This window comes from Lissotriton vulgaris, chromosome 6 (assembly GCF_964263255.1).
Source record: "Lissotriton vulgaris chromosome 6, aLisVul1.2, whole genome shotgun sequence".
NCBI classification, from domain to species: Eukaryota; Metazoa; Chordata; class Amphibia; order Caudata; family Salamandridae; genus Lissotriton; species Lissotriton vulgaris.
Genome location: NC_141694.1, coordinates 978,943,516 through 979,231,873, shown reverse-complemented (window position 1 = coordinate 979,231,873; position 288,358 = coordinate 978,943,516). Strand labels below are relative to the sequence as shown.

The 288,358-nt window shown below is 47.4% G+C and overlaps 1 long non-coding RNA gene across 1 annotated transcript; it reads right to left on the bottom strand.

Annotated features, from left to right (window-relative positions):
- Window positions 1-129,575: 129,575 nt before the first annotated feature.
- LOC147708276 (uncharacterized) lies at window positions 129,576-269,642 on the bottom strand. The gene is made up of 10 exons (XR_015296494.1): window positions 269,520-269,642; window positions 269,374-269,432; window positions 269,219-269,284; window positions 239,605-239,725; window positions 226,218-226,340; window positions 175,886-176,009; window positions 174,537-174,673; window positions 159,450-159,571; window positions 142,789-142,907; window positions 129,576-129,688 (listed from the first exon to the last, which is right to left on the bottom strand). It is a non-coding gene; the product is annotated as an uncharacterized LOC147708276 (long non-coding RNA).
- Window positions 269,643-288,358: the final 18,716 nt, after the last annotated feature.

Genomic DNA, 288,358 nt, shown 5'->3' with positions numbered 1-288,358 from the left:
TCATTTCAGCCATTAAATCTCGGGATATGGTTGAAGTGAAAGCCGCAAGGCTCAATTACAGGAAAACCCTTAGAGAAGCTAAACGGGAGTGGGAGGATAAGTTCTGGTCAGATCTTTTGGAGGCATCTTCCACTAACAACCAAAAAAGGTTTTGGGATCTAGTTAAATGGGGAAAAAGCTCGGACTCTTCTACCCCGGGAAACAATGTGCCCCTTGAGGATTGGGTATCATTCTACTCGGCCCAATTTAGAGCCGATGACCCCGAAACTACGAATCCCTCAGGCAATACACTCTTGCTGACCCCCCAAAAAGAAAAACTAACCTTCACAGTTGCTGAGGCCGAGCTGGCCCTTGCATTGACTCTCCGAGGGAAAGCCCCTGGTATGGATCTGATCTCGGCAGATTTATTCAAATCTAATTCCGCCTTGTGGCTCCCTTATATAACAATGATAGCCAACACCTTAGCCCTTGGAGCCACAGTCCCGAAATCATGGAGGGGAGCCGAAATTGTTCCAATTTATAAAAAGGGCGATAAGTCCATCCCAGGAAATTACCGCCCTATCAGTTTGATCGATTCGATCCAAAAGATAATAGCAAGTATGGTCCTGGGACGGGTCCAGGGATGGATTGAAACAGAGAGTATTCTGTCATCCATGCAGGCGGGCTTCAGATCGGGAATGAGCACCATAGATCAGGTGTTTAGATTCTGCCTGATCTATTGGAAGGTGGTATGGCTCGGCGGCGGCACCATCTATGCTGCATTCATCGATCTGAAGTTCGCCTTCGACTTGGTGCCAAGGGATAAACTGTGGGGTGTGCTGAAAAACCTGGGGTGCCCATTAGAACTATTAGACCTCATTGTTAGACTCCATGAGGACAACTATGCGAGGGTGAGGTGGGGGGGCCAGGGACAAGTGACGGAGACATTTCCCGTAACTCGAGGTGTCCGCCAGGGGTGTGTCCTGGCCCCAACTCTCTTCCTCCTCTTTATTGACCAAGTTGTCAAGTTTTTCACGGACACCCCCACTGATGCCCCAATGCTGGCTGGGATGAGATTTCCTCTTCTCATCTTCGCAGATGACACTTTAATCCTCTCAAAAACACGTAGCGGACTCCAGCTGGCTCTCGACCGCTTTGAGGAGTACTGTGCCATCAATAAACTGGTGGTTAATGTGGGGAAAACGAAGTTCATGGTTTTTACAAAAAACCATCCAGTTCGGAGTTCCGTGAGGTTGAATGGAGTAAACCTCGAGCAGGTTGATACTATGACCTACCGTCTGAGATGGAAGGACCAGATTAACATACAACATTTCAAACTTGCTAGGCTGACTGGTTGCCTCATCAAAGAGCAAAAGGAATCAATTACAAAGCGGGTCCTCCCGGCCCTCAAGATCTATGATGTTAAAATCTCTACCGCCATTTTATATGGCGCGGATCTGTGGGGCCACATGGACTTGCTTAACTTGTTTAAAACCCAATGTAGATTCCTTCGTAACTTAGTAGGCCTCCCGCAGTCGACACCCTCGATCCCCCTCTGCTTGGACCTTGGTTCCCCACCGATCAATGAGATGGCTAGATTTAGGCTAGTGGCCCTGTGGAGACGGATATGGACATCTCCAGATCTATCTCTATTTGCAAAGGAACTGGCCGAAGTTAGGTCTATTACGGGTTCAGGGAAAATCCCATGGCTTTCTGCTGTTAAAACTATCCTTAATGACATGGGCTTGGAACACCTCTGGACATCCCCTCAATCCAATGTTTTCCCTTCCAAAGACGAGTTCAAATCCCTGTATTGGGCCACGACCCGCTTAAAAAGAGTTCTGCTTTCTAACAAAAATAGCCTTACAGGCAGGTTTCTAACATTCAAACTTGACCTATCGCGAGAGCCCTATTGGGACGTAATAACTCGACCGCTAGACAAGAAGCTGTATCATCAGTTTAGAGTGGGTTCTTTGCCTTTGAACCCTTTTCTAAACAAACGGTCTACAGGGTTATCGCCCAACTGTACATGTTGCCCAGGTCATATTGAATCTGAAGGGCATTTTCTTTTTGCTTGCCCTAGGTACGCTGCACCCCGAAAGAAATGGTTAAAAGCCTTGTTTCAAAAATTACCATTTAAAACATCGATGGAAGCAATATGGGTGCTTAGGACCAACACCTCCGAACTCTTTGTAGTAAGTCTGGCAAAATATCTGGGATGGGCTTGGCTCCTAAGGCTAAAAAAACAACATGCCTTAGCCCCAAGGACCAAGATGCCTCACAATCGGTCATAATCTGATTGACTATGTATTAGTTAATTGATTTATGACTTAGTTGTTTCATCTGTATCCCTTGTATTTTTGCCATATAAAGGGCCCATTGACAATGAACTTGAACTGTAATGACTTTTTTAACTTAAATTCATCTTTTTATAAAATAGTCAGGTTCTTCATTAATTGAGATTTAATCCTGTTTTATCTATTTGTCTTAAATGTTTTTTATTTGCATACTTTTGTTAGTTGCTTAATCTTTTTATAGTTTTGTTCTTTCCTGTTTTTTGCTTAAATTGAATTAGTTAAATTCTTCTGTATTTTAATGTGTCTTTTATGATTTGTTAAAAATCGAAATAAAGACTTTAAACCTGAACCTGAAACCTGAGATAGTGCATTACATACGCAAAGGCAGCAATTTCCTTGAATCGAACATCGCAAGTGATGGAGCGAGGTGTGGAACAAAATGTTGTATACTCCTCATGAAGTCACTTTCTCATCACAGTAACGTGGACTAATCGTGTGGTTTTGAAAAATAATCAACAGAGTAGAATGCACACAAATACATGTGGGAAACTAATTTGCTTGTATTGCAACTATAATCAATTAACCAAGTGATGTTGTGATGTCCAAAATTAATGCAGCAGCTATAAACTAACCAAAAGCGGCATGAATGTGCTTTCTGTTTCTTTATTTGTGGCAAAAACATGAAGACAGGTGAGCAAATCACACATATGTGTTGCTTTATTTGCTAGGTAATAACTAACAGGGATACCTTAGTAAGGGGGAGGCAAACAGAAGGGTTATAATTCAATATTTAATGTTTGATTGTGATTGTTTATATAATAGTTCCCGTTCTGGCCTATGAGGCCTAGAACAAAATGGAAGTTTTCATAACTCTGAGATTGAAACGCTGTACGCACTCGCAGAGTGAAAAAAGAATTGTAGGTGAGCTAGAGATGACTATGCCCGTGCAGGATGGGTCAAGGACAGCGTGCCTTAAAAAGTCCAGTTGAGTGCCAACAAAATGTCGGGCTTCCGGAGGGAGAAGAAGGGAAGGACCCGGAGCAGTACGCTGAGAACTGGTTGCGGGAACTCTTACCCAAGGGGGCGCTGTCCCCACATTTTGTGGTAGAAACAGCGCACAGAGTGCCAGCGCAGACACCCCGGCCTGGAGCCCGGCCTCGTCCGTTCCTCTTCAAACTTCTAAATTACCGCGATCAGGACGTGGTGCTCCGTGAAACAAGGAAGCTGGGCGATCTCAAAGTGGGGAACAGGCGAGTGATGTGCTTTCCAGATTACCGCGAATTTTGGCCCAACAGCGTGCATTTAAACAGACTGCTCAGTCGAGTAAAGGTATGGACATTTGTCCACCACGCGAGTGTTTGCCGCGTTCGTTTGGAGATTCTTCAAAATTACTTCAGGTAAGGACTTAGCTATCGTCGCTTAGATCTAATGCAGAGCATGCCACTTATTCATCTAGTGGATTTCGCTTGCGTGATACCCTAGAGACGCTACTCTATGTGCTATTGGCCTAACAGGACTTTATGTGCTACTTGGGCGGGCAAGAGAGTTATTGCCCTCTTTTATCTTTTTTCTTTAGAATTTTTTTTGTATGGAGTAGTGTCTCTCCGCCATTTGTGTATGCAGGAATAAGTTTAGGAGCTGGTAACCATATTAACGTGCATTTTCTGTACCTGTACCACGAGCTAAATCTAATTAAGAGGTATGCTATTAATAGCTCCCTTGTTCTGATTGTCCCTCACGCTCTTTCTACGTCTGAGGGCCCCCTTGTAACTTTCTATGTTTTTTTGTTGTTTAATCCTGACAGCGTCCACAGGGTAACGTCTACTCCTTGTCTGGACATCGTTTTCCTTTCAAGATCTGTGTGGGGAATATCGTGCTGTCCAGGCCTTGTATATAGCCTGGAATTTGACACCATGGTGCTATTTATCCTGGAAATATCAAGAACTTTTATGATATGTTAGAAATTCCATGGAATGTGTGACTAGTTTAAGAGGGTGTATGGTTGACGACTCCAGTATATGCTCTTTATACTCATTCTTTGGTTATGAGTTTCAAAGAATACGAGTCGTTTTTATGTAACATTTATTATTCTTTTTCCTGATATACTTGGAAACTTGGTGGTTGGAGCTTACTGCTCTATTTTTTGCACATCTCCCTTCTCGCTTGATACAATGTGGATATGTCGCTTGGTTTATCCATATTATATTTACACGGGTATTCCTTTTCCTTACCCCTTAGATTTTTTATGTCTGCAATGGCGCAGATATTCTCCTAAATCATTTTCTATTCTTTTGATATTGGTGATGGTCCTTTCCAGCAACCTTTTAACGTATAGATTGAGCTATTGCTTCATTTGTATTGTTATTATAATCCTGCCTTTATTGTTCCATTGTCCCATACAGATCTTCATGACATTTCAAAATAAAGCCCCGTTGTATATAAATATGATGTATTGATGGACTAATTGTATTATTTTAAAAAGAAGAAGCATCACACGCCTATTATACAAATTGGATTCTGCTAGGAAAAAGCGAAATAGATCATTTTGCGCCCTGACGAAGGAACTGTGGACGCATGGTCCTTTCCGAAACGCGCATCGGCGCCTTGTCTTTCTTTGTGTGGTTATATATTTGATTGTTTTCTTGGATTGTTTTTCCGTATTGTATGGTGGCTGAAGATTGCTTGATTGATCTGTATGGAGAATATTTGATGGCAATTGGTTTGTCTATTGTGTGCGTGGGGCTTGTTGTACATAGTGTTGTATAGAACTTTATATATTGTATATATGAATTATGTAGATTGCTTGATACATTTGTATATGATAAATCCTAAGAGAATATAATGAATAAATAAGCATATGTTTTTGCTAAAATAACTCTCTTGTCTGGGACAATGTTGATTTAAATTATTGTGGATGTATTACCCATATTATAAGTGTATACCGAGGAGAGGTTTTTGTCTTTACTTTCCAGATTACACAGCAGCAGTGCAGAGGAGGAGAAGCACATACATGGACGTGAAGAGACAACTGAGAGAAATAGAGCTACCCTACTCTTTACTGTTTCCATCTCACCTCCGAGTGGTCTCGAAGGAGGTTGCCCGCTTCTTCGATGCCCCATCGGACATGTGGGACTGGCTGGAAGAGACAGGACAATGGAAAGGCACAAGACCCGCAGGCCCGGAGGAGAGTGGGTATCAGGAGCAGCGATCGAGGAGGCGCAGAAGAAGAGGGGCCTGCCAGGGCATGGCGTTGGCCAGGTCGCACCCAGCCCGGCGAAGATGCAACTGGAACGACAGGAAGTAATTGAAGCGGTTGCAACCCTAGGAGCGGTAAACAATGTTGCCCTCTCGGACGCCCAGCCACACAGTGACCTGGAAAGGAGTGGCTCGTCATCCCCATCTACAGTGCTTTCTGAAGACATGAAAATGCCTGTGGTGACACCCCAAACGTCTGACCAGATTGTGTGACAATGGACTATGGCAGCCATGCAGGAACTCCTGTCTCTGAATATTCTATCTTCTATATCCTTTTAGAGATATTGTTGTGCGTGCTGCTGCAATGTGTTCTCTGCCAAGTGTGTTTGCGCTGCCTTGCGATGATGTATAGCTCAGTGTATGCAGGTGTCCTTGTAGGCCCGCAGTTGAACAGCGCTGAGCAATCACTACATTCATGGGCTCCTCTACCGGTGGTCCGCGCCGGCTCTGCGCGTTTAACCTTCCAAAACTTCCTCATGCACCTCTCGAATGCCTGGGAGGTCTGAGACAGGGGCGTAATGCAGCTTGGTTGTTGGCAACACACTCACCCGGCCAGCCACTGTGCTGGACAAACACCTTTTTTAAGTGGTGGATCTTCTTGAGGTTTGGACATATGTCCTGTTGGGGACTCGCCCATTTAGTTACACTGTTTGTTATGGTTCTCATGTTTCAGTTGCGGCACATTGATACCCCCTTCCCTGATGGTGCCCATAGGCCCCCCTTCGAGGTGCTCCCCCGGGCCCTATACGGTCACGATATGTCCAGACACATGACACACACTAATATAATGACCTGGAACATCCGTGGTATGCACACCCAGTCACGCCACTATTCTGTCTTCTACTATCTGCAGCGAGACGGGATGGGGATTGCCCTCCTCCAGGAGACACACATGACTCAGTTAGAACTCGACAGGCTCCGCAGACGTAGGAGGGGGCAAATTTATGGCACAACCTTTTCTGCGGCATGCTGATCTGGGTGGGGGCGAGTGTCCCCTTTATTTCTGAAGACGTCAAGGTGGACCAGGAGGGGAGGTACTCCCTAGTGCGGGGGCGGCTGAATGGTCAGGAAGTACTGTTAGGATCCCTTTACGCCCCGAACATGGACCAGCCCTCCTTCCTGGCGAGCTTGAACCAGGTCCTTCACTCATATGTTGGCCTCCCCTGGTACCTTGGCAGGGACTTACGTATTTGGAACCCACCTGATGTCGTAGGGAGTACTCTCCCAGATCTAATGATTATATTATTCTGTTTGAACATCTTTGAACTGTGAAAACAGATAGAGTTTTTATTATATGAGAAATATTTGACCTTTGGAATCGGCTTTCGTGCATTTGAAGAGAAATATCTTTATGCCCTGAAGAATTCATTGCGTGACTGTGTCCTGTGACGTGTTGGCATTTGGTTTTTGTTCTATTGGCTACACTTTGTATGAATTCTATGGATTATGAAGATTGAGATCATGATGAAGATCATTTGATGCATGAAGAGAAAAGAAAAAAGAATATAAAAAAGAACTGATTTAATGGACTTTGAAAAAGAAAGAATTTGATTTGGTTTATCTTTTCTCTTAAGAAATTACTGAAAATTGTCTGCTTGTGCTCGGGGACAACTCATCATTCTCCCCTGGTAGCTTGGCAGGGACTTCAATATGGTGCTGGACATACGCCTAGACCGATCTTTCCCTCCCCTCCGAGCTGCAGCAGTGACGTCTAATGCGCAAGCGTTCTGGGACTGGCTCTCACACTGGGAGGTATATGACTTATGGTGCGCGGAGCATCCCGCAGACAGAATATACACCTATTACTCATCAGTTCACTACCTGCATGTCCGGTTAGACCGGATAATTGGTACCCAGTCACTGCTCCCGCTCCTTGCCAAATCAGAGTACCTGGGAAGAACTCATTCCGATCATAACCCCCTATGGTTCCAAATTATTTGGGAGGCAGACCGCCCACCTGTGCCTACCCTGCCACACTTATGGCGGCCAAAAGCGGTACAAAATGGAGTGGTGATGGACGGAGCATCTGAATCAATCAAACACTCACACCCAGTCAAAAGATCTGGGTTAAATCCATCACCGTTCTTTAGCCTACTCTGCCACCCCAGTTCAGACATGGCTATACGCAAATCAGTCTGACCCTGTGCCTCATGGGAACAGTCCAGCCCGAACTGCCAAGCCATGTCTTCCCTGGACCGAAGCAAGCTTCCGAGGACCGGTTTCTGATTAAACCCAGATCCGTGTCTGAACTGGGGTGGCAGAGTGGGCTAAAGAACGGTGATGGATTTAACCCGGTTCTTTTGACTGGGTGTGAGTGTTTGATTGATTCAGATGCTCCGTCCATCACCACCCCCTGTTGTACCGTATGCAGAAAGACTGCATTTTTTTTCTTCAATCTCGGCAGTACAGAGACATTCTGTTGTGAAACACTGCCACTGCTGGTCATTCAATATAATCTGCTGATGGAAAAGTCCATTGTTAGCACATTTACAATAAGCAGTACAAAACATTTTGATTTTTATAAAGGGTAAAAAGATCAATTCTACGGAGTCGGCATTACTGTGAAAATCAACAGCACGTTAGAAAATCTCAATTTGTGTTTTTAACCTACCATACTTCTCTGAATCCCATACCTCATTTGTGAACACTCTCTTAACAACTGTAGCATGTACATTAGGACATAGAGAAAGAGATCTTTTTACCAGCCAAGCAGAAGCGTTCCCATCTCACTTCATTTGTTTTTAGGATATGGTACATCAGTAGCCCTTAAGCCAGCTGATAAGTTGAGCGAGGAAGGGTTATGCTACAGTTAAAGGGTATAATAAAAGCTATGAATAGCATGTTCACCATCATTTTATGCAATTACTACCAATTCAGCAATAGTGAAGTTGAGACTCTTATGCTCAAACATACCTTCATACAAATTTAGAACACTCAAGAAATGCCCTAATTTCTTTAATTTTACCATCTTGGTTTTCATTTGGGCATCCTGTCTACCCTGCTACTCATTTTATTACCAAGATCAATGTATCCTGCTGCTTGCTAGGTAACAGAGTGGCCCTCACGTAAGACAACATCTTGCTTTAGCTTTATGATGTCAGCATGCTAGGCAACAGATTGACCCTCATGTCAGACAACATCTTGCTTTAGCTTTATGATGTCAGCATGCTAGGCAACAGATTGACCCTCATGTCAGACAAAATCTTGCTTTAACTTTATGATGTCAGAGCGCCTCCGCTCCAATTGTCCTTGTGGAAGCTGACCACACAGGAGGATGAGATATCAGAAGTTATGCAGTAGGTTACTATCTGTATTCATGACTGCAAGGCAAGCAGGAGGGGGAATGGTAAATGACTCTGAAAGACTCAAAGCACTGGGGCCTTTTTGAAAGTGGGATGGAGATACAAAAAAAGACATTATCCTTACCAACAATCCATCTTAAGTACCAGAGTCCAACATAGAGTGTGTAGGGCAAGATGTTAAACAAGCTTCCTTCCATGAGAATGTAACACCATCGTTCTAAAGTGAGATAGTGTATTTCAACCGCAAAGGCAGCAATTTCCTTCAATGGAACATTGCTAGCACCGGGATCTAAATCAGGCTTCAGTAGCCTTGGAAGCAGTCATTTTTTTATTAACTATCATGACCAACACAATGTGATCCCCATTACTTCCATCTTGACAGAAATTATAAACAAGCACAGGCCACCACTGGAAGGTAGTGAGGACATTCAGATGCCGTGAAAGTCTTTTTAATGCCTAAAAGAATGATTGTTAGATTTACTTACCATATAAATTGGTCAAATGATGCTGTATGCGAGAAGACTGCCTTTTTGTATTTTTTCTTCAGTCTCGGCAATGCAGAGACATTCTGTTGTGAAACATTGCCACTGCTGGACATTCAGTATAATCTGCAGATGGAAAAGTCCACTGTTAGCACATTTAATATAAGCAGTACAAACAACCTTGATTTTTTATAAAGGGTAAACAGATGTTATGTTATGTTATAGGGGTATTTGTTAAACACACGGTTACTCCAAGGAGTGTCCCGGCGCTGTTTTAACCCCAAAACAGAGCAAGTGAAGAAACAACCAGGGGTAACTAACTGGACTGCGACTACTGTTAGAAGAGTCAGGACTTTAAGCTTTGCCTAAAGCTGAGAAGTTCACGTTCCTGTCTAGGGTAGAAAGGGAGACCATTCCATCATTTTGCGGCTACTACTTGAAAAAAGCGTCCTCCTTTTAAAGAAGGGTCAAACTTAGGCACAATTGTCAGCTGCTGGGAGGAGGATAGCAGCATTCTGAGAGGTTTGTAGGGCTGAATTTTGTTCCTGATATACGGGGCCCAAATGTTATTTAGAGCCTTAAAAGTTAGGACCAGGGATTTAAAAAAGACTCTTTGTCTCACTGGAAGCCAGTGCAATGATCTAAGTGGGGAGACATATGTGACCTTGGTCCAACCATAAGCACGTACCTAGCTGCCGCATTTTGAACAACCTGCAGGGGATTTAGTAAGTAGTCTGGAAGCCCCAGGTACAAAACATTTACATAGTCCAACCTTGATATCATCAGGGCCTGGACCACAGCTTTCCTATGCGGAATAGGAACAAAGGGAGAACATTCCTCATCATTTTTAAAAGGCCAAAGCAGGTGCCAGCAACCGATTGAACCTGGGACTTCATCGTCATGTCAGAGTCCAACTTCACTCCGGATTTTTTTTGCAGTAGAGACTGGTCTTTCAGGAGGAGATAGATTTTTAGGCCACCATTGACGCCACTCATCGCCTGGGGTATGTCCAAAAAAGATAATTTCTGACTTGTGGGAGTTGCAAAGCAACTGATTTTGCCTGAACCACTCAAAAACCTAGGTTAAACAAACATTGACTTTGTTGCCATTTAGCACCTCATCCTTCTCACAGGTGAACAGCAATTGCGTGTCATCTGCATACAATTTTATTTTTGCCCTGTACTGTTCTGCAATAGGAGCCAGGGGGGCCATATATATATTAAACAGGGTCAGACTTAAGACTGAACCCAGTGGGACCCCTACGCTCAGTGGTGCAATGCGGGCTGAAAAAGGGGGGGCCCAGACTGTTTGCTCTCAGAGGACTCTGAACCACTCCAAGCACTGGGGCCTTTTTGAAAGTAGGACAGAGATACAAAAACTGAGATAATCCTTACCAACAATCCAACTTAATTATCAGAGTCCAACATACAGAGTGCAGGGGAAGACGTTAAACGAGCTTCCTTCAGTGAGAAGGAAACACTATTGTTCAAAAGTGAGATAGTGCATTTCAGCCGCAAAGACAGCAATTTCCTTGAATGGAACATTGCTAGCACCAGGATCTAAATCAGACTTTAGTATCCTTGGAGGCAGTCAGTCATTATTATTAACTTTCATGGCCAACACAATGTGATCCATATTACTTCCATCTTGACAGAAATTATATACAAGCACAGGTCCCCACTGGAAGGTAGTGAGGACATTCAGATGCTGTGAACGTCTTTTTAATGCCTTAAGGAATGATTGTGATATTTACTTACTGTTAGACCTGGCACCATTGGCGTGGGTCTCCCTTCCATTTTTTGCTGTTGCCTCATGTATTTTTGCAGGTTTTAGATGCTTTGGTCACTGTGCCACTGCTATTCAGTGCTACAGTGCAAGTGCTCCCTATTGTAAATTGATGTATGGATTGGTGATTCCATGTTTGGTTATTTTGGTTTACTTGTCAGACCCTGGTCTAGTGCACCGAGTGTGTCAGGGCGTGTAATCCAAATGCTGCTGGTCGGCCTCCAGCACTGGTTGTGCCACCCACAGAAGCAGCCTTATAAAATGTGTCTAAGATCTGCTATTGCAGAGCCTGCATGCAGTCTGGTACTGTCATGCTGACTGGGCAAGTGCACCCTTCATATCTGTCACCCCTATCGTAGGCCCAAGGGCAGAGTGCATTGTAAGTATAAGGTAGGACAAGCCCTGGTGTGTGTGGCATGTCCCAATAGTGAATTAAAGCCATTCTTGTTTTTCACTATTGCAAGGCTACCTTTTCTCCATAGACCAGAATGGGCTGTTAGAATTATTACATTTTATAATCCTAACAGGCTCAGAGAACATGGTAGAAATTCGAGTTTAGTATGTCTGAACTCAGAATAATAAAATACATCTTTTAGTAAAGTTTATTTTAATATTCTGTGTTTGCAAATACCACTTTTAGAAAGTAGGTATTTGCTTGTCTAACCATTCAAACCTGCCTCTGCTAGTTTGTGTATTCCTATGTCTGGTTTCTGTGAGTGACAGGGCTGGGGAATTTCAGGGGACAGGCTGAGTCACCCAGTAGTGAATAGAGAGATCTGCATCCAGATGGGAGGGAGGAGTGCACCTGAACTCTGACTACCTTGACTTCTCGCGCCACGCAACCTAGAGGGTGATTAGGGATTATTTTAGGTGTGTAATCCCCTTTCCCTGAATATATTTTAGGGTCACTATTTGTCACAAGTACCTACGTGTGCCAACTAGAGACCCCCAAATCTAACACTTACCATATAAAGTGGCCCAATGATGCTGTATCCGGAAGACTGTTTTTTTCTTCAGTCTCGCAATGCAGAGACATTCTGTTGTGAAACACTGCCACTGCTGGTCATTCAGTATAATCTGCAGATGGAAAAGTCCACTGTTACCACATTTACTATAAGCAGTACAAAACATCTTGATTTTTATAAAGGGTAAACTGATCAATTCTATGGAGTCTGTATTATTGTGAAAATCAACAGCACGCTCGAAAATCAAATCTCAATTTGTGTTTTAACCTCCCATACTTCTTGAATCCCATGCCTCATGTTCTAACACTCTCTAAACAACTGTAGCATGTACATTAGGACATAGATAAAGAGATCTTTTTGCTAGCCAAGTGGCAGCGTACCCATCTCACTTCATTTGTTTTAGGATATGGTACACCAGTAGCAATGAAGCCAGTTGATAAGTTGAGCAAGGAAGGGTTATGCTACAGTTAATGGGAATAAAAACAGCTATGAATAGCATGTTCACCATCAGCATTTTAGGCAATTCCTACCAGTTAAGCAATAGTGAAGTTGAGACCCTTATGCTTAAATTTACCTTCATACAAATTTAGAAGTCCAAAAAATTCCCTAATTTCTTTAATCTTACCATCTTAGTTTTCATTTGAGCAGCCTGTCTAGCCTGCTACTCATTTCAGTACCAAGATAAATTTATCCTGCTGGTTGCCAGGCAACAGAGTGGCCCTCACATCAGACAACACCTTGCTTTAGCTTTATGATGTCAGAGCGTCTCTGGTCCAACTGTCCTTGTGGAAGCTGACCACACATGAGGAAGAAATATCAGAAGTTATGCAGTAGGTTACGATCTATATTCATGTCTGCAAGGCAAGCAGGAGGGGGAATGGTAAAGGACTCTGAACCACTCAAAGCACTGGGGCCTTTTTGAAAGTGGGATGGAGATACAAAAACAGAGGTTATCCTTACCAACAATCCATCTTAAGTATCAGAGTCCAACATACAGAGTGCAGGGGAAGATGTTAAATGTGCTTCCTTCCATGAGAATGTAACACTGTCGTTCTAAAGTGAAATAGTGCATTTCAGCCTCAAAGGCAGCAATTTCCTTGAATAGAACATTGCTAGCACAGGGATCTAAATCAGGCTTTAGTAGCCTTGGAGGCGACCAGTCTTTTATTAACTATCATGACCAACACAATGTGATCCATATTACTTCCTTATTGACAAATTACATACAAGCACAGGCCCTCACTAGAAGGTAGTGAGGACATTCAGATGCTGTCAAAGTCTTTTTAATGCCTAAAGGAATGATTGAGAGATTTACTTACCATATAAATTGGTCAAATGATGCTGTACTGACTTTTTTTTTCTTCAGTGTCGGCAATGTAGAGACATTCTGTCATGAAACTCTGCCATTGCTGGGGATGTATGATGCGACATCGCAAAAGTTTTCATTGCAAACATTTACATCGCCGTCTTTACATCGCACACACATTCACAGCGCACGCTGACACAACGCAACTCATTACTTTGCTTCACCATTGAAATGCATACAAAACACAATCACTATGCACACAAACACCCCGCATACTTTAACCCCATGCATGCTCATGACGGAGCCGCTCCGTCATGAGCCGCGGTTGCGCTGTGCTCATGACGGAGCGGTTCCGTCATGGCCCTGCCGCAGCGCGTTCTATTGAGCGGGCGGGGCCATGACGGAACCGCTCCGTCATGAGCACAGCGCAACCTCTAATCCCCTGGAGGCCACCACTGCATCTCCCTCCAAGGCACCTACTGCATCCCCCCCGAGGCCCCCACTGCATCCCCCCCGAGGCCCCCACTGCATCCCCCCCGAGACCCCCACTGCACCTCCCATCCCCTGGAGGCCCCCACTGCATCTCCCCCCGAGGCCCCCATTGCATCCCCCCTAGACCCTCACTGCACCTCCCATCCCCCCTAGGCCCCCACTGCACCTCCCATCCCGCCTAGGCCCCCACTGCACCTCCCATCTCCTGGAGGCCCCCACTGCATCTCCCCCTCCTGCTCCCATCACTTTAAAAAACTAACAACCATGCAGCTCCTGCTTCCGATTGGATAGCTCACTCCTCACAATGATGTTTATTCTGTTAAAGCAGTTTTGGGACTTGCCCGCATTCTCCATCTGCAGTGTACAGCTGAAACTGGTGACAAGAACTCATCCTGAGAATCCTGATATTGTCCCTACAGTTTTCTATAAGGTTGAATGAAAGAATGTGCCTGACATTAATTTTCTTGAGACTCAGCCCTGAATCTCTGTAGTGTGGCAGAACAGAGCATCCTCCTTTAAAGCAAAGTCTCTTCTAATGACCCCCGACCCAACCCTTAACCCGAAAGCAGACATTCCACAACAATAACAGCACATGCTTTTTAAAAGCGCACGTTCTACAACAATTACAGCACATGCGTTTTAAACGCACACGTTCCACAACAATTACAGCACATGCGTTGTAAAAGCCTGTGCGATGTAAGGGGGAGCGTAGTAATGGCCAGTGTCGTAACGTTGCTTGCGTTGTTAGGATTGCGATGTAAACGCATTCGATGTAACTCATGCGTTGTGATGGGTGTTCACCCACTGCTGGTCATTCAGTATAATCTGCTGATGGAAAAGTCCACTGTTAGCACATTTACTATAAGCAGTACATAAAATCTTGACTTTTATAAAGGGTAAACAGATCAATTCTAGGGAGTCTGTATCACTGTGAAAATTAACAGCACGTTAGATAATCTCAATTTGTGTTTTTAACCTCCCATACTTCTCAGAATCTCATACCTTATTTGCTAACACTCTCTAAACAACTGTAGCATGTACATTAGGACATAGATAAACAGATCTTTTGCCAGCCAATTGGCAGCGTACCCATCTCATTCAATTTGTTTTAGGATATGGTACACCAGTAGCAATTAAGCCAGCTGATAAACTGAGCGAGGAAGAGCTACGCTACAGTTAATGGGAATAATAAAAGCTATGAATAGCATCTTCACCATCATAATTTTAGGCAATTCCTACCAATTCAGCAATAGTGAAGTTGAGACTCTTATGCTCAAAATTACGTTCATACAAATTTCGAAGTCTCAAAAAATGCCCTAATTTCTTTAATCTTAACATCTTAGTCTTCATTTGGGCATCCTGTCTACCCTGCTACTCATTTCATTACCAAGATAAATGTATCCTGCTGCTTGTTAGGCAACAGAGTGGCCCTCACGTTAGACAACATCTTGCTTTAGCTTTATGATGTCAGAGCGCCTCAGGCCCAATTGTCCTTGTGGAAGCTGACCACAAAAAGGAGGATGAGCCATCAGAAGTTCTGCAGTAGGCTGCTATCTGAATTCATGGCTGCAAGGCAAGCAGGAGGGGGAATGGTAAAGGACTCTGAACCACTCCAAGCACTGGGGCCTTTATGAAAGTGGGACGGAGATACAAAAATAGAGATTATCCTTACCAACAATCAATCTTAAGTATCAGAGTCCAACATACAGAGTGCAGGGGAAGACGTTAAATGAGCTTCCTTCCGTGAGAATTTAATACTATCGTTTTAAAGTGAGATAGTGCATTTCAGCCGCAAAGGCAGAAATTTCCTTGAATGGAACATTGCTAGCATCAGGATCTAAATCATGTTTAAGTAGCCTTGGAAGCAGTCAGTCTTTTATTAACCATCATGACCAACGGGGCGTGGCCAAGCCGGTGAACATGGCTGTCGTTTAGAGCCTGAGCACCGACCAGCCTGACACACTACTGAACATCTATCCTGACCCTGGGCTTCAGTGCGAGTCCCCTGCAACGGCAATCAGCGGCGGAGGCGCTGGGCTGCACTCTTTGAAATTTCCAGGCCTGCAGAGTCCCGGAAGGAGGAGCAGCGGGTCGGCGACGCGACGGGGTACCACGGGGTCCGTTGGGGCCTAGGCAGCCGGGACCTCGATTTTGGGGCTGCTGGGACCGGGCGTGTCCGCTGCCGCTGGTGTGGAGAGGGGTGCGGCACCTACATCTGGAGCAGAGTGCAGATTTCTGCGGACAGCGCTCCTGTGGCGACTTTTGTGCAGACCACATCACTGGGCAGTGCTGCCGGTCCGGAGGAGCTCGGTGGGGCCTGCGTAGCCGGGACCTCAATTTTGGCGCTGCCCTGCCTGGCGGAGACTACCGGCGCCGTGGTAGGAAAGACCTGACGCACAATCTCTCCTGGGGGCTCGGGTGGCCCGGGGCCCTCCCTCTTCCTGGGCGGTTGTGGGGGCGCCCGACCAGACAATCAGCAGGAGGGCGCCGGGGGCGGCCGTGTCGGCGGTGGGCCACTGCCCTACACTTACATGCCCAGACGGATGCAGCGCTTGGTTGGAGACATGGGGCGGAGGGCTGAGAACAGTCGGCTGTGGTGGTCGGAGCTGCTGACCCTCCTGCTGGCCCGGAACAGGTGGCTTTGGACGGCACAGTTCGGACAGGACACCCCTTGCTGGACAGACGGCCCTCCGGGGGTACGGGAGATGAGCTGCACGAGCTGCTGTTGTGTACTGTGAGTTCCCAGGGACCGAATCGGGTCCTGGAGAGGAGGACTGGTGACACCTGGGGGAGTCAGCGGCCACCAGCTGAGGGTCTGTGGGATGCTTGGAGGGCCGTGGGCCCGGATGATCCAGTGCGGCATACATAGCTGGGACACCGACGTTGGAGTGGCATATCGGGAGTGAGTCGGTCGGTGGCTGTGGTGAGGAGGAACAGCCTTGGGGCTTGCCCCGGGTGCAGGACCGCGTCGCGCCATCACCATTGCCGCTGGGAGCCTGCAGGGAGGTGCGATACCCCATGCGGATGAGCATAGACTGAGCCCTGCTGGGGCTGACAGAGTGCGCCGCCATTTTGAGGCGAGCGCCCATCGCGGCGGCAGTGGAGAGCCCCGGTGGGGAGGAAAGTGCCTACTGAAGCCCTGCCAGCGGCTGCTTGACGGCGGAGACCAGTGGTGAGTGCTGCGCACCCCCAGTTGGGAATTCGGGGGTCAGATCGGGCCCCGGTGGGAAGGAGTCAGAGACTGTGCGTGTCCAGGGGGGGCGCTGCCGGGGCCGGTCTACTCTGACTATTACCCGTCGACTACCGTTGTCCCCGACCCCCCGGCCCTAGTCTGCAGCCGGCAATAATCAAGCCACCAGTAGGATTCATATCCTGTGCGGTGTTGGCAGTGAGCCATGATACGAGGAGGGGCCGGAGGGGGACAGGGTAAGCATGGGCCCATTGACAAATACACAGAGGCAGTGGGATCTGGTGGCCCCTCGACGGCCGCTCCGGACAATGCGGCGTTGCTTGCCGCAATCACGCAATCGAGGGACATGCTCGACGCGAAGATAGGGGCAGTCGGGGCGGATGTTACCCTTCTTCGACAGGACTTGAGGAATGCGGTAGAGCGTATTACAAGTGCGGAGACTCAAATATCTGGAGTTTAAGACGACGTGCCTACCCTTAAACGGAAGGTTGCAGACATGGAGAAAGTGCAGAAGGGCCTGGTCCTGAGAGCGGAGGATGCGGGAGGATGGGCCCGACGCAACAACCTGCGCTTCGTTGGCTTTCCATAAGGGTGTGAGGGGGGCAGAGCAGAGACCTTCATAGCGCAGTGGCTGGAGGGCTGGATCCCGGCGAATGCCCTATCTAGATGCTTCGTGGTGGAGAGAGCCCATCGGGCACTGGTGCAGAAGCCCCCGGTTGGAGCACGCCCGAGACCGAGCAGTGCCAAATTCCTGAATTATGCGGATCGGGACGCTATCCTGCGGCAGGCGAGAATTAAAGGTACTCTTACACACGACAACGCCACTATCATGATCTTACCGGACTACACGAGGTTGGTGCAGCAGCAGCGCCACTCTTTCCTGGCTGCCAAAGCCCGTCTCGGTGATCTAAAGCTCCAATATGCGCTACTTTATCCGGCGCGGCTGCGAGTTCTCTATAAGTCCTGCACGCTGTTCTTTGACACTCCAGAAGAAGTGTTTCAGTGGACTGATGAGACGGTCAAAATTCAGTTCAACACTGCCAGGGAAGGAGAGTCGGACTCTTCCTCGAGTGGGTTTGCCAGGGAGGTCTTACGGAGCCAGCGTCGACGACGCAGAGGATCGCGATCAGGCAGGAGTTCGCGCTCAGGCTCGGCTGCACGTCAGGTCAACCAGACACAAGATCAGCAGCCTGTAGTGCCTTGAGGACAGTGGGACATGAACGCTGAATGATGTATATGATATCAATGAAAGCCCAGGTGCAATGTAGATTTAGGCTGGGAGCCCGTCCTGTTCAGCAAGGGAGGGTGGGAGTGACGGCCTAGTTCTTATGGGTTGTTACATGGGGATCCATTGGAGGATGCAGCACTTGCTCCCCTGTTGGGAACTTGGTCGTCATTCGTCCGCGACAGGTGCTTCCATGTTTGGGTGGTGCGGGGTGGGGGGAAGATGGGGAGGAAGGGTGTTCTTGGGAAGTTGTTGGGGGGGCCTTGTTTGCGCGCGCTCTGCTGCCTGCCATGTACCACGCTGGCTGGATGCTGGAACTTCTAGTCCTGTACTTGCAGTATTGTTCAGAGGTCTACTGTTAGGGAGGGAGGGCGGGTAGGCCCTGGATCGTTACGGGTCATGAGTTGGAACAGGAGAGGGTTGCTAGACAAAATTAAGCGGGGTACCGTGTTTCAGTATGCCAAAAGGATGGGTCTGGATATTCTTTTGTTGCAGGAAACCCATTTGCTAGGCACCAAAGCACTGTGCCTGCAGCGCTCAGGGTACACACAGGCGTTTCATTCTGGATTTACAAGAGGCTCTAGGGGGGTGGCGATCCTTATACACCGCAGGGCGCCATACATTCATAAGCGCGCCTGCACAGACACACAAGGTAGATACGTGGAGGCGCAGGGGGAGATAGGCGGAGATAGGGTGACTTTTGGTAGTGTCTATGCCCCACCGCCGCTCCAATGGCTACTGGTTGAAAAGATCATGTCCCTGTGGGGTGAGATACCCGACTCTTTGTCTATTGTGGGGGGGACTGGAACGATGTTGTGAATAAAGGCTGGGATAGGTGGCGGAAGGGGGCGGCGGGTCAGGATCGAGGGAGTGAGGGAACCACCACCAAACTGTCAGCGTTGATCACAGGGCTGGACTGGCTAGACGCTTGGCAACACAAACATGGTGCGCAAAGGGATTACACATATTTCTCGGCGGTGCGGGATTCGCTCTCCCGGTTGGATTACATTCTTATTACTAGGGGATCTGCCTCGTGCATAGCTTCGGTGGAAATCTTACCGCGGGCCATGTCGGATCACTCGCCGGTGCTTGCACTTCTGCGTCTGGGCCCAGCTCGGCAGCCGTTTCTGTGGCGGATGCCGGCCTGGCACTTGAACCAAGACGAATACACAGCGCACATGGCGGTAGAAATAGATCGTTATCTATCTGCGAATAAGGGGTCCGTTGACTCCCCGTCTACTCTCTGGGAGGCTTTGAAGCCTACGTTGCGAGAAGTGGACATATCCTGGTGTGTGGCGGCCAGAAGGGAGAGACGTAGGGACTTAGTGCGATGGGAAGCAGAGCTGGAAGCACTGGAGCGCAGAGCCCGAGAGGTAGATGGCGGGCCGGCACGGCGACAGCTGGCGCTAGCGCAACAACAACACGCTTCGGTTTTGATGGATGAGGCGAGGCAGGCCTGGTTGGCGACCCGTAGTCGGGTTTACCAGTGGGGCGAAAAGTCCTGTAAAATGTTGCACCGTCTCTGCCAGGGCATCATGCATACCCAGTCGCTACCTCGGATAGTTACCCCTGGAGGGGGAGCCCATGTTAGATCCAGTGGAGATTGCGGAGAGTTTTGCCGGGTATTACGAGGCCCTATATGTCCCACGGGAATGTTTGGAGGCTGATACTGTTCAGCGTTTTATTGATGATCTTCCGCCAAGAGCCGTCTCGGATGAGGTTAGGGATCTGCTAGATCAGCCTCTGATGGACGAGGAGTTGGGCGCCGCCCTGGGTGAACTAAACCCGGGCAAGGCGCCGGGTCCCAACGGATTCCCAAGTGAATTCTTCCAGAAGTTTTCGGTTCAACTGGGCCCGCTTCTTAGACCGGTCGTTGAAGAATCATGCGAGAGCGGTTCACTCCCGCCGGACTGGCGCCATGCCGAGGTGGTGGTGTTTCTGAAGCCTGGGAGATCCCCGGAGAGCCATGCGTCTTACCGCCCAATATCACTCCTGAACACTGAAGCTAAAATTCTGGTGAAGGCTCTCGCCACTAGGCTCAAGCCGCATATTACGGATCTGATTCATCCGGATCAGGCCGGGTTTCTGCCACAGCGGGCTACCAGCCATAACATCAGGCGGGCTCAGGTGGCGGTGTCAGCATGGAGAGGATTGGGGGAGCCGGCTGCATTGTTTCTAGCAGAAATGGATAGGGCATTTGATTCACTCAGCTGGACGTACCTCTTTGCCCTGCTGAGCCGCCTAAATCTCGGCCCATGGTTTTTAGCGTATGTCCACTTGCTTTACACAGGTCTTACGGCATCGGTGCGTGTCGGGGACGCGGTGTCTCGCTCGTTCCCGGTCCGGAGAGGGACGCGACAGGGGTGTCCCCTCTCCCCATACTTACTTGCGCTCGCCATGGAGCCCCTTGCGGCTTGGGTGTGCATTGATGCCCAACTCAAGGGATTCCGATGGGCGCCTGGTCTTACCGACATAATAGCTCTGTACACTGATGATGTCCTTTTTTTCCTTACTGCCCTGGACTGCTCCGGCCCGCGACTGCTGCGCATTTTGCAGATTTTTGGCGAGACCACCGGTCTATACGTGAATCCGGGAAAATCCACGCTGTGGCTGTTGGGTGACAGGCGGAGCGTTGGGGACTGGGCATCAGGCCTCCGATTGGTGACGGATGGAATGAAGTACTTGGGAGACTTTGTATCCGAAAATGCGGCTATATCCCGGGAACGCAATATCACTCCAGTGTGGGATCGGGTACGCGAGGACCTGAAGGTCTGGGCGCAGATGCCGTTATCTATTCTTGGGCGGTCTGCAATTTTTAAAATGGTGGCGCTCCCACGCCTGGTGTACCAACTACAGAATCATCCACAAGTGATTCCCCCCGCTGGATTGGGCAGCTTAATTCAGCTTTGAGCGCATTTTTGTGGGGAGTGGGCGTGGCCCGAGTGGCTCTACGGACGTGCTTTTTGTCAACATACACCGGTGGTCTGGCCACGTCGGACGTGCTCTCGTATTATCAGGCGGCGCATCTACCGGTGTTGAATGCTTCTCAGTCATCTTGGTTCTATTAGATCTGTCGGCAGCGTTCGACACCGTGTCTCACACCATCTTGACTGAACGGTTGTCGAAAGCTGGCATTAAGAACAAAGCCCTTGACTGGTTGAAGAGTTTCATATCTGATCGCACCCAGAGAGTCACCATGGGTGCGTATCGCTCAGCGGAAGTAGAGATTTCTAAGGGGGTGCCACAGGGCTCCTGTTTGAGCCCCACCCTCTTTAATATCTACGTGGCACCCCTGGCAGGAGTATTGCGTAGGTACGGCGTCATCCCCGTATCATACGCAGATGATACGCAGCTCTTCTTCCCTTTTAAAACTCTCTCCGCTGAGGTTAGGAACTCTTTTTCTTTGGGCATGAAGGCAGTGGCAAAATGGATGTCCTCCAACTACCTCCAATGCAATGTCAGCAAAACGGAGGTCATGTTGTTTGGGGAGGCAAAAATACTATGGACTCCGGAGTGGTGGCCATCAGACCTAGGAGCAGTTCCTGAACCTAAACAGGTCGTGAAGAATCTGGGAATTAGGTTTGACCAAGATCTGTCACGCAAACAACACATGAACTACATTTCAGGAATATGCTTCTATACCATCAGTCTACTATGCAAAGTTTTTCCGCTGCTTCCTGACTCTGCTAGGAAAACCCTTGTTCAGGCACTGATCCTTAGTCGGATCGACTACTGTAATGGCCTGCTGCTTTCTGCCAACGAAGGAATGTTGGCTAAGTTACAGGTCATTCAGAACACAGCAGCTCGCCTTGTTCTGAATGCCCCCCGAGAACTGCCTCTAAACCCCTCGTTGAGCAGCTGCACTGGCTCTCAATCCAACAAAGAGCCAAATTTAAAATATGCTGCCAAGGGGGCGTGGCTTACGCGCCGGCGAGTGATGGCGCTGCCTTCGTGAGCTCCGTGACGACGCGGGATTCCCGGCTGCATATCTCGTAACTTCCCTGCATGCGGAGACCGGCAAACGACATCCCCGCACGGCGGAACATGGTCCCCGTGTGTTGCGAGGTGCAGCGGCTTTCGTAATTGCCGCTTTCACCTTCTTTTGCCGCTACATCTTCTTCAGCCACTGCGGGACGCGAGCGGCCGCCATTTTGTGCCGCCGCGCTCGCGTCCCATTTTTCTGTCGTCTGCATCGCCTCATAAGCCCGTGTATCCTCCTGCTGAACCAAATGCTTTTCTTTGGACAAGGTATGTGCTAAGGGATGCGCACCAAGCTCCTACTATGTTTCCATGACCTTTGGTACCAAAGCTCTCTGCATATCATCTAATTACACTATACTTCATAGCGGCGGCCATTTTGTGGTGCTTCCTGCGCAATGCTAAATACCTTCTTTTCCTCTGCTGTCAATCCTCCGTGGAACATCAATTGACCCTCTTGAGTCCCATATAGTATGAACGCTTTGCTGTTTCTCTGATGCTATATTCCTGGCTGGTTTTTTGACTGCGTATTGCATGGATTTTTGCTACATTTCGACGCATTTCCTGTGGGTCTGAGGTATTGCTTCTCCACTGCTTTGTATTACCTCTTATATGACCTCTTCCTTCCAGTACTTCTTATACCTCTACATATAGGGTCTCAACATTTTGACTATTGCGGTGTGGCTTTCATTCCTGCGGTCCTCCTAGTTTGCCCCTCTGTTGGCATCATGTCTCAGGACGCAGGCCATACAAGATCGTCTGTCACCGGTACCAAACCGAAACGCCTTAAGAATGACCCTCCATCTCCAATTCGCACCTCTCAGAACCCCGTGCTGGAATCTATCCAGAAGAGGTCTGTGTCTTACAACCGTTCATGTTGGCAACTAACGAGAAGCTTAAGCAGATAGAAGATAGATGGGTCGTCATGGAGAACAAGGTTCTGCAACTAGAACAACGCATCAGTGACGTCCAGGATGTATCTACGAAAATTCCTATTCTTGAAAAGGAGATACAGCAGTTGAAACTTCACACAGAGGACCTTGAAAATCGTAACAGGAGGAACAACCTCCGTATTTATGGTATTCCGGAGTCCCTTGGGGAGGCTGATATGGTGTCCTTCATCCGCAAATTCCTCTATGAACTCTTGGAACTTCAACCAGAATCTACTCCTCTGAACATACAGCGTGCTCATCGGTTGGGCCGTCCAACGTCTAACCCGACCAAACCCAGAGGTATTATCCTGCTGTTCCTTGAATTCACCGAATTGATGACTGTTCTTAAAGCTGCAAGATCTAAACGTTGCCTCATTTGGTCGGGCCACACCATCTTTATAGCCCAGGATCTATCGAACGCCACGAATGCTCGTCGCAAGGAGTTCCTTAATTTGCGTCCACGTATGAGGGAATTGAGCATTCAATATGGAATCCTACATCCTTGTCTCTGCAAAATGACTCACAATGGTCGTTCCCGTACATTTGATGATCCTCAGAAGCTTCGAGAATATCTCCAAACTGTCTCTGCTTCCACGATGGACACTAATGACTGAACATAACCCATTTCTAGTGTCTGCATTCACTTATCTCATGTCTTGACGACTGTTGTGGCCTTGTCCTGGTCTCTTGCTTGTAATTCTTTGCTACGACTTTTCATCTTTTTGATTGTATCTTATCTATATTCCCGCGTTTTCCTTGCTCTGTGAGGTAGGCGCCCGCGCTGGCGTCTCCACGCTCCTAATGTCTCGGTATTCTCTTTTTTCTCAGATCTGGCGTCTTTGCCTTGATCTGTTTCTTAGTTTTCTCCTTCTTTTTCTTTCTTCTCTTTTTCCTCTTTTCACAGGCCATTCATGTTTTCCCCTTGCTCATTTTTGTTCCGTTTTCTTTTTTGTATCTCCTTTTTCCTCTCTTATTGTTACCTCCCGTACTCTTCATTGTTCCTCCTCTTTTTTCCTGATGCTTGTGATGCTCATTCGCCTACTGTTTCTCTATATTTACCCGATTTTCCTTGCCTTTGTTCATTTTTTGTATTTGATTCTCATTTCTAACATGTTTGTCTACACTGTCTCTCCTTGTAGTTGTTCACCTGCAGTGTATTGGACCCAGATGTTACCCTACTCCCTTGCCTTCCATCATGTGTAATCTTGTATTGTGGAATGTTCGTGGTCTTGGCAACCCTGTCAAACGTCAAAAGGTACTGTCCCATTTATCCAAATTAAATGCTCAGATTGCCTTTCTCCAAGAAACTCACTGTACAGATGCCGAATCGTTGAAACTTAAGTGGGCGTGGGTGGGTCAAGTTGTATTTTCTCCTGCAGTTGCTAAAAAAGGTGGTGTTGCTATACTATTTCGCAAAGGTTTGGATGTTCAAATTCTCTCTTCTCAGTCGGATGATGAAGGTCGTTGGGTCATGTCAAAGGTGATTATACAAAACAAAACTATGGTGCTCCTCAATATTTATGGTCCTGTCCGACCAGATCCTAAATTTTGGTCTGACGTCAAAATCCTCATCTCCTCCATTGACTGCCCTAACATTATCATAGCTGGTGACCTTAACCAATGGTTAGATCCCTTTTCAGATAGACTATCTTCCTCCAAATTCCAGCCTGATAAGACCCATAAATCCTTCCAATCAGCCATTGCCTCACGTCCCCTTTTCGATGTATGGAAAACATGCAATCCAAACTCACTCGAATATACATTCTACTCTAATGTTCACCACACCCGGTCCAGAATTGATTATATTCTAGTCAGCAAATCCCTTCTCCCTGCGATTCAGAAATCAGAAATTGGTTCTATTTTTCTCTCGGATCATGCACCTGTTTATGCCACTTTTGACCTGGCCCAAACCTCCTCCTCTTTCAATCGATGGAAATTTAACACTTTCCTTCTCTCCGATTCTGTATTTATGTCTAAAGTTAAAGATTTCATCTCTGAATACTTTTCCCTCAATTTACCAAGTGACTCATCAGTTTCGAATAATTGGGATGCCTTTAAAGCTGCTTTACGAGGTTTCACAATTTCATATGTATCTCGGAAAAAGAAACTCAACCGTGATAAATATACCGCCCAACTCTCCAACATCAAGACCCTAGAACATTCGTACTTTTCGTCCAAGAATCCTGACGCCCTTCTCCAACTTATCAAAGCCAAATCTGACCTCAATCAAATCGCCACAGTTGAAGCTTGTAACACCCTCTTGAAGATTAAATCTAAATTTCATGGGGGCCAGAATAAAGCTGGGAAAATGCTAGCAAACTATCTCAAAATTAAATCTGAGCGAAAATCAATCAGCTCTATTCTCAACGAGGCAACCAACACACTGGTTTCTTCGGATGAGGACATTGCACAAGTATTTCATAACTAATATAAACTCCTGTATACTGATGATACGCACCCTGATGATGATGACCTCTCCCGTTTTTTCAAAGACCTACCTCCTCCCCCATCTCTACCTACCGAATTCCATCAACTAGAGTCTGAAATTACCCCTCAGGAAATTCTCAAGGCAATTACCTCCCTAAAGAAAGCGAAAGCCCCTGGCCCAGATGGTCTCCCAATTGAATTTTACGCCACCTTGCACTCTATTTTTGTCCCCCATCTTTTACAACTTTTTAATTCCTTTATCGCAAATGCCAAAGCCTCTGGCTCCTTTTTGGATGCCCTAATAATCATAATCCCCAAACCTGACAAAGACCATTCCCTGTGTAAAAACTATCGTCCCATCTCCCTGATTATTACGATTGTAAAATTTTTGCCAAAATTTTAGCGGCCCGCCTGGACTCCCTTATCCCTCTACTAATCAGCACCGACCAAGTTGGCTTTGTGAAAGGTAGACTTGCTGCTGACAATGCCCGTGTCTTTGCCAATATTATTTCACACAGTAAACAATTTAAAGCCCCCCTAGCTGCTCTATCCCTGGACGCTGAGAAAGCGTTTGACCGTATTAATTGGAATTTCATGTTTAACTCACTACAATGGTTTGGGTTTGGTCCATACTTCATTTCCTTAGTTAAACTACTTTATTCTGCTCCTCGTGCAAGTGTATTTGTTAATAACCAATTCTCGAAATTTTTCCCCTTATCCAGAGGAACGAGACAAGGCTGCCCTCTTTCCCCTTTACTTTTTATTCTTTGCCTTGAACCCTTCCTCATTAAAATCCGCTCTAACCCCCTAATTCATGGGTTCAAATTATCATCGATTGAGACAAAAATTTCAGCCTATGCTGATGATGTCCTGGTTTACATGGCTAATCCTGTTTCTTCCCTTCCTCCATTTTTAGAAGAAGTCCGCTTATACTCCTCTGTTTCTGGTTATAAGCTTAATCTCTCTAAAACGGAGGTCCTACCCCTCAACTCATCTTGTTACCAATATATGTTTGCATCAACTGATTTTGCATGGTGCCCCTCCAAGATCAAATACTTGGGTATTTGGTTCTCCTCTACCTTAGGTGAAACACTCAAACTGACCTTTACCTCCCTTACTCAAAAGATTCAATCACTCCTTCAATTATGGCCTCCCCTTTTCCTTTCTTGGTGGGGTCGTTTAGACACCATCAAAATTATGATTTCCCCACATATTTTATACACTGTCTCCATGCTCCCTGTGAAAATCCCTAAATTGTATTTCAACCGGCTGAATTCCATCTGCTCCAAATTTCTGTGGAATAATAAAAGACCTCGTATTGCCTTACATAAGCTTACACGCCCAAAATCTGAAGGTGGGGTTCGCTTTCCTGACTTTCAATCATACCACTCAGCCTTTTTAATAAAACAAGCCTTCTCATTGGCTTATGATTTCAATGATACCCCTCTGCCCAGATGGATCACAGTCGAACGGTCCTTGTTAAAAGATTTTACTTTCCAATAATCAATTTTTATGTCAAACTGTTCATTCCTGACTACTCACCCTGTACTGAAATACTCTCATACTCTGCTGCACACTGTATTCTCGAAAGATTCGTCCCCCTTACAAAGTTTTCTTTCTTCTAGTGTATGGTATAACAAATATCTTAAGTACAAGGGTAAATCTTTTTATTTCAAGTATTGGAAAGAAAAGGATATTATGTTTGTGTACCAATTTTTTTCTGATTCCTCCATTATTCCATTTGATGTAATGCAAACTATGTTTGATTTACCTGCACATTTTCGCAAAGAATTTGACATTATTACTTCTGCCATTCTATCTCACCTATCTACCTTTCCTACTTTTGATCTCCTTCCTTCCCTTACTCCTTCCACTCCTCTATATCCTATGTTTACTCAACAAATCCCCAAAGCTGCTCTAATTTATAAACTGTTATTAGATAATGTTGGCCTTAGGCCTAAAACCATTACTGAAACTGTTTGGGAAACTGATTTATCTTTCTCGTTATCTGTTGATGTTTGGGATCGCTTATGGTGTAAACTGATTAAGACTTCGATTTCAGCCCGTATTACTCAGTCACTTTTTTTTTCTTTACCATAGAGCTCTTATTACCCCTGTAAGCATAACAAAATTCTCCCCTTCCTCCTCCCCCCTTTGTTGGTCATGTTCCTCCCACCCAGGCACACTCAAACACCTCTTGTTTGATTGCCCCTCTGTTCTTATTTTTTTGGAGCTCAGTTTGGGATTATTGCATGCGTATTTTTCATTTTTCTGAACCCTTTTCATCGTTGCACATTTTTTTAGGTTCCCTATCTGATGTTTTGGACTTACATTCGTATAACGCTAAATTGTTTGATCTTCTCATTGCAACTGCTTTCAAAGTAATTTTGTCTTGCTGGAAGGATAACTCTAAATTGTCTGTGCATACGTGGTGGAATTTTGTATGTGATGAGCACAGAATTGCAATTGCTTCTTCTTCTTCTGTCACCTTAAAAATTAAATCTGACCTTACCTGGCTACCTTTCTCTACCTTCTTATCCTCTTATCCCCCTCCCTAACCCTCCCTTCCTTTTTCTCTCTCTCCCTCTTTTTTCCTTTCTTTTCTTCTCTTTCTTTCTCTCTTCTATTTTCTTCCATTTCATATTTTATCCGAACCTTTTTTCATCTCCATTTATCTCTCATGATTCTCTCATTTTGGTTCTGTTTTATGTCATACTGTTATATTATGCTGTACTATTTTTCTTAAACAAAATAAAAACCTTATTAAACTGAAAAGAAAAAAAAAAAAAAAATATGCTGCCTGATTCATAAATGTCTGAATGGACAGGGGCCCGTCTATCTCGAGCGGAAATTTGTCCCCTACGTCCCAGCACGATCTCACAGATCTAGCAACAATCTCCTCCTAGTGCTCCCCCGTGCCAAAAAATCCAGACACGGATGTAAAGCTATGTCCATTACTGGTCCCAAGCTGTGGAACAAACTCCCTCTGTCTCTGAGACAATGTAAAGAACACCTTACATTTCGAAAACTTCTAAAAACCACACTGTTCAAAAATGATATCTAGTTTCCATCTCCATTTCACGCCTCCTGTTTACCGGTTCTAAAAGCGCAGAGATACTCCAGTTGGAGTGGATTCAAGCGCTATATAAACCAGCAAATAAATAAATAAATAAATGACCGGTGGTATGGTGACCGGGGGGACCCGTCCAACGCCGTTGAAAGACATTTAATGGGCTTGGCGTCCGTGCATACGCTTCTGTATGCGGCAACCCTTCAGAGGTCCCTCCCATCAGCCACGCAGGTGGTCTTTCACGTGTGGAGGCAGGCGCTGCAGCGGACGGGTTGGTGTAATGTCCTTACACAGGAAACCCCCCTCTGGCGCAATGGAAGGCTCCCACAGTTGGATGCCCTGACAGGCTTCGGGGGCTGGGACGCCATTGGCATTTCCACCCTGGGCAACGCTCTGTCAAATCCTTTGCGAATTTACAGGAGGACTATGTGATGCCCCGCACCCAGTTCTATAAATACCTTCAATTCCGCCATGCCCTGGCGCCCTCCCTAGTTGGCCTGGAGCAGATCCCTGAATTCAGTCCCATTGAAGTGAAAATCTTCATAGGTGAGCTGCCTGACAAAACACTATCACATATCTACCAGATGTTAGTGCGGCATTGCTCCTCTGATCTGAGTGGCCTTAGGGCCCACTGGGAGCAGGATGTGATGGAACTAGACGAGGAGGATTGGGTTGAAGCTCTCGAGAGTCCCAGGGGAGCGGCCATATCCATGCGCCTGCAGCTAATCCAGTTCAGATACTTGCACCGCACATATTACACCAGACAGCGGCTGTGGAAGGCGGGACTAGTGGCGTCCCCTGACTGCCTTCGCTGTGGGTTAGAAGTCGGCACATTACTACATACGGTGTGGGACTGCGCATCATTGCAGAGGTTTTGGGATGGGGTCCATCATTGCCTAGACGAAGTCTTAGCCTGGAGGATACAGAGGGACCCCAAACTAGCACTGCTGCATGTCATGGCGGGGGTCGGGGGAAACAGGTATAAACGTCATTTAATTTTGTTAGGACTTACGCTGGCGAAACGTGATATTGCGAAAGAATGGAAAGCCCCCCAGGCTTCGTCACTCACGGCCTGGAAGAACGGAATGGACTATTGTATGGGCTTGGAACAACCTGTACTTCTAGCAAGGGGCTGTCCCCAGAAGCACTTCAAAATCTGGAAGCGGTGGGCGGACTACTGGGGTCTGGACCTTGACCCTCCGCCCGAGGAGGCCACCCTCCCAACGATATGAGGACACAGACCATGAACAGTGGCAGTTGGAATGGATTGTACATGGCATGTAATGTTTTGCTACTTTATGCGTCAGGTGGGCGAGTTGGCACGCAGGGAGGGTGTGGGAGGGAGGAGAGGGAGGGGGGGTTGCGCATTGATTACCTCCTCTGGCACTAATTCTTCAGTGGGGGGGTGTTTAGGGATATTCATTGTTATGCATGTGACTAAAGTTATAGCTGATACATTGATGGTAGCATTTGTCTCTGGGTGTCAGAGATATGCATGATATGTGAGTTCACACAATAAAATCTGTTTAAAAAAAAAACTATCGTGACCAACACAATGTGATCCATATTACTTCCATCTTGACAAAAATTATATTCAAGCACAGGTCCCCACTGGAAGGTAGTGAGGACATTCAGATGCTGAGAAAGTCTTTTTAATGCCTAAAGGAATGATTGTGAGATTTACTTACCATATAAACTGGTGAAATGATGCTGTATGCCAGAAGACTGCTTTTTTTTATTCTTCAGTCTTCACAATGCAGAGAAATCCTGTTGTGAAACACTGCAACTGCTGGTCATTCAGTATAATCTGCAGATGGAAAAATCCACTGTTACCACATTTACTATAACCAGTACAAACCATCTTGATTTTTATAAAGGGTAAACAGATCTATTCTATGAATTCTGCATTATTTTCAAAATCAACCTCACTTTAGATAATCAAATCTCAATTTGTGTTTTTAGCCTCCCAAAATTCTCTGAATCCCATGCCTCATTTGCCAACACTCTCTAAACAACTGTAGCATGTACATTAGGACAGAGATAAAGAGATCTATTGCCAGCCAAGTGGCAGTGTACCCATCTCACTTCATTTGTTTAAGGATATGGTACACCAATAGCAATTAAGTCAGATGATAAACTGAGCAACAAAGTGCTATGCTACAGTTAATGGGACTAATAAAAGCTATGAATAGTATGTTCACCATCATCATTTTAGGCAATTCCTACCAGTTCAGCAATAGTGAAGCTGAGACTCTTTGCTAAAAATTACGTTCATACAAATTTAGAAATCTCACAAAGTTCCCTAATTTCTTTAAACTTACCATCTTAGTCTTCATTTGGGCATCCTGTCTACCCTGCTACTCATTTCATTACCAAGATAAATGTATCCTGCTGCTTGTTAAGCAACAGAGTGGCCCTCACGTCAGACAACATCTTAGTTTAGCTTTATGATGTCAGCTTGCCAGGCAACAGATTGGCCCTCATGTCAGACAACATCTTGCTTTAGCTTTATGACGTCAGAGTGCCTCACGTCCAATTTTCTTTGCAGAAGCTGACCATAAGAAGGAGGATGAGATATCAGAAGTAATGCAGTAGGTTACTATCTGTATTCATGACTGCTAGGCAAGCAGGAGGGGGAATGGTAAAGGACTCTGAACCACTTCAAGCATTGGGGCCTTTTTGAAAGTGGGACACAGATACAAAAATAGAGATTATCCTTACCAACAATCCATCTTAAGTATAAGAGTCCAACATACACAGTGCCGGGGAAGACATTAAATGAGCTTCCTTCTGTGAGAAGGAAACACTATCCTTCGAAAAGGAGATAGTGCATTTCAGCCGCAAAGGTAGCAATTTCCTTGAATGGAACATTGCTAGCATCAGATTCTAAATAATTTTTAAGTAGCCTTGGAAGCAGTCAGTCTATTATTAACTATCATGACTAACACGGGGCGTGGCTTGCCCGCCACGAATGCGGTCGGCTGCTGCTAGTACTCCGGGTCCGCCTGGGGGCAAAGCCTGAAAAAAAGCGGCTGCTGGAACCCTGCCCACAGCGGAAGGTGGCGGATCAACGCCGGAACCCTGCGGCGACACGATGACCCATTGGCGTGCAGAATTTGGTCCATAATGTGAGTCGGAAGAGGATTGGGCCTATCGCCACGCAAACGGGAAGAAGCCGGGAGCTGCAGTTGGAGCGAGCCCAGAGCGACTGGGGTGAGCGGGACCGGAAGTGATCGGTCCGCGCTCCGGAGCACTCGGAACGTTGTGTGACCGGACCGGAGGCGGCTGCGAGGTGCCTCCCTGTGACACCGCAAGATCTCGAGGGGGAGGAGACCCGGACACCACAGGGCGGCGGAGAGTGCTGACCCCAGCTATTAGAGTCTACTGGGGCCTGCTACGGGACTGGGCTGGCCCGTGTTTGCGGAGGCCCGGTAGCAGTGGAGGACTGACACATTGCCCGCGAAGGAGCAGGGGCGGGTGACCGGAGAGAGGAACCCACGGAGCACCCAGGCAACCGAATGGCGCTGGTGATGTGTCGCAGAAGAGAGAGCGACATGTAGAAAGTACTGATCTTGGGAATTCCCCCCTCCCCCTCCCGCCACATAAAGTTACAGCCCAGACCCCATCGGAGGGACGGAACAGCCGGGCTTCTGAGACTCTGGCCGCCCGCGGAGGGGAGACTGCCGGTGAGGGGAGACACGTGGAGCTGCCTCATTTCTTTCTTGGCTGCGTCCTGCGGGCCTGGGGGAGGTGACCTGTGGAGCGAAGCCCGCTGTGATTGCGGGCCTGGGTGATGCCGTGGGTGTGGAGCGGGAGTTCACAGGCGCCCGACTGGACTCTGGAGGCCCTGGTACCTTGCGACCCACACCTTTGTGAATATTGGCCCTGGGGACCCGGTGTGGAGCCGTGGGAGGGGCAAATTGACCGGGATGAGTGGACACTCACTGAGGAACTGGTGAGAACGGAAGAGACCACTGACATACACCGCCGTGGGGGGGGGGGGGCTCTGTGGTTCTGAAAATTATGGACCCTGCTATGATGTGGTATCGAGGCCCAACACTCGTGTCAGAAAATATCATCATACCATGACGAATTTGGTATCCATTGTCTGCAATATGATGTAATGCCCAAGAAAGCACGCACATCTCTCTGTGTCCTTGGGACACCCAATTTTGCAATTGCCTGTATTCTCTCTGGGGTCAGCTTCCTTCCCTCCTTCGATAAGATGTGACCTAAGTAGGTCACTTCTTGTCGACAAAATTGCAGTTTCGAAAGAGAGACTTTGTGCTTCATGTCACATAAATGATGCAACAATGATAAAGTGGCTTGTTTGCAAATCTCCTCAGTATCTGCAGCGAGTAGCAAATCGTCTACATACTGAATAAGAGTCGCACCATCAGGTAGAACAATCGTGTCAAGTAGTGATTTCAGAGCCTGACTGAATATAGATGGACTTTCGCAGTAGCCCTGAGGAGCGTGCTTGAAGCGGAAGCTTCGTCATCCTAAATTGAAGCCAAAAGTATCTCTGCTCTCCTCAGCAATAGGAATGCTGAAGAAAGCATTTTTCAAGTCAATCACCGAGAACCAAGTGGCTGAAGCTGGAACCATAGTCAATAAGGCAGTGATATCAGGAACAACTGGAAACTGTGGCACAACAATCTTGTTCACTTCGCTAATATCGATCACAAATCTGTACACAGGTGGTTGGGAAGGATCAGTACGCTTTAACCCCTTCGGGGCTGATGACGAGCTGGGCTCGTCATGGTGTAGCCTCCTCAAACACTGATGACGAGCCCAGCTCGTCATGAGCCCCACCCTCGGGGGAAGCGCCAGCGCTCCTCCCGAGTCTGCCCGATTTTTTTCTTTTCTGCGGGGATGGCAGGGGAAGACCTTCCCCTGCCTCCCCCCGCCCTCCCCGCCCGCGTCATCAATGACGTCAGCGCGCGAGGCGCGCTGACGTCACCGGGGGTTCCTTTTGTTTACCGACGCGCAGGGCAGCCATTTGCTTCCTGCGCGTCTTCGTGGAAAGAGGTATGTTTTGTGGCTGGGGCGGGGGGATCGTTTTGAAACTTGCATCGAGGGAAAGGAAAGGCTTTTCCTTTCCCTCGATGCAACTTTAGAGCATTCCTGCTGCACGATCGTGCGATCGTGCAGCTGGAATGCTAGGGATTTAACTTTTTTTTTTTATTATTTGCCAATTTCGTGGGTGGGGAAGGAACAGTGTGCTGCCAAAGGGGAGCTAAGTTTGTTTTTACGTTTCTTCCCAGTATGTGGGATATAAACACAAAGGCAGCAGTGCTTCAGCCCACACCAGAAGCACGAGGAACTATACAAATGCTACATTATAAACATGTGAGCCACTAACCAGAAATAGGTGCACTAAATGTAAATTGCACCAATCCACAAACAGGCACGTGTATGTGGATCTGAAACCCCCATGGCGGGAAGGCCAGTCACAGGCAAAAGATAGAGGAAGGGGCGTAGTACTGAGAATGAGCAGGGGGCCTGGAGAAAGGAAGGAAATCTCCTGGAAAGTGGGAGGGAGAAAGGGGCAATGCCCTGGAGAGGAAGACGAGACGCAGTGGAGGTGCTTTTCTTCCATCAAACTCTGAAATGCCTGGAAACCATAACTCTGGCTGGACAGGAGCCCTTGACCCCTGAACAGCACACTGGCCCCTGGGTCTGTGAGCTCTGTCTACCCCAGAGAGTAAGATTGTGCCAAGCAGCATTTACACCAGCGAAGCAATGGAACCTGTGAGTTTCAGAATCTGCCTCGTTGGTCCAAACTTCACTCCTCAGCTCCACAATGGGACCCTGGTGCCCCTCAAGTGCAAACTTCACCTGAGTGCCACAAACTTTACCTCTGAGTCCCAGCTTCCCCCAAAGTGAACATTCTACCCCTGAGTTGCATCCTTCAGCCCAGTGCCAAACACCCTACCCTTGAGCTTCAGTTATTCCAGAGGTGCACTACCTCACCCCTTTACAATATTGTAGCTGACTGGCTGCTCATCACCAGCAGCCTCCCCATCCGGTGCACCCAGAAAGGGCAGGGGGCGGTCTCTGCACCTCCACACCTATAGCAGTAGGAGGAGTTTGTCACCGTTCAGTTCTCCTACGCTGTGGAGGCGGCTTCTGCTGGGTCACATTGATCTGGAGCTGAGATCTGGCTGAGCCGGGTTGGTGGAGGGGGAGTACAGCTTGTTCTTGATTCCTCCCTGCTCTTACCACACACAGCTACTGAGGAAGGAAGGACAGGTGGACAGGGGCGGCTCTAGGCTCATGGCGGCCCTGGGCAGGGAGCGTAGGAAGGGGGCCCCCAGAAGAGGGGCTCCGGGCGGGGTGGAGCCACCCGTAGCTCATGAGGGGGGAGGATCAGGGTTTTATGAAGTGGAACAAAGCTGGAGACCGCAAAATCCCTGCCAGGGGCCGCCAAGCAAATATGTATTCATCCTCAGAGGATTATTATATTAAGGATGCAAGTGCCTCTGTCCAGCATCACAGTTAACCACATTAATTCTGCTGCCCCCATCCCCATGAGAATCCCTGAGGACGTCAGCGCGCACAGCACGCGTCAACATCTTCAGGGATTCCCAGGCGTTCGGGAAGCCATTTGCTTCCTGCGCCTGGAGGTGTTAAGTTGTTTTTGAGAGTGTTGGGGGGGGGGGGGCCGCAAAGAGGCATCAGGGGAGAGGCAAGTGATTTTCCTCTCTCCTGATGTCTCTTTCCAGGGCATTTCTGCCTCACGGTCGCGCACAGCATTGCGATTGTGCGGTAGAAATGCCCCCACTAGCACCAGGGATTTTATTTTAGATTGTAGGAAGTGACCCCTTTTGCAAGGGTCGCTTCCTGGTGGGTTGGATTTTTAACTTAGATTTTCTGCCCCCCCGGTGGGCAAATCAACCCGTACTTTTGTCCGTTTTGCCCTTTTTGATGGCCCATCTGTGTGGATGTGATTTTGTGGGTAAATTTGTGTGTTGTTTGTTCATTTGTTTGTGAAATGTAGTATTAATTTTGTTATTTCCTCTTTGTTTTTGATCCAGGCTTTTGCTGTTTGTATTGGTGTAGGTTGTGGTTCAGTTACTGCTGGTTTTGCAGCCTGTGTAGTTGCATGTGCTTGGTAAGTAAAGGTTTTTTGTACTACTTTCCCTAGATGAATGTGTTTTTATGAAAAGTCTAGTTATTGCTGTTTGTGTGGCTTTGTGGTTCTTGTTTGTTACCTTTTTTTTTGGTATTGCTGCTTGATGTGTACTTTGTCTAATCTATACTTTTGTTTCTTTCTAGTGGGATTTCCTTTATTTTTGCTGTGTTTCAGCAGAGTAGGTGCTGGTGAGTGTTCTTATATTTGGTTAGATTTGAATTGTTTTTAAAGTGTATTGATCTTTGTGTGAAGACTCTACCTTGTTTACTTCTTACTTTGCACAGTGTAGCTTGTTGTTCACTTGTGTGTGTAGTCTTCTTGCTTTGTTAGGATAATGGCTGCTCGCAGGATGACTGCTCAGCACGTTGTTAGTTTGCTTTTTGAGTCTTCCTCTGAGCATGGTCCAGACACTGACTCCGATTCGGAGCATGAGGAAGCTGCTGAAGATTCAGGCAGTGAGTTTTCTCTTCGCATGGTATCTTCTTCATCGGATGATGATTCTTCTAGTGCTGATGAAGTGCCTGTGGTAGAGAGGGACATTGATGTGCCGGTAGAGAGGCAAGAGCCATCTGAGCGGCTGCCTAGGTCCTTAAGGTTTCGCTTACTTTCTCGTCGGGAAGAGGCAAGTGTGGTAAAGGCTGCGCCCAAAAAGCTTCACATTGCTGTTGTTCGCCAAGGGTTATCTGGTGCTGCTAGTCTTCCTGTTGTAGAGCAGCATGAGGCATCTGGTGCTGCTAGTCTTCCTGTTGTAGAGCAGCATGAGGCATCTGGTGCTGCTAGTCTTTCTGTTGTTGTTGAGCAGCAAGTGGCATCTGGGGAGGCGAGTTCCTCTGTTGATGTTGAGATGCAAGAGGCAGCTGGGGATGCTAGTGTTCCCGTTGATGTAGTGCAGCAAGAGGCAGCTGGGCTGCAGGCTAGGGTGGCTTCTTCTTCCGATATTAGTGATGACGTCTGGGTTGCCCCTGGCATGGTGCAGCCTGAATTGCCAGACTTCACTGGTGTTCCAGGGTGTAGAGTGAATACTGACAATTTTCTGCCAATTCAATTTTTTCAATTGTTTTTTGATGATGAGTTTTTGCAAGAGATTGTGGAGCAAACTAATTTGTATGCAGAGCAGTATTTGAGGGACCACAGTGCCAGCCTTAAGCCCCATTCTAGAGCTACCTATTGGTCTCCCACATATGTTGAAGAGATGAAGAAGTTTTTGGGATTAATTTTTTTGACGGGCTTGCTAAGGAAGCCATCAATGTCTTCTTATTGGTCCACTAGTCCCTTGATGGCAACATCCATATTTCCAGCAGTTATGACTCGTGATCGGTATATGCTTCTTCTTCGCATGATGCATTTCGTTGATAATGATTTAGCGTTGCCACGTGATCACCCTGATTGTGACCGTCTTTTTAAGATTCGGCCTGTCCTTGATCACTTTGTTGATCGTTTTTCTGAGATCTTTGCTCCTGGAAAACAAATAGCTGTGGATGAGTCTTTGGTATTGTTCAAGGGCCGCTTGGTTTTTAGGCAATACATTCCTAGTAAGAGGGCACGCTATGGAATCAAACTGTATATGCTGTGTGACAGTGAGACTGGATACGTTTATAATTTCAGGGTGTACACCGGTAAGGATTCCAGCATTAACACTTCTGCTTGTCCGTCCACTTTTGGAGTGACTGAGAAAATTGTGTGGGAACTAGGCAGACGATTATTTAACAAAGGCCACCATTTATATGTAGATAACTTCTACACTAGTGTGCGTTTGTTCAAGGAATTGGCCAAAGTGGGCACTGTTGCTTGTGGCACGATGCGCAGTAACCGGAAAGGTTTCCCTATTGAACTTGTTTGCAAAAGGCTTGTGCGGGGACAGTCTACTGCATTGCGATGTGGTAAGCTTCTAGCTGTGAAGTTTTGTGACAGGAGAGATGTGTACATGCTGACTACAATCCATGATGAAAGCACTGAAGCTCTGCCTGTTTGGGGTGAGCGTGCTGAAGTGCGTAAACCTGTGTGCATTTTACAGTACAATAAGTATATGGGTGGTGTTGACAGAGTAGATCAGAGGTTGGAACCTTATGCTGCTCTACGAAAGTCTTACATTTGGTACAAGAAGTTGGCTATTCATCTTTTCCACTTGGCATCCTTTAATGCTTTCGTTGTGTTCCAGAAATCTTGTCCTGAGGTAAAGATGCCTTTTGTTAAGTTTCAGGAGAGTATAATAGGCAGCCTTGTACTAGTGGAACAGGCAAGTGTCCCAAGATTTGGAGTGGTGGAGGAAGTTGCCAGACTGAAAGATCGCCACTTTCCAGAATACATTCCTCCCACAACTGCAAAAGACAATCCCACTAAAAGATGTAGAGTCTGTTGGCGAAGAGAAGTGCGGAGGGAGTCTCGTTTGTACTGCCCTGACTGTCCTTCAAAACCTGGATTGTGTGTGCCAGCTTGTTTTAAATCGTACCACACACAAAAGAAGTTTTGGGAGTTTCATTGAGCTTGTAAGTGTACTGTCTGGTCTGTATTCTGTAATATTTTTAGTCTGCTTTAAGGTGTGCATTGGTGCACAGCATTTAGTTTTTGACTTTGTGTTAGCAGATTTGTAGGTTTCATCATTTGATTTGTGGTATTTCTTAAAAAAAATCTAATTTCGATGGTGGTGTGTGCTGCATTATGCTTGGATTGTCTGTGTGCGTGGACTGGCTTTTGGGTGGTGGTGTGCGTAGTCTGGTGCTTGGCTGGCATAGTGCATGGATTTGAGTTGTGCTGGGGGGGTGAGTGGATTTTTGCTTGGCTGGCGGAGTGCATGGTTAGGTGCTTGGCTGGTGGTGTGAGTGGATGGCGCTTGGCTGGTGGTGTGCGTGGTCTGGTGCTTGGCTGGCATAGTGCATGGATTTGAGTTGTGCTGGGGGGGTGAGTGGATTTTTGCTTGGCTGGCGGAGTGCATGGTTAGGTGCTTGGCTGGTGGTGTGAGTGGATGGCGCTTGGCTGGTGGTGTGCGTGGTCTGGTGCTTGGCTGGCATAGTGCATGGGTTGGAGTTGTGCTTGGGGGGTGCGTGGATTTTTGCTTGGCTGGCGGAGTGCATGGTTAGGTGCTTGGCTGGTGGTGTGAGTGGATGGCGCTTGGCTGGTGGTGTGCGTGAACTGGTGCTTGGCTGGCATAGTGCATGGATTGGAGTTGTGCTTGGGGGGTGCGTGGATTTTTGCTTGGCTGGCGGAGTGCATGGTTAGGTGCTTGGCTGTCGGTGTGAGTGCATGGAGCTTTGCTGGTTGTGTGCAAGGATTGGTGCTCGGCTGGCGGTGTGAATGGATGGTGCTTTGGTGTTTGTGTGCAAGGTTAGGTGCTTGGCTGGCGGTGTGTGTGGACAAGTGCTTGGTTGGTGGTGTTGGTGGACTTGCGCTTGGCTGGCGGTGTGTGAGTATTTACTTTCTGATGGTCACTACACACAGTGCTAGCTGAGTGCCACTCCACCCAGTCCATCAATTTGTGTATTTGCTGTGTCTGGAATGTGGGCGTGTGAATGTGATGGGCCCTTGAATGGCGCTGTCTGCTGGTGTGAGTGTTTTGATGTGAAGGGCCTGCGGCTGGGGGTGTGAATGTTTTGTATGTGTCACATGTATGAAAGGTGTGTGAATGGCCTGTAAAGAGGTTGGTGCCTTGTCGTGGCTTTACAGCTCACGAGCTGTGAGTCAATGGTTCAGTTTCTCGTTCTCTCAATTATTAGCAGTGCATTTCATTATTTGTGAATTTGCTTGCTAATTGAATTGTATATGCTGAACCTTCACTCACCCTCGTGCTAAATCCAACCAGTGTGTGTGTTTGAGGATTTGTTTGCTGTTTTTTTTTAATTTTTATATTTTTCAGTACGGGTGCTCTGTTTTTTTTTTTGTAAATGTTGTGATGTGTTCCTTTTGTGCATGGTGGTGTGATTGTTTTTCTTTGTTTTAGGTATGAAAGGAGTGTGAATGGCCTGTAAAGCGGTTGGTGCCTTGACGCTGGCTTTACAGCTCACGAGCTGCAAGTAATTGGTTCAGTTTCTTTGTCCATGTAATTGACAGTGCATTTCTTTTTTGGGAAATCTCTTGTTAATGTTTTTATATACTGAACCATCACTTGCCCTCGTGCCAAATCCAACCAGTATGTGTGTATGTGTTTGGAATTGATGGGCTACTAGGGAAACCTACCAAAACCATACATTTTTTAATTGTAGACACCTAGGTGCTTTCAAGGAGCTATGGCTTGTGTGGATCCTCCAACGTTCCTTTACCCAGAATCCCCTGCAAACCTCAATATTAGTTAAAAAAACAATTTTTTCAGCAATGTTTGTGTTGGAAAGCGTGCCATCACTGGGCTCACCCAAATTTCCTCCCTCCCAGCGTTCCCCCAGGTCTCCCGGGAAAAATGGTACCTCACTTGCGTGGGTAGGCATAGTGGCTGCGACAGGAAACGGTTCAAATCGTACGGTGGTGAATTTACAATAACCAATAGCAACATTACCTTTTTATGGGGGGGGGGGGGGAGGACTGAGTTTTTGGACCGGGGCTCAGCGGGCATCTTTGGAAAGTTCCAAACCCAAACAGTTCTGAAAACTAGACACCCAGGGGAGTCCAGGGAGGTATGGCATGCGTGGGTCCCCCAATGTTTTCCTACCCAGAAATCCCTGCAAACCATAAATTTTGGTTAAAAAAACAGTTTTCCAAACATTTTTGCGTGGGATCTCCGTGTCGGCACAAATGTCCAACCAGCCAGCGTTCCCCTTGTTCTCCCGAGTTAAATGATACCTCACTTGTGTGGGTGGGCCCAAGGCCTGTGTCTAAGGCAGTGGGGCTTAATTTGTAAAACATAAATACTACTTTTTCAAAAGTCATTTTCGGACTGTTCTGCTTTGGGGCACCCACACAAGTGAGGTATCCTTTTACTCGGGAGAACAAGGTGAACGCTGGGTGGTAGGACATTTTTGCCGACACGGAGATTCCACGCAAAAAAGTTTGGAAAAGTGATATTTTTACCTAATTTTAAGGTTTGCAAGGAGTTCTGGGTAGGAAAACATTGGGGGACCTACGCATGCCATACCTCCCTGGACTCCCCCGGGTGTCTAGTTTTCAGAACTGTTTGGGTTTTGTACTTTCCAAAGAATACCACCGAGCCCCGGGCCAAAAACTCAGGTGCCCCCCCCCCCCAAAATCAAGGTTGTTTTGCAATTGGCTATTGTAAATGCACCACCGTTTCCTGTCGCAGCCACTATGCCTACCCACGCAAGTGAGGTACCATTTTTTCCGGGAGACATGGGGGAACGCTGTGTGGGTGGAAATTTGTTGATCCACGCAGATTCCAGAACTTTCCACCACAGAAATGTCAGGAAAATGTGTTTTTTTTGTCAAAATCTTACCTTTGCAAGGGATTCTGGGTAACAAAACCTGGGGGTAGGCAGAGGAGTCACCCCACCCTGAATTCCCCTGGGTGTCTACTTTTCAAAAATGTGTAGGTTTGCTAGGTTTCCCTAGGTGCTGGCAGAGATAGGGCGCAAAAACTAAAGGTAGTCTTTTTGTCCAAAAAGCTCAAAATTTCACTGGAAAATTGAGGTTCGACCATGTTGCGTTTTGCGCTGTTTCCTGTCGCAGCCACTATGCCTACCCAGGCAAGTGAGGTACCATTTTTCCCGGGAGACATAGGGGAACGCTGGGTGGGTGGAAATTTGTTGATCCACGCAGATTCCAGAACTTTCCACCACAGAAATGTCAGGAAAATGTGTTTTTTTTTGTCAAAATCTTAGCTTTGCAAGGGATTCTGGGTAACAAAACCTGGGGGTAGGCAGAGGAGTCACCCCACCCTGAATTCCCCTGGGTGTCTACTTTTCAAAAATGTGTAGGTTTGCTAGGTTTCCCTAGGTGCTGGCAGAGATAGGGCGCAAAAACTAAAGGTAGTCTTTTTGTCCAAGAAGCTCAAAATTTCACTGGAAAATTGAGGTTCGACCATGTTGCGTTTTGCGCTGTATCCTGTCGCAGCCACTATGCCTACCCACGCAAGTGAGGTACCATTTTTCCCGGGAGACAAGGGGGAACGCTGTGTGGGTGGAAATTTGTTGATCCACGCAGATTCCAGAACTTTCCACCACAGAAATGTCAGGAAAATGTGTTTTTTTTGTCAAAATCTTAGCTTTGCAAGGGATTCTGGGTAACAAAACCTGGGGGTAGGCAGAGGAGTCACCCCACCCTGAATTCCCCTGGGTGTCTACTTTTCAAAAATGTGTAGGTTTGCTAGGTTTCCCTAGGTGCTGGCAGAGATAGGGCGCAAAAACTAAAGGTAGTCTTTTTGTCCAAAAAGCTCAAAATTTCACTGGAAAATTGAGGTTCGACCATGTTGCGTTTTGCGCTGTTTCCTGTCGCAGCCACTATGCCTACCCACGCAAGTGAGGTACCATTTTTCCCGGGAGACATGGGGGAACGCTGGGTGGGTGGAAATTTGTTGATCCACGCAGATTCCAGAACTTTCCACCACTGAAATGTCAGGAAAATGTGTTTTTTTTTGTCAAAATCTTGGCTTTGGAAGGGATTCTGGGTAACAAAACCTGGGGGTAGGCAGAAGAGTCACCCCATCCTGAATTCCCCAGGGTGTCTACTTTTTAAAAATGTATAGGTTTGCTAGGTTTCCCTAGGTGCTGGCAGAGCCAGGGCGCAAAAATTAAAGGTAGTCTTTTTGTCCAAGAAGCTCAAAATTTCACTGGAAAATTGAGGTTCGACCATGTTGCCTTTTGCGCTGTATCCTGTCGCAGCCACTATGCCTACCCACGCAAGCGAGGTACCATTTTTCCCGGGAGACAAGGGGGAACGCTGTGTGGGTGGAAATTTGTTGATCCACGCAGATTCCAGAACTTTCCACCACAGAAATGTCAGGAAAATGTGTTTTTTTGTCAAAATCTTGGCTTTGTAAGGGATTCTGGGTAACAAAACCTGGAGGTAGGCAGAGGAGTCACCCCATCCTGATTTTCCCAGGGTGTCTACTTTTCAAAAATGTATAGGTTTGCTAGGTTTCCCTAGGTGCTGGCAGAGCTAGGGCGCAAAAACTAAAGGTAGTCTTTTTGTCCAAAAAGCTCAAAATTTCACTGGAAAATTGAGGTTCGACCATGTTGCGTTTTGCGCTGTTTCCTGTCGCAGCCACTATGCCTGCCCACGCAAGTGAGGTACCATTTTTCCCGGGAGACATGGGGAAATGCTGGGTGGGTGGAAATTTGTTGATCCACGCAGATTCCAGAACTTTCCACCACTGAAATGTCAGGAAAATGTGTTTTTTTTGTCAAAATCTTGACTTTGCACGGGATTCTGGGTAACAAAACCTGGGGGTAGGCAGAAGAGTCACCCCATCCTAAATTCCCCAGGGTGTCTACTTTTCAAAAATGTATAGGTTTGCTAGGTTTCCCTAGGTGCTGGCAGAGCCAGGGCGCAAAAACTAAAGGTAGTCCTTTTGTCCAAAGAGCTCAAAATTTCACAGGAAAATTGAGGTGCGACCATGTTGCGTTTTGCGCTGTTTCCTGCCGCAGCCACTATGCCTACCCACGCAAGTGAGGTACCATTTTTCCCGGGAGACATGGGGGAACGCTGTGTGGGTGGAAATTTGTTGATCCACGCAGATTCCAGAACTTTCCACCACAGAAATGTCAGGAAAATGTGTTTTTTTTGTCAAAATCTTAGCTTTGCAAGGGATTCTGGGTAACAAAACCTGGGGGTAGGCAGAGGAGTCACCCCACCCTGAATTCCCCTGGGTGTCTACTTTTCAAAAATGTGTAGGTTTGCTAGGTTTCCCTAGGTGCTGGCAGAGATAGGGCGCAAAAACTAAAGGTAGTCTTTTTGTCCAAAAAGCTCAAAATTTCACTGGAAAATTGAGGTTCGACCATGTTGCGTTTTGCGCTGTTTCCTGTCGCAGCCACTATGCCTACCCACGCAAGTGAGGTACCATTTTTCCCGGGAGACATGGGGGAACGCTGGGTGGGTGGAAATTTGTTGATCCACGCAGATTCCAGAACTTTCCACCACTGAAATGTCAGGAAAATGTGTTTTTTTTGTCAAAATCTTGGCTTTGCAAGGGATTCTGGGTAACAAAACCTGGGGGTAGGCAGAAGAGTCACCCCATCCTGAATTCCCCAGGGTGTCTACTTTTCAAAAATGTATAGGTTTGCTAGGTTTCCCTAGGTGCTGGCAGAGCCAGGGTGCAAAAACTAAAGGTAGTCTCTTTGTCCAAAGAGCTCAAAATTTCACAGGAAAATTAAGGTGCGACCATGTTGCGTTTTGCGCTGTTTCCTGTCGCAGCCACTATGCCTACCCACGCAAGTGAGGTACCATTTTTCCCGGGAGACATGGGGGAACGCTGGGTGGGTGGAAATTTGTTGATCCACGCAGATTCCAGAACTTTCCACCACAGAAATGTCAGGAAAATGTGTTTTTTTTGTCAAAATCTTAGCTTTGCAAGGGATTCTGGGTAACAAAACCTGAGGGTAGGCAGAGGAGTCACCCCATCCTGAATTCCCCTGGGTATCTACTTTTCAAAAATGTATAGGTTTGCTAGGTTTCCCTAGGTGCAGGCAGAGCCAGGGCGCAAAAACTAAAGGTAGTCTCTTTGTCCAAAGAGCTCAAAATTTCACAGGAAAATTGAGGTGCGACCATGTTGCGTTTTGCGCTGTTTCCTGTCGCAGCCACTATGCCTACCCAGGCAAGTGAGGTACCATTTTTCCCGGGAGACATGGGGGAACGCTGGGTGGGTGGGAATTTGTTGATCCACGCAGATTCCAGAACTTTCCACCACAGAAATATCAGGAAAATGTGTTTTTTTTGTCAAAATCTTAGCTTTGCAAGGGATTCTGGGTAACAAAACCTGAGAGTAGGCAGAGGAGTCACCCCATCCTGAATTCCCCTGGGTGTCTACTTTTCAAAAATGTATAGGTTTGCTAGGTTTCCCTAGGTGCAGGCAGAGCCAGGGCGCAAAAACTAAAGGTAGTCTCTTTGTCCAAAGAGCTCAAAATTTCACAGGAAAATTGAGGTGCGACCATGTTGCGTTTTGCGCTGTTTCCTGTCGCAGCCACTATGCCTACCCAGGCAAGTGAGGTACCATTTTTCCCGGGAGACATGGGGGAACGCTGGGTGGGTGGAAATTTGTTGATCCACGCAGATTCCAGAACTTTCCACCACTGAAATGTCAGGAAAATGTGTTTTTTTTGACAAAATCTTATCTTTGCAAGGGATTCTGGGTAACAAAACCTGGGGGTAGGCAGAGGAGTCACCCCACCCTGAGTTCCCCTGGGTGTCTACTTTTCAAAAATGTATAGGTTTGCAAGGTTTCCCTAGATGCCGGCAGAGCTAGGGTGCCAAAACTACAGGTAGGCACTTTGCCAAAAAAGGGTCAATTTGTAACTGCAAAATTTAGGTGTGAGCACGTTGCATTTTTCGCCGTTTCCTGTCGCAGGCACAAGGCCAACCCACACAAGTGAGGTACCGTTTTTATCGGGAGAATTGGGGTAATTCAAATTTGTAAATTAACTGTTATTACCCATTGAGCTTTCATGCATTTCTCCCTTTCAATGAAACACATTGTGTTTAAAAAAAATTTTTTTTGAAAAATGACCAATAATTCTCATGCTAGTATGAGTATTCCCAATTTTGAAAATTATCAATTATATACTGTTTCTGAACTCTATAATTTGTACCCAATTCAGAAATACATAGGTGACTTTCATACAGATTTTTCCATGTATACATTTTCCAAAACAAAATGCTCTATACCCGGTAAATGAAAAAATACCATTGCAAGTTGCTCCTCAGTTTTTGGATCTGGGTTTGTCGGGTTCTTGGTGACACTACAAGTCCTATATATCCCCACAACCAGGAAGGTCTACCGGACATAACGGTATATTGCTTTCCAAGAGTTCTCAAAATTAGAAAAAGTTATAGGTGAAAACGTTGAGACAAAAGGCTGTTTTTTTAAACAAATTTTCATTTTCTTCGATATTTAACTGTTAGTTTCTATAAAGAAACCTTCATGGATTTAGACAAATGACCCCTTTCAGAATTCAGAATTTTGTGTACTTTTCGAAAATGTACAGCATTCCAGGATCCATTATTGCTTTCAAACTCTTTTCTACCATTAACTGGAAAGAGGTAGAAAGCGTTAAAAATAGCAAAAATAGGCTATGTCACAGAAAAATGCCAATACTGTGTGAAAAATGTCGGTTCTCTGAGAAAAGACTGTTATTCCCTAAAAGCTATGAAAATGGAGATTTCAGCCCCACAAACCCTTTTTTGATAACGTTTTTAGGGAAAAACCCAGAGGCTTTCATTTGCAGCCCGTTTTTCCAATTTTTCTGAAAAAAACAAAAAAATCACTATATTTTGGTTACTTTCTGGGACCCCTCCAAGAGAATCCAGAAACCCTGGGCACCTTTGGATTCCACATGATGTTGGAAGAAAAGGACGCAAATTTGGCGTGGATACCTTATGTGGTCTCAAAAAGTTACAGGGGCCTAAGCGCGCACTACCCCAAATTGCCAAAAAAGGGCTCAGCACAGGAGGGGAAAAGGCCTAGCAGCGAAGGGGTTAAAACTGGCAGAACAGGACTGTTACAAACGTTACCTGTTGTCTCTTCAATTACATCTTTCTCAATCAGATCGTAAATGATTGCTAACAACGCCTTTTCACCTTCGCTAGAGATCTTGTATTGGGGAATATGTGGCAACCTAACATTGGCTTTCAATGTTATAACATATGGCGCTATTTCCAAAAGACCCACATCATTAGAGCCAGTAGCCCAAAGTATATCTGGAAGAGAAGACAATTCTGTTGGAATATTTTCCCTTGACAAATACATTGGAGAAACCACTTTCTTACCTAGGGTAAGTTGTACTCCTGAAGGAGAACAGTACAAAGTCGCATATAATCTCTTTAACAGATCCAATCCTAACAAGTTTTCACCACAACCAGTTGTAACAATGAGGGGTGCTTCCAATTCACATGGCCCAACAGAAAGGGGCTAAGGACTAGAAATTGGGTTGCTAACCGGGGCGCCAGAAAAACCTACTGAAACATTCATTTCGCCAGACAAAGGTGCGCCAGGAAGTTTTGAGTGCATAATAGAACTCTTTGTAGCACCAGTATCCAGCAGAAAAGGCTCTGGCACACCTGATGTAATCACCTCAACATAGGGTCCATTCTGATCTACTGGAACTGAAACAACTCCCTCTCTTTGTCCATGGCTGTCCTAGCAATCATTACCCTCATTCTCGTTTTATGCATAATAGTCATCAGCATAGTACTGAGCTGTCCTAGAAGACGCATTATTCTGTTCATCAAAGTTGTTCATGGAATTCTGAGGCGGAAAAGAAGTAGCATTCTGGGGGAAGTTTCCATGGCCCCTACCTCTAGGAGCCTGTTGAACACCTCGGCCTCTTGCGCCAGAAACACCGTTCAAACGCCGCAATAAAGCTGGACAACTATTTTTGAAATGACCCTCTTCCTTGCAATACGCACACTGATTCGGACCATATGGTAAACGCTGTTGAGAAGACTCATTTCTTTGCGAATACTGCTGTGGTTGCTGATAATCTTGCTGGTTATTATTACGAGGCGGATAAGCTTGCTGGAGAAGGACTTTAGTTTTCAAATCTTTAGTCTTTTTATCTGCCTTCTCTAGCTCATCTTTGCGTCTATTTTCATAGTACTGGGCTGTGGCTAAAATCTGTGCTGACGTGGAAACAGCCCAAGCACTCTCTGAATCTTTCAATTTATTACATAATTCAGGAAGCAGATTATGTACAAACTTGTCTACAAACAATCTTTGGCCACCCTCGGTAGCAATATCCTGACCACTATGATCGACGAAAGTCTCTTCAAACATCGTGAAAAAGTCAGACACATTCTCATCCTTCTTCTGCTTGCATGCAGATAATTTGTCCCAATTCACACGCAATTCAGGCATTAAAGTCTTCATATACGTTATAATTCTACCAGGAAGCTCTGCTACTAAAGGCTCGGGCTTATTATTATTATTATAAAAGGGGTTTGTAAAGCGCAGAGCCACCAACTTGTCTAGCATCAGCAGCAGTAATATTAGCCCATGTATCACCTAACTCTTGATCATGATCTGCATGACGAATCTTTCCCCATAAAGGCTGTGGAACAACATTTCCAAACAACATGTCTATATCTGCTAAATTCATGATACATGAACTGGCAGTCTGTGATAACTCCTTATAATACCCTGCAGGATTTTTGCGAGGATCAGGCAATGTCTGCTTGAGCGCTAAAACTTCAGATCTTTTCCAAGGAACATGTACCCATACACGCTGGAAATGCGGCAGAATTGCTGGATTCGCATTTGCATCACCTTCCCTCCAAACTGGAGGAACTTCTCTCATGGGGTACTGTCGCGCTTTCTTCCTACCTGGCATGTCATACTCATACAGTGATCTAGAATTACTTCCTTTACTCCTATAAGACAACAATATTTCAATTGCTTGTTCAACATCGGCACCTACAATCATGCCTTCTGCGAACTTGAATCGCATACGAAGTAATTCAGTCATGTCATATTCTGGATCATTTCCCCTCACATCTTCACGGAGATATAGACACATTTGCTCAAATACATATCTCTGTGTAGATGCTTCCCACTGACTGAAAACTTCCATTACGGACTGAACATCGTACTTTACAGTATCAGTAACCCATTTGCGTGCTAACTCATTCAGCACTTCTCTTTCCTGATAATCAGACAGTCGACTTCGCAACTGTCTACGTTCTGTATTAGGGGTCGTCTTAGGCGACCCAAAGAAAGGTGAGAAAAGACCAATGACAGTGTTTGTCACTCTCTGTCGAACAGAAGGAGAAGCTGGTGGAAGGGCAGAAACGCCAGAAAAGACAGGCTGATGTAAAGTAGAAGTCGAGGCAATAGCAGAAAGAGTATCAGGATAAGCAATTGGAGCAGTAGGCGAAGTTGTAGAAAAAGCAGATGGAGTATGTAGCAAAGGCGGCGGCCCTTGAGAAGGCTGCGCCGGAGAAGTAGAAACCAGCTGAAGAGGAGCTGGTGCTTGTGTAAGAACAGGAGTTCGTGCGCCGGGGCGCGGTATAACAAAGCGTTGCGGGGGTGTAGTAGCACTTTGTGCATAGGGAGGTGGTGAACTCAGTAAGTGGGACAATAAAGGATCCTTCTCAGATGTCCCTTTTGATCCTTGTCCTTCACGTGGCAACATTGGGTAACATTTGTCTACTGCTAACTTCTTACTTCTAAGCATTTGTTCACTCTCTTGCTCTTCCTCATTATCCCTGTATGCAACAGCAGCTTGCACCATTGACATACCTCTTTTATTTTTCTTTGCTAATTTCATTTCTTTCTGTTTGGCTTCTTTGCGCCATAGGCGAAAAGAGTCACACATCGCCGGCCGGGCTTTCTTCTTGAACAGTTTGACCTCGAGGTTATCTAAGATTTCTGTGTCAAAGCTACCATATTGGGGCCATTTTAAAACACCATCTTTTCTGGTGTATTTTATCCACACTTCATTGTATGTGATGGGGCCTACTCCGTGCTTCACATGAAGCTCATATGTTGGAGTTCCAATCGGAGGAACCGGACACGAATCCTCCAATCGGGAGTCCTTACTACAACCAAGACAAAACAAGTTTCCAAGTCTGCTAAAACCAGGCATCTTCGCTCACTAGTCTAGCTTCAAACTTCAAAGGATTATCGAATACGATATTCTTGTGAATACACGAGTCCCTCGGCTTTGGCGCTTGCAAGTTCCAAATCAAAGCGTATCTCAAGGATACCAAAACTAAGAACAAAACTAAGGACTGGGAGACGCTCCACTTATACTTAACTGAAGTATTGATGATCGATGACGTCACTAGAAGACTCGTCTATCGTTTTGCTCTACCAAGTATCGATGGGTCCAAAACAGGGCGATAGTCAGGGCAGCAGTCCTTCGTAGCCATCGGGACGCGGGGAACCTCGCAGCAAAGACCTTCGGAACCACGTTGATATACAGGGGTCGCTGAAGTGGTTGGCCGTCCTCTGGAATTTTCACACAAAGCTCCTCACGAACATCTGGCTTGGACCGACACCGCTTGATACCGCCTCACGTTGGGCGCCAAACTGAGGTACCGGGTTTTTAGGAACCCGGTGGTGCCAGGGTTAACACCCAGAGACCTCTTGAGTTCTTCCTGTTCTGGACCACAGAAACACAGAGTCTTCTAGGTGTTGTCAAGGATCGAGTTTTATTGGCTGCAACCAAGTAACAAGCGTCCTAGAAGTACAACAGCATGGTGTGTATATTCTCAGGAGACTGTTCGTTTTTACAGAACCAGCCTTCTACTTTTATACAAAAATATTACCTTCGGGCAAGAATTCTTTAGTTTACAGTATGGTCATATACATATTTTCACAACAATGGAAAAGCAAAGTCATGATGGCCAGCCTACATTTTCGTATGTCCAGTTTGTGATAGATTACCCAGCCAGGCCCAGAACTCCCATCAGATATCGATGAAACCCCAATAAAATCGGGCACCTCCTCCTTGTAAAACTAGCCATAAAGAAGAAACAGGGACAGGTGTGTGTATGATAAGCGTGGTTTGTATGTGGTAAATGATTTATGACATGTTGTGCCTTGATGCTAATCTCGCTCGGCCAGTGGGTTGTAGACTGCCCGAACAGGTTTGGCTGGAGGCAGTGAAGGCAGCTCGCCCAGGTCAGAGAGGAGTCCGGAAAGGTGGACGTGTCCTTTCAGCTCGAATTCGGCCTTGGTCAATTGACTATGTAAGGGCAACCACAAGATGGATGCCGCTCACAAAATGGAACCTCGAGGGTTCAAGACAGAAACTATTATTTTAAGGTGATTGCATTGCTCGATCACGACGCAAATGCACAGGTATAATGTCCAAGTCATTACCGGTCTGCCGATACCAAATTCGTCATGGTATGATGATATTTTCTGACACGAGTGTTGGGCCTCGATACCACATTGTTGCGTCATTTATGTGACATGAAGCACAAAGTCTCTCTTTCGAAACTGCAATTTTGTCGACAAGAAGTGACCTACTTAGGTCACATCTTATCGAAGGAGGGAAGGAAGCTGACCCCAGAGAGAATACAGGCAATTGCAAAATTGGGTGTCCCAAGGACACAGAGAGAAGTGCGTGCTTTATTGGGCATTACATCATATTGCAGACCATGGATACCAAATTTCTCATTGTTGGCCAAACCTTTGGTGGCATTAACTTGCAAGGATACACCGAAACCCATTCCGTGGTCTAAAGATTGTCAGAAAAGTTTTCACGAATTGCGTGATGCATTGTGTTCGGCTCCTGTGTTGGGTACCCCCGACTACAGTAAGCCTTTTACATTATACGTCCACGAGAAGGAAGGTTGTGCATTATCAGTCCTGACACAATGTTTTGGGGGCAAACAGCGTCCATGCGCGTACTTTTCAGCAACTCTAGATCCCGTAGCTAAGGCATTGCCAAGTTGCTTGAGGGCCACTGCTGCAGCAGCTGTCTGTATTCGACAGTCTGCTGGGTTAGTAATGAATAATACACTAATAGTTATGGTCCCACATGCAGTAGACATTTTGCTAAACAGAACAAAGACACAGCACTTAACTAGTGCTCGACTCTCAAGTTATGAGCTGACACTGTTAGCGAGTCACATACACATAAAGAGGTGTGATACACTCAACCCAGCCACGTTATTGCCCATTCCAGCATAGACAGATGAGGTCGAAAAACATGATTGCTGTTTTAGGACAGAAGAAGAGACAAAAGGGAGAGTAGACTTACAGGACACTCCTCTTCCTGAATGTAATGATGCTTTATGGGTTGATGGTTCATGTTTCAAGTTGCCAAATGGTGATACGACTGCAGCATATGCTGTGACAACATTGCACACGATTGTAGAAACTGCACGTATCCCACACAATTCTGCACAAGCAGCTGAGTTAATTGCACTTACAAGAGCATGTGTGTTGGCAAAAGGAAAACGAGTGAATGTGTACACAGACAGCCAATATGCCTTTGGCGTGGCTCACAGTTTTGGGCGATTGTGGCGTGAACGTGGGTTCTTGACATCGCATGGCACAAAAATCCAACATGGTCAGCTAGTAAATGAGCTTCTCGAGTCACTGACCTTGCCACTACAAGTTGCGATTGTGAAATGCAGTGCACACAAAAAGATTCAAGATGATGTTGGTCGTGGGAACGCATTTGCAGATGAAGTTGCAAAAGAGACTGCAAGGAATGTGATGAGTCGAATGTATGTTGCAGGTCCCGCAAGATGGATTGGTGATGTTGGCATGTGTGAAGACACAATTGAGTGTGAAGTCTATACAATCCGAGGCCACTGAGAAAGAGGTGAATGAATGGAGAGAAAGCAAGGGTAGATTGGATGCAAATGGTTGTTGGGTCGAATTGTCAGAGCATCAGAGATTGCTGCTACCCGATGCGTATGTGCTTGCAGTGGTGACAATGGCTCATGGAATGGCTCACATCAGTGTGAAAGGGATCTGTAAGTCGTTGGCCCCAGTATGGCAGAATAGTGGCATCCCAAAATGTGCAGAGAATGTGGTCAAGAACTGTATGGTGTGCCTGAAGTACAATCCTGGTAGGGGAACCCCAACTCCAGCTGGTCATTTTGCACCTCCAACGTATCCGTTCGAGGTTTTGCAGCTAGACTTCATCCACATGGAGAGGTGCAACAACCTGAAATACGTACTCGTTGTTTGTGCCTTTTCCAGGTGGGTGGAGGTGTATCCCCTTAAGGACAATACTGCCTTGTCCACAGCCAAAGCACTGGTCAAAGAATTCTTCCCCAGGTTCGGAATGCCTCGAATGGTCTGGAGTGATAATGGGAGTGAATTCGTGGGAGGAGTGATGAAGAGAGTGTGTGAGAGTCTAGGCATACATCAGAAGTTCCACGCTGCAAATCACCCCCAATCAGCTGGATTAGTAGAGTGCTATAACGGCACCCTCAAGTTGAAATTAGCCAAGATCCAAGCCAGCACAGGCCTTAAATGGCCTGACGCCCTGCCCTTGGCACTCCTATCTACCAGAATGACTGTTCATTCTAGAATGGGACTTAGTCCCCACGAAATCGTGTTTGGCCGACCGGCCAACATATGGGGAGTGCCAAGGCCCAAAAACCTCAGTGAGATAGAGCATCCTGTACTGCTTGACTATTTGCACGAATTGACAACTAAATTGCGTGTTTTACACCAACAGGTCCACAGTTCCTCTCCGCCAGCGTCTGATGATCCAGGCCACACAATTGAACCTGGCACCTGAGTCCTGGTGCGAAACTTTCAGCGAACAAAGAACGAACAGCCCAGGTGGACCGGCCCACACCTCGTCCTTCTTTCCACAAGATCAGCCGTTCGGGTGGAAGGAAAGAAGAACTGGATCCACGGGATCCATTGCAAACGGATCCCTCTGCCTCTGCCCTATGACCGGTGGGTCCAGGAGGGTGTCGCCGACTCAGAGACTGAATCTGTGCCTCGTTTCTTGCCCTTCAGTGATGCACGTTTGAAAGGAACTGCTACAGAAAAGGAGAGTGATAATATTCTGCAAGGATTTGTGCCACCGTCAATGCAGTTGGACACTACAGGACCTGAAATCTTGTTTGAAGACCACACCGTACCAGGAAAACAACGATATAATCTGAGGCCAAGAAAAACGAACTAATAAAAATGAACTAACAAAGTTTTCTTTCCCCAAAGAACTATTTTTGATTGTGCAGCTCTCTCATCCAGGAAACTTGCTCATTTTTGATTTTCGAACCGCCATCCGGTTCTGCTGCTAGGGTCGCGGTTGCCACAGTCTTTGGAGTGCAGCTGGAGATGGTTAGGTCGACAGTTCTGGTTGGTCTAAGGGAGTTACCCTGGACTGAACAGAAGCACTCCTTAGCAGAATCAATCTCCCACCGCGGGCAGCAACTTAGAGGATGGAGTTTCCAAAGATGGAGAGACTTGCCAGATCTACGAATTTTGAAAAGACAATATGCAATGTGATGGCAAGAAAACAATTTTTAGTAATATGCATTTTAATGTTGTGTAGCATAATGATGTTTTTGGTGGGCTATGCTCTATTCACCTTTCGAGTTACATTTGTACACGACACTCAGCCCACACCTCCTCCTACTGTTTCCCCGCATTCTTTTCACCCTCTACCTGAACACGAGTCTGCCAGAAGATTAGAATTTGTAAATAACTCATTCGTCCAGCTCCTACACCAGCACCAGTCTGTAGTGAACACCATGAATTGTTGGGTATGTGGACTTATGCCACACACAACAGATAAGGGTATCCCGTATTTTGTCCTGCCATTTAGTTATTATGGTTCTCTGTGACCTTTCCAGACCATGTTCCTGTTTTCCATAGAACCGTATCCCCCGCGTCCCACAGGTAGAAATTCAAGCAACAAGGCACTAGTGGCAGGAATCAGAAATATGAGTAGGGATATCGACACGGTTAGAACGATTCCCAAAGATGAGCTTATACCATACAGTCGATAAAACATAACTAAGTATGGGATTTCCTTAGCTGAGAGCCAGAAAGCAAAGAAATCCTCCCCAATCTGGATAGTACCCCACCAAGGTCACCTATGTCTGCAGGGAAATGGCAACAACCCTAGAGCTCAGTTAGGGAAGAGTGTCTGTACTGAGACTTACGTTTTCTCGTCTCAGACCTCTCCCTCGTTCCTAGCAGCTAAGGGTACTGTTGTAATCAGAAAGAGGCTGGAACTGTAGGTTCTTAGGTTACTTTATTAATTAAGATGTTAAGTTATAATGTTAACCCCATCAGGAGCAGCTGTCCTGCTGCTCAGCCCTCACTCAACTGACATTCACAGCACACCAACATTCCAATCATCTAACAGCTGTCCTGCTGCTCAGCCCTCACTCAACTGACATTCACAGCACACCAACATTCCAATCATCTAACATTCCACACATCATACATACAAGCTGAGCAGCAGGGAAACACAAGTTACAACAGGTACCTACTTCGTCTGCCACGATAGAGCGTATACATGGTTGCCCCCTGACTTCTCGGGCACATGTTTTATCTCGTTTTTGCTGCCACCCACCTACACGGCCGAGGCAGATTACCAACGGACAAGGACAGTTAGGGGTGTCGTGAGTAAAGACGACACTGCGGAACAGGAGTTTGGAGATTTCGCAAAGGGGTTTCTGACGTTTTGGGGGCCTATGGTGAACAGCAGGAACATTCGGCAATTGACGAGAGTAGTTGAATCCGCCGTGATTGAAACGGCTGGTGCCCTTAGTAACTTGACCGCGGAGCTCCAGTCGGACCGCCTTATGACTCTTCAAAACAGGGTTGCCCTAGATGTCATACTTGCAGACCGTGGTGGGGTATGTAAAGTGATCCAATCCAGTTGCTGCATTTTCATCCCTGGCAATGCTCCGACAGTATACCAGGCCATCTCCAAACTGCACAAGATCTCTGAGTCCATTCATGTGGACAAAGGAACCTGGTCCTTGCTGGGGTGGTTCTGGGAACTGATATCTGCCTGGGGATGGAAGATTCTGATATTCATTGGAATGATCTTAGCCATTCTGTTTATGTTCTGCCTGTGTGTACAGTGTGCTCCTGCAATATGTGGCCTCTGTGCTACATCATGTGTAAGGAAGCCTGTGTCCACGGACGAACTGAGCAACAGGATGATGCTACAGCAGCATCTCCATGACTTCATGAATACAGATTTGGACTCAGATTAGCATGAGTTATTGCCTATATAAGGGCAAAAGGAGGGTCTGTGGTTCTGAAAATTATGGACCCTGCTATGATGTGGTATCGAGGCCCAACACTCGTGTCAGAAAATATCATCATACCATGACGAATTTGGTATCGGCAGACCGGTAATGACTTGGACATTATACCTGTGCATTTGCGTCGTGATCGAGCAATGCAATCACCTTAAAATAATAGTTTCTGTCTTGAACCCTCGAGGTTCCATTTTGTGAGCGGCATCCATCTTGTGGTTGCCCTTACATAGTCAATTGACCAAGGCCGAATTCGAGCTGAAAGGACACGTCCACCTTTCCTGACTCCTCTCTGACCTGGGCGAGCTGCCTTCACTGCCTCCAGCCAAAACTGTTCGGGCAGTCCCCTACCCACTGGCCGAGCGAGATTAGCATCAAGGCACAACATGTCATAAACCATTTACCACATACAAACCACACTTATCATACACACACATGTCCCTGTTTCTTCTTTATGGCTAGTTTTACAAGGAGGAGGTGCCCGATTTTATTGGGGTTTCATCGATATCTGATGGGAGTTCTGGGCCTGGCTGGGTAATCTATCACAAACTGGACATACGAAAATGTAGGCTGGCCATCATGACTTTGCTTTTCCATTGTTGTGAAAATATGTATATGACCATACTGTAAACGAAAGAATTCTTGCCCGAAGGTAATATTTTTGTCTAAAAGGAGAAGGCTGGTTCTGTAAAAACGAACAGTCTCCAGAGAATATACACACCGTGCTGTTGTACTTCTAGGACGCTTGTTACTTGGTTGCAGCCAATAAAACTCGATCCTTGACATCACCTAGAAGACTCTGTGTTTCTGTGGTCCAGAACAGGAAGAACTCAAGAGGTCTCTGGGTGTTCCCCCTGGCACCACCGGGTTCCTAAAAACCCGGTACCTCAGCTCGCTCTCTTCAGAAGGCTCCTATCTTACAAAGTACGGCTTTGGCGCACTTCAGGAACATCATGGGGCGAAAGGGGGCAAAGGTGGCGGAGGGGCTCGGAGGTCAAGAGCCCACACGCAACACGGAGAGCACTGGAGAAGGGAGGATTCCACCGAACTGGACTTAATCCTGAAAGAAATTAGGGACTCCAGGTCGGCAATGGAACATCAGCTGGGGGCCCTAACCACAAATCTATCGCTGTTAAAGGCAGACCATGGCAAATTGGCAGACAAGGTAAAAGACCAGGGACTTGCCCTCTCCGAACTCACGCCGACGGTGGCAGACCAATCCACCTCTATTCAGCAACTACAGCAGCAGGTTGCCTCCCTCATGGACCGCGTGGAGGACGTGGAAGGTCAGAATCGCCGCAACAATGTCTGCGTCATAGGCCTTCCTGAACGCTGTGAGGGGGCCCATGCAGAGGATTTCATGGAGCAGTGGTTCCGAGACAATGCTACTATGGAGGGTCTATCGCCGCACTTCTGTGTAGAACGGGCGTACAGGATCCCAACCGGTAGGCCCAGATCGGGCCGCCCTCTGATAGCACGATTACTTAACTACCGAGATAGGAATGTTTTGCTGCAGAAAGCCGGTGAGAAGTCCCTTATCCAATATGAAAACCGAAGGGTGTCCCTCTACCCAGACTATACCAATACAGTCCAGAAACAGCGCTCCACGTATGTGGAGGTAAAGAATAAGCTACAAAGAGCCAAGTTGAAATATGCGCTGCTTTTCCCAGCCCAACTGAAGATCATCCATGGCAGGAAAACACATTTCTTTGAGAGCCCATCCGATTTAGAGGAATGGCTGGAGGTGATGAGAATCGACGGGAGTCAGGACGCTACTCAGGATATAGCTACCGGTGGCTCAGGGAGAGACTCGGGTCGAGAAAGAGAGGACTCCCCAAATGCAAGGAGGAGCATAGGGAAACTTGGCCCATCACAGGAACAACAGAGGGAGGATCAGTCGGGTGCCGTGGCGATGGTGGGCACGTTCAGAGAGGATTCGGGGATGATACCGACGGACTCGGACGACAGCACGGTCCCCTCTGACTCGGACAACAGTGTGATCCTGTTCCCTTCTGACACACCCCGAGCGGCCGATGATATGCTGGACAACTAAAGGGATACACGGCTCCGTTTGGAGTGGACAGGTTACCTGCAACACCCGATATCCTTTACTTTGTGCCCACTGCTTGCTGTTATTGTTGACTCATAGTAGAAACATATATCCATGGGTTTGGTAATATGTATTGAACGCTGTTTATAATGTGCATACCCGCCACTTCCTTGCACTTGTGAGATGGAATGAGTAGGGTGGGAACCCTGGTCGAGTGCGACCCTAGTGGGACTATTGGTTCACATGGTGAGGGTATCTGCAGTACGCATTTACGTGCACATTTTTACAAACATGGTGCCCCCAGGACGGCACGCCGTTGAGCCAGCGGTACCCGGTGCGAATACACAGATGACCGTAGTAGTTCTTGGCCAACCCCCCACAGGCAAACGCACTGGTGCTTGGACTTATTTGTTTACTGTTCTTATGTTTGGCCCGGCAGCGTTGTTTTGCTGCGCCTTGTTTGTTCAGTTTTGGGAGGGAATTTTCGAATATGTAGTCTCCTGGTCGTTAGTTATATGGGCTTGCGCTGTGAGCCCACTGACACTCTTATGCTTGGCAATAGACGATTATGGCTGATGCTATTGATTCACTACCTGGAATGTGTGGGGGCTTGGGGCGATACAGAAAAGACACTTGATCCACTCCTTCCTGCTTAGGCATCACACACAAGTTGCGTTCCTCCAGGAATCCCACCTTACGGTGTCAGAAGCCCAGAAACTGTGAAAGATGTGGAGAGGTACTATTTACTCTACGACTTACTCGGAAAGTAGATGAGCAGGGTAGATTTATTCTGGTGAAAGGCACCCTAGATGGCGAATTGTACTCAGCAGTATATACGCCCCGAGTAATGAGCAGGATACATTTCTGCACACAGTTGGTTTGGCACTCTTGGACTGGTCGAACGTCCCCTGGGTTTTGGGCGGAGACTGGAACATGGTCCTGAGCCTGGATAGATCACACCCCCCCCCCTCCAAATGACTGGAGCCTCACGGCTGTCTGAAGTATTTCTAACCTGGGCGGAGGGCTGGGGCTTGATGGATGCATGGCGTGCCTTGAATCCAGATTACAAGGAATACTCATTCTATTCCACTGTACACAACCTCCACACTCTGATAAACCAATTTATATGCTCACAGTCACTGATTTCTAGGATCGGGAGCCCAGAGTACCTAGCCAAAACTTTCTCTGACCATAGACCCCTGTTGCTCAACATCCTTTGGGGAAGGGGCCCGACCCCTGTACCTACCTGGAGGCTCAACCCGCTCCTTCTGGAGGATGGTCCCTTCCGTGCGACGCTCTCTGACACATTGTCTAATTACTTTACAGAAAATTGGGACTCTGCCTCTTCTAATTTAATAGTATGGGTTGCCATGAATGTTGTGGTACGGGGAGCTGTAATAGGCCAGTTGGTATGATCCAGACAAGAAATTCACAGGAAACTCTGAGGTGGAGAACCGCCTAAAGATATTGGAAAGGGAGGCGAGTGTAGATCCTGAGAAGAAGGGGGAGCTGCAGAAAGGGAATATAGATCATACAGAAGTATTGGAGATGCTGAGAAACATTGATTATAAAGAATATTTAAGCCGTCAGCACGCTGATGCTGATAGATCAGGTACACTATTGGCCCGCCTGGTACGGGGCCGACCAGACCCCCCCGGTGATAACACAGATACGTGACCTGTCCGGCGGTTTGGCCCGCACGCAATCTGAGAAAAACAAAGCGTTCCACGACCACCTGAGAGCACTATACGCTCCTTTTGACTTGGAGGACCCAGAACGTGTGTCTGTGCTCCTGCATGGTCTCCCGTTCCCGACCGTGTAGGAGGATACACAGAGGGACTTGGACGGCCCATTACGCAACATGAAATACGGGTGGCAATTAGTTCCCTTAACCGCAATAAGACACCGGGTATAGATGGACTCCCGGTGGAGTTCTATGCAACATACCTAGACACTCGAGCAACTGTCCTGGATGAGGTGTTCGGGGCAGCGTTTGAGGAAGGACATCTACCGGCAACGACGATGCAAGTTTTGGTTACATCAATACCTAAGCCCAGCAGGGATGCCTTGGACATGGCAAATTATAGGCCCTTATCAATGCTCTCTACGGAGTATAAGATCCTGAGTAAGGCCATAGCCCTGCGCTTACAATCCCACCTACGCGCACTGGTGCATCGGGATCAATGCGGGTTCCTCCCGGGACGGAGTAGGTCCCTGAACACTCGGAGACTGCATGCCCTCATGACAAGCACTCCACTGGAATATCCCCGGGCAGGCTGTATAGCGTTAAATCTAAAACATGCGTTCGACTCCCTGTGATGGACGTTTATGTTTGAGGACCTGAGGCGCTTTGGCCTCCCTGGCTCACTCCTGAGGTGGATTAGACCATTGTACACAGACCCTTCGGGCAGGGCCCGTACGGGCAGGTACGTGTCGGATAGTTACTCTGTGTACAGGGGCACCCGACAGGGATGTCCCCTGTCCCCGATTTTATTTGTTTTGGCACTGGAACCTCTGGCTATAGCGCTCCGGGCTCATGATGCCCAGATGGGTATATCAATCAGGGGTACGCATAATTTGATATCCATATACGCAGATGACATCTTGTTGTACCTCAGGGACTTAAAAGCAGATCACACGGCTTTCTATGATATTTTTTGCCGCTTTGAGGAAGTATCGGACCTGGCCATCAACCCAGCAAAATCAACGGCCTTTTATTTCAATGAGGCACTACACCCCGCTTCCATCCGCTTCAGGACGCACGAGATACCGGTCGCGCAGACCACGTTCAAATATCTGGGGATCCAGGTATTTAGATCACCAGAGGACCAAATTGATGGTAATATTAAGCATGCCAGTACCCGGATCTGGAGCAGCGTGGGTTTTTTGATCTCCTTGCCCCTGTCCGTTATGGGCAGAGTCGCAATCTCCAAGATGGTTATGCTCCCACGCCTCTTGTATTATTTTGTACACCTGCCTGTGACCGTCCCCCAACAAGTGTTTACCACACTTAATACCATTCTAACTACTTTGATCTGGGGTAATGGTCGGAGACGCATTAGCCTTCGCAAGCTCCAGTTGGGAACCGACTCGGGGGGCCTGGGGGTCCCAGATTTTCAGGGCTATTATTATGCCAGCCAACTCCAGTGGCTCCCACTTTGGGTGGCCGGTAGGAACCTCCATGAGATTGACTATACACCTGAGCGACTGGCACGGGGAGAGCGGCACTTCTTGTTGCTACCACAAAGGCGGCTTCCTCCAGATTGTCACCCGCTCCTGCACACGGCCATATTGTGCTGGAGACGAGCACTGTCCTACACCTCATCAGTAAAGCCATATGCGGCGAACATTCCCTTATTGGGTATCCCGACGCATCAGGGCAGGCTAACATGAGGCATACTGCACCCCTGGACGGAGGCTGGGGTCGTGGAGGAGGGGCCTTTTTTGGTAATGACACTCTGCTAGACCAGGAGTCCTTTTTTCAAATTACAGGTGCTCCCCCTAGATTGTATTTGCTACATGCCACGGTTTCGCACTACATTCAGAACACCTGGGCACCACAACGAACTCAACCCGCGCAACATGAAATGGCCTACCTGCTCTATTATATGGGGGCTGGGGGACACTAAGTGCGCTGGGTATATTCTGGAGTCAGAGCACACGCAGCAATTCCGCTGGATATGCTTCGGAATACTTGGGCTCAGGACGCAGACATAATACTCACAGGTAAGGCATGGCAGATTATTCTGGAGCATCCCAGGAGGGTGTCGCGGAATGCAAAATTTAGATTTATACAAACAATGGTACTGCATAGGGTGTACCTGTCCCCTCAGAGGCTACACAGAATGTTCTCGGACTCGCCCCCATTGCTGTCCACGTTGCGGAGTAGAGGAGGCTAGATTACTGCACATGCTCTGGTCCTGTGTATGTCTACGTGGATATTGGGCTTGGATATGTCCGGTTCTTAGAAATACAACTCACTTGCCTGTACCTGAAGAGATTTTATACTGCCTAGTGGGGTTCTGCAAAAGGTCCAAGGCGCTGAAGGCCAAATTGAGATTCTTGGATCCGGCTCTTTTGATAGCTGTCAGGGCTCTGACAATGAGGTAGAAATCCCCCAGACCACCTGCGACGGCCGCATGGCAGATGGAACTGGTAAAGTGTGGCAGAGCAAAGGGAATGACGCTGAGAAGGGAGGAGGAGAAAGGTCAGAGGAAGTATCCCATAGCCCAGGAGTAGGAGATCATGTTGATGGCTCTGGAAGGGTTAGACCTAGTGCCATCGCAGGGTGATCGAGCGTAGGGTCTGGACAGGGTGAGTGATAGCATGGCTAGGTAACACGGGAGCCTGGAACACCGCACGGACAACTTGAATTGCTTACACAACAGTATATGTCTTTACAATAATAGCTGGGAGACAGTACATGGAGGGGTGCCGCTCTCAGCCGTTTGTGGTGCAGTGACTTTCTCTACATAACCTGCCTTCTTTGGTCCCTGTGTTGAGGATATCCTGAACTGCTTGCCGATTTGGGCTGAACTTGCTGTGAAACGTTTGGCAGACACCCGGGCGGGACTGCGAGGACCAGCAGGCTTAGCTGCAATCATCCGCCGCAGCTGGGCCCTCTTCCCGCCCCCATCTCCCTCTACTTTGCACCGCCTAGGCCCACGATACGCAGGACGTGCACAGGCTGAGCACGAACGAAGCCCGGGCCAAGGGCGGGCCTGTATGAGCCCGTCCGAGGACGATCGAGGCCGGGCTGGGCCACCCCCCTAAGTCCGGGTTTGTGTAGAGTATTCCCTCTAAGGTTATACCTATTGTTGTTGCGCTGCAGATCATCCCTGCCCGAATCCATCTAAACATTCTGTCTATATTGATTGTTATTTCCAGTGCCTGAGTCCCCTACCCATCATCTCTAATGGCATCTCGCTCTGGGAAGGGTCGAAAAGTTACACTTTCCACCTGGGGGCGGCGGGGGCGGTTACAGGTACCATAGATCAATTCATTACAAGGGTTGCAGTGGTATTGGATAAAGAAATAGCCTAACGGAGAAACGCTTGTCCTTGGATCTCTTAACGGGGAAGCGTTCATCTCTAGGTACCAGTAGGTCTGCTACTACCCCAGAACAACCAGGAACAACTGTCCCCCTAGTCATCCCGAGTCCGAGATCCAGCCTATCGCTGGTCGGGCTTGATACTTCTGTGGTTGATACTTCAATAAATATATCCACAGGTTGCTCTGTCTCTAGTGGGTCGCAAAGTAGGGACTCTAATTCCCCTGCCTAATAGTGCCTCAACTAAAATCCAAAATCAGGCGATACCAGCCGGCAAAAAACTAATGGCAATTCATTCAGTAGGAAAAAGCAAAAGAGGGGGTGGTCCTCAAAATGGCGCGGCAAAAATATCAAAAACAACCATCTCAAACGCAGCATCACAACATACTGCTCAGTCCCCTAGTCCAATTATGGCTATCCCCCGTCCTGTCCAAATCAACTGCCTACCCTAAGTAGTGCAAATGACGGGCTATTCGACAAAGTAGAAAAATTATTTAAATCACTGAAACTACCTCTTCTGGAGAGAATTACATTGATTAACTCAAAACTAGAGCAACTCGAAAAGTTAGTACTAGTTAACTCCAGCGCGTTGGAAAGGATAGCGAAAGGCATGGAGGGTCCAAGCGCCAAAGCCCACCCATTTTGCCCCCCAGGGCTTAGAAGTGGTAGTGAGTCTGCCAAACCAGTCCAAAATGACAGGGCCAACAAAACAAAACCCCCCACCTCGTCCTGAGACGCGCCCCGTAGAGATGGATTTATCTGGTCCTACCGGGGAAAAGGGTACGGGAGTTGGCAAGGTGGCAAGTAGCCAGCCCGCACCCTCTGTGCGGGTAGGGAAGATACCGCCTAGTTGGACAACTCCACAGGGAAGCGAGGGTACTATACAGCGGCTGCCTTGTATCAAACTCCCCCCACAGTCAGTACCGTACACGGTTATTCTGGTCGGAGTTCCAGGGATTAGAGCCGATAAAATTTAATCACATAGGGAGTTGAAAAACAAAGTCACCTACTGGCTCAACTGGAACAGACCACTTTCACCTTCCTCAAACGCAAAGATATTAAATGTTAGAAGGGTGAGTTGGTTGGGTCGTAGATAGAAGGATATAGAGGGTGACTGCGTAATTGTCAACTTTAGAGATCCTAGGGTGGTAGAGTACATTTGCTATGATCCTAGGTTCGGCAGAGAGGGAGATGTTCAAACCCTGGGCCTAAATTACTTTTATGCTTATGCTTACCATGGACCAACCAATCCCACCTCCTTTATTCGTAATATTAGATCTTTTGGTGTAAAACCGAATGACAGGCTGAGTATCATACACCCCTGACAAATCGATTTGACCCACTTATTGGTCTAGAGGGGGTGAATTGACTTGAGAACAACTATAGGGGCTTTATGGTGGTCCAGCCAATGGGAAGGGAAGATACAGCATGCCAACTGAGTAGGGATGCGGATCACCTTGAGGTTCTGCCCTTCATCCAGGATGCCCCCAGTGCATGACAGAGAGATCGTAGCGAGGAAGGTTAGGGGGGGTGAGGCGGTCGAACAAGGTTTGGTGAGGTCGTGCCCAGGCTCCTCAGCAAGTGGGGGCCCAATTGCAGGAAGGAGACCAATAGGGGTAAATCCGTCGCAGTCTGGTCAGATCCAGCACGCTATTAGGGAAAACCTGTTAAAAATTGACTCGTGGGGGGGTGCGTGGCTTAGCGGGCCGAAGATGGCGTTCGCAGCCTTGTAGAGCTCCCGCCGGCCCGGACACAATTTGCTCAATTATCCTGGCCCCCGAGCCCGCTGGTGGCACCACTTGTCTGGCGAGTGTATTTGGCGGCGCCCAGAACTCTCTGGTGTGCCGCGCGGTCCTCCCGGGAGATCCAGTGAGCCGGGATCGCCTGCGGGGCTGTGTGGCCTAGTGCCTGTGGACGGAGCCGGGGCCTCGATTTTCAGGTGGCCGAGCGGAGGCCTGTTGCTGGCGGCCGGGGGACAGACCGGCAGGGAGGCGCCCCGGCCTGGAACTGTGACGCGGGAGATCTACGGGGCAGTGGCAGTGCCCTGTGGTGCCGACCTGCACTGCTAGGGAGCCCCCAGCAGGCATAAAGACACTAAGGCCTGGGCGGCCCTCGCACAGCCGGGGCCTCGAGTTTCGCGACCAGGGGGCTGGCCTGGCCCGGTCTGCAGTAGATTGGCCCGGGTGGAGCCGGAGGCTGGTGAGGCTGTGGCGGTGCCCCGAGTGGTCGTCTGGTGTGTATGGAGGGGCCTGGAGCGACGTAGCAGTGCTGTGGCCCGGGTGTCCTGCGGGCGGCCAGGGCTTCGATTTCTGCGCCAGTGGGGCCCGGACCTACATGTGGAGCGGACCATCAGTGGCAGCTGTGAGACGGAGGCCTGTTGGAGCGGCTGAGGAGGGGCGCCTAGTGGGTCACGGAGAGACCGGCGGCGGGTGTGCAGCCCAGGGACCCACCGCGAACTGTGAGTGTTTTTTCACCGGGGACTAGCTGGCCTGGAGTCGGTGGTGAGGTGGCGGGGCTGTGTACTGGAGCGGTCCACAGGACCAGACCCACATGGCGGCCGGCGGCCTGCGCAGTGGGGGCGAACCTAGCCCGGTACTGACTTTTCTTGTGCACATTGCCTGACTCGGCTGGGGGGCCCGCCAGCTGCTGAGCTCTGTGGAGCCCCGGCCGCCTCCCCCCCGGGAGCACCCCCCTGTGCTGCTTGGGACTGAACTTGTGCAGCTACAGGTACAGGTGGCCTGGTGGCAGTGGGACTGCGCGCAGCAATGACCAGAGGAGGTGGTGGTCCGCCCAAGCAGGGTCCCATTGACAAGTTCACAGGGCCCAGCGGAGGGCTCGGTGCGTCCGGTAGCAGCAACGGAGCAGGGCCGGACAACGCGGCGCTCATGGCGGCGATCACCCAATCCAGGGACATGCTGGACGCCAAGATTGGAGCAGTGGGCGCGGATGTCAGTCTATTGCGCCAGGACCTGCGGAATGCGGTAGCGCGGTTCACGGAGACGCAATCCAGGATCTCGGTAGTTGAAGATGACGTTGGGACCCTGAAACGAAAAGTAGCGGACTTGGAGCACGTCCAAAAGAATCTTGCATCGCGGGTGGAGGATGCCAAAGGGCGCGCACGCAGGAATAACCTCCGCTTTATAGGATTTCCTGAGAGATGTGAGAAGGACGATATGGAGCAGTTCCTGTCCCGGTGGCTAGAGAGCTGGCGACCGCCGGGGGTTCTATCTAATTGCTTCGTGATCGAGCATGCGCATCGCGCCTTGACGCAGAGGCCACCGGAGGGTGAGCTTCCTAAACCGGTCATCGCCAGACTATTGAATTATCATGACCGCGATGTTATCTTGCGAGAGGCGAGGACCAGAGGCTCAATCTCCTATGAGAATCACAAGATCATGATTTTCCCCGACTACACAAAGCTAGTACAGCAGCAACGGCAATCCTTTGTGGCGGCCAAAGCCAAATTGCGGGGCCTGAAACTTCAGTACTCCTTGTTATACCCGGCTCGTCTGCGGATGGTGTACCAGTCCCGGACCCACTTCTTCGATTCCCCAGAGGACGTCTCTAAGTGGACAGACGAAACTGTGCGGATCAGGCCGCATGCCCAGCCGGGTCTGGACCCAGGTGGATCGAGGGGGTCGTCACAGGAGCGTTCGGACCGACCGGCCCGGAAAGGACGACATCGGAGGTCCCGATCACGCAAGAGATCCGCCTCCGCTAGTGCTTCGCAAACCAGTGGGACTATGGAATCTGAGCATTCTGATGATGGTCATTGAACCCTGGAGGAGATCTGCCTTTCTCTACTGGACTGCTGCCTTTATTTGCTGTGGTCTCACGGCGGGAACGCACACTAGGGGATTCCGCTGATACGGAGCTTCCTGCTCTGAGAAGTACATTGAATATATGTGATGTCACAGCTGGGGTTCGGGAGGCGACTGAATGGGGGCCACCAACCTCACCGAGGTGTGGGAGTTAGCTAGGGGAGGGGGTGTGACCTTATGGTCTGTGGGGTGTTGGGATCCATTGGCATGGTTGGTCCTGGGTCCTCGGTTTTGGGCCCGGGGCTGTCCATGCCGCGACAGGTACTTCAGTGTTTTATGAGGTATAGGGGTGGGGGGAGTTTGGGACTAGGGGGGGTGAGAGAAGATGTTGGGGGCCTCTGGGGTAGTTGGTGGGGGGACTCGCACGTGTTTCTATCTGATGTTCTGAGTAGGGTGTGGGGTGTGTGGGGGTGGCACAGGGGGCCTGATTGGGGCGATCACATTGACTATGGCTGAACAGACCACTACACTTCCTAACAAGTCCCTGCGTGTCGTAACCTGGAATGTCAGGGGGATGCTTGATAAGATTAAACGAGGGGCGGTACTGCGCTGGGGGAAAAGGGAAATGGTCGATGTACTCTTACTTCAAGAAACGCATATGTTGGGTTCCAAGGTGCTTGGCCTGCAGAGGTTCGGCTTCCAACAGGTCTACCATGCCGGGTTTACTAGAGGGTCCAGAGGCGTGGCTGTTTTGGTGCATCGTAGGGTGGCGTATGTGCATGAGAAGCAGTGGGCAGACCCCCAGGGTCGGTACATATTTGTCAAAGGAATGGTGGGTGCTGAACCAGTGGTCTTTGGAAGTGTGTACGCCCCTCCCCCTCTGCAGTGGGCCTTGTCGGAAAGGCTGTTTGCAATATGGGAAGGCATCCCAGAGTCCTTGACGGTGGTTGGGGGGGACTGGAACGAGGTGATGGATGCCTGTGTCGACCGTCAGCGGAGACAAGGTGTGGCTGCGACTGCTCCCCCGTCCCGGCTGCGTGCGATGGTGGAGAGTATGGGCTGGGTGGACGTGTGGCGCCATATGCATCCGGTGGCACGTGAGTTCACATTTGTTTCTGCAGTGCATGGCTCCTTCTAGCGGTTGGATTATGTGTTTATGCCTGGTGCCTGCCTGAGTAGAGTGCGAGAGGCTGTTATATTGCCGAGAGGGCTCTCTGACCACTCCCCCGTCTCCGTCCAGATAGAGCTTCACACAAAACGACAGCCGTTCCGTTGGAGGATGTCTTCGTGGCACCTACAACAACCTGAGTATGTCCACCATGTGCGGGAGGCGATTGATCAGTACTGGCAGGACAATCTTGTAGACGATGTCGACGCCGTGGTGGTTTGGGAAGCGATGAAGCCCACTATAAGAGGGGTCGATATTGCTTGGTGTTCGGCCGCCCGCCGGAGGCACAGGTAAGCCATTACCGCTGAAGCTGCACAGGTCGAGGCCCTAGAACGGCGTAGCCGGGGAGGGGGTGATGAGACCGTGCTACGGTTGCTCCTGCAGGCACAACAGTCTTATGCCTCTGTCCTGCACGACGAGGCTAAGCAAGCGTGGCTTGCCACGCGGAGCAGAATCTACCAGTGGGGAGATAAGTCTTGCACGATGCTCCATCGGTTGTGTCAATGTACCCTTCAGCCAATCACACTGCCAGGCCTCACTGCGGACGACGGGTCGGTGATGACAGACCCGGTTGAATTGGCGGCTAGTTTCGCCCGATACTTCACGGAGCAGTACTCCTCACGGGAGAGTCTTGACGCAGACGAGGTGGCCAAATTCCTTGATGACCTACGACCGGCCGCAGTCTCGGATGAGGCCAGGACGGCGGTCGACGCCCCGCTTACGGCTGAGGAACTTGGGGAGGCTCTGGGGCAGCTTAACACTGGGAAGGCACCTGGGCCGAGTGGCTACCCGTGTGAGTTTTACAAGAAATTTCACCTTCTGTTAGGGTCTCACTACCGCCGTGCGCTCGAGGCGGCCCGGACCCGAGGCAAACTGCCCTCTGATTGGCACCACGCGGAAATTGTGGTGTTTCAGAAGCCGGGTAGGCCCCCCGACAGACATGACTCGTATCGTCCCATATCCCTGCTGGACATTGAGGCCAAAATCCTAGCGAAAGCTCTAGCGAACCGCTTGCTTCCGTACATCACCGATCTGGTCCACCCTGACCAGGCCGGGTTCATGCCTCATAGGGTGACGCGCCACAACATCCGGCGGGCACAGGCGGCGGTGGATGCCATGGGGGCTTTGGGAGAACAAGCGGCTTTGCTGTTAGCGGACATGGACAAAGCCTTTGACTCTGTGAGTTGGACGTACCTCTTTGCACTCCTACCCAGTCTTAACCTAGGCCCGATGTTTTTGTCGTACATTAAGCTACTGTACACCGACATTACGGCCTCGGTACGAGTCGCTGGGGCTATCTCCGAACGGTTTCAAATTGGTCGGGGCACCAGGCAGGGATGCCCATTGTCCCCATACCTGTTCAACCTGGCCATGGAACCCCTGGCCTCCTGGGTGCGCATAGATACGCAAGTTTGTGTGGAATGGGGATCTAGCAGATAAAATTGCGTTGTATGCTGACGACATCCTCTTTTTCCTTACGGACTTGCAACGTTCTGGGCCCCGGGTACTGGACATTATGCGTATCTTTGGAGAGGTCTCCGGCCTTCGACTGAACCTGCATAAGTCTACCCTGTGGGTGCTGGGAGGTGGAGCCATAACGGAACCCTGGGCGGCAGACCTTTGGGTGGCCTCCGACGGGCTGAAATACCTTGGGGTGTTTCTATCGGAATCGGCGGCCGTTGCTTGGGAACGCAATATTGTGCCTGTGTGGGAGCGAGTCCAGGCTGGCACCAAAACATGGTCCAGAATGCCTTTAACCATTTTCGACAGGTCCGCAATCTTCAAGATGGTGGCGCTTCCACGCCTGCTGTATCAGTTGCAAAACTACCCCTACCCTGTCAGCCCGCAGTGGTTCTGACAAGTTAACTCGGTGTTGGGCCGTTTCCTATGGGCTGGAGGCGCGGCCAGGGTGGCACTACGGACATGCTTCTTGTCCACCTATTGTGGGGGCCTGGCCACCTCCGATCTGCTGTCTTATTACCAGGCCTCGCAGTTGCTTGTTCTTAATGAATGGTGGTACGGTGACAGGGGAGACCCGGCCTATGCCTTGGAGCGCTCGCTCATGGGGGAACATACGCTACACACAATCTTATATTCAGCCCGACTGCGGCGGACGTTACCATCTGTCACGAAAGTGGTGTTTGCTGTCTGGAGACAGGCGCTGCGCCGAATGGGCTGGTGGGGTAAGCTGACAGCAGAAACTTCGCTGTGGCATAATGGCCTACTCCCAGAGCTTTCTACCCTGGCCGGGTTTGAGGGGTGGGAGGCCATTGGGATCTCGCTGCTGGGCCAAGTAATGTCAGGAACTACCCTCAAATCGTTTCAAGAGCTCAGTGCGGAGTTCCACATGCCTCGATCCCAGTTCTTACGCTATTTACAACTGCCCCATGCGCTCACCCCCAGTATCGCCCACTTGGAATCTCTTCCTGAATTTAGTCCGGTCGAGGCGAAAGTCTTTATGGGAGACCTGGGGGACAAGAAGGTCTCCCACATCTATCAAACACTGGTTACTCACTGCTCCTCTACATTACTCCCCCTTCGGGCGGCATGGGAGGTGGACATAGGTCCCATGGACGAGGACGATTGGAGGGAGGCCCTGGAGTCCCCGCGAGGGGCTGCTATCGCCATGCGGCTTCGGCTTATCCAATTTAAATACCTCCATAGAGCCTATTATACCTGAGAACGCCTGTGGAAGGCGGGATTGATTGAGTCTCCGGAATGTCTGCGCTGTGGGGCTGCACTGGGTACGCTGCTGCATACGGTGTGGTCGTGTGTTAGATTATCTGGTTTTTGGAGAGGTGTATGGGGCTGCCTGTCTGAAGTCCTGGGTTGGGATCTCCGCACTCATCGACTGGGGTTGCTTCATGTTATGGAAGGTATCGGTGGGAACATCTACAAACGCCACCTGCTGTTGCTGGGACTCGTAGTGGCTAAAAGAGACCTGGCCCGGGCATGGAAGGGGGAGCGAGCCCCCCCCTGTCGGCATGGAAGGCTGGACTGGATTACTATATGGGACTGGAGAAACCGGTGTTTGAGGCAAGGGGATGCCCACGTAAACATTTCAAAATCTGGAAGAGGTGGGCCGATTATAGAGGGTTGTCTCTGGATCCCCCGGCGGAAAGGGAGGAAGACATCTGAATGTACTGTGTTATAGTGGCCTGAGATCTGTGGCATACCTATCACACCGCACCCAAGATTTGCTTGCTGCATTTTGCACACGTGCGTGGGGGGGGTGGGAATGGGGGGGGGGGGGTTGGGGGGTAGTGGGGTAGGGGGAGTTGGTAGGGTATGGGTGGGTTGCGGGGCTGTTCGTATTGAGCTGTTCACCCTTTATTGATACGACATTTATGCATAAGTACTAATCTGTGCCATGACTGTTGGTGGCGATCTCCTGATTGTGGGGAGCCACATTCTCCCTTGCTTTGACTGCTCAATAAAACTTTGTTGTGAAAAAAAAAGTTGTCTCGTGAAACATTGCAGGCCTGAGGAGTAAAACCTCAATAGCAGAGTGGATAGATTTTGTGGAGGATCATGATATCCTGATTTTCCAAGAAAGTTGGGCCCCTGATCTCATCCATCGCCTGGGTATTTAAACTTTTTTAAACCTGCTATTAGAGGCAAAAGAGGTAGATAGTCAGGTGGCCTGACCATCTGGGTGAAGCAGTCGCTCAGCTACAGGTCCACTGAAGAAATATTGCTTAACCCTGACATTCTTGTTATAAGACTGTTGCGAGAATGAGATGGAGATCATCTGGGCGGAACTCGGGAATTATCAAAGAGCTGGATCTCATTCTCAACTCTGTCGGGATGGATTGCCTCGTGATTGTGGCAGGGGATTTCAATTGTACGTTTGAACCCTTACTTCTCGTGGGGGAAGATATTTTAGCAGAGGAAGATGCACAGTAGAATATCCCCTGCCTCGACCTAAACCCGATAAAGAAGTGGACAGAAGTGGCCATACAGTGGCTGGGCTTCTGCCTCGAGCGGGGTTTGAGAGCTGTTAATGGTCGTTCCAGGTCTGATAAATCGGTCGGGTAACCTTTGATAATGGTATCAATTCAAGCAGAATCGATCGCATTCTAATCAAGGTTGAATACTGGTCCCTTCTCGAGGACATGATAATATCTGCACGCCCTGAGAGCGACCATAACCCGCTCTTACTTAGCTTAAAAACTGCGGGCGGTCTGGAGACTGTCAGAGCCACCGAGATAGTAACAGCCGAAGCCTTTCTTTCCAATGATAGGCGTAGGGCCCGGTGGGATAGGGTAGTCGATGATCCCCTAATTTCAGACAAGATCTCTCAGGAGGTTTCTACCACTTTGTGTGCCTTACAGGCTCTGGCTGAACAAGAAGACCAGATTGCTAAAACTAGTGCTGTTCATGAGCAGGTTTTTGGGTTATTGAAATCCCATTTCTCCAAAAGTGCCAAACCCAGTAAACTACCATCTCTTAAACCAGCCAATCATTGGTACAATAAATCATGCCGCTCTGCTTATGGCTCTCTGGTGAAAGCCATTAAATCATGGAATACCAAGGACATTAGGGCAGTAAGGATTACATACAGGAAAATCCAAAAACAGTCCAAAAAGGCCTGGGATGATGAGTACTGGCAGGATCTACTAGTGGCAAGTAGGTATAGAGACCAGACAAAGTTCTGGCAGATAGTTAAATGGGGAAGCGCAGTGGAAACCCAAGTCCCGGATAACCAGGTGTGTGCCGCAGTTTGGGTCGAATATTTTGAGTCTCAGTTTAGGGGACTTGAACCTGTGACAGTCCCCCCCCCCCTGTTCTTTCCCCACAAGTACTGACCCGAGCCACTCCCTAGTGTTTGTTGGGAAAGATGTAGAGAACGCACTGAGGATGGTACAAGGAAGAAAAGCACCAGGTATGGACTGCATCCCGGCAGATCTATTTAAATTTGACTTAATTAATTGGGTGCCTTACATTACCTTTCTTGCCAATGCTATCGCGAAGGGTGCACAAATCCCAGATTCTTGGCTAGGAGCTGAGATCCTGGCTATATTTAAAAAGGGGGATCGTTCTGCCCCATCAGTTTAATAGATGCCATTCAGAAAATTATAGCTAGGATGGTGCTTGCTAAGATCCAGATTTGTATGGACCTAGAGAATGTCTTGTCCCCCTTACAAGCTGGTTTTAGATCCTGTGTAAGCACGATTGATCAGGTATTCAGATTTATTTTAATTTATTGGAAGGTTGGTATTCTGGGTGGTGGAACTATCTATCCAGCTTTTGTAGACCTAAAGTCTGCCTTTGACTTAGTTCCAAGAGCTAAGCTATTGGATGCACTGGGAACACTGGGGATGCCCCTAGAACTCCTTGAAATAGTAATCCGACTACACGAAGCAAACTTCGCGCAGTTTAGATGGGGCAAACAGGGGCAGGTTACAGAGCGATTTCCCGTTTCCCGGGGTGTACGTCAAGGGTGCGTGCACCGACCCGGTTTCTGTTGTTCATTAACAGGGTAGTGCAGTACTTCGCAACATTCCCTATAGATGCCCCTGGTCTAGGCGGTAATAAGTTCCCACTACTTATCTTCGCAGATGACACCCTTATTCTATCTAAAATGCAGAAGGATCTCCAGTCCGCCCTAAACAGGTTTGAGGTATTCTGCCAAGATAATGATCTACAGGTCAATGTAACAAAGACTAAATTTATGGTCTTATCTAAAAATAGACCGCAGTTGGGCCACGTTAGTTTGAATGGCAGTGTGTTAGAGTAGGTTAAAGTCATGACTTACCTAGGGGTTGTATTGGAAAACAGGCTTAGCTGGAAACCCCAGCGTGATACTCTCTCTGAAGTTTGCTCAGCTAACAGGGTGCTTAATTAAGGAACAGAGAACCTCACTGACCAAAAGGATAGGTCCTGCTTTAAAAATTTACAATGCTAAAATAAGTTAATCGATCTTGTACGGTGCGGACTTATGGGCTTTTTCGGACCTGTCACCATTAATCAGAGTTCAAAATAAATTCCTTTGTAATCTTGTTGGCCTTCCCCAGTACATCCCCTTGAAGCCACTTCTACTTGACCTAGGTTGTCACCCTATTGATGATGTAGCAGGTTTCGGAGCGGTTGCCTTGTGGAGGAGAGTGTGGACAACCCCGGAACTGGCACTTTTGGCTAATGAAATCTTGGATGTCAGATCTGTGGTGGGCTCGGGCAATATTCTCTGGTTCAAAAAAGTAAGAATGCTCCTGGAAAATATGGGCCTAAGCCATCTCTGGATTGCTCCGAATAATAAAGTCTTCCCCTTAAAAAAGGAATTCAAAGCTCTATATTGGTCCACAGTAAGACAACAACTCATAGCACAGACAGACAACACCTCTCTGTCAGGTAGGTTCTTACAGCACAAACTTGACCCTTCTCTAGAGGCTTACTGGGATACCATCACCAAGAGTGGTGATAGGAAGCTTTTTCACCAGTTTAGGGTCGGGTCGCTTCCGTTGAGATCATTCACCAGTAAATGGCTTGGACAGACAAATGAGTTTTGCCCCTGGTGTGAGGACCAAAAAGAGTCACTAGGCCATTTCTTTTTTGCTTGCCCAGCCTATTCTAACATACCAAAAATTGCCCCCTCATCAGTTTAATTGGGATTAGGGACCAAATAAACAATTTCATTAAATCTGATCCGGTATATTTATTTATACCTTTTAGTCATGTTCTTTATACAAAAATTATTTCAAATGGCAGAAAGAGAATACACAATACAAAAAATTACTGAAAGTCTTACTCAATAAACAATTAACACAAAACACATTACGAAAATATCCAAACAAATAACATTAATATTACATCCAACGAACAATACACATTGCAGTGCAACAATTTTGCAATATATTAGACCATTTCAATAGTCAAAATTATTTTCATGAAGAGAGCCAATTCATTACAAGAGCAAAAAAAGCATGTATCAATTTTATCCTAAAACACACTACATGTTGTAATTAGCTCTTGCTGGATTTGCCGACGCGTTTCAAGTTCGGGCCATAAATGTCCAAACCATCATCAGGGCTCTGTTATTTTTCTGTTAGGATGTAAAAAAACCAAAGTTTTAATACAACCAGTTGGCCTCTTTTCTGAGATACCACCGTTTGTATAAGAGATAAATGTACCTGTATTTTCCTATGTAGATGACCTGTAATAACTTCTATTAGTGGACACAATCCTTTTTTCAGGTCTCAACTGGGACAACTTTTTCACAAAAACAATCTAGGAAATGAACAAAAAAATGTTGTCCACATTTACAATACGTAATCATGGGGCATTACAACAACCTATTGTTATATTTAAGGAATTCATACCTTAATCTGAGCAATCTTGCGATGCAAGGGTAGGCGGAGGAATAACTTTTTCTTGTGCTCTCAATCCTATTTAAACAACACATAACCTGCTTTTAGCAACCCAGTATGTTTTGATGAAACTTAAGGTGCTTGTATACATTATGTACTACTCGTACCTGTCAAGCACACCACCGTGAAGATACTTCGTCTTCTCAATAATAGATGCCACGTCTACCTGTTTGGACAATACACTTATGAGTGCATGGATTTAACACAACGCAGTTCACCTAACTTTGGGGCCAGATTTCGAAAGCTCTTGTACCTGTATTTTTGTAGAGCGAGGCGCCGCCTCTCGCCCTTATCTACCGCCCCGTCCGGGGCTGCAAAGATATCGGAATCGCTTTCCTTTTACTGCTCGCGTGTTCCAATTTTGACAAAAATCCGTCATTCTCTAAAAAGAGAAACTCATTGTCAATCACCTCGCGGTTCTCGGGCTTCTATTGTAAACAAACGCGGCCTGTGCGGCCGTTTGTGTGGCATTATCTGATTCTACGGGCTGCTTCTGCAGCATACACACGGTGCTTCTCGGTCGCTCACTGCTCGTTTGTGGAGCCGGCGTCCATTTTACAAGAGTATAAAGGCACCGCTATTGTGATAAATGCATTATGGGATTTGGAGTGTATTAGAATTTGAACGTGTTTGCGGGTGGCAATTCTGGGTTGTTCGATCGCCGCGTTTCAAAATGGGGGGTGCAGGGGTGTGTCATTTTGTGGCATACACAAGTAAAAGGTTTCCCAAACAGAACATGCCTACTCACAACCTGATAAAGAAAGCCTAGCTGTGGTATGGACTTGTGAACATTTTCATGTATTCTGTATTTATTTGGTCCCTAATCACAATTAAACTGACGAGGGGGCAATTTTTTGTATGTTAGATTATATAGGGTCCAGCCCTCCCTCAGCCCCGTGAAGGACCTTATACTCTTGTAAAATGGCCGCCGGCTCCACAAACGAGCAGTGAGCGACTGAGAAGCACCGTGTGTATGCGGCAGAAGCAGCCCGTAGAATCAGGTAATGCCACACAAACGGCCGCACAGGCCGCGTTTGTTTATAATACAAGCCCGAGAACCGCAAGGTGATTGACAATGCGTTTCTCTTTTTAGAGAACAACAGATTTTTGTCAAAATCGGAACACGCGAGCAGTAAAAGGAAAGCGATTCCGATATCTTTGGGGCGGTAGATAAGGGCGAGAGGCGGCGCCTCGCTCTACAAAAATACAGGTACAAGAGCTTTCGAAATCTGGCCCCAAAGTTAGATGAACTGCGTTGTGTTAAATCCATGCACTCATAAATGTATTGTCCAAACAGGTAGACGTGGGATCTATTATTGAGAAGACGAAGTATCTTCACGGTGGTGTGCTTGACAGGTACGAGTAGTACATAATGTATACAAGCACCTTAAGTTTCATCAAAACATACTTGGTTGCTAAAAGCAGGTTATGTGTTGTTTAAATAGGATTGAGAGCACAAGAAAAAGTTATTCCTCCGCCTATCCTTGCATCGCAAGATTGCTCAGATTAAGGTATGAATTCCTTAAATATGACAATAGGTTGTTGTAATGCCCCATGATTACGTATTGTAAATGTGGACAACATTTTTTTGTTCATTTCCTAGATTGTTTTTATGAAAAAGTTGTCCCAGTTGAGACCTGAAAAAAGGATTGTGTCCACTAATAGAAGTCATTACAGGTCATCTACATAGGAACATACAGGTACATTTATCTTTTATCCAAATGGTGGTATCTCAGAAAAGAGGCCAACTGGTTGAATTAAAACTTTGTTTTTTTACATCCTAACAGAAAAATAACAGAGCCCTGATGATGGTTTGGACATTTATGGCCCGAACTTGAAACGCGTCGGCAAATCCAGCAAGAGCTAATTACATTATTTAGTGTGTTTTAGGATAAAATTGATACATGCTTTTCTTGCTCTTGTAATGAATTGGCTCTCTTCATGAAAATAATTTTGACTATTGAAATGGTTTAATATATTGCAAAATTGTTGCACTGCAATGTGTATTGTTCGTTGGATGTAATATTAATGTTATTTGTTTGGATATTTTCGTAATGTGTTTTGTGTTAATTGTTTATTGAGTAAGACTGTCAATAATTTTTTGTATTGTGTATTCTCTTTCTGCCATTTGAAATAATTTTTGTATAAAAAACATGACTAAAAGGTATAAATAAATATACCGGATCAGATTTAATGAAATTGTTTATTTGGTCCCTAATCACAATTAAACTGAGAAGGGGGCAATTTTTTGTATGTTAGATTATATAGGGTCCAGCCCTCCCTCAGCCCCGTCAAGGACCTATCTCCTTTTGTGCCCAGCCTATTCAGCGCCCCAGAACAAATGGTTAAAACCTATTTGTAAAAATGTGAGAACACGGGTGGAGCTGGAGGCGCTGCGGATAATGAGGACCGACACAACAGAACGAGTGGTCATTGCAGTTGCAAAGTTCTTGGGTTGGTCGTGGATTATCAGAGCCAAGCACCTTACAGATAGTTGATTATTTTCTCAAATCTGTTTTTATAAACATATTTTAGTACGTCTTTAATTGTATATATGTTCTATTGTTGTAACATAATTTTTACATGATTATTTGTCTTGCCAGAGTGTTTTTAATGGTTAGGGAATGATGTTATAGCTAATTATTATGATTGTCTTTTATGATGAAATATTTCGAAATAAAGACGTATGAACTGAACAGTACATAGAGGATTTCTAATGCGACCAGGAGAAGGGAGGGGACATGGGTGGGATGTTGAGGGTGGGTGGGAGGCGGAAATGTTTGCCTTTTATTGTATTATATGGAGAGACTGTAGGGATATTGTAGATTCCCCCCACGGGTGGAAATAAAGATCACATTACTGTTAACCGGGGCAGCTGCTAGTCTTTCGGTTTGGGGAGAAAATGTTAAAATTAACTGATGGATGCTTACTTATTTTGTAAATGGTATACAATGCTTTGATCGGTCTTGAATAAAGAGTTAAAAAAAAAACTATCATGACCAACACAATGTGATCCATATTACTTCCATCTTGACAGAAAATATATTCAAGCACAGGCTCCCACTGGAAGGTAGAGAGGACATTCAGATGCTGTGAAAGTCTTTTTAATGCCCAAAGGAATGATTGTGAGATTTACTTACCATGTAAACTGGTGAAATGATGCTGTATGCCAGAAGACTGCTTTTTTTTTATTTTCTTCAGTCACTGCAATGCAGAGAAATTCAGTTGTGAAACACTTCAACTGCTGGTCATTCAGTATAATCTGCAGATGGAAAAGTCCACTGTTAGCACATTTACTATAAGCAGTACAAAAAAATCTTGATTTTTATAAAGGGTAAACAGATCAATTCTATGGAGTCTGTATTATTTTGAAAATCAACCTCACTTTAGAAAATCAAACTCAATTTGTGTTTTTAACCTCCCACAATTCTCTGAATCCCATGCCTCATTTGCTAACACTCCCCAAACAACTGTAGCATGTACATTAGGACATAGCTAAAGAGATCTATTGCCAGCCAAGTGGCAGTGTACTTGTGATCTAGGCTGGCCGGAACACGGGAAAGCCGAGAAATTCAAGATGGCGCCCGGCTGGGCGCCCTTCGGCTCGGCGCCCTTCGGCTCTACATCCAGCGATCCACTCTAGCAGGGAGGAGAGAGAGAGAGATAACGGACGAGTGGAGGAGTGGAACGACTGTTACACCAGGTGTGGAGAGTCGGGGTGATGAGCAACGCGGCGAGAGGAGAGGAGGACACGAAGGAGGGTGTTGAGCGGCTGAAGAGCGGACTGGCGGTGGACGTGGAGAGGAGAAGAGCGGAGATTGTCGGAAAACCCGCAGAAGTTGACGCAACACTTCAAGAAGATAGAGAGCCTCCAACATACACCGCGCTTGTATCCGGTAGATCCTTGAGGGCACAGGACACCGAGATTGACGGGACGTAGTGGGAAGGGTGGAAAAAGAGGTTGGAGGGAAAGGGTTTGTTGGGTTTTGGCGCAAATGAGGGCACTAGCTAGTATATGTTTGGCACACCTTTGAACCAAGAACCCTAGACCCTTTACCTGTTCCCAAACAGTACCCTTCCTACCTCACTACTTGTGGTGACCTCAGAATGTTGGTGAAGGGGAGCACCTCATAGTCTATAGATAATACAGACAGATAGTGATTGTAGTGTCCTTTCTTTTCTCTGTTTGCCTTTTGGGAAGTACCGGCCTTGGTCACCGTGTGGGAGCAGTACAGCTAGAAGAGGAAAACCCACCCTGAGAGACTCTAAGCCAAGACTGTATTCCAGGACTGATTAGTTCTTCCTTCATTGTGTATAAGTGATACACTCCAACTGTCTGGTCTGTAAGAAATAAATAATAACCAACTATAGACTGTTTTGGGAGAAGTGTGTTTTCAATTAGAAGAGTTATAATTCTTCACAAGTAAACTTACCCTACCTCCCTTCTTGATAGAGGTTAAAATCATCACAGTGGTGTCAGAAGTGGGATACTACCATCTAAAACAAGATGACGCAACCTGTCACTGTGCAGGATATGATAACCCAATTAGCCGAAGGACAGAGACATTTGCAATTGGTGTTAGAGCAGCAGAATCAAAATGCTCAAAAAGAAAGAGTCTTTCCAAGCTGCAATAAAAGAACAGGCTGCTCTGTTAACCAGCAATCAGAAAGTTCAAGATACAGTAATTTTGCAACTCACCGACGTTATTTCTAATGCTCGAGTACATCCTAACATACCTGGGAGTGTTTTGCAGAAATTTCAAGAAGGGGAAGATCCCAATTTCTTCTTTACTAACTTTGAACGGGTCGCTGCTACTGCTACTTGGTCGCCCGTATGATGGGGCCAATATATAGCACCATTACTATCTGGAGAATTACAGGCAGCGTACCAAGCGGCCAACCCAGCTGGAGTGACCCCATATCAAGAGATAAAGAAAGCAATTTTAGAAAGATTGGGTTGTGACCATGAGTATTATCGGACCCGCTTTCGAAAAGACAAATGGGTCACGGGGGACAATCCACGGGCCTTATATCATCGGGTTAGAGACCTGGGGAATCTGTGGCTCCAACCTCATGCTACCTCAATGGAAGAAGTCACTGAACAAATTTATCTAGAACAATATCTGGAGGCCATACCTAGTAACACCAGAGCATGGCTAAAGCAACATCCGGGACTGACAACCCAGTCTGCCATTGAATTGGCTTGTGCATATCATCGGTCTCCCGACTTTAAAGCTTCCACATGCAGAGGCCCCATTAATTTTCCCAAACCTACCCCGAGAACTTCCACAGAGGGTGGAGAGAAAAGACCCTTTTATGTGCCCAAAACTAGTCCTAAAATGTTCCCAAAAGTTACTAGTCCAGTTTACATGGGTTCTCAGTGTTTTATATGTGCAGAGTGGGGACATATTTCATGTAACTGCCCTTTAAACAATGACAGTACAGAGACCATGGAGGTGGGGTGGTCAAGAGGCAGAGTACTAGTAACTGGGGCTCCTAGAAGAAGGTATAAGACCATTCGCCTTAATGGTAAAACTATTGAAGCCTTACTAGATACAGGTTGTCATCAGACCGTGGTGGTACAATACTTAGTACCATTACACTCTATTTGTTTAGAGGAAACAGTTTTGGTTTCCTGTGTACATGGAGACATTAAAGAATACCCCTTAGCGGAAGTGTTGCTATAGATAGACGGATATCCTCAGGTAAGGAAGGTAGGAGCAGTTCCCAAGTTACCAGAAAACCTGATTCTGGGTACTGACTTACCCCGGTTTCATGAGTATCTGACAGCAGTATTGAATCAGGAAGTGGAAATGGACTGGTTACAAGAAGCTCCGTTTTCCGGTGAAAATATAACTAGTCCAAGAGATAGGGAAAAAAGTCTAAAAATGAGAAAGAAGAGACAAGGAGAGATACACTTCTGCCTTTCAAAATCTTGCCTCATGTCTACTCTCTTCTCCAGAAAATGGCAATACTCCGGCTCGGAGTTTTCGTGCAGACCAGAAAGATGACAGCACCCTTGCAAATGCCTGGAATCAAGTGCAGGAGTTTGAGCAAGAGAAGGTAGGACCATATTTCTTTGTAAAAAGAGGATTGTTATACAGAGCCAGAGAAGGACAGGGGGTTAAGATGGAGCAGTTACTATTACCACTGGCCTTCAGAGAACAAGTGTTACAGTTAGCACACAACCAAACAGGGGTTAGGCCACTACGGACAAGAACTGACATTGAAGTATCTGCTAGAGAGATTCTATTGGCCAGGGGTGTATCGGGAAACTGCCAAATTCTGCGCTGCCTGCTCACAATGTCAGTTAGTCACTCCCTCTTAAGACAAAAAGGTACCCTTACATCCTTTACCAATTATTGATGTTCCCTTTCAATGGGTCGGAATGGACCTAGTAGGACCCCTTCTTCCATCTGCTAGGGGACACCAATACATATTGGTACTAGTAGACTACGGCACAAGATACCCAGAAGCCATTCCTCTCACAAGCATGACTACAGTGACGGTCGCTCAAGCTATGGTACCTTTCTTCTCGCGAGTGGGGCTGCCTTCCGAACTATTAACAGACCAAGGAACTCCTTTAATAGCTAAGCTGATGAAAGAAGTGTGTAAAGTTTTAGGAAACCATCAAATTCAAACGGCAGTGTGTCACCCCCAGACGGATGGTCTGGTGGAAAGGTACAATAAAACTATTAAAACTATACTCAAGAAACTGATAGGAGAGACAGGAAAAGACTGGGACAGGAGAAGTTGTCCTTAGTGCTGTTTGCAATTCGAACACATGAACAAAAATCGGCGGGATTTTCTCCTTTTGAACTTCTGTTTGGGAGGAAACCCCGCACTTTATTAGACATGGCAGCTGAACAGTGGACAGAGGAGGAAGATGAGGGCAAACCCTTACTTGGATACGTGCAGACCTTAAAAGAAGCACTAGATACGCTATGGGACACTGTCCACCAGAATATGGAAAAGGCCCAAGGTAGACAGAAAACCCAGTATGATCGCTCTAGCCACATGAGAGAATTAACGGTAGGGGACAAGGTCTTAATACTCCTTCCCTCCTCTGATAAGAAATTGTTAGCAACATGGCAAGGACCCTATACTGTCTTACAAAAAGTAACTCCAGTCTCCTATAGAATTGCTCTACCACATACTAATAAAATATTGCAGACTTATCACATTAACTTACTTAAGAAATGGGAGGAACCCAAGGCTGTGCCCCAAGCCCAGAAGGCAGTGCAAGCGATTAATCATGTAACAATCCATAAAACATTAGACTTGCCACAGAGTGTTGATATTACTGAGAAAGAAGAAGCACCAACCATGGGACCTAAGTTATCTGCTGACCAAAAACAACAGTTAGAGCAACTGCCGGAACAGTACCCCGGGCTTAGTTCAGGTAGCCGAGGGCGGACATCTTTGGTAGCCCATGATATTATAACTCAATTAGGAAAGGTGGTAAATGTCAAGCCATACCGCATTCCTGAGGCTAGAAGAGAGGCAGTAGAACAAGAGGTTGAAAAGATGTTTCAGACCGGTATAATTGAACCCTCTAAGAGTAACTGGCGCTCTCCCATCGTGTTAGTGCCCAAACCGGATGGAAGCATTTGTTTTTGCATAGACTTCCGACAAGTGAACGCTCACTCCAAATTTGATAATTACCCCATGCCCCGGGTAGATGAGCTGATAGAAAGATTGGGGGAGGCTCAGGTCATGTCTACCATCGATTTACCCAAAGGCTACTGGCAAATACCCTTAACCCAGTCAGCTCAAGAAAAGACAGCCTTTTCAACGCCCTCCGGGTTATATTAATTTAAAGTCATGCCTTTTGGACTCCATGGAGCTCCGGCTACTTTTCAAAGGCTTATGGACATTTTAATGCTAGCACATCAAAAATATGCGGTTGCATATTTGGATGATATCGTAGTACACAGCCCCAATTGGGAGACTCATTTAGAACACCGTAAGAACTTATTTAACACCTTGACTCGAGCAGGACTGACCATGAATCCAAAGAAAAGCACATTGGGAACTCATCAGATTGATTATTTAGGGTATACTATCAGTGAGGGGACCCTCAAACCACAAATAAATAAGTTAGAAGCCATTCAAAATATTCCAAAACCAACCACTAGAAGAGAAGTAAGCTTTTTTTGGATTAGTGGGGTATTATAGAAGATTTATTCCACAACTATCAGAAGTGGCAAGCCCTCTTACAGATTTACTAAGAGACAAACCTTCCAGAGCCAAAATTAAGTGGGGTCAGTCGCAAGAAAATAGTTGAGGCTTTAAAAACATTATTATGTCATGCCCCAGTATTAACTTGTCCTGACTACAAGAAGTTGTTTGTACTACAAACCGACGCGTCCGATAGGGGACTGGGAGCAGTACTATCACAACCAGATTCCCAATGCCTACCTAAGCCAGTGCTATTCTTGAGTCAGAAACTATTCCCAAGAGAAATCAGATATGCTACAATGGAGAAAGAATGCCTTGCCATAAAGTGGGCCATGGAATCCCTACAGTACTATTTGTTAGGACGTACCTTCTTCCTGGTAACAGATCATGCCCCATTGACATGGTTAGCCACTAATAAGGATACCAATGCTAAAGTCTTACGATGGTTCCTGGCCTTACAACTTTTTTCCTTTCAGACTTTACACATACCAGGAAAATTACAAGGAAATGTGGATTACTTATCCAGGTTCCCTGTGTCAGAATGCACCGATCGTCCATCCCAAGAAGAGTGGCAATGTGATATAGGCTGGCAGGAACACGGGAAAGCTGAGAACTTCAAGATGGCGCCCGCCTGGGCGCCCTTCGGCTCAACATCCAGCGGTCCACTCTCGCGGGGAGGAGAGAGAGACAGAACAGACGAGTGGAGGAGCGGAACGAGGGTTACCCCAGGTGTGGAGAGTCGGGGGTGATTAGCAACGCGGCGAGAGGAGAGGAGGACACGAAGGAGGGTGTTGAGCGACTGAAGAGCGGAGTGGCGGTGGACGTGGAGAGGAGAAGAGAGGAGATGGCCGGAAGATCCGCAGAAGTCGACACAACACTTCAAGAAGAGAGAGAATCTCCAACATAACCGCGCTTGTATCCGGTAGATCCTTGAGGGCACAGGACACCGAGATACCCAATGCTATGGTCCAAGGGGACCATAGCTCCAGGCAAGTGACGTGGCGGGAAGGGTGGAAAAGGAGGTTGGAGGGAAAGGGTTTGTGGGAGTTTTGGCGCAAATGAGGGCACTTGCTAGTACATGTTTGGCACACCCTTGACCCAAGAACCCTATAGCCTTTACCTGTTCCCAACCGGTACCCTTTCTACCTCACTACTTGTGGTGACCTCGGAATGTTGGTGAAGTGGAGCACCTCGTAGTCTATAGATAAAACAGACAGATAGTGACTGTAGTGTCCTTTCTTTTCTCCGTTTGCCTTTTGGGAAGTACCGGCCTTGGTCACCGTGTGGAAGCAGTGCAGCTAGAAGAGGAAAACCCACCCTGAGAGACTCTAAGACAAGACTGTATTCCAGGACTGATTAGTTCTTCCTTCATTGTTTATAAGTGATACACTCCAACTGTCCGGTCTGTAAGAAATAAATAGTAACCAACTATAGACTGTTTTGGGAGAAGTGTGTTTCCAATTAGAAGAGTTATAATTCTGCACAAGTAAACTTACCCTACCTCCCTTCTTGATAGAGGTTAAAACCATCACAGTACCCATCTCACTTCATTTGTTTTAGGATATGGTACACACCAGTAGCAATTAAGTCAGCTGATAAACTGAGCAAGGAAGGGCTATGCTACAGTTAATGGGAATAATAAAAGCTATGAATAGCATGTTCACCATCATCATTTTAGGCAATTCCTACCAGTTCAGCAATAGGGAAGTTGAGACTCCTATGCTCAAAATTACGTTCATAAAAATTTAGAAGTCTCAAAAAATTCCCTAAAATCTTACAATTTTAGTTTTCATTTGGGCATCCTGTCTACACTGCTACTCATTTAATTACCAAGATAAATGTATCCTGCTGCTTGTTAGGCAACAGAGTGGCCCTCACGTCAGACAACATATTGCTTTAGCTTTATGATGTCAGCTTGCTAGGCAACAGATTGGCCCTCATGTCAGACAACATCTTGCTTTAGCTTTATTATGTCAGAGCGCCTCGGGTCCAATTGTCCTTGTGGAAGCTGACCACACAGGAGGATGAGATATCAAAAGTTATGCATTAGGTTACTATTTGTATTCATGACTGCAAGGCAAGCAGGAGGGGGAATGGTAAAGGATTCTGAACCACTCCAAGCACAGGGGCCTTTTTGAAAGTGGGACGGAGATACAAAAACAGAGATTATCCTTACCAACAATCAATCTTAAGTATCAGAGTACAACATGCAGAGTGCAGGGGAAGACGTTAAATGAGCTTCTTTCCGTGAGAATGTAACACTATCGTTCTAAAGTGAGATAGTGCATTTCAGCCGCCAAGGCAGCAATTTCCTTGAATAGAACTTTGCTAGCATCGGGATATAAATCAGGCTTTAGCCGGCTACAGCCTTGAAGCTCTCAGGCGGTGTATGATAGCCAAGGCTTTAGGCAACTTGGCCTCGGGCCTCTCTAATGGCTGGCTCCCCGAAACCAAGATGAATGCATTTTCAACAGACTGAAACCATTGGCAGTAGATTATGGGGAATTCATATGCTGGGCAACTTAAATCTGCCCGTTTTGAGGAAGCACTTCACAATTCCATTGAGGCGTCGCTCCGGTGCAGCAGCGTTGTGCCAAGGCCGTTTTTTTCTCCGCTCTACTTAGACCCCGAACATCCTGTTCTCACCCCAGAAGGTAACTGTGTATCTGCTTTTGGCTCAGACGTGAAGCCCAGAGTGGAGGACTTGAATAAAGAACTTGGCCACTGATGCACGCAGAACGGCAGCTTCGATCTTACCACCGGCCAGACGGTCTCCGAAATAGAGGAAGAGGTGGAAGAGGAAGACCTGTCTGATACCAATAGCCCACCTCTCCCGTACGCCCAGAAACCAGCCCCAGAAAGTGCTTGCACGACAGACGGATTTTGTCTCGCTGGAAAAGTCCTTCGGTTGGTGTCAGTGTGCCTGGAGCAGATCGAGGTACCAGCAGGGTTTTTTCTGGTCTGAGCTAAAACACCAAATCTTCCTGAGCACATACTGGTGAGTGCTGTTGACAAACGGTTTCTACCAGATGACAATGGAAAAAATGCACTACTAGGTTTCTCCAGAAACTGCGTAGGTTGTGGTGAGAGGGGATTTCGATATTTCACGGAGTTCTCGAACCATATCAACTTGAAGCTCACAACTCAGCCGAAGAAGAAGAAGCACCTAAAGTACTACATAGTGAGGAACTCCCAAGGAGCTCTGTCAAAGGGCCCCCTCATCTGCTGGAAAGGCAATAGAGAAGAACGCAGAAGTCTGCTTTCGCCTGCTGGTAGCCACTCCACGAAACCCAACTGTTCAGGATCTCCTTCTTCAACGCCAGAAAGTGAAACGACTAATGGGTACAAGTCAGGCTTTATGCAGACAGAGTGCACCTCATACAGTCCAGCCAAAGGAGTTGCTGCTGTTAACCTGAGTGGGACCCAGGACCTGTCTGTGCCACGAAACAAAGGCATCGTAAAGTCACCGGCATTGCCGGGGCAGCTCATAGGGAAGGCATTCCGCTTAGTCCCTCTTACGTTACGTGCCCCTGACGTTGCTAATGGCAGTAATAATGGTGGGAGGAATACAGTGCTGTCCAGACATGTGCCACATTCTACGTCTCCTAGCCCGGGCTGTGTGGCTATAGATCAAGTGTCTATGGCTAGTTCTGGCCCACCAAAGAAGCGACACCGGGGTTGGTCTCCGGGGTCTCCTGTTACTGGTCCTGCATTACCTGTCCAAGTCCCTGCCATCCGACCACTTGCAAGAACGGTCCCACTTTTTCAATCAACGATGAGTGCTATTGTGCAACCACAACCCATCCCTGCAGGCGAGACTGTAATTGTTCCTGAGAACCTTTTAAATAATTCAGGCGTGCGACCTGTTATTCTCATAGGCTATGGTACGTTACCATACTTCTATGGAAATGTGGGTGACATTGTAGTCAGCCCTTTGCTGGTCAACTGCTACAAAATACCGCAGCTGCAAAACCAGGACTTGCACGAGCTGGGTGTTGCAGGAAGCCATTTATTAAATGTGGAGAACATGATACTTTTAACTAAGTGGCGAAAATGGCGGCGTAAGCTCCGATGCGGAGGGCGAGGGCGAGGTTGTTGAAGCGGAGCCGGCAGGTAGGGGGCGTAGAACGTGAGTCGGTTGTTGGGGTATACTGGGCCCATGTTGTGGAGTGCTTTGTGTGCGTGGGTAAGTAGTCTGAACGTGATTCTCTTGCTGACGGGGAGCCAGTGGAGGTATCTCAGGTGGGTAGAGATGTGGTCGTATCTGGGGATGTTGAGGATGAGTCGTGCAGAGGCGTTTTGTATGCGTTGGAGATGGTTCTGAAGTTCGGTGGTTGTTACGGTGTAGAGGGCGTTCCCGTAGTCCAGTCAGCTGGTGCCGAGTGCCTGGGTGACTGTTCTTCTGGTTTCGATGGGGATCCAGCGGAAGATCTTCCGGAGCATGCGTAGGGTGTTGAAGCAGGATGGTGAGAATGCGTTTACTTGTTTGGTCATTGTGAGCGATAATTCGAGGATGAAACCTAGGTTGCGTGCGTGGTCCGTGGGTGTTGGTGCAGAGCCCAGCATCGGGGGCCACCAGGAGTTGTCCCATGCCGAGGGGGATTGTCCGAGGATGAGGACCTCCATCTTGTCTGAGTTGAGTTTGAGGCGGCTGTGTGTCATCCACTCTGCTACTTCTTTCATCCCTTCCTGGAAGTTTGATTTGGCGGAGGCTGGGTCCTTGGTGAGGGAGAGTATCAGTTGGGTGTCGTCGGTGTAGGAGATGATGTTGATGTTGTGCTTCCGTGCGATGGTGGCGAGGGGGCTCATGTAGATACTGAAGAGTGTTGGGCTGAGTGAGGATCCTTGGGGTACGCCGCAGATTAATTCGGTTGCCGATGAGCGGAAGGGGGGGGGGGTGGGGGGGAGTCGGATTTTCTGGGTTCTGCCGGTGAGGAATGAGGAGATCTATTCCAGGGCCTTTCCCTGGATGCCTGTGTTGTTGAGGCGGTGTATTAGGGTGAGGTGGCAGACGGTGTCAAAGGCTACTGAGAGGTCTAGGAGGATGAGGGCTGCTGTTTTCCCGTTGACCATCAGGGTTCTGATGTCGTCTGTGGCTGCGATGAGGGCAGTCTCGGTGCTGTGGTTCGCCCGAAATCCAGACTGGGAGGGGTTGAGCGAGTTGTTATCCTCGAGGAAGGTAGTCAGCTGTTTGTTGTCGGTCTTCTCAATGACTTTAGCCGGGAAGGGGAGAAGTGAGATGGGCCGGAGGTTCTTGATGTCCCTGGGGTCTGCAGTGTTTTTTTTAGGAGGGCGTTGATCTCAGCGTGCTTCCAGCTCTCAGGGAAGGTTGCTGACGTGAAGGAGCTGTTGATGATGTTCCGTAGGTGGGGTGCGATGATGGTGTTGGTCTTGTTGAAGATGTGATGAGGGCATGGTTCGGAGGGGGACCCGGAGTGGATGGTGTTCATGACGTGGATGGTGTCTTCGCTGTTGATGGGAGTCCATGAGTTGATGGTGGTGGCGGTGGTTGCTGTACGGGGGTGGAGGTTGGGGTCCGAAGCTGTCGTGTATGTCCGCGATCTTGCGGTGGAAGAATGTTGCGAGCGAGTTGCAGAGGTCTTGCGTAGGGTTGATGTCGTTGTTGCTGCCGGTGGGGTTGGAGAACACTTTGACGATGCTGAAGAGTTCCTTGCTGTTGCGGGTGTTGTTGTGAAGTCGTTCCTTGAGTGAGGTCCTCTTGGTGTTCCGGATCTGCTGATGGTATTCTCGGGTGACGGTTTTGAGGGCAGTCAGGTTTTCCGTAGTCCGTTCTTTGCGCCAGGTCTTTTCGAGATTACGGCAGGATTTCTTTGTGGTTTTGAGGGCATCTGTGTACCATGACGGTTTTTTGGAGGTAGTTTGCTGTGGGTGTTCTTTTGTGGGGCGAGGTCGTCGGCGCAGTTGGTGATCCAGTGTGTGAGGTTGAGTGCAGCGGTGTTGGTGTCGGGTATGTTGGTGTCGGCGGGTGGGTTCTGGCTCAGTGACGCGGTGCGCTGGTCCACAGTGATTTTGCTCCAGCATCTACGGGGGATCCGAAGCGTGTGCTGGTGGGATTTTGTCCTCTTGAATGTGAAGTGTACGCAGCTGTGGTCGGTCAAGTGCAGTCCTGTGGCGTGGTTGAAGGTGATGTTGTTTCTGGCTGAGAAAATGGCGTTGAGGGTGTGGCCGGCGAGGTGAGTGGGGGAGTCCACTAGTTGCTTGAGTCCGAGGCTGGCGAGGTTGTTGAGTAGGGTAGCGGTGGTGTTGTCGTTGTTGTTTTCTAGGTGGAAGTTCAGGTCTCCCAGGAGGATGTATTCTGGGGAGGCTAGGGCGTGCAGGCTGATGAGGTCGGCTATGGTTTCGCTGAATTGTGTGCGTGGGCCCGGGGGTCTGTAGACGAGTGTTCCTCTGAGGGTGGTCTGAGGGTCGGTGAGGATCTGGAAGTGTAGGAGTACGACGGTGGGGGTGGTGTCTTCTGTGTTGGTCGTGATGCAGATGGTGTCCCTGTGGATGCTGGCGATCCCTCCTCCTGCTTTGTTGGTGCGGCCATTCCGATTGATTTTGTAGCCGTCCGGGACGGCTAAGGCGATGTCGGGGGCTGAGGAGGCGTTCATCCAGGTTTCCGTGAGGAAGGCGTCGTCTGGGGCTGTGTTGTCTAGGAGGTCCCAGAGTTTGATGGCATGCTTGTGGACGGAGCGGGTGTTGAGGAGGATGCATTTGAGGTGGTCGATGTTGCTGCCTGGTTTGGAAGGTGTGGAGCGGGTTTGGAGGCAGGTGAATTTGTAGGCTTGACAGGTGAAGAGTCCCTGGGTGCGTCTGGGGGTGGCTTGATAGCAGGCGGGCCGGCGTCCGGTGTGGAGTGCGTTGAGGGTGGCGGTGTCTTATCTCAGTCGGTTGGTCTGGGACCGGCGAGGACCAGGGGTTCTGGTGCTGGGCGTGGTCCAGGCGTAGACAGGCTTGCCTTTGGCGCGCCCGCTACGCGTGACCGCTGCACGTTCATGTGGACTCCGCCATAAATGGCGAAGTAGGAGTGAGGAGCAGCTGGGAGGCGGGAGCGGGGTGGCGAATGGGAAGGGTACAGAAGAGAAGAGGGGCGGGCCGCAGGGGAGCAGTGGCAGGGAGCGGGAAGGGGGGTGGGCATAAAGAGCAGGGAAGACGGTCCCAAGGGGGGCGAAAAGCAGGAAAAAAACAGAGGCTACAACAGGGCACAAAATGCATATGCAGGCACAGGAATTACAGAGATACAGTCGAAATAAAAACCTCAAGAGCAAGGGCAGCGGCGAACTCGCAGTGGCAGCGGGGGAGACCAGGCGCACTCACAGGGAGCCGCGCGGTGCGAGGAGCAATCGGCCCTGGGGACAGGGTCAGCTGTTGCAGACACCCCCTTGGATGGCTTGCTGCAGGCACCTAAATGAGCGGAGCAGATGCGGAATCGAGGTGAGCGGCGGCGCGGGGTTGGTTGTGGCTGCTGTGAGGCTTTAATATTGGACTGCGCCTCGTTAGCCCCGCGCGCCTGACCTTAAGATGGAGGCCCGCCGCCTTGAATAGCGGTGTTACCTGGTGCTCACGTCTCCAGCTGCGGGGCAACCCGCGTCCCCTTCTTTCATGGCCGTGACTGAGGCTGCTGGTGGAAGACAGCCCGAGGGGAACACCGCATGGATGGCTCTGGTGAGGGTGTCTACTGAACCTCTGGGGTGCTGGATCTCTTAACTACTCGGGTGCAGGAGTCATAACACACCTCCCCTACTTCCCAGGCTTCACTGACAATGTGTTCCTGCACTCCCAGGGCCCTTCGGTGATCATCAACATCTGGGGATCACATATTGTCCTCTCCTTGCATGCACTGCATAATCCAGCTCTGCCCTCTGGAGAGACCGCCACAATACCTTTGCCTTCGGGTATGCAGCTTCCCTCCTGATGACCCGGTTGCCAGGTGTTGACAACGTTCACTACCGAGCACCAGCCATCTGACCCAACATATCCCGGACGCAAGGCCTTCCATATTCACGTGCCTCGACTGTCTGCAGCCTTAAATCTAGCGCTAATCTACCATCGCAGTCCCAAACGCTCTGGGGGCTGATCCATACGCCGCCTAAGAAGGCAACGGGCTAGTCTTTAAACAAAACAGAACAGATAGTGGCTGGGTAACTTTTGCGCAACTATAACTGAATTAATATTCTCCTTATATGAAGGCTCAAGGGAACAGGGGAAAGCGGCCACTTGCGTCCCCAAAGAAATCCTCTGCAACCAGAGAATTCAGCAATAAAAGGTAAGTTGTCCCCGAGCACATATATGTCAATTCTTATGTTATTCAAAGAGAAAAGATGACCACAGTCAAATGAAATATCCTTTCACAGTTCATCAGATTAAATTCCTTTAATTTCCATTTCTTTTCTCTTCAAACATCAAATCTCTTCATGGTCTTCATCTAGTTCAAACAGAGGTAGCCAACAGAGGTAGCCAACACGTGTTTCGTCAGAGGGTACAGTCACCCAAATGACTTCTTCAGGGCAAAAATCAGTCCGAACAACTAATAGTAAAGGTCAATTCAAGAAGGCAATTGTTCCTCCGTTTTGTAATTTCAACGGAACCCCCTTGAAAACGTGAGGAGTACTCTCCCTGATCTGAACTATACATTACCATATATGAAGAACTCAGATACACATAATGGAATGAGTTCCACTTTATAATTGAGGAACAAATAGCCCTCTGGAATTGGTCTTTACTATTGGTTGTTTTGGATTGATCTTTTAGTTCCACTTTATAATTGAGGAACAATTGCCTTCTTGAATTGACCTTTACTATTAGTTGTTTGGACTGATTTTTGCCCTGAAGAAGTCATTTGGGTGACTGTACCCTCTGACGAAACACGTGTTGGCTACCTCTGTTGGCTACCTCTGTTTGAACTAGATGAAGACCATGAAGAGATTTGATGTTTGAAGAGAAAAGAAATGGAAATTAAAGGAATTTAATCTGATGAACTGTGAAAGGATATTTCATTTGACTGTGGTCATCTTTTCTCTTTGAATAACATAAGAATTGACATATATGTGCTCGGGGACAACTTACCTTTTAGTCTTTAAACAAGGTCTCAGACTTCTTACCAAATTCTGAAAAACGATCTACACTTCGATAGGACACAGGCGCAGCAACAATGACCCTTAAAAAGCGGATCGCCTGAACATGCTCAAGGACTACAAAGCTGAACTATGCAGTAACATCAGTCGCAACATTAAATCCTAAATGGATCATCTACGTTCGGACTGGTCGGAGCATAGTCTTCCCTGCAGCAAGATGTGGATTCAGTGGGCATCAGGGTCCTTGACCTTGTGACGCAACATCAGGACCGTGATCTATAGCCCACCAGTTCCATGGGAACTTCCTGCCGAACTACCTTTCTGCCTTCACCTGTCCTGGCCCTAGTCCCCACCCAGTTTATCGCCTCGCTCTACTCCTCTCCACTTTCCTGTTGCTGATCTCTGCCTTCACCTGAACTGGCCCTCATTCCCCACCCTGTATCTGTGAATTTTTCCCTCGTCATTTGAGATATAGCTACTTTGTCTGATGCCCGATGGAGCTACCTGGTTTAGCTATAGGGGAAAAAAGAGGAAACCCTGTATTTTGTTCTTGGTCCTTCAATACGACCAATATATATACTATGTGTAAACACTATGTACTGTGTGGAGGGCGGGGGGATAGGTTCCTAGTTGGAATTTTTTTTAAAAAAAACAACATCTAACATATATACCAATGGGTGACAATTCAATACGAGAAACAAGAATAAACTAAGAGATATATAAAAATATAGTGCTATTTATTTAGGTACCTCCCTGTTACGGGTTACACTCTAAATTAAAAACATGAGTTTAAAAGACAATACATTACATTATAAAAAACCATAAAGCAGTCAAAAAACAAAAGTCGACGCGGCGTTTCGGTGGTTGTAAAATGGTTGCACCTTCTTCAGGACGTTTTGACTAGAATGATTCAAAGTCTAAAAATAGAACAACATTCTTTTAGATACCTATTTCTATGCATCAACATGTAAATAACAATTTTAAGAATAAAGCCACACCCATTCATTTAGACTATCTCCACCCCTTGCTTGTATCGAAGAGACTATCCACACCTCCAGCTTGTGACTGAAGAAACTGTTAACACACCTATATTTACGTCAGAGCACTACATGACTTTATGAATTTATGCAGCCTTCAAGTACCTATATTTGTGCCAGAACACTACATGACTTTATGACTTTATACAGCATTCAAGTACCTTGCGATTGAAGACTTTATTGAGGGCAAGACTTTCCTTTAGTGTTGTCTTGGTTTGTCGGTAATCTTTAAGGTGTAAGTAAAGCCTTTGTGAGGGTAAAAGAAAACCATATTGATATTTAATACAGTTAATCCTAAGTTAACAATTTCCTTTATATTCCTCTGTTAGTTTATGCCTTTACCTTTTTAAGGTTTTTATATTCCTTATATCGACACAGAGGAGCCACCGTTTATTAATTCCGTGGTTTGTGTCCAAAATATCGTTAGGTATTCCTTCTTCGCATTGGAATCACTCATTGGGGTGAACCAAAAGCATTATGATGTTTATATATGTTATTTACCCTTTTTTTTCTTTTTTTCTTTTTTTATGTTGAATCTTTGTATGTCTTTCATACTCACCAGAAAAGAAAAACTTTTCATCTATTCTGTTTGGTCTGCGGTGAGTATTTCGCAGGTTGAGGTTGTGAAGACAATCTCTCTTTTTGTTAATAGCCTGTCGATTTAATAAATTTTTCAAGGCATTAGTTACTATACAGATAGCATTATAATGTGACTTTTTAATTTACACAGAACAGTCCGTTATTTACTTGACTGTTCCAGTGGTACTAAGGTTTGTTTATGTTCATCATCATTATTATTCAACCCCCGCCCTCCACACAGTACATAGTGTTTACACATAGTATATATATTGGTCGTATTGAAGGACCAAGAACAAACCACAGGGTTTCCTCTTTTTTCTCACTGTACTTGCTCCCCTCCCTGTAAATAGAACCAGGGGAACCTTCCAACTTTACTTTTTGTTAGCTATAGGGGAGACCGGTCGAGGATTCCCTCCTTGGACGTCACCTACCCAGTCGGTCTTCAGCCAAACTTCCTTTCGTCTCTCCTGTCGTCTCTTCCTGCATTCTCCCTCTATTTATGTCTCTCCTTCTCTCCTCTCCCAACGTATTGAGACTGAACTATTTTGTTGAATGCCCAATGGAGCTACCTGGTTTAGCTATAGGGGTGATGGACCGTGGACTCCCTCCTTGGTCGTCACCTACCCAGTCGGCCGTTAGACAGACTTCATTTCGTCTCTCCCTGTTGTCTCTTCCCCTAACCCCCCTTTCTCTCCTTCCATGCCCCCTCCCCTCTACGCTCCATTTATTTTGCCCTTCATGTTCCTTTAATTGTTTTTCCCATTGAGACCGAGCTATTTGGCCAATGATAGCTATAAAGGAGATGGGTTTTGGGACTTCCCCATGACCGTCACCTACCCAGCCGGACTTTGGACAGACTTTCCTTTAGTCTCTCTGCCGTATTCTCCCTCCTATCCCTTTACCCTTCCCCCCTTCCCCTCTACACTTCAATTATCTTGTATTCTATGTCTCTTGCAATTGTTTGTCTAGCAACTGATGTAAATTGGAACTGATGTAATCTTGTAATTGTAATTTTTGGGGAACCTCATGTAAAGCGCTTTGATACCTCCGAGTCTAGCCAGCGCTATATAAAACTCTTGAATAATAAATAAAACACAATGTGATCCATATTACTTCCATCTTGACAGAAATGTATTCAAGCACGGGCCCCCACTAGAAGGTAGTGAGGACATTCAGATGCTGTGAAAGTCTTTTTATTGCCTAAAGGAATGATTGTGAGATTTACTTACGCATGCATGGAACGTCCTCCATACACCCACAAGCACATGCACAAAGTATTTTCTTGCTATCTCCCTGTGAGTACCCAAAAGGCTCCCCTCCTAAGAGGATAACTCCTGAGTGCAATGATCACCCACGACTAAGGGGAAAGGGAAAAATCCTTTCTTTTTTTGAATTTTCTTTCTTTTTTTGAAGGACCCTCACTCATCACTAATTGGTGACATGCTTCATCATTGGGTCCCCGCTGGGGTTGACCTAATGTCCCCCCAGCGTGCTACAATGCCTGGTTACAGCGGAGCGGGATGTGGTGAGTGTAACAGTGCCCAAATTAGAATGTGACTATAACTGAGTGTGCAAAATATTAAAAAATGCAAAGGTTGTAGCCTTTACAAAAATCTTTAATAATGGCCAACCTGCATTGGATTAAAAACAGAGTGAACGGACTGCCAAGGTTCTTAATTAAGGAACCGGAGTCCTGTTAGATATCAAAAATGGTCAACATGTTTCTGCTGCTTTGGTTGCAAATTGCTCAGCATTCATCAGGACCTACCAAAAAGTCCTCCGGTGGTGAGCACGCGCTAAGGCGTACCCTCCCGTGAGGCTCTACGTGTAAAAAATATATATCTTATGTGATAATTCACCGGACAGTCTCCGTAGTTATCCACTGTGATTTGCAGGAATGAACCAAAAACCTGTGGGGAGAAAAGACAAACAATAACACAAAAGTGGACCTAAAAATTAAGTCCCGAGATCAAATGCGTTAATTTTTAGTGATGGTCTTGAGATTTCGGGGTATAACGAAATGCATGCCTAGCGTAGATTTAACGGTGGAGGACCATCCAACTAATACAGGGTACTTCCCATAATTATGGGATATAGCACCATCGCCAGAATAACTTATCCGGCCATCAAGATGAGAAGGCATCACGTGCTAATGTTCAAGCACACTGCTGCTTAATTCGTCATGGCTTACTGCGAGCATTGTGCTATTTAGCTCGTAAATGCCATTTAATTAGAACAACATAATATTTATAGATTATCGTCATGCAGGATGATATGTTAAAAACAAACAATAGAAGAACCAGGAAACACTCCTCCTATATAAAGGGAAGTGTGTGCTAAAGTGGCAGTTGTCGTAAATGCTGACATAACTCACTAAGCAGAAGGCATGAACTCGCCCCTTCAGTGAGGACAGCGCGGGTTCCCTTCACGCGGTGTCTCTCTAAAGAGGAAAAAGGGGCAATACAATGAGCTCTTGCGGAGTAAGTAAGTGCCCGTGCTATTAATGGGCAGTTAAATAAACAAAAAAGGCTTACTTCGGCACTCGCTTCTCCCCACGGTATACCTGCTCTCTCGGCTGCTGTCTCCCGGAAATGCCGGAAAGGGGGTGGAATCTGCTTTATATTGTATTGTACTAGGATACGCCAGGATCGATCACGTGGGTGGGATAACATTACGTAGCCACCGCTTGATCCTATGTCTTAAAGTGGTAGTTACCAAAAAAGGTTCGAAACGGGGGTTCGAATCCCTGTCTGGTCCAGGTCTTGCTCTTATGCCCGAAAAAACATTTTTTAGTCATAAATATTAAGACCCAATTACGATGTACAAAGGGAGATAAACAATCAATCAACTCCCAATTTCTAGCCAGGAGAATCAAAAGCCGCTCCTTGCACTAGAGACCCACCCTCAGTGTCTCACGCAAAAAGCGTGAGACATCCGAAGGTAGAAAGGAGGAAACCCACCCATTATAGTAGAACACTGTAACAGATAAACAGCCTTCTCATAAATGGCCCGTGTGATGTTTCCTGGTTCTTCTATTGTTTGTTTTTAACATATCATCCTGCATGACGATAATCTATAAATATTATGTTGTTCTAATTAAATGGCATTTACGAGCTAAATAGCACAATGCTCGCAGTAAGCCATGACGAATTAGGCAGCAGTGTGCTTGAACATTAGCACGTGATGCCTTCTCATCTTGATGGCCGGATAAGTTATTCTGGCGATGGTGCTATTTCCCATAATTATGGGAAGTACCCTGTATTAGTTGGATGGTCCTCCACCGTTAAATCTACGCTAGGCATGCATTTCGTTATCCCCCGAAATCTCAAGACCATCACTAAAAATTAACGCATTTGATCTCAGGACTTAATTTTTAGGTCCACTTATGTTAATGTTAAGCTACATTTGTAAAGCGCACTGACACCGGAGGTTTCCTGGCGCTGAGATTGAAAATGGGGCAGGAGAAAGGGCTAGTGAGAATTTGAAAAGAGCCAGGTCTTTAAGCCTTTTCTGAAGCTCAGCAAGGTGTCAGAGGTTTTAATGTGTAGGGGGATGGAGTTCCACAGCTTGGGTGCCAGGGAGCTGAATCTCCGGCCACCCAATTTTTTTAGCTTGAACACTGGGGAGGTGAGAAGATGAAGGTGAGCAGAGCGGAGATTGCGGGTCGGGCGGTGGGGATTGATGAGGGATTTCAGAAAGGTCGGGCATTTGGTATGCTGTGCTTTGTAGGTTATGCATCCGATCTTGAAGGCGGCCCTTTGCTCAATGGGAAGCCAGTGCAGCTTGGCCAGGAGAGGTCTAGCAGATTGCCATTTAGGAACTTTACAAATAAGCCTTGCAGCCTGGTTCTGCACCATCTGGAGGCGATGGAGCAGGGACCTGGAGAGGCCCCAGTAAAGGGCGTTGGAAAAGTCGAGGCGGGAAAGAACGAGGGAGATGACAATTTGCACCAAGGCCTCGTGAGAGAGCAGATGAGAAATTTTCCGGATTTTGCGAAGCTGGAACATACTAGCAGAGATAATGGCTCCGACATGAGTTTTCAGGGAGAGATCTTTATCAATGGTGACACCCAGACTTTTTACTGAACTCGATGGAGTAGGGGCAGTGCCCAGTTCAGCTGGCCAGAATTGGGGTCCCCAGTGGGCAGAGCTAGAACAAGGCAGGAGGAGTTCTGTTTTTTCCGGATTTAGTTTTAGTTGATTAGACATCATCCATATGTGTTATTGTTTGTCTTCTTTCTCCCCACAGGTTTTTGGTTCATTCCTGCAAATCGCAGTGGATAACTACAGAGACTGTCCGGTGAATTATCACATAAGATATATATTTTTTACACGTAGAGCCTCACAGGAGGGTACGCCTTAGCGCGTGCACACCACCGGAGCACTTTTTGGGAGGTCCTGATGAATGCTGAGCAATTTGCAACCAAAGCAGCAGAAACATGTTGACCATTTTTGATATCTAACAGGACTCCGGTTCCTTAATTCAGAACCTTGGCAGTCCGTTCACTCTGTTTTTAATCCAATGCAGGTTGGCCATTATTAAAGATTTTTGTAAAGGCTACAACCTTTGCATGTTTTAATATTTTGCACACTCAGTTATAGTCACATTCTAATTTGGGCACTGTTACACTCACCACATCCCGCTCCGCTGTAACCAGGCGTTGTAGCATGCTGGGGGGGACATTCGGTCACCGCAGCGGGGACCCAATGATGAAGCATGTCACCAATTAGTGGTGAGTGAGGGTCCTTCAAAAAAAGAAAGAAAATTCAAAAAAAGAAAGGATTTTTCCCTTTCCCCTTAGTCGTGGGTGATCATTGCACTCAGGAGGTATCCTCTTAAGAGGGGAGCCTTTTGGGTACTCACAGGGAGATAGCAAGAAAATACTTCGTGCATGTGCTTGTGGGTGTATGGAGGACGTTCCATGCATGCTACCACTTGCACAGTACGGAGTTAAAAAAGTAGATCACACAATGTAATTTTTTGAGCACTATTTAAGTTTTTCACTTAGTCACTCCTCTGTTGTAACTTACAAATTTGATTGGGTACAGGAGTGTCGACTCATGCCCTCTCTCTCTTGTTGGTATTGATGGTATTCAGTATCATCAGCAGATGGAAAAGTCCACTGTTTGCATATTTACTATAAACATTGCAAAAAATCTTGATTTTTATAAAGGGTAAACAGATCAATTCTATGGAGTCTGTATTATTGTGAAAATCAACAGCACGTTAGAAAATCAAATCTCAATTTGTGTTTTTAACCTCCCATACTTCTCTGAATCCCATGCCTCATTTGCTAACACTCTCTAAAGAACTGTAGCATGTACAGTAGGACATAGAGAAGAGCAGCTAACGCGGAGCTCTTCACAGATGGTACTTTGAATGTTTTTATTTTCTTATCAGATTTGAGGCGCATACTGTGGGAATTCTAGAAGCTGTCTGAAATACAGCCACTGCGTGTTTTAAACTTTTCTTCTGCCCATATCGTGTTGGTCTACCTTACCTCTTCCGCCGCACCCCAGTCACTTCTCCCCAGTCCACCGCAGCTCGAAGTGCTGTTTGTGTGGAGGGAGTGTAGGGTGACAGTTGCGGTTGTGCTGCTACTTCCGGTCGCACAGGCCACGCCGCCATCTTGGGTAGCGGTCTAGTTTCTGCCGCTGCTGCCATAAAAACAGCAGATGGGGCAGACGCGCAAAGGTGTGCCGGCAGCGTGCCAAAGGCAAGCCCGTCTGCACCCGTCCACACCCGTCCGGGACCAGGGGCCAGTTCCCCTGCCCGGGTACTGACCTACGCGACAGAGACTTTATGGGCACTCAGGGCGGATGGCTATGTGCTAGAGGAAAGTGTGCAAGCAAGGTTGCGAGCTGAATCCCTACTGAAGGCCATACTGAGGTGGAGGGGGCCCGGAGGACTCCGGGTCAGACCAGAGTCCCTACGGGTATTGGACTGGAGGTAGCGGTGCTTAATACTCGCTCCTTGCAGAAACATCATCTCGGAGTGTTTACCCTACTACAAGAGGGAAACATTGATATTCTGGCACTCGCTGGAACCTGGTTGGGGGATACTTCTACCCCAGATATTGTGGCAGCCCTGCCAATGGATTTTGATGCGGTATGGCACAATAGGCCAGGGGATTCCAGGGGTGGGGGAGTAGCGGTCATGTTTAAAAAGAGCCTTATGGTCCCTAAAATACTTGTGGAAAATTGTGACAGTGCGGATGTTTTGGGGATAAATATGTCCTTGAAATCCTCCTGCCTGATACTGATGGTAGTATATCAGCCCCCTAGATCCACCCGTGATTTCAATGATGGTTTTCTGGAGCTTATAATTGATCTATGTTCCAGATATAAACACCTCATAGTAGTGCGGTATTTTAACTATCATTGGGACAAGACGCAAAGAGAACCTGTGGAAGCTCTATTTGAGTTGATAATGAGCTCTATGGATATGTTGCAACTGGTGAATAGCCCTACCCACATTAAAGGTAATATTTTAGACCAGGGGTCTCCAACCTTTTGTGTAGTCCGAGCTACTTCTGGCCAGTTAAAATCGTCGTGAGCTACTGAACCCGAATCAACTCGCGCATTTTTCCGAGAGACCCCCCACGCCCAGTTTCATTGACTTTACGCCTAATTTCATCAGAGCCCATACTGTGGTTTGAACAAATTCTCCATTTTACTTTCTCTCTCACTCACTCCTTTCTCTTCTAACTCCTCTCTTGTAACCTTTCTTTCTACCTTTCTCTATGCTGCCCCTTCTTTCTGTTTTTTCTCTTTCTTCCTGTGCGTCTCTGGTTTGTTACCTCTCAGAGTTTGTCTTTTCTCACTCTCCCCGAGTATGGCGTATCACTTTCCCCGCACTTTCCAAGTTTGAAACGTGAGCGATGTCTCTAGTCCTGCTTCCCAACAAATCATTACACATCTGCAGCAGCATCTATGCTTTGTCTCTCTACCTTCTTTTTTTTTTTTTAGCCATCAGCACTTTGCAAGCATGGACTTGCAGCTTGTGTTGATATAGTAGGGAGAGGCTTGTTTTTGTCAACATGTAAAGCGTGTGAAGACTATGTCCTGATGCTCACCTGTGCGCCACCTGCTTATCTCCCCTCTGGTCGTGGTCTCAGTGCCTGGCCATAACCTGAACCGTGCAACCATGAGCTGGATGAGTGACACCTCTGAGGTGCCCACAGCATGTTGCATTCTGGAACTTGTAGGTTCAATTTTTACATTGTAAGTTTGATCTAAAAAAAATCCCAGCCTGCAAAGTGGGATTAACTGGAAACCTAGGACTGGTTGCAGGTTTTGCATGTAGCACGAGAGAGCATTGCAGCTGTGCAAGAGAAGTCTGTCCTTCACTACTGTTGCCAAATACCTGTGCCTTTTTTAAAGCTCGCAACAAACATATGTTTTATTTTAAAAGACACCCTTGTTCTTTATTGTTCATAGCAGTGCATTTTCAAAGCAAAACAAATCCATTCAAAGGCAAACTCACAGGCTCGTGAGACCAGGCTCACAGGCTCGTGAGTCCTCTGTAAAGAGGACTGGGTTGTGTCCTTTTGCTACTCCGTGATTTTAACACACCCAGAAGTCAGGGCAGTAGCACATTGTCTGTCCTGCTGTGCTGTTTCTTGATCAAATAGTTTCACTGTAGGGCTGAGGGGCTTGCGCTGTTGTCGCTTCGAGTTTATTTACTTTGAGAATTTGGGTTAATTTTTTTATTTGAATTTACTGACCATGGTTGTTTCTTCTGAGCCCGGCTGAGGCTTGTTTAATTTTGGATGCACATGGTAAGGTGGGTCAATCTCTTACACCATCTATCTTCCCCTGCATTGTGCAAGGCCTTCCCTCACATCATAAACTTCACAGCGCGTCATTTTGCGACCTGCATTAAAACACAGTGACGTCATCCCTCTGTGGCGTTTCTACATCTGAACATCTTCCAGGGTTCATCTTCCAAAATAAACTCATAAATGACGGATTGTATTTGTTGTGTGGTGGTGCTTCCGACCTGGGACCCCGTCAGTAGTTAGGTGAAGGAGTTGGGAGCATGGGGGGTCCCAAAATCCAGCGCAGGCACCTTGCATGCGTGCTGTGCATGTGTGTGTATAGCGGCCCCGTTTTCAGATTGCTTACTTCTGGCATTCTGTGGTTTCAGTTGGCGTGTAAGTGACATTCTATGTCAAATGTTTGGCACTTTGAGTGACATTTTCTTGTGAATAAATCAAATCAATGACCACAATTGGTGTGCTTTTCTGTGAGTTTGCTGTTTCATTATTGTATGATATGCATGTCACGCAGTCAGGACACCTGGCTGTGCTGTCGAAAACTGGCTGCAAAGAGCTGCTCAACGTTACGTAACAGAGCAGCGGCTTACTTTCACTGCCCATTTTTGATTCCGTATCACCCCTCCCACTGCACGAGGTTCTAACACAAAGGAACGAAAAACGGCACAATCAGGGGGGGAGAAGCTTACCCGCAGTCAAAGGCACGTCTCCTCTCCTGGCTGCTTCTGGCGGTCTCCTACTGCGCTGGCATCGCACTGTCTGCCATTGTGCGACGGGTGCCAGCGCATTTTCAGTAGACGAGAGAAGCCGGAAGCTCCAGGAGAGGAGCATCATCGCGTCATAACGTCATCCTGTTCTCCCGCCCCATCCACAAATTATGCCCAATCAGGGCAAAGGGCTAGAGCTAGACGAGCTACTCCTGTGGTCTCCGCGAGCTACCGGTAGCTCGCGATCGACCGGTTGGAGACCCCGGTTTTAGACCTTATCTGGTCTTCACAAACGCGGGCACAGATAACCGATATCAGTCCCTGTGCCTGGTCGGATCACTCACTGTTAAGATGTTGGGTCCCTAGTGACAGCCCACTCTTGCGACCTTCACCTTTGTGGAGGAAGGTCAGATAGTAGAAAAATGTTGATGCAGATTCTTTAGTTACTCTGCTTTACTCAATTCCTGTCCCTGTGGTGAGTGAGGACAACCTAGACCACAAAAGTGCAGCCCTATTCTCCCGGTTACAACAGGCCATTGATTCACTGGCACCTGAACAGAAAGAAAGGTTTAGAGACAAAGGGAAAGCGGCCCCATGGTTTGATGAGATACTAAGGGTAAAATAGCAACTTCTCCGTCAAGCTGAGAGGAGACGGAGACTTAATTATGAACCAACAGAATTAAAAACCTATAAAGCCCTCCGTGCTACGTATAAATCAGATATCCTAGGTAAGAAGGCGGCATTTTATGAGGCAAGGATTACTTTGGCAGGAAATAAACAAATGAGATCTTTGCCATTCTGAAGGAACTGAGCCAAAAAGGGGAAAATATGCCCACAATCGCTCTTCCTACCTGCAATAGATTCCAGGATTTCTTTCTCCAAAAGGTTTTGGACATTGTCTCAGAAACAGCCACAAACCCCATTGACTCCAGGTCTCTGGATCAGACTAGCCCTCCTTGCCTTAGCAGCCAGTTGGCTAGTTTCCCAAGGGTTGATTCTGCCACCCTGGCTGCAGTAGCAAAACAGATTAAATCAGGCTCTCAAATGAACCCCTGTCCTCCGGGGATTTTCCAAATGGCACTGCTGGGTCTGGAAAGGCAGGCCCTGTGATTACTCAATGAGTATTTAGATCTGGGCTACGTACCAACCAACTTGAAGGAAGCAAGGGTCACCCCTCTATTGAAAAAAACAGGGGCTGACAACAGCCTTAGAAAACTACAGGCCCATTTCACAGCTCCCATTTCTAGCAAAAAGATTGGAACAACACGTCTTGAAAAAACTCGCAAAACACTTAGATGACCACCATCTGCTCCACTCTAGATAGGCGGGCTTTAGGACACACAGAGCTGGTGATGGTGTCCGTCCTGGTCGAGCTTGGAGTTAGGGCCAATAACAAACATCAGAGTGCTCTGATTTTATTAGATCTGTCAGCAGCATTCGACACGGTCAGCCATAACATTCTGCTGAACCATTTGTCGAATCTGGCCATAAAGGGGCAAGCACTTCAATGTTTGAGATCCTTCCTGACTGATCGCCATCAGAGAGTTTAAATAGGTGAGCAGTTGTCGAACTTGGGCTCCCTGACCTGTGGAGTCCCCCAGGGTTCTGCATTGTCTCCACTGCTTTTTAATATCTATTTGCAGCCCTTGGTGGAGGCTCTCACAAGCAGAGACTGCCAGGTATTTAATTACACTGATGACACCAAACTCCTGGTCCGACTTAACACCGGCCAGGTTCAAGAATCAGTGAAAAATCTACTCAGGTTTACTGTTAACTGGATGGCAGCCAATTCTTTGAAAGTCAACCTGGATAAAACCGAGGTGCTTGTTGTTCCAGCCAAAATAGCCCTTGTTGTGATATTTTTTGGCCTCCGGAGTTGGGTGTGGTTCCAATCCCAGTGCCAGTAGTAAAAAGCCTGGGCCGGAAAATTTACTCATTTGCCTACCTTCGCCGCACTTCATGCTGCACGGATTCACCTGCTATTTGCTCCGGGGGCATTCCGTCTGGTCTGCCGATCTGTACCGCACCGCCAGCCTGCAGACGCGGGTCTAGAGGACTCCCACTTCCAGAAGCCCTAGTGGCGCAGCCCACACGCGTCATTTGGAAGCGACAGGAGGCGCTTAAAACAGTTTTCAGCCTCCTGCAGTGAAGGACGTGCCTGGGCGCAGCCCGGGCCAAGGGCGGGCCCGTCCGCGCCCGTCGTATCCCGGAGAAGGCTGGGCCAACCCCCCCCGATCATCGGTACTGTGCGCACTGTAAAGGACTTGGTCAGTGACATTTATTTGACTTTATTCTCTTTCTTGTGGACTTTGATTATATGTTCAATGGCCACAAAATGCAAAATAACTGGGCAGAGGGTTGGGGGTGGAGTGGTAGGCACTCTAGATGCCTTTTTAAATAGGGCAGAATATGTTTTGTAGCATGAGATACTCTTAACAGAGAGAAAACTCTCCCTGGGGCTGCTTATGGGGCAAAAAAATCATCTTGGGGGGTGATCATTAAAGCAAAATTACCAGTGGCAGCTCCTCAACCCATAATTTGTTCCAGTTCAGATCCCGCCGACGCTGGCTTGGCTGGCCCTGTCGCACTGAATTGAGCCCTGACATGGGTGCAGCAGAAACACCAACCCACAGGGATTCTAGTGACCTGGTTATAGTTCTTTCCCCTGGTGTAACCAACCAGAGGGCCTCGTTGGGGCCATCCCAGGTTCCTGTGTCAGTTTCCCCTGTTGCTTTGACCACCCAGTAACCACCATTATAACAAAGAGGGGGAACAGAAAGTGGACAATATTTATCGGGGTCCAATGTACGTGTCCTATAACTTGGAAATCAACAAAGAGTGTACAGAGTTCCCCACATGGGGTAAAGTAAGCAAGGGGACACCTCTCTCTCTAGGAGCGTGCGTGACAGGGAATGTGGGAATCCCTTTACGGAATTAAGGATGCCTCACACAATTCAAAGGTTGGACGACTGTTGCCATCCCACCCGATGATCGTATCGTGTCATCATTGGCCTCCTGCTCCTGCGGCAGGCTGGCGATGCAATGCCTGTCGGGTAGCACGAAGTGCTACACTTTAGCGGAGTTCTTTTATTCCTTAGCCAATGGGTGCATGTGTGTGAGGGGCCAAAAACAAAAGTGCAGTAGTGAGCGTGAGTGAGGTTAAAAGAGGTCAGTGGAGTCCATTAAGAAAACTTTAATAGTATGGCTCACTGCCTTATTAAAATTGGTGAAATGAGGGGTACTGAGGCGCAACGGCTAGGGTGATCTGGCCTCATTCAACCCTCAACAGTGGTGTGGTCGACATGTTTCATGCCTCTCGGGCAATTCATCAGGACCTATGTGCTCATCAACTTGCTGCGAATTCCCCCTGGTAGAAGGAATCGAGTATACGACCTGCAAGGTGTCGTGGGATCAAATCCTACGTAAATTCCCACCCCGTAGTCCTTGATCGGTAGATCCCACAGACTGTCCTCGCGGGACAGCCGATCAGAGTTTGCCGCTGTGGGATGGGTAGGTGACTATAAGCCTAGAGCCAGGAGCCAATAAGGTGACTACCACATAGCCCTGGCCCCACTAGGACAGTCTGGTGGATCTACCGATCAAGGACTACGGGGCGGGAATTTACGTAGGATTTCACCAGGCCTTAGATCGTTACCCCATGTGCCCACTAAGCCTGCTCGGGATATTTTAGATCTCCCTCTGGCGGATTGTCCTCTGGTCGCGGTCTTGGCCGGTGTTCCGACCAACATGAATCCTGGGGACAGCTGAGGAATAAAACAGCCGATTGGCTGACTAGACACAAAGGGTTTAGAGCAGCTATGTTCAATGATATTATTATGGTTCGTAGAGTAGCGTGGGTGGGTCAGTCTCCTAAGACCATAGTGGGGGACTGTGTGGTTGTCAATTTTCAGACTCCATTGGTTGCTCAAATGATTCTAAATAATTAAACAACAGGGGGTGGTGATGGACAGAGTTTCTGAATTAACAGAATACTCTCACCCAGTCAAGAGATCAGGGCTTAATCCAACACCGTTTTTTAGCTCACTGCACCATCCCAGCTCAGAACCTGGCTATATGCAAATTAGGCTGTCCCTGGCCCAGTGTATCATGGGAACAGGGCAAATCAAACTACCAAGCCAATTCTTTAACTGGGAAGGAAACAAGCTACCGGGGACCGGTTTCTGGCATTTCAGCCGTCTTCGGCCCGGTTTGCTTGAATCCTGATGGTGCAATGAGCAAGGGACTCACGTCTGAGTATACCCTTCCACGCTTATGGTGAACAAAATAATTAAACAACAGGGGGTGGTGATGGACAGAGTTTCTGAATTAAGCAGAATACTCTCACCCAGTCAAGAGATCAGGGCTTAATCCAACACCGTTTTTTAGCTCACTGCACCATCCCAGCTCAGAACCTGGCTATATGCAAATTAGTCTGTCCCTGGCCCAGTGTATCATGGGAACAGGGCAAACCAAACTACCAAGCCAATTCTTTAACTGGGAAGGAAACAAGCTACCGGGGACCGGTTTCTGGCATTTCAGCCGTCTTCGGCCCGGTTTGCTTGAATCCTGATGGTGCAATGAGCAAAGGACTTCGTCTACCCGCAGCTACATTCAAGCGCAGATAGGACATGACATTGTATTATATTGTTTGCCACAATTCCTGTCCATGATTGTTTGCAGCCGTTGGGGCATTGTGAACCTCAGCTCTGACCGCTCCTTTTTATTTAGTATTTGAAAGAAGGCGAGCAGCTACACCCTCTGACTCCGGACCAATTCCTGGGCGTCCTGATCCACGAGTCCTTTTCACCCTGCATCTACATCCAAGTGCAGGTATGACGCGGTACCGCTTTTCTGGCAAATCCAAATCCGTGTATGTGTATTATGGGGACTACTTGAACTGAACAGTCCTGACTGCCACCTCCCTTGTTTTCCAGAAAAATGTACACGACGTGCAGTTAATCTCCACCCTCGCAGCCCCTGCGCGCTTTTGCAGGTAATTTGCAAATCATCTTTCCTTGTCTAGTCAGAGAGGGCACTTATGTTGTTGCATTATTAGTTTGACACCACTCCTTAATTTCTTTACAGTGAAGACCTCACCCAGTCCTCGTCCTGAGGAGAACCTTTTAACTTTTTCTGGTTCGAAACGCGTTGACCCCCAGCCTGTGACAAGAAAGAAGGGTGCAGCCAGGGAATAATTAATACCACTGCTGTGGGCCCTAGCTGGCAATCCTGAAAACACTTTATCACAGGTTTTGTGAGACAGGCAGGCAGTTTCATTGTATCCTGAGTTCCGCCTGTCCACTGGTATATAATTTGTAGGACTGGTTCTTTTTGCGTAATGCTTTTCTGTGTGTAATGTTTCTCATGTTTCAATTTGTTTTGTATGTAACAATCATGTAATAAGTCGGATGTTGGTGTTGTGAATTTTGAGTTTCTTTTGTGAACTTTTTGACACATGTATATATTGCGCACATAATTGTCTGTTGTTGATTCGACTGTTTTGACAAGATATTCTTTTGAAGACATATGGATAAGACTATGGAACATAATCTAAAATGAAAATAAATCTTTTGTAATACAAAACGTGTGGTTCACTCAGCACAAACTGGCTTAGTGTTTCCTAATTTATCAAAAAACAAACCTGACTAGTCAATGATTAGAGCAGCAGACCCTGATGCAGAGGTCTAGCCCAGGACCAGGGTTCAGCTACCCGCCTCGGTGGGTCTTGGGCTCAAAATTCCACGGACCTGATAATTCTCGCCTCTGTGCCTATTCCAATCATGGAGTCCCACTCTGCAACTCTGAGCAATAGCTTGCTTAATCTCCACAACGGCCCGACAACGCTAAGGATGCATGGCCTCCACCTTAGGGGTGCCCAGGAGTGGACGCCTCACAGGGAAAGCCAGGGTGGGTTCCACAGCGGTATTCGTACAAGCGCCTTGAGACCCTTGCGGGGGAGTAGTGTGCTATACAAGTATCAATTTACATTTACATTTTAAATGAGATACCCCGCTTCACACCGAATATAAATAGGTTTGAGGTGCTATCCGGGCTTGATAATCAAGACTGACTAAATGTCATTAATATAGCTCCGGTGAACATTCCAAATGATAGGGCAGTGGTAGAGGTTCAACTTTCTGTTGCGCCTACTATTCCACTCACGGCCCCCCCGGTGGGAACATCTGGCCCCAATTTACATTCAGATCCTAATTCCAGCGTGACTGGTTGTGCCTCCAGGGAGGATACTTTAAAAATCTTATCTTGGAACATAGCCGGTCTTACGTCCAAAAGGGGAGACAGTAATTGGGAGCAATTTCTTGCTGGTGCGGATATAGTAGCCCTTCAGGAAACGTGGGATGCGCAAGATTCTTATTTTTTGGATGGTTTTTCAACATTTCGTAAACACGCTATACCGTCCAGTATGGGGCGAGCCAGTGGGGGGCTCTTGCTCTTAGTTAACTCGAAATTAACATATAAAGTCAAGTTCATGGATTCATATTGTTCAAATATTTTAGCAGTTGAACTAACAGCCAAGAATCTACCAACTCCGTTAGTGATTAATTTTTATAATTCTTTCACGAGGGATAATGACCTAGAGCATCTAAGGTCTCTCTCCACATGTTTGATTGATTACGAGTCCACAGCTAACACACATTAGCAAACACTAGTATTAGGTGATTTTAATATTCATGTCTGTCCAATTGATTGTCTTTTAAAATTAGGTGAGGAATATTCCCCGCAAGGGATAACGCACTTTGAACATTCCGCCTCAGGAATTTTCCTAGAGAGTCTTTTATCTGACCATAATTTGATCTGCCCAACTCAGGGGTATTCCTCAACTCCAATACCCACATCTATTGGCCATGGCCAACATAGCACTATTGACTATATTCTAGTCTCTGGTTCTATGAGGGACCTTTTAGGCATATTTGAGGTAATGGACAATTGCCTAAGTGATCACAACCCACTGAACCTCAACATCCAAGCTATGGGTAAAGTTAGCCTCCTGGCTCACACAAGTAATGGTGACATAGTGCCAAAAGATCAAGCACGCCAGCTAAGATGGGATTCAATCACCCCAGATAGCTTCATTGAAACCTTAACCGGTGTTTGCTCAGAGGAGTTCGGCATCAGTGCAGACCAGAAGGCTGACCCCGTAATGGTCCTGGATGCTTTTGACCGTATTACTAAACAAGTGTCAGCCAACCTGACAATTCCCTATAAAACTAGGCCATTAAAAAGTAAAAAACTGTTTGAAGTTAACTGCACAAGATCTCATAAAGCTCTCATGGATGTGCTCAAGGGGAAACCAAGAGATACAGACAGGATTAAGGAGGCAAGGAGGGCATACAAAATTGTTGTAGGGAGCAGGAAGAAACAACTAAGAGAGATGGTCTGGGAGGTGCTTAGCCAAGCTGGTGTCCTATCAAACAGCTCCAGGTTCTGGACGGTGGTGAAAAGCCCTATCTTTGACGAATCTTCCAATCTTGTCTCTGACTGTCACATCGCTCCAGAAAAATGGGTACAACATTTTGGGAGTGTTTATACCTACGTTAGGCAAGGCTCCCCAGGATGGATAGTGGACAGTGGGTCTGTCTCGTCCCCTTTGTATTTGACTGAAGACAAAGTAATAGAGGCAATTAGGTCAACAGCAGGTGGAAAAGCGCTGGGTGCCCTGACGGCGTCCCAGCAGACCTTTATAGAGCGGATCCTATTTTATGGTCTATATCTTAACCCAGGTTTTTAACGCAGCTGCCCAGGTTGGCTTCCCCCTGTCTTGGGCTAAAGCAGTTATTCAGATTTTTAAAAAAGGAGCCAGAGATGACCCGCCCCATTATAGGCCAATATCTCTCTTGGACTCCGCAGGCAAAATCATGGGGAAAGTTGTCCTTGCCCGACTAATTGATTGGCTGGATCAAAATAATATCATCTCAGTTCTCCAATATGGTTTTCGGCAGGGCAAAGGCACCGTGGGTCAATGTCTCAATCTCCACCTAATAATTGGAAAGTACATGGTCGCTAAGCGGGGAGACCTGCATCTGGCATTTATGGATTTATCCTCTGCCTTTGATCTTGTAAATCTATCAAAGTTATGGGTGATGCGCCATGGAATGGGTCTAGATGCAGTTTTGGTCTCCTTCTTGGCGGCCATGCATGAGAACACCATAGCTTCTGTGCCCTATAACAAAGATGGTAGGTTCACAGATCCTTGGCCCGTTAAAAGAGGGGTGAGACAGGGGTGCATTTTGGCACCCCTGTTGTTCACCCTCTACATTAACAATATAGGGGGCGCTTTAATTTCCAGTTGTAAAGACATCCCAAGGGCTGGTTCAATATTGATCCCTTCTCTGCTTTATGCAGACGATGTGGTTCTACTGGCAAGGACCTCAAGAGGGCTTCAAATCCTTTTAAATTGTTTTATTGATTTTTGGACTACAAATTTTAAGAAGTCCCATTCTATGTCCATCGGCTCTTTTAGAGCAAGGAAGGCTAAGTTCTATTGTTAGAACTCGGAACTAACAAAGGTGACTGCCTTCCCTTATTTGGGGGTCCTTTTTGACGACAAACGCTCTTGGGTTACTCAGCGTACGCACTAAAGGAACACCTTAGCCCGAGCCACGGGAGCCATCATGGAATTCACAAAAAGAATTGGCTCGAAACCCCTCCCTGCTCTTTTAAAAATGTATAATGCTAAGTGAGTTCCAATGGCGACTTATGGGAGTGACTTATGGGGTTATTTAGAGACGAGCGATATCCAGGCGGTAGAAACCGTTTTTTTTCGTAAACTACTGTCACTCCCTGTCTCTACTCCAGTTTTTAATATTCATGAGTATCTTGGAGCTGGATAGATCTCAGACCAGATTGCGGTTGCTCCCATAATGTGCTGGCTAAGAATCTGGGCCCAACCGCACCTAACCTAAATCAGCTGAATATACAAGACTGCATTACGCTAGACAAGTGTGTATATATATACCTTGGATTCGCTATATCAAGTCTCAAATGGCCATCCTTGGCTGTCCTGAATTATTTTTAAATCCAAGAGCTATGGCCAAACGGGCGATTAAAGACTTGAAGCAGCGGTTTTTTTAAAAGATCCATGCTGTGTAGAGAGAAAAGGGAATTAGTGAAACCTAAAGTGAGGAGTTTTGTCACACTGAGCAAAAATAGTCAGATGCAACCATATCTAACATATATAAATAGGTCCCATCACCTGTTTTTCTCAGTTAGATTTAAGCATAACATGGTCCCCTGGCTATTGGCCTTTCCGAAAGTTTTTTTTTAAAGAAGGTTCGTTAAGACCCTGCCCCTGTGACAACTTCTCAGATCAAAATCTTCTTCACATGGTATTTTTCTGTAAGTTTTATGACTCGTTGCGCAGGAAATGTATTATCCCCCTCCTAAAAGGTTAAAACTTTAAAAACGTTAGACCAGCGTTAGCCTATTTACAAATGTTGACATTGTCTTTGGTGTGTTTTGGGGTTGCCAGCTATTTTATTGGTGCCATTAGGTGCAGGAACAGGCTGATGATTGCATAAATGGGACTATGTCTTAAATTAATTCATGTATGATTTTTTGTTGGAATTCTACTATTATTATTTGTATTCATAAACTTAGGACTTAGTGTGTTGGATAGGACTACTTCGTACCTGATGGGTTTTTATATAATTGTGCAATACTATGAAATAAGAATAACAACACATATATTTATGAATTGATTGCATGCACTTTGATGGTTTTAATCTAACCGAATAAAGTTACACTTGACCTGACTTGACTCGGATCTGTCTATGTCCTGCCAGGTTACTTCGGTGGTAGGCATCTGCACGGGCTTACTTAGGCAACTACGGAGACTTGTTCCTCTCCTCTCTACTTCTGCATTACAATCAATTGTTTCCGCCACTGTCATTTCTCAGCTGGACTACGGGAATGCCCTCTATCTGGGCATCCCCCAGAAGGTCCTGAGGAGATTGCAAGTTGTACAAAACGATGTGGCCAGGCTCATTTTTAGTCTCCCTAGGAGAACACAAGCCACCCCTCTACTACATAAATTGCACTGGATGCCCATTGAACAGTGTGTGCACTTTAGGATCCTTTGTATAGCCCACAAGGCCATTTATGGGGATGCACCGAAATACATAAAAGACCGAGTGCAAAGTACGTTCCCGGCCGGGCTCTACGTTCTTCCGAGGCCTGCAGGCTAGCCTCTTCCAGTTACAAACTTAAGACTAAAGGTGGCAGAGCGTTCTCGGTCCTCCTTCACAGATCTGGAATGACCTCCCGGAGAACCTGCGTAAGGAATCGGCTCTGCTCTCCTTTAGAAAGCTTTTAAAGTCCTACCTGTTTAGAGAGACATTGACAACTGTATAAGCTCCGCCTTCGCAGCTACGCTTGCGACCTGCTCTTTTCTCTAGAAGCGGTTAGAGACCAGTGGTGATTTGCGCTATATAAAAATAAAATAACATAACATAACATAGATAAAGAGATCTTTTTGCCAGCCAAGTGGCAGCGTACCCATCTCACTAGATGTGTTTTAGGATATGGTACAACAGTAGCAATTAAGCCAGCTGATAATTTGAGCGAGGAAGGGTTATGCTACAGTTAATGGGAATAATAAAAGCTATGAATAGAATGTTCACCATCATCATTTTAGGCAATTCCTACCAGTTCAGCAATAGTGAAGTTGAGACTCTTATGCTCAAAATTACGTTCATACAAATTTAGAAATCTCAAAAAATGCCCAAATTTCTTTATTCTTACTATCTTAGTTTTCATTTGGGAATCCTGTCTACCCTGCTACTCATTTCATTACCAAGATAAATGTATCCTGCTGCTTGCTAGGCAACAGAGTGGCCCTCACGTCAGACAACATCTTGCTTTAGCTTTATATGGTCATAGCACCTCTGGTCTAATTGTCCTTGTGGAACCTGACCACACAGGTGGATGAGATATCAGATGTTATGCAATAGGTTACGATCTGTATTCATGACTGCAAGGCAAGCAGGAGGGGGCATGGTAAAGGACTCTGAACCACTCAACGCAATGGGGCCTTTTTGAAAGTGGGATGGAGATACAAAAACAGAGGTTATCCTTACCAACAATCCCGTCTGCGCCCATCCGCGGCTGGCAGGGGCACCCCACTCTGTCCGTTTGATTACCTATTCCTTATGTCAACTTTGCTCTTATTGGACCCCTGGCACCATCTCTTCCTCTGTAGCGACCTATGTGTCCGCCCTTGGCTTGTCTACCTCCCCTCCCCGCTCCCCTCCTGCGATTGTGTCACAGATGATACCCTCGCATGTCTTATCACCCCTGACCCTTGACCATCCCTTCACTCCCCAAGCTCCGGCTTTTAACATCTCGGCCACACTACTCAACACCAGGTCTGCGGTCAGTCACCAACACGAGTTATTTGACTACATCGACACGCATGCACCCGATCTCTTGTTTTTGACAGAGACTTGGTTCAAGGCGGACTCCCTACCCAATATTCTAGCTACATTGCCTCCCTCATACTCTGCCATCCGAGTGGATCGGCCGGAGGGCAAGAGGGGTGGAGGAGTGGCCTTGATAGCTCGCACTGACCTCCACTTTCAGATCCTTCCCTCCCCTCCAATTCCGGAAGTGGACTACCTGGTAGCATGTTTGACCTCTTATCAAACACCCCTGACCTGTGTCCTCATCTATCGCCCCCCCAACTCACCCCTTCCTTTAATTCCAGCTTCCAAGATCTTCTAGCCACTTTGGCGATAAACACCTCTTCAGTCTTAGTCCTAGGAGACCTCAACTTCTGGCCAAACGACTCAGCTGAAAGTCCCCACTCCAAGGACTTTACTGACCTCATGAACAGACTCAATTTTACATCATACATTCACTGTCCCACTCATATCCACGGTCACCTGCTGGACCAGATCTGGGCTTTAAATGTCCCCACATCACCTCCTATTGTTTCCCCTTGCCTCTGGTCAGATCACTCTCTTATCTCTTTCTCCCTTGCCCTAGCCCCTGATGCTAAGCCTCCACTCCGTAAGAGTATCTGGGTCAGGTAATGGGGCAAAGCTGATATGCCTTCCTTCTGCTCGTCCTTGGCTGAGACCAGCCCGGACCTCTCAGGCCTTACTGCCCCAGCTCAGATGGCAACTATCAACAACTGGTTGATTCAATCAGGCAATGAATTCGCTCCCCTAAGACGGATCACGGTTAAAAGGGCTCACGCAGCTAACAGATGGTTTAACTCAGACCTCAAGGCAAAAAAGCTAGATGCGCGGAGAGCCGAGCGAGCCTGGAGGAGAGCTTATTGCCCTACATTGAAACTCGCATACCTCTCTGTCCTCCAGACCTATAAAAAAGCCATTCTCAAGGCCAAGACAGCTTTTTACTCCAACAGGATACTAGCGGCTGAGTCCCAGTCCAAAATAATTTTTGCCACAGTACACGAATTAGCCTTATCCAACAGAGCCAGGGCCACTATCCCCCCTTCCCAACATCTATGCAACTCCCTCAATGATTTCTTCCTCGAGAAGGTTGCAAAAATTAAAATTAACATACCCCCTCCCTCACCTACATTTGTCAACCCCTCTCCCCCTCCCACTGCCTCTAAACTGACCATCATTCCTCCAATGACCACGGACTCCCTTCCGCCGTTGCTCCAACGGGTAAAATCGGGCTCTCCTTTGGACTTTGGCCCTGCTCACGTCCTTAGAGAGATCTACCTAACTTGTCCTATTCCCCCCCCTCACACTCCTTAACGACTCGCTCAGCAATGGTGTTGTCCCCAGCCTTCACAAAGCAGCCGTCGTTATTCCAATCCTGAAAAAACCTGGTGCTGACCCCTCATCCCCTTCCAACTACCGCCCCATTTCCCTCCTGCCCTATTTGGGAAAGGTTTTGGAAACTCATGTCACCACCACCCTGAGCGCTCACGTGGAAGCAAATCACTGTCTCTCCCCCCGCCAGGCGGGCTTCCGACCGCTACACTCCACGGAGAAGGTAGTGATTTCGGTAATGGATGGACTTCGCGAGGGCATTGACACCAATCTCTCGCAGGCCCTTATCCTCCTGAACCTGTCTGCCGCCTTTGACACGGTGGACCACTCCATCCTCCTTACCAGTGTCAAGGCGGCGGGCATAGAGGGCTTAGCCCTCTCATGGCTTGAGTCCTTCCTATGTGACAGGGCTCAAGCGGTCCACCTTGCTGGCTTCACTGCCGCCTCCCGTAAGGTGGAGTGTGGCGTCCCCCAGGGGTCATCACTCTCCCCCCTTTTGTTCAATCTATACATTTACCCCCTCATTTTTATGCTGCAGCAGCTGGAGGTCACGGTGTTCAACTACGCCGACGACCTCCAGCTAATCTTTAATCTTTCCCATTCCCCCTCGTCCGCTCAGAATGTTCAAACCGTTATGCTATTCATCCAGGATTGGATGAACTGCAACCACCTCAAACTCAATCCAGACAAGACTGAGTTAGTCTTGACTGGAGGTGGTTGCAGTCCATGGTCCCCGTTATTTTGGCCCCCTTCACTTGGTGTTCCCCCACTCCCGGTTCCTAAAGTCGAGACCCTTGGGATTCTGCTTAACTCACAACTCTCTGTGCGCTCCCAAGTTAGTTCGGTGGTATCCTCCTGCTTCTTTTCTCTCAGGACAATTAGGAAAATCTCTCGCGTTTTCTCTATTCAGGCGTTGAAGGTCATCGTACTGGCTATGGTGCTTTCGCGCCTTGATTATGGAAACATAATCTACAACGGCGCGCCGGCTTACGCCATACATCGCTTGCAGCTAGTGCAGAATCAGGCTGCCCGCCTGATTCATGGATTGCCCAAATACCATCGAGCCACTCCATTGCTAAAGGCACTGCACTGGCTGCCCGTGAGAGAGCGATCCCTATTCAAACTAGGCTGCCTCACTTTCCAGGCCAGGATGGGCACTGCCCCCGAGTTAATCAGTTCAGCCATCAGTCCCTACTTACCGGGCAGAGAACTCCGTTCAACCCACATGGCACTCCTGACCATACCCCGCTTCAGGAAAAAGAAAGCCGGCGGGGCGAAATTGGCGACCCTTGCACCAGTGTTCTGGAACTCCCTCCCCTTGGCGCTTCGTACTTCAACTTCCTATTCAGAGTTCCAGAAAAATCTGAAAACTTTTCTCTTTTCTAGCGCCTTTGCCACTTAGTATGCCCTTTCCTGCTGCTGTCTGCTGGTCGTAATCCTTAAAGCGCCATGAAACCGCTGGGTATAAGCGCGCTCAACAAATGTTTTTAAATTCAAATTCAAATCCATCTTAAGTACCAGAGTCCAACATACAGTGTGTAGGGGAAGACGTTAAATGAGCTTCCTTCCGTGAGAATGTAACACTATTATTCTATAGTGAGATAGTGCATTACATACGCAAAGGCAGCAATTTCCTTGAATCGAACATTGCTAGTGATGGAGCGAGGTGTGGAACAAAATTTTGTATACCCCTCATGAAGTCACTTTCTCATAACAGTAACGTGGACTAATTGTGTGGTTTTGAAAAATAATCAACATAGAGTAAGTAGAATGGAAACATAAATACATGTGGAAAACGAATTTGCTTGTGTTGCAACTATAATCAATTAACCAAGTGATGTTGTGATGTCCAAAATTAATGCAGCAGCTATAAACTAACCAAAAGCGGCATGAATGTGCTTTCTGTTTCTTTATTTGTGGCAAAAACATGAAGACAGGTGAGCAAATCACGCATATGTGTTGCTTTATTTGCTAGGTAATAACTAACAGGGATACCTTAGTAAGGGGGAGGCAAACAGAAGGGTTATAATTCAATATTTAACGTTTGATTGTGTTTGTTTATATAATAGTTCCCGTTCTGGCCTATGAGGCCTAAAACAAAATGGAAGTTTTCATAACTCTGAGATTGAAACGCTGTACTCACTCGCAGAGTGAAAAAAGAATTGTAGGTGAGCTCGAGATGACTATGCCCGTGCAGGATGGGTCAAGGACAGCGTGCCTTAAAAAGTCCAGTTGAGTGCCAACAAAATGTCCGGCTTCCGGAGGGAGAGAAGAAGGGAAGGACCTGGAGCAGTACGCTGAGAACTGGTCGCAGGAACTCTTACCCCAGGGGACGCTGTCCCCACATTTTGTGGTAGAAACAGCACACAGAGTGCCAGCGCAGACACCCCGCCCTGGAGCCCAGCCTCGTCCGTTCCTCTTCAAACTTCTAAAGTACCGCGATCGGGACGTGGTGCTTCGTGAAACCAGGAAGCTGGGCGATCTCAAAGTGGGGAACAGGCGAGTGATGGGCCAAAATTCGCGGTAATCTGGAAAGCACAACAGCGCACATTTAAATGGACTGCTCAGTTGAGTAAAGGTATGGACATTTGTCTACCATGCGAGTGTTTTCCGCGTTAGTTTGGAGATTCTTCAAAATTACTTCAGGTAAGGACTTAGCTATCGCCGCATAGATCTTATGCAGAGCATGCCACTTATTCATCTTGTGGATTTCGCTTGTGTGATACCCTAGTGACACTACTCTATGTGATATTGGCCTAACAGGACTTTATGTGCTACTTGGGCGCGCAAGAGAGTAATTGCCCTCTTTTATCTTTATCCTTTAGAATTTTTTTTTTGTATGGAGTAGTGTCTCCACCATTTGTGTATGCAGGAAAAAGTTTAGGAGCTGGGAACCGCATTAAGGTGCATTTTCGGTACATGTACCACGAGCTAAATCTAATTAAGAGGTATGATATTAATAGCTCCCTTGTTCTGATTGTCCTTACCAACAATCCATCTTAAGTATCAGAGTCCAACATACAGAGTGCAGGGGAAGATGTTAAACAAGCTTCCTTCCGTGAGAATGTAACACCATCGTTCTAAAGTGAGATAGTGTATTTCAACCGCAAAGGCAGCAATTTCCTTGAATGGAACATTGCTAGCACCGGGATCTAAATCAGGCTTCAGTAGCCTTGGAAGCAGTCATTCTTTTATTAACTATCTTGACAAACACAATGTGATCCCCATTACTTCCATCTTGACAGAAATCATATACAAGCACAGGCCCCCACTGGAAGGTAGTGAGGACATTCAGGTGCTGTGAAAGTCTTTTTAATGCCTAAAGGAATGATTGTGAGATTTACTTACCTTATAAATTGGTCAAATGATGCTGTATGCGAGAAGACTGCCTTTCTGTATTTTTTCTTCAGTCTCGGCAATGCAGAGACATTCTGTTGTGAAACACTGCCACTGCTGGACATTTAGTATAATCTGCAGATGGAAAAGTCGTCTGTTAGCACATTTACTATAAGCAGTACAAACAATCTTGATTTTTATAAAGGGTAAACAGATGTTATGTTATGTTATAGGGGTAGTTGTTAAACACACGGCTACTCCAAGGAGTGTCCCGGTGCTGTTTTAACGCCAAAACAGAGCAAGTGAAGAAACAACCAGGGGTAACTAACTGGAGTGCGACTACTGTTAGAAGAGTCAGGTCTTTAAGCTTTGCATAAAGCTGAGAAGTTCACGTTCCTATCTAAGGTAGAAAGGGAGACCATTCCATAATTTTGTGGCTACTACTTGAAAAGAGCGGCCTCCTTTTAAAGCATGGTCAAACTTAGGCACAATTGTCAGCTGCTGGGAGGAGGATCGCAGCGTTCTGAGAGGTTTGTAGGGCTGAATTTTGTTCCTGATATACAGGGCCCAAATGTTATTTAGAGCCTTAAAAGTTAGGACCAGGGATTTAAAAAAGACTCTTTGTCTCACTGGAAGCCAGTGCAATGATCTAAGGTGGGGAGACATATGTGACCTGGGTCCAACCATAAGCACGGACCTAGCTGCCGCATTTTGAACAACCTGCAGGCGGTTTAGTAAGTAGTCTGGAAGGCCCAGGTACAAAACATTTACATAGTCCAACCTTGATGTAATCAGGGCCTGGACCACAGTTTTCCTATGCGGAATAGGAACAAAGGGAGAAAATTCCTCATCATTTTTAAAAGGCCAAAGCAGGTGCCAGCAACCGATGGAACCTGGGACTTCATCGTCATGTCAGAGTCCAACTTCACTCCTAATTTTTTTTGCAGTAGAGACTGGTCTTTCAGGAGGAGATAGATTTTTAGGCCACCATTGACGCCACTCATCGCCTGGGGTATGTCCAAAAAAGATCATTTCTGACTTGTGGGAGTTGCAAAGCAACTGATTTTGCCTGAACCACTCAAAAACCTTGGTTAAACAAGCATTGACTTTGTTGCCATGTAGCACCTCATCCTTCTCACAGGTGAACAGCAATTGCGTGTCATCGGCGTACAATTTTATCTTTGCCCTGCACTGTTCTGCAATAGGAGGCAGGGGGGCCATATATATATTAGACAGGGTCAGACTTAAGACTGAACCCAGTGGGACCCCTACGCTCAGTGTTGCAATGCGGGCTGAAAAAGGGGGGGGCCCAGACTGTTTGCTCTCAGAGGACTCTGAACCACTCCAAGCACTGGGGCCTTAATGAAAGTAGGACAGAGATACAAAAACTGAGATTATCTTTACCAACAATCCAACTTAAGTATCAGAGTCCAACATACAAAGTGCAGGGGAAGACGTTAAATGAGCTTCCTTCCGTGAGAAGGAAACACTATTGTTCAAAAGTGAGATAGAGCATTTCAGCCGCAAAGACAGCAATTTCCTTGAATGGAACATTCCTAGCACCGGGATCTAAATCAGGCTTTAGTATCCTTGGAGGCAGTCAGTCAGTATTATTAACTTTCATGGCCAACACAATGTGATCCATATTACTTCCATCTTGACAGAAATTATATACAAGCACAGGCCCCCACTGGAAGGTAGTGAGGACATTCAGATGTTGTGAAAGTCTTTTTAATGCATTAAGGAATGATTGTGATATTTCCTTACTGTTAGACCTGGCATCATTGGCGTCGGTCTCCCTTCCATTTTTTGCTGTTGCCTCATGTATTTTTGCTGGTGTTAGATGCTTTGGTCACTGTGCCACTGCTATTCAGTGCTACAGTGCAAGTGCTCCCTATTGTAAATTGATGTATGGATTAGTGATTCCATGTTTGGTTATTTTGGTTTACTTGTCAGACCCTAGTCTAGTGCACTGATTGTGTCAGGGTGTGTAATCCAAATGCTACTGGGGGGCATGTAGCACTGGTGTGCCACCCACAGAAGCAGCCTTATAAAATGTGTCTAAGGTCTGCTATTGCAGAGCCTGCATGCAGTCTGGTACTGTCATGCTGACTGGGCAAGTGCACCCACTTCCCAGTCCCTAAACCTTCCCTTTTCTTCATATCTGCCAACCCTATGGTAGGCCCAAGGGCAGAGTGCATTGTAAGTATAAGGTAGGACAAGCCCTGGTGTGTGTGGCATGTCCTAATAGTAAATTAAAGCCATTCTCGTTTTTCACTTTTGCAAGGCTACCTTTTCTCCATAGACCAGAATGGGATGTTAGAATTATTACATTTTATAATCCTAACAGGCTCAGAGAACATGGTAGAAATTCGAGTTTAGTATGCCTGAACTCAGAATTTTAGTAAAGTTTATTTTAATATTGTGTGTTTGCAAATACCACTTTTAGCAAGTAGGTATTTGCTTGACTAACCATTCAAACCTGCTGCTGCTAGTTTGTGTATTCCTATGTCTGGTTTCTGTGAGTGACAGGGCTGGGGAATTCCAGGAGACAGGCTGAGTCACCCAGTGGTGAATATAAAGATCTGCATCCAGATGGGAGGGAGGAGTGCACCTGAACTCTGAATAGGACTGGGACTACCATCCACAATGCGGACTTCACCCCCTAGGGAGTGGCTGATGTCTCTGCCCTGCACAATGAAAGAAGAAGGAGGAATCCTATCAACAGAGTGCTCCAGGACTGTACTTGCCTTCCACAATGCTGGCTCCACCTCCTGTGGGGCGTCTGATGCTTCTGCCTTGCACTGTGAAAGGAAAGGAGAAGTCTGGTGAACAGAGTGCTTCAGAACTGGTTTGGACTGGGCAAAGGCCCCTCTACCCTCAGAGAACAAAGGATTTCTGAGTATAAATATTGGGACCCTGCACCCAAAAAATTAGATCACTTTGGACTACAAGAAGAAACCTTTACTGAGGAGAGGAACCTGAAGAAACTTAGGAGAGACTATTCCCAAGCTGAAGTGCTGCTTGGGGGATTGGCCTGCAGTGGTTGCCTTACTGCCAACGGATGGAGAAAGGAACTTTCTAACTTTGCTTTCAACTTGTGACGATCTCCAAGGGCTTGGAAAAGAGTTTGCCTCCTTCAACCCCCAGCTAACCAGAGTTCTTTTCGAAGTGCCAGCTGCTGTTTTGGGCCTTCTGAGGAACTGCGTGTCGCAAGGAGCTAGAAGTGCGACTCAACGAGAAGAAGCGTGTCGCCGTCGCTGTGCTGCCGTCGCAACTCCGGAGAAAGGAGGGTGTCGCCGCTGGAGCTGTCGCACTACACCACATCAAGAGAAGAATCTCGCAACGAGGTCGGAGCGTGTCGCTGTCGCTGTGCCTGCCGTCGCAACTCAGGAGAAGGAGGGTGTCGCCGCTGGAACTGTCGCACTGCACCGATCAAGAGCACCCTGCTTCCCCGAGTAGCGTGCCGCCATCGAAGCTGCTGCTGTCACATCTTGGATGTCGCCGCTGTAGTTGTCGCATCGAGCGGAAGCTTCACGCATCGTGGGAGAAGAGCGTCGCTGCAGGAGCTGTTGCCGTCACATCTTGGATGTCGCCGCTGTAGTCCATGCATCGAACCGAGAGCTTCTCCCATCCCCGAGAAGCATGCCACATCTGGAAGATCTTCACGTCTTTATTCCGTTGTATCTGAACTTTGCCGCATTTCCCATCCCTGCAACATTGCTTGTGGTGGAAGCCAACGCAACTTAAGGCACATTGACGCAGAGTGTTGCATCTAAGAACTGAATTGAACTAAGCTTAAATCTACCATCTTAAAGTAACCATAGTGTGTATTTTTGTCGTTTATGGTTTTGTGGTAACTCTCTATAAAGTCTACTTATTTTTTATATAAAACCTTTGTGGTGTCCGTTTGCAGTGTTGTCACTGGGTTACTGTATGTGGTCACAACTGCTTAACTTACAACGCCTCTGAAATAAGCCTTGACTGTTCACGCCACGCAACCTAGAGGGTGAGCAAGGGTTATTTTAGGTGTGTAATCCCCTTTCCCTGACTAGAGGAGAGGATCACTATTTGTCACAAGTACCTACCTGTGCCAACTAGAGACTCCCAAATCTAACATTGGTAGGCAGCGGAAGGGTTTCCGAATTTGCGTTTGTGACTCATGTACAGTGACTGGTAAACACTACTTAGTGAGTGAAGACCATAACGATACTGCATACGTTTTGGTAGATTCCTTTTTGATTGTTGGATTGTTCTATTTTTGAAAGATGCCTAATTCAGTCGTGATAGAGAGGGCAGAATGCATAGCCTCCACTGATCTTGAATTGGAAGAAGAGAAATTGAAAAGTTATAAAGTTGCACAGCTGAAATTTTTCTGCAAAAAGTTAAATGTTCCCACCTCTGGGTTCAGAGTAAAAGAAGAATTCTAAAAGGCGCTGAGGGCCTGGGTAGAAGCAAGGAAAACTCCTGTGATTGAGGAGGATGACTTGGCAATTGAGCAACAAGAAGGGCCAGTGGGCCTAGGAGGAAGAAGGGCCAGTGGGCCTAGGAGGGAGGAAAGTACCTTCCCCCGCATGTAGCAGTGCTTCTAACAAAAGTCTGTCTCCAGAGGAGTTGGAGGACAGAAAAAGATCAAGAAGGCATGAAGTGGAGATGACCAGGTTCAAGGTGGATAGGCAGTTGGAATTAGAAAATAGAAAGTTAGATCTTGAGGAAAAGAAAATGCCGTTTGAGCATGAAAAAGGTTTGAGGGAGTTGGAGTTGAAAGCTAAAAGTTTGAAATTACTCCCTTTGGTGGCAGCGTACCGTCAGTAAATACTGAAAGTAGAGCGTATATTGCCAAGGATGTGGTGAAGGAGTTTTACAAAAATAATGGTATTGCTCAGTGGTTTAGAGCCTATGAGGTAGCCATGTCTTCCCACTGGGTCTCTGAGAGAGATTGGGGAGCGGGATTGTGGGAAAGGTTCCTTAGTGAGGGGCGGGATACAATGTTAGACTTGCCTTCTGATGTCCACAATTCATACAGCCACATGAAAGATGCATTGATGTCTAGATATGATTTGACACCTGAGCTCTATAGGCAGAGGTTCAGGAAATGCAAAAAGTTAGAAAACAGTACTTGGGTTGAATATGTCACTTTCTTTTGCAGAGCATTGGATTGTTGGGTAAAGGGCAGCAAGGCTAATGATTTTCAAGGTCTCTTTGATTTGATTGCATGGGAGCACTTGTCTGATAATTGTTTTTCAGAGCTGCGCCAGCATCTGATAGATAGCAAGCTGACTAACCCTAGGAAGCTTGCTGAGGAGGCGGGCCGCTGGGTCAGTACCAGAGTCCACCAGGGTCACATGGGAGACTCAGCCAAAGGTGGGCAGGGTCCCCAGCAAAAGAATGGGGGGGACAAGGGTAAACAGAAGGAGTTCAGCAAAGGGCCCCAAAGTAGTCCCCAAGGGAACCCTGTGAAAGGTTCCCAGCCTCCCCCTGGGAGAAAGCAAGGAGCCCCGACAGGTAGTTCTGTTGCCCAGGGGAACCTGAAATGTTATAAGTGTGATGATCTGGGTCATAAGGCGAATGATCCCAGGTGCCGCATGTTTGGTAAACAAGCACCCACTGGTGCTCCGCCCCGGCAGATGGCTAGTGTAGCCTTGGGGGAGGAGATTGGTGTCCAAGGTGGGTGGGATCCCGCACAGATGACCCTGGTCTCTTTAGGAGACAGTGAGATGGTCTCAGAGGCTCAGCTGTCCAGGAACACTGAGAAATATGGGCAGCGAGTGACCATCAATGGCCAAAAGGTGGAGGCTCTTCGAGATACAGCAGCCAGTGTGACAGCTGTCAGGTGTCATCTGGTGTCTCAAGAGCAGATTGTCCCTCATGCATTTTGCAGAGCTGTTAACGCTGACAAAAACAGAGTCATTGTCCAATGGCACAAGTTCCCTTTGAGTGGGGGGGTCTCTGGTCCTCTTCAGGCAGCTCTGAGGCCCACATGCCTGACTGTTTGTTAGGAAAGGATTTGGAGAGCTCCCCTTGGAAAAAGGTGAAGAAAACAACTCACTTAAAGATGGTTGGCCTGCCTGACTGGGCGCAATTGACCACCCGGTCAATGTCAGCCAGTAGGGGTTCTCAAGAGGACCTGGAGCCTGAGAGGGAGGCCCAGGAACCTGCCAAAGAGAAAAGTGGTGAGGGGCGCTGGAAACCGGCCCCTGAAGTTCCCACAGCCCAGGAGGAGGTAGACCCTGAGGGGGATGCCCTGGAGCCTACCGGGGAACAGATAGCTGAACTGGGAGAACTGCCTGAGCTGACCCATTGGCAGCAAGAAGGAGGTCCCTCCAGGGAAGACTTCTGCAAGGAGCAGAGAGAGTGCCCTTCTCTTGAGGGCTTGCGACAACAGGCTGTAAGCCAGGCAGCAGGTGATCAGTCAGGATCACATTGGATCTACTGTGTATAGTGAGCCTAAGGTTGCTGAACATGGGTCAGCCTGTGTGCTGGTCGTACCCCTGAAGTTCAGAGCCTTCCTACTGGGGCTGGCTCATGATGTGCCATTAGCAGGACATTTGGGGCAGGACAAGACTTTTAAGAGGCTTTTCACCCACTTTTATTGGCCCCAAATGCGCAAGAGTTCTGACACTCATTGCAGGACGAGTGGGAGGAAGCACACAGCTCCTCTCCAGCCATTCCCTGTGGTCAGTACCCCCTTTGAGCGGGTGGGGATTGACATTGTGGGGCCACTGGACCCCAAAACAGCCATGGGCAACAGGTTCATCCTGGTGGACCATGCCACCCGGTAGCCATACCTCTGAGGACAGTGACGGCCCCCGTGGTGGGACGAGCACTGATGGGAATTTTCTCCCGAGTGGGGTTTCCTCGCGAGGTAGTGTCTGACCGGGGGACAATCTTCATTTCCAAGTATATGAAGTCCCTGTGGCAGGAGTGCAGTGTAACTTACAAGTTCACCACTCCTTACCATCCCCAAGGAAATGGGCTGGTTGAAAGGTTCAACCGGACCCTGAAGGGCATGATAATGGGTCTTGAGGAACCCTTGAGGCGTAAGTGGGACGTCCTCTTACCATGCCTCCTCTTTGCATACCGTGAGGTGCCACAGAAAACTCTAGGGTTCAGTCCCTTTGAGCTTCTCTATGGAGACCCAGTGAGAGGGCCTCCGAGTCTGGTTAAAGAAGGCTGGGAGCGATCTCCCAGGAAACCTCCCCAGGATGTATATAGCTACATGCTGGCCTTCAGGAACCAGACCAGGCGCTTCAGTGCACTCGCTCAGGCGGATCTGGAGGGCAGCCAGGAGGAGATGAAGCGCTGGTATGACCAGAATGCCACTCTGGTAGAGCTTCATCCTGGACAGAAGGTGTGGGTCATGGCCCCAGTGGAGCCCTGTGCGCTCCAAGATAAGTGGACCAGACCTATTGAGGTTGTGGACGCAAGAGTCCAGTTACCTAGTTGGTGGACTTGCGGTCTCCTAGGAACCCCCTGAAGGTCCTACATGTCAACCGCCTTAAGCCCCACTTAGAGAGGTCTGAAGTGGGCATGCTCTTGGCAACAGATGCTGGGATGGAGGAGGAGACTAAGCCTCTTCCTGCCCTCCTGTCAGCCTCAGAGCAAGATGGGTCAGTGGATGGTGTTAACCTCTCTTCTACCCTGACGCCTGAGCAACAGAATGACTGCCGCCAGTTGCTGGGACCGTTTTCTGATCTGTTCTCCCTGGTTCCTGGTATCACAGATTGGTGCATCCATGATGTGGACACAGGAGACAGCTTACCTGTGAAGCACAAGTCTTACAGGGTAACTGACAGGGCGAGGGCTTGCATTAAAGAGGAGATCTCAATGATGCATGCACTTGGGGTGATTGAGTCATCTAGCAGTCCTTGGGCCAGCCCAGTGGTCTTGGTCCCAAAGGCTGCAGCGCAGGGTGCCACACCCGAACTCCGGTTCTGTGTGGACTATCGAGGGCTCAATTCAGTCACGAAGACTGACGCGCATCCCATCCCCAGAGCTGATGAGCTCATTGATCGGCTAGGGGCTGCACGGTACCTCAGCACGTTTGATTTAACGTCTGGGTACTGGCAGATCGCCGTGACTGATGGGGCAAAGGAGAGGTCAGCATTCTCCACACCAGATGGGAATTTACAGTTCCGTGTTATGCCTTTTGGGATGAAGAATGCCCCTGCCACCTTTCAGAGGATGGTCAACCAGGTGTTGGTTGGACTGGATAAGTTCAGTGCCGCCTACCTGGATGACATCTCAGTGTTCAGTGCCAGTTGGGAGGAACATCTGCGCCACCTCTGGGAAGTGTTGTTGGCACTGCGGAAAGCAGGCCTCCGGATCAAGACGAGCAAGTGCCAGATTGGGCAAGGTTCTGTGGTGTACTTGGGACACCAAGTTGGGAGCGGCCAGGTGGCGCCCCTACAACCCAAGATTGAAACCATCCTGGCTTGGGAGCCACTCAAAACCCATACAGAGGTGAGAGCCGTCCTAGGTCTCACATGGTACTACAGAATGTTTGCCAAGGGGTATGGTAACATTGTTGCAGCCTTGACAGAGCTGACTTCCAGGAAACAGCCCAAGAAAGTGATTTGGACTGACACTTGTCAGAAAGCCTTTGAGGCGCCCGTGCTCCTGGCACCCAACTTCTCAAGAGAGTTCATTGTCCAGACAGACGCTTCAGAGCATGGTGTGGGGGCTGTTTTGTTACAGATGAATGAGGAGGGCCTAGATCAACCTGTAGCCTTCATCAGTAGGTTACTTCCACGGGAACAGAGGGGGAGTGCTATTGAGCGTGAGGCATTTGCTGTAGTCTGGGCACTAAAGAAGCTGAGACCATACCGGTTTGGGACTCACTTCCTGGTTCAGACAGACCACAGGCCCCTCAGATGGTTGATGCAGATGAGGGGTGAGAATCCAAAGCTGTTGAGGTGGTCTATTTCCCTACAGGGTATGGACTTTATGGTGGAGCACCGCCCTGGTACAGACCACGCCAACGCTGATGGTCTGTCCAGATTTTTCCGCCTTAGTGAGGAGAACTCCCAGGAGTTAGGGTAGTTCTCCCCACTTTACAGCTGGAGGGGACACGTGTTAGACCTGGCAGCATTGGCGTGGGTCTCCCTTCCATTTTTGGTTATTGCCTCATGTATTTCTGCTGGTGTTAGATGTTTTGGGCACTGTGCCACTGCTATTCAGTGCCACAGTGCAATTGCTCCCTATTGTAAATTGATGTATGGATTAGTGATTCCATGTTTGGCTATTTTGGTTTACTTGTCAGACCCTAGTCTAGTGCACTGAGTGTGCCAGGGTGTGTAATCCAAATGCTGCTGGTGGGCCAGCAGCACTAGTTGTGCCACCCACAGAAGTAGCCTTGTAAAATGTGTCTAAGGTCTGCCATTGCAGAGCCTGCGTGCAGTCTGGTACTGTCATGCTGACTGGGCAAGTGCACCCACTTCCCAGTCCCTAAACATTCCCTTTTCTTCATATCAGTCATCCCTATGGTAGGCCCAAGGACAGGGTGCATTGTAAGTATAAGGTAGGACAAGCCCTGGTGCGTGTGACATGTCCTAATAGTGAATTACAGCCATTTTCGTTTTTCACTATTGCAAGGCTACCTGTTCTCCATAGGCCAGAATGGGCTGTGCGGGGAGGAGGAGCGGCTGGAGCACTCCGACGCTGACGAGGAGGAAGGACTAAACACCGCTTCCTGGTTGCCAAGAATACAGAACCAGGAAGTCTACAGCCGCGGTCTAGCGGTTGAGCAGCGGAAGGGGGAGGAGTCCCGTCAGCCGGCGGAAGCAGGAAGAATAAGAGGAGGAGGTTTTGAACGGACGGTGTGCAAGGACGGAGAGGAGGTAGCGGAGCACCTGGCAGCGGAGGAGATCCGAAGAGTGGAGAGCGTGAGAACGGAGGCGGCTGCGGAGCACCTGGCAGCGGAGGAGATCCGAAGAGTGGAGAGCGTGAGAGCGGAGGCGGCTGCGGAGCACCTGGCAGCGGAGGAGATCCGAAGAGTGGAGAGCGTGAGAGCGGAGGCGGCTGCGGAGCACCTGGCAGCGGAGGAGATCCGAAGAGAGGAGAGCGTGAGAGCGGAGGCGGCTGCGGAGCACCTGGCAGCGGAGGAGACTCGAAGAGAGGAGAGCGGGAGAGCGGAGGTAACCCGAAGAGAGGAGAGCGTACTGAGAGTAATACAGAGCGACGTTCCAGACACTGCTTCCATACCCGGTGGGCTGAAGGGAGAAGAAGCCACGGGTCCTGCTGCTGTGGTCCGAGAGTCGGGCAACAGCCCAAGGCAAGTGTTGCTAAAAGGGGCATTCTGGTGGGGTGTGTGGGGAGGTGGGAGGTAGCACGTGTAGGGAGGCGGGAGGCCCCGCGGTGACCCTTGCACCAAGACACACCCCTTTCTTTTGGTGAAGGTAGCACAACAGTTGTAGCTGAGAACAAATCAGTAATCCCCGATTGTTTTTCTTTTCCCCGAGGCCACAAGAACCGGGACTTCGGACCAACCCCTGACGCTCCCTGAACTAAGAAAACCCCAGAGAAGGAAGGACCTTCCAAAATCATCCTTACTGATAGTGTATACTTTAATAAAACTGAACAGTAGACAAACATTGCTCTGGTCTCATACTCTGTACACCACTAGCCCCTGACAGGCTGTTAGAATTGTTACATTTTATAACCCTAACAGGCTCAGAGAACATAGTAAAAATTAAAGTTTAGTATGCCTGAACTCAGAATAATAAAATACATCTTTTAGTAAAGTTTATTTTAATATTCTGTGTTTGCAAATACCACTTTTAGCAAGTAGGTATTTGCTTGTCTAACCATTCAAACCTGCCTCTGCTAGTTTGTGTATTCCTATGTCTGGTTTCTGTGAGTGACAGGGCTGGGGAATTCCAGGAGACAGGCCGAGTCAACCAGTGGTGAATAGAGAGATCTGCATCCAGATGGGAGGGAGGAGTGCACCTGAACTCAGACTACCTTAACAGCTCGCGCCACGCAACCTAGAGGGTGAGCAGGGATTATTTTAGGTATGTAATCCCCTTTCCCTGAATAGAAGAGAGGGTCACTATTTGTCACAAGTACCTACGTGTGCAAACTAGAGACCCCCAAATCTAACACTTACCATATAAAGTGGTACAATGATGCTGTATCCGGAAGACTGCTTTTTTCTTCAGTCCTGGCAATGCAGAGACATTCTGATGTGAAACACTGCCACTGCTGGTCATTCAGTATAAACTGCAGATGGAAAAGTCCACTGTTACCACATTTACTATAAGCAGTACAAAACATCTTGAATTTCATAAAGGGTAAACTGATCAATTCTATGGAGTCTGTATTATTGTGAAAATCAACAGCACGTTCGAAAATCAAATCTCAATTTGTGTTTTTAACCTCCCATACTTCTTGAATCCCATGCCTCATGTTCTAACACTCTCTAAACAACTGTAGCATGTACATTAGGACATAGATAAAGAGATCTTTTTGCTAGCCAAGTGACAGCGTACCCATCTCACTTCATTTGTTTTAGGATATGGTACACTAGTAGCAATTAAGCCAGCTGATAATTTGAGCAAGGAAGGGTTATGCTACAGTTAATGGGAATAAAAAAAGCTATGAATAGCATGTTCACCATAAGCATTTTAGGCGATCCCTACCAGTTAAGCAATAGTGAAGTTGAGACTCTTATGCTCAAATTTACCTTCATACAAAATTAGAAGTCAAAAACAATTCCCTAATTTCTTTAATCTTACCATCTTAGCTTTCATTTGAGCAGCGTGTCTAGCCTGCTACTCATTTGAATACCAAGATAAATGTATCCTGCTGCTTGCCAGGCAACAGAGTGGCCCTCACGTGAGACAACATCTTGCTTTAGCTTTATGATGTCAGAGCGCCTCTGGTCCAATTGTCCTTGTGGAAGCTGACCACACATGAGGAAGAAATATCAGAAGTTATGCAGTAGGTTACTATCTATATTCATGTCTGCAAGGCAAGCAGGAGGGGGAATGGTAAAGGACTCTGAACCACTCCAAGCACTGGGGCCTTTTTGAAAGTGGGATGGAGATACAAAAACTGAGGTTATCCTTACCAACAATCCATCTTAAGTATCAGAGTCCAACATACAGAGTGCAGGGGAAGATGTTAAATGAGCTTCCTTCCGTGAGAATGTAACACTATCGTTCTGAAGTGAAATAGTTCATTTCAGCCGCAAAGGAAGCAATTTCCTTGAATAGAACATTGCTAGCACAGGGATCTAAATCAGGCTTTAGTAGCCTTGGAGGCGGTTAGTCTTTTATTAACTATCATGACCAACACAATGTGATCCATATTACTTCCTTATTGACAGAAATTATATACAAGCACAGGCTCTCACTGGAAGGTAGTGAGGACTTTCAGATGCTGTCATAGTCTTTTTAATGCCTAAAGGAATGATTGAGAGATTTACTTTCCATATAAATTGGTCAAATGATGCTGTATGCCGGAAGACTGACTTTTTTTCTTCAGTGTCGGCAATGCAGAGACATTCTATCGTGAAACTCTGCCATTGCTGGGGATGTATGATGCGACATCGCAAACGTTTTCATTGCAAACATTTACATCGCCGTCTTCACATCGCACACACATTCACAACGCACGCTGACACAACGCAACTCATTACTTTGCTTCACCATTGAAATGCATACAAAACACAATCACTATGCAAACAAACACCCCGCATACTTTAACATCGTATTTGTTTTCCAAAATAACAAATATGCGACTTGAAAAGCAAGTATGCGGTTTAATACAGCGCTTTTACTATTTTGTAGTGTTTACACCGGTTAACGTTGTGTTGGTAAAAATGTCGACTCGCTAGTCCTAGTGTAACACCGACTCGCAGCAACTGAAAGGCGACTGTTACTGCGAGGGCAGGGGCCATTACGGTGCGTCAACAAGTGTAGCAGCGGCTTAGCAACTTCTGATCCCCTTGAGGGACGACCGTTTTTTTGTAAAATCTGCAAATTATGCACAACGTGATGCAAAAATGTAAAGAGTTGTAAGTTTATAATTATCTGAAAAACCCTGCAGAATCCGATAAGTCCCGCAGCAGCGCTAAAAATGAAAACTAAAGTATTCCGGACTGCCACACCAGCCATTTATCACCCCCTGCTGCTGCTGTCCCTGGCGAGCATTGTGGTGCATTCAGGTTATGGGAAACGTGCACGCATAGGGCATCTTTCCATCAAGCCGATTCCTATTCCATAACCACAGATATTCCACTTTGTAGATGTGCTTCCCCATTCCTCGTCCATTAGTGCAAGGGTTATTTTGTTTATGGATGTCAACAAAGTTCCATCTTTTTGACTCTTGCAAACCTTCCAGGAGGCCCCCAGTGCACCTCCCATCACCTGGAGGCCCGCATTGCACCTCCCATCCCCTAGAGGCCCCCACTGCATCCCCGCTGAGGCCCCCACTGTATCTCTAATCCCCTGGAGGCCCCCACTGCATCTCCCCCGAGGCCCCCACTGCAACCCCGAGGCCCCCACTGCTTCCCCCCAAGGCCCTGCATCCCCCCAGGGCCCCCTCTGCACCTCCCATCCCCTTGAGGCCCACACTGTATCTCCCCCTGAGGCCTCCACTCTATCCATCCAAGGCCCCTACTGCATCCCCCCTGAGGCCCCCACTGTACCTCTAATCCCCTGAAGGCCCCCACTGCATCTCCCCCCAAGGCCCCTACTGCATCCCCCCGAGGCCCCCACTGCACCTCCCATCCCCTGGAGGCCCCCACTGCATCTCCCCCCGAGGCCCCCACTGCATCCCCCCCTAGACCCTCACTGCACCTCCCATCCCCCCTAAGTCCCCACTGCACCTCCCATCCCTCCTAGGCCCCCACTGCACCTCCCATCCCCTGGAGGCCCCCACTGCATCTTCCCCCGAGGCCCCCGCTGCATCAATCCCCCGAGGGCCCCACTGCACCTCCCCACTGAGGCCCCCACTGTACCTCCCCCAAGACCCCAAGTGCACCTCCCATCCCCTGGAGGCCACCACGGCACTTCAAATTCCCTGGAGACCCCCGCTGCACGTCCCATCCCCTGAAGGCCCCAATTGCATCTCCTCCCAGGACCCCACTGCATCCCCCAAGGCTCCCACTATACCTCTAATCCCCTGGAGGCCCCCACTGCATCTCCCCCTAAGGTTCCCACTGCATCCCCCCGAGGCCCCCACTGCATCCCCACGAGGCCCCCACTGCACATCCCATCCACTGGAGGCCCCACTGCATCTCCCCCCAAGGTCCCCAACTGCATCCCCCCCCCCCGAGGCCCACACTGGATCCCCCCGAGGCCCACACTGCATCCCCTGAGGCCCCCACTCCACCTCCCAACCCCTGAAGGCCCCCACTGCATTCCCCCCCGAGGCCCCCACTGCATCCCCTCATACACCCCCACTGCACCTCCCATCCCCTGGAGTCCCCCACTGCATCTCCCACCCCCTGCTCCCATCACTTTAAAAAACTAACAACCATGTGGCGCCTGCCTCTGATTGGATAGCTCACTCACCAATATGATGTTTATTCTGTTGAAGTGGTTTTGGGACCTGCCCGCATTCTCCATCTGCAGTGTACAGCTGAAACTGGTAACAAGAACCCATCCAGAGAATCCGGATATTGTCCCTACAATTTTCTATAAGGATGAATGAGTGAATGTGTCTGGCATTAATTGTCTTGAGACTCAGCCCTTAATCTCCGTAGTGGGGCATAACAGAGCATCCTCCTTTGCAGTGAAGTCTCTTCTAATGACCCCGACCCTTAACCCGAAAGCACACGTTCCACAACAATTACAGCACATGAGTTTTAAAAGCACATGTTCCACAGCAATTACAGCACTGCCCAACACAGGCCCCGACTGCACCTCCCATCTCCTGGAGGCCCCCACTGCATCTCTCCCTCCTGCTCCCATCACTTTAAAAAACTAACAACCATGTAGCTCCTGCTTCCGATTGGATAGCTCACTCCCCACAATGATGTTTATTCTGTTAAAGCAGTTTTGGGACCTGCCCGCATTCTCCATCTGCAGGGTACAGCTGAAACTGGTGACAAGAACTCATCCTGAGAATCCTGATATTGTCCCTACAGTTTTCTATAAGGTTGAATGAAAGAATGTGCCTGGCATTAATTTTCTTGAGACTCAGCCCTGAATCTCTGTAGTGTGGCAGAACAGAGCATCCTCCTTTGAAGCAAAGTCTCTTCTAATGACCCCCGACCCAACCCTTAACCCGAAAGCAGACATTCCACAATTACAACACATGCATTTTAAAAACACACGTTCCACAACAATTACAGCACATGCGTTATAAAAGCCTGTGCGATGTAAGGGGGAGTGTAGTAATGGCCAGTGTCGTAACGTTGCTTGCGTTGTTAGGCTTGCGATGTAAACGCATTCGATGTAACTCATGCGTTGTGATGGGTGTTCACCCACTGCTGGTCATTCAGTATAACCTGCAGATGGAAAAATCCACTGTTAGCAGGGGGCGCTAGAGGGCGCACAAGCAGAATGGCCGCACTAACGTGAGGCTCCTGCAGCCTGGAAGCATAATCCTACATTTATCCTACTTAACCGACTCCTTGCCCGACAAAACCCACATACGAGTGCTGAAGATACCTTTCTGCTGCATCAGTGAAAGTTTGAGAACTCCACGACACGCCGTGACAAAGATACAGGCAGCGACGTCTGGACTGAGCACTGGCTGGTGCTGGGCGGAGCGAACGAAGGGGGCCTAAAGACTACGCCAGGCCGCGGCGCGACACACGGCGCACAGGCCTCTTATGAAGATCACCGAGAGACGGCCACCTAACGGTGTTATTGGCGGACAACGGACCAGGAAGCACCGTAACGATACTGATGTCTGCTGATGCCAGTTGGAAATATCGGTGGGGTGCCAGTGTACCGGTTGGTTGATGTGTGTGCAGCAAACGGAGGAATCCTTGAAACGGCAGTGAGGTACGCAGACTACGAGGAGGATTATTAAACGGCTCCGGACCGCTAAAGAAAGGTGCAGCATCGTCTGAGGGTGCCTGCGGACCGCTAAATCATTACTATACAGACTATAAAAGCTGGTGAAAGCCGACATGAGTATGACGCAGACCCCCTGCCGCGTTTACTAGGCCCGATATTGTGATCTGGTTGAGTTTCCCCGGAGCGGATCAGATTCGCGGCGTACGGGTGGTGAAGACGCGCGGTCACGCTGCATCATGCACATGCCCACAGGCTCCAGCCCTCGCCTGGAAATTCGGGGAAAGCGACCCTTACAGGCCACTGCAGGCCCCTGCGGAAGGTCCACAATGGGTAAGCAAGATAAGCGGCAATCCAAACTGACATTTGAATCCACCACTACCAAGAAAGGATTGCGAAATGCAACAGAAGCGGGGGGCTCCCAAAGCCCATCGGCAACTGGACTTAATGCTGGGTCCCCCCCACCCCCTGCATTGGACATGCAGCAGATGATGCAAGAAATGAGGCAAGGATTTGACAATTGTGGACAAGGTTGACCGGATGTCGTCAAGAATGGACGCCATCGTACAGAAAGAAGATGTACACGAAGAACGTATCACTGAAACTGAAAGAAGAATATCGGTTAACAACGACACCACGGCCTCACATACCACGCAACCTTCGAGAATGGACAATATCCTCAGAACTGTGGCTGTGAAGAAGGAGGAGTTTGAAGCTCGCAGGCGGCGAAATAACATTCGCGTGGTAGGAGTTCCGGAATCCGCCAACACGGGGCGCATGGAGGACTATGTGGAGAAAATACTCATTGCCGCAATCGGACCCGAGGCTTTTTCCAAACAGTTCATCGTCGAAAGGGGCCACCGCTCGCTTGGTCCGAGGCCTAAACCTGGGGCCCCGCCACGTCCCATCGTTGCACGGCTCCTGAACTACCGGGATTGTGATACTGCGTTGCGGGCAGCACGGGCCAACTAAAACCTCACGTGTGATGGTGTCAGTTTTTCCATTTATCCAGACTTTACGCCTATAGTGCAGGAACGACGACGTAAAGTCCTGGATGTCAAAAAAAAGCTCCGTGCACTACAGGTTGACTTTGCACTGCTGTACCCGGCGAAATTGAGAGTGACCCACGAAGCAAAGCAACACTTCTTCACAAATCCGCAGGAGGTAGAAGATTTTATAAAAACTCTGCGACGGGAACGCGCTGGGCAAAGACAGAATAGTAACGAGAGGCGGGAAGATGAACAATCACCAAATGAAGACGATTAAACTGGAGCTCTGATGGCTGCGGTGCTGCGTTACACCATTGACAGTAACTAGAGGCCCACAGTAGGGCTTAAATTCGTGAGACTGCACCGCTGCTGATCGTGTGGCCCATGTACGGGTACCGGACGGTTGGTGGTAATGTATTCCAGGCACCACAGCCCCCCTTCTCCCCTTAATTTGCCCGACTGAGGCCGAACAGGATGAGGGGCAAGGTGTAGGGGGTGGCTATGTGCTTGCCTTTAGATGAACCCCTTAGGGTATACCCCAAAGGACATGTTGACTATATTGCGAATGTTGGGGGGTTTAATGGTTGCTTGGGGAGGAGGGTGGGATGGGGATTCTGGCAAGTTGGGGATGCTTCAGTGGGTGGGGGGTGGTCTAGGGGTTTTGGTAACAAATTTGGTTTCCTCTGCTATCGGCTATGACTCTGATGTTGTGTCCTGTGCTGCAGGAAAGGACATGATTTGCCCAGTGGTATCTGCAAGGGGGGAGGATGAGGCACAAGACCTTGCATTCTACTGGGTAAGACTTATTGCACTCACACTTGGTAATGCGATAGAAGTTCCTGTTTATGGAAGTTTTGAGCTGTTTCGTTGGGAGGGAGGGAGGAGATGGGTGTTCACACATTACAATAGAAGTTTGGGTGCGATGACCATCGAAGAGTTGATACAATTGGATCCGAAAGGATTTTGTGATGATAGTAGATGGGAAGATACCCCGTAGTGCATTTTGTACACACAAGATTTGAACCACAAGACTGCACTAATATGCATGTTAACTTAGGGCCTGGATGGCCTTATCATTTGGCTACAGGGAGAGAGCTGATTACAGAAACGACTGCTCATTGCCAGAGGCCTTCACGGATGTACCAGATATGCTACCTGTTGTTAAAAAACTGTGCCACTCATGGGGGACTGGGATTTAAATATATTGACATTGAATGCAAGGGGCTTGGGAGATCCTAGGAAAAGGCTTCAAATTCTATCATACTTAGACCGTCACTCGGTGCACATAACCTTTTTCAAAGAAACCCACTTCAAAGTACAGGCTGCCCACACCTTTGCCAACAGATGGGCGATTCACACAGTATTCTCTTCCTTTTCGACATATGGCAGGGGTACAGCAATACTTGTAAAGAGAGGTACGCCCTTTGTTATGGCTGGTACCAAGGTGGACGCTCAAGGGAGGTACTGTATGATGTGGGGCAGACTGGGACACATTGCGGTCACCCTAGTGTGCTGCTATGGTCCCAACATTGATGATCCTCTGTTCTTCATGGAGTTGTGGGCGGCTATTGTGGGAACGGACCCACAACATCTCATTTGGGGAGGAGATTTCAACACTACCCTGGACCCGCCCATGGACAGGTCGCATCCATCCCCTCACCATTACACTAAGGCAAGGGCAGCACTGCATTCAGCTCTCGTGGATCACAATTTGAAAGACACCTGGAGACACCTACACATTGACACGCGTGAAGGTACACATTTCAAGGCACAAGCGCGCTCATGGGCGAGACTTGACTATATATTTCTAGCACCACAACTTTACACTTCGCTTGTCAAGTCACAGCATCTCCCCAGGACATACTCTGATCATTCCCCTGTGAAAATCACTTTCATTCGACAGACCTAGGCCCCCCGACAACAGCTTGGCGATTGCAGCCTACGATGTTACTTGATGCTACATTTCAGGAAGAGCTTCGTGATAAATGTTTAGAATTTTTTAAGAGGAATAAAGACTCTGTTAATGACGTGGAAACTATTTGGGACGCCTTTAAAGTGACTTTGAGGGGGTACTGAATCGCTAAGGGTTCCGGGGTTTTGAAGAATATCTTGACACGACTGACGACACTAGAGACGGAGCTTAAGGTTCTTGAAGAGTCCTTGGCTGCGGACCCTGATGACGCCACCCTCTCGAGTATACGGGAGAAAGTCTCGGAGTACACTTCTGAAGCTGCTAGGGAGTCGAAATTTAGGGGCAAGTATTGGCTTGCTCACCGATATGGCGAAGGCCTTGGCTGCGACAATGAGACTGGCCCGAGCACCTAATATTATACTGGAGCTTGAAAACCCGGAGGGAGGGGTATTTAGAGACACCGCACAAATCCTCAATTCTTTTTTGACACACTACACCACGCTATACACGTCCACTAGGACTGGTGACCTCCACTTGCAAGAGTACCTGGCCGATGTTTCCCTTGGCTGGCTAAGTGATGCACAGAGGGCTTTTTTGAGTGCCCCTTTCGAATTGGACGAAGTGAGGGAGGCGATCATGAGTATGCGGTCAGGGAAGGCTACCGGGTTAGACGGGATACCAATCGAATTTTATAAAACATATATAGAATTTATGGCTCCGGTATTACGGGAGGTATATGAAGATGCTCTTGAGGTGGGCCACTTACCGCCCTCTATGCATGTAGCACTTATTACATCGCTATTGAAGCCCAGGAAACCGGCAAATAAATGTGAGTCTTACCGGCCCCTTTCCTTGTTAAATTGCGATGTGAAAATACTTGCCAAACTCATTGCTACTCTTATCAGCCTCCTGCTCCCTACCCTGATATTACCCGACCAATCGGATTTTGTGCCTGGCAGGGCGACATCACATAATCTACGTACTTTTTTTTCAATCCTAAACACTGTACACGAAGAACAACCGATGGCTGCCATCTTCCTCGACGCCACTAAGGCTTTTGACTCCCTGGAGTGGGACTATGTGTTCCGAGTCTTGGAGCGGATGGGCTTCCCGGTAATATTTATCTCATGGATCAAGCTCCTATATGAGAGGCCTGTGTCCAGAGTGCTTATTAATGGTGACTTTCCTCTGAATTCCCCATCACCAGAGGCACTAGGCAGGGGTGCCCCCTATCGCCGCTTCTATTTGCGATAGCTACGGAGCCTCTAGCGGCAAAGCTGCGACAACACCACAAAGACAGCGCGCTGCGTGGTTTTCAGAGACAAATACTAATCTCTATGTATGCAGACGATATCACTTTATATGTACGTGACCCTAGCGAAAACCTGAACCCCATTCTTAGAGAATTTATACACTTTGGTCAGCTTTCCGGAGTTCAGATCTATTGGGGTAAGTCGTGCATATTCCCACTCACAACATCTACGACACAATTTGGATTAGATTACCTCACTTGGTGCGAGGGAGATTTCAAGTACTTGGGTATTCACATAGAGAAAGATAGAGATGAACTGCTAAGAGCCAACTATGGCACTACGATGAATCGCATTATTGATAACGTCACGAGATGGATCACACTGCCCCTTTCCATGGCTGGTAGGACATCTTTAATTAAAATGGTGATCCTTCCCCAATAGCTGTACCTGTTTTTGAATATCCCTTTCTACCCTGGCAGGTATTGTTTTCAGCAGCTTCGATCGGAACTCATCAGGCTTGTATGGGGTGGGAAATAACCTTGATTAAAATGGGACATCATGACTAGGCCCTATAATGAGGGCGGGTTTGGCGTACCAGACTTTGAATTGTATTACCAAGCTGCTCAGGCTCACTATGGCTATTTTTGGATTCAACAGCCTAGGTACATGCCTCAGCTGACGGCGGAACACTGGCTGGCCCATCCGATCCCCATAGAGGGCGCGCTATACGCCTTGGTGTCTGGCAGGGACAAAACGCCCACGACCGTGATGAGCACAGTAACTGCATGGACCCGATTGACTACTAGATTAGAAACTGCAATGCTTTATGCGCCGCTGCTGCCGCTTATCACCCACATATGCCCTTATTACAGGAGGCGGGTTTTCGCAGGCTTCTCCACAGTATACACGTTGCGACATGGGGGGACCTGTATCACAATGGAACATTCCGCTCTATGGAACACCAATACGAAGGCATACAGCCATCTCCACTTGACGTCTTTCTATACATTAGGCTACGTCAAGGACTGAAGGCAATTACGCCTGATTTTCCACATGAGCCCCTGGTCTTTACTCCTCTGCAGCACATACTTCAAAATGACACCCCTTGCAAACTGGTATCAACAATATATAGATCAGTACACACACAGATGGATTACCTACAATTGGCGGCTAGAATAAGATGGGACCAAGAACTGGAGGCACCGCTCACAGACAAGCAGTGGGAATTTTGTCTCCAGCAGATAGAGCGTATCTCTTCCAGCAGCAGATACAGAATTATACATTACAAATGTATACACCGACTATATTACACTCCTGCCCGAATGTGTAGGTTTCAACTTCGCACTACTGATAATTGTGACAGGTCCCACGCCCCAGGGGCTGACTTTTTTACATCTGGCGTGGGAGTTCGATTCAGTTCAGCTCTACTTGAATCAGGTGTTCGCAGCACTATCCAAAATGATTAATACTGAGATAACCCCTTCCCCTATCTTGGCTCTTTTAGGATATGTGGAGCCCATACAGGCAGTACACCGCAAATTCATTGCACTAGCCCTGTTGGTGGCCAAAAGAAGAGTTGCATGTAGATGGGGTAGGGGCAGGGCCCCCAAATTTAAGGATTGGCTGCGTGACCTTACTTATTGCCAAGAACAGTTGAATATATATTCAGAATTATTGCAAATCGCCTCCCGGCCCAAAGATATCTGGGCCCCATTGCACTGTTACCTACTACAAGAAACTGACGATACAGAGGGGGAGACGGCTCCTTAAAAGGTCCCTTGAGGATCTTCACTAAGATATTCACTAAGTGTACAGGCACTTACAAGGTACTGAGAATGTAAGGCCGAGCTGATGGGTTGAGTATTATGTAACTTATTGGTCAGGAGGATTGGAAAGTATTAATATGCAGGACTGCATTGGATTTAATTGTCTTGATGTTCTTTGAGACCTGAACATGGGTAGGATGGATGTACTGTTTCTCCTATATGCTCATTTATAGTAGATCTCTCTTTATGGATATGTATTGTTGATACAGGTCACCTGAGATGCATTATGTTTGTAGCTGAGTACATTATAAGACTACTACTAATGATAGTGATATTGTGCTGAAGACTATGTATCCGGATCCCTGGTTCTGTACGTGCATTATAGACTGTGGACTAACTGTGTACATGTAAATGCACTCTTTGATGATGTGTTGTGGCTAAAACTTCCAAAAATAAAGTTTAAAAAAAAAGTCCACTGTTAGCACATTTACTATAAGCAGTACATAAAATCTTGACTTTTATAAAGGGTAAACAGATCAATTCTAGGGAGTCTATCACTGTGAAAATCAACAGCACGTTAGATAATCTCAATTTGTGTTTTTAACCTCCCATACTTCTCTGAATCCCATACCTTATTTGCTAACACTCTCTAAACAACTGTAGCATGTACATTAGGACATAGATAAATAGGTATTTTTGCCAGCCAATTGGCAGCGTACCCATCTTACTTCATTTGTTTTAGGATATGGTACACCAGTAGCAATTAAGCCAGCTGATACGCTGAGCGAGGAAGGGTTATGCTACAGTTAATGGGAATAATAAAAGCTATTAATAGCATGTTCACCATCATAATTTTTGGCAGTTCCTACCAGTTCAGCAACAGTGAAGTTGAGACTCTTATGCTCAAACTTACCTTCATACAAATTTAGAAGTCTCAAAAAATTCCCTAATTTCTTTCATCGTACCACCTTAGTTTTCATTTGGGCATCCTGAACACTAGATCGTACCCCAATCCAAAATGGCGCCTGGGAATGTCGAGTCTCAGCCATTTCAGGGTTTGAATCCCACAAACACTCTTTAGTACCCAAGTAAATTTTACAATTCCCATCAGAGTGAATAAAATAAATTCTAGAACAGCAGAGTACCTAAAATAGCAGCATTCACATTAAAAACAGGTCAAAATGTGTGAAACATCAGCATTTTCAGTGGAAAACGAACTACATGTACAAAATAGCAATTCAGGGCAAAAACGAGGGAAGAGAGCAGCAGCAGCAGCTACTCTGTACGGGGCAACAGATCAATTCTATGGAGTCTGTATTATTGTGAAAATCAACAGCACGTTAGAAAATCGAATCTCAATTTGTGTTTTAACCTCCCATACTTATCAGAATCCCAAGCCTCATTTGCTAACACTCTCTAAACAACGGTAGAATGTACATTAGGAGATAGATAAAGAGATCTTTTTCCCACCAAGTGGCAGCGTACCCATCTCACTTAATTTGTTTTAGGATATGGTACACCAGTAGCAATGAAGCCAGCTGATACGTTGAGCAAGGAAAAGTTATGCTAATGTTAATGGGAATAATAAAAGCGATGATTAGCATGTTCACCATCATCATTTTAGGCAATTCCTACCAGTTCAGCAATAGTGAAGTTGAGACTCTTATGCTCAAACTTACGTACATACAAATTTAGAATTCTAAAAAAATGCCCTAATTTCTTTAATATTACCATCTTAGTTTTCATTTGAGCATCCTGTCTAGCCTACTACTCTTTTCATTACCTACATAACTGTATCCTGCTGCTTAACAGGCAACAGAGTGCCCCTCACGTCAGACAACATCTTGATTTAGCTTTATGATGTCAGAGCGCCTCAGGTCCAATTGTCCTTGTGGAAGCTGACCACAGAAAGGAGGATGAGATATTAGAAGTTCTGCAGTAGGCTACTATCTGTATTCATGGCTGAAAGGCAAGCAGGAGGGGGAATGGTAAATGACTCTGAACCACTCCAAGCACTAGGGCCTTTTTGAAAGTGGGACGGAGATACAAAAATAGAGATTATCCTTACCAACAATCCATCTTAAGTATCAGAGTCCAACATACAGAGTGCAGGGGAAGACGTTAAATGAGCTTCCTTCCGTGAGAATATAATACTATTGTTCTAAAGTGAGATAGTGCATTTCAGCCGCAAAGGCAGCTATTTCCTTGAATGGAACATTGCTAGCATCTGGATCTTAATCATATTTAAGTAGCCTTGGAAGCAGTCAGTCTTTTCTTAACTATCATGACCAACACAATGTGATCCATATTACTTCCATCTTGACAGAAATTATATTCAAGCACAGGCCCCCACTAGAAGGTAGTGATGACATTCAGATGCTGAGAAAGTCTTTTTAATGCCTAAAGGAATGATTGTGAGATTTACTTACCATATAAACTGGTGAAATGATTCTGTATGCCAAAAGACTTTTTTTTTATTTTCTTCAGTCTCGGCAATGCAGAGAAATTCTGTTGTGAAACACTGCAACTGCTGGTCATTCAGTATAATCTGCAGAAGGAAAAGTCCACTGTTAGCACATTAACTATAAGCAGTACAAAAAACTTGATTTTTATAAAGGGTAAAGAGATCAATTCTATGGAGTCTGTATTATTTTGAAAATCAACCTCACATTAGAAAATCAAAACTCAATTTGTGTTTTTAACCTCCCACAATTCTCTGAATCCTATGCCTCATTTGCTAACACTCTCCAAACAAATGTAGCATGTACATTAGGACATAGATAAAGAGATCTTTTGCCAGCAGCATACCCATTTCATTTGATTTGTTTTAGGATATGGTACACCAGTAGCAATTAAGCCAGCTGATAAACTGAGCGAGGAAGAGCTATGAATAGCATCTTCACCATCATCATTTTAGGCAATTCCTACCAATTCAGCAATAGTGAAGTTGAGACTCCTATGCTCAAAATTATGTTCATACAAATTTAGAAGTCTCAAAAAATGCCCCAATTCCTTTAATCTTAACATCTTAGTCTTCATTTGGGCATCCTGTCTACCCTGCTACTCATTTCATTACCAAGATAAATGTATCCTGCTGCTTGTTAGGCAACAGAGTGGCCCTCACGTCAGACAACATCTTGCTTTAGCTTTATGGTGTCAGAGCGCCTCAGGTCCAACTGTCCTTGTGGAAGCTGACCACAAAAAGCAGGATGAGATATCAGAAGTTCTGCAGTAGGCTACTATCTGTATTCATCGCTGCAAGGCAAGCAGGAGTGGGAATGGTAAAGGACTCTGAACCATTCAAAGCACTAGGGCCTTTTTGAAAGTGGTACGGAGATACAAAAATAGAGATTATCCTTACCAACAATCCATCTTAAGTATCGGAGTCCAACAGAGTGCATGGGAAGACGTTAAATGAACTTCCTTCCCTGAGAATATAATACTATTGATCTAAAGTGAGATAGTGCATTTCAGCCACAAAGGCAGTAATTTCCTTGAATGGAAATGAGGAAATAAAATTGACAATTGTGCCCCATCATTTCCCTGTTTCTGCCTGGTAGCCATTTTTATTCAGACAAGCACCCATTTTGTGTGTGTGTCATCCATTTTGTCTTCAGACCCACGAGCAAGACACCCTGCACCTGACATCTCAGTTCATTGACCACACATTCCTGTGGTTCTGCCAATTCTGGGAACCAGCAGCAGATAGTTCCTGTTTTAAGAAATAGTTCCTGTTCTTGACTGTAAGCCAGAGATAAAACCTCCCCGGATGAGGAAGGGCCTTCAACTGAAAAGAGCAAGAACACATTTCAACATCACAAGACATAGGACATGCCCATACCTTGACACATCTTGTTTGGAATTACTGTTTGTCACTTCTGCTTGTCACTTCCTTTTTCTTTCTTTTGCCTACTGATTGGATATGTATAAATATTCTGCTGTGTGAATGAAGCTTTAGACCACTCCTGAACCTGCTGCGTGATGGAGCTCTCCCTTAACTCGAGTTATTGAATAAAGCCTTAACTCTGCAGCATGGACTCCTCTTTCTTTGCCTTCTGATAGCATTCTAGAAATTCCGATTGATGGGGTATTAATTTATTTACCACATTATTCTGGTGCCCGAACAGGGACACTCCCCCTTTTCCACTCGCCGGAGGTCTGGGACCTGGCCCGGCATCCCTCGAGTTCCTTCAACGGATTTCCAGTGCACATCAACGAGGTCTTCTCGCTAACTCCCTCTGGGAATACGGGGAGTTGCGGCCACTCCGGGTCCCACACGAGGCGGTGGTGAAGACGGCGGAGTGTCTCACCCCAGGCCCTAGTCCAGCGGAGAAGACGAGTCCGAGGTCCCGAGATCCCTTCCTGCGCAGCGTCAAGTATCTCGAGATTATGGGAGCCTGAATACTTACTTTTTTTTTTTTCAAAACTGTTTTTATTGAGATTGCTGAAATAAACATCCACAGTGCTCCGAACCCCGGAGGGGCTGTGACAACAATCATGGTTCATATTGTGCGATGCCTTTAATTAACATACCCTCTACTCCCCACTCTGAATACTTACTTTTTGGTGAGTAACTTAGTGTCAGGTTTATTCTTTCAAGTTCAAGACGTGTACAGGTATTTGTGCCAACACGGTCAAGACGAGTCCTGCTTAAAGTAGGACACGCTAGAGAGGTTATCATTTTTGTTTTTGAGATTGTTATAATAATTAAAACCTGCTACCATGCCGTGGTTTTCAAAAATGCACAAGCTAAAAACTAAGAAGGGGCTGCTCGAGGAGGAAGTGGCCATTCCTCCGAAGGACGCCCCCGGTTATTTTATGTATGTTAAACACGGCCTGGGAGCAGTAATGTATTACGATTTGTGGACTGATTACACCAAGAATCTAGAAAACAAATACAAGTGGCCTGAGACGGGGACTTTCAATATGGAATGTATTATGAAAATAGAAGAGCAATTGTGGAAGAGAAAAGCTAGACAGTCTCAATGGGACTCCATAGAATTATGGAGGAAGGAAGCACATAGGAGACAACTGAAAGAATTCAGTAAGTTTATGTAGGGGAGAAGAATGTCAGAACAGGCCAAAGGCGAAAAACTACAGGAACTAGGATATGAGAGATTAGCAGAAGAACTGGTCCGTCATAAAAACGCCCAGACAACAGGACTGTATCCACTCTTACCCACTGACCCTAACCTAGAATCCGGAGAGGGAGAAGTCCCTTCTGCCCCAATTAAAGACACCACAATGGCCTATCTTCTCGAAAGCCCACCCCCTCCTTATATACATACCCCTATTATCCCAGCTCCTCCAGGAAATCAGGGAGGGGGCGTAGGGGGTGGAAACAATAATGAAGAGACATCCAAGTCTGTTGTCTTTCCCCAGAAAGAAGAAATGGACCCATGTGAATATGACCCGACCCCAGGGGAGGGATCCGATGCTATAGTATCACGCACTTTAAGGGTAGATACAGAAGCATTAAGGAACCTTGTTGAAAGTAAGAAATTGTTAGATGCAGCCAGCGAGTTCCTCCGAATGGGGGACAATAAGGACGCCATTACGGCACTAATGAAGAGCAGAGGAAGAGTAAAACTACAACACATATTCTCTTTCCTCGTCTCTTGTCTTCTTAGACAAATAAACAATGAAGGTGTTGGGACCCCGGCGGTGTTTCGCACGTTGTTCGACAGCCTATCAGATTATAGTGATAAGTCGACCATAAGTGAAGTAATACTTCGATTTGCTGAACAGGTTGTCAAGTACCGAAAGACCGCTGGAGGAACTACACAGCTCGCGGTCCGCCAGACGGACCGAGAGAAAGTGACCCAGAAAAGAACGGAAAACAAAAGAAGTAGGGACATTAGGTTTCCCCAACCTTGCCAGGGATACTGTACGGAAGGTCCCTCACCTGAGGAGTCATTCGAAAATACTGTACTAGCCTTAGATGACTGGCTCGATATGGAGCCGGTATTAACACCCAAGGAAAAGGAAGTGGCCAGAGCTGCAGCCCAATGGGCTGCATGTCCCTCCATATATCGGGATGACCTGGTAGCCCAACTATACCATGCCTTAATTCCACGTGAACAAAGATTAGCAAGCATATATATGGCCAACACCTCATCACCCTAATGGAGATGTGGTGTTCTCGAAATCAGCCCACATTGATCCAATTATTAGAAGACTGCGTGCACGACAAATATCTGCATGATGCACCCTCATTTTTAAACAGGTTCTTCGAACTCCGAGCTAAATGCCACGAACAACTTAATAATCAGGGCCCAGTACTGACTCGGGGTAACTACCCTCTCTGAGAAGTACACCCTAGGTTAACTACTGCAGGAGTGCTAGAACGAGTCTTCATATACACACCTCTGACCAAGTTAGAAATGCTTGAAATGAAGAAAATTGTCCCTGCGCACGAAAAAGACCCCGTAGCTTTCTTCCGGGAGCTCGGAGATGTCCTGCGAATGGGCAGTCTGGACATCCTTGCTCTACTTAAAGTACTCTTGCCTGGGGGTATTCATGGCAAATTAAAGGAAAAGGACTGGCAGGTGGATACACACAAAATAAAATGGGCAGAATTAGAGGCAGAAGATACCGGCCGAGAGCCTGGCCAACCGTTGGGTGCCAAGGTAAAGGCATTACCCAACGCCCTAATGGCAGTCCTCCCACAACTATTGGCCACTAAGAAAGAGGACTGGGGAGCCATTTTGGCGTGCAAAAAAAAAGTAGATGAGGATGTGGGGGATTACTATACCAGGCTAGAACGATGTTTCACTGCCAATAGTGGTCTCACTCCATCCAGCGAGTCTTACATGCACCTCTTTGTATCCAAATTGGTAGAGCATGCACTTCCCCAGGTAAAGAATAGAGTGTTGAAAGTAGAAAGTACTTGGCAGGCGAATACAGCCTCTCAGATGCTGCAGATGTTACAATACCATCAGAATAGACTCGGTGAAGAAAGTGAGCAAGATAAACGCAGAATGAAAGAAACAAAAATAAAAGCACTAGTAGCACAGACCGTGACAACACCTGTTGTACAGAAGGAGGGAGGACAGGATAGGACATGCTGTAATTATTGTAAAAAGCCAGGACATTTTGTACGCGAATGCCCGGTCCTTAAACACAATTTGGCCACCGGATAGACGAAGCCCCGTGTCTATCCTCACCGGCAGGACCAACCCTCGACAGGACAAAATAATGCACCCCCCACTCAGTCTCAGATGTAATTCAGGGAAAACTGAAATTTTACCGTTTGGTCCCCACAACCTGTTTTCCACTAAGCAGTGGTGGCCTGAAGATGCTGAAGCCCCTCCCAATACCATCTCCTCTGCCCACAACTCAGGTGTCAAGTTTGATGACTTATTGTCATTTAAGCAACAAGCAACTAGTGTGGCTGGCACATGCTTCCATATCATCTGAATGCTCAGGAAATGTTTTGACCTCCTCCCACTGTCAACAAGGAAAACGGCAGCGGTGGCGCTTATAACATCAAGACTGGACTACTGCAACAGCCTGTATGCGGGAGCAAATAAATCTGTGCTCCACAGGCTGCAGATAGTCCAGCATGCCACCGCTCGCCGGGTTCTTGGTTGGCCTAGGGAATCATCTGCCTCAGCTGCACTCAACGCCCTTAATTGGCTCCCAATACACAAACGTTTTTTATTTAAAATTTTAGTTATTACCTTTAGAGCTTTCCATTCACAAGGGCCCAGGTATCTCTCTAAAGGCTTTAAATGCCACCTACCCATCCGGAGTTTGAGATCTTCCAACCAAAACTTACTAGTTATTCCAAAATTCAGGCTTGCCACCAAAGGTGGAAAATCTCTTGCCGTTTTGGGCTCCAGAGCATGGACTAAACTGCCACCTCCGCTCCGGCAAATCTCATCCGAATCTCTTTTCAGGAAAGCCCTGAAGACCTGGGTTTTCACGCTTACTGATGCTGCCTGTAAAGCCTTAGTGTAAAGGATGTAAGTTCTCTGTAAATTGTCTCAGCTAACAAACCTTTTCCATTATGGGTTGGTATTAAGCGCCAAGATGCTCCTTGGAGTGGTAGAATGCGCTATAGAAATGTATTACACATTACATTACATTACATGTATATCGGACAAGACTTCATTGCTGATTCATACCCTGATTTCTCATGAAGATGCCCAGAGAGAGGTAGTGAGCATGCCCGCCCTTAATACCCATCCCTGTAGATCAGAAGGGTCCCTATGTAGATGTCTCAATACTGGGGGAGGAACGGAAGTTCCTATTGGACACAGGTGCGAGCAAATCCACTGTCAGTCATAGACAACTTCCAGAGGTTCCTCTCTCGGGCCGATAAAATATATCTCTGGGTTTCTCAGGACAACCAGTAGTTAACAAGACCTCCAGACCCTTGCCCCTCACACTGGGACCCCTTACTACCATGACAGATCTTGTCTTTACAGATACCTGCCCCGAAAATGTATTAGGAATAAATCAATTAAAAGAACTAGGAGCTGTCATAGTCTGTTCCCCTCAAGATGTCCGATTGTTTCTGCGTGACTTCAAGGGTCACTACACTTCCAGGGACCTGGACAGCAGACTGGCGTCTCTACCACAGCATTTGTGGGCCAAAGATTCGACAGACGTCGGGTGCATGGCAATTCCACCACACAAGGTCACGCTGAAAGAAGGTGTCACTCTACCACGCCTTAAGCAATATAAGATACCACCTGCTGCAGAAATGGCCCTCCTAAAAATAATTGAGGATCTCATTCAGTCTGGGGTAGTCAAAGAAACACCTTTCAACGTCTGTAATTCACCTGTTCTGCAGATCCATAAGAGGACGGTACCAGACTCACCTCCAGTGTACAGATTAGTGGTAGACCTGCGAAAACTCAATGAATGTGTATTACCCCAACATCCAGTGGTCCCAGACATTTCAACTCTACTTACCACTATTGATGCACAAGCTTCATGGTTCACGGTAATAGATTTAAAGAATGCATTCTTTAGTATCCCTATTCATCCAGACAGCCAGTACCTCTTTGGCTTCTCCCTCCAAGGGCGGAGCTTTCAATTTACAAGAGCACCTCAAGGCTTCACTGAAAGTCCAAGCGTATACAGCCAGGCCCTAAAAAGACAATTGGACACAGTACATGTCCCCCCTGAAACAGCCCTACTACACTATGTTGACGATATACTCATTACTGCCCGATCGGAACAAAAATGCTGCGAAGCCTCCCTCATGGTCCTCCCGTTTTTAGCTGATAATGGCCACAAGGTATCACCTTCCAAGCTACAATTCTGTCTACAGCAAGTGGCTTATCTAGGGCACTTGCTGTCAAAGGAGGGTAGGCAACTTACACCAGAACGCATAAAACTCATAACCGCCATGACAAGACCTCAAACACAGAAACAAGTCAGGGCTTTCGTGGGACTTACTTCGTATTGCAGACAGTGGATTCCACAACATGCCCTCATTTCTAAACCCCTCGTCAACCTTACCACAGCAGAGGTTGCACAACATCCACAGTTACCGTGGTTGGAGGAACATGAACAAGCTTTTCAGATCCTTAAACAAGCTCTCTGCCAAGCTCCAGTGTTAGCAACCCCTGACTACCTGAAAACTTTTGCGCTCTTTGTGACTGAGAAGGATGGCACCACCATGTCCGTTCTGACAAATGATCAGGCAGGCAGAAAAAGACCGTGTGCATATTTAAGTATTCCTGATCCAGTTGCACGGGCTCTTCCTGCATGCCTGAAATCGGTAGCGGCCACAGCCCAAGCAATCCGACAAAGTGACTCCATCGTGCTAGGACGCCCATTAACTGTTCATGTACCCCATTCAGTGGAGTTGCTCTTAAACAGAACTCAGACCCAACACCTCATGGTGGCTAGATTGACAGGTTACGAAATGACACCCTTCCAGCTACACAATAATTCACAGATGCAACATCCTAAATCCAGCCACATTATTGCCCATTTATGACACACAACCAACAATACATGATTGTAGTGTCGAGGTAGAGCTAGTAACTAAACCCAGACAAGACTTACTAGACACCCCCCTTTGTGACCCAGATAAGACATTGTTCGTGGACGGCTCCTGTATGCGTCTCACAACAGGAGAATTAGCAGCTGCCTACGCAGTCACCACCGGAACTACTGTTCTTGAATCACACAGGATCTTCATACTATTTGACCAAGCAGCTGAACTGATAGCACTCATACGCGCCTGCCATTTAGGAAAAGATCTAGTCATCAATGTGTACACCGATTCCCAGTATGCATTCGGAGTAGTACACAATTTCGGCACCCTGTGGAAGGAAAGAGGATTCCTCACATGGACCAAAATTCAACACTACAAACTTATCACACAATTACTGGAAGCCATACACCTGCCCAAACTAATATCAATAATTAAATGTAAAGCGCACACAAAGGGGACAGATGACATCAAGGGAAATGAGCTTGCAGACCTCACAGCCAAAAAGACAGCCCAGAGAATTACTAACACTACAGAACAACAAAGCACACACAGTTCGAGATCCTTTCCAAGACGTACACAGTGTACAAAAACATGACACACACTCCGAGATACAGGAATGGAAAGACAATGGAGGGGTACAGACAGAACAGGGATGGATGATTCCAGAAAGAGCTGTGTGGTACCTACCGGATGCGATGGTCCAGGTTATCATCAATACCATACATGGACCAGCGCATTTGGGGGAAAAAGGCATGTTGGACAGCGGTCCTACGCTGCAACGATTCCCTACTTCCTGGTCGCCATTCTCGAGGGCGAGGTGCGCCACGAGACACGCCCACCTCTGTTGGCCACGCCCCCTCACCATTGGTATAAATAGTGCGCGCAGCTCTAAGGCGCGACACTGACATTGACGAGCTACTCCTGAGGCGGAAGCCGGGAGCGCAAAAGCTTATTTTAAAATCTTGTGATACTTTGCTTTTTAAAAACTCACCAAGCTACTTGCACTTCCTCGCACTTTGTGAACAGCGGTCCTACGCTGCAACGATTCCCTACTTCCTGGTCGCCATTCTCGAGGGCGAGGTGCGCCACGAGACACGCCCACCTCTGTTGGCCACACCCCCTCCAACGCCCCTTCCACCCATCATAAATCATGTGCCTTGGCGGACTAACGCAGCGGGCGCGACGATTGGGCGCCGAAGGCGCGCTTAAGGCAAGCTCGTCTGCGCTCGTCCGTGACCGGCCGGGACTAGGGGCATACCACTCTGCCCGCCTCACCATTTATTCCCCTTCTCAACTACGTTGCCTCCAGGGCCCTTGGCCGTTACCTGCCTCCACTCGCTCTCGTATTTCGCTTCTTGGCCTGTCTCCTCCCGCTCCTCCCACCATTCCCCTTCCCCAACCTGCCCCCTCTCCTCCTTCCAGAGGTAGCGTTGCTCCTGCTTCCTCCAGAGCCCTTACGGCTTTTTATTTAAACACTAGGTCTGCAGTAGCCCACGCCCACGAACTCTCGGTTCTGCTGGATCTTCATTCCCCTGATTTGCTTTTTTTAACGGAAACCTGGTTCTGCAATGACTCCCTCCCTGTCCTACTGGCTACCCTTCCAACGCCATATTACGCTATCCGTGCAGATCGTTTAAATGGCAGAGCTGGGGGCGGGGTGGCGGTCATTGCCAGAACTGACCTTCCCTTTCAAACCCTGTCCTTACCAGATATTGCTACCACGGAGTATCTAGCCATCCGTACTACCTCCATCACGCCCCCTCTTACTTGTATACTCATTTATCGTCCCCCTCAATCCGCTTTATTGTTTCTCTCGGACTTTCTGGAAGTTTTGGCCACTGTCGCAGTCAACAATTCTTCCATTTTGCTTTTGGGTGATTTTAATTTCTGGCCTTCTGACCCAGCCGAATGTCCATCTTCTAAAGAATTTTCAGACACCCTCCACTCTCTTAATTTCATTCCTCATATTCACTCTCCCACTCACATCAAGGGTCATACTCTTGACCAGATTTGGTCCCTAAATTGCCCGGTAGAGTCCCCCTCTGTCTCGCCCTGCACTTGGTCTGACCATCACTTGATTTCTTTTTCTCTCCCTATCCACCCTCAGGTCAAGCCCTCACTCCCGAAAAACATCTGGGTTCGTGCTTGGGGCTGAGTGGACCCGGATAGTCTAGCCTCCCTACTTACCACTTCCCTCCCCTCCCTGAAAAACCTGTCTACCCGCTCCCAGGTCACGGCCATTGGTCAATGGCTCTCTGCAGGCTGTGACTCTATTGCTCCCCTGAAGCGAGTCTCAACCAAACAAGAGAAGGACGCCAATCAGTGGTTCAATCAAGATCTTAAAGCCACTAAACTGGCGGTTCGTCGAGCGGAGCGAGCCTGGAGGAAAAACTACTGCCCCTCTTTGCGTCTAGAGTTCATTAACATCCTGACTCTATACAAAAAGAACATCTTGGAGGCAAAAACCATCTATTTCTCCTCCAAAATTCTCGCAGCCGAAAACAAATCGAAGGAAATCTTTTCGATTGTCCATAATTTGGCGTTTTCGGACAGAACCTCCCTCAAACCCACTCCTTTCCAGGAACTTTATCACTTCCTCAATAACTTTTTTATTCAAAAAATCGCCATTATTAAAGCTAACATCTCCCTTCCTTCCCCCACTTTTGTGGACCCTCAGTGTCCTCCCCCTAAGGTTCACCTCACTGCCCTTCCACCTTTAACTAAAGAATCTCTGACTGCTATAATCCCACTCGTCAAATCTGGTTCCCCACTAGATCCCTGCCCGGCCCATATTCTCCGTCACATTTTCCTCAGTTGTCCAGACCCTCCCCTCCACGCTCTTAATAGCTCTCTTTCTCAGGGCGTGGTACCTAACTCACTCAAATCTGCTATCATTGTCCCTATATTGAAAAAACCGGGCGCCGATCCCTCAGTCCCAGCTAATTTTCGCCCCATCTCTCTCCTGCCGTTTCTGGCGAAAGTTCTCGAGCGCCATGTTACTTCCGCCTTGAGTTCTTTCGTGGAGAAGAATGGGGTCCTCGCCCCCCGCCAGGCCGGGTTTCGCCCACACACTCCACGGAGTCCGTAGTGCTCTCGGTCCTTGATAACCTCAGGGAGGGAATGGACACCAGCCAACCTCAGGCCTTGGTCCTCCTCGATCTCTCAGCCGCTTTTGACACGGTGGATCATTCCATCTTGCTCTCCCGTGTCAGGGCGGCGGGGATCGGGGGCACGGCGTTGGTCTGGTTATCCTCCTTCCTGAGGGACCGCACCCAGGCTGTCCGCCTGGGTGATTTCACTGCGGACTTCCGCGATGTTCAGTGCGGGGTTCCCCAAGGCTCCTCCCTTTCCCCCTCTTATTTAACCTTTACATCTCTCCTCTTATTTTTTCATTGCAACAAATGGAGGTCGCAGTATTTAATTATGCGGACGACCTCCAGCTTGTCTTTAATCTTTCCTCCTCCCCTGACTCCGCTCTTAATTTTCAAACCATCATGATTCACATCCGTGACTGGATGAACCACAATCATCTTAAACTCAACCCAGACAAAACAGAGCTGGTGTTGACTGGTGGTTCATCCAGCCCCTGGTCCCCCATCTTTTGGCCCCCTCCCCTTGGCTCCCCACCTGCCCCCTCTACCTCAGTCAAAAATCTAGGCATCAAGCTCAACTCCCAACTCACCCTTCACTCCCAGGTCAGCTCTGTGGTTTCCTCTTCTTTTCTGGCACTGCGTACCATACGCAAGGTGTCCCGGTTTTTTTCATTTGATGCACTAAAACTGATCACCCTCGCCATGGTCGTGTCCCGCCTGGATTATGGCAACGCCCTATATGCAGGTATTCCTGCATATAGTCTCCGGCGGTTGCAGCAGATCCAAAACCAGGCGGCGCGCCTGGTGTTCAAACTTCCTAAGTCCCACCATACCACTCCCCTTCTAAAGTCCCTACATTGGCTTCCTGTCTGTGCTCGTGTCCAGTTCAAACTTGCTTCTATCACCTTTCAAGCACGACTGGGCACGGCACCGGCTTTTATCTCATCTGAGATTATCCCCTATGTTCCCTCTAGGGAACTGCGGTCTTCTACCCAATCCCTTCTTACTGTCCCACGGTTCCGGAGAAAGAAATGGGGAGGCTCTAAATTTGCGACCCTTGCTCCGATTTTCTGGAACTCATTGCCTTTGGAGCTCAGAGCGTCAACCTCGTACCTACTGTTCCGGAAACAGCTCAAGGCACATCTTTTTGCTAAATTTTTTAATTAATATTTCACTTCTCACCCCCATTTAGCTTCCGCCCTCCTGTCCAGTTCTCGGTCAGTTTAGCGCCATGAAACCGCTGGTGTACGTGCGCTGTATAAATAATTTTAAATAGAAATAGAAATAGAAATATGGTACAACAAGCACCTTGGAGCAGCAGCAAAGCAACGAGCAAAGACACGTATGATATGTTCCCAAAACAATCCAGGGAAAGGTACCCCAGTCGAGCAAGGTGGGTTCCATCCACCAGACCACCCATTCGAAGTTCTTCAGATGGATTATATCCAAATGGATAGATGTAGGGGACTGAAATATGTCCTGGTGGTCATATTTGCCCTGACCAGATGGGTAGAATCCTATCCGGTCCCTGATTATACAGCAGCCACGACAGCTAAACAACTGGTCAGAGAATTCTTCCCCCGATATGGGCTGCCCCGCGTCATCTTCTCAGATAACGGCCAGCCCTTCTCTTCAGAGCTCATGAAACACGTCTCACTCCTCCTAGGCTATACCTGGAAGGTCCACTGTGTCCAACACCCGCAGGCTGCAGGACTGGTAGACAGATATAATCAGACCCTCAAGACTAAACTAGCGAAGGTAGTGGCAGAGAAAGGGGTGGATTGGGTCACAGCACTTCCAATGGCACTGTTCTATGCCAGGATGATCCAGCATTCAAGGACAGGACTAGCCCCCTATGAAATTGTGGTTGGTACACCCCCTAACATATGGGGAATACCCAGACCCAAGTCCATTACTGATGTTGATAGCGCTGTTCTGACAGATTACCTGGCTTCCTTGATGTCTGCACTCCGTTCTTGTCGTTCACAGGTGGCTGCAGCCTTCCCAGACAAAACCAACCCTGAAGAGCACACCATCTGACCCGGGGACTGGGTCTTGGTCCGCAACTTCGACAGAACAAATCCCCTCCAGCCCAGGTGGAAAGAGCCGAAGTTGGTGCTCCTGACTACGCAAACTGCAGTGAAGATTGAAGGCAGAAAAGTCTGGTTACATGCCAGTCATTGTAAAAAGTACTTTGGAGAAATAGACTCCCTTGCCAGCACTGCCAAACCTAGTGACACTGTGACTGAACAATCCTCGTTGCCCTTAGAACAGACCCCACAACAGGAATATAAATCAAAGTTGAGGTCTGCCACCCGGACTCTGGCTGATTAAGCCCACGGACACAGGTCCAGTGGTGAAGTGGTCAGAGCATGGGGACAGACTCAGACACCCTGACTATGTGGGAGAAAGAGAAAGTGAGACGCTGAAAGAAGAATGTCAAGAAGTTGCATAGCAGCTCTATCATATGTTTAATAATACTGTTATTCTTGATAACTATCATGACGTGTCTCGGTTGGGTCCTCCACATTGTCTTCCCGCCAGCACCACATACCTCCCATGCACCTAACGGCACCCAGGAACACACATATCATGACCTACCCCCTCATGAGCAAGCCCATAGACTAGCCCTGCAGAATAATACCTTTATACAGAAGCTACACTATACTCATCAAGCCAGCAATAGCACAGATTGCTGGATATGTGAGCGCCTCCCACCTCATCAAAAGAAAGGTGGGATGCCTCTCTTCCCCTTCCCGTTTTCTTATAATGGGACTTGTGAGGCCTGGTTCGCCCTGATAACAGCCGACAACACTACCCCCACCTCCTTCCCTGATGGAAATAATTCATGCAAGAATGGGTTGCTTTGGGGGCACTTGAATAAGGTCCTTAATGCTGCCTGCTACCCAAATGAGGATGGAAATCCACAGGCGACAGGTACGGCTCTAGAAAGCGAAGAATACAAGCAGGGGAACGTGACCATGTCCTATAGGATATTAAATACCAAACCTAAAAGGAATACCGGGCCCCCTTCCATCTCGGTCTCAACAGTAAAAGGGCACCTGTGCGTCCGGAAAAGTAAAATGGCTCTGTTCAATTAGTATTATAGACAAGACAGGAGTATAACCCATAGACCAAGTCAGGACTGGGTAGGTAAGATACAACTAGAACACAGTGTCCTGAAAGGTGAAAGTCAGTAGACAATTATAGATAGCATTCGCATAGCATTACTTTGGTGGGCAAGAAGGAGATTACTCATTTTTTAAGTCAAAAGGTAAATATTCATCTTTATGTGGGAACATTTGTTTCAAGGTCGGATATATACAGTTAAGAACATCACTGCATAGAATGTAATGACAACCACATGGAACTTGGTGCAGCAAACATGTATAAATAGTGCAGGTGGCGACGCAAGTGAAAGGAAAACAGCGTAGTTGGCGCACTGTGCATAAGGTGCAGACTATTTACAGTGAGTGGCTAAAACGGCGCATGTGACATTGTGATATCACAGTGGGCACAATTGATTTGATTTGAATCTAAAGCCACTAAGGAGAAGTGCGCCTATTGGTCAGGCTGCTAGGTCGACGGCGTTTCGATCCAGAGCATTTAGGATCATCATCAGGACTGGTTGTCTGAATTAGGAAGTGCTGGAAGGATCCTTGAGGATTGGAATCCTTGTAACCAACAAGAAGGGGATGACTTAAGGCAGCCAGGTGAGTCACAAAATAATTGGAGTCTGGGCTAATTGGAAGAGCTCGCTGGAGACTTCAGCGCTCGAACCGGCCGTGTGAATCAGCCGTACTCGGTATGTATTTGCTGGGGAACTCAGCGTTCTAGCCGGCCGTGTCAATCAGCCGTGCTGTGTGTGCGCTGATTAGATCAGCGCGTCTATCCGGACATCGGGGAAGGCAGTTCTGAGATCCTTCCAGCACTTCCTAATTCAGACAACCAGTCCTGATGATGATCCGAAATGCTACGGATCGAAACGCCGTCGACCTAACAGCCTGACCAATGTCACATGCGCCGTTTTAGCCACTCACCATAAATAGTCTGCGCCTTATGCACAGTGCGCCAACTACGCTGTTTTCCTTTCACTTACGTCGCCACCTGCACTATTTATTCACGTTTGCTGCACCAAGTTCCATGTGGTTGTCATTACATTCTATGCAGTGCTGTTCTTAACTGTATATATCCGACCTTGAAACAAATATTACCACATGAAGATGACCTTTTGACTTAAAAAATGAGTATTCTCCTTCTTGCCCACCCAAGTAATGCTATGTGCATGCTATCTATAATTGTCTACTGACTTTCACCTTTCAGGAAACTGTGTTCTAGTTGTATCTGTTCCATTAGGACACAGTGACTGCCATACCGCTTTGAGGACAAAGGAAAATCATCATTTCCAGCATCTCGCCATACTTATTTTGTCTGCGGGCAAATGGCCTATGTGCAGCTGCCCTTGAACTGGGGGGGGGGAACATGCTACATAGTATTTCTGCTACCCCCTGTCTTTGTGGCCCCATCCACTTACCACTGAGACCTCCTAGTGCCCCATATTAGACATAAAAGAACAATCGACACCTCCGGGGTTGATCAAACGGAAACTACATGGGAACAATATACAGACTTCAACAAAGGTTTCTTTTTCTTTGTCGGTCCTGTGCAGAACAGCAAACTCATACGCAGGTTGCCAAGGATCCTGGAGGCTGTTGTAAATCAGACGGCGTCTGCCATGGGGAATTTGACTCAGGAACAGTCTGCCATAAGATTGGTTGCTCTCCAAGACCACCTTGTCCTTGACATCATCCTGGCTGACATGGGCGGAGCCTATAAAATTATCGGCTCTAGCTGCTGTGTTTTCATTCCTGATAACTCTCAGTCTGTATATACGGCTATAACAAAATTACACAAGATAGCCACCAGCCTACATCAAGAACCTGGCACTTGGACATGGTCTGACTGGTTTTGGAAAATAGTATCATCCTGGGGGCTGGGAATTGCTGTCAGCAACAGGCATAATACTCCTGGTAATAACTGGATGCTGCCTTTGTATCCAATGTGGCCCCGCTCTGTGCAGACTATGCGCTGCAAGCTGCATTCCACCACGTATCCAGCAGAAAGAAAAGGAAAGAATTATTCTACAGGAATGCATAGACAATCTCATGCAAATTGAGATATAGAAACAGGTACACTCTGGGGCAAGGAGGGAATGAGGAAATAAAATTGACAATTGTGCCCCATCATTTCCCTGTTTCTGCCTGGTAGCCATTTTTATTCAGACAAGCACCCATTTTGTGTGTGTCATCCATTTTGTCTTCAGACCCACGAGCAAGACACCCTGCACCTGGCATCTCAGTTCATTGACCACACATTCCTGTGGTTCTGCCAATTAAGGGAACCAGCAGCAGATAGTTCCTGTTTTAAGAAATGTTCCTGTTCTTGACTGTAAGCCAGAGATAAAACCCCCCGGATGAGGAAGGGCCTTTAACTGAAAACAGCAAGAACACATTTCAACATCACATGCACTCTCACGAGACATAGGACATGCCCCTACCTTGACACATCTTGTTTGAAATTACTGTTTGTCACTTCTGCTTGTCACTTCCTTTTTCTTCCTTTTGCCTACTGATTGGATATGTATAAATATTCTGCTGTGTGAATGAAGCTTTAGACCACTCCTGAACCTGCTGGGTGATGGAGCTCTCCCTTAACTCGAGTTCTTGAATAAAGCCTTAACTCTGCACCACGGACTCCAATTTCTTTGCCTTCTGATAGCATTCTAGAAATTCCGATTGATGGGGTATTAATTTGTTTACCACAGAACATTGCTAGCATCAGGATTTAAATCATGTTTAAGTAGCCTTGGAAGGAGTCAGTCTTTTATTAACTATCATGACCAACACAATGTGATCCATATTACTTCCATCTTGACAGAAATTATATTCAAGCACAGGCCCCCACTGGAAGATAGTGAGGACATTCAGATGCTGAGAAAGTCTTTTTAATGCCTAAAGGAATGATTGTGAGATTTACTTACCATATAAACTGGTGAAATGATGCTATATGCCAGAAGACTGCTTCTTTTTTATTTTCTTCAGTCTCGGCAATGCAGAGAAATTCTGTTGTGAAACACTGCAACTGCTGGTCATTCAGTATAATCTGCAGATGGAAAAGTCCACTGTTAGCACATTTACTATAAGCAGTACAAACAATCTTGATTTGTATAAAGGGTAAAGAGATCAATTCTATGAAGTCTGTATTATTTTGAAAATCAACCTCACTTTAGAAAATCAAATCTCAATTTGTGTTTTTAACCTCCCACAATTCTCTGAATCCCATGCCACATTTGCTAACACTCTCCAAACAACTGTAGCATGTACATTAGGACATAGATAAAGAGATATTTTACCAGCCAATTGGCAGCGTACCCATCTCATTTAATTTGTTTTAGGATATGGTACACCAGTAGCAATTAAGCCAGCTGATAAACTGAGCGAGGAAGAGCTATGCTACAGTTAATGGGAATATTAAAAGCTATGAATAGCATCTTCACCATCATCATTTTAGGCAATTCCTACCAATTCAGCAAGAGTGAAGTTGAGAATCTTATGCTCAAAATTACGTTCATACAAATTTAGAAGTCTCAACAAATGCCCTAATTTCTTTAATATTAACATCTTAGTCTTCATTTGTGCATCCGGTCTACTCTGCTACTCATTTCATTACCAAGATAAATGTATCCTGCTGCTTGTTAGGCAATAGAGTGGCCCTCACGTGAGACAACATCTTGCTTTAGCTTTATGTCAGCTGGCGAGGCAACAGATTGGCCCTCATTTCAGGCAACATCTTGCTTTAGCTTTATGATATCAGAGCGCCTCAGGTCCAATTGTCCTTGTGGAAGCGGCCACAAAAAGGAGGATGAGAAATCAGACGTTATGCAGTAGGTTACCATCTGTATTCATGACTGCAAGGCAAGCAGGAGGGGGAATGGTAAAGGGCTCTGAACCACTCCAAGCACTGGGGCCTTTTTGAAAGTGGGACAGAGATACAAAAATAGAGATTATCCTGATCAATAATCCATATTAAGTATCAGAGTCCAACATACAGAGTGCAGGGGAAGACGTTAAATGAGTTTCTTTCCGTGAGAAGGAAACACTATTGTTTGAAAGGGATATAGTGCATTTCAGCCACAAAGGTAGCAATTTCCTTGAATGGAACATTGCTAGCATCAGATTCTAAATCATTTTTAAGTAGCCTTGGAAGCAGTCAGTCTATTATTAACTATCATGCCCAACACGGGGGCGTGTCAAGCCAGCCACGAATGTGGTCGGCTGCTGCTAGTGCTCCGGGTCCGCCTGGCAGCAAATCCTGAAAAACAGCGTCTGCTGGAACCCTGCCCACAGCGGAAGGTGGCGGATCGACGCCGGAACCCTGCGGTGACACGGTGACCCATCGGCGTACAGATTTTGTTCCATAATGTGGGTCAGAAGAGGATTGGGCCTACCGCCACGCATACGGGAAGAACCTGGAAGCTGCAGTTGGGGCGAGCCCGGAGCCACTGGGGTCAGCGGGACCGGAAGTGATCGGTTTGGCGCTCCGGAGCACTCGGAACGCTGTGTGACCTGACCGGAGGCGGCTGCGAGGTGCCTCCCTGTGACACCGCAAGATCTCGAGGGGGAGGAGACCCGGACCCCACTGGGTGGCGGTGAGTGCCGACCCCAGCTCTTAGTCTGCTGGGGCATGCCACGGGACTGGGTTGGCCTGTGTTTGGGGAGGTCCGGTAGCGGTGGAGGACTGACACATTGCCCGCGAAGGAGCAGGGGCGGGTGACCGAAGAGAGGAACCCACGGAGCGCCCAGGCAACCGAATGGGACAGCACTGGTGATGTGACACAGAAGAGAGCGACATGGGGAAAGAACTGATCTTGGGAATTCCCCCCCCCATCCCGCCACATAAAGTTACGGCCCGGACCCCATCGGAGGGACGGAACAGCCGGGCTGCTGAGACACTGGCCGCCCGCGGAGGTGAGACTGCCGGTGAGGGGAGACACGTGGAGCTGCCTCATTTTCTTCCCAGTGTAAGAATTGGCTTTTGTAGTTTGGTTTGCCCTGTTCCCATCATGCACTGGGACAGGAACAGACTAATTTGCATACAGCCAGGTTCTGAAACTGGGATGGTGCAGTGAGCTAAAAAACGGTGTTGGATCTAGCCCTGATCTCTTGACTGGGTGAGAGCTTTCTGCTTAATTCAGAGACTCTGTCCCTCACCACCCCTTGTTGTAACTATTTTTGTCCACCCTAAGCGTGGAAGGGTATTCTCAGATGTGAGACCCTTGCTCATTGCACCATCAGGATTCAAGCAAACCGGGCCGAAGACGGCTGTAATGCCAGAAACCGGTCCCCGGGAGCTTGTTTCCTTCCCAGTGTAAGAATTGGCTTTTGTAGTTTGGTTTGCCCTGTTCCCATCATGCACTGGGACAGGAACAGACTAATTTGCATACAGCCAGGTTCTGAAACTGGGATGGTGCAGTGAGCTAAAAAACGGTGTTGGATCTAGCCCTGATCTCTTGACTGGGTGAGAGCTTTCTGCTTAATTCAGAGACTCTGACCCTCACCACCCCTTGTTGTAACTATTTTTGTCCACCCTAAGCGTGGAAGGGTATTCTCAGATGTGAGACCCTTGCTCATTGCACCATCAGGATTCAAGCAAACCGGGCCGAAGACGGCTGTAATGCCAGAAACCGGTCCCCGGGAGCTTGTTTCCTTCCCAGTGTAAGAATTGGCTTTTGTAGTTTGGTTTGCCCTGTTCCCATCATGCACTGGGACAGGAACAGACTAATTTGCATACAGCCAGGTTCTGAAACTGGGATGGTGCAGTGAGCTAAAAAACGGTGTTGGATCTAGCCCTGATCTCTTGACTGGGTGAGAGCTTTCTGCTTAATTCAGAGACTCTGTCCCTCACCACCCCTTGTTGTAACTCATTTTCTTCTTGGCTGCGTCCTGCGGGCCCAGGGGGAGGCGACCTATGGAGCGAAGCCCGCTGAGAGTGTGGGACTGCTGGCCTGGGTGATGCCTGACAGGACTATGGAGGCCCTGGTACCTTGCGACCTCCGCCTTTGTGAATATTTGCCCTTGGGATCCGGTGTGGAGCCCGAGGAAGGGGCGAATTGACCGGGACGAGTGGACACTCACGGAGGAACTGGTGAGGTCGGAAGAGACCGCTGACATACACCGCCATGAAGGGGGGGCTTGCTCTCTTCAGAAGGCTCCTATCTTACAAAATACGGCTTCGGCGCACTTCAGGAACATCATGGTGCAAAAGGGGGCAAAGGTGGCGGAGGGGCTCGGAGGTCAAGAGCTCACGCGCAACACAGAGAGCACTGGAGAAGGGAGGATTCCATCAAGCGCTACTGGGTCGGATTACGCCGGCGATCAGCAGGAGAACAAACTGGACTTAATCCTTAAAGAAATTATGGACTCCAGGTCGGCAATGGAACATCAGCTGGGGGCCCTAACCACAAATCTATCACTGTTAAAGGCAGACCGTAGCAAATTGGCGGACAAGGTAAAAGACCAGGGACTTGCCCTTTCCGAACTCACGCCGACTGTAGCAGACAATCCACCTCTGTTCAGCAACTACAGCAGCAGGTTGCCTCCCTCATGGACCGCGTGGAGGACGCGGAAAGGTCGGAATCGCCTCAACAACGTCTGCGTCATAGGCCTTCCGGAACGCTGTGAGGGGGCCCATGCAGAGGATTTCATGGAGCAGTGGTTCCGAGACAATGCTACTATGGAGGGTCTATCGCTGCACTTGTGTAGAACGGGCGCACAGGATCCCGACCGGTAGGCCCATATCAGGCCGCCCTCTGATAGCACGATTACTTAACTACCGAGATAGGGATGTTTTGCTGCAGAAAGCCCGTGAGAAGTGCCTTATCCAATATGAAAACAGAAGGGTGTCCCTCTACCCAGACTATACCAATACGGTCCAGAAACAGTGCTCCTCATATGTGGAGGTAAAGAAGAAGCTACAAAGAGCCAAGTTGAAATATGCGCTGCTTTTCCCAGCCCGACTGAATATCATCCACAGCAGGAAAACACATTTCTTCGAGAGCCCATCGGAAGTCGAGGAATGGCTGGAGGTGATGGGCATCGACAGGAGTAAGGACGCTTCTCAGGATATAGCTACCAGTGGCTCGGGGAGAGACTCATGTCCAGAAAGAGAGGACTCCCCAAATGCAAGGAGGAGCATAGGGAAACTTGGCCCATCACGGGAACAACAGAGGGAGGATCAGTCGGGTGCCGTGGCGATGGTGGGCACGTTCAGAGAGGATTTGGGGAAGATACCGACGGACTCAGACGACAGCACGGTCCCCTCTGACTCGGACAACAGTGTGATCCTGTTCCCTACTGTCACACCCCGAGCGGCAGATGATATGCTGGACAACTAAAGGGGTACACAGCTTCGTTTGGAGTGGACTGGTTACCTGCAGCGCCCGATATCCTTTACTTTGTGCTCACTGCTTGCTGTTGTTGTTGACTCATAGTACAAACAGATATCCATGGGTTTGGTAATAAGTATTGAACGCTGTTTATAATGTGCATACCCGCTGCTTCCTTGCACTTGTGAGATGGAATGAGTAGGGCGGGAACCCTGGTTGAGAGCGACCCTAGTGGGTCTATTGGTTCACATGGTGAGGTTATCTCCAGTACGTGTTCACGTGCAGATTTTTACTAACATGGTGCCACCAGGACGGCAAGTCGTTGAGCCAGCGGTACCCGGTGCGAATACACAGATGACTGTAGTAGTGCTTGACAACCCCCCCCCCTCAATGGCGAACGCACTCGTCCTTGGACTTATTTGTTTACTGTTCTTATGTTTGGCCCAGCAGTGTTGTTTTGCTGTGCCTGGTTTGTTCAGTTTTGGGAGGGAATTTTCGAATATGTAGTCTCCTGGTCGTTCGTTATATGGGCTTGCGCTGTGAGCCCACTGACACTATTATGCTTGGAAATAGACGATTATGGCTGATGCAATAGGATCTTATTGATTCACTATCTGGAATGTGCGGGGGCTTGGGGCGATACAGAAAAGACACCCAATCCACTCCTTCCTGCTTAGGCATCACACACAAGTTGCTTTCCTCCAGGAATCCCACCTTACGGTATCAGAAGCCAAGAAACTGTGAAAGAAGTGGAGAGGTACTAATTACTCTATGACTTACTCGGTCTTCTCCAAGGGGCGACTATCTGGGCCTGACATAAGAAGCCATTTGAGGAGATAGAGAGGAAAGTAGATGAGCAGGGTAGATTTATTCTGGTGAAAGGCACCCTAGATGGCGAATTAATTGTACTCGGCAGTATATACGCCCCGAATTTTGAGCAGGATAAATTTCTGCACACAGTTGGTTTGGCACTCTTGGACTGTGCGAACGTCCCCTGGGTATTGGGCGGAGACTGGAACATGGTCCTGAGCCTGGATAGATCACCCCCCCCCCCTCCAAATGACTGGAGCCTCGCGGCTGTCTGAAGTACTTCTAACCTGGGTGGAGGGCTGGGGTTTGATGGATGCATGGCGTGCCTTGAATCCAGATTACAAGGAATACTCATTCTATTCCACCGTACACAACCTCCACACTCGGATAAACCGATTTCTATGCTCACAGTCACTGATTTCTAGGATCGGGAGCCCAGAGTACCTAGCCAAAACTTTCTCTGACCATAGACCCCTGTCCCTCAGCCTCCTTTGGGGAAGGGTGCCGACCCCTGTACCTACCTGGAGTCTCAACCCGCTCCTTCTGGAGAATGGTCCCTTCCTCGCAACGCTCTCTGACACATTGTCTAATTACTTTAGAGAAAATTGGGACTCTGCCTCTTCTAATTTAGTAGTATGGGATGCCATGAATGTTGTGGTACGGGGAGCTGCCATAGGCCAGTTGGTAGGCTCCAGACAGGAAATTTACAGTAAACTCTGTGAGGTGGAGAACCGCCTAAAGATATTGGAAAGGGAGACAAGTGTAGATCCTGAGAAGAAGGGGGAGCTGCAGAAAGGGAATATAGATCATACGGAAGTATTGGAGACGCTGAGAAACATTGATTATAAAGTATATTTATGCCGTCAGCACGCTGATACTGATAGATCAGGTACACTATTGGCCCGCCTGGTATGGGACTGACCCGACCCCCCGGTGATAACACAGATACGTGACATGTCCGGAGGTTTGGCCCGCACGCAATCTGAAATTAACAAAGCGTTCCACGACCACCTAAGAGCACTATACGCTTCTTTTGACTTGGAGGACCCAGAACGTGTGTCTGTGCTCCTGCATGGCCTCCCGTTCCCTACCCTGTCGGAGGATACACAGAGGGACTTGGACGGGCCCATTACGCAACATGAAATACGGGTGGCAATTAGTTCCCTTAACCGCAATAAGACACCGGGTATAGACGGACTCCCGGTGGAGTTCTATGCGACATACCTAGACACTCTAGCTCCTGTCCTGGATAAGGTGTTCGGGGCAGCGTTTGAGGAAGGACATCTACCGGCAACGACGATGCAAGCTTTGGTTACATCAATACCTAAGCCCGGCAGGGATGCCTTGGACATGGCAAATTATAGGCCCTTATCAATGCTCTCTACGGAATATAAGATCCTGAGTAAGGCCATAGTCCTGCGCTTACAATCCCACCTACCCGCACTGGTGCATCAGGATCAATGCGGGTTCCTCCCGGGACGGAGTACGTCCCTGAACACTCAGAGACTGCATGCCCTCATCACAAGCATGCCACAGAAATATCCCCGGGCAGGCTGTACAGCGTTAGATCTAAAACAGGCATTCGACTCCCTGTCATGGACATTTATGTTTGAGGCCCTGAGGCGCTTTGGCCTCCCTGACTCCCTCCTGAGGTGGATTAGACTATTGTACACAGACCCTTCGGCCAGGGCGCGTACCTGTAGGTACGTGTCGGATAGTTACTCGTTGTACAGGGGCACCCGACAGGGATGTCCCCTGTCCCCGATTTTATTTGTTTTGGCACCGGAACCTCTGGCTATAGTGCTCCAGGCTCATGAAGCCCAGATGGGTAGATCGATCAGGGGTACGCATAATTTGATATCCATATACGCGGATGACATCTTGTTGTACCTCAGGGACTTAGAAGCAGATCACACGGCTCTCTATGATATTTTTTGCCGCTTTGAGGAAGTATCGGGCCTGGCCATCAACCCAGCAAAATCGACAGGCTTTTATTTCAATGAGGCACTACACCCTGCTTCCATCCGCTTCGGGACTCACGAGATACCGGTCGCGCAGACCACGTTCAAATATCTGGGGATCCAGGTAGATAGATCACCAGAGGACCAAATTGATGGTAATATTAAGCGTGCCAGTACCCGGCTCCGGAGCAGCGTGGGTTTTTTGATCTCCTTGCCCCTGTCCGTTATGGGCAGAGTCGCAATCTTTAAGATGGTTATGTTCCCACGCCTCTTGTATTATTTTGTAAACCTAGCTGTGACCGTCCCCCAACAAGTGTTTACCACACTTAATACCATTCTAACTACTCTGATCTGGGGTAATGGTCGGAGACGCCTTCGCAAGCTCCAGTTGGGAACCGACTCGGGGGGGGGGCCTCCGGGGTCCCAGATTTTCGGGGCTATTATTATGCCAGCCAACTCCAGTGGCTCTAACATTTGGTGGCCGGTAGGAACCTCCATGAGATCGGCTATACACCTGAGTGACTGGCACGGGGAGAGCGGCACTTCTTGTTGCTACCACAAAGGCGGATTCCTCCTGATTGTCACCCGCTCCTGCACATGGACATATTGTGCTGGAGACGAGCACTGTCCTACACCTCATCAGTAAAGCCATACATTCCCTTATTGGGTATCCCGACGCATCAGGGCAGGCTAACGCGAGATATACTGCGCCCCTAGACGGAGGCTGGGGTAGTGGAGGTGGGGGCCTTTTTTGGTGGTGACACTCTGCTAGACCATGAGTCCTTTTTTCAAATTACAGGCGCTCCCCCTAGATTGTATTTGCTACATGCCACGGTTTCACACTACATTCAGAACACCTGGGCACCACAACGAACTCAACCCGCGGTCCATGAAATGGTCTACCTGCTCTATTATATGGGGGCTGGGGGACACTTAGTGCGCTGGTTATATTCTGGAGTCAGAGTACACGCAGCAATTCCGCTGGATATGCTTCAGGATACTTGGGCTCAGGACGCAGAGATAATACTCCCAGATAAGGCATGGCAGATTATTCTGGAGCATCCCAGGAGGGTGTCGCGGAATGTGAAATTTAGATTTATACAAACAATGGTACTGCATAGGGTGTACCTGTCCCCTCAGAGGCTACACAGAATGTTCCCGGACTCCCCCCATTGCTGTCCACGTTGCGGAGTAGAGGAGGCTGGATTCCTGCACATGCTCTGGTCCTGTGTATGTCTACGTGGATATTGGGCTTGGATATGTCAGGTTCTGAGAAATACAACTCACTTGCCTGTACCTGAAGAGATTTTATACTGCCTAGTGGGGTTCCGCAAAAGGTCCAAGGCGCTGAAGGCCAAATTGAGATTCTTGGATCCGGCTCTTTTGATAGCTGTCAGGGCTCTGACAAGGAGGTGGAAATCCCCCAGACCACCTGGGATGGCCGCATGGCAGATGAAATTGGTAAAGTGGGGCAGAGCAGAGGGAATGACACTGAGAAGGGAGGAGGAGAAAGGTCAGATAAAGTATCCCATAGCACAGGAGTGGGAGATCATGTTCATGGCCCTGGAAGGGATAGACCTCGTGCCATCTCAGGGTGATCGAGCGTAGGGTCTGGACAGGGTGAGTGATAGCATAGTTAGGTAACACGGGAGCCTGGAACACCGCACGGACAACTTGACTTGCTTACACAACAGTATATGTCTTTACAATAATAGCTGGGAGACAGTACATAGAGGGGTGCCGCTCGCAGCCGTTTGTGGTGCAGTGACTTTCTCTACATAACCTGCCTTCTTTGCTCCCTGTGTTGAGGATATTGTGAACTGCTTGCCGATTTGGGCTGAACTTGCTGTGAAACTTTTGGCAGACACCCGGGCGGGACTGCCAAGACCAGCAGGCTTAGCTGCAATCATCCGCCGCAGCTGGGCCCTTTTCCCGCCCCCATCTCCCTCTACTTAGCACCACCTAGGCCCGCGATACGCAGGACGCGCGTAGGCTCAGCACGGGCGAAGCCCGGGCCAAGGGCGGGCCCGTATGAGCCCGTCCGAGGACGATCGAGGCCGGGCTGGGCCACCCCCCTAAGTTCGGGTTTGTGTAGAGTATTCCCTATAACGTTATACCTATTGTTGTTGCGCTGCAGATCATCCCAGCCCGAATCCATCTAAACATTCTGTCTATATTGATTGTTATTTCCAGTGCCCGAGTCCCCTACCCATCATCTCTAAAGGCATCTCGCTCTGGGAAGGTTCGAAAAGTTACACTTTCCACCCGGGGGGGCCGGTTACAGGTACCATAGATCAATTCATTACAAGGGTTGCAGTGGTATTGGAAAAAGAAATAGCCCTAACAGAGAAACGCTTGTCCTTTGATCTCTTAACGGGGAAGCGTTCATCTCTAGGTACCATTGGGTCTGCTACTAACCCAGAACAACCAGGAACAACTGTCCCCCTAGTCACCCTGAGTCTGAGATCCAGCCTATCGCTGGTTGGGCTTGATACTTCTGTGGTTGATACTGCAATAAATATATCCACAGGTTGCTCGGTCTCTAGTGGGTCGCAAAGTAGGGACTCCAATTCCCCTGCCTAATAGTGCCACAACTAAAATCCAAAATCAGGCGATACCAGCCGGCAAAAAACTAACGGCAATTCATTCAGTAGGCAAAAGGAAAAGAGGGGGTGGTCCTCAGTAGGGTGGCGTGGCAAAAATATCAAAAACAACCATCTCAAACCCAGCATCACAACATACTGCTCAGTCCCCTAGTCCAATTATGGCTATCCCCCGTCCAAATCAACTTCCTACCCTAAGTAGTGCAAATGACGGGCTATTCGACAAAGTAGAAAAATTATTTAAATCACTGACACTACCTCTTTTGGAGAGAATTAAATTGATTAACTGAAAACTAGAGCAACTCGAAAAGTTAGTACTAGTTAACTCTAGCGCGTTGAAAAGGATAGCGAAAGTCATGGAGGGTCCAAGCGCCAAAGCCCACCCATTTTGTCCCCCAGGGCTTAGAAGTGGTAGTGAGTCTGCCCAACCAGCCAAAATGACAGGACCAACAACCAAAACCCCCCACCTCGTGCTGAGACGCGCCCCTTAGAGATGGATTTTTCTGGTCCTATCGGGGAAAAGGGTACGCGAGTTGGCAAGGTGGCAAGTAGCCAGCCCGCACCCTCTGTGCGGGTAGGGAAGATACCGCCTAGTTGGACAACTCCACAGGGAAGCGAGGGTACTATACAGCGGCTGCCTTGTATCAAACTCCCCCCAGAGTCAGTACCGTACACGGTTATTCTGGTGGGAGTTCAGGGGATTAGAGCTGATAAAATTGAATCACATAGGGAGTTGAAAAACAAAGTCACCCACTGGCTCAACCGGAACAGACCACTCTCACCTTCCTCAAACGCAGAGATATTAAATGTTAGAAGGGTGAGTTGGGTTGAGTCGTAGAGAGAAGGATATAGAGGGTGACTGCGTAATTGTCAACTTTAGAGATCCTAGGGTGGTAGAGTACATTTGCTATGATCCAAGGTTCGGCAGAGTGGGAGATGTTCAAACCCTGGGCCTAAATTACTTTTATGCTTATGCTTACCATGGACCAACCAATCCCACCTCATTTATTCATAATATTAGATCTTTTGGTGTAAAACCGTTTGACAGGGCGAAGTATCATATGCCCCTGACAAATCTATTTGATCCACTTATTGGTCTAGAGGGGGTGAATTGACTTGAGAACAACTATAGGGGCTTTATGGTGGTCCAGCCAATGGGAAGTGAAGATACAGCATGCCAACTGAGTAGGGATGCGGATTACTTTGAGGGTCATGCAGTGGTGGATGGTGATAGTGTTGGTAGTGGTCTAGGCCTCTGCCCTTCACCCAGGATGCCCCCAGTACATGACGGAGAGATCGTAGCGAGGAAGGTTAGGGGGGGTGAGGCGGTCGAACAAGGTTCGGTGAGGTAGTGCCCAGGCTCCTCAGCAAGTGGGGCCCTATTGCAGGAAGGAGACCAATAGGGGTAAATCCGTCGGAGTCTGGTCAGATCCAGCACGCTATTAGGGAAAACCTGTTAAAAATTGTCTTGTGGAACATTGCAGGCCTGCGGCGTAAAACCTCAATAGCAGAGTGGATAGATTTTGTGGAGGACCATGATATCCTGATTTTCCAAGAAAGTTGGGCCCCTGATCTCATCCATCGCCTGGGGTATTTAAACTTTTTTAAACCTGCTATTAGAGGCAAAAGAGGTAGATCGTCAGGTGGCCTGACCATCTGGGTGAAGCAGTCGCATAGCTACAGGTCCACTGAAGTAATGGTGCTTAACCCTGACATTCTTGTTATAAGACTGTCGCGGCCGAATGAGATGGAGATCATCATTATTAATATATATGTTAGAGGCCAGCCTGGGGGGCGGAACTCGGGAATTACTAAAGAGCTGGATCTCATTCTCAGCTCCGTCGGGATGGATTGCCTCGTGATTGTGGCAGGGGATTTCAATTGTACATTTGAACCCTTACTTCTTGTGGGGGAAGATATTTTAGCAGAGGAAGATGCACAGTACAATATACCCTGCCTCGACATAAACCCAATAAAGAAGTGGACAGAAGTGGCCATACAGTGGCTGGGCTTCAGCCTCGAGCGGGGTTTGAGAGCTGTTAATGGTCGATCCAGGTCTGATAAATCCGGTCGGGTAACCTTTGATAATGGTATCAATTCAAGCAGAATCGATTATATTCTAATCAAGGTTGAGTACTGGTCCCTTCTCAAGGACATGATAATATCTGCCCGCCCTGAGAGCCACCATAACCCGCTCTTACTTTGCTTAAAAACTGCGGGCTTTCTGGAGACTGTCAGAGCCACCGAGATAGTAACAGCCAAATGCCTTTCTTTCCAATGATAGGCGTAGGGTCCGGTGGGATAGGGTAGTCGATGATCCCTTAATTTCAGACAAGATCTCTCAGGAGGTTTCTACCACTTTGTGTGCCTTACAGGCTCTGGCTGAACAAGAAGACCAGATTGCTAAAACTAGTGCTCTTCAGGAGCAGCTTTTTGGGGTATTGAAATCCCAAGGACATTAGTGCAGCAAGGATTACATACAGGAAAATCCAAAAACAGGCCAAAAAGGACTGGGATGATCAGCACTGGCAGGATCTACTAGTGGCAAGTAGGTCGAGAGACCAGACAAAGTTCTGGCAGATAGTTAAATGGGGAAGCACAGTGGAATCCCAAGTCCCGGATAACCAGGTGTGTGTCGCAGTTTGGGTCGAATATTTTGAGTCTCAGTTTAGGGGACTTGAACCTGTGACAGTCCCCCCCCCCCCTGTTCTTTCCCCACAAGTACTGACCCTGAGCCACTCCCTAGTGTTTGTTGGGAAAGATGTAGAGAACGCACTGAGGATGGTACAAGGAGGAAAAGCACCAGGTATGGACTGCATCCCGGCAGATCTATTTAAATTTGTCTTAATTAATTGGGTGCCTTAGATTACCTTTCTGGCAAATACTATCGCGAAGGGTGCACAAATCCCAGATTCTTGGCTAGGAGCTGAGATTCTGCCTATATTTAAAAAGATGGATCGTTCTGCTCCGGGGAATTATCGCCCCATCAGTTTAATATGCCATTCAGAAAATTATAGCTAGGATGGTGCTCGCTAAGATCCAGATTTGTATGGACCTAGAGAATGTCTTGTTCCCCTTACAAGCTGGTTTTAGATCCTGTGTAAGCACAATTGATCAGGTATTTAGATTTATTTTAATTTATTGGAAGGTTGTTATTCTGGGTGGTGGAACTATCTATGCAGCGTTTGTAGACCGAAAGTCTGCCTTTGACTTAGTTCCAAGAGCTAAGCTATGGGATGCACTGGGGATACCCCTAGAACTCCTTGCAATAGTAATCAGACTACACGAAGGAAACTTTGCGCAGGCTAGATGGGGCAAACAGGGGCAGGTTACAGAGAGATTTCCGGTTTCCCGGGGTGTACGTCAAGGGTGCGTACTTGCACCGACCCTGTTTCTGTTGTTCATTAACAGGGTAGTGCAGTACTTCGCAGCATTCCCTACAGATGCCCCTGGTCTAGGCTGTAATAAGTTCCCGCTACTTATCTTCGCGGATAACACCCTTATTCTATCTAAAATGTAGAAGGGTCTCCAGTCCGCCCTAAACAAGTTTGAGGTATTCTGCCAAGATAATGATCTACAGGTTAATGTAACAAAGACAAAATTTATGGTCTTATCTAAAAATAGACTGCAGTTGGGCCACGTTAGTTTGAATGGCAGTGTGTTAGAGTAGGTTAAAGTCATGACTTACCTAGGGTTTGTATTGGAAAACAGGCTTAGCTGGAAACCCCAGCGTGATAATCTCTCTGAAGTTTGCTCAGCTAACAGGGTGCTTAATTAAGAAACAGAGAACCTCACTGACCAAAAGGATAGGTCCTGCTTTAAAAAGGTACAATGCTAAAATAAGTTCAGCGATCTTGTACGGCGCGGACTTATGGGCTTTTTCGGACCTGTCACCATTAGTCAGAGTTCAAAATAAATTCCTTCGTAATCGTGTTGGCCTTCCCCAGTCCAGCCCCTTGAAGCCACTGCTACTCTTGGGTTGTCACCCTATTGATGATGCAGCACGTTTCAGAGCTGTTGCCTTGGGGAGGAGAGTGTGGACAACCCCAGAACTGGCACTTTTTGATAATGAAATCTTGGATGTCAGATCTGTGGTGGGCTCGGGCAATATTCTCTGGTTCAAAAAAGTAAGAATGCTGCTGGAAAATATGGGCCTAAGCCATCTCTGGATCGCTCCGAATAATAATGTCTTTCCTGAGAAAATGGAATTCAAAGCTCTATATTGGTCCACAGTAAGACAACAACTCATAGCACAGACATACAACACCTCTCTGTCTGGTAGGTTCTTAGAGCACAAACTTGACCCTTCTCTAGAGGCTTACTGGGATACCATCACCAAGAGTGGTGATAGGAAGCTTTTTCACCTGTTTAGGGTCGGGTCGCTTCCGTTGAGATTATTCACCAGTAAATGGCTTGGAGAAACAAATGTGTTTTGCCCCTGGTGTGAGGACCAAAAAGAGTCACTAGGCCATTTCTTTTTTGCTTGCCCAGCCTATTCAGCACCCCAGAACAAATGGTTAAAACCTATTTGTAAAAATTTGAAAACACGGGTGGGGCTGGAGGCGCTGCGGATGAGGACCGACACAACAGAACGAGTGGTCATTGCAGTTGCAAAGTTCTTGGGTTGGTCGTGTATTATCAGAGCCAAGCACCTTACAGATAGTTGATTATTTTCTCCAATCTGTTTTTATAAACATATTTTAGTACGTCTTTAATTGTATATATGTTATATTGTTGTAACATAATTTTTACTCTATGATTTGTCTTGCCAGAGCATTTTTAATGGTTAGGGAATGATGTTTGAGCTAATTTTTATGATTGTCTTTTATGATGAAATATTTCGAAATAAAGACGTATGAACTGAAAGGTACATAGAGGATTTCTAATGCGACCAGGAGACGGGAGGGGACATGGGTGGGATGTTGAGGGTGGGTGGGAGGGGGAAATACGCCTTTTGTTGTATTATATGTAGAGACTGCAGGGATATTGTTGATTCCCCCCACGGGTGGAAATGAAGATCACATTACTGTTAGCCGGGGCAGCTGCTAGTCTTTCAGTTTGGGGAGAAAATGTTAAAATTAACTGATGGATGCTTACATTATTTTGTAAATGGTATACAATGCTTTGATCGGTCTTGAATAAAGAGTTTAGAAAAAAAACTATCATGACCAACACAATGTGATCCATATTACTTCCATCTTGACAGAAAATATATTCAAGCACAGGCTCCCACTGGAAGGTAGTGAGGCCATTCAGATGCTGTGAAAGTCTTTTTAATGCCCAAAGGAATGATTGTGAGATATACTTACCATATAAACTGGTGAAATGATGATGTATGCCAGAAGACTGCTTTTTAAAAATTCTTCTTTTTTTTATTTTCTTCAGTCTCTGCAATGCAGAGAAATTCAGTTGTGAAACACTGCAACTGCTGGTGATTCAGTATAATCTGCAGAAGGAAAAGTCCACTGTTAGCACATTTACTATAAGCAGTACAAAAAAACTTGATTTTTGTAAAGGGTAAACAGATCAATTCATTGGAGTTCATTATTTTGAAAATCAACTTCACATTAGAAAATCAAATCTCAATTAGTGTGTATAACCTCCCACACTTTTCTGAATCCCATGCCTCATTTGTGAACACTCTCTCAACAACTGTAGCATGTACATTAGCACCTAGATAAAGAGATCTTTTACCAGCCAAGTGGCAGCGTACCCATCTCACTTCATTTGTTTTAGGACATGATACACCAGTGGCAATTAAGCCAGCTGATAAACTGAGCAAGGACGGGCTATGCTACAGTTAATGGGAATAATAATAGCTATGAATAGCATGATCACCATCATCATTTTAGGCAATTCCTACCAGTTAAGCAATAGTGAAGTTGAGACTCTTATGCTCAAAATTACGTTCATACAAATTTAGAAGTCTCAAAAAATGCCCTAATTTCTTTAATCTTACTATCTTAGTCTTCATTTGGGCATCCTGTCTACCCTGCTACTCATTTCATTACCAAGATAAATGTATCCTGCTGCTTGTTAGCCAACGGAGTGGCCCTCACGTCAGACAACATCTTGCTTTAGCTTTATGATGTCAGAGTGCCTCAGGTCCAATTGTCCTTGTGGAAGCTGACCACAAAAAGGAGGATGAGATATCAGAAGTAATGCAGTAGGTTACTATCTGTATTCATGAATGCAAGGCAAGCAGGAGGGGGAATGGTGAAGGACTCTGAACCACTCCAAGCATTGGGGCCTTTTTAAAAGTGGGGCGGAGATACAAAAATAGATATTATCCTTACCAACAATCCATCTTAAGTATCAGAGTCCAAGTTACAGAGTGCAGGGGAAGACGTTAAATGAGGTTCCTTCCGTGAGAATGTAACGCTATCGTTCTAAAGTGAGATAGTGCATTTCAGCCGCAAAGGCAGCAATTTCCTTAAATGGAACATTGCTAGCATCGGGATCTAAATGCTGTTTAAGTAACCTTGGAAGCAGTCAGTCTTTTATTACCTACTATGACCAACACAATGTGGTCCATATTACTTCCATCTTGACAGAAATGATATTCAAGCACAGGCCCCCACTGGAAGGTAGTGAGGAGATTCAGATGCTGTGAAAGTCTTTTTAAATGCCTAAAGGAATGATTGTGAGATTTACTTACCATATAAACTGGTGAAATGATGCTGTAAACCAGAAGACATCTTTTTAAAAAAGAAATCTTCAGTCTCTGCAATGCAGAGAAATTCAGTTGTGAAACACTGCAACTGCTGGTCATTCAGTATAATCTGGAGATGGAAAAGTCCACTGTTAGCAAATTTACTATAAGCAGTACAAAAAATCTTGATTTTTATGAAGGGTAAACAGCTCAATTCTATGGAGTCTGTATTATTTTGAAAATCAACCTCACTTTCGAAAATCAAACTCAATTTGTGTTTTTAACCTCCCACAATTCTCTGAATCCCATGCCTCATTTGCCAACACTCCCCAAACAACTGTAGCATGTACATTAGGACATAGCTAAAGAGATCTATTGCCAGCCAAGTGGCAGTGTAGCGGTGATCTAGGCTGGCCGGAACATGGGAAAGCCGAGAACTTCAAGATGACGCCCGGCTGGGCGCCCTTCGGCTCGACATCCAGCGGTCCACTCTAGCGGGGAGGAGAGAGAGAGAACGGACGAGTAGAGGAGCGGAACGACGGTTACCCCAGGTGGGGAGAGTCGGGGTGATGAGCAACGCGGCGAGAGGAGAGGAGGACATGAAGGAGGGTGTTGAGCGGCTGAAGAGCAGAGCGACGGTGGACGGGAGAGGAGAAGAGCGGAGATTGTCGGAAGACCCGCAGAAGTCGACGCGACGCTTCAAGAAGAGAGAGAGCCTCCAACATATACCGCGCTTGTATCGGGTAGATCCTTGAGGGCACAGGACACCGAGATAACCAATGATACGGTCCAAGGGGACCGTAGCTCCAGGCAAGTGACGTGGAGGGAAGGGTGGAAAAAAAGGTTGGAGGGAAAGGGTTTGTGGGGGTTTTGGCGCAAATGAGGGCACTTGCTAGTATATGTTTGGCACACCCTTGACCCAAGAACCCTAGACCCTTTACCTGTTCCCAACCAGTACCCTTCCTACCTCACTACTTGTGGTGACCTCGGAATGTTGGTGAAGGGGAGCACCTCATAGTCTATAGATAATTGTAGTGTCCTTTCATTTCTCTGTTTGCCTTTTGGGAAGTACCGGCCTTGGTCACCGTGTGGAAGCAGTACAGCTAGAAGAGGAAAACCCAACCTGAGAGACTCTAAGCCAAGACTGTATTCCAGGACTGATTAGTTCTTCCTTCATTGTGTTTAAGTGATACACTCCAACTGTCCGGTCTGTAAGAAATAAATAGTAACCAACTATAGACTGTTTTGGGAGAAGTGTGTTTTCAATTAGAAGAGTTATAATTCTGCACAAGTAAACTTACCCTACCTCCCTTCTTGATAGAGGTTAAAATCATCACAGTGGTGTCAGAAGTGGGATACTATCATCTGAAACAAGATGACACAACCTGTAACTGTGCAGGATATGATAACCCAATTAGCCGAAGGACAGAGACATTTGTAATTGGTGTTAGAGCAGCAGAATCAAAATGCTCAAAAAGAAAGAGTCTTTCCAAGCTGCAATAAAAGAACAGGCTGCTCTCTTAACCAGCAATCAGAAAGTTCAAGATACAGTAATTTTGCAACTCACCGACGTTATTTCTAATGCTCGAGTACATCCTAACATACCTGGGAGTGTTTTGCAGAAATTTCAAGAAGGGGAAGATCCCGATTTCTTCTTTACTAACTTTGAACGGGTCGCTGCTACTGCTACTTGGCCGCCCGAACGATGGGGCCAATATATAGCACCATTACTATCTGGAGAATTACAGGCAGCGTACCAAGCGGCCAACCCAGCTGGAGTGACCCCATATCAAGAGATAAAGAAAGCAATTTTAGAAAGATTGGGTTGTGACCATGAGTATTATCGGACCGGCTTTCGAAAAGAAAAATGGGTCACGGGGGACAATCCACAGGCCTTATATCATCGGGTTAGAGACCTGAGGAATCTGTGGCTCCAACCTCATGCTACCTCAATGGAAGAAGTCACTGAACAAATTTATCTAGAACAATATCTGGAGGCCCTACCTAGTAACACCAGAGCATGGCTAAAGCAACGTCCGGGACTGACAACCCAGTATGCCATTGAATTGGCTTATGCATATCATCGGTCTCCTGACTTTAAAGCTCCCACAGGCAGAGCCCTTATTAATTTTCCCAAACCTACCCCGAGAACTTGCATAGAGGGTGGAGAGAAAAGACCCTTCTATGCGCCCAAAACTAGTCCTAAAAAATTCCCAAAAGTTACTAGTCCAGTTAACATGGGTCCTCAGTGTTTTAGATGTGCAGAGTGGGGACATATTTCACGTAACTGCCCTTTAAACAATGACAGTACAGAGCCCATGGAGGTGGGGTGGTCAAGAGGCAGAGTACTAGTAACTGGGGCTCCTAGTAGAAGGTATAAGAAGACCATTCGCCTTAATGGTAAAACTATTGAAGCCTTACTAGATACAGGTTGTCATCAGACCGTGGTGGTACAATACTTAGTACCATTACACTCTATTTGTTTAGAGGAAACAGTTTTGGTTTCCTGTGTACATGGAGACATTAAAGAATACCCCTTAGCGGACGTGTTGCTATAGATAGGCGGATATCCGCAGGTAAGGAAGGTAGGAGCAGTTCCCACATTACCAGAAAACCTGCTGCTGGGTACCGACTTACCCGGTTTCCTGAGTATCTGACAGCAGTATCGAATCAGTAAGTGGAAATGGACTGGTTACAAGAAGCTCCCTTTTCCGGTGAAAAGATAACTAGTCCAAGAGATAGGGAAAAAAGTCTAAAAATGAGAAAAGAAGAGACAAGGAGAGATACACTTCTGCCTGTCAAAATCTTGCCTCATGTCTACTCTCTTCTCCAGAAAATGGCAATACTCCGGCTCGGAGTTTTCGTGCAGACCAGAAAGATGACAGCACCCTTACGAATGCCTTGAATCAAGTGCAGGAGTTTGAGCCAGAGAAGGTAGGACCATATTTCTTTGTAAAAAGAGGATTGTTATACAGAGCCAGTGAAGGACAGGGGGTTAAGATGGAGCAGTTACTAGTACCACTGGCCTTCAGAGAACAAGTGTTACAGTTAGCACACAACCAAACAGGGGGAGGCAACTACAGACAAGAACTGACATTGAAGTATCTGCTAGAGAGATTCTATTGGCCGGGGGTGTATCGAGAAACTGCCAAATTCTGCGCTGCCTGCCCACAATGTCAGTTAGTCAATCCCTCTAAAGACAAAAAGGTACCCTTACATCCTTTACCAATTATTGATGTTCCCTTTCAATGGGTCGGAATGGACCTAGTAGGACCCCTTCTTCCATCTGCTAGGGGACACCAATACATATTGGTACTAGTAGACTACACCACAAGATACCCAGAGGCCATTCCTCTCACAAGCATGACCACAGTAATGGTCGCTCAAGCTATGGTATCTTTCTTCTCCCGAGTGGGGTTCCCTTCAGAACTATTAACAGACCAAGAAACTCCTTTAATAGCTAAGCTGATGAAAGAAGTGTGTAAAGTTTTAGGAATCCATCCAATTCGAATGGCAGAGTATCACCCCCAGAAGGATGGTCTGGTGGAAAGGTACAATAACACTATTAAAACTATACTCAAGAAACTCATAGGAGAGACAGGAAAGGACTGGGACAGGAAGTTGCCCTTAGTGCTGTTTGCAATTCGAACACATGAACAAAAATTGACAGGATTTTCTCCTTTTGAACTTCTGTTTGGGAGGAAACCCCGCACTTTATTAGACATGGCAGCTGAACAGTGAACAGAGGAGGAAGATGAGGGCAAACCCTTACTGGGATACGTGCAGACCTTAAAAGAAACACCAGATACGCTATGGGACATTGTCCACCAGAATATGGAAAAGGCCCAAGGTAGACTGAAAACCCAGTAGGATCGCTCTAGCCACATGAGAGAATTAACGGTAGGGGACAAGGTCTTAATACTCCTTCCCTCCTCTGATAAGAAATTGTTAGCAACATGGCAAGGACCCTATACTGTCTTACAAAAAGTAACTCCAGTCTCCTATAGAATTGCTGTACCACATACTAATAAAATACTGCAGACTTATCACATTAACTTACTTAAGAAATGGGAGGAACCCAAGGCTGTGCCCCAAGACCAGAAGGCAATGCAAGCGATTAATCATGTAACAATCCATAAAACATTAGACTTGCCCCAGAGTGTTGCTATTACTAGGAAAGAAAAAACATCAACCATGGGACCTTAGTTATCTGCTGACCAAAAACAACAGTTAGAGCAACTGCCGGAACAGTACCCCGGGCTTAGTTCAGGTGGCCGAGGGCGGACATCTTTGGTAGCCCATGATATTATAACTCAACCAGGAAAGATGGTAAATGTCAAGCCATACCGCATTCCTGAGGCTAGAAGAGAGGCAGTAGAACAAGAGGTTGAAAAGATGCTTCAGGCCGGTATAATTGAACCCTCTAAGAGTAACTGGCGCTCTCCCATCGTGTTAGTGCCCAAACCGGATGGAGCATTCGTTTTTGCATAGACTTCCGACAAGTGAACGCTCACTCCAAATTTGATAATTACCCCATGCCCCTGGTAGATGAGCTGATAGAAAGATTGGGGGAGGCTCGGGTCATGTCTACCATCGATTTAACCAAAGGCTTCTGGCAAATACCCTTAACCCAGTCAGCTCAAGAAAAGATAGCCTTTTCAACACCCTCCGGGTTATATTAATTTAAAGTCATGCCTTTTGGACTCCATGGACCTCCGGCTACTTTTCAAAGGCTTATGGACATTTTACTGCTAGCACACCAAAAATATGCGGTCGCATATTTGGATGATATCGTAGTACACAGCCCCAATTGGGAGACTCATTTAGAACACCTTAAGAATTTATTTAACACCTTGACTCAGGCAGGACTGACCATGAATCCAAAGAAAAGCACATTGGGAACTCATCAGATTGACTATTTAGGGTATACTATCAGTGAGGGGACCCTCAAACCACAAATAAATAAGTTAGAAGCCATTCAAAATATTCCTAAACCAACCACTAGAAGAGAAGCAAGAGCTTTTTTTGGGATTAGTGGGGTATTATAGAAGATTTATTCCACAACTATCAGAAGTGGCAAGCCCTCTTACAGATTTACTAAGAGACAAACCTTCCAGAGCCAAAATTAAGTGGGGTCAGTCGCATGAAAATAGTTTTGAGGCCTTAAAAACATTATTATGTCATGCCCCAGTATTAACTTGTCCTAACTACAAGAAGTTGTTTGTACTACAAACCGACGCGTCAGATAGGGGACTGGGAGCAGTACTATCACAACCAGATTCCCAAGGCCTACTTAAGCCAGTGCTATTCTTGAGTCGGAAACTATTCCCAAGAGAAACCAGATATGCTACAATGGAGAAAGAATGCTGTTGTAATTACCTAAAACGTAAGGTTGGCACATTCCAACCTCCCCTTTGTTCTGCCCTAGTTGAGCTGACCCCTTTGTGTGCTGTCAACGTTCCAAGGCGCACTCCTGTGAGTTCATGACTGGCAGGGTTATGGATGTCGTAATTTACATGCTTGCTGAATAAAGAACTTCAAGCTACAAGGCGTGATTGTTATTTACAATACTGGCGTCGATCGTTGGGAGGAGGCAAGCGCACGACATCCCCTCCATTTGTTACCCAGGACCAGTGGAAAGAAGAAAGGAAGGAAACGTAAACGAAACGTAATGTGAAGAGAGCTACATGAAGTAAATGTGCGTAGCTGAACAAAGTGGACCTGAAAGTAAACTGAATTGAAATATTCAAAGGAAATGATAACAAGCAGACGGAGTTAGAAAGAAGAGCGTGGAAATCGGCAAGCTGGACGGTGAGAACAGCTGCATGGAAAATAATCTGCTGGTGATAATCGGCAGTGACTGAGAGGAAAAAGAAATAAAGTACCCACAGTGTGATGGCGCCAGCTGAGGCGAATATGAAACCGATCTGCTGGAGTTAATGGGCAGTGAATGAGAGGAAAAGTGAAGAAAAAGAAGCGGTGATCACAGAGTGAGGGGCCAGTTGAGGTGGCTGCTAAACTGATCTGCCGGCATAAATGAGCAGTAAATGTGTGGAAAATAAAATTTAAAAAAAACAGAGGTACTCACAGCGTGTCGGTGCCAGCTGAGGTGACGGTGTGACGGAACGGTTATGTACAGAGTGGAGCCATAGTGGTGACTGGTGAATCCGAGGGAAGACGACAAGGCGTAGGCAATCAGAGGTGAGAGGAATCATCCTGGTGTCAGGAGCAGGCGGTGACGTGTGGCGAAAAGTGAGTGAAAGAGAAATCCTGTGAGGAATTGAGCCGTCATCAATCGGAGCAAGTGCGGCTGTTGGAATACGGCGAGTCGGCACTTCGTGGCGATGGCGGAGGTCAGCGGGAAATTAGCGAGAAAGAAATCCTGTGAGAGAGAGGGATCCTTCGCGGGAAAGGAGGAAGCTGTGGCCAGTTTGGAAGGACAGAGTGAGGCATCTCGTCGTGGAAGAAGTGAGGCAATTCATGCGCGTGAAGAGTCTTTTTGAGGTGGGAACGTTGTTGGAAGAGTGGGGGTAGCCGTGTGCAACTGCGTGAGGCTATAGAGAGACGCATTGGAGAGTAAAGAGATTTGTCTGTGGCCGATTTGTCAAGAGACCCTGTGAACCGCATCTGCAGATTCCTCATAGTAACCGATTTAAGGTGCAGAGCAAGTTGAAGAGGAATTTATTAACGGAGCTGTAACAACTCCACCTAGGTCGTTCTGAGAGAAGGGGGCACAGTAGTACAAGTTTCTAAGACGGAATATAAAGTTACTTTTGAAAGCGGAGAATATTTTGGAGATCTATGAGGTGGAAGGAGCACTGGTGGAATTCAAAGTGAACCAGGTGGGAGGAAGTGTGAGAGAGAGCTCATATCCTGTATGGAACTGAAAGGAAAATACACCTGTGAATGAGGAGTGTAACCGAGGAGTAAAGAGAAGTATACTGTCTTGGCAAGGCACATGAGCTACCGGTGTCAGAGGCTGAGTGAAAGTATCGGGGAGCGATAATAAGCAGATGAATCCCTGAATGGCAAGAGCTAGTGCGGGAAAGTGCATAACGTGAGGCAGTGAACGCAGCTCAGAGGCTGCCCGTCGAGTAAGGGGCTCTGAGATCAGCTGTGAGGAGGATAAAAGTAAAGCTGCGTCCGTGAAAAGGCAGGAGGAGTGTGTAGCAGCGCAGTAAATGAGGCAGAGAACGGAGTTTCTGAGGCAGTTTGTTGAGCAAGGAACTCGGAGGCCCGTTGTGTGAAGGGAGACCGGGTGCTGACGAGTGGAGAAAAGGAGGAAAAGGGAAAGACGTACCTGACGGGGAAAGCTGCAGAAAGAGAAACGGTTGCGGCTGCTGAGGTGACGAGTGAGGCGGCGGATGCGCTGAGGTGAGGGAATCTTGAGAAGAAGTGAACGACGGTTTCATGGAGTGAGTTGGACAGCGTTGTGCGGCACCGAGGAGAGAGAGAGAGAGCAGCATGTGAGGAGGTGACTTTTCTGTCAGCGGTAGATTCGAGGGAAGGAGGACTGGTGCGTTGTCGGCGGATTCAGCAGTGCACGTCCAGGAAGACAGTGGCAGTGTCGACGGAGGGAAGCTGACTGAGAACAGAATGGCAGATTCAATGTATTACAGGCAGTGCAAGAGTGACAAGGGAAATAAACTGTCAAGTAGTAACGGCAGATTCAACACAAGGATAGTGCGGAAGGGAAGGGAATAACTTCCAGGAAGACGAATAGTGCAGAGTATGTTTTGTCGGTTCAAAAATGAATAGTTGGAAATTGGACTAGCATTGTAAGGCAGTTGGAAGAAAATAACACAAATGTTAAAATAGGAAAAGTGGTATGAGAAATAACTAAGAGTGTATTTGAGGAATATACAAGTGAATAAGATATTAATTGCAAAGAAATGGAATTTTGAGTGACCGAGAGGGAAATGTGAGAAGTTCCAGGTAAAGCAACGCACGTGTTAGAGAATATGGTGCAGTGTGATATTAGGTAGTATACGGAGAGGTGAAACTCAGCCAGTTGAGGGAACAGTGAAGTTAGACTAAGATAGTGTAGGAGTAACCTTGTGAAATTAAAGAAAGTGTACTGCACCTTGACTGAGAAAAGGGTAAAAGGGATTGGGGAAATAGTAGGTAAATAAGTGCAGAGTATTTAGTGTATCTAGGAGATAGATATCAGGGCGCACCCATACATTAACTGTACGTTCTGGAAGAGAAAGTGTTTTATCTTTGTGAATTATCCTCAACATGGACAGAGGGTCTAAATTAATGGGATGGGCTCAACAAAAAGACTTAAGGATGATACTAGACTCCACAAGTGAAGAACCAGTTATGATATCAGGGAAAAGGGCATGTGGAGAAAAGGTGATAGAAGGGAAAAAAGATTGTGCAAGGAGAATTCATTTGGGGAGAGGGAAATCCCTAAAGAAGACCAAGAAAAGTATTTAAGGCAGGAAGAAATAAAACCCGCAGAGAACTCATAAGGAGTTGTGCCCATAGTAACAAAAACTGAGGGGGGCACTAACAAAAAGGGACAAGTCTGTGAGAAATGGAAGCATAAAATAATGAGTGTTCTTCCTCTGGGCCAGTTGGACACAGAAGGGGATATGGTCACGAATAAGGTTATAAACATTAAGAGAACAGGGATCACCCCTAGCCAAGAGGTAGAGGAGGAAGAAGAAGGAATGGCTTTTGATTCAAGCTCCTTAACCGAACTAGGAGAGCAGGAGGAAGAATTTAAGGGGGAAAGAAACAAACTAATCTTCAAGAGAAGAAATTGGTAGAGAGAGCGTGAAACAGTACCACAGGAGATCAGGAGTGGAAATTTAGTGACTAAACCCCATGGTGGTCAATGGGGTCAGGATTTAATGGTAAATAAAGCAGGAATACACTACGGGTGGCCAATGGAGGAAACCAGGGTAGGGAAGTATTCCAGACAGTGCAGGTGTTGTACAAAGAGAGAAACGACTACAGAGAGTGAGGAAGGTTGCATATTGGCAGTCGAGGTATCAATCACTCTAGGGGAGGAATCAGTAATGGACATTGTAGGACCCCGGGAGGCTAAGGAAGGGGATGCTAGTGTCAATGAGTCCCGGGAGGGCTATCACTCCAGTGGAGCGAAAAAAAGGACTGTAGGAAAGGAGTCTATTATCTTAGAAACAGTGTTGTCAAGAAAAGACAAGGATAGAAGGAGCCTCTCGAACCGTGATGTTGGAAAATGGGGTCCAGATGGTCTTATCGCATATGAGGGAGGGAAAAAATTGTTGGGTTGCATTCCAACAAAGTCCAACTTTATACTGTACTAGGGTGAATGGAATATTCGAAGGAGTAAATCAAATGATTGAAGAGACTTTACAAATGGTTAGTAACACTATGGTCAACGTGAGAAAAGCTCTTAAGGAAACAATATGGTTGTACCTAATCATGCCATCCGGTGTGGTGTGGCCATCTGCATGTGAACCAGGAAAGGCTAAAGGACCAGACACTAACAGGGGAACATTAAGGCTGAAGGGAAAAGAGGAGGAGAGGGATTACAACGGGAAGAATCAGGAAGAATAAGTAGTGTCAGGATTGGTATCCCACATGTACCCTGACTAGTGTCTGGGAGGGGACAGGGAAGAGTGCAGACAATGTGTGGTTTGATTACTCAGATTCTTGTCGTTGGGGATTGTTCAAATGTTGTCTAGGAAACTAAAAAGGTTACATCTCTTGCAGTTACCCACTGAGCTGTTCTGTTGTGGGGTAGGAGATGTGTTGTAATTACCTAAAACGTAAGGTTGGTACATTCCAACCTCCCCTTTGTTCTGCCCCAGTTGAGCTGACCCCTTTGTGTGCTGTCAACGTTCCATGGCGTACTCCTGTGAGTTCATGACTGGCAGGGTTATGGATGTCGTAATTTACATGCTTGCTGAATAAAGAACTTCAAGCTACAAGGCGTGATTGTTATTTACAATAAATGCCTTGCCATAAAGTGGTACAAAAGGGGGTGGTGATGGACGGAGCATCTGAATCAATCAAACACTCACACCCAGTCAAAAGATCTGGGTTTAATCCATTATCGTTCTTTAGCCCACTCTGCCATCCCAGTTCAGACATGGATATATGCAAATCAGTCTGACCCTGTGCCTCATGGGAACAGTGCAGACCGAACTGCCAAGCCATGTCTTCCCTGGACCGGAAACAAGCTTCCGAGGACCGGTTTCTGGCATTCCAGCCGTCTTCAGCCCGGCTTGCTTGAATCCAGTGGCAAAGTGAGCAAGGGAATCACGTCTGAGCATACCCTGGCACACAAAATGCGGCCAAAACGGTACAAAAGGGGGTGGTGATGGACGGAGCATCTGAATCAATCAAACACTCACACCCAGTCAAAAGATCTTGGTTAAACGCCATAAAGTGGGCCATGGAATCCCTACAGTACTATTTGGTAGGACGTACCTTCTTCCTGGTAACAGATCATGCCCCATTGACATGGTTAGCCACTAATAAGGATACCAATGCTAAAGTCTTACTATGGTTCCTGGCCTTACAACCTTTTTCCTTTCAGACTTTACACATGCCAGGAAAATTGCAAGGAAATGTGGACTACCTATCCAGGTTCCCTGTGTCAGAATGGCCCGATCGTCCATCCCAAGAAGAGAGGCAATGTGATATAGGCTGGCAGGAACACGGGAAAGCCGAGAAGTCCAAGATGGCGCCCGGCTGGGCGCCCTTCGGCTCGACATCCAACGGTCCACTGTCACGGGGAGGAGAGAGAGAACGGACGAGTGAAGGAGCGGAAGGAGGGTTACCCCAGGTGTGGGGAGTCGGAGGTGATGAACAACGCGGCGAAAGGAGAGGAGGACACGAAAGAGGGTGTTGAGCGGCTGAAGAGCGGAGCGGTGGTGGACATGGAGAGCAGAAGAGAGGATATTGTCGGAAGACCCGCAGAAGTCGACGCAACACTTCAAGAAGAGAGAGAGCCTCCAACATACACTGCGCTTATATCTGGTAGATCCTTGAGGGCACAGGACACCGAGATACCCAATGCTATGGTCCAAGGGGACCGTAGCTCCAGGCAAGGGATGTGGAGGGAAGGGTGGAAAAGGAGGTTGGAGGGAAAGGGTTTGTGGGGGTTTTGGCGCAAATGAGGGCACTTGCTAGTACATGTTTGGCACACCCTTGACCCAAGAACCCTATACCCTTTACCTGTTCCCAACCAGTACCCTTCCTACCTCACTATTTGTGGTGACCTCGAAATGTTGGTGAAGGGGAGCACCTCAGTCTATAGATAATACAGACCGATAGTGACTGTAGTGTCCTTTCTTTTCTCTGTTTGCCTTTTGGGAATTACCGGCCTTGGTCACCGTGTGGAAGCAGTGCAGCTAGAAGAGGAAAACCCACCCTGAGGAACTCTAAGCCAAGACTGTATTCCAGGACTGATTAGTTCTTCCTTCATTGTGTACAAGTGATACACTCCAACTGTCCGGTCTGTAAGAAATAAATAGTAACCAACTATAGACTGTTTTGGGAGAAGTGTGTTTCCAATTAGAAGAGTTATAATTCTGCACAAGTAAACTTTCCCTATCTCCCTTTTTGATAGAGGTTAAAACCATCACAGTACCCATCTCACTTCATTTGTTTTAGGATATGGTACCCCAGTAGCAATTAAGTCAGCTGATAAACTAAGCAAGGAAGGGCTATGCTACAGTTAATGGGAATAATAAAAGCTATGAATAGCATGTTCACCATCAGCATTTTAGGCAATTCCTACCAGTTCAGCAATAGTAAAGTTGAGACTCCTATGCTCAAAATTACGTTCATACAAATTTAGAAGTCTCAAAAAATGCCCTAATTTCTTTAATCTTACAATTTTACTTTTTATTTGAGCATCCTGTCTACACTGCTACTCATTTCATTACCAAGATAAATGTATACTGCTGCTTGTTAGGCAACAGAGTGTCCCTCACGTCAGACAACATCTTGCTTTAGCTTTATGATGTCAGCTTGCTAGGCAACAGATTGGCCCTCATGTCAGACAACAACTTGCTTTAGCTTTATGATCTCAGAGCGCCTCAGGTCCAATTGTCCTTGTGGAAGCGGACCACACAGGAGGATGAGATATCAGAAGTTATGCAGTAGGTTACTATTTGTATTCATGACTGCAAGGCAAGCAGGAGGGGGAATGGTAAAGGATTCTGAACCACTCCAAGCACAGGGGCCTTTTTGAAAGTGGGACGGAGATACAAAAACAGAGATTATCCTTACCAACAATCCATCTTAAGTATCAGAGTCCAACATGCAGAGTGCAGGGGAAGACGTTAAATGAGCTTCCTTCCGTGAGAATGTAACACTATCGTTTTAAAGTGAGATAGTGCATTTCAGCCGCCAAGGCAGCAATTTCCTTGAATGGAACATTGCTAGCATCGGGATCTAAATCAGGCTTTAGCCGGCTACAGCCTCGAAGCTCCCAGGCGGTGTATGATAGCCAAGGCTTTAGGCAACTTGGCTCTCCCGTACGCCCAGAAACAAGCCCCAGAAGCTGCTTGCACAACAGACGGTTTTTGTCTCGCTGGAAAAGACCTTCGGTTGGTGTCAGTGTGCCTGGAGCAGATCGAGGTACCAGCAGGGTTTCTTCTGGTCTGAGCTAAAACACCAAATCATCCTGAGCACATAATGGTGAGTACACTCCCACCCGCCAGCTTCGATCGACCAGCCACGCCCTCGCCGCCGTCCCCCGCATTCGAAGAGCAACAACGGGAGGAAGATCCTTCTCCTACCTGGCTGCTAAGACGTGGAACTCCCTCCCCATCCACCTCCGCCTGACCCACGACCACCTCGCCTTCAGGAAGCAACTCAAGACCTGGCTGTTTGAGCAGTAGCGGACCCCCCCTACCCCAAGTGCCTTGAGACCCTCCGGGTGAGTAGCGCGCTATACAAATGCTTTGATTGAATAATTGATTGATTGCTGTTGACAAACGGTTTCTACCAGATTACAACGGAAAAAATGCACCTCTAGGTTTCTCCAGAAACTGCGTAGGTTGTGGTGAGAGGGGATTTCGATATTTAACGGAGTTCTTGAACCATATCAACTTGAAGCTCACAACTCAGCTGAAGAAGAAGAAGCACTTAAAGTACTACAAAGTGAGGAACTCCCAAGGAGCTCTGTCAAAGGGCCCCCTCATCTGCTGGAAAGGCAATAGAGAAGAATGTAGAAGTCGGCTTTCGCCTGCTGGTAGCCATTCCACGAAACCCAACTGTTCAGGGTCTCCTTCTTCAACGCCAGAAAGTGAAACGACTAATGGGTACAAGTCAGGCTTTATGCAGACAGAGTGCACCTCATACAGTCCAGCCAAAGAAGTTGCTGGTGTTAACCTGAGTGGGACCCAGGACCTGTCTGTGCACACGAAACAAAGGCATCGTAAAGTCACTGGCATTGCCGGGGCAGCTCATAGGGAAGGCATTCAGCTTAGTCCCTCTTACGTTACGTGCCCCGGACGTTGCTAATGGCAGTAATAATTGTGGGAGGAATACAGTGCTGTCCAGACATGTGCCACATTCTATGTCTTCTAGCCCGAGCTGTGTGGCTATAGATCAAGTGTCTTATGGCTAGTTTTGGCCCACCAAAGAAGCAACACCGTGGTTGGTCTCCGGGGTCTCCTGTTACTGGTCCTGCATTACCTGTCCAAGTCCCTGCCATCCGACCACTTGCAAGAACGGTCCCACTTTCTCAATCAACGATGAGTGCTATTCTGCAACCACAACCCATCCCTGCAGGCGAGACTGTAATTGTTCCTGAGAACCTTTTAAATAATTCAGGCGTGCAACCTGTTATTCTCATAGGCTATGGTACGTTACCATACTTCTATGGAAATGTGGGTGACATTGTAGTCAGCCCTTTGCTGGTCAACTGCTACAAGATACCGCAGCTGCAAAACAAGGACTTGCACGAGCTGGGTGTTGCAGGAAGCCATTTATTAAATGTGGAGAACATGATACTTTTAACTAAGTGGCGAAAATGGCGGCGTAAGCTCCGATGCGGAGAGAACTCTATCAATCAATCATTCAATCATGGAAATTATAGAGCGCGCTACTCACCCGTTAGGGTCTCAAGGCGCTGGGGGACGAGGTGCTACTACTATTCGAATAGCCAGGTCTTGAGGTGTTTCCTGAAGCTGGGGTGGTCCTGGGTCAGTCGTAGGTGCGTGGGGAGGGAGTTCCAGGTCTTTGCTGCAAAGTAGGAGAATGACCTTCCTCCTGCGGTGGCTTTGCGGATCCGTGGGATGACGGCAAGGTTGTTGGAGCGGAGCAGCGGGTGGGGACGAAGAACGTGAGTCGGTTGTTGAGGTATACTGGGCTCATGTTGTGGAGTGCTTTGTGTGCGTGGGTGAGTAGTCTGAACGTGATTCTCTTGCTGACGGGGAGCCAGTGGAGGTATCTTAGGTGGGTAGAGATGTGGTCGCGTCTGGGGATGTTGAGGATGAGTCGTGCGGAGGCGTTTCGTATGCGTTGGAGACGGTTCTGAAGTTTGGTGGTTGTTCCGGCGTAGAGGGCGTTCCCGTAGTCCAGTCAGCTGGTGCAGAGTGCCTGGGTGACTGTTCTTCTGGTTTCGGTGGGGATCCAGCGGAAGATCTTCCGGAGCATGCGTAGGGTGTTGAAGCAGGATGATGAGACGGCGTTTACTTGTTTGGGCATTGTGAGCGATGAGTCGAGGATGAAACCTAGGTTGCGTGCGTGGTCCGTGGGTGTTGGTGCAGAGCCCAGCGTCGGGGGCCACCAGGAGTTGTCCCATGCCGAGGGGGATTGTCCGAGGATGAGGACCTACATCTTGTCTTAGTTGAGTTTGAGGTGGCTGTGTCTCATCCAGTCTGCTACTTCTTTCATCCCTTCCTGGAAGTTTGATTTGGCAGAGGCTGGGTCCTTGGTGAGGGAGAGTATCAGTTGGGTGTCGTCGGCGTAGGATATGATGTTGATGTTGTGCTTCCGTGCGATGGTGGCGAAGGGGCTCATGTAGAAATTGAAGAGTGTTGGGCTGAGTGAGGATCCTTGGGGTACGCCGCAGATTATTTCGGTTGCCGAGCGGAAGGGGGGGTGGGGGTAGTCGTATTCTCTGGGTTCTGCCGGTGAAGAATGAGGAGATCCATTCCAGGGCCTTTCCCTGGATGCCTGTGTTGTTGAGGCAGTGTATTAGGGTGCAGTGGCAGACGGTGTCAAAGGCTGCTGAGAGGTCTAGGAGGATGAGGGCGTCTGTTTCCCCATAGTCCATCAGGGTTCTGATGTTGTCTGTGGCTGCGATGAGGGCGGTCTCGGTGCTGTGGTTCGCCCGAAATCCAGACTGGGAGGGGTTGAGCGAGATGTTGTCCTCGAGGAAGGTAGTCAGCTGATTGTTGACGGTCTTCTCGATGACTTTAGCCGGGAAGGGGAGAAGTAAGATGGGCCAGAAGTTCTTGAGGTCCCTGAGGTCTGCAGTGTTTTTTTTTTAGGAGGGAGTTGATCTCAGTGTGCTTCCAGCTCTCAGGGGAGGTTGCTGACGTGAAGGAGCTGTTGATGATGTTCCGTAGGTGGGGTGCGAGGATGGTGTTGGCCTTGTTGAAGATGTGATGAGGGCATGGGTCGGAGGGGGAGCCGGAGTGGATGGTGTTCATGACGTGGATGGTGTCTTCGCTGCTGATGGGAGTCCGGGAGTTGATGGTGGTGGCAGTGGTTGCTGGGTTGGTGTCCGGGGGTGGAGGTTGGGGTCCGAAGCTGTCGTGTATGTCCGCGATCTTGCATTGGAAGAATGTTGCGAGCGAGTTGCAGAGGTCTTGCGTAGGGGTGATGTCGTTGTTGCTGGCGGCGGGGTTGGAGAACACTTTGACGATGCTGAATAGTTCCTTGCTGTTGCGGGTGTTGTTGTCAAGTCGTTCCTTGAGTGAGGTCCTCTTGGTGTTCCAGATCTGCTGATGGTATTCTCGGGTGACGGTTTTGAGGGCAGTCAGGTTTTCCGTAGTCCGTTCTTTGCGCCAGGTCTTTTCGAGATTACGGAAGAATTTCTTTGTGGTTTTGAGGGCATCTGTGTACCATGACGGTTTTTTGGAGGTGGTTTGCTGTAGGTGTTCTTTAGTGGGGCGAGGTCGTCGGCGCAGTTGGTGATCCAGTGTGTGAGGTTGAGCGCAGCGGTGTTGGTGTCGGGTATGTTGGTGTCGACGGGTGGGTTCTGGCTCAGTGACGCGGTGAGCTGGTCCACAGTGATTTTGCACCAGGATCTACGGGGGATCCGAAGCGTGTGCTGGTGGGATGTTGTCCTCTTGAATGTGAAGTGTACGCAGCTGTGGTCGGTCCAGTGTAGTCCTGTGGCGTGGTTGAAGGTGATGTTGTTACTGGCTAAGAAAATGGCATCGAGGGTGTGGCCGGCGAGGTGAGTGGGGGAGTCCACTAGTTGCTTGAGTCCGAGGCTGGCAAGGTTGTCGAGTAGGGTAGCGGGAGCGTTGTCGTTGTTATTTTCTAGGTGGAAGTTCAGGTCTCCCAGGAGGATGTATTCTGGGGAGGCTAGGTCGTGCGGGCTGATGAGGTCAGCTATGGTTTCGCTAAATTGTGAGCGTGGGCCCGGGGGTCTGCAGACTAGTGTTCCTCTGAGGGTGGTCTGAGGGTCGGTGAGGATCTTGAAGTGTAGGAGTTAGACGGTGGGGGTGGTGTCTTCGGTGTTGGTCGTGATGCAGATGGTGTCCCTGTGGATGCTGGCAATCCCTCCTCTTCCTTTGTTGGTGTGGTCCTTCCGATTGATTTTGTAGCCGTCCGGGACGGCTATGGCGATGTCGGGGGCTGAGGAGGCGTTCAACCAGGTTTCCGTGAGGAAGGCGTCGTCTGGGGCTGTTGTGTCTAGGAGGTCCCAGAGTTCGATGGCATGCTTGTGGACGGAGCGGGTGTTGAGGAGGATGCATTTGAGGTGGTCGATGTTGCTGCCTGGTTTGGCAGGTGTGGAGCGGGTTTGGAGGCAGGTGAATTTGCAGGCTTGACAGGTGAAGAGTCCGTGGGTGCATCTGGGGGTGGCTTGATAGCAGGCAGGCGGGCGTCCGGTGTTGAGTGCGTTGAGGGTGGCGGTGTCGTATCTCAGTCGGTTGGTCTGGGTCCGGCGAGGTCCAGAGGTTCTGGCGCTGGGCGTGGTCCAGGCGTGGACGGGCGTAGACAGGCTTGCCTTTGGTGCGCCTTAGGCGCGCCCGCTGCGCATGACCACTGCGCGTTCGTGTGGACTCCACAGCTGGGAGGCGGGAATGGGGTGGCGAATGGGAAGGGTACGGAAGAGAAGAGGGGCGGGCCGCAGGGGAGCAGCGGCAGGGAGCGGGGAGCGGGGGGGGGGGGTAAAGAGCGGGGAAGACTGTCCCAAGGGCGGCGAAAAGCAGGATAAAAACAGAGGCTACAACAGGGCACAAAATACAGATGCAGGCACAGGAATTACAGAGATACAGTCGAAATAAAAACCTCAAGAGCAAGGGCAGCGGCAAACTCGCAGTGGCAGCGGGGGAGACCGGGCGCACTCACAGGGAGCCGCGCGGTGCGAGGAGAGATCGGCCGTGGGGACAGGGTCAGGTCACAACTCACCGCCGCGTGGACAACACTCTAAATAGCCAGGGGGAGGGAGGAGCATCTGGGAGGCGGGAGCGGTGTGGCGAATGGGAAGAGTACCGAAGAGAAGAGTGGCGAGCAGCAGGGGAGCAGCGGCAGGAAGCGGGGGGGTGTAAAGAGCGGGGAAGACGGTCCCAAGGGCGGCGAAAAGCAGGAAAAAAAGAGAGGCTACAACAGGGCACAAAATACAGATGCAGGCACAGGAATTACAGATACAGTCGAAATAAAAACCTCAAGAGCAAGGGCAGCGGCGAACTCACAGTGGCAGAGGGGGAGACCGGGCGCACTCACAGGGAGCCGCGCAGTGCGAGGAGTGATCGGCCCTGGGGACAGGGTCAGCTCTTGCAGACACCCCCTTGGTTGGCTTGCTGCTGGCGCCCGAATGAGCGGAGCAGATGCCGAATCGAGGTGAGCGGCGGCGCGGGGTTGGGTGTGGCTGCTGTGAGTCTTTAATATTGGACTGTGCCACGTTAGCCCTGCGCGCCTGATCTGAAGATGGAGGCCCCGGCCGCCTTGAATAGCGGTGTTACCAGGTGCTCAAGTCTCCAGCTACGGGGCCACCCGCGTCCCCTTCTTTCAAGGCCGTGACTGGGGCTGCTGGCGGAAGACAGCCCGAGGGGAACACCGCATGGATGGCTCTGGTGAGGGTGTCTTAAGAACCTCTGGGGTGCTGGATCTCTTAACTACTCGGTTGCTGGAGTCCTAACACACCTCCCCTACTTCCCAGGCTTCACTGACAATGTGTACCTGCACTCCCAGGGCCCTTCGGTGAGCATTATCAACATCTGGGGATCACATATTGTCCTCTCCTTGCATGCACTGCATAATCCAGCTCTGCCCTCTGGAGAGACCGCCACAATACCTTTGCCTTCGGGTACGCAGCTTCCCTCCTGAGGACCCGGTTGCCAGGTGTTGACAACGTTCACTACCAAGCACCAGCCGTCTGACCCAACATATCCCGGACGCGAGGCCTTCCATATTCACGTGCCTCGACTGTATGCAGCCTTGAATTTAGCGCTAATCTACCATCGCAGTCCCAAACGCTCTGGGGGCTGATCCATATGCTGCCTAAGAAGGCGACGGGCTAGTCTTTAAACAAGGTCTCAGACTTCTTACCGAATTCTGAAAAACGATCTACACTTCGATAGGACACAGGCGCAGCAACATTGACCCTCAAAAAGCGGATCGCCTGAACATGCTCAAGGACTACAAAGCTGAACTACGCAGTAACATAAGTCGCGACATTAAATCCTAAATGGATCATCTACGTTCGGACTGGTCGGAGCGTAGTCGTCCCTGCAGCAAGATGTGGATTCGGTGGGCATCAGGGTCCTTGACCTCGTGACGCAACATCAGGACCGTGATCTATAGCCCACCAGATCCATGGGAACTTCCTGCCGAACTACCTTTCTGCCTTCACCTGTCCTGGCCCTAGTCCCCACCCAGTTTATAGCCTCGCTCTACTCCTCTCCACTTTCCTGTTGCTGACCTCTGCCTTCACCTGACCTGGTCCTCATTCCCCACCCTGTCTATCTGTGAATTTTTCCCTCGTCATTTGAGATATAGCTACTTTGTCTGATGCCCGATGGAGCTACCGGGTTTAGCTATAGGGGAGACAGGTCGGGGATTCCCTCCTTGGACGTCACCTACCCAGTTGGTCTTCAGCCAAACTTCCTTTCGTCTCTCCTGTCGTCTCTTCCTGCATCCTCCATCTATTTATGTCTCTCCTTCTCTCCTCTCCCAACGTATTGAGACTGAACTATTTTGTTGAATGCCCAATGGAGCTACCTGGTTTAGTTATAGGGTTGATGGACCGTGGAATCCCTCCTTGGTCGTCACCTACCCAGTCGGCCGTTAGACGACTTCATTTCGTCTCTCCCTGTTGTCTCTTCCCCTAACCCCCTTTCTCCCCTTCCATGCCCCCTCCCCTCTACGCTCCATTTATTTTGCCCTTCATGTTCCTTTAATTGTTTTTTCCCATTGAGGCCGAGCTATTTAGCCAATGATAGCTATAGAGGAGATGGGTTTTGGGACAGACTTTCCTTTCGTCTCTCTGCCGCATTCTCCCTCCTATCCCTTACCCTTCCCCCCTTCCCCTCTACACTTCAATTATCTCGTATTCTATGTCTCTTGCAATTGTTTGTCTAGCAACTGATGTCAATTGGAACTGATGTAATCTTGTAATTGTAATTTTTGTGGAACCTCATGTAAAGCGCTTTGATACCTCCGGGTCTAGCCAGCGCTATATAAAACTCTTGAATAATAAATAAAACACAATGTGATCCATATTACTTCCATCTTCACAGAAAATATATTCAAGCACAGGCCCTCACTAGAAGGTAGTGAGGACATTCAGATGCTGTGAAAGTCTTTTTATTGCCTAAAGGAATGATTGTGAGATTTCCTTACCATACAAATAGGTCAAATGATGCTGTATGCCGGAAGGCAGCCTTTTTTTTTTTCTTCAGTCTCGGCAATGCAGAGAAATTCTGTTGTGAAACACTGCCACTGCAGGTTATTCAGTATCATCAGCAGATGGAAAAGTCCACCGTTTGCATATTTACTATAAACATTGCAAAAAATCTTGATTTTTATAAAGGGTTAACAGATCAATTCTATGGAGTCTGTATTATTGTGAAAATCAACAGCACGTTAGAAAATCAAATCTCAATTTGTGTTTTTAACCTCCCATACTTCTCTGAATCCCATGCCTCATTTGCTAACACTCTCTAAAGAACTGTAGCATGTACAGTAGGACATAGAGAAGAGCAGCTAACGCGGAGCTCTTCACAGATGGTACTTTGAATGTTTTTATTTTCTTATCAAAATTGAGGCGCACACTGTGGGAATTCTAGAAGCTGTCTGAAATACAGCTACTGTGTGTTTTAAACTTTTCTTCTGCCCATATCGTGTTGGTCTACCTTACCTCTTCCGCCGCATCCCAGTCACTTCTCCCCGGTCCACCGCAGCTCGAAGTGCTGTTTGTGTGGAGGGAGTGTAGGGTGACGGTTGCGGTTGCGCTGCTACTTCCGGTCGCACAGGCCACGCCGCCATCTTGGGTAGCTGTCTAGTTTCTGCCGCTGCTGCCATAAAAACAGCAGATGGGGCCGACGCGCAAGGGTGTGCCGGCAGCGTGCCAAAGGCAAGCCCGTCTGCACCCGTCCGTCTGGGACCAGGGGCCTGTTCCCCTGCCCGGGTACTGCTCTACGCTACAGAGACTTTATGGCCACTCAGGGCGGAAGGCTATGTGCTAGAGGAAAGTGTGCAAGCAAGGTTGCGAGCGGAATCCCTACTGAAGGCCATACTGAGGTGGAGGGGGCCCGGAGGACTCCGGGTCAGACCAGAGTCCCTACGGGTATTGGACTGGAGCTAGCGGAGCTTAATACTCGCTCCTTGCAGAAACATCATCTCGGAGTGTTTACCCTACTACAAGAGGGAAACATTAATATTCTGGCACTCGCTGAAACCTGGTTGGGGGATACTTCTACCCCAGATATTGTGGCAGACCTGCCAATGGATTTTGATGCGGTATGGCACAATAGGCCAGGGGACTCCAGGGGTGGGGAGTAGCGGTCTTGTTTAAAAAGAGCCTTATGGTTCAGATATGGTGAAGGCTATTGACTGTTATTTTGATGACAATGTGGGTTCGGTGACCTCCCCTACGGTTCTCTGGGAGGCCTTTAAAACTGTTATTCGTGGATCCGCACTGTCTCTCATTGCTGCTGAGCGGAGGGCTAAGAGGGAGGCCGTTCTGGCCCTCGAGACTGAAATCACAGCGCTTGAAAGTGAGCTGGGTGGGGACGACACGCCTGCGCTGTTGCACACTCTGGAACTGAAACAGGCGGATTATAAGGCTTGTGTTACCGATGCTGCTAAGTTGATGCGAGCGAATCTATTGGGCCGGCTGTATGATGTTGGTGACAAGGCCAGCAAACTCCTGGCATGGCTGGATAAGGCTGAAAGAGCGAGTCGTGTTGTGCCTGTCATTGTCCGCGAATCTGGTGAGAGTGTGTCTGACCCCGGTGAGATTGTTGACTGCTTTGTTGATCACTTCCGGAAGGTTTACACCCCGGTGAGTGATCGTGATGAGGCTGATTCCAGTCTGTTGTTGCGTGATATAGCTCTTCCTTCCGTCTCGGAAGAAGAGGGCCTGGCTCTGGAGGCTCCCTTTACGGTGGATGAGATTGCCCTCGCTATCCGATCTTTACGCTCAGGTAAGGCGATGGGCCCAAATGGTTTGCCCATCGAACTCTACAAACTTTGTCCGGACAAGATGGCCGCCCTTCTGCGCAACATGTTTTTTGAAGCGTTCGAGGCTGGAATCCTCCCACTTGAGCAGCGCCTAGCTACTATAGTGGTCATTTATAAGGATGGCAAGCCTCGTGATCACTGCACCTCCTACCGCCCCATTTCCCTGCTAAACGCGGAACCTAAAATCCTGGCCAAGGTTCTGGCCAATCGGTTGTTGAAGGTGATTTGTGACCTGATCCATCCGGATCAATCCGGCTTCATACCGCACAGAAACACGGCCCTTAACCTGCGTAGGCTTCATGGTGTTCTCGCTAGAGCTGCAACTCTCACGGAGCCTGCGGTGGTGGCCTCACTAGACGCTACTATGGCTTTCGACACCATCGAGTGGCCTTATCTTTGGGTGGCCCTCTCCAAGTTTGGCTTTGGTCCTAACTTTATTGCATGGGTCAAGCTCCTCTATGAACAACCACTGGCTCAGGTTGTGGTAAATGGTAGAAGCTCTGACCCCTTCCCGTTGGGCCGCGGCACCCGTCAGGGATGTCCGCTTTCCCCGCTCCTATTCGCGCTGGCGCTTGAACCCCTTGCGGCGTGGCTCCGGTGGGAACCCTCGATTAAAGGGATCCGGTGGATGCCAGATCTAGAGGATCGTGTCTCACTGTATGCCGACGACATCCTCCTTTATTTCACTTCTCCTCAAAAGTCCTTGAACGTCCTCTTCGACGTTCTTACATCCTTTGGTAAGAACTCTGGATTGGTCATCAACTGGACCAAGTCCTGTGTTTATGTCATAGCTGGGGTTCTACCGCCTTTGCCTCGCAGGTTCCCAATCTTGGTGGCGGCTGACGGCTTCAAGTATCTGGGGATTTATGTCTCTATGGTTTCTTCAGTCCGCTATGAGCGAAACTTGTACGCTCCGCTCCGCCGACTCAAACAAGACGTGAGACGGTGGCGTGAGCTGCCCTTATCCCTTTGGGCCGAGCGGCGCTTTTTAAAATGATGTCGCTCCCCCGATTTCTCTACGCCCTGCAGAATTTCTTCGACCCTGTTCCCTCTCGCTACTTTCGCGAGGTTGTGAGTTTACAGCGGCAATTGATCTGGGATGGTCGTGCCCGTATCGCGCTGTCCAAGCTCACCCTTTCCTGGTACGATGGTGGTATTGCTTTGCCAGATATCAGACGATATTACTGGGCCTCGCACTTGAGCGCCATAAATCATGCAACGTACTAATCGGAACCCGCTCCCGCCTTTGCCTTGGATAAACTTTTATTGCCCGGTGGCAACTTTAATAGGGCTCTGTACTCGAAGTCACCAATCCGTCTCCTTACGGGTCCTACGAAGTGTGCAGTGCGGGCCTGGAGGGATGCAACTGTGGCTACGGGCTGGGGTGGCAAGCTGACGCGTATGACGCCATTGTATGATTCAGATCGATTGGGCAACCTTTGGAAGACGAAAGGGTTTGATAAGTGGGACATGATTGGGATCTGTAAGGTGGATGATCTTTGGGCACGGGGTGCTGTGAAGTCCTTTGAAGTCCTGAAACTGGAATACCGGCTTGCTGACAAGGAACACTTTCGATATATGCAGGTTCGACATGCCTTGTCCTCCGTCTTTCCCCCCGGTACTGATATTCCGCAATCCTCCCCCCTGGAGGACCGTGTCCTAGACGGCCATGTCCCTGATAGTACGATTTCCTTAATATATAAGAAGCTCATTAACAACAGGGCTGACCAGCTGGGGAAACTTCGTGCTTCCTGGACAGCTGACGGGCTTGAACTAGAGGATGAGGACTGGCAATCAGCTGTTTCCTCCCCCAAGGAGGTGGCTATTCCGGCTCGGCTTCGTTTTGTCCAGCTAAAGATTCTCCACCGTGTGTATGCGACTGGTATGCGTCTGGTGCGATTGGGGTTTGTGACGGATGGACGGTGTAGGCGTGGGTGCGGTATGGATGGTACTTTTCTCCATGTTTTGTGGGAATGTCCGATTGTCTCGGCCTTCTGGTCTAGGGTACACGATGTGATGGGACGTGTTACTGGAGTCCCCCTCCTTCCTGAAGCACGACGTTGCTTGCTTAATGTGTGGGAGCCTACGGACTGTACTGCTGCTCAGACGTTCTGGGTCACTCTGGGCAACATGGTTGCAAAAAGGGATATAGCTCAGCTCTGGGGCTCCGCCAGACCACCGCTGCTCAGTGCCTGGAAGGAGAACATGGACTGGTGCATGTTTCGAGAAAAGACGGTGTATGAGGCACGGGGGCGTCCCAAGAAATGGTCCAGGGTCTATGCTCAGTGGAATTCGTACCGCGGGGATATTTGCTCCCCTCCACTTGACTACAAGGTTCCTCTCCCCTCCTCCCCATGATTGACGTTCCGTTTCCTGTTTTCCATATCATCTGTGTCCTTTCTTCCTTCACGCTCGCCCCCCCCCTTGCCAGATGCGTTCCTTTATATACCTATTCCCTTTTCCCCTTTCCCCCCCTCCTATGACCCTTGCCAGTATGATACCATGTGTTTGTGTGTTGTTGTTTTTCTTCGACAAAATCATAAAATTAAACCTTTAATATCCTTTTGATATGGTTCTATGTTCCGCACTATAATGTACGCTCAGGGTTTGCTTTAACAGTGTACTGCCCCTTTTTCCTTTTTTATCCTTTCACTATATGTCATAGCGGCCGGCCCGAGGGGTTGTAGGCAGACGCTGTGTAATGTGCATTTCACAAATAAAGGTTAAAAAAAAAAAAAAAAAAAAAAAGAACCTTATGGTCCCTAAAATACTTGTGGAAAATTGTGACAGTGCGGATGTTTTGGGGATAAAAATGTCCTTGAAATCCTCCTGCCTGATACTGATGGTAGTATATCGGCCCCCTAGATCCACCCGTGATTTCAATGATGGTTTTCTGGAGCTTATAATTGATCTATGTTCCAGATATAAACACCTCATAGTAGTGCGGGATTTTAAATATCATTGCGACAAGAAGCAAAGAGAACCTGTGGAAGCTCTATTTGAGTCGATTATGAGCTCTATGAATATGTTGCAACTGGTGAATAGCTCTACCCACATTAAATGTAATATTTTAGACCTTATCTGGTCTTCACAAACGCGGGCACAGATAACCGATATCAGTCCCTGTGCCTGGTCGGATCACTCACTGTTAAGATGTTGGGTCCCTAGTGACAGCCACTCTTGCGACTTCCACCGTTGTGGAGGAAGGTCAGATTGTAGAAAAATGTTGATGCAGATTCTTTAGTTACTCGGCTCCACTCAATTCCTGTCCCTGAGGTGAGTGAGGACAACCTAGACCACAAAAGTGCAGCCCTATTCTCCCGGTTACAACAGGCCAATAATTCACTAGCACCTGAACAGAAAGAAAGGTTTAGAGACAAAGGGAAAGCGGCCCCATGGTTTGATGAGATACTAAGGGTAAAATAGCAACTTCTCCGTCAAGCTGAGAGGAGATGGAGACTTAATTATGAACCAACAGAATTAAAAACCTATAAAGCCCTCCTTGCCACAATAAATCAGCTATCCTAGGTAAGAAGGCGGCATTTTACGAGGCAAGGATTACTTTGGCAGGAAATAAACAAAAGAGATCTTTGCCATTCTGAAGGAACTGAGCCAAAAAGGGGAAAATATGCCCACAATCGCTCTTCCTACCTGCAATAGATTGTTATGTTATGTTATGTTATATGTGTTTGTATAGCGCTCTGCTGCCCCAGCGAAGGGGCGTCCCGGCGCTTTCTGTATGAGACATTGGACTGGGGATGGGGGCAGAGGGAGAGAGGAAGGGAGAATACTGTTTAACAGAAGAGGTGTGTTTTGATTGCTTTTCTAAAAGATAGCAGATCCTGCATCCCTCGAATCTGGTCTGGGAGGCCATTCCAGAGTTTGGCGGCCAGATATCTGAATGAACGGCCACCCATCCTGGCTAGTTTGATGCGAGGTACGGCTGCTAGATTCTGCCCCTCTGATCGTAGGTTACGCCGGGGGACGTAGGCTGACTGGAGTGGTCAGAGCATGGGGGGAGATGCCGTTTTTAGGATTTTAAATGCTAGGCATAGCGTTTTAAAGTAAATCCTTTTCTCCATTGGAAGCCAGTGGAGTTTTGTAAGGACGCTAGCCACAGATGTATGGCGGGGGAGTCCTACCAGAGCCCTGGCGGCGGCATTCTGGACTCGCTGGAGTCTGTTTTTTTCTGCCACGTTAGCTCCTAGCAGGAGGGAGCTGGCGTAGTCCAGCCTTGAGAGAATGGCTGCCTGGACTATCATCTGACGGGTTTGATGGTCGGAAAATCCTAGGATAGGCCTAAGATTCCGTAGAATGCCGAAGCAGGTGGCCGCCAATTTTTTGGTATGGTGGGTATAGCTTAGGGCAGAGTCTACCCAGACTCCTAGGTTTTTGACACAGTCCATTGGTTCAGGTGGTTGGCCGAGGGTTTCTGGCCACCAGTTGTTACCCCAAGTGTCTGTCTTTTTTCCCACCAGAAGCACTTCCGTTTTTCCGGAAGTTGAGCTGGAGGTAGTTCGCCGTCATCCAATCTGTGATATCGACGAGCGTTTGTTGGAATTTTTGGGCGCCGTGGCCACTCTCGTCATTTAATGCCACCACTAGCTGTGTGTCGTCAGCGTAGGATACGAGAGACATTCCGTGCCTCCTGGCTACCTCTGCCAGGGGTTGGACGTACACATTGAACAGGGTGGGGCTAAGAGCTGACCCCTGGGGCACACCCTGCTCAATGGGGCATTCTTTTGAGAGATAAGGGGGGTGGAGACTCTGAATGATCTGCCTGATAGAAAGTCTCTGAACCAGCCAAGGGTGTTTCCTGATATCCCGACCTCCTTTAGCCTGAACAGCAGAACCTTGTGTGACACCGTATCGAAGGCAGCACTGAGATCAAGTAAAATCAGTGCTGCCATTCCGCCAGAGTCTAGAATGGTACGGAGGTGTTCTGTCACACTTAGTAGGGCTGTCTCGGTGCTGTGTCCAGCCCGGAATCCATGTTGTGACCTTTCCAAGATGGAATTAGATGACAGGTATTTGGTCAGGATGGTGTTCACATGGGCTTCTGCTACCTTGGCTGGCCATGGGAGGAGTGATATCGGTCTGAAGTTTTCGGGTATGTTGGGGTCCAATGTGGGCTTTTTAATAATAGGCGATACCCAGGCTTGTTTCCATTTGGTGGGGATTCTGGCTGTAGAGAAGGACATGTTTATAACGTCTCTCAGGGGGCCTAGGACTGTTACATCAGCTTCTCTGAAGGTTTCGAGTTTGAGAGGATCTGCAGGTGAGCCAGATTTGATTTTGTTACAAATTTTAGTGAAATCATCTTGGCTGAGTGCCGGGATGCTAGAAAGGTTGGGTCTGTTGAGGTCAGTAGAGGGAATGAGGTGGGGAGTGGTGGGAAAGGCGCTGTAGATTTTCCTGATTTTCTCTAAAAAGAATGAGGCCATGTTGTCGCACAGTGTGGGTGAGGTGTTTGGGTTAGCCACTGTTTTTTGGCACTGAGCTCTTTGAGGATTTTAAAGATGGTTTTAGAGGCATTGTGGCTGTTCTTAATCTCGGTGGCGTAGTGAGCTGCCCTGGTCCTACAGATGCTACGGTGGTAGGCTTTTTGCGACTGGATATACAGGCTTTTGAGGGCAGGGTCGTAGTTTCTTCTCCAGCATCTTTCAGCTTTTTTGCACTCTTTTTTCAGTGCGGGGAGTTCATTATTATACCAGGGGCTGGATTCATGAGCGCGTGCCTTGATCCATTTGGCTGGTATCAGGGTGTCTAGGGCTCGGTTGATCCATTCACAAAATTGGTCGTACCCTTGGTCAGGATCTTCGCTAGGTGGTTGGGCTAGTTGTAAGAAGTGCATGGAAGTCCTCTATACGGAGCTTCCTCCAAGGTCTTTTCCGAACCTGCTGAGTGGGTTTAGCGAGCAGGATGTTTTTGCAGGGTATTGACATGACCACTAGACAATGGTCGGTCCAGGTCATAGGGATGGGTGTCTCGACCTGTGCGTTAGTCATGTTAGAAAAGATGGGATACAAGAGATGTCCACCACTGTGGGTGGGGCCTTTCACGAGTTGGTCTAGCCGAAGGGCAGCCAGATCAGCTAATAATGTGTTGATCTTAGAGTCTGCAGTACGGTCAAAGTGAATGTTCAAGTCCCCAATAATAGTAAAGTTTGCAGTTTCAGTGATCTGTGAACATAGGTTTTCCAGAAGTGAATTAGTAAATTTAACGTCTGCTCCCGGGGGCCTATAGATCAGGAGTCCTACCATGCTGAGCTGGGGGTTAATTTTAATGTTATAGCGTGCGCATTCGCTGTCTTTGATATCTACTTTAGTTAGCTGACACGTAAGGTGCGATTTGGTCATTATCGCAATCCCACCACCCCTGGAGTTTCTGTTTAGGGTGTGGGTAGTGTATCGTGTAGGGGTGGCCAGGTTTATGACAGTGTCCATGTCATCCTGGAGCAACGTTTCAGTTAGAAAAAGAATGTCAAGGGAGTGGTTAGACAGTAGACCGTGGATTTCAGAGTAGTGTTTCGGCATAGATCTCACGTTCAGCTGGCCAATTCTGATTGTTAAGGGCTTGGCTGTTGAAGGGGGAGTTTGCCGAACTGGGGTTAGTAGGGAGAAACTGCAGGAGCATACAAGGGGCTTAGTAGTGTATACAGGGTTAAGTCTGGTGCATTCGCAACCAGGGCGCTGTAGCTTTAGTAGCTCTAGTTTTGAATACACTATCTTACCGCTCCGGATTTTGACAGGGTTTCTGGCGTCTGGCGCTTCCTTTGCGCTGACGGGCGCAGACGGGCCGGACTCTGGCTCGACCCCGGCACGCCCGCAGTACGCGTCCGCTGCACAGAGCCATGCCCTTCCCTTTTATAGTGTCCACTGGGATGCCCTGAGGCTATTCCCAAGCTAAGATGACCGCCGCGTTTTAGGTGTGACGAGGTTGTCCCACCTGAGCTCCTAGTCAGCTGGGACAACCTCAGTGAGTGCGGGGGTGCAGGGGGGGCTTATTAAGTCAAGCCGATCGTTTACCGCGCTGAGGAAAGCTTATGGGTCGCAGTGTTTAGCTTTCAAACACGCGCCACAGAATAATGCAGGTTTACATTTGTAAGTAAACAGAGAGGCTGGGAGTGAATGCGAGTGCTGCTGTGCTAAGGAAATGCTTTGGAGGACAGTGAATAGAGTTCAATCACGTGCTCCACAGTTTAAAAAGTATTTTTAAAAGCAAGTTACACACAGAAAGTAAACAATTAAAATCACAACTACCTCCTGGCTATCCGCCTCAGGAGGGGTCCAACATACAGGGATTCCAGGATTTCTTTCTACAAAAGGTTTTGGACATTGTCTCGGAAATAACCACAAACCCCATTGACTCCAGGTCTCTGGATCAGACTAGCCCTCCTTGCCCTAGCAGCCAGTTGGCTAGTTTCCCAAGGTTTGATTCTGCCACCCTGGCTGCAGTAGCAAAACAGATTAAATCAGGGTCTCAAATAAACCCCTGTCCTCCGGGGATTTTCAAAATGGCTCTGCCGGGTCTGGAAAGGCAGGCCCTGTGATTACTCAATGAGTATTTAGATCTGGGCTACTTACCAACCAACTTGAAGGAAGCAAGGGTCACCCCTCTATTGACAAAACCAGGGGCTGACACAACAGCCTTAGAAAACTACAGGCCCATTTCACAGCTCCCATTTCTAGCAAAAAGATTGGAACAACACATCTTGAAAACACTCGCAAAATACTTAGATGACCACCATCTGCTCCACTCTAGACAGGCAGGCTTTAGGACACACCATAGCACAGAGCTGGTGATGGTGTCCGTCCTGGACGAGCTTGGAGTTAGGGCCGATAACAAACATCAGAGTGCTCTGATTTTATTAGATCTGTCAGCAGCATTCGACAAGGTCAGCCATAACATTCTGCTGAACCATTTGTCGAATCTGGGTATAAAGGGGCAAGCACTTCAATGGTTGAGATCCTTCCTAACTGATCGCACTCAGAGTTCAAATAGGTGAGCAGTTGTTGAACTTGGAGTCCCTGACCTGTGGAGTCCCCCAGGGTTCTGCATTGTCTCCACTGCTTTTTAATATCTACTTGCAGCCCTTGGTGGAGGCTCTCACACGCAGAGACTGCCCGGTCTTTAATTACGCTGATGACACCAAACTCCTGGTCTGACTTGACAACACCGGCCCGGTTCAAGAATCAGTAAAAAATCTACTCAGGTTTACTGTTAACTGGATGGCAGCCAATTCTTTGAAAGTCAACCTGGATAAAACCGATGTGCTTGTTGTTCCAGCCAAAATAGCCCTTGTTGTGTATGAGGAGGTGCGGGTACTTACACCAAGGAAGGGTGTCCCGCTGCGGATGTAAGCGCAGCGTCAACCACACGTACTACGGCATCCATATCACTCTGCTGTTTCCCTACAGGAGCGGGCAGGTAGTCGTGATCCGGAAGTACCGCCTTTGCGCACAGGAAGGGAACTGCAGGAGCCAATGAAAGGAGGCCCGATCCTAAGCCGGGGAGAGAGAGTAGGAGACGAAGGCGGAAGAGGAGAAGACGCGGGACCCGAGAACAGCGGAGAAGACGCGGGACCCGAGAACAGCGGAGAAGACGCGGGACCCGAGAACAGCGGAGAAGACGCGGGACCCGAGTACAGCGGAGAAGACGCGGGACCGGAGTACAGTGGAGAAGACGCGGGACCGGAGTACAGCGGAGAAGACGCGGGACCCGAGTGCAGCGGAGAAGACGCGGGACCTGAGTGCAAAGGAGAAGAAGTGGGACCCGATTACAACAGGGAAACAGTACCGGAGGTCGGAACAGCCGAGAATCCTGACGAGGAACGCTGGTTCGAGGACTGGTGGTGTCCGTAGGTGGCTGGGGAGCGGCCGTGACTCAGGAGAGTTACGGCGGGAGCCGGTGAGTACAAACAGCTCGAGGGTGTATTGAGGGGAAGAGGGAGGGTTATTGTTTCTGAAACGGGGAGGAGGGTGGAACGGGCACGGTACTTCACATGCCGTTTTTCCTCACAGTTCCTTCACATACCGTATCTTTGAAATACCTCACAATTACGTCAACCTTCTATAAACTCAGATCCCGGTGTAGGAACCTATCCTTGACCTTTTGTCCCTCTGCTGAGCGGACACCATGAAATCATTGAGCACTGAGGTGTGGTGATGGTGTAAAACGACCGCAGTAGTACCTGAATAAATTCTTACGGTTCCCTTTGTTCTTTTTCTTTACTCCTATGAGCCTCCGGGGTAATCACCCCGGTCCAGAGGAAACAGGAAGCAAAACCCCTTTTTCCAGCCCTTCCAGCTCACGGGAATCATCTGAAGAAGACGAAGAAACCCAAAGACAGACATCACTTCCTATCCCAACTTCATCTTTTGTTAATAAACCTTTTTCTAAACCCTTATTGCAGCCTCCACGCCGGTTTATCAAACCTGCCCTCCCACAAGTGGATTCAGAAGTGGGATTTGAAGGCGAAATGGAGGCTGCCCTAGCGACGATGGCTGAAAACCAAGAACACTTAGGTAAAGTCATGGAACGATTTTTGACTGTAGTAGAGGAAGACCGGAGTAAGTTACAACAGGTACTTACCGGACAAGGGCAGACCCATGGAGCTGCTATGGATAAACTCACTGAAACCCTAGGTCAACAACGTGGCCCCACCACATTGCCATCTGTAGTGCTACAGCGATATGTAGCTGGGGAGGATCCAGATTTTTTTTCAGTAACTTTGAGAGAATGGCGACTGCCGCCTCGTGGCCAGCCGATAAATGGGGCCAATATTTGGGACCTCTTCTTTCTGGGGATTTGCAAGCAGCCTATCAAGCAGCTACCCTACAAGGGGCGGTCCCATACGCCGAAATAAAAAAATGCATTTTGCAAAGATTAGGAATAGATGACGAGACATATCGAATAAAGCTAAGACAAATGAAAGAAGGTCCTCAGGAGACTCCTCGCGCATTGTATTTCAGGGTGAAGGACATGGCAGATCGTTGGCTTAAACCGTCGACCACTGATAAGGATGGAATCATGGCTAAGATTTATCTTGAACAATATCTGACTTTTCTTCATCCACCCATTCAACGTTGGGTCCGACAACAAGCCAATATTACTTTAGAAACTGCAGTTGAAATAGCTAGTGCATATAACAGGGCACAAGATTTCCAAAAGGGAAGAGATGAAGCTATGGGGAAGACAGGGGGACATGTGACCCATCGACCAACCAGACCCCCGTTACCCAAGAAACCCGAACCAGTGGCTCTAATTCCCAGTAACCCTTTGCCTAGTATCCCGTTTATTCGACCTCCTATAATGGGACCCCAGTGTTTCCAATGTGGTGGGATGGGACATATAGCTAGATTCTGTCCACAAAAAGAGGAGCCCATGGAAATAGGGATGGCCCGTAACTACTATTGTTCTCCCCCTGAAAGAAAACTACCTCCTTATAAATTTTCCGTCTCCGTAAATGGACAACCTGTTACCGCTTTAGCTGACACGGGGTGTTTACACAGTGTAGTCATACCACAAGACCTTGGTAATAGTATAGGTCCCATAGAGGGAATGGTAGCTATCAAATGTGTACACGGTGACACCAAACCATACCCCACTGCCAGAGTACATATAAAACACCCTCAAGATACAGGGACTTCACTTACTGTGGGGTTAATACCCCGATTACCAGAAGAAGCTATTCTAGGCAATGATTATGAGAAACTGCCTCTGTTGTTACAAGAGTCACCCAAACGCGAGGATGAGTGGTTAGCCTCTGCCCCCTTCTCCAATGACACAGAGAGAGAATGGCCACATTCCAAACCCAGAAAAAGCAGAAAACAGAGAAGAGCTGAGAAAGGGAAGGATCCCCTAGTACTGCCAGTTATTCCAGTAGAAAACCCATGGGAAACCGATAGGAATTTCCACGCAGCCCAGCGAGAGGACCCTGTATTGCAGGAAGCGTGGAACAAAGCACTTGAGGAAGAGGATCCACAGCACGTAGGTCCTTATTTTTTTGTTAAGAATGGATTATTATACAGAAAAGGCAATCCTGATCAGAAAGCACAGTTATTAGTTCCAGAGCCTTTCAGAGAAAAAGTGTTGTATCTGGCTCATAGCCATTTGTTAGGGGGTCATTTTGGAACGGAAAAGACTGAGAAAACCATTTTGGATAATTTCTATTGGCCAGGCATATATCATCAGGTGAAAAGGTATTGTAGAGAGTGTCCTGTGTGTCAAAGGAATAGTCGATATCACCCTCCAAGAGCACCGTTACTTCCTCTTCCTCTTCCCATTATCGAGGAACCTTTTTGCAGAGTAGGTATGGATATAATTGGACCCTTACTTCCCTCTAGAAGCGGCTGTAGATACGTACTAGTCATAGTAGACTATGCTACCAGATTCCCTGAGGCCATACCCCTTCGAAGACCAGACTTAGCGAATATAGCCAAAGCCATGACCAGTGTTTTTTCTCGGGTGGGTTTTCCGAAGGAAATATTGACCGACCAGGGGACCCCTTTTGTGTCAAAAATGATGAAGGACATATGTACACAGTTAGGGATTAAACAAATCCGTACAGCGGCCTACCACCCACAAACAGATGGGTTGGTTGAGAGGTACAATCCCACTATTAAGACCACTCTGAAGAAATTGTTAGACCTCGAAGCCCGGAAATGGGAAGAGATCTTACCTTTGGCACTATTTACTATTAGATGTAAGGAGCAGAAAAGCACAGGTTATTCTCCCTTCGAATTGTTGTATGGGCACCAACCACGTACCTTACTGGACATGGCCCAGGAACAATGGGAGACAGAACCTAACAACATAAAACCCCTACATGCTTATGTCTCTACACTAAAAACCCATCTGAGACAGATCAGAGACATTGTACGAAATAACCTTGAGAATGCCCAGGAGGCCCAGAAGAAACAATATGATAAAGGGGCGAAACTGAGAACTTTTCAAGTAGGTGATCAGGTATTACTTATGATGGCTTCCTCAGACCAGAAGTTATTAGGACAGTGGCAAGGACCTTACACGGTTCTCCAACAGGTCACTCCAGTGACATATCGAATTGAAACAGACAGCAACAAGAAAATATCCCAAATCTATCATGTGAACTTACTGAAAAAATGGGAGGGACCCCTTCCAATAGCAGTACACCACGTGGAAACCCAAAATCCCCTGTTTTCACAATGCATAGATTCTGAACTGCCCCACTCATTAAAAGTCGATTTGAGCAAAGCATTGATGCCGCTTGCCTCTGTTTTTTCCCTTAATCCTGGGAAAACCACTCTGATTGAACACGCTATCAGAACCCCTTTTGGGAAATGAGTCCGGTTACGGCCATATCGAATACCAGAGTCCCGTCGCCAGATCATAAGGGAGGAAATACAGAAGATGTTACAAATGGACATCATAGAACCATCCCTAAGTGAATGGAATTCCCCCATTGTTCTCGTGCCAAAACCTGATGGGTCGGTGCGCTTCTGTATTGATTTTAGGGAGGTCAATAAAATATCTGAATTTGACACCTATCCCCTACCAAGAGTGGATGAAATGGTGGAAAGAATAGGGAGAGCCAAATATATTAGTACCCTTGATTTATGTAAAGGGTACTGGCAAATTCCTTTGAGGCCAGAAGACAGAGAAAAAACAGCCTTTTCAACTCCAGATGGGTTATATCAGTTTAAGATGCTACCCTTTGGATTACATGGGGCACCTGCAACTTTCCAAAGAGATATGAATACGATTCTGAGACCACATGAAACTTATGCTGGAGCCTACATTGATGACATTGTGATTTACAGTGATACTTGGGAACAACATTTATCGTACCTGTTCCAAGTAGTCACATGGATTGAAGATCAATCCAAAAAAAAGACATCTAGCTGCCCAAACAGTGAAGTACTTAGGCTACTTGTTAGGGGAGGGCGTCATAAGACCTCAGACTTCTAAATTATCAGCCATTGCACAGATTCCATTGCCCAGAACCAAAAAAGATCTAAGAGCCTTCCTTGGGTTATTAGGGTATTATCGGCGGTTTATCCCTAACTTTTCACAAGTGGCTGCTCCTCTTACTGATCTTCTACAGAAGAACAGTAGGACAGAAGACCTGTTACGATCCCCTTCTAGTGAGGTTTTGAACTCCTTTGAAACTTTGAAAAACTCCCTGACTTCAGAGTCTGTTTTGATCAGCCCCGACTATTCCCGACCTTTCATTTTACAAACAGACGCCTCAGACCAGGGTCTCGGAGCTGTTTTGTCACAAGATACTCCCCAGGGAGAAAAACCCATCCTGTACATCAACCGTAAACTGTTTCCCCGAGAGAAAAACTATGCTACCATCGAAAAGGAAGCCCTTGCTATCAAAGGGGCGGTAGAAACCTTGCGATATTATCTGGAAGGGAGAGAGTTCACCCTGTTCACTGATCATGCACCACTAGAATGGTTGGCGAGAAATAAGGGACACAACGAGAGGGTACTGCAATGGTTTCTCTCATTACAACAGTATAGATTCCACACAAAACATAGGAAAGGGAAAGAGCAGGGAAACGCGGACTACTTCTCCAGATACCCACAAGATTACCTCCCTAGAAGAAAGACAGCAAGGGAAAGGGGATGTGAGGAGGTGCGGGTACTTATACCATGGAAGGGTGTCCCGCTGCGGATGTCAGCGCAGCGTCAACCACACGGACTACGGCATCCATATCCCTCTGCTGTTTCCCTACAGGAGCGTTCAGGTAGTCTTGACCCGGAAGTACCGCCTTTGCGCACAGGAAGGGAACTGCAGGAGCCAATGAAAGGAGGCCCGATCCTAAGCCGGGGAGAGAGAGTAGGAGACGAAGGCGGAAGAGGAGAAGACGCGGGACCCGAGTACAGCGGAGAAGACGCGGGACCCGAGTACAGCGGAGAAGACGCGGGACCCGAGTACAGCGGAGAAGACGCGGGACCAGAGTACAGCGGAGAAGACACGGGACCCGAGTACAGCGGAGAAGACGCGGGACCCGATTACAGCAGGGAAACAGTACCGGAGGTCGGAACAGCCGAGAATCCTGACGACGACAAGGAACGCTGGTTCGAGGACTGGTGGTGTCCGGAGGTGGCTGGGGAGCGGCCGGGACTCAGGAGAGTTACGGCGGTAGCCAGTGAGTACAAACGGCTCGAGGGTGTATTGAGGGGAAGAGGGAGGGTTATTGTTGTTTCTGAAATGGGGAGGAGGGTGGAACGGGCACAGTCCTTCACATGCTGTTTTTCCTCGCAGTTCCTTCACATACCATATCTTTGAAATACCTCACAATTACCTCAAACTTTTCTAAACTCAGATCCCGGTGTAGGAACCTATCCTTGACCTTTTGTCCCTCTGCTGAGCGGGCACCATGAATTCATTAAGCACTGAGGTGTGGTGATGGTGTAAAACAACCACAGTAGTACCAGAATAAATTCTTATGGTTCCCTTTGTTCTTTTTCATTACTCCTATGAGCCTCCGGGGTAATCACCCCGGTCCAGAGGAAACAGGAAGCAAAACCCCTTTTTCCAGCCCTTCCAGCTCACGGGAATCAACTGAAGAAGACGAAGAAACCCAAAGACAGACATCACTTCCTATCCCAACTTCATCTTTTGTTAATAAACCTTTTTCTAAACCCTTATGCAGCCTCCACGCCTGTTTATCAAACCTGCCCTCCCACATTGTGATATTTTTTGGCCTCCGGAGTTGGGTGTGGCTCCAATCCCAGTGCCAGTAATAAAAAGCCTGGGCCGGAAAATTGACTCATTTGCCTACCTTCGCCACACTTCATGCTGCATGGATTCCCCTGCCATTTGCTCTGGGGGCATTCCCTCTGGTCTGCCGATCTGTACTGCACCGCCAGCCTGCAGACGCGGGTCTAGAGGACTCCCACTTCCAGAAGCCCTAGTGGCGCAGCCCACATGTGTCATTTGGAAGCGACAGGAGGTGCTTAAACAGTTTTCAGCCTCCCGCAGCGCAGGACGTGCCTGGCCGCTGCCCGCGCCCGTTGTAGCCCGGAGTAGGCTGGGCTGGGCCAACCCCCTGATCATCGGTACTGTGCGCACTGTAAAGGACTTGGTCAGTGACATTTATTTGACTTTATTCTCTTTCTTGTGGACTTTGATTATATGATCAATGGCCACCAAACGCAAAATAACTGGGTAGAGGGTTGGGGGTGGAATAGTAGGCACTCTAGATGCCCTTTTAAATAGGGCAGAATCTGTTTTGCAGCATGAGATACTCTTAACAGAGAGAAAACTCTCCCTGGGGCTGCTTATGGGGCAAAAAAGATCATCTTTGGGGGCCATCATTAAAGCAAAATCACTAGTGGCAGCTCCTCAACCGATAATTTGTTCCAGTTCAGATCCCGCCGACGCTAGCTTGGCTGGCCCTGTCGCACTGAATTGCGCCCTGACGTGGGTGCAGCAGAAACACCAACCCAGAGGGATTCTAGTGACCTGGTTATAGTTCTTTCCCCTGGTGTAACCAACCAGAGGGCCTCGTTGGGGCCATCCCAGGTTCCTGTGCCAGTTTCCCCTGTTGCTTTGACCACCCAGCAACCACCCCCATCAAAATCACCAAGGGTAGATAGAGGTGATAGCGTCACCAGATCTAAAAGATCAACTCATGATAATGAAGCCACAGGAGGTGCTTCTAATCCAGGGATAGATCGAACCCAAGAGGGGGGAACCGGGAAACCGTCTGCTAAGAGTGCAAGGGGTGGGACTGCCTTGAGGCCCAGAGCTAGTGCTGAAATCAAACCTAAATCTCAATCTTCGGGGGCTAGCAGAAAGTTGTCTTTGAGACCTGCGAATGGTGTCCCCGTCACTCATAATGTGCATAATTTAATGGCAGGGGAACAAGAAAGCAACTTAGATTACTGGAAGCATATGGAGTCTCTGATTACGGGGCTTCTAGCGCCTTTCTTGAATGGATTGGGGCAATTGAGGAAAAATTATTTCTCCTGACACAAGGCACTTACCTGACTGTGAATCCAGAGGTGGTCAGGACCAATAATTGTCATGTAGGGGGGTGGGGGAGCCCAGAAGCATCCTCTATACTAAGGCCTGAGGGACGAATCAGGGAACAGGCCCACGAAGTGACGGAAAAGTCTGTTTCTCATGTGCATACTGACCACACGCAGGTCCAGCCGCGTCTATCTGGCACTGCAGGACATCCTTCGCAATTGAGAACAAGCTCCCAAGGGATGAGTGGGTTAAAAAGGGTGCAATTAGGTTGCAAAACTCTGCTCCCCCAGGAGCCCACCCATAATGAAGCCAAGGCTGTACAAACACCACATAGGGATGGCCTTAGATCGTTACCCCATGTGCCCACTAAGCCTGCTCGGGATATTTTAGATCTCCCTCTGGCGGATTGTCCTCTGGTCGTGGTCTTGGCCGGTGTTCCTGCGCTAAGATCCGACCAAACTGAATCCTGGGGACAGCTGAGGAATAAAACAGCCGATTGGCTGACTAGACACAAAGGGTTTAGAGCAGCTATGTTCAATGATATTAATATGGTTCGTAGAGTATCGTGGGTGGGTCAGTCTCCTAAGACCATAGTGGGGGGGGACAGTGTGGTTGTCAATTTTCGGACTCCATTGGTTGCTCAAATGATTCTAAAGGCCGAGGATCATTGCCCACTATCTTCTACCTCTATTTGGGCACTGCCATTGGGCTATTTTTATAAACCCCTGAAGAGAAACCTAAATGAGATACCCCGCTTTACACCGAATATAAATAGGTTTGAGGTGCTATCCGGGCTTGATAATCAAGACTGACTGAATGTCATTAATATAGCTCCGGTGAACGTTCCAAATGATAGGGCAGTGGTAGAGGCTCACCCCCTTTCTGTTGCGCCTAGCCTCAATTTACATTCATATCCTAATTCCAGCGTGACTGGTTGTGCCTCCAGGGAGGATACTTTAAAATGTTTATCTTGGAACATAGCCGGTCTTACGTCTAAAAGGGGAGACAGTAATTGGGAACAATTTCTTGCTGGTGCGGATATAGTAGCCCTTCAGGAAACGTGGGATGCGCAAGATTCTTATTTTTTGGATGGTTTTTCAACATTTTGTAAACACGCTATACCGTCCAGTATGGGGCGAGCCAGTGGGGGGCTGTTGATCTTAGTAAACTTGAAATTAACATATAAAGTCAAGTTAATGGATTCATATTCTTCAAATATTTTAACAGTTGAACTAACACCCAAGAATCTACCAACTCTGTTAGTGATTCATTTTTATAATTCTTTCACGAGGGATAATGACCTAGAGTACCTAAGGTCTCTCTCCACGTGTTTGATTGATTACGAGTCCACAGCTAACACGCATTAGCACACACTAGTACTAGGTGATTTTAATATTCATGTCTGTCCAATTGATTGTCTTTTAAAATTAGATGAGGAATATTCCCCGCAAGGGATAACGCACTTTGAACATTCCGCCTCGGGAATTTTCCAAGAGAGTCTTTTATCTGACCATAATTTGATCTGTCCAACTCAGGGGTATTCGTCAACTCCAATACCCACATATATTGGCCACGGCCATCATAGCACTATTGACTATATTCTAGTCTCCGGTTCTATGAGGGACCTTTTAGGCATATTTGAGGTAATGGACAATTGCCTAAGTGATCACAACCCACTGAACCTCAACATCCATGCTATGGGTAAAATTAGCCTCCTGGCTCACACAAGTAATGGTGACATAGTGCCAAAAGATCAAGCACGCTAGCCAAGATGGGATTCAATCACCCTAGATAGCTTCATTGAAACCTTAACCGGTGTTTGCTCAGAGGAGTTCGGCACCTGTGTAGACCAGGCGGCTGACCCCGTAATTATCCTGGATGCTTTTGACCGTATTACTAAACAAGTGTCGTCCAACCTGACAATTCCCTATAAAACTAGACCCTTAAAAAGTAAAAAATGGTTTGATGTTAACTGCACAAGAGCTCATAAAGCTCTCATGGATGTGCTCAAGGGGAAACCAAGAGATACAGACAGGATTAAGGAGGCAAGGAGGGCATACAAAATTGTTGTAGGGAGCAGGAAGAAACAACTAAGAGAGATGGTCTGGGAGGAGCTTAGCCAAGCTAGTGTCCTATCAAACAGCTCCAGGTTCTGGACCGTGGTGAACAGCCCTATCTTTGACGAATCTTCTAATCCTGTCTCTGACTGTCACATCGCTCCCGAAAAATGGGTACAACATTTTGGGAGTGTTTATACCTACGTTAGGCAAGTCTCCCCAGGATGGACAGTGGACAGTGGGTCTGTCTCGTCCCCTTTGAATTTTACTGAAGACAAAGTTATAGAGGCAATTAGTTCAACAGCAGGTGGAAAAGCGCCGGGTGCCCCGACGGTGTCCTAGCAGACCTTTATAGAGCGGATCCTATTTTATGGTCTAAAATCTTACCCCAGGTTTTTAACGCAGCTGCCCAGGTTGGCTTCCCCCTGTCTTGGGCTAAAGCAGTTATTATTCCGATTTTTTAAAAAGGAGCCAGAGATGACCCACCCAGTTATAGGCCAATATCTCTCTTGGACTCCGCAGCCAAAATCATGGGGATAGTTGTCCTTGCCCGACTAACTGATTGGCTGGATCAAAATAATATCATATCAGTTCTCCAATATGGTTTTCAGCAGGGCAAAGGCACCGTGGGTCAATGTCTCAATCTCCACCTAATAATTGTAAAGTACATGGTCGCTAAGCGGGGGGACCTGCATCTGGCATTTATGGATTTATCCTCTGCCTTTGATCTTGTAAATCTATCAAAGTTATGGGCGATGCTCCATGGAATGGGTCTAAATGCAGTTTTGGTCTCCTTCTTGGCAGCCATGCATGAGAACACCATAGCTTCTGTGCGCTATAACAAAGATGGTAGGCTCACAGATCCTTGGCCCGTTAAAAGAGGGGTGAGACAGGGGTGCATTTTGGCACCCCTGTTGTTCACCCTCTACATTAACAATATAGGGGCCACTTTAATTTCCAGTTGTAAAGACATCCCAAGGGCTCGTTCAATATTGATCCCTGCTCTGCTTTATGCAGACGATGTGGTTCTGCTGGCAAGGACCTCAAGAGGGCTTCAAATCCTTTTAAATTATTTTATTGATTTTATGGACTCTCTAAATTTGGTTACGAATTTTAAGAAGTCCCATTCTATGTCCATCGTCTCTTTTAGAGCAAGGAAGGCTAAGTTCTATTGTAAGAACTCAGAACTAACAAAGGTGACTGCCTTCCCTTATTTGGGGGTCCTTTTTGACGACCAACGCTCTTGGGTTACTCAGCGTACGCACAAAAGGAACATCTTAGCCCGAGCCACGGGAGCCATCATGGAATTCACAAAAAGAATTGGCTCTTTTAAAAATGTATAATGCTAAGTGCGTTCCAATGGCGACTTATGGGAGTGACTTATGGGGTTATTTAGAGACGGGCGATAGCCAGGCGGTAGAAACCGTTTTTTTTCGTAAACTACTGTCACTCCCTGCCCCTACCCCAGTTTTTAATATTCATGAGTATCTTGGAGCTGGGTAGATCTCAGAACAGATTGCGGTTGCTCCCATAATGTGCTGGCTAAGAATCTGGGCCCAACCGCACCGAACCTAAATCAGCGGATTATACAAGACTGCATTAGGCTAGACAAGGGTTTAGATATACCTTGGAATCGCTATATCAAGTCTCAAATGGCCATCCTTGGCTGTCCTGAATTATTTTTAAGTCCAAGAGCTATGGCCAAACCGGCGATTAAAGACTTGAAGCAGCAGTTTTTTTAATAGATCCATGCTGTGTAGGGAGGAAAGGGAATTAGTGAAACCTAAAGTGAGGAGTTTTGCCACACTGAGCATAAATAGTCAGATGCAACCATATCTAACATATATAAATAGGTCCTATCACCTGTTTGTCTCAGTTAGATTTAAGCATAACATGGTCCCCTGGCTATTGGCCTTTCCGAAAGGGTTTTTTTAAAGAAGGTTCGTTAAGACCCTGCCCCAACTTCTCAGATCAAAATCTTCTTCACATGGTATTTTTCTGTGAGTTTTATGACTCGTTGTGCAGGAAATGTATTATCCCCCTCCTAAAAGGTCAAAACTTTGAAAACGTTAGACCAGTGTTAGCCTATTTACAAATGTTGGCATCGCCTGTGGTGTGTTTTGGGGTTACCAGCTATTTTATAGGTGCCATTAGGTGCAGGAACAGGCTGATGATTGCATAAATGGGACTAGGTCTTAAATGAATTCATTTATGATTTTTTGTTGGAATTCTACTATTATTATTTGTATTCATAAACTTAGGACTTAGTGTGTTGGATAAGACTACTTCATACCTGATGGGTTTTATATAATTGTGCAATACCATGAAATAAGAATAATAACGAATATATTTATGAATTGATTGCATGCACTTTGATGGTTTTAATCTAACCAAATAAAGTTGCACTTGACTTGGCACGGATCTATGTCCTGCCAGGTTACTTCGGTGGTAGGCATCTGCACGGGCTTACTTAGGCAACTACGGAGACTTGTTCCTCTCCTCTCTACTTCTGCATTACAATCAATTGTTTCCGCCACTGTCATTTCTCAGCTGGACTACAGGAATGCCCTCTATCTGGGCATCCCCCAGAAGGTCCTGAGGAGATTGCAAGTTGTACAAAACGATGCGGCCAAACTCATTTTTATTCTCCCTAGGATAACATGAGCCACCCCTCTACTACATAAATTGCACTGGATGCCCATTGAACAGTGCGTGCACTTTAAGAGTCTTTCTATAGCCCACAAGGCCATTTATGGGAATGCACCGAAATACATAAAAGACCGAGTGCAAAAGTACGTTACTGGCCGGGCTCTACTTCCTTCCGAGGCCTGCAGGCTAGCCTCTTCCAGGTACAAACTTAAGACTAAAGGTGGCAAAGTATTCTCGGTCCTCCTTCACAGATCTGGAATGACCTCCCGGAGAACCTGCGTAAGGAATCGGCTCTGCTCTCCTTTAGAAAGCTTTTAAAGTCCTACCTGTTTAGAGAGACATTGACATCTGTATAAGCTCCGCCTTCGCAGCGACCTGCTCTTTCTCTAGAAGCGGTTAGAGACCAGTGGTGATTTGCGCTATATAAAAATAAAATAACATAACATAGATAAAGAGATCTTTTTGCCAGCCAAGTCGCAGCGTACCCATCTCACTAGATGTGTTTTAGGATATGGTACAACAGTAGCAATTAAGCCAGCTGATCATTTGAGCGAGGAAAAGTTATGCTACAGTTAATGGGAATAATAAAAGCTATGAATAGAATGTTCACCATCATTATTTTAGGCAATTCCTACCAGTTCAGCAATAGTGAAGTTGAGACTCTTATGCTCAAAATTTCGTTCATACAAATTTAGAAATCTCAAAAAATGCCCAAATTTCTTTATTCTTACCATCTTAGTTTTCATTTGGGAATCCTGTCTACCCTGCTACTCATTTCATTACCAAGATAAATGTATCCTGCTGCTTGCTAGGCAACAGAGTGGCCCTCACATCAGACAACATCTTGCTTTAGCTTTATGAGGTCATAGCACCTCTGGTCCAATTGTCCATGTGGAAACTGACCACACAGGTGGATGAGATATCAGATGTTATGCAATAGTTTACTATCCGTATTCATGACTGCAAGGCAAGCAGGAGTGGGAATGGTAAAGGACTCTGAACCACTCAACGCAACGGGGCCTTTTTGAAAGTGGAATGGAGATACAAAAACAGAGATTATCCTTACCAACAATCCATCTTAAGTACCAGAGTCCAACATAGAGTGTGTAGGGGAAGACGTTAAATGAGCTTCCTTCCGTGAGAATGTAACACTATCATTCTATAGTGAGATAGTGCATTACATACGCAAAGGCAGCAATTTCCTTGAATCCAACATCGCAAGTGATGGAGTGAGGTGTGGAACAAAATGTTGTATACTCCTCATGAAGTCACTTTCTCATAACAGTAACGTGGACTAATCGTGTGGTTTTGAAAAATAATCAACATAGAGTAGAATGCACACATAAATACATGTGGGAAACTAATTTGCTTGTATTGCAACTATAATCAATTAACCAAGTGATGCTGTGATGTCCAAAATTAATGCAGCAGCTATAAACTAACCAAAAGCGGCATGAATGTGCTTTCTGTTTCTTTATTTGTGGCAAAAACCTGAAGACAGGTGAGCAAATCACGCATATGTGTTGCTTTATTTGCTAGGTAATAACTAACAGGGATACCTTAGTAAGGGGAAGGCAAACAGAAGGGTTATAATTCAATATTTAATGTTTGATTGTGATTGTTTATATAATAGTTCCCGTTCTGGCCTATGAGGCCTAGAACAAAATGGAAGTTTTCATAACTCTGAGATTGAAACGCTGTACGCACTCGCAGAGTGAAATAAGAATTGTAGGTGAGCTAGAGATGACTATGCCCTTGCAGGATGGGTCAAGGACAGCGTGCCTTAAAAAGTCCAGTTGAGTGCCAACAAAATGTCGGGCTTCCGGAGGGAGAAGAAGGGAAGGACCCGGAGCAGTACGCTGAGAACTGGTTGCGGGAACTCTTACCCCAGGGGACGCTGTCCCCACATTTTGTGGTAGAAACAGCGCACAGAGTGCCAGCGCAGACACCACGGCCTGGAGCCCGGCCTCGTCCGTTCCTCTTCAAACTTGTAAATTACCGCGATCGGGACGTGGTGCTTCGTGAAACAAGGAAGGTGGGTGATCTCAAAGTGGGGAACAGGCAGTGATGTGCTTTCCAGATTACCGCAAATTTTGGCCCACAGCGTGCATTTAAACAGACTGCTCAGTCGAGTAAAGGTATGGACATTTGTCCACCAAGCGAGTGTTTGCCGCGTTCGTTTGGAGATTTTTCAAAATTACTTCAGGTAAGGACTTCGCTATCGCTGCTTAGATCTAATGCAGAGCATGCCACTTATTCATCTTGTGGATTTCGCTTGTGTGATACCCTAGTGACGCTGCTCTATGTGCTATTGGCCTAACAGGACTTTATGTGCTACTTGGGCGCGCAAGAGAGTTATTGCCCTCTTTTATCTTTATCTTTTTCCTTTAGAATTTTTTTTTGTATGGAGTAGTGTCTCCGCCATTTGTGTATGCAGGAATAAGTTTAGGAGCTGGTAACCACATTAACGTGCATTTTCTGTACCTGTACCACGCTCTAATTAAGAGGTATGCTAATAATAGCTCCCTTGTTCTGATTGTCCCTCACGCTCTTTCCACGTCGGAGGGCCCCCTTGTAACTTTCTATGTTTTTTTGTTGTTTAATCCTGACAGCGTCCACAGGGTAACGTCTGCTCCTTGTCTGGACATCGTTTTCCTTTCAAGATCTGTGTGGGGAATATCGTGCTGTCCAGGCCTTGTATATAGCCTGGAATTTGACACTATTGTGCTATTTATCCGGGAAATATCAAGATCTTTTATGATATGTTAGAAATTCCATGGAATGTGTGACTAGTTTAAGAGGGTGTATGGTTGACGACTCCAGTATATGCTCTTTATACTCATTCTTTGGTTATGAGTTTCAAAGAATGTGAGTCGTTTTTATGTAACATTTATTATTCTTTTTCCTGATATACTTGGAAACTTGATGGTTGGAGCTTACTGCTCTATTTTTTGCACATCTCCCTTCTCGCTTGATACAATGTGGATATGTCGCCTGGTTTATCCATATTATATTTACACGGGTATTCCTTTTTCTTACCCCTTAGATTTTTTATGTCTGCAATGGCGCAGATATTCTCCTAAATAATTTTCTATTCTTTTGATATTGGCGATGGTCCTTTCCTGCAACCTTTTAGCGTATAGATTAAGCTATTGCTTCATATGTATTGTTATTATATTCCTGCCTTTATTGTTCCATTGTCCCATACAAATCTTTATGACATTTCAAAATAAAGCCCCGTTGTATATAAATATGATGTATTGATGGACTAATTTAATTATTTTAGAAAGAAGAAGCATCACACGCCTATTATACAAATTGGATTCTGCTAGCAAAAAGCGAAATAGATCATTTTGCGCCCTGACGAAGGAACTGTGGACGCATGGTCCTTTCCGAAACGCGCGTCGGCGCCTTGTCTTTCTTTGTGTGGTTATATATTTGATTGTTTTCTTGGATTGTTTTTCCGTATTGTATGGTGGCTGAAGATTGCTTGATTGATCTGTATGGAGAATATTTGATGGCAATTGGTTTGTCTATTGTGTGCGTGGGGCTTGTTGTACATAGTGTTGTATAGAACTTTATATATTGTATATATGAATTATGTAGATTGCTTGATACCTTTATATATGATAAATCCTGAGAGAATATAATGAATAAATAAGCATATGTTTTTGCTAAAATAACTATCTGGGACAATGTTGATTTAAATTATTGTGCATGTATTACCCATATTATAAGTGTATACCAAGGAGAGGTTTTTGTCTTTACTTTCCAGATTACACAGCAGCAGTGCAGAGGAGGAGAAGCACATACATGGACGTGAAGAGACAACTGAGGGAACTAGAGCTACCCTAGTCTTTACTGTTTCCATCTCACCTCCGAGTGGTCTCGAAGGAGGGTGCCCGTTTCTTCGATGCCCCATCGGACATGTGGGACTGGCTGGAAGAGACAGGACAATGGAAAGGCACAAGACCCGCAGGCCCGGAGGAGAGTGGGTGGCAGGAGCAGCGATCGAGGAGGCGCAGAAGAAGAGGGGCCTGCCAGGGCACGGCCTTGGCCAGGTCACACCCAGCTCGGCGAAGATGCAACTGGAACGACAGGAAGTAATTGAAGCAGTTGCACCCCTAGGAGCGGTAAACAATGTTTGCCCGCTTGGACGCCCAGCCACACAGTGACCTGGAAAGGAGTGGCTCGTCATCCCCATCTACAGTGCTTTCTGAAGACATGAAAATGCCTGTGGTGACACCCCAAATGTCTGACCAGATTGTATGACAATGGACTATGGCAGCCATGCAGAAACTCCTGTCTCTGAATATTCTATCTTCTATATCCTTTTAGAGATATTGTTGTGCACGCTGCTGCAATGTGTTCTCTGCAAAGTGTGTTTGCGCTGCCTTGCTAACGTATAGCTCAGTGTATGCAGGTGTCCTTGTAGGCCCGCAGTTGAACAGCGCTGAGCAATCACTACATTCATGGGCTCCTCTACCGGTGGTCCGCGCCGGCTCTGCGCGTTTAACCTTCCAAAACTTCCCCATGCACCTCTCGAATGCCTTGGAGGTCTGAAACAGGGGCGTAATGCAGCTTGGTTGTTGGCAACACACTCACCCGGACAGCCACTGTGCAGGACTAACACCTTTTTTAAGTGGTGGATCTTCTTGAGGTTTGGACATATGTCCTGTTGGGGACTCGCCCATTTAGTTACACTGTTTGTTATGGTTCTCATGTTTCAGTTGCGGCACATTGATACCTCCTTCCCTGATGGTGCCCGTAGGCCCCCCTTCGAGGTGCTCCCCCGGCCCTATAAGGGCACGATATGTCCAGACACATGACACACACTAATATAATGACCTGGAACATCCGTGGTATGCACACCCAGTCACGCCGCTATTCTTTCTTCTACTATCTGCAGCAACACGGGGTGGGGATTGCCCTCCTCCAGGAGACACACATGACTCAGTTAGAACTCGACAGGCTCGGCAGACGTAGGAGGGGGCAAATTTATGGCACAACCTTTTCTGCGGCACGCTGATCCGGGTGAGAGCGAGTGTCCCCTTTATTTCTGAATACGTCAAGGTGGACCAGGAGGGGAGGTACTCCCTAGTGCGGGGGCGGCTGAATGGTCAGGAAGTACTGTTAGGATCCCTTTATGCTCCGAACACGGACCAGCCCTCCTTCCTGGTGAGCTTGAACCAGGTCCTTCACTCATATGCTGGCCTCCCCTGGTACCTTGGCAGGGACTTACGTATTTGGAACCCACCTAATGTCGTAGGGAGTACTCTCCTAGATCTAATGATTATATTATTCTGCTTGAACATCTTTGAACTGTGAAAACAGATAGAGTTTTTATTATATGAGAAATATTTGACCTTTGGAATCGGCTCTCGTGCATTTGAAGAGAAATATCTTTATGCCCTGAAGAATTCATTGCGTGACTGTGTCCCGTGACGTGTTGGCATTTGGTTTTTGTTCTATTGGCTACACTTTGTATGAATTCTATGGATTATGAAGATTGAGATCATGATGAAGATCATTTGATGCATGAAGAGAAAAGAAAAAAGAAAATAAAAAGAACTGATTTAATGGACTTCGAAAAAGAAAGAATTTGATTTGGTTTATCTTTTCTCTTAAGAAATTACTGAAAATTGTCTGCTTGTACTCGGGGACCACTCATCCTTCTCCCCTGGTAGCTTGGCAGGGACTTCAATATGGTGCTGGACATACGCCTAGACCAATCTTTCCCTCCCCTCCGAGCTGCAGCATTGACGTCTAATGCGCAGGCGTTCTGGGACTGGCTCTCACACTGGGAGGTATATGACTTATGGTGCGCGCAGCATCCCGCAGACAGAATATACACCTATTACTCATCAGTTCACTACCTGCATGTCTGGTTAGACCGGATAATTGGCACCCAGTCACTCCTCCCGCTCCTTGCCAAATCAGAGTACCTGGGAAGAACTCATTCCGATCATAACCCCCTATGGTTCCAAATTATTTGGGAGGCAGACCGCCCACCTGTGCCTACCCTGCCACACTTATGGCGGCCAAAAGCGGTACAAAAGGGGGTGGTGATGGACGGAGCATCTGAATCAATCAAACACTCACACCCAGTCAAAAGATCTGGGTTAAATCCATCATTGTTTTTTAGCCTACTCTGCCACCCCAGTTCAGACATGGCTATACGCAAATCAGTCTGACCCTGTGCCTCATGGAAACAGTCCAGCCCGAACTGCCAAGCCATGTCTTCCCTGGACCGAAGCAAGCTTCCTAGGACCGGTTTCTGATTAAACCCAGATCCGTGTCTGAACTGGGGTGGCAGAGTGGGCTAAAGAACGGTGATGGATTTAACCCCGTTCTTTTGACTGGGTGTGAGTGTTTGATTGATTGATTCAGATGCTCCGTCCATCACCACCCCCGGTTGTACTGTATGCAGAAAGACTGCATTTTTTTTCTTCAATCTCTGCAGTACAGAGACATTCTGTTGTGAAACACTGCCACTGCTGGTCATTCAGTATAATCTGCTGATGGAAAAGTCCATTGTTAGCACATATACAATAAGCAGTACAAAACATTTTGATTTTTATAAAGGGTAAAAAGATCAATTCTATGGAGTCGGCATTACTGTGATCAAGAGCACGTTAGAAAATCTCAATTTGTGTTTTTAATCAAACATACTTCTCTAAATCCCATACCTCATTTGTGAACACTCTCTTAACAACTGTAGCACGTACATTAGGACATAGAGAAAGAGATCTTTTTACCTGCCAAGCAGCAGCGTTCCCTTCTCACTTCATTTGTTTTTAGGATATGGTACATCAGTAGCCCTTAAGCCAGCTGATAAGTTGAGCGAGGAAGGGTTATGCTACAGTTAAAGGGTATAATAAAAGCTATGAATAGCATGTTCACCATCATTTTATGCAATTACTACCAATTCAGCAATAGTGAAGTTGAGACTCTTATGCTCAAACATACCTTCATACAAATTTAGAACACTCAAAAAATGCCCTAATTTCTTTAATTTTACCATCTTGGTTTTCATTTGGGCATCCTGTCTACCCTGCTACTCATTTTATTACCAAGATCAATGTATCCTGCTGCTTGCTAAGTAACAGAGTGGCCCTCGCGTCAGACAACATCTTGCTTTAGCTTTATGATGTCAGCATGCTAGGCAACAGATTGACCTTCATGTCAGACAACATCTTGCTTTAGCTTTATGAGGTCAGCATGCTAGGCAACAGATTGACCCTCATGTCAGACAAAATCTTGCTTTAACTTTATGATGTCAGAGCGCCTCCGGTCCAATTGTCCTTGTGGAAGCTGACCACACAGGAGGATGAGATATCAGAAGTTATGCAGTAGGTTACTATCTGTATTCATGACTGCAAGGCAAGCAGGAGGGGGAATGGTAAATGACTCTGAAAGACTCAAAGCGCTGGGGCCTTTTTGAAAGTGGGATGGAGATACAAAAACAGACGATATCCTTACCAACAATCCATCTTAAGTATCGGAGTCCAACATACAGAGTGCAGGGGAAGATGTTAAACAAGCTTCCTTCAATGAGAATGTAACACCATCGTTCTAAAGTGAGATAGTGAATTTCAACCGCAAAGGCAGCAATTTCCTTGAATGGAACATTGCTAGCACCGGGATCTAAATCAGGCTTCAGTAGCCTTGGAAGCAGTCATTCTTTTATTAACTATCATGACCAACACAATGTGATCCCCATTACTTCCATCTTGACAGAAATTATATACAAGCACAGGCCACCACTGGAAGGTAGTGAGGACATTCAGATGCCGTGAAAGTCTTTTTAATGCCTAAAGGAATGATTGTGAGATTTACTTACCATATAAATTGGTCAAATGATGCTGTATGCGCGAAGACTGCCTTTTTGTATTTTTTCTTCAGTCTCTTCAATGCAGAGACATTCTGTTGTGAAACACTGCTACTGTTGGACATTCAGTATATTCTGCAGATGGAAAAGTCCACTGTTAGCACATTTACTATAAGCAGTACAAACAATCTTGATTTTTATAAAGGGTAAACAGATGTTATGTTATGTTATAGGGGTATTTGTTAAACACACGGCTACTCCAAGGAGTGTCCCGGCGCTGTTTTAACCCCAAAACAGAGCAAGTGAAGAAACAACCAGGGGTAACTAACTGGACTGCGACTACTGTTAGAAGAGTCAGGTCTTTAAGCTTTGCCTAAAGCTGAGAAGTTCACGTTCCTGTCTAAGGTAGAAAGGGAGACCATTCCATCATTTTGCGGCTACTACTTGAAAAAAGCGTCCTCCTTTTAAAGAAGGGTCAAACTTAGGCACAATTGTCAGCTGCTGGGAGGAGGATCGCAGCGTTCTGAGAGGTTTGTAGGGCTGAATTTTGTTCCTGATATATGGGGCCAAAATGTTATTTAGAACCTTAAAAGTTAGGACCAGGGATTTCAAAAAGACTCTTTGTCTCACTGGAAGCCAGTGCAATGATCTAAGTGGGGAGACATATGTGACCTTGGTCCAACCATAAGCACGTACCTAGCTGCCGCATTTTGAACAACCTGCAGGCGGTTTAGTAAGTAGTTTGGAAGCCCCAGGTACAAAATATTTACATAGTCCAACCTTGATATCATCAGGGCCTGGACCACAGCTTTCCTATGCGGAATAGGAACAAAGGGAGAAAATTCCTCATCATTTTTAAAAGGCCAAAGTAGGTGCCAGCAACCGATTGAACCTGGGACTTCATCGTCATGTCAGAGTCCAACTTCACTCCTGATTTTTTTTGCAGTAGAGACTGGTCTTTCAGGAGGAGATAGATTTTTAGGCCACCATTGACGCCACTCATCGCCTGGGGTATGTCCAAAAAAGATAATTTCTGACTTGTGGGAGTTGCAAAGCAACTGATTTTGCCTGAACCACTCAAAAACCTAGGTTAAACAAACATTGACTTTGTTGCCATTTAGCACCTCATCCTTCTCACAGGTGAACAGCAATTGCGTGTCATCTGCATACGATTTTATTTTTGCCCTGTACTGTTCTGCAATAGGAGCCAGGGGGGCCATATATATATTAAACAGGGTCAGACTTAAGACTGAACCCAGTGGGACCCCTACGCTCAGTGGTGCAATGCGGGCTGAAAAAGGGGGGCCCAGACTGTTTGCTCTCAGAGGACTCTGAACCACTCCAAGCACTGGGGCCTTTTTGAAAGTAGGACAGAGATACAAAAACGGAGATTATCCTTACCAAAAATCCAACTTAAGTATCAGAGTCCAACATACAGAGTGCAGGGGAAGACGTTAAACGAGCTTCCTTCCGTGAGAAGGAAACACTATTGTTCAAAAGTGAGATAGTGCATTTCAGCCGCAAAGACAGCAATTTCCTTGAATGGAACATTGCTAGCACCAGGATCTAAATCAGACTTTAGTAGCCTTTCATGGCCAACACAATGTGATCCATATTACTTCCATCTTGACAGAAATTATATACAAGCACAGGTCCCCACTGGAAGGTAGTGAGGACATTCAGATGCTGTGAAAGTCTTTTTAATGCCTTAGGGAATGATTGTGATATTTACTTACTGTTAGACCTGGCACCATTGGCGTGGGTCTCCCTTCCATTTTTTGCTGTTGCCTCATGTATTTTTGCTGGTTTTAGATGCTTGGGTCACTGTGCCACTGCTATTCAGTGCTACAGTGCAAGTGCTCCCTATTGTAAATTGATGTATGGATTAGTGATTCCATGTTTGGTTATTTTGGTTTACTTGTCAGACCCAGGTCTAGTGCACCGAGTGTGTCAGGGCGTGTAATCCAAATGCTGCTGGTGGGCCTCCAGCACTGGTTGTGCCACCCACAGAAGCAGCCTTATAAAATGTGTCTAAGATCTGCTATTGCAGAGCCTGCATGCAGTCTGGTACTGTCATGCTGACTGGGCAAGTGCACCCTTCATATCTGTCACCCCTATGGTAGGCCCAAGGGCAGAATGCATTGTAAGTATAAGGTAGGACAAGCCCTGGTGTGTGTGGCATGTCCCAATAGTAAATTAAAGCCATTCTCGTTTTTCACTTTTGCAAGGCTACCTTTTCTCCATAGACCAGAATGGGATGTTAGAATTATTACATTTTATAATCCTAACAGGCTCAGAGAACATGGTAGAAATTCAAGTTTAGTATGTCTGAACTCAGAATAATAAAATACATCTTTTAGTAAAGTTTATTTTAATATTCTGTGTTTGCAAATACCACTTTTAGAAAGTAGGTATTTGCTTGACTAACCATTCAAACCTGCTGCTGCTAGTTTGTGTATTCCTATGTCTGGTTTCTGTGAGTGACAGGGCTGGGGAATTCCAGGAGACAGGCTGAGTCACCCAGTGGTGAATAGAGAGATCCGCACCTAGATGGGAGGGAGGAGTGCACCTGAACTCTGAATAGGACTGGGACTACCTTCCACAATGCTGACTTCACCCCCTGGGGAGCGGCTGATGTCTCTGCCCTGCACAAAGAAAGAAGAAGGAATCCTATCAACAGAGTGCTCCAGGACTGTACTTGCCTTCCACAATGCTGGCTCCACCTCCTGTGGGGAGTCTGAGGCTTCTGCCCTGCACTGTGAAAGGAAAGGAGAAGTCTGGTAAACAGAGTGCTTCAGAACTGGTTTGGACTAGGCAAAGGCCTCTGTCCCCTCAGAGAACAAAGGATTTCAGAGTATAAATATTGGGACCCGGCTCCCAAGAAATTAGATCACTTTGGACTACAAGAAGAAACCTTTACTGAGGAGAGGAACCTGAAGAAACTTAGGAGAGACTATTCCCAAGCAGAAGTGCTGCTTGGGGGATTGGCCTGCAGTGGTTGCCTTACTGCCAAAGGATGGAGAAAGGAACTTTCTAACTTTGCTTTCAACTTGTGAAGATCTCCAAGGGCTTGGAAAAGAGTTTGCCTCCTGCTGAAGTCTCAGGGACAACAGACTTCAACCCCCAGCTAACCAGAGTTCTTTTGGAAGTGCCAGCTGCTGTTTTGGGCCTTCTGAGGAACTGCGTGTCGCAAGGAGCTGGAAGCGCGACTCAACGAGAAGAAGCGTGTCGCCGTCACTGTGCCTGCCGTCGCAACTCTGGAGAAAGGAGGGTGTCGCTGCTGGAGCTGTCGCACTACACCGCATCAAGAGAAGAATCTCGCAACGAGGTCGGAGCGTGTCGCTGTGCCTGCCGTCGCAACTCCGGAGAAGGAGGGTGTCGCCGCTGGAACTGTCGCACTGCACCGATCAACAGCACCTCGCTTCCCCGAGAAGCGCGCCGCCATCGAAGCTGCTGCCGTCACATCTTGGATGTCGCCGCTGTAGTTGTCGCATTGAGCGGAAGCTTCACGCATCGTGGGAGAAGAGCGTCGCCGCTGGAGCTGTTGCCGTCGCATCTTGGATGTCGCAGCTGTAGTCCACGCATCAAACCGAGAGCTTCTCCCATCCCTGAGAAGCATGCCACATCTGGAAGATCTTCATGTCTTTATTTCTTTGTATCTGAACTTTGCCGCATTTCTCATCGCTGCGACATTGCTTGTCGTGGAAGCCAACGCAACTTAAGGTACATTGACGCAGAGTGTTTCATCTAAGAACTGAATTGAACTAAGCTTAAATCTACCATCTTAAAGTAATCATAGTGTGTATTTTTGTCGTTTATGGTCTTGTGGTAACTCTGTAAAGTCTACTTATTTTTTATATAAAACCTTTGTGGTGTCCGTTTGTAGTGTTGTCACTGGGTTACTGTATGTGGTCACAACTGCTTAACTTACAACACCTCTGAAATAAGCCTCGACTGTTCACGCCACGCAACCCAGAGGGTGAGCAAGGGTTATTTTAGGTATGTAATCCCCTTTCCCTGACTAGAGGAGAGGATCACTATTTGTCACAAGTACCTACCTGTGCCAACTAGAGACTCCCAAATCTAACATTGGTAGGCAGCGGAAGGGGTTCCGAATTTGCGTTTGTGACTCGTGTACAGTGACTGGGAAACACTACTTAGTGAGTGAAGACCATAACGATACTGCATACGTTTTGGTAGATTCCTTTTTGATTTTTGGATTGTTCTATTTTTGAAAGATGCCTAATTCAGTCGTGATAGAGAGGGCAGAATCCATAGCCTCCACTGATCTTGAATTGGAAGAAGAGAAATTGGAAAGCTATAAAGTTGCACAGCTGAAATTTTTCTGCAAAAAGTTAAATGTTCCCACCTCTGGGTTCAGAGTAAAAGAAGAATTCTACAAGGCGCTGAGGGCCTGGGTAGAAGCAAGGAAAACTCCTGTGATTGAGGAGGATGACTTGGCAATTGAGCAACAAGACGGGCCAGTGGGCCTAGGAGGGAGGAAAGTACCTTCCCCCGCATGTAGCAGTGCTTCTAACAAAAGTCTGTCTCCAGAGGAGTTGGAGGACAGAGAAAGATCAAGAAGGCATGAAGTGGAGATGACCAGGTTCAAGGTGGATAGGCAGTTGGAATTAAAAAATCGAAAGTTAGATCTTGAGGAAAAGAAAATGCAGTTTGAGCATGAAAAAGTTTTGAGGGAGTTGGAGTTGAAAGCTAAAAGTTTGAAATTACTCCCTTTGGTGGCAGCGTACCGTCAGTAAATACTGAAAGTAGAGCGTATATTCCCAAGGATGTGGTGAAGGAGTTTTACAAAAATGATGATATTGATCAGTGGTTCAGAGCCTTTGAGGTAGCCATGTCTACCCACTGGGTCCCTGAGAGAGATTGGGGAGCAGGGTTGTGGGAAAGGTTCCTTAGTGAGGGGCGGGATACATTGTTAGACTTGCCTTCTGATGTCCACAATTCATACAGCCACATGAAAGATGCATTGATTTCTAGATATGGTTTGACACCTCAGCTCTATAGGCAGAGGTTCAGGAAATGCAAAAAGTTAGAAAACAGTACCTGGGTTGAATATGTCACTTTCTTTTGCAGAGCATTGGATTGTTGGGTAAAGGGCAGCAAGGTTAATGAGTTTCAAGGTCTCTTTGATTTGATTGCATGGGAGCACTTGTCTGATAATTGTTTTCCAGAGCTGCGCCAGCATCTGATAGATAACAAGCTGATTAACCCTAGGAAGCTTGCTGAGGAGGCGGACCGCTGTGTCAGTACCAGAGTCCACAAGGGTCACATGGAAGACTCAGCCAAAGGTGGGCAGGGTCCCCAGCAAAAGAATGGGGGGGGACAAGGGTAAACAGAAGGAGTTCAGCAAAGGGCCCCAAAGTAGTTCCCAAGGGAACCCTGTGAAAGGTTCCCAGCCTCCCCCTGGGAGAAAGCAAGGAGCCACAACAGGTAGTTCTGTTCCCCAGGGGAACCTGAAATGTTATAAGTGTGGTGATCTGGGTCATAAGGCGAATGATCCCAGGTGCCGCATGTTTGGTAAACAAGCACCCACTGGTGGTCCGCCCCGGCAGATGGCTAGTGTAGCCTTGGGGTAGGAGATTAGAGTCCAAGGTGGGTGGGATCCCGCACAGATGACCCTGGTCTCTTTATGAGACAGTGAGATGGTCTCAGAGGCTCAGCTGCCCAGGAACACTAAGAAATATGGGCAGCGAGTGACCGTCAATGGTCAAAAGGTGGAGGCTCTTAGAGATACAGGAGCCAGTGTGACAGCTGTCAGGTGTCACCTGGAGTCTCAAGAGCAGATTGTACCTCATGCATTTTGCAGAGTTGTTAACGCTGACAAAAACAGAGTCATTGTCCAATGGCTCAAGTTCCCTTTGAGTGGGGGGTCTCGGGTCCTCTTCAGGTAGCTGTGAGGCCCACATGCCTGTTGACTGTTTGTTAGGAAATGATTTTGAGAGCTCCCCTTGGAAAAAGGTGGAGAAAACAACTCACTTGAAGATATTTGGACTGCCTGACTGGGCGCGCGTGACCACCCGGTCAATGTCAGTCAGTAGGGGTTCTCAAGAGGACCTGGAGCCTGGGAGGGAGGCCCAGGAACCTGCCAAAGAGAGAAGTGGTGAGGGGCGATGGAAACCGGCCCCTGAAGTTCCCACAGCCCAGGAGGAGGTAGACCCTGAGGGTGATGCCCTGGAGCCTACCGGGGAACAGATAGCTGAACTGGGAGACCTGCCTGAGCTGACCCATTGGCAGCAAGAAGGAGGTCCCTCCAGGGAAGACTTCTGCAAGGAGCAGAGAGAGTGCCCTTCTCTTGTGGGCTTGCAGCAACTGGCTGTAAGCCAGGCAGCAGGTGATCAGTCAGGATCACATTGGATCTACTGGTAGAATGGTCTCCTGTATAGTGAGCCTAAGGTTGCTGAACCTGGGTCAGCCCGTGTGCTGATGGTACCCCAGAAGTTCAGAGCCTTCCTACTGGGGCTGGCTCATGATGTGCCATTATCAGGACATTTGGGGCAGGACAAGACCTTTGAGAGGCTTTTCAAACACTTTTATTGGCCCCAAATGCGCAAGAGTTCTGACACTCATTGCAGGACTTGTCAGACTTTCAAGGCAAGTGGAAAGAGTGGGAGGAAGCACAAGGCTCCTCTCCAGCCATTTCAGTGGAAAACGAACTACATGTACAAAATAGCAATTCAGGGCAAAAACGAGGGAAGAGAGCAGCAGAAGCAGCTACTCTGTCCGGGGCAACAGATCAATTCTATGGAGTCTGTACTATTGTGAAAATCAACAGCACGTTAGAAAATCGAATCTAAATTTGGGATTTTAACCTCCCATACTTCTCAGAATCCCAAGCCTCATTTGCTAACACTCTCTAAACAACGGTAGAATGTACATTAGGAGATAGATAAAGAGATCTTTTTCCCAGCCAAGTGGCAGCGTACCCATCTCACTTACTTTGTTTTAGGATATGGTACACCAGTAGCAATGAAGCCAGCTGATATGTTGAGCAAGGAAGGGTTATGCTAACGTTAATGGGAATAATAAAAGCTATGATTAGCATGTTCACCATCATCATTTTAGGCAATTCCTACCAGTTCAGCAATAGTGAAGTTGAGACTCTTATGCTCAAACTTAAGTACATACAAATTTAAAAGTCTAAAAAAACTGCCCTAATTTCTTTAATATTACCATCTTAGTTTTCATTTGAGCATCCTGTCTAGCCTACTACTCTTTTCATTACCTAGATAACTGTATCCTGCTGCTTGCCAGGCAACAGAGTGGCCCTCACGTCAGACAATATCTTGCTTTAGCTTTATGATGTCAGAGCGCCTCTCGTCCAAATGTCCTTGTGGAAGCTGACACACAGGAGGATGAGATATCACAAGTTATGCAGTAGGTTAGTATCTGTATTCATGACTGCAGGGCAAGCAGGAGGTGGAATGGTAAATTGCTCTGAACCACTCAAAGCACTGGGGCCTTTTTGAATGTGGGATGAGATACAAAAACAGAGGTTATCCTTACCAACAATCCATCCTAAGTATCAGAGACACAAGTTACTACTTGTGTAACGATGACAAGAGACATTAGATAGTGATAGATTCCTTATATACCCAGGCGTCAGACTGGATCCGGAAACTTTTGCGTAGCAGTACCCCTGCGCGTCGGTAGGCGTCGTCTGTGGTTCAGGGTCCGTCGTCGGCGCCGTGATGACGTTGGAGTACTTAGACGCCGCTTCCGCGTGCTGATGTCAGTTCTTAGACACAGCTTTTTTGCGCCTGAAACGCAGAGCTATGCTAAAAACCAACACTGGTGCCTTGAAACTAGGGCCCTGAAAGGGGATGACCTTAACCCTAGATATCGGTTCGCAGAACGGGGAGGATGGGTGGGTCGGTAAGGAATCTATCACTAACTAATGTCTCTTACAGATATATCATTACACAAGTAGTAACTTGTGCATCTGAAAGAGACACCTTAGTGATAGATTCCTTACCTTAGAATAGATACCCCAGCAATGCCAACCCCGGTGGTGGGTTTGCGAACCAATAATCACACCAGAAAGTCCTGGAGGACAGAACGGCCAAAGAAGCCATCCCTCCGGACGTGGCTGTCCAGGCAATAGTGTCTTGCAAACGTGTGCAGCGAGGCCCACGTAGCTGCCTGGCAAATGTCCTGCAAGGGCACTCCTCGGCCCAAGGCAGTTGTAGTCACTGTGGCCGAGTGGAATGAGCCCTCAGCCTAACAGGGGGTTCCTTTTTAGCCAAGGAGTAACATGCCTGGATACACAAGATGATCCACCATGAGATGGTCCGCTTGTGCGCCGCTTTCCCCTTCTTAGCTCCCACGTAACCAACAAAGAGTTGGTCATCCACCCAGAACTGGCGTGTGCGATCCAGATAGAACGAGAGCGCACGTTTTGGGTCCAGACGGTGGAGCCTCTCTTCCTCTCTCTCGAGGGATGCAGAGGCAGGAAGAAGAAGGGCAGGGTGATGGATTGCCCAATGTGGAAGGCTGTGACTACCTTGGGCAGGATAGAGGGCCTGGTCCTCAACATAACCTTGTCCGGATGGACCGAAAGAAAAGGAGGTTTACAGGATAGAGCCTGGAGCTCACTCACTCTCCTGGCAGAGGTGATGGCTACCAGGAAGGCTGTCTTCAACGTAAGGAGGCGGAGAGGACAGTTGTGAAGTGGCTCAAAGGGAGCGCACATCAGAAAATTAAGAACCAGGTTGGTTCAAGTCCCACTGAGGCATCACAAAGGGAACAGGAGAGAACGTATGTGTGATGCCTTTCAAGAATCGATTAACAATAGGGGACTTGAACAAAGAAGGTTGATCAGGCAGCCTCAAGAAGGCTGAAAGAGCTGAAAGGTAGCCCTTGATAGTGCCCAGAGCAGAGCCCTGCTGGGCAAGAGAAAGAAGGAAAAGAAGAACCTCAGAAATAGGGGAAGAAAGAGGATCCACAGTCTTTGCTGTGAAAAATACCACAAATCTGTTCCACCTGCAGGCGTATACCGACTTTGTGGAGGGACGCCTGGCTGCCAGAATGATGTTACAGGCCTCAGGATGATTTGCATATAGCCAGGTTCTGAGCTGGGATGGGGCAGTGAGATAAATAACGGTGATGGATCAAGCCCTGATCTTTGGACTGGGTAAGAGTGGTCTGCTTAATTCAGACACTCTGTTTATCACCACCCCCTTTTCTGAATCGTTTTTGGCCACTATAGGTGTGGCAGGGTATACTCAGACATGAGTCCCTTTCTCACTGCTCCATCAGGATTCAAGCAAGCCGGGCCGAAGACGGCTGAAATTCCAGAAACCGGTCCCCGGTAGCTTGTCTCCTTTCTGGTGAAGAATTGGCTTGGTAGTTTAGTCTGCCCTGTTCCCATGATGCACTGGGCCAGGGACAGACTGATTTGCATATAGCCAGGTTCTGAGCTGGGATGGGGCAGTGAGATAAATAACGGTGATGGATCAAGCCCTGATCTTTGGACTGGGTAAGAGTGGTCTGCTTAATTCAGACACTCTGTTTATCACCACCCCCTTTTCTGAACAGGCCTCAGGAGGCAAGTCAAACGGCCTCAACTGCCGCCTCTCAATCTCCAAGCATGGAGGTGGAGACTGGACAGGTTCGGGTGGAGGACCGTCCCCTGCTGCTGCGACAGAAGGTCCTCCTGAAGAGGCAGACGAACCGGGGGATCGACTGACATACTGAGTAGCTCGGGATACCAGTACCTTCGTGCCCAGTCCGGAGCCACAAGGATGACTTGTGCCCGGTCGCGCCTGATCTTCTTCAGCACTCTGGGCAGAAGTGGTATAGGCGGAAAGGCGTACAACAGACCGCAACTCCACTCGCCACAAAAAGCGTCTCCGAGCGAGTGCCGCATTGGAAATTACAATGCGCAGAACTGATGACATTGCGCGTGTTCTTCAGTGGCGAATAGATCTAACCAAGGCTCTCCCCACTGCTGAAAGAGGCCTTGCGCCACGTCCGAGTTCAGACGCCATTCGTGATCCATCATGCACCGGTGGCTGAGTTCGTCCGCCCTGGCGTTCAGAGAACCTGCCAGGTGTTGAACTACCAGGGTCACGCCCTGATGTTCCAGCCATTGCCAGAGGCGCAGAGCCTCCTGGCAAAGGGTCCATGACCCCACCTCGCCCTGTTTGTTGCAGTACCACATGGCGGTGGTGTTGTCCGTGAACACCTGCACTACACTCCCCCGGACAGAGGGGAGGAATGCCTTCAGTGCTAGACGAATCGCCCACAGCTCCAAAAGGTTGATATGGAGCCGGGACTCCGCCGGAGACCAGAGGCCTCTGATCTCGGCCTCTCTCATGTGGCCTCCCCAGCCCTGGAGGGACGCGTCCGTCACAACTACGTGCTCCGGTTGGGGAAGGGAGAGGGATCTGCCACTGACCCAATCGCGGTCCGTGAGCCACCACTGCAGCTGTCTCGCAGTGCCCTCCGAGATCAGGACATGGTCGGACAGGTTGCCCTGATGCTGGGCCCACTGAAACTTCAGGTCCCACTGCAGAGCCCGCATCCACCAACAGGCGTGATGCACCAGAAGGATGCAGGAGGCCATCAGCCCCAGAAGCCGCAGCGTCAACCTGACCAAAACTCGGATAAAGGCTGAAATACTGGAATCAGAGCCTGTATATCCCAAACCCGCTGTTCGGGTGGGTAAACCCGAAACTGTGCCGAGTCGAGAACCGCTCCGATGAAAAGGAGCTTCTGAGAGGGGCACAGGTGTGACTTCGGCACATTGATGGAGAACCCCAGGTGGTGCAAGAGGTCTGCCGTCGTCTGGAGGTGGCTGACGACCGTCTGGGGCGAGCCCGCCTTCAACAACCAGTCGTCGAGGTAGGGGAAGACTGAAACCCCTAACCTGCGCAGATGAGCTGCGACCACCGCCATCACCTTCGTGAACACCCGTGGGGCGCTGGTAAGGCCGAAGGGGAGCACGGTAAACTGACAGTGCTCGTGGCCTACCGTGAACCGCAGGTAGCGCCGGTGGGCCGGCAGGACGGGGATGTGGAAATAGGCGTCCTGCAAGTCCAATGCTACCATCCAGTCTCCTGGGTCCAGGGCAGCCAAGACCTGAGCCAGAGTCAGCATTTTGAACTTCTCCTTCCAGAAGAAGCTGTTGACGTTCCGTAGGTCCAAGATAGGGCGTAGGCCCCCTTTGCCCTTCTTGGGTACCAGAAAGTAGTGGGAGTAGCAACCACGTCCTACTTCTGGCCCAGGAACGCGCTCGATGGCCCCCTTGGCCAAGAGGGCCGAAACTTCCTCCTGGAGAAGCCGCAAATGATCCCCTGATACGCGGTGGTTCTGCGGTGGCATGGCTTGAGGAGTCGTCTCGAAGGGGAGGGAGTAGCCCCTTCGGACGATCTGCAGCACCCACCTGTCCAAAGTGACAGTGCGCCAGTGAGAGAGGAGAAGGCGAACCCTGCCCCCCACTGGTGTCACATGGACCGAAAAGCACGGACTAGGAGGGTTTAGAGGCGGATGCTGCGGGGGAGGGTGTGGACTGGCCTCGCGGTTGTCCACGACTGCCTCCACGGCGATTTCCATGGCCGCCACTGCGCTGGATGGTAGTCTGCGGCGTGTGGCTCGAAGCACGTGTGGGGGCGCCCCTTCCTTGGCCACGAAAGGAGCGAAAGGCACCCGTTTGCTGGCGCGGGCCGAGAGGCCCAAGGACTTGGCCGTAGCCCTAGAGTCCTTAAAGCGCTCAAGCGCATTTTATGCCTTGTCGATAAACGGCATGTTCATCAAGGTGTTTTAGACATCAGCCGAAAAGTTGGCGGACCTCAACCAGGCGTGGCGTCTAATTGCCACCGTCGTTGCCATCGCTCTACCTAGTGAGTCGATGGTATCCAGCCCACACCGGATAGAATATCTGGCTGCATCCCCGGCCCTCCACAATGGCTTGGCAGAGTTTGGCCCGTACTTCCAACGGACACTCATGCAGCGATGTCGCGACCTTATCCCACAGAGAGTGGGGTGTAGTGGCCCAAGAGGCAAGCGGTGTTGGAAGACCGCAGTCCCAGACTAAGGGAGGAGAAGACCTTTTTACCGTACATCTCGTACCTCTTGGATTCCCTGTCCGGCGGAGCTGACGGGAATGCGGTCTGGGAAGTGGACGCCTGGATGACCAGGCTCTCGGGGGTGGGGTGGGTGGACAGGAAAACTGGGTCGCCGGGCGAAGGCATCTGGCCACGTTCCTATCTATGGGCGAACCCGTAGCGGGCTTGGACCAAGTGCCCAAAAGAACGTCGGTCAAGGCCTCACTAAAAGGCAGCAGAGGCTCTGTCGGGCATGACTGCGGTTTAAGGACCTCTGTGAGGAGGTTAGTCCTCACGGCCGTGACGCGCGAGCGTCAGGGGGAGTCAGAAGAGCGATGACGCCTCTTCGACTTCTTGTGTTTCTTACCTGACGACGACTTCGACCCGGAGGAGTGGTGCCGACTCCTGGAGCTGTGGTGGCTCCGTCCCCGCGACCTGTCCCTCGACCTCCCGTGGGACCGGGACAGGGACCTCTCGCGGCGTGGGGCCGACTGCCGGAGTTCGAGTTGCCTGCGGGACCGCTCCCACCTGGCTTTCGAAGAGAGGGCCCGGCAGTCGGAGCAGGCCTTGTCGTCGTGGTCGACGTTTAGACAAGTCAGACACAGGTGGTGAGGATCCATGACCGACATCGTGCGGTCGCAATCATCACAGTGCTTAAATCCAGGCATCCCTATGGCACCGATCGGAGTCGTACGACTTCGAAAAGATGATCAAAAGGATCAAAAAAAAGTTAGTCAAAAAGTGACTAGAAGTACTGCTTTTTCCAGATCTGTGCTTGCTGGCGCGGAAAAAAGAAAAACTGACGTCAGCATGCGGAGGCGATGTCTAAGTACTCTGACGATGTCATCACGGCGCCCACGACGCCGACGACTGACGCGGAGCCGCAGATGACGCCTACCGACGCGCAGGGGTACTGCTACGCAAAAGTTTCCGGATCCAGTCTGACGCCTGGGGATATTCTAAGGTAAGGAATCTATCACTAACGTGTCTCTTTCAGATTCCAACATACAGAGTACAGGGGAAGGTGTTAAAGGAGCTTGCTTCCGTGAGAATGTAACGCTATCGTTCTAAAGTGAGATACTGCATTTCCGCCCCAAAGGCAGCAATTTCATTGAATGGAACATTGCTAGCACCGGGATTTAATCAGGCTTTAGTAGCCTCAGAGGCAGTCAGGATTTTATTAACTATCATGACCAACACAATGTGATCCATATTACTTTCATCTTGACAGAAGTTGTATACAAGGACAGGCCCCCACTGGAAGGTAGTGAGGACATTCAGATGCTGTGAAAGTCTTTTTAATGCCTAAAGGAATGATTGTGAGATTTACTTACCATATAAATTGGTCAAATGATGCTGTATGCCGAAAGACTGCCTTTTTTTATTTCTTCAGTCTCTTAAAATGCAGAGACATTCTGTTGTGAAACACTGCGGCTGCTGGTCATTCAGTATAATCTGCAGATGGAAAAGTCCTCTGTTAGTACATTTATTATAAGCAGTACAAAAAATATTGATTAACATAAGGGTAAAAGGATCAATTCTATAGGGTCTGTATTATTGTGAAAATCAACAGCACGTTAGAAAATCAAATCTCAATTTGTGTTTTTAACCTTCCATACTTCTCTGAATCCCATACCTCACTTGCTAACACTCTCTAAACAACTGTAGCATGTACAGTAGGACATAGATAAAGAGATCTTTTTGCCAGCCAAGTGGCAGCGTACCCCTGTCACTTAATTTGTTTTAGGATATGGCACACCAGTAGCAATTAAGCCAGCTGATCAGTTGAGCAAGGAAGAGTTATGCTACAGTTAATGGGAATAATAAAAGGTATGAACAGCATGTTCACCATCATCATGTTAGGCAATTCCTACCAGTTCAGCAATAGTGAAGTTGAGACTCTTATGCTCAAACTGACCTTCTTGCAAGAAAACAAGTTACTTACCTGTAACTTTGGTTCCCCAGTATTGGTAACTTTCATAGATTCCCATGCTTTGTATCATTCCCTGTCGTCGGAATGGGAGCCTCAGTAGTATCACAACCATAGAAACAAAAGAGAAAAAATAGGCCTAGGTCTCATCTCCTTTTGTATCCTATCACCCTCTTTGTGCAAAAGAGACCAAACTTTTGTCAGGACCAATCAGAACAGCCTCACCCCCTAGAACCTTCCTGAGAGAGCTCAGAGCCTCAGATTTTCGTAGCCGTTGTTCAAACCGCCACTATCTCTGTAAAAAAAACTGAGCTTTCCAAGGGGAGGAGGGTGGGCACATGGGAATCTATGAAAGTTACCAATACTGGGGAACCAAAGTTACAGGTAAGTAACTTGTTTTCTTGCCCCAGTATTGGAACTTTCATAGATTCCAATGCTTTGTATCAGAATAGCTAGCAGTAATAACCAAGACATATTTTGTAGATACATGGCATCACATAACCATAAAGCATATAAACTTATAGCATAGCAAACAAGAAACAAAATGTGCTCACCAGGATGGAGGGCTTGTAGGGAAAGCTCACCTCTCAATTGAAAAGATTCTGCAGCACTGCTTGACCAACAGCCGCATCGTCTCGTCCTGCAGACTCCAGGCAGTAGTGCTTCGTGAAGGTATGTGTACTGCTCCACGTTGCTTCCCTGCACATTCCACAGACATTGTGGAATGTGCACGGACTTTTCTGTCCAAAGGCTTGCCCGCCTCCTGATGGCATAATTGAATCGCACTGGAGATCCAGCGGGAAATGCCACTCTTAGCCAAAGGAAACCACTTCCGTGGTGCGCTGTAGGACACAAACAACTGGGATGATTTCCGAAAGGGTCGTGTGCGCTCTAAGTAGAATTTTAAGCATCTTTGAACATCCAAAGAGTGCAATGTGCGTTCCACAGGCGTTGAAGGGGGCAGAAAGAAAGACTTTAAAATCAAAGGTTCATTCAAGTGGAACTCAGACGGCACCTTTGGAATAAATTTCGGATTGGTGCGAAGGATAAGCACATCTTTTTTGAATTGCAGGAATAGATGCACTATGGAGAGGGCTTGAAGCTCTCTCACTCTTGTCGCTGATGTTAGAGCTAAGAGGAGGGCAAGTTTCCAAGACAGGAATTTCAAGTCCACCTTGTGCACCGGCTCAAACTGGGCTTTCATGAGTTGAGAAAACACGAACGGGGGTTGGAGGGTCTAAGGGAAGTTGGAGACCTGCCCAGGTTGTCATCCCCTGATACACATACTACAAATACAAAGAAACCTGGGGGTCTGAAAAAGCAAAGGAGACAAGTGTGCTCAAGAGACCATACGGATTATTAAGTCATCAAAATACTAGTTGGAAGAACAAAAATGGTCTTTTTATAGAGTTTATTAATCCTACGCATGTGACCACCAGCAAAGGTAGGTGAGACCCAATATCCAGAGATGGATTACCATCAAAATCTTGTTGGTGATCTTATTTTCTCATCTGGTCATCCACAGGGCTGGACTGGGGTGTCTCTAGATCATTGAGACTACTTCCAGATCCGCCTGGCAGGACTGGGGTCAAGCCCACAATCGCTTGTTGACCATGCGTGGGATCACCAAATGGGACCAAGTGCAGTGCAAAGGGTGAAAGTGTAGGGAAAAGTGAAGTTAAAATAGAATAGAGAACTCACAGTAAGGAAACTTTAATAGCTGTAAGCCTCTTTCAGTTTAAAAACCAGAACAGCGCAAAAACGCAGTATAAACAAATGACTGCTTAGGGGCTTTCATGAGTTGAGCCAGGATAAGATTGAGTTGCCAAACTGGTGGAGGAGGGCAAACTGGAGGATAAATTCGAAACAAGCCTTTTAAGAATTATTTAATAATCCTAGAGGACCATAAGGAAGGGCCTGAAGAACTGCTCCTAAACCTCGATATGGCTGCAAGATGAACCTTAACAGATGAATGCGCCAACCCAGACTTTGCCAATGATAGTATATATGGCAAAAGTTGATGAGGTAGAGATTTGTAAGGATGGAGATCTTGTCTCTGACACCACAGGCAGAACCTCTTCCATTTAGCCTTGTAAGTCTTATTAGTGCTCGGTGCTCGAGCTTGGGACAAAACATCCCTACATTCCTGGGAGAGATTCAGATGACAGAACTTTCTGTGTTCAGGAGCCACGCTGTCAAGTGCAGTGATCTCGGATCCGGATGGTAAATTTGTCCTTGATTCCTCGACAATAGGGAAGGAATTGGTCGTAAGCGAATTGGATGAGCTTGGGAGAGTAGAATGAGTTCTGTGTACCAAAACTGCCGGGGCCAAGCTGGTGCAATGAGAATCATCTTGCACGGTTCCGCTTTCATTTTCCTGAGTATTCGAGGAATGCGGGGAATTGGCGGAAAAGCGTAAAAGAATGCGCTGTACCAGGCCATCGAAAGGGCGTTCCCCAGAAATTCCTGATGGTGAACCTTGCTTGCGTAAAACCGGCATTTGGCGTTCACCGGAGAGCCAAAAAGGTCGATGGTTGGTGTCCCCCGGACCAAGAACACACTCTCCAGAGTGAATTGATTCAACTCCCATTCGTGATTCACCTCTGTCATGCGACTCAGGGCATCCGCCTTGACATTGAGAGAGCCTGCCAGATGTTCGGATCTCAAATTGATGTTGTGTAGAATCGCGTAATCCCAGATCCTCTGAGCTTTTTTGGACAGAGTTTGCGATCTCGTTCCTCCTTGCTTGTTGACGTAGTGCATGGCCGTCGTATTGTCCGTCCGGACCAGCACTGTATGATTTCGGACTCTGGGAAGGAAAGCCTGCAAAGCCAAACGAATGGCCGCTAGCTCAAAAATATGTATATGGCACTGACGTTGTTCTGGATTCCAGTGCCCGCTGACTTGAAGCTCTCGGAGCACCGCTCCCCAGCCTTCCAAAGAGGCATCCGTTGTCATGATCAGAGGGGATGGTGAAACTCTGAACGTCAGACCCTGTGCGATATTGTCCTGCACTAGCCACCATTCGCATGCCTTTCTCATTTCTGGTGTCACCAACACCTTGTCGTTGAATGATCCCTCTGCCTGACACCATTGTTTGTCTAGCTCCTCCTGCAGAGGACGCATTCGCAGCCTGCAATGAGTTATTAATGGTATGCACGATGACATCGACTTGAGCAGGGACTTGTATTGCCGGACTGAAAGGCATTTCTTGCGGAACAGTTGGCGAGCCGTTATGATCAACTTCTGTTGACGTTCTTCTGAAGGACGAGCTGTGCATTGCGTCGTGTCTAAAATGGCCCCAAGGAACCTTGTGGATCTGGAGGGCTGTAGAACTGACTTGTGTTTGTTCAATTGAAGGCCCAGGTGACTGAACAACTGAATGCAAGTCGAAACAGCTTGAGAGGTTTCCTTGAAAGATGGAGCCTTGACGAGCCAGTCGTCCAAATAAGGGAAAACCTCCAGGGATTGTTTTCGTAGAAAAGCTGCTACTGGTGCCAACACTTTGGTGAATACTCGAGGTGCAGACCGAAGGCCAAACGGAAGCACCTTGAATTGGAAATGGCTCTTTCCCACTGTGAATCGCAGATATTGTCTGTGAGCTGGGTGTATTGGAATGTGGAAATACGCATCTTCTAAATCCAGGGACGCCAAATAGTCGCCTGGGTTCAAAAGAGGAAGAATTTCTTGGAGAGTGACCATCCTGAAAGAGAGTTTGATGAGATAAATGTTGAGCTCTCGTAGGTCTAGTATGGGGCGCCAAGTTTCTGCCGTCTTCCGAACCAGGAAGAACCTGGAATAAAAACCTCTGCCCCTCTGAGAGAGAGGTACCGGTTCTATTGCCCCTTTGAGGAACAATTGGTGGGCTTCGAGGTGGAGCAGTCCCAGATATTTTGTGCGGGTGGCGCCCGGAGCTCTCGTTGGAGGAAGGTCTTGGAACTCCAACGTATGGCCACTCTGAACGATATTCAGGACCCACTGGTCCGATGTTATACACTTCCAGCTGTCCAGGCAAAATGATATCCTGCCCCCCACTGATGTGAATGGGAGAGGAGAAACAGTAGGTAGAGCCAGGAGGCCACTATTGTCTCTTGGTGTTGCCGTGTCCCTGACGGTTCTGACGTCCTCGTGGAGTTTGGCGAGAGTAAGAAGCTGATTGGCCGTGCCTTTGATTTGAATATTGAGTCTTATAAGATTGCGAAGACTGAGAGGAATATCTCTGTTGGGTGTTGCCTCTATATGAAGAGAAACCTCTGCCACGAGCGCCTTTAAATGGGACCTTACGGTAGTTGAGTGATCCCAAAGACTTCGCCGTGTCTGTATCCTTTTTTATATTCTGCAGGGCATCATCAACATGCTTACCAAAAAGCATCTCTCCATCAAATGGGAGGTCCAGGATCTTATTTTGGACCTCCTGACGAAACCAGGTGGCTCTCAACCAACCTTGGCGACGAAGCACAGCTGACCCTGCCAATGCTCGAAAAGCCATGGACGCTATGTCCATAGCACTGTCGATAACTTCAGAGGATGATTTTTCTCCCTCCATCAGAACCCTCTTTGCCTCTTCTCTCGTGGAGTCTGGCAGTTGTTCCCCAAACGGCTCCATGTCACACCACATCTGGCGATCGTATCTGCCTAGAATGGCGAGAGCATTTGCTGCACGAACCAGTAAGCTGGCCATGGAAGAAAACCTCTTCCCCACGTTATCCAGGCGCCTACCGTCCTTGTCCGGAGGCGTAGTCAAAGGTTTGATGGGTTCTTGGACTTGCTTTGAGCAGCCTGTGATATCACCAAATCAGGCTTTGGCTGACCTAGAAGACAAGCTGGACTGCCATCTGGAGCCTTATACTTCCTTTCCAACCTGGGGAGAACTGGAATCACCGTGGCTGGATTGTGCATTATTTTCATACCTTCCTCCCACACATGCTCAATAATCGGAATGAATTTGACCAACCTTCTGTTTTGATCTTTAAAGTCATACAGGAAGCATTCAGACACTTCCTTCGAAATTGGTAGTCCAAACCTCTTTGCAGCTCTCTCCATTAGGTTATGGAACCCCCCTATATCGACTGGAGGGGAAATAGAAGTATCCCGACCAGTGGCGTCTGGATCTTGCAACCCACTGTCTCCTTGATCGAAGTCTGGGTCCTGTAGTGGATCAGTCAAGGGATCCACTTGCACCTCATCATCCGAAGAGGTATCCTGCTGAATAGGAGAGGAGGATCCTGGATCCGGTGTCTGGGAAAGGACCCTTGGAATGACCTTGGTGGTGTGAGAGACACCACTTGCGAGGGAGAAAGTTCGACTACTGGTTGCGCTTGCGGCAACGCTTGAGGTGGAGGTTGCGTAGACTGCTTTGACTGTTCCGAAGGAAACCTGTTCCTATAGTCCTGCAGCATCAATTGTAGGTCAGAAATTAAAGAGGCGGGCATAGCCACCATGTCCTGTCCTAAACCAGGTGGACGTAATCCATGTGGAACATATGGATGCATTTGTTGGTCACATTGCTCATAGTATTCCTCCGTGTCAGTCTCTTGTAATTTTACATTTAAGTCTGAGGGACTGTAGGCATCCCCAAAACGGCCTTCATTTTCCTCATCCTCCTCCGAATCGTCATCCAGAAGCATTGTCGGCAGATGTTCCAAAACTCGTCGAGGAGACGTCATCTCAGGTGTAATTTTCATCCTCTGCAGAGGAATTTGCAGTTTTTTACCCGTCGACGGCTTCGTCGACGGAGCCGTCATCGACGGTGTGGATATCGTCGACGGTTTTGTCGACGGGGTCGTCGACGGCATAGAAAACCTCGTCGACTGAGTCTTGGTCGCCTACGGGATGATCGTCGACGGTCTCGTAGACGAACTCGTTGTCATCACCATCATTGCCGTCGAAGTCGTTGTCGTCGCCGACGTAGTTTTCGTCGTCGACGATGCCGTCGACAGCAGCTTACCAGAAACCATCGTCGATGTTGAAGATGTTATCGTCGACGAACCAGGAACATTGAACGACGACAAAGTCGTCGACGCTGAAACCGCTACCGACGACGAGCCCGTCGACGGAGCCAAGGAAGCAGCGGGAAGTTTCACAGAAGTAATCGTCATCGACGTACCTGATGTTTTTGTCATCGACGGACGCTGTTTTTTCTCAGTCACGGATCCTGGAGTGCCAGTAGAGTGTTTGTCACTAGTCTTTTCCTTTTTGGACGGAGGAGAAGAGATAGAAACCTCCTTTTTGTCCTTAGAGGCTGTAAGTAATCCAGCAGCCTGTCCCTGTCCCTGCCTCTCCTTTTCACTTCCGTGAGGAGATTTAAGGGGACTAGCCCTCCCAGACCTATCAGAGATCTTATGAGGGGCCTTAGAAGGGGGCTCAGCAGAAGAAGAACTTGGAGGAGACCTACCCCTCTTCTTGGATCTGTGAGAGGAAGCCAGAGATGTTGCATCCTCTTCCTCTGATGAGAGAACCTCCTTCCGAGTCTTCATTTTTTGAAGCCAGGTCAAAAGCCGTCCCTCTCTGTCACGAAGTGTCTTAGTAGAGAAGGTTCTACAAATTTTGCAGTCTGTGGCCTTGTGGTCAGGGTATAACCAATAGATACAGCTTTCATGCTTTTCTTCCACAAAGAGACGCTTTTTTCCACAAGATGCACAGGACCTGAATAAGGCCTTCTTCTCCTTGTCAGACAAGTCCTGATTGAAGTTGAAAACTTGAAGAAATAACAGTTAGAATGAGAAAAACTGAGCAGAACTCAGTGGAGACTCCCTAGCACAACGTGCGGTAGAAAAATCTGAGGCTCGGAGCTCTCTCAGGAAGGTTCTAGGGGGTGAGGCTGTTCTGATTGGTCCTGACAAAAGTTTGGTCTCTTTTGCACAAAGAGGGTGATAGGATACAAAAGGAGATGAGGCCTAGGCCTATTTTTTCTCTTTTGTTTCTATGGTTGTGATACTATCGAGGCTCCCATTCTGACGACGGGGAATGATACAAAGCATGGGAATCTATGAAAGTTCCAATACTGGGGCAAATTTAGAAGTCTCAAAAAATGCCCTAATTTTTTTAATCTTACCATCTTAGTTTGAATTTGAATTTAATTTGAATTTAAAACCATTTATTCAGCACACTTTTACCCAGCGGTTTCATGGCGCTATGTGTAATGCAGTGGGTGACAGCAGATGGGAGAGGTCTAAGCAGTGTAGGCCTGCGCAAATAGGAAGGTTTTAAGGTCCTTCCGGAACTGCAGGTAAGAGGAAGATGTTCGAAGGGCAACAGGAAGGGAGATCCATAAAACTGGAGCAAGGACAGCGAACTTTGCTCCACCCGCCCTCTGTTTTTTAAACCAGGGGTGGTTAGGAGGGCCATGTGGAAGGAGCGGAGCTCTCTGCTTGGAAGATACGGCTTGATAGCAGAGCATATGAACTCGGGGGCGGTGCTCGACCTTGCCTGGAAAGTGAGGCAACCAAGTTTGAAGAGGGCGCGCTCTTTCACCGGCAGCCAGTGCAGTGCTTTAAGCAGTGGAGTGGCCCGATGATATTTAGGTAGGCCATGAATCAGGCGAGCGGCCTGGTTCTGCACCAGCTGCAGGCGGTGGATCGCTTAGGCAGGGGCCCCATTGTAGATTATGTTGCCATAATCAATACGGGAATGATTTTTAAAGCAGAGGGGGAAAAAAACCGAGAAACTTTTCTAATTATTCTGAGGGGAAAAAAGCAAGAGGAAACCACTGAACCAACTTGTGAATGGACAGAAAGATGTGGATTTAGAAAAATCCCAAGAGTTTTAACTTTAGGTACCGGGAGTGGGGGGGACACCAAGGGACGGGGGCCAGAAAGAGGGAGACCACGGACTGCAACCACCTCCGGTCAGGACCAACTCGGTCTTGTCCGGGTTGAGTTTGAGGTGGTTGCAGTTCATCCAATCCTGAATGAACTTCATGACTGTCTGGACATTCAGGGCAGACGAGGGTGAGTGGGAAAGGTTAAAGATTAGCTGGAGGTCATCGGGGTAATTAAACACCGTGACCTCCAGCTGCTGTAACATAAAAATGAGGGGATACATGTATAAGTTAAACAAAAGAGGGGAAAGTGACGATCCCTGGGGGACCCCGCACTCTACTTTGCGGGAGGCCGCGGCGAAACCAGCTAAATGGACCGCTTGAGCTCTCCCAGCTAAGAAGGACTCGAGCCATGAGAAGGCCAAGCCCTCTATGCCCGCCGCCCTGACACGGTTAAGGAGGATGGAATGGTCCACTGTGTCAAAAGCGGCGGACAAGTCCAGGAGTATCAGGGCTTGCGGAAGGTTGATGTCAATACCTTCACGCAGCGTGTCCATTACTGAGATAACCACCTTCTCCGTAGAGTGCAGGGGACGGAAGCCAGCTTGACGGGGAGAGAGGCAATGATTTGCCTCTACGTGAGTGCTTAAAGTGGTCGTGACGTGAGTTTCAAGAATTTTTGCTAGGTAAGGCAGGAGGGAAATGGGGCGGTAGTTGGAGGTTTTTTTTTTTATGATAGGGATGACGACCGCCGATTTATGGGAGCTGGGGACAGTGCCATGTGTGAGCGAATCATTTAGAAGGGTCAGGGGCGGGTTTGGGCAAGCCAGATATATTTTCCTGAGGATATGAGCAGGGGCGAAATCCAGGGGGGATCCTGATTTAACCCGACAAAGCAACGGGGGAAGTGTGTCGTTGGTTAACAGCTGGAAGGTGGTCAGTTTAAGGGCCGTGGGGGGTGGGGAGGGATTGACAAATGTAGGGGAGGGTGGGGGAATGTTAAGTTTGATTTTAGCAACTTTATCAATAAAGAACTCATTGAGCGAGTCGCAGAGGGACCGAGAAGGGGGGATGGCGGCCGTGGTTCTGCTGGATGATGCCAGTTCGTGGACAGTGGAGAAAATTTCCTTCGAGTGGGACTCTGCTGCCATTATCCTGTTTGTGTAAAACTCGGTTTTAGCCTCGAGGATGCCTTTTTTATAAATTTGTAAAACAGACAGATAAGTAGTCTTTAGCTCGGGGCTATAGGTTCTTCTCCTGGCTCGCTCGGCTCTCCTTGCAGCTAATTTCTTTACTTTTAAATCTGGGTTAAACCAGCGGTTGGCTGCATGGGCCCGCTTGACTGTAAGTCGCCTTAAGGGAGCGAATTCGTCACCTGCCAGGGTCAGCCAGTTGTTAATGGCGGTCAGCTGGGACGTAGCTGCAAGGCCTGAGAGATCAGGGCTGGTTTTAGCCAAGGTCGAAAAGAGAGAGGGCATGTCGGTTTTGCCCCATTTCCTAACCCAGGTGTTTTTAGGGAGCTGTGGTTTGGCCATAGGAGCTAAAGCAAGAGAGAAAGTGATGATGGAATGGTCTGACCAGGAACAAGGGGATATTATAGGGGATGTGGACGGGATATTCAGTGCCCAGATTTGGTCTAGCGTGTGACCGTGGGTGTGGGTGGGACTGTGAACGAGCGAAGAAAAATTCAAACTAATCATAAGGTTGGTGAACTCTTTAGATAGGGAGCTCTCGGCAGGGTCATTGGGCCAAAAGTTAAGGTCCCCTAGGACTAGTACAGATGAATTGTTAACTGCGAGGGTAGCCAGGAGAGTCTGAATACTTGAGAGGAAGGAAGGGGTAGGTTGGGGAGGACGGTAAATTAGGACAAAAGTGAGAGCAGCCTGATGAGGTCGAGCGGGCTACAAGGTAGTCTACGTCAGGAATGGGAGGGGAGGAAAGAATTTGGAAACTGAAGTCAGTGCGGGCTATTAGGGCTACTCCTCCGCCCCGCTTATCTTCTAGACGATCTGCCCGAATGGCAGAATATGTAGGTGGTAAGGCGGCTAGCACATTGGGCAGGGAGTCGGCCTTGAACCAGGTCTCTGTCAGAAATAGGAGATCTGGTTCATGAGAATCGATGTAGTCAAATAGTTCGTATTGATGATTGACAGCAGATCTGGTGTTTAGGAGTGTGGCCGAAGTACTAAATACAGACGCAAGGGGGACAGAAGGTAACGGAGGGGCAAGGGGGGACATGGTGGGCAACGTGGTGAAAAAGGATACAATCCTAGGGGGTAGCTGAGGAGGGGAAACGAACAGACCAAGGTGCATCAAAAGGGTAGTTGTTGAGGGATCAATAGTACCTGGAGACCAGTGCGAGCAAAGAAAAGAAGGAGAATAAGTGGTTAGACGGGCAGCATCTCGTGACCCCTAGCCCCGGCTGGCCGCGGACGGGCGCAGACGGGCTTAACTCAGGCGCAACTCCGGCGCGCCTCCGTCGCGCCCGCTGTGCTCGTCCGCTGCGCTGCCTCATATCGCCCGTTTAAATAGGGGCGGAGCAGCGGGGGAGTGGCAGGGCTGGGATAGTGGATTGAGCCCAAGCTAAGATGGCGCCCGCTGCCGCTGGGAGCCCGCAAATACGATCAGCCCCAGCCGGCAGCTCACCCCTAGGAGCAACAATCACATCAGCACCTGCATAATTTTAAAAGAGGTTAGTGGCAATTTTAAAATAACAATGAACAGCGAAAAAGCGCCTCCGCTCGCAATCAGCGGGGCGAGATGCGTGGGATAGTAACAGCTCTCCAAGCGTTGACCAGTCTGCCCACTGCCACCGGGCCACTGGCAAAACACGAAGAGAGAGGAAAACCACGCTCCTAAATAGGGGCGGAGCAGCGGGGGAGTGGCAGGGCTGGGATAGTGGATTGAGCCCAAGCTAAGATGGCGCCCGCTGCCGCTGGGAGCCCGCAAATACGATCAGCCCCAGCCGGCAGCTCACCCCTAGGATCAACAATCACATCAGCACCTGCATAATTTTAAAAGAGGTTAGTGGCAATTTTAAAATAACAATGAACAGCGAAAAAGCGCCTCCGCTCGCAATCAGCGGGGCGAGATGCGTGGGATAGTAACAGCTCTCCAAGCGTTGACCAGTCTGCCCACTGCCACCGGGCCACTGGCAAAACATTTCATTTGGGCATCCTGTATACCCTGCTACTCATTTCATTACCAAGATAAATGTATCCTGCTGCTTGTGAGGCACAGAGTGGCCCTCACGTCAGACAACATCTTGCTTTAGCTTTATGATGTCAGAGCGCCTCTGGTCCAATTGTCCTTGTGGAAGCTGACCACAAAAAGGAGGCTAAGATATCAGAAGGTCTGCAGTAGGCTACTATCTGTATTCATGGCTGCAAGGCAAGCAGGAGGGGGAATGGTAAAGGACTCTGAACCACTCCAAGCACTAGGGCCTTTTTGAAAGTGGTACGGAGATACAAAAATAGAGATTATCCTTACCAACAATCCATCTTAAGTATCAGAGTCCGACATACAGAGTGCAGGGGAAGACATTAAATAAGCTTCCTTCCGCGAGTATATAATAATATCGTTTTAAAGTGAGATAGTGCATTTCAGCCGCAAAGGCAGCAATTTCCTTGAATGGAACATTGCTAGCATCAGGATCTAAATCATGTTTAAGTAGCCTTGGAAGCAGTCAGTCTTTTATTAACTATAATGACCAACGGGGCATGGCCAAACCGACGAACATGGCGGTCGTTTAGAGTCTGAGCTCCGACCAGCCTGACACACTACTGAACATTTATCCTGGCCCTGGGCTTCAGTGCGAGTCCCCTGCAACGGCAATCAGCGGCGGAGGCGCTGGGCTGCACTCTGTGAAATTTCCAGCCCTGCAGAGACCCGGGAGGAGGAGCAGCGGGCCGGCGACGCGGTGGGGTCCCACGGGGTCCGTTGGGGCCTAGGCAGCCGGGACCACGATTTTGGGGCTGCTGGGTCCGGGCGTGTCCACTGCCGCTGGTGTGGAGAGGGGTGCGGTGCTTACATCTGGAGCCGAGTGCAGATTTCAACGGACAGCGCTCCTGTGGCGACTTCTGTGCAGACCACATCACTGGGCGGTGCTGCCAGTCCGGAGGTGCTCGGTGGGGCCTGCGCAGCCGGGACCTCAATTTTGGCGCTGCCCTGCCTGGCTGAGACTACCGGCGCCGCGGTAGGAAAGACCTGACGCACAATCTCTCCTGGGGGCTCGGGTGGCCCGGGGCCCTCCTGCGCCGCATTGCCTCCCTCGTCCTGGGCGGTTGTGGGGGCGCCCCACCGGAAAATCAGGAGGGGCGCGCCGGGGGCGGCCGTGTTGGCGGTGGGCCACTGCCCTACACTTACATGCCCAGACGGATGCAGCGCTTGGTTGGAGACGTGGGGCGGAGGGCTGAGAACAGTCGGCTGTGGTGGTGAGAGCTGCGGGCCCGGAACGGGCGGCCCTGGCCGGCGCGGTTTGGACGGGGCCCTCCTTGCGGGACAGATGGCCGTCCAGGGGTACGGGAGATGAGCTGCACGAGCTGCTGTTGTGTACTGTGAGTTCCTGGGGACCGTATCGGGTCCCGGAGAGGAGGACTGGTGACACCTGGGGGAGTCAGCGGCCACCAGCCGAGGGTCTGTGGGGTGCCTGGAGGGCCATGGGCCCGGTTGATCCAGTGCGGCATACATAGCTGGGACACCGACGTTGGAGTGGCATAGCGGGAGTGAGTCGGTCGGTGGCTGTGGTGAGGAGGAACAGCCTTGGGGCTTGCCCCTGGTGCAGGAAAACGTTGCGCCATCACCATTGCCGCTGGGAGCCTGCAGGGAGGTGAGATACCCCATGCAAATGAGCATAGACTGAGCCCTGGTGGGGCTGACAGAGTGCGCCACCATTTGGAGCCAAGCGCCCATCGCGGCGGCAGTGGAGGGCCCCGGTGGGGAGGAAAGTGCCTACTGAAGCCCTGCCTGCGGCTGCTTGACGGCGGAGACCAGTGGTGAGTGCTGCGCGACCCCAGTTGGGAATTCGGGGGTCAGATCGGGCCCCGGTGGGAAGGAGTCAGAGACTGTGTGTGACCGGGGGGGCGCTGCCGGGGGCCGGTATAAGCGGGGGGCCTTGGACGCTTGATTCCGGTCTAGGAAAGACATGGATTGGTAGTTCGGGCTTGACTGTTCCCATGAGGCACAGGGTCAAGGCTGATTTACATATAGCCATTGTCTGACCTAGGGTGGTGTGGAGTGCAAAAAAATGATGGATTTAGGCCCAGATCTTTGTACTGGGGTGAAGGTAAGACATTGTTCTGCATTCTGTCCATCAACTGTGTTTTTTTGCAATTTTCACCCCGAGTGGGCTGGGTATGCTCAGACGTGAGTTCCAGGCTCTCCACATCACTGGAGTCAAGCTATCCAGCCTGAAGAAGGCTGATAGCCAGAAACCGGTCCTTGGATGCTTGATTCCGGTCTAGGAGAGACATGGCTTGGTAGTTCGGGCTGAACTGTTCCCATGAGGCACAGGGTCAAGGCTGATTTGCATATAGCCATTGTCTGACCTAGGGTGGAGTGGAGTGCAAAAAAATGATGGATTTAGGCCCAGATCTTTGTACTGGGGTGAATGTAAGACATTGTTCTGCATTCTGTTCATCAACTGTGTTTTTTGCAATACGCTTCTGTATGCGGCACCCCTTCGGAGGTCCCTCCCATCAGCCACGCAGGTGGTCTTTCACGTGTGGAGGCAGGGGCTGCGGCGGACGGGTTGGTGAAATGTCCTTACACAGGAAACCCCCCTTTGGCGCAATGGAAGGCTCCCATAATTGGATGCCCTGACGGGCTTCGGGGGCTGGGACGCCATTGGCATTTCCACCCTGGGCAACGCTCTGTCCGGCGATACCCTCAAATCCTTTGCGAATTTACAGGAGGACTATGGGATGCCCCGCACCCAGTCCTATAAATACCTTCAATTCCGCCATGCCCTGGCGCCCTCCCTAGTTGCCCTGGAGCAGATCCCTGAATTTAGTCCCATTGAAGCGAAAATCTTCATGGGTGAGCTGCCTGACAAAAAACTATCACGTATCTACCAGATGTTAGTGCCGCATTGCTCCTCCGATCTGAGTGGCCTTAGGGCCCACTGGGAGCAGGATGTCAGGGAACTAGACGAGGAGGATTGGGTTGAAGCCCTCGAGAGTCCCAGGGGAGCAGCCATATCCATGCGCCTGCGGCTAATCCAGTTCAGATACTTGCACCGCACATATTACACCAGACAGCGGCTGTGGAAGGCGGGACTAGTGGCGTCCCCCGACTGCCTTCGCTGTGGGTTAGAAGTTGGCACATTACTACATATGGTGTGGGACTGCGCATCGTTGCAAAGGTTTTGGGATGGGGTCCATCGTTGCCTAGACGAAGTCTTAGCCTGGAGGATACAGAGGGACCCCAAACTAGCACTGCTGCATGTCATGGCGGGGGTCGGGGGAAACGGGTATAAACGTCATTTAATGTTGTTAGGACTTACGCTGGCGAAACGTGATATTGCGAAAGCATGGAAAGCCCCCCAGGCTCCGTCACTCAAGGCCTGGAAGAACGAAATGGACTATTGTATGGACTTGGAACAACCTGTATTTCTAGCAAGGGGCTGTCCCCGGAAGCACTTCAAAATCTGGAAGCGGTGGGTGGACTACAGTGGTCTGGACCTTGACCCACAGCCCGAGGAGGCCACCCTCCCGACGATATGAAGACACGGACCATGAACAATGGCAGTTGGTATGGATTGTACATGGCATGTAATGTTTTGCTACTTTATGCGTCGGGTGGGCGAGTTGGCACACAGGGAGGGTGTGGGAGGGGGAGAGGGGGGGTTGCGCATTGATTACATCCTGTGGCACTAATTCTTCAGTGGGGGGGTGTTTAGGGATATTCATTGTTATGCATGTGTCTAAAGTAATATCTGGCACATTGATGGTGGCATTTGTCTCTGGGTGTCAGAGATATGCATGATATGTGAGTTCACACAATAAAATCTGTTTAAAAAAAGAAAAAACTATCATGACCAACACAATGTGATCCATATTACTTCCATCTTGACAAAAATTATATTCAAGCACAGGCCCCCACTGGAAGGCAGTGAGGACATTCAGATGCTGAGAAAGTCTTTTTAATGCCTAAAGGAATGATTGTGAGATTTACTTACCATATAAAGTGGTGAAATGATGCTGTATGCCAGAAGACTGCTCTAAAAAAAAAAAAAATTCAGTCTCGGCAATGCAGAGAAATTCTGTTGTGAAACACTACAACTGCTGGTCATTCAGTATAATCTGCAGATGGAAAAGTCCACTGTTAGCACATTTACTATAAGCAGTACAAAAAAATCTTGATTTTTATAAAGGGTAAACAGATCAATTCTATGGAGTCTGTATTCTTTTTAAAATCAACCTCACATTAGAAAATCTAATCTGAATTTGTGTTTTTAACCTCCCACAATTCTATGAATCCCATGCCTCATTAGCTAACACTCTCCAAACAACTGTAGCATGTACATCAGGGCATAGCTAAAGAGATCTATTGCCAGCCAAGTGGCAGCGTACCCATCTCACTTCATTTGTTTTAGGATATGGTACACCAGTAGCAATTAAGTCAGCTGATAAACTGAGCAAGGAAGGGCTATGCTACAGTTAATGTGAATAAAAAAAGCTATGCATAGCATGTTCACCATCATCATGTTAGGCAATTCCTACCAGTTCAGCAATAGGGAAGTTGAGACTCTTATGCTCAAAATTACGTACATACAAATTTAGAAGTCTCAAAAAATTCCCTAATTTCTTAGTCTTGATTTGGGCATCCTGTCTACCCAGCTACTCATTTCATTACCAAGATAAATGTATCCTGCTGCTTGTTAGGCAACAGTGTGGCCCTCACGTCAGACAACATCTTGCTTTAGCTTTATGATATCAGAGCGCCTCAGGTCCAATTGTCCTTGTGGAAGCGGCCACAAAAAGGAGGATGAGAAATCAGACGTTATGCAGTAGGTTACTATCTGTATTCATGACTGCAAGGCAAGCAGGAGAGGGAATGGTAAAGGGCTCTGAACCACTCCAAGCACTGGGGCCTTTTTGAAAGTGGGACGGAGATACAAAAATAGAGATTACCCTTACCAACAATCCATATTGAGTATCAGAGTCCAACATACAGAGTGCAGGGGAAGACGTTAAATGAGCTTCCTTCCGTGAGAAGGAAACACTATCGTTTGAAAGGGAGATAGTGCATTTCAGCCACAAAGGTAGAAATTTCCTTGAATGGAACATTGCTAGCATCAGATTCTAAATCATTGTTAAGTAGCCTTGGAAGCAGTCAGTCTATTATTAACTATCATGCCCAACACGGGGGCGTGTCTAGCCAGCCACGAATGTGGTCGGCTGCTGCTAGTGCTTCGGGTCTGCCTGGCGGCAAATCCTGAATAAAAGCGGCTGCTGGAACCCTGCCCACAGCGGAAGGTGGCGGATCGACGCCGGAACCCTGCGGCGACACGGTGACCCATCGGCGTACAGATTGTGTTCCATAATGTTAGTCGGAAGAGGATTGGGCCTACCGCCACGCATACGGGAAGAAGCCGGGAGCTGCAGTTGGAGCGAGCCCGGAGCCACTGGGGTGAGCGGGACCGGAAGTGATCGGTCCGGCGCTCCGGAGCACTCGGAACGCTGTGTGACCCGACCGGAGGCAGCTGCGAGGTGCCTACCTGTGACACCGCAAGATCTCGAGGGGGAGGAGACCCGGACCCCATAGGGTGGCGTTGAGTGACGACCCCAGCTCTTAGAATCTGCTGGGGCCTGCCACTGGACTGGGTTGGCCCGTGTTTGCGGAGGTCCGGTAGCGGTGGAGGACTGACACATTGCACGCGAAAGAGCAGGGGCGGGTGACCGAAGAGAGGAACCCGCGCATCGCCCAGGCACTGGTGATGTGACGCAGAAGAGAGAGCGACATGGGGAAAGAACTGATTTGGGAATTCCCCCCCCCCCCCCATCCCGCCACATAAAGTTACGGCCCGGACCCCATCGGAGGGACGGAAAAGCCGGGCTGCTGAGACACTGGCTGCCCGCGGAGGTGAGACTGCCGGTGAGGGGAGACACGTGGAGCTGCCTCATTTTCTTCTTGGCTGTGTCCTGCGGGCCCAGGGAAGGTGACCTGTGGAGCAAAGCCCGCTGAGAGTGCGGGACTGCTGGCCTGGGTGTCGCTGTGGGCGGGGAGCAGGAGTTCACTGGCGCCCGACAGGACTCTGGAGGCCCTGGTACCTTGCGACCTCCGCCTTTGTGAATATTGGCTCTTGGGACCCGGTGTGGAGCCCGAGGGAGGGGCGAATTGACCGGGACGAGTAGACACTCACGGAGGAACTGGTGAGGTCGGAAGAGACCGCTGACATACAACGCCATGGAGGGGGGGCTCGCTCTCTTCAGAAAGCTCCTATCTTACAAAGTACGGCTTCGGCGCACTTCAGGAACTTCATGGTGCAAAAGGGGGCAAAGGTGGCGGAGGGGCCCTAACCACAAATCTATCACTGTTAAAGGCAGACCATGACGAATTGGCGGACAAGGTAAAAGACCAGGGACTTGCCCTTTCCGAACTCACACCGACTGTGGCAGACCAATCCACCTCTATTCAGCAACTACAGCAGCAGGTTGCCTCCCTCATGGACCGCGTGGAGGACGCTGAAAGGTCGGAATCGCCGCAACAACGTCTGCGTCATAGGCCTTCTGAACGCTGTGAGGGGGCCCATGCAGAGGATTTCATGGAGCAGTGGTTCCGAGACAATGCTACTATGGAGGGTCTATCACCGTACTTGTGTAGAACGGGCATACAGGATCCCGACCGGTAGGCCCATATCAGGCCTCCCTTTGATAGCACGATTACTTAACTACCGAGATAGGGATGTTTTGCTGCAGAAAGCCCGTGAGAAGTCCCTTTTCCAATATGTTATGTTATGTTATCTGCACTTATACCGCGCTCAGCTGCCCCAGCAAAGGGGCGTCCCGGCGCTTTGCAAGGTACACAAAACACAACTCAGTCAATAAGCCAAAAAAATGAAACAACAGCAAAGCAGAATAATACAGGTTAAGCGAATAGAAAAGTCTTGATGGCGCGCCTGAACACCGAAGGGTGTCCCTCTACCCAGACTATACCAATACGGTCCAGAAACAGCGCTCCTCAGGCAAAGAAGAAGCTACAAAGAGCCAAGTTGAAATATGCGCTGCTTTTCCCAGCCCGACTGAAGATCATCCATGGCAGGAAAACACATTTCTTCGAGAGCCCATCCGATGTCGAGGAATGGCTGGAGGTGATGGGCATCGACGGGAGTCAGGACGCTACTCAGGATATAGCTACCGGTGGCTCGGGGAGAGACTCGGGTCGAGAAAGAGAGGACTCCCCAAATGCAAGGAGGAGCATAGGGAAACTTGGCTCATCACGGGAACAACAGAGGGAGGATCAGTCGGGTGCTGTGGCGATGGTGGGCACGTGCAGAGAGGATTCGGGGAAGATACCGATGGACTCAGACGACAGCACGGTCCCCTCTGACTCGGACAACAGTGTGATCCTGTTCCCTACTGTCACACCCCGAGCGGCAGATGATATGCTGGACAACTAAAGGGATACACGGCTTCGTTTGGAGTGGACTGGTTACCTGCAGCGCACGATATCTTTTACTTTGTGCTCACTGCTTGCTGTTGTTGACTCATAGTACAAACAGATATCCATGGGTTTGGTAATAAGTATTGAACGCTGGTTATAATGTGCATACCCGCTGCTTCCTTGCACTTGTGAGATGGAATGAGTAGGGAGGGAACCCTGGTTGAGTGCGACCCTAGTGGGTCTATTGGTTCACATGGTGAGGGTATCTGCAGTACGTGTTTACGTGCAGATTTTTTCTAACATGGTGCCACCAGGACGGTACGCCGTTGAGCCAGCGGTACCCGGTTCGAATACACAGATGAACATAGTAGTGCTTGGCCACCCCCCCAATGGCGAACACACTCGTCCTTGGACTTATTTGTTTACTGTTCTTATGTTTGGCCCGGCAGTGTTGTTTTGCTGCGCCTTGTTTGTTCAGTTTTGGGAGGGAATTTTCGAATATGTAGTCTCCTGGTCATTAGTTATATGGGCTTGCGCTGTGAGCCCACTGACACTCTTATGCTTGGCAATAGATGATTATGGCTGATGCAGTAGGATCTTATCAATACACTATCTGGAATGTGCAGGGGCTTGGGGCGATACAGAAAAGACACCAGATCCACTCCTTCCTGCTTAAGCATCACACACAAGTTGCTTTCCTCCAGGAATCCCACTTTACGGTATCAGAAGCCCAGAAACTGTGAAAGAAGTGGAGAGGTACTAATTACTCTACGACATTCTCGGCCTTCTCCAGGGGGGCGACTATCTGGGTCAGACATGGGGCGCCATTTGAGGAGATAGAGAGGAAAATAGATGAACAGGATAGATTTATTCTGGTGAAAGGCACCTTAGATGGTGAATTAATTGTACTCGGCAGTATATACGCCCCGAATTTTGTGCAGGATAAATTTCTGCACACAGTTGGTTTGGCACTCTTGGACTGGGCGAACGTCCCCTGGGTATTGGGCGGAGACTGGAACATTGTCCTGAGCCTGGATCTGGATAGATCACACCCCCCCTCCAAATGACTGGAGCCTCACGGCTGTCTGAAGTACTTCTAACCTGGGCGGAGGGCTGGGGCTTGATGGATGCATGGCGTGCCTTCAATCCAGATTACAAGGAATACTCATTCTATTCCACCGTACACAACCTCCACACTCGGATAAACCGATTTCTATGCTCACGGTCACTGATTTCTAGGATCGGGAGCCCAGAGTACCTAGCCAAAACTGTCTCTGACCATAGACCCCTGTCCCTCAGCCTCCTTTGCGGAAGGGTGCCGACCCCTGTACCTACCTGGAGGCTCAACCCGCTCCTTCTGGAGGATGGTCCCTTCCGCGCGACGCTCTCTGACACATTGTCTAATTACTTTAGAGAAAATTGGGACTCTGCCTCTTCTAATTTAGTAGTATGGGATGCCATGAATGTTGTGGTACGGGGAGCTGCCATAGGCCAGTTGGTAGGATCCAGACAGGAAATTTACAGGAAACTCTGTGAGGTGGAGAACCGCCTAAAGATATTGGAAAGGGAGACGAGTGTAGATCCTGAGAAGAAGGGGGAGCTGCAGAAAGGGAATATAGATCATACGGAAGTATTGGAGACGCTGAGAAACATTGATTATAAAGAGTATTTACGCCGTCAGCACGCTGATGCTGATAGATCAGGTACACTATTGGCCCGCCTGCTACGGGACCGACCGGACCCCCCGGTGATAACACAGATACGCGACATGTCCAGCGGTTTGGCCCGCACGCAATCTGAGATTAACAAAGCGTTCCACGACCACCTGAGAGCATTATATGCTTCTTTTGACTTGGAGGACCCAGAACAGGTGTCTGTGCTCCTGCATGGCCTCCCGTTCCCTACCCTGTCGGAGGATAGACAGAGGGACTTGGACGGGCCCATTACGCAACATGAAATACGGGTGGCAATTAGTTCCCTTAACTGCAATAAGACACCGGGTACAGACGGACTCCTGGTGGAGTTCTATGCAACATACCTAGACACTCTAGCACCTGTCCTGGATAAGGTGTTCGGGGCAGCGTTTGAGGAAGGACATCTACCGGCAACGACGATGCAAGCCTTAGTTACATCAATACCTAAGCCCGGCAGGGATGCCTTGGACATGACAAATTATAGGCACTTATCAATGCTCTCTACGGAATATAAGATCCTGAGTAAGGCTATAGCCCTGCGCTTACAATCCCACCTACCCGCACTGGTGCATCAGGATCAATGCGGGTTCCTCCCGGGACGCAGCACGTCCCTGAACACTCGGAGACTGCATGCCCTCATGACAAGCACGCCTCAGGAATATCCCCGGGCAGGCTGTATAGCGTTAGATCTAAAACAGGCGTCCGACTCCCTGTCATGGACGTTCATGTTTGAGGCCCTGAGGCGGTTTGGCCTCCCTGACTCCCTCCTGAGGTGGATTAGACTATTGTACACAGACCCTTCGGCCAGGGCGCGTACGGGCAGGTACGTGTCGGATAGTTACTCGTTGTACAGGGGCACCCGACAGCGGTGTCCCCTGTCCGCGATTTTATTTGTTTTGGCACCGGAACCTCTGGCTATAGCGCTCCGGGCTCATGAAGCCCAGATGGGTAGATCGATCAGGGGTACGCATAATTTGATATCCATATACGTGGATGACATCTTGTTGTACCTCAGGGACTTATAGAGAGAGCCTGCTTCTGATATTTTTTGCCGCTTTGAGGAAGTATCAGGCCTGGCCATCAACCCAGCAAAATCGACAGGCTTTTATTTCAATGAGGCACTACACCCCACTTCCATCCGCTTCGGGACGCACGAGATATCGGTCGCGCAGACCACGTTCAAATATCTGGGGATCCAGGTATATAGATCACCAGAAGACCAAATTGATGGTAATATTAAGCATGCCAGTACCCGGCTCTGGAGCAGCATGGGTTTTTTGATCTCCTTGCCCCTGTCCGTTATGGGCCGAGTCGCAATCTCTAAGATGGTTATGTTCCCACGCCTCTTGTATTATTTTGTAAACATGCCTGTGACCGTCTCCCAACAAGTGTTTACCACACTTCATACCATTCTAACTACTCTGATCTGGGGTAATGGTCGGAGACGCATTAGCCTTCACAAGCTCCAGTTGGGAACCGACTCGGGGGGCCTGGGGGTCCCAGATTTTCGGGGCTATTATTATGCCAGCCAACTCCAGTGGCTCTCACATTGGGTGGCCGGTAGGAACCTCCATGAGATCGACTATACACCTGAGTGACTGGCACGGGGAGAGTGGCACTTCTTGTTGCTACCACAAAGGCGGCTTCATCCAGATTGTCACCCGCTCCTGCACACGGCCATATTGTGCTGGAGACGAGCACTGTCCTACACCTCATCAGTAAAGCTATACGCGGCGAACATTCCCTTATTGGGTATCCCGACGCATCAGGGCAGGCTAACACAAGACATACTGCGCCCCTGGACGGAGGCTGGGGTAGTAGAGGTGGGGGCCTTTTTTGGTAATGACACTCTGCTAGACCATGAGTCCTTTTTTCAAATTACAGGCGCTCCCCCTAGATTGTATTTGCTACATGCCACGGTTTCCACTACATTCAGAACACCTGGGCACCACAACGAACTCAACCCGCGCAACATGAAATGGTCTACCTGCTCTATTATATGGGGGCTGGGGGACACTTAGTGCGCTGGTTATTTTCTGGAGTCAGAGCACACGCAGCAATTCCGCTGGATATGCTTCGGGATACTTGGGCTCAGGACGCAGACATAATACTCACAGATAAGGCATGGCAGTTTATTCTGGAGCATCCCAGGAGGGTGTCGCGGAATGTGAAATTTAGATTTATACAAACAATGGTACTGCATAGGGCGTACCTGTCCCCTCAGAGGCTACATAGAATGTTCCCGGACTCCCCCCATTGCTGTCCACGTTGCGGAGTAGAGGAGGCTGGATTCCTGCACATGCTCTGGTCCTGTGCATGTCTACGTGGATATTGGGCTTGGGTATGTCAGGTTCTGAGAAATACAACTCACTTGCCTGTACCTGAAGAGATTCTATACTGCCTAGTGGGGTTCCGCAAAAGGTCCAAGGCGCTGAAGGACAAATTGAGATTCTTGGATCCGGCTCTTTTGATAGCTATCAGGGCTCTGACAAAGAGGTGGAAATCCCCCAGACCAACTGGGACGGCCGCAAGGCAGATGGAACTGGTAAAGTGGGGCAGAGCAGAGGGAATGACGCTGAGAAGGGAGGAGGAAAAAGTTCAGAGGAAGTATCCCATAGCACAGGAGTGGGAGATCATGTTGATGGCCCTGGAAGGGATAGACCTAGTGCCATCGCAGGGTGATCGAGCGTAGGGTCTGGACAGGGTGAGTGATAGCATGGTTAGGTAACACGTGAGCCTGGAACACCGCACGGACAACTTGACTTGCTTACACAACAGTATATGTCTTTACAATATTAGCTGGGAGACAGTACATAGAGGGGTGCCGCTCTCAGCCGTTTGTGGTGCAGTGACTTTCTCTACATAACCTGCCTTCTTTGGTCCCTGTGTTGAGGATATCGTGAACTGCTTGCCGATTTGGGCTGAACTTGCTGTGAAACTTTTGGCAGGGGACTGCGAGGACCAGCAGGCTTAGCTGCAATCATCCACCGCAGCTGGGCCCTCTTCCCACCCCCATCTCCCTCTTCTTAGCACCGCCTAGGCCCACGATACGCAGGACGTGTGCAGGCTCAGCACGGGCGAAGCCCGGGCCAAGGGCGGGCCCGTATGAGCCCGTCCGAGGACGATCGAGGCCGGGCTGGGCCACTCCCCTAAGTCCAGGTTTGTGTAGAGTATTCCCTCTAACGTTATACCTATTGTTGTTGCGCTGCAGATCATCCCAGCCCGAATCCATCTAAACATTCTGTCTATATTGATTGTTATTTCCAGTGCCTGAGTCCCCTACCCATCATCTCTAATGGCATCTCGCTCTGGGAAGGGTCGAAAAGTTACTCTTTCCACCCCGGGGGTGGGGGGGGGGGGGGGGAGGCGGTTACAGGTACCATAGATCAATTCATTACAAGGGTTGCAGTGGTATTGGAAAAAGAAATAGATAGCCCTAACGGAGAAACGCTTGTCCTTGGATCTCTTAACGGGGAAGCGTTCATCTCTAGGTACCATCGGGTCTGCTACTACCCCAGAACAACCAGGAACAGCTGTCCCCCTAGTCACCCTGAGTCTGAAATCCAGCCTATCGCTGGTTGGGCTTGATACTTCTGTGGTTGATACTTCAATAAATATAACCACAGGTTGCTCTGTCTCTAGTGGGTCGCAAAGTAGGGCCTCGAATTCCCCTGCCTAATAGTGCCACAACTAAAATCCAAAATCGGGCGATACCAGCCGGCAAAAAACTAACGGCAATTCCTTCAGTAGGCAAAAGGAAAAGAGGGGGTGGTCCTCAGAAGGGTGGCGAGGCAAAAATATCAAGAACAACCATCTCAAACCCGGCATCACAACATACTGCTCAGTCCCCTAGTCCAATTATGGCTATCCCGCGTCCAAATCAACTGCCTACCCTAAGTAGTGCAAATGACGGGCTATTCGACAAAGTAGAAAAATTATTTAAATCACTGACACTACCTCTTTTGGAGAGAATTAAATTGATTAACTCAAAACTAGAGCAACTCAAAAAGTTAGTACTAGTTAACTCTAGCGCGTTGGAAAGGATAGCAAAAGGCATGGAGGGTCCAAGCGCCAAAGCCCACCCATTTTGTCCCCCAGGGCTTAGAAGTGGTAGTGAGTCTGCCCAACCAGTCCAAAATGGCAGGGCCAACAACCAAAACCCCCCACCTCGTGTTGAGATGCGCCCCGTAGTGATGGATTGATCTGGTCCTACCGGAGAAAAGGGTACGGGAGTTGGCAAGGTGGCAAGTAGCCAGACCGCGCCCTCTGTGCGGGTAGGGAAGATACCGCCTAGTTGGACAACTCCACAGGGAAGCGAGGGTACTATACAGCGGCTGCCTTGTATCAAACTCCCCCCAAGAGTCAGTACCGTACACGGTTATTCTGGTGGGAGTTCCGGGGATTAGAGTTGATAAAATTGAATCACATAGGGAGTTGAAAAACAAAGTCACCCACTGGCTCAACCGGAACAGACTACTCTCACCTTCCTCAAACGCAGAGATATTAAATGTTAGAAGGGTGAGTTGGTTGGGTCGTAGAGAGAAGGATATAGAGGGTGACTGCGTAATTGTCAACTTTAGAGATCCTAGGGTGGTAGAGTACATTTGCTATGATCCTAGGTTCGGCAGAGTGGGAGATGTTCAAACCCTGGGCCTAAATTACTTTTATGCTTATGCTTACCATGGACCAACCAATCCCACCTCCTTTATTCGTAATATTAGATCTTTTGGTGTAAAACCGTTTGACAGGGCTGAGTATCATATGCCCCTGACAAATCGATTTGACCCACTTATTGGTCTAGAGGGGGTGAATTGACTTGAGAACAACTATAGGGGCTTTATGGTGGTCCAGCCAATGGGAAGGGAAGATACAGCATGTCAACTGAGTAGGGATGCGGATCACCTTGAGGGTCATGCAGTGGTGGATGGTGATAGTGTTGGTAGTGGTCTAGGCATCTGCCCTTCACCCAGGATGCCCCCAGTGCATGACGGAGAGATCGTAGCGAGGAAGGTTAGGGGGGGTGATGCCGTCGAACAAGGTTTGGTGAGGTCGTGCCCAGGCTCCTCAGCAAGTGGGGGCCCTATTGCAGGAAGGAGACCAATAGGGGTAAATCCGTCGGAGTCTGGTCAGATTCAGCACGCTATTAGGGAAAACCTGTTAAAAATTGTCTCGCGGAACATTGCAGGCCTGAGGAGTAAAACCTCAATAGCAGAGTGGATAGATTGTGTTGAGGACCATGATATCCTGATTTTCCAAGAAAGTTGGGTCCCTGATCTCATCCATCGCCTGGGGTATTTAAACTTTTTTAAACCTGCTATTAGATGCAAAAGAGGTAGATCGTCAGGTGGCCTGACCATCTGGGTGAAGCAGTCGCTTAGCTACAGGTTCACTGAAGTAATGGTGCTTAACCCCGACATTCTTGTTATAAGACTGTCGCGGCCAAATAAGATGGAGATCATCATTATTAATATATATGTTAGAGGCCAGCCTGGGGGGCGGAACTCGGGAATTACTAAAGAGCTGGATCTCATTCTCAACTCTGTCGGGATGGATTGCCTCATGATTGTGGCAGGGGATTTCAATTATACATTTGAACCCTTACTTCTTGTGGGGGAAGATATTTTAGCAGAGGAAGATGCACAGTAGAATATCCTCTGCCTCGACCTAAATCGGATAAAGAAGTGGACAGAAGTGGCCATACAGTGGCTGGGCTTCTGCCTCGAGCGGGGTTTGAGAGCTGTTAATGGTCGATCCAGGTCTGATAAATCCGGTCGGGTAACCTTTGATAATGGTATCAATTCAAGCAGAATCGATTATATTCTAATCAAGGTTGAGTACTGGTCCCTTCTCGAAGATATGATAATATCTGCCCGCCCAGAGAGCGACCGGTCCGGTGGGATAGGGTAGTCGATGATCCCCTAATTTCAGACAAGATCTCTCAGGAGGTTTTTACCACTTTGTGTGCCTTACAGGAAGACCAGATTGCTAAAACTAGTGCTCTTCATGAGCAGCTTTTTTGGGGTATTGAAATCCCATTTCTCCAAAACGTGCCAAACCCAGTAAACTACCATCTACCATCTCTTAAACCAGGCAATCATTGGTACAATAAATCATGCCGCTCTGCTTATGGCTCTCTGGTGAAAGCCATTAAATCACGGAATACCAAGGACATTAGGACAGCAAGGATTACATACAGGAAAATCCAAAAACAGGCCAAAAAGGACTGGGATGATCAGTACTGACAGGATCTACTAGTGGCAAGTAGGTCGAGAGACCAGACAAAGTTCTGGCAGATAGTTAAATGGGGAAGCGCAGTGGAATCCCAAGTCCCGGATAACCAGGTGTGTGCCGCAGTTTGGGTCGAATATTTTGAGTCTCAGTTTAGGGGACTTGAACCTGTGACAGTTCCCCCCCCCCTGTTCTTTCCCCACAAGTACTGACCCGAGCCACTCCCTAGTGTTTGTTGGGAAAGATGTAGAGAACGCGCTGAGGATGGTACAAGGAAGAAAAGCACCAGGTATGGACTGCATCCCGGCAGATCTATTTAAATTTGACTTAATTAATTGGGTGCCTTACATTACCTTTCTTGCCAATGCTATTGCGAAGGGTGCACAAATCCCAGATTCTTGGCTAGGAGCTGAGATCCTGGCTATATTTAAAAAGGGGGATCGTTCTGCCCCATCAGTTTAATAGATGCCATTCAGAAAATTATAGCTAGGATGGTGCTTGCTAAGATCCAGATTTGTATGGACCTAGAGAATGTCTTGTCCCCCTTACAAGCTGGTTTTAGATCCTGTGTAAGCACGATTGATCAGGTATTTAGATTTATTTTAATTTATTGGAAGGTTGTTATTCTGGGTGGTGGAACTATCTATCCAGCTTTTATAGACCTAAAGTCTGCCTTTGACTTAGTTCCAAGAGCTAAGCTATGGGATGCACTGGGAACACTGGTATGGGATGTCCCTAGAACTCGTTGAAATAGTAATCCGACTACACGAAGCAAACTTTGCGCAGGTTAGATGGGGCAAACAGGGGCAGGTTACAGAGCGATTTCCAGTTTCCCGGGGTGTACGTCAAGGGTGCGTACTTGCACCGACCCTCTTTCTGTTGTTCATTAACAGGGTAGTGCAGTACTTCGCAACATTCCCTGCAGATGCCCCTGGTCTAGGCGGTAATAAGTTCCCACTACTTATCTTCGCAGATGACACCCTTATTCTATCTAAAATGCAGAAGGATCTCCTGTCCGCCCTAAACAGGTTTGAGGTATTCTGCCAAGCTAATGATCTACAGGTCAATGTAACAAAGACTAAATTTATGGTCTTATCTAAAAATAGACCGCAGTTGGGCAACGTTAGTTTGAATGGCAGTGTATTAGAATAGTTTAAAGTCATGACTTACCTAGGGGTTGTATTGGAAAACAGGCTTAGCTGGAAACCCCAGCGTGATACTCTCTCTGAAGTTTGCTCAGCTAACAGGGTGCTTAATTAAGGAACAGAGAACCTCACTGACCAAAAGGATAGGTCCTGCTTTAAAAATTTACAATGCTAAAATAAGTTCATCGATCTTGTACGGCGCGGACTTATGGGCTTTTTCGGACTTGTCACCATTAATCAGAGTTCAAAATAAATTCCTTCGTAATCTTGTTGGCCTTCCCCAGTACAGCCCCTTGAAGCCACTGCTACTTGACCTGGGTTGTCACCCTATTGATGATGTAGCACGTTTCGGAGCGGTTGCCTTGTGGAGGAGAGTGTGGACAACCCCAGAACTGGCACTTTTTGCTAATGAAATCTTGGATGTCAGATCTGTGGTGGGCTCGGGCAATATTCTCTGGTTCAAAAAAGTAAGAATGCTCCTGGAAAATATGGGCCTAAGCCATCTCTGGATCGCTCCGAATAATAATGTCTTCCCCTTAAAAAAGGAATTCAAAGCTCTATATTGGTCCACAGTAAGACAACAACTCATAGCACAGACAGACAACACCTCTCTGTCAGGTAGGTTCTTACAGCACAAACTTGACCCTTCTCTAGAGACTTACTGGGATACCATCACCATCACCAAGAGTGGTGATAGGAAGCTATTTCACCAGTTTAGGGTCGGGTCGCTTCCGTTGAGATCATTCACCAGTAAATAGCTTGGACAGAAAAATGAGTTTTGCCCCTGGTGTGAGGACCAAAAACAGTCACTAGGCCATTTCTTTTTTGCTTGCCCAGCCTATTCTAACATACAAAAAATTGCCCCCTTCTCAGTTTAATTGTGAATAGGGACCAAATAAACAATTTCATTAAATCTGATCCTGTATATTTATTTATACCTTTTAGTCATGTTCTTTATACAAAAATTATTTCAAATGGCAGAAAGAGAATACACAATACAAAAAATTACTGACAGTCTTACTCAATAAACAATTAACACAAAACACATTACGAAAATATCCAAACAAATAACATTAATATTACATCCAACGAACAATACACATTGCAGTGCAACAATTTTGCAATATATTAAACCATTTCAATAGTCAAAATTATTTTCATGAAGAGAGCCAATTCATTACAAGAGCAAAAAAAGCATGTATCAATTTTAGCCTAAAACACACTAAATGTTGTAATTAGCTCTTGCTGGATTTGCCGACGCGTTTCAAGTTCGGGCCATAAATGTCCAAACCATCATCAGGGCTCTGTTATTTTTCTGTTAGGATGTAAAAAAAACAAGTTCTAATTCAACCAGTTGGCCTCTTTTCTGAGATACCACGTTTGGATAAGAGATAAATGTACCTGTATGTTCCTATGTAGATGACCTGTAATGACCTATTAGTGGACACAATCCTTTTTTCAGTCTCAACTGGGACAACTTTTTCACAAAAACAATCTAGGAAATGAACATAAAATTTTTGTCCACATTTACAATACGTAATCATGGGGCATTACAACAACCTATTGTTATATTTCAGGAATTCATACCTTAATCTGAGCAATCTTGCGATGCAAGGATAGGCGGAGGAATAACTTTTTCTTGTGCTCTCAATCCTATTTAAACAACACATAACCTGCTTTTAGCAACCCAGTATGTTTTGATGAAACTTAAGGTGCTTGTATACATTATGTGCTACTCGTACCTGTCAAGCACACCACCGTGAAGATACTTCGTCTTCTCAATAATAGGTGCCACGTCTACCTGTTTGGACAATACACTTATGAGTGCATGGATTTAACACAACGCAGTTCATCTAACTTTGGGGCCAGATTTCGAAAGCTCTTGTACCTGTATTTTTGTAGAGTGAGGCGCCGCCTCTCGCCCCCGTCTACCGCCCCGTCCGGGGCTGTAGAGATATCGAAATCGCTTTCCTTTTACTGCTCGCATGTTCCGATTTTGACAAAAATCCGTTGTTCTCTAAAAAGGGAAATGCATTGTCAATCACCTCGCGGTTCTCTGGTTTGTATTGTAAACAAACACGGCCTGTGCGGCCGTTTGTGTGGCATTACCTGATTCTACGGGCTGCTTCTGCCGCATACACACGGTGCTTCTCGGTCACTCACTGCTCGTTTGTGGAGCCGGCATCCATTTTACAAGAGTATAAAGGCACCGCTATTGTGATAAATGCATTATGGGATTTGGAGTGTATTAGAATTTGAAGGTGTTTGTGGGTGGCAATTCTGGGTTGTTCGATCGCCGCGTTTCAAAATGGGGGGTGCAGGGGTGTGTCATTAGAAAAAGTGTTAAAACAATTCGGTATTGGTTTTCACCACCTTGGGTCAAACAATTAGTATTGTATAGTTGTCAGCTGCATATTGCAGTCTTAACAGTGACAATCTGGCGGTATGACGCAAAGTCTCATATTCTTGACAATTCTGACATGTTGTTTAAGCCAGTCATTATACAGTTAAATTTCAAAATAAGGTATGCTTACTTTTCAAGTAGCATCTTATCAATGTCAGCGGGGCGCTGTACGTGACTCATTGTGTGAAGAACAGACCACCTAAAGTCATTCTCATTGTGGGACATTTCAAGGAAATGTTCAACCATAGGGGCTGTGAGTATTTTCTTTTTGATCCTTGTCCTGTGTTGTCCTATTCGGAGGTTGACCTGCTGGTTTGTTTTGCCTATATAGATCCTCGAACATGGGCAGATGATCACGTAAATTACGTTTTTTATTTTGCAGTTCGAGAAACCAAGGTGTTTCCACTTCACTCCTTGGTGCCGGAACTCAGTACCTTCAATAGTGCTACCACATGAAACACAATTGCCGCACCTATGGTGCCCTTCTAATGGTTTCATGTCCCATAACGCAAGAAGATCATGTTTCGGTTGGGACTTCAGGAGATCTGCTCTCACAATTTGTTGTCCCAAACTCTGATTCTTTTTGTATGCGAAAATGGGGCGCGGAAAAGGGCATTCCAGGTCCAACAGGTGCCAGTTTTTAAGGACCGCTTGTCTAAGCTTGTGCGTGTCGGGCCCAAAAGTCGTGACGCATACTATTCGGTCTAATTCCTTCTTCTCCTTGATTTGTAGTAAGGTTTCCTGAGGGGTAAACCTAGCCCTTTTGTAAGAATTCTTCAAGAGCTTCCGTGGATATCCCCTATGGATCATTTCATTGCAGAAAGTCTGGGCATGATGGTCGTAGTCCCCTATCTCGGAGCAATTTCTTCGGATACGTAACATTTGCCCATACGGCAAATTGGCCTTCAGGCTTCTGGGGTGGTAGCTTTTGTGATAGAGAATGGTATTCTTATCAGTCAGTTTCTTATATAGAGATGTTTTCAATTTGCCATCCTCGCAGGTGACCTCGACGTCCAAGAACGTCATTCTCGTAGTGCTTGTCTCAATAGAGAATTTGATGTCACTATGTCTATTGTTGATCCAGTCATGGAACGCCAGGAGTTCGGTCTGGCTCCCCTGCCACAGGAGCCAGACGTCGTCTATGTACCGCCACCATTGTATGATATTGTCCTTGTATGGGTTGTTATTCTCTACAAACAAGGACTCATACTGTGCCATGTAGAGCACTGCCATTTCTGGGGCATAAGGACACCCAATGGCAGTGCCCTTGATTTGCATATAGAACCGATCGTTAAATGTAAAGTAGTTCTTCCGTAATGCTATTGCTGCAAGCTTTAAAATAAATGCAGTAGGCACTCTGTGTGGCTTTTCCCTTTTGTCTAAAAACAACTCAATTACCTCTAATGCTTCTTCCTGAGGAATTTGTGTGTAAAGGGACGTAACGTCCATGGTCGCCATTATATGTTTAGATGGGTCAAAACTAGTTCCTTCCACCTTTGTTAGGAAATCTGTAGTATCTCTGAGATACGATTTGACCTCCGTCAAAAAGGGCTTTAAAAAGAAATCCACGTACTTGGATATTGGCTCCAAGCAGGAGTCACAGCCCGACACAATCGGGCGCCCTGGTGGTTCGTCTAGGTTTTTATGTATTTTGGGGAGTAAATATAAGACCGGTATTCGAGGAAATTTTTTATTCAAAAATTCAAATTCTTTACTACCCAAAAAGCCTTCCTCTTTCCCTTGTGTTAATGCTTCGGTGATCAATCCCTGGATCTGCTTTGTGGGATCCTCATTTAGAGCTCGATACCATGTGGTATTGTTGACCTGTTTGAGTCCCTCAGCGACATATTTGTCGCGAGGCCAGATAACGACCGCTCCGCCCTTGTCAGCCTGTTTTATGACAAGGGAGGGGTCTTCCTTAAGGCTTTGTATTGCATGTAATTCACCCTTACTGATGTTTGGAGGCACGTATTTCTTAGTTCTTGCCATTTTGTTGATAGAAGAGAGCATGATTTGCTCAAACGCTTGTATTTGCTTCGGAATATTTTGATACGGAACAAATTTGGATTTGTTTCTCAATCCTGTTGTCTCTATATTCTGAGAAGCCGGTTGGTTGAAAAAGAAGGCTTTAAGCCTTAATTTCCTGCAGAAGTCTAAGGTTTCTATTTTCAATTTGGTAAAGTCTGTACGTTTGCAGGGGACAAATTTCAAGCCTAAATTCAATAAGGATTCTTCCTGTCTTGTTAATATCCGTTCGGATAAATTCACCACTACATTGGGTTTACTTATGATTGGTAAAATCGTTTGCGTGTTCGCATTTGCCACGGGGCTTTGGACTTGGTTCTTCCTTGCTGGCCCCTCTCTAAAAAAGAGACCTGTTTGCGTGAATTATTGCCTCTTGAATCTGGGTCTGATGAATCTGATGACGAAGTCTCAGAGAAGGTGGTAAAACGATTTCGAGATCTACCTTGGTAGTCGTACAGCGCCCTGCGTGACTCTGCCTGGGTATAGTAATCCTCTTTTAGAAAAGGATACACTTGTTCTATTTTAAAGGATTTAATATCCTTCTCGTATTTCAAACTTTTGTTGTTTATCGTGATATCCTTAAACACCTGTATGTCTTTTTGAAATTTGTCAAGAAGAGTCTTGGCGTCAGTGACTGCCGGGTTGTCAGCTATAGCTTTTGTCAACTCCTCTATTTCCTCCAATTCCTTTGTGCATAACCTTTGCGCCGTCTCGATAGTGTGAACCATCAAGTCTCGGCTACATTTAGTATTGATGTAGCTAAATCCCTTTTTGTATTCAGCGTCGTCCACGAAGATGACAGGTATATTCTTTACCTGAAGTCCCCAGGGGATGGTGCCACCCTGTAGATGTTTTAATAAGAAGTATCCGTGAAGTTCAGTTCTCACGTGTTTTTTGCAAAGTCTTGTTAATTTTTCGGACTCGTTCTGTTGCTTTGCAGTGGTACTTAAAGAGATAGAGCCAAACAGTGAAGAGGCTATGAGAGACTGGATATGACTCTCACTAAAAGAGAGTGTGTCTTTCTCTGCCATATTATTCGAAGGATCTAGGATCCTTCCACCTTTTAATTATACGTTGTGCCCCTAAGTCTCTCGCGGATAGGGTATCCGCTCTAAATTGCGCACAAAAGGAGATAGGTCCTTGACGGGGCTGAAGGAGGGCTGGACCCTATATAATCTAACATACAAAAAATTGCCCCCTTCTCAGTGTAATTGTGATTAGGGACCAAATAAACAATTTCATCAAATCTGATCCGGTATATTTATTTATACCTTTTAGTCATGTTCTTTATACAAAAATTATTTCAAATGGCAGAAAGAGAATACACAATACAAAAAATTACTGACAGTCTTACTCAATAAACAATTAACACAAAACACATTACGAAAATATCCAAACAAATAACATTAATATTACATCCAACGAACAATACACATTGCAGTGCAACAATTTTGCAATATATTAAACCATTTCAATAGTCAAAATTATTTTCATGAAGAGAGCCAATTCATTACAAGAGCAAAAAAAGCATGTATCAATTTTATCCTAAAACACACTTAATGTTGTAATTAGCTCTTGCTGGATTTGCCGACGCGTTTCAAGTTCGGGCCATAAATGTCCAAACCATCATCAGGGCTCTGTTATTTTTCTGTTAGGATGTAAAAAAACAAAGTTTTAATACAACCAGTTGGCCTCTTTTCTGAGATACCACCGTTTGGATAAGAGATACATGTACCTGTATGTTCCTATGTAGATGACCTGTAATGACTTCTAATAGTGGACACAATCCTTTTTTCAGGTCTCAACTGGGACAACTTTTTCACAAAAACAATCTAGGAAATGAACACAAATTTTTAGTCCACATTTACAATACGTCATCATGGGGCATTACAACAACCTATTGTTATATTTAAGGAATTCATACCTTAATCTGAGCAATCTTGTGATGCAAGGATAGGCGGAGGAATAACTTTTTCTTGTGCTCTCAATCCTATTTAAACAACACATAGCCTGCTTTTAGCAACCCAGTATGTTTTGATGAAACTTAAGGTGCTTGTATACATTATGTACTACTCGTACCTGTCAAGCACACCACCGTGAAGATACTTCGTCTTCTCAATAATAAATGCCATGTCTACCTGTTTGGACAATACACTTATGAGTGCATGGATTTAACACAACACAGTTCATCTAACTTTGGGGCCAGATTTCGAAAGCTCTTGTACCTGTATTTTTGTAGAGCGAGGCGCCGCCTCTCGCCCCTGTCTACCGCCCCGTCCGGGGCTGTAAAGATATCGGAATCGCTTTCCTTTTACAGCTCGCGTGTTCCGATTTTGACAAAAATCCGTCGTTCTCTAAAAAGAGAAACGCATTGTCAATCACCTCGCGGTTCTCGGGCTTGTATTGTAAACAAACGCGGCCTGTGCGGCCGTTTGGGTGGCATTACCTGATTCTACGGGCTGCTTCTGCCGCATACACACGGTGCTTCTCAGTCGCTCACTGCTCGTTTGTGGAGCCGGCGGCCATTTTACAAGAGTATAAAGGCACCGCTATTGTGATAAATGCATTATGGGATTTGGAGTGTATTAGAATTTGAAGGTGTTTGTGGGTGGCAATTCTGGGTTGTTCGATCGCCGCGTTTCAAAATGGGGGGTGCAGGGGTGTGTCATTTTGTGGCATACACAAGTAAAAGGTTTCCCAAACAGAACAAGCCTACTCACAACCTGATAAAGAAAGCCTAGCTGTGGTATGGACTTGTGAATATTTTCATGTATTCTGTATTTATTTGGTCCCAAATCACAATTAAACTGACGAGGGGGCAATTTTTTGTATGTTAGATTATATAGGGTCCAGCCCTCCCTCAGCCCCGTCAAGGACCTTATACTCTTGTAAAATGGCCGCCGGCTCCACAAACGAGCAGTGAGCGACTGAGAAGCACCGTGTGTATGCGGCAGAAGCAGCCCGTAGAATCAGGTAATGCCACACAAACGGCCGCACAGGCCGCGTTTGTTTACAATACAAGCCCGAGAACCGCGAGGTGATTGACAATGCGTTTCTCTTTTTAGAGAACGACGGATTTTTGTCAAAATCGGAACACGCGAGCAGTAAAAGGAAAGCGATTCCGATATCTTTACAGCCCCGGACGGGGCGGTAGATGGGGGCGAGAGGCGGCGCCTCGCTCTACAAAAATACAGGTACAAGAGCTTTCGAAATCTGGCCCCAAAGTTAGATGAACTGCGTTGTGTTAAATCCATGCACTCATAAGTAAAAACTACCGCAAAGGTGCACCACACAACAAGAGATGACAGAAAGATTCGTGCAGATGAATTGTAAGCACAATAAAGAATTATTCTTCAAAGAGGTGTTGTTGATCTTCTTTAAATCTTTATTTTCAATGAAACATAAACAGCCGACGCGTTTCGTCCCAAGCTGGGACTTCTTCAGGGCTGTCGGTAAAAGACATATATATACAATCAATCTTCTATATATACAAATTCATGTCCAATCAAACAACATCTACAACAGTTAACATGTTAAAAACAACACAACGATAGACATGGAGCTTATGTGTTCATTAATCTACAGGTAACAACCTACAGAAATTTTTGTCCGTTGGAAAATATATATAAGCCCGGAGATGTGTACAGGTGTCTAAACAGGAAATTCAATTAAAAAACACGTAATATATACAATTTAAAAGGGGAACAGAACAAAGAATGTCTACCTTTTTAACAATCAATTTTATTGAGTGGGAGTTGCGTTCCTTTAATTGGGAGACAGAAGTGTACACACAGCACAAGGTGTACAAGGCCCATGTGTGTACATGTGGCACATGAAAGGAAATGGGGGGAGAAACCAGAGTGAGTAAGGAGAAAGAAGCGGTAAGTTTTGTATTCCCCCTTGCAGCCGGGATATCAGCGCTGCTTTCATCACTTGCAGTTATGGCCCTTAGTACTAGGTCCCTCCTTGGGAAACCCTCCCAGGCAATGTCATTCCTCGTTTTAAAACTAAGTTAGGACTGCATAATTTGCATTTTGAGCTTACTTATGGGGTCTTGCACACCAGGTCCCCCCCTGGGAAACTCTTCCAAGCAATACCTCTCGTTGTTTAAAAAGCTAAGTTAGCACTGCTCACCTTCTTAGTAGAGCTTATCTAGGGGGACTTGTGTAATTATTGACAAGCCTGTATGAACTTCACAAACCCTATTGTAGTTTATATAGGGGGACCTGTACATTGTTTTGATAAGTTTTCCTTGGTGTTTTCCAAACCCCTCTGTTGCCAAGGATATATGCGAGTGTGAATAACTACTGCTTTTGTACCTATAACTGGGGACTACATATATACTCAAGGTTGTATTTAATGAACATATACAACCATACTTATTTTACAGGTTAATATACATAATAATAATACCATATTCTATTCGATCTTCACTTGACAGGCCTGCTGGATTATACAGTGCCCACTCCCTCCTCCCTTGGACGATCAGGACATACAGTCCACTACTTATTTTCACATTTACTCAGGTAATTTAACCTTGCCGCACTTTTTCATTTTCCTGTTCCTTTTAATCTACGCGAGTCAGGAGATGATTGCAACTCGGTCAGTTCTTTAACCATCACGCCTTATATAGGTTGTTACCCTGCTGTCCTCCCTTTTTTAATTCCTTTCAGCAAACGACTTCGAGACTAACACTAAAGTGACAAGACCGGTTTTACCACCCGGTAGTCTCTACAAGCACTGCATTCATTGCGCACCAGCAGGCTTACAGTGAGTATCAAAAGATTGTTAGTTCTAATGAATAGGGACGCTTATGCCTCGTTTCCCCACGGACTTAAACTACACTTAGGATAGCCTAAATACCGGCATCAATGTTGTCTAACAACACAATGACACTATTTAAATGGTCATTTGTTCTACAATTTGTTTCATGTCCCTATAAAGGTCCAACTCTGATCAATTCAAATTCCTAAGAGGACTACACTTTCCGGGAAGGCGTTCCTTGCAACCCGGTTCCTCCCACACTCCCCCGCATAAGCGACGAACCTTAAATCCAAAGGTAAATGAAAATTGAAATGTGACTTTTTTGCAATGGTATCATTTAAAGCTAGATGTAGTTGGACTACAGTCCCGCCTGGTCTCCTTCTCCTCCTCTTTGTAACCGTATCTGTTTCAGTGATAAACTGTCAGCACTAAACCTCGTATTAGGAACCGAATATGCTTCAATGATAATTTGCCGAGATTTAACTTCGCACAAGGAACTAGCCCGACCTTCACACAGGGTTCTCTCTTGCTATGTTCCTCTTACTCTCTCTTCTCTTTCTCCTTACTCACTCTGGTTTCTCCCCCCATTTCCTTTCATGTGCCACATGTACACACATGGGCCTTGCACACCTTGTGCTGTGTGTACACTTCTGTCTCCCAATTTAAGGAACGCAACTCCCACTCAATAAAATTGATTGTTAAAAAGGTAGACATTCTTTGTTCTGTTCCCCTTTTAAATTGTATATATTACGTGTTTTTTAATTGAATTTCCTGTTTAGACACCTGTACACATCTCCGGGCTTATATATATTTTCCAACGGACAAAAATTTCTGTAGGTTGTTACCTGTAGATTAATGAACACATAAGCTCCATGTCTATCGTTGTGTTGTTTTTAACATGTTAACTGTTGTAGATGTTGTTTGATTGGACATGAATTTGTATATATAGAAGATTGATTGTATATATATGTCTTTTACCGACAGCCCTGAAGAAGTCCCAGCTTGGGACGAAACGCGTCGGCTGTTTATGTTTCATTGAAAATAAAGATTTAAAGAAGATCAACAACACCTCTTTGAAGAATAATTCTTTATTGTGCTTACAATTCATCTGCACGAATCTTTCTGTCATCTCTTGTTGTGTGGTGCACCTTTGCGGTAGTTTTTTTTTTGTATTAAAATCCCTCAGGGATTAGGCATAGTGATGATGGGTGCCATCCAGTGTGCATCCAATTCCCCTAATTAATATAAGGGTCAACGAATATCTCGGGGTGAAAATCGTTCAGGTGCTGAACTTAAGAAGGGTCCATCATTATATTCTGTTTTTTTCCATGCACTCATAAGTGTATTGTCCAAACAGGTAGACGTGGCATCTATTATTGAGAAGACGAAGTATCTTCACGGTGATGTGCTTGACAGGTACAAGTAGTACATAATGTATACAAGCACCTTAAGTTTCATCAAAACATACTTGGTTGCTAAAAGCAGGTTATTTGATGTTTAAATAGGATTGAGAGCACAAGAAAAAGTTATTCCTCCGCCTATCCTTGCATCGCAAGATTGCTCAGATTAAGGTATGAATTCCTTAAATATAAGAATAGGTTGTTGTAATGCCCCATGATTACATATTGTAAATGTGGACAAAAATTTTTTGTTAATTTCCTAGTTTTTGTGAAAAAGTTGTCCCAGTTGAGACCTGAAAAAAGGATTGTGTCCACCAATAGAAGTAATTACAGGTCATCTACATAGGAACATACAGGTACATTTATCTCTTATCCAAACGGTGATATCTCAGAAAAGAGGCCAACTGGTTGTATTAAAACTTTGTTTTTTTACATCCTAACAGAAAAATAACAGAGCCCTGATGATGGTTTGGACATTTATGGCCCGAACTTGAAACGCGTCGGCAAATCCAGCAAGAGCTAATTACAACATTTAGTGTGTTTTAGGATAACATTGATACATGCTTTTTTTGCTCTTGTAATGAATTGGCTCTCTTCATGAAAATAATTTTTGAATATTGAAATGGTTTATTATATTGCAAAATTGTTGCACTGCAATGTGTATTGTTCGTTGGATGTAATATTAATGTTATTTGTTTGGATATTTTCGTAATGTGTTTTGTGTTAATTGTTTATTGAGTAAGACTGTCAGTAATTTTTTGTATTGTGTATTCTCTTTCTGCCATTTGAAATAATTTTTGTATAAAGAACATGACTAAAAGGTATAAATAAATATACCGGATCAGATTTAATGAAATTGTTTATTTGGTCCCTAATCACAATTAAACTGAGAAGGGGGCAATTTTTTGTATGTTAGATTACATAGGGTCCAGCCCTCCCTCAGCCCCGTCAAGGACCTATCTCCTTTTGTGCCCAGCCTATTCAGCACCCCAGAACAAATGGTTAAAACCTATTTGTAAAAATTTGAGAACACGGGTGGAGCTGGAGGCGCTGCGGATAATGAGGACTGACACAACAGAACGAGTGGTCATTGCAGTTGCAAAGTTCTTGGGTTGGTCGTGGATTATGAGAGCCAAGCACCTTACAGATAGTTGATTATTTTCTCAAATCTGTTTTTATAAACATATTTTAGTACGTCTTTAATTGTATATATGTTATATTGTTGTAACATAATTTTTACACGATTATTTGTCTTGCCAGAGTGTTTTTAATGGTTAGGGAATGATGTTATAGCTAATTATTATGATTGTCTTTTATGATGAAATATTTCGAAATAAAGACGTATGAACTGAACAGTACATAGAGGATTTCTAATGCGACCAGGAGACAGGAGGGGACATGGGTGGGATGTTGAGGGTGGGTGGGAGGCGGAAATGTTTGCCTTTTATTGTATTATATGGAGAGACTGCAGGGATATTGTAGATTCCCCCCACGGGTGGAAATAAAGATCACATTAACTGTTAACCGGGGCAGCTGCTAGTCTTTCAATTTGGGGAGAAAAGTTTAAAATTAACTGATGGATGCTTACGTCATTTTGTAAATGGTATACAATGCTTTGATCAGTCTTGAATAAAGAGTTAAAAAAAAACTATCATGACCAACACAATGTGATCCATATTACTTCCATCTTGACAGAAAATATATTCAAGCACAGGCTCCCACTGGAAGGTAGTGAGGACATTCAGATGCTGTGAAAGTCTTTTTAATGCCCAAAGGAATGACTGTGAGATGTACTTACCATGTAAACTGGTGAAATGATGCTGTATGCCAGAAGACTGCTTTTTTTTATTTTCTTCAGTCACGGCAATGCAGAGAAATTCAGTTGTGAAACACTGCAACTGCTGGTCATTCAGTATAATCTGCAGATGGAAAAGTCCACTGTTAGCACATTTACTATAAGCAGTACAAAAAAATCTTGCTTTTTATAAAGGGTAAACAGATCAATTCTATGGAGTCTGTATTATTTTGAAAATCAACCTCACTTTAGAAAATCAAACTCAATTTGTGTTTTTAACCTCCCACAATTCTCTGAATCCCATACCTCATTTGCTAACACTCCCCAAACAACTGTAGCATGTACATTAGGACATAGCTAAAGAGATCTATTGCCAGCCAAGTGGCAGTGTACTTGTGATCTAGGCTGGCCGGAACACGGGAAAGCCGAGAAATTCAAGATGGCGCCCGGCTGGGCGCCCTTCGGCTCGACATCCAGCGGTCCACTCTAGCAGGGAAGAGAGAGAGAGATAACGGACGAGTGGAGGAGTGGAACGACGGTTACACCAGGTGTGGAGAGTCGGGGTGATGAGCAACGCGGCGAGAGGAGAGGAGGACATGAAGGAGGGTGTTGAGCGGCTGAAGAGCGAAGCGGCGGTGGACGTGGAGAGGAGAAGAGCGGAGATTGTCGGAAAACCCGCAGAAGTCGACGCGACACTTCAAGAAGAGAGAGAGCCTCCAACATACACCGCGCTTGTATCCGGTAGATCCTTGAGGGCACAGGACACCGAGATTGACGTGGCGTAGTGGGAAGGGTGGAAAAAGAGGTTGGAGGGAAAGGGTTTGTTGGGTTTTGGCGCAAATGAGGGCACTAGCTAGTATATGTTTGGCACACCCTTGAACCAAGAACCCTATACCCTTTACCTGTTCCCAACCAGTACCCTTCCTACCTCACTACTTGTGGTGACCTCGGAATGTTGGTGAAGGGGAGCACCTCATAGTCTATAGCTAATTGTAGTGTCCTTTCTTTTCTCTGTTTGCCTTTTGGGAAGTACCGGCCTTGGTCACCGTGTGGAAGCAGTACAGCTAGAAGAGGAAAACCCACCCTAAGAGACTCTAAGCCAAGACTGTATTCCAGGACTGATTAGTTCTTCCTTCATTGTGTATAAGTGATACACTCCAACTGTCCGGTCTGTAAGAAATAAATAGTAACCAACTATAGACTGTTTTGGGAGAAGTGTGTTTTCAATTAGAAGAGTTATAATTCTGCACAAGTAAACTTACCCTACCTCCCTTCTTGATAGAGGTTAAAATCATCACAGTGGTGTCAGAAGTGGGATACTATCATCTAAAACAAGATGACGCAACCTGTCACTGTGCAGGATATGATAACCCAATTAGCCGAAGGACAGAGACATTTGCAATTGGTGTTAGAGCAGCAGAATCAAAATGCTCAAAAAGAAAGAGTCTTTCCAAGCTGCAATAAAAGAACAGGCTGCTCTGTTAACCAGCAATCAGAAAGTTCAAGATACAGCCATTTTGCAGCTCACCGATGTTATTTCTAATGCTCGAGTACATCCTAACATACCTGGGAGTGTTTTGCAGAAATTTCAAGAAGGGGAAGATCCCAATTTCTTCTTTACTAACTTTGAACGGGTTGCTGCTACTGCTACTTGGCCGCCCGTATGATGGGGCCAATATATAGCACCATTACTATCTGGAAAATTACAGGCAGCGTACCAAGCGGCCAACACAGCTGGAGTGACCCCATATCAAGAGATAAAGAAAGCAATTTTAGAAAGATTGGGTTGTGACCATGAGTATTATCGGACCCGCATTCGAAAAGAAAAATGGGTCACAGGGGACAATCCACGGGCCTTATATCATCGGGTTAGAGACCTGGGGAATCAGTGGCTCCAATCTCATGCTACCTCAATGGAAGAAGTCACTGAACAAATTTATCTAGAACAATATCTGGAGGCCATACCTAGTAACACCAGAGCATGGCTAAAGCAACATCTGGGACTGACAACCCAGTCTGCCATTGAATTGGCTTGTGCATATCATCGGTCTCCCGACTTTAAAGCTTCCACAGGCAGAGCCCCCATTAATTTTCCCAAACCTACCCCGAGAACTTCCACAGAGGGTGGAGAGAAAAGACCCTTTTATGCGCCCAAAACTAGTCCTAAAATGTTCCCAAAAGTTACTAGTCCAGTTACATGGGTTCTCAGTGTTTTAGATGTGCAGAGTGGGAACATATTTCACGTAACTGCCCGTTAAACAATGACAGTACAGAGCCCATGGAGGTGGGGTGGTCAAGAGGCAGAGTACTAGTAACTGGGGCTCCTAGAAGAAGGTATAAGACCATTCACCTTAATGGTAAAACTATTGAAGCCTTACTAGATACAGGTTGTCATCAGACCGTGGTGGTACAATACTTAGTACCATTACACTCTATTTGTTTAGAGGAAACAATTTTGGTTTCCTGTGTACATGGAGACATTAAAGAATACCCCTTAGCGGAAGTGTTGCTATAGACAGACGGATATCCTCAGGTAAGGAAGGTAGGAGCAGTTCCCAAATTACCAGAAAACCTGCTGCTGGGTACCGACTTACCACGGTTTCATGAGTATCTGACAGCAGTATTGAATCAGGAAGTGGAAATGGACTGGTTACAAGAAGCTCCCCTTTCCTGTGAAAATATAACTAGTCCAAGAGATAGGGAAAAAAGTCTAAAAATGAGAAAAGAAGAGACAAGGAGAGATACACTTCTGCATTTCAAAATCTTGCCTCATGTCTACTCTCTTCTCCAGAAAATGGCAATACTCCGACTCTGAGTTTTCGTGCAGACCAGAAAGATGACAGCACCCTTGCAAATGCCTGGAATCAAGTGCAGGAGTTTGAGCAAGAGAAGGTAGGACCATATTTCTTTGTAAAAAGAGGATTGTGAGCCAGTGAAGGACAGGGGGTTAAGATGGAGCAGTTACTAGTACCACTGGCCTTCAGAGAACAAGTGTTACAGTTAGCACACAACCAAACAGGGGTTAGGCCACTACGGACAAGAACTGACATTGAAGTATCTGCTAGAGAGATTCTATTGGCCGGGGGTGTATCGAGAAACTGCCAAATTCTGCGCTGCCTGCTCACAATGTCAGTTAGTCACTCCCTCTTAAGACAAAAAGGTACCCTTACATCCTTTACCAATTATTGATGTTCCCTTTCAATGGGTCGGAATGGACCTAGTAGGACCCCTTCTTCCATCTGCTAGGGGACACCAATACATATTGGTACTAGTAGACTACGCCACAAGATACCCAGAAGCCATTCCTCTCACAAGCATGACTACAGTGACGGTCGCTCAAGCTATGGTATCTTTCTTCTCCCGAGTGTGGCTCCCTTCAGAACTATTAACAGACCAAGGAACTCCTTTAATAGCTAAGCTGATGAAAGAAGTGTGTAAAGTTTTAGGAATCCATCAAATTCAAACGGCAGTGTGTCACCCCCAGACGGATGGTCTGGTGGAAAGGTACAATAAAACTATTAAAACTATACTCAAGAAACTGATAGGAGAGACAGGAAAGGACTGGGACAGGAGAAGTTGCCCTTAGTGCTGTTTGCAATTCGAACACATGAACAAAAATCGACGGGATTTTCTCCTTTTGAACTTCTGTTTGGGAGGAAACCCCGCACTTTATTAGACATGGCAGCTGAACAGTGGACAGAGGAGGAAGATGAGGGCAAACCCTTACTTGGATACGTGCAGACCTTAAAAGAAACACTAGATACGCTATGGGACACTGTCCACCAGAATATCGAAAAGGCCCAAGGTAGACAGAAAACCCAGAATGATCGCTCTAGCCACATGAGAGAATTAACGGTAGGGGACAAGGTCTTAATACTCCTTCCCTCCTCTAATAAGAAATTGTTAGCAACATGGCAAGGACCCTATACTGTCTTACAAAAAGTAACTCCAGTCTCCTATAGAATTGCTCTACCACATACTAATAAAATATTGCAGACTTATCACATTAACTTACTTACGAAATGGGAGGAACCCAAGGCTGTGCCCCAAGACCAGAAGGCAGTGCAAGCGATTAATCATGTAACAACTGTCAGGATCCCTCCTCTTAGTGAACTTAATGCAGACTCAATTCGTTTAAAAGCAAGAAAATGGAGCGCCAGCCGAGACTTCACATGGTCCCGGTTGTGGAATGCGTGGAATGCTAGGTTAGCAGTCTAGCCTTTCCAGCGCGTGATTGAGAGTCCAGGTGCAGCGCGCTTTCCTTTGGAACTGCGCACTTCGCCGAGGAATCCGGTCACAGAGGTCGCGTCAGAGAGAGAGAGAAAGGAAGAAACATTTCCAGTCAGTGTAGAGTTATTTAAGCTTTTGCTGCCTTGACCTTGGGGTGTCACGAAGTCAAGAGGTTATAGAGCATTCAAGGGAGAGTTTCGTTTCAAAAAAGAAATCAGAGCTATTTAAACTGCGTGTCAGCGAAGAACATTTACCAGAGCAGTGAATTCCAGTCATTAATCCACAGAAGCAGAGAGAGAGAGAGAGAGAGAGAGACTCATTCGAAGAAGTAGCGGAGAAACACAGAGCTAAGTGGAAGGTTTCTTGTTATCAGTTCAAGTTCAAGTGACTGTGTAAATATTGTAATAACAACGTTCTCAATGCAAGGAAAGGTCTATGAACTGTTTAATGGAGTAAAGCCTGACTCACCAATTGTTGAATTTCGTCTGCAGAACCAGTGCTAGACAGAAGACTTCAAGTTTAATCTAGAAAGAGATAGGGACAGTGTTAGAGAGGTTTTTCAGTACAGTTAAAAGAAATTACAAGCAAAAGAAAAAGGAAAACTTACCTGGAGAGTTGAATGAGGTTAATTCATCTATTCAGGAGAAAGCACCTGTATTTAAGAAGAACATAATATAAGGATAACGTAGAGACAACACTGGTAGGTGGAGAAAACAAGCAGTATACATTTAGTACAAGCACTGAGCATAGAGTAGAAGGCAATAACACTTTTATTATTTTGCAGAAGTAAGATGTAGACCTGTCATCTGAAAATACAGAATATGCAGATCATTCAAAAAACCTACACTTCAGTATAGAAGAGCAGCAGGTCGTTACAGATTCCTGGGTAGGTGTTCTTAGAACTAGTCATAGGGAAGCCAGAGTAGCTCAGGTACAGTGATTTATTATCTTGTATGTGTTTAGTTTTCCTAGGGTTCTTTGAGAAGCTGATTTGCAAGCTGATTGAAGATTCCTACGGAACTCCAGAGGATCAGGACCAGTCTCTTCTCCGTTTAATTTCTTTCGTTATTTTATCCAATTTTCCCCTTCCCTCTATCTAATCAGTTAGAGTCATGATATACTTCTGATTCTGATTGGTTGGAAGTGGGAGTCGGAAAGCTAGCATCTTCTGTTCCTGTGCAAGTCTTCGAGAGGATAGAGTTGGTAAGAAAGTGGACTCTGACAGAGTGTAGTGCCCACGTTGTAAAACCTGCACCCGAACAGAATGGTTGAGGGAATTAATTTGCAGACATTGGGGGCGGTCTTAGATACAATACAAAAGGAGTTGGTAGCGGTAAAAGAAGAAAACCAAAGGTTGAGACAAGAGGTGATAAACTCCAGGAAAGAAACCGCAGAGTTAGCGCAGCAAGTTGGGCCATCACTTTTAAGAAATAGGGAGACTCCCATAACATCTACGGGGGAAACTAGTAAATTAACCACACAGGTAATACATTCCTTGTCTCCCGTCATACCCCTAGCGGCACCAGAGAGATTTAATGGGGATCCCCAGAAGGCGCAGGTGTTTATCACACAATGTTCCTTGCACTTTATGTGTCGCCCTTCTATCTTCCCTGACGCACAATCTAAAGTGGCATTCATCTTATCATATTTGAGTGGAGATGCGGCAGCATGGTCAATGCCTTTGGTATCTAGAGATGATCCTCTTTTACAGAATTATGATGAGTTTAAAAAAGAATTTTTGCGAATATTCGACAGAAGAAGAATCTCACAGGCAGTGGACAATGAGTTGTTGGATCTGAAACAGGGCAATAGAGACTTAGTGGCGTATTTGGCCCAGTTTAACAAGTTAATTATGGAGATTGATTGGCCAGAAAGTAAAAGAACTGCAATATTCTATTGTGGCCTACGAGATGAGTTAAAAGATGGACTGGCACAAATACCAAATCGTCCTACTGAGATATCTGCCCTGATAGATCTAGTATTAGAATTGGATTTTCGTCAAGGGGAACGGAAGGGTGAAAGAAAACGTGAGTTTCGAAGCACTGTGCCCCGTTTTGATAGAACCAGGTTTGAACCAGGAAAAGGTGCAGAAGGAGGCAACAGCTCAGAACCAATGCAAATTGGAACGATAAGGGGACCGCTTACTAAGGAAGAAAAAGAGAAAAGACGAGCCAGCAATTTATGCATGTATTGTGGTTCAAGTGGACATTTTGTGAGAAATTGTCCAAAGAAACCCAAAGGATCTTATAAGCCGAAGGAAAACTAGCTGCGCCACCTGTAGAAGGAGTTGTACAGGTGGATGCGAGTCAAGAATCAACTCCACAGGAGCACCAATTGGCAAACACCCTACAGTCGTCCTCTCCACATCTCATATTATCAGTGACCATCAAGTTTCGTCAAGAAGTGCGAGAAGGCATAACAGTTATGGTAGACTCAGGGGCAACAGGGAACTTTTGTGATCTGAAATTCGCAAGCAAGATTGGATTGAGAGCCATTGCTAAAGACAAGAGTGAATCAGTCAGAGCCATCGATGGAACGAATTTATCTTCTGGGCCTATAGTAAGTCACACGGAATTGGTGCAGTTAATTCGAGAGGATGGCCATCGAGAAGACATTCATTTTAATTTGATCGACGCACCTCAATTTCAGTTCATTCTTGGGCTTCCTTGGCTCACTGAGCACAATCCAACTATAGATTGGGCTGCCAGAACCATAGAAATGACTTCAGATTACTGTAGGAACAATTGTTTTGGAAACCAAACGGAAAACCACCAGGAAAATCCGGCTCAAGCCTTATGTTCAGCCAATGCAACGGTGTGCGTGATCAATACCCAGTCGATACCCCCGGAATATCAAGATTTTAAAGATGTGTTTGACGAGCAGGAAGCGGAACAGTTACCACCGCATCGTGTCTATGATTGTAAAATAGACCTCGAACCAGGGGCGAATATGCCGTGCAGTCGGGTTTATGCTCTGACCGAAAAAGAGCATGATCATTTAAAAGAGTACCTCAACAAGTATTTGGCAAATGGATTCCTTCGTCCTTCTCAATCCCCAGTCTCCTCGCCTCTATTCTTCGTGCCGAAGAAGGAAGAAGGCGAGTTGAGGACTTGCATTGACTATCGCGCAATCAACCGAATAACCAAGAAGAATAGATATCCACTTCCTCTCATTTCCGTCTTGTTAGACCAAGTGAAAGGGGCAAGGATATTCACGAAGTTGGATCCAAGAGGGGCATACCATCTCATCCGAGTAAGAGCTGGGGATGAATGGAAAACGGCGTTTAGAACCCGTTTTGGATTGTTCGAGTATCAGGTGATGCCCTATGGGTTGTGCAATGCCCCTGCTGCCTTTCAGCATTTCATAAACGATGTTCTCAGTGAATACATAGACCAATGTGCAATAGTTTATATTGACGATATCTTGATTTACTCTGTCGATGAACAAGAACATCGGAATCAAGTACAAAAGATTCTACAAAAGCTGAGAGAAAACAAGTTATTTGTCAAGCTGGAAAAATGTGCTTTTAATGTCACAGAAGTTGAGTTCCTGGGCTTTGTGACCTCGCAGTCAGGTATTCACATGGACAAGCGGAAAATTCAGGCAGTGTTGGAATGGAAGTCCCCAACCAGTGTAAAGGAAGTGCAAGCATTCATTGGTTTTGCAAACTTCTATCGTAGGTTCATTAGTGAGTTCTCCCGCCGAATCCTTCCTCTCACTAGACTGCTGAGGAAAGGAGTACAATTTGAATGGTCTGAAGAAGCAGAATCAGCATTCAAGGCCTTAAAAGATGAATTTACTTCAGCTCCGATCCTTCTTCATGCAGACCCATCTGAGCCCTTCTATGTAGAAACGGATGCTTCGGATTTGGCTGTGGGAGGTGTACTTTCTCAAAGGAATAAGGAAACTGGTCAACTACACCCCGTGGCCTATCGTTCACGGAAATTGACTCCAGCAGAGATCAACTATACAATAACCGAAAAGGAACTATTAGCAATAAAAGACGCCTTCAAAGAATGGAGACACTACTTAATGGGAGCCCATCATGTAGTCACAGTTTACACTGACCATCGTAATTGGAAATTTTTAAAATCAGCCAGGACCTTAAC